The sequence below is a fragment of the Rhea pennata genome, chromosome Z (genome assembly GCF_028389875.1).
Source record: "Rhea pennata isolate bPtePen1 chromosome Z, bPtePen1.pri, whole genome shotgun sequence".
NCBI classification, from domain to species: domain Eukaryota; kingdom Metazoa; phylum Chordata; class Aves; order Rheiformes; family Rheidae; genus Rhea; species Rhea pennata.
This window is the reverse complement of record NC_084702.1, coordinates 38533329-38821686: the sequence shown is the minus strand read 5'-3', so window position 1 is coordinate 38821686 and position 288358 is coordinate 38533329. Positions and strand designations below refer to the sequence as shown.

Genomic DNA, 288358 nt, shown 5'->3' with positions numbered 1-288358 from the left:
TCTAAATTACATCTTTTCTGCCCCAAATTCCTACAGTTTTGAGCTCTGGGAATTGTTAGGGAATTGTTTGGGGTGGACCTGGTAACACCGCTCCACCTGCAGTTACTGGAGAGCAAAATTCAGCTCTCTCAAAAGGAAGCAGGATCTCAGAAGATGTAGGTTAGGTTTGCTTCTGCACTGTGTGCAGAGTCTGCAGCAAACAGAAATCTGTCAAAAGAGCTGCAGTGCCAGAAGGCAGAAAACTTTCCTTGTTTCAGCTGTCCCACAAACTGGCATCGTGTTCAATAAAAGTAGTATTGACAGTAAGGGAATGTGGACCAGCAGATGTGCTGCTCTGTCATCTTCCCTTTATTTCTTCTGCAGAGACAATGCCTATGGAGGTACTGAAAGGTTTAAAACTTGCTGTCTCAAAGCAAAATCTCCTGTAAAAGAAAGTGAAAGAAGTGTAAAAAAACAAAGGAATGAATCTCCTGTGGCTACATAAAATGAGACCTATGCTAATTCCCTTTGTGTCTGCACCTAGGTAAATCATCTTTCCAGTTTTGGTTCAGTATAGTTTTCTTCTCTGAAGACACTTTTTCTGGGAGGAAAAACAAACAAACAAACAACAACAAAAAAAAAAAAAAAAAAGCAAAGAAAAAGAAGGAAGCACAGCATGACAAAGAGCTGTTTCAATTGACTGGATATATTTTAGATGAAATTCCTAAAAGAGGGAAGAGATGAAACTTGAGAGACTTAAGAGAAAGGATCTGGCCTCTTCAGGAAAGCTTGGATAAACAACTGAATTTAAGGCACGTGCAGCGGAAGTTTCGTGCTGAACCTTTTCCATTACAGCTATTAGCTCATGCTTCAGTAGTGGTTATTTGGATGTTATATTGCATTACGAAGGGGTTTATAAAAGCCTTTTGAAACCTACGTGATCTGCTTTATACTGTGGTAACCTCATCGGTGTTGTACCAAATCATCACTAGACTCAACTTTGCCATGGAAACTAATTTAGCTTGTTTGGAGAATTTATAATAGCATTTTCCTTTGCTTTATTTTTCTTTCTGAAATGGTGAGTTGCAATGTGACAAACAGGAACCTTGTGAGTGACTTAAATCTTTACTATGGTGTAGGTTCTAGCTCTGTTAGTATTATTCTTTGGTATATGAGTATTATGAAAGAGCAAAACTTTCCTTTTTTTCAGTATAGTCATATGAGATCTTTTGGTGAGGATTTGTAGAATATGAATATATGCTTCTTTATTAAAAAGGCTTCAAGCCATGCAGCTTAGGTTTTAGAGAATTCCATATACACATAAAGATGTGTATATTTTTTAAGTGAAAAAATCCAGGTGTGAAATATTAATCAGAGTCTTAATTAGGAACATGACCCTTCCCCCCAAATGTTTGCAAATGTTTGAATTTGTGGGCTTGATTCACTTCTAAATATAAAGATTGGCCCTACTTAGTAAAAACTTTAATATTTGAGGAATCTGTGTGTGTATTTTGCAAGCCCTTACAGATTCTTTTTTTCTTCACCCCAGACAGTAATCGTTAAAAAGGACAGGATCTCTCAGCAACATAGATATCTTCTCACAGGATGATGGGCTGTGACCTTCTCTTCGAAGGATAAATGATTTTGCCTTTACGATTTCCAAACCAAAGGAATTTCAGATTCACTCTCTTACCTTCTCTGTCATATCTGTACATTGTTGTTCACATAAGGAGCTTTGCAATGCTTCTCTTGTGTTAACAGTTTCAGACGCTGTTTTTCCAAATGAAAGCAAATGAGACTTTAACCAACATCAATACCGCTGTCTAGAAACTTAAATTTAACTGATTTACAAAGAATTAGCGGTCCAGCACTTAGCAGGATAGTCTAACAAGCAAAGTGTTTTGTGGAGATCCCAATTTATTAAAAGGAAAAGATGATTAGTCTAAGATTGCAGCTTCTGTGCCAACCTGTTTTCTAATTAGCCAACATAAAAGCATAATTAAGTTTTTTTCCTTAAAAAAAAAGGCAGTGTTTAATGAGGACTCTTATTTTGAGGCAGTATAAGTCCTAAAATTTGTAATGACTTTATTAAAACATAGCATATCTTTCAAGAGCAAAGTCAGAAGTAATTTGTGTTTGAAGAGTAATTACTTTTTCTCTCCAATACTCTGCAGGACTTGTGCAATCACTTACTTTTAAAATGCTCGTGGCTACTTTTGGTTTCATTGTGATGTACAGAAAATAAGACTTTAGCTCTCAAAGGTCCTAAAGCTAATCATGTTTTTAGAATTTTTAATTCCCACAGGAAATGATAAGAACCAAGTGTTACATTTCAGATGGAACCTTGACACCACACAGAATAAGATTTAAGAATCCTGAAGCTACGGTTTAGTTAGGTTTTAGGAGTAGTCCTTTGCCCCAGAAGAAAAGTGCCTTCTGCATTTGTGCTTCGATAGGAAACCTAATGCAAGAGAGGAAGCCTTTCCTACCTAGACTGGAGAATATTCCTGCTAAAGCCATTAGTGTTTTGGAAATATTTTTCACGCACTGGGTGAGTGGAGTTTCTCAAACAGAGATGTTCACATTCAGACCAGTGTGTATTGGCATGATTTGCATGTTGACAGTAAATGCTAATTGCTGACGTCAAATTCAGATTGCCCCAGGGTTGAGTTCCTGCGTATCCCTGAGAAGTTTCCTTGTTTATCTCACTCCCTCCTATGGTTCACCATTCAGCATTTGCTGTGGCATTTTGGTGTCTTCCATTCTAGACACGTTCTTGGCCAAGCACAGCTGTTCTGTGATGACTGTGGCTTTATTCCCTGAAAGATCACTGTGTTCCAAAACTTTGTCATTACAAATGTTGTTCTGCTATATCATGTACAATATGGCATACAGATGGTGCAGATGAAACCCATTTAAAAGCTATATATGTCATCAATATTAAGGCAATGTTTCACACCCATATAGCAAGCAGGATATTCTTGCCTCTATGTAGATGTTTTATTTAGTTTGAAGTTTGGTGCTTTACTTTTTTCCAAACTCTGCCTACTAATCAAACCAAAGATCTGCCATACCTGCGAGGGCATTTTGTCAGGCTTTTGTCCAAAAAGATATCATCGGATGTATTGCGAAGATCATAAAATTATTTGATAGCTTCTGACCGTATGGCGCTGTTCGAACCTTATTTGGTGGAGGCTTATGAATCTATCACTTTAGTGTTCTTTCAGGTTCATAATGATTCACTATCTTTTCATAAATGGGTTTGTAGAGCCAATAGTCAGAAACTTGTCTTCCTATTTGAGCCTCAGTGGCAAAGGTTTTGGCCTGCAACACCTCACAACTGTCTGAAAAGGTTTAAAGGTTTAAACTCAATGTTGGTTTAAACAACTTTTCATATCATGAAGAATGTATCTAGACTATAACGGTCAACCTCCTTCATTAGGAGAAAGAATTGGTCAGAACACTGTTCTAGCTGACCTTATTATCATGGACCAGTCTTGAGATCCCACTTTGTCAGTATGCTTTTGTGGGAGCTAACATTTCAAGATAGCCAACAGACTTGAAACCTGGTGACAGTTGTACACATATTTATCTGATTTCTGAAGACAGAGAATACAAGCCATCTACCCTTGTATCACAGTTGAAGAGCATTAAATATAATTTTACCTGTATCTCCTTTAAGTTGGAAGTAACAGCTAATAAGTGGTAATATACTTTGGCAGTGGCATCTGTTTTTCTTTCATAGATGAGAACAGTGGCCTCTCTAACTCCTGGGATATTTTAGTTTTCCATATGTTGAGGAGAAACTTCTAGAGACATGTCAAGCTTTTAGTCTGTACCTAAATAATTCTGCTGCTCTATCATCAAAATCAGGTCATTTCACATTTTGATTTCATTGCTGTGTTCATCAAGGAATGGTGACCCCACTTATGCTTGAATTAAATGTGTAGGTTGTTTTCCCAGAGGAATTATAGTTTAGAAGTGATTTTTCTGTATCTTAAAAAAAAAAAAAAAGGTTGCTACTGAGCTCATTTTGGTAATGTCCCTTTACAAGTAGCAAGGGTAGTTTGTAGGTAGTAAGTCATTCATATTTTATGCTACGAGCCATAAGATGCCAAATCAAAACAATTCTTGTAATATTTGTAGTAGGTTTGGGGGGAGTTCTTTGTTTTTTGGGTTTTTTTTCCAAAATTGCACTCGTATCGCTTCTGCTGAATGCCTTACATCGAGTAGTCTGATTAGATTTGGTTACTGATTGGCAAAGCTTCTCTTGTATCTGTACTAATAGTTCATAGGAGGTCAAATGCTCTCTTCAACCATGCTTAGCCTCAGCTCTAGTGACGTGCAGTTACAGCACAAGGAATTATATGCCATATAGCAGCTAGCTCTTCCACGAGTGTAAATCAGAGATAATTCTATTATACTTCTTGGAATCACATCAGAGAAAGTGAATGAAGACTAGCAGTATACTTTTCTATTCAAATTATTCTCTAGAAGACACTAAGCAAATAAAAGACATGGCCTAATTATACATAATAATTTTGCAAAACACATTGTTTTGCATATTCCTTGCTATTTTCAAAGAATACTTACTCTGCTAAATGTGTGCTTCCAGTTAACACAGATATTATTAAGAGTAGCATTTAATTATAACAAAGCTAATAGTACACTTTTTCTTCCACCTAAAACCTGCTTTGCTTGAGGGTGTTGCAAGGACTGGCTAACATCCTCAGTTTCTTGAAATTAGGTTAATGTCTGTTCCTTTTTCAAAGTAGCATCAGCTCCCTTAGTTGTGCATTTTGCTTACTTGAACAGTTTTCACCCTCCCATTTCTGTGGAGCTCTGATTTTGAGACAGGACATCTGAGCACTACAAACAAATCACAGTAATTATTTTTAAAAGAGTAACAGGGGCATAGCTCTCACCTATACGACTGAAGCAGCTGGCATGCCTGGCAGCCTCAGCAGTGGAAAGAAACAGTCTCCAGGACTGTGATTTGCACCTGATGGTATAAGTTGCCTCTTACTGTATGTTACAGCTTACAGTGTCCCCCACCACCACCCCCAGATAGGGCCTGTATTGAAGTTTGGGGTTTCTTTGATTCAGTAGGAAGGGGGGAAAGGAAAAGGACAGGGAGGAACATAAAAACAAGGAGTAATTTCAGTATTACTTGAAATCTTTTAGCCAGGACTGGATTTTTTTTCAAAAGGAAATGCTCAGTTTTAACCACATGTTATTTGGACTTAGTAGGGATTTTTTTGTTTTTTGTTTAATGTTAGTGAAGAATAATCCATTTCATGAGAAGAATTAACTGGATATAATAATATCTGTGCTCCCCTACTGGCCCAGGAGTAAACACATGACTTCCAGATGTTCAGAGACTTATAAAATACTGTTGGTTCTGTTTTGTGCCATTGTTATGGAAGAGCTGATTTGTCTCTTTAGAGTCTCGTCCTATTTTGAGGATTTAAAACCTAGCAATATGTTTTCTGCTCCAAGCTTAATCTTGGCATATGCATTTTAAGTCAGGAATAAATTAACTTTTTTCATTTTTCCCACAAATTAGGAGAAACACTACATAGATATTCAGAAGTCGAGTCCTTTAAACAATGTAAAAACTGAAGATTTTCATAGCAGAATGGGGCTTCTGAAATATACAGGTGAGGTTATATGAAACCACTACTCCCATTTTGTTCCTTAGCTGCACAAATTTAACTCACTCATCATTTTTGGAGCTATAAATCATATCTATTGAAATCAATAAAATGACTTCTAGCAAAACTTCATGCAAATGCAAGGAAAAGTGAGGTCTCCGACAGCAGATGTGTGTGTCTCTAATCTGATTAGCTCATCCTCAAGCATGCATTGCTAAATGATGTATTTGGCATCATTTGCCTAGCTTTATTAGCTGTATCTTTTTCTTTGTTGGTATCAAATCTATGGTCACTCACAAAACTCATGTAAAATTTTGAAACTGATGTGTCTTAGTGAGCAGAGCTCTATTGTAAAACAGCAGAATCCAAGGGAGCCTTTAATTTCCAAGCTGAAGCAAAACCATAATTCAACGTTCTCTCTTTTTCCTTTTTAATAGCCTGTAACGCAATATGTTGATTTCCTTAGATTTTTTATTATGTTTCTGAGATGAGCAAACATGAAGTTTTTGGAATTGTCTGCAAATATACTAGCAGCTGTACTTATTCTTCAGACAACTTTCTTGATTAATTCATTTCTTCAGCAAACTTTTTCCTCCTCCTGATTCTAAGAGTGTAGTGTAGAGGTGGGACCAAATGAAAGCCCTAGGTTCAAACTTCAGAGCAGATTATAACTCAGACATTGTGTCGCTATTGCATCTCTAATAGAGTTAAACGTTTAAGTCTCATAACAGAACTTTGGCAAGAAAACAGCTGCGAACACGTGAAGGCTGTCTTTAGGGCTGTTTTTTTGCCCTTTTAAATTGAGGATAGTGCCTTCTAAGCACATCCCTATCTCAAATCAGATTATTTTGAGAGGCTCTTTATAGTTTACAGCTGCTTGCAGCTTCTAAATTAGTGTACTAAATGATGTGACAGAGTAATGTAAAGCAGTCTTAATGAACAGGATAAATTTTGTTCATATAACGTAATCGTTAGTGGAGTAGGGCACACCTGAACACATTATTGACCTGACTGTTTATTTTTTTTTCTATTAAGAGGATAAGAGCTATTCCCACCATGAAATATTACTGAACTTAACCCTTTTATTCTACATTACACAAGAGAATCTTAATTACACTTGGATCTTTTCTGTTTTAAGTATTTTATCAAGTAAATGAAACTTAGTGATACATTACTTATAAAATCTGTTAATGATATCTTCTAATGATATTGCCAAGGTCAGGAGATATTTGCAGAAATCTGGTGTTTCTTGTCCTATAATCAAGAGTTCAGTGTTGGTAGTTAGAATGAGCTATCCCTATAAAGAGCTAATCCAGAAAATACCCTATTTAAATGTATAAATTATGTAGAAGTCCCCATTACAGTAATAGATGATTATTATTTCTTTCGCTCTTCTATTCTTTAGTAGAAATCAAACCACTCCTACATTTGGTTTTAGGTCTTGGCAATTTTCAACAGCAAACACATGAGTTCCAGATGTTCACTCAAACTAGAAGACTTGACCGCCAGTTTGGTTTGTGCCATTGTTGTGTGAGAGCTCATCTTCCCCTTGGAGACCTCTCCTATTCCAGAGATTTACAGCATGATCATAAAATGTTGTTTCCAGCTAAATTTTGGCATATAAAGTTCACCTCAGGAACATAATTTGTTTTTCACAAAATAAAAGGCTATTTGGAATATGTTGGTATATGTTTAAAAACTTATCTTTAGGATCAACCTTTACTGTTTGTTTTTTTGAACAAGAGAATCGTCTTTAATAAACAATATCTAAATGATTTCCAAGCACAAACCTCTTTTCTCTTGAACATTTAGACGTCTTATAGGTGCCTGGTTCCAAAATGTATTTATTTTTGTACATGAAATCAACATTTTCAGAGTTCCTAGGCTACTGTACATACACATGCACAAGCTAGCATGAGTTAACTGTCAAGCAGATAATTCTAGCCAAACTCAAAAGACAGGGTTTGTTACATTTTACTGTAGCCATAAAAAGGTAGAAACCTTTTAAAGTTGGCTGCCTATATCACAGTGAAGTTAACAGAGGAGAAGGAGGGAAGGAGAGAGTAAGAGTGAGAGAGAGAGAGAGAGAGAGAAAGGGGGAAAGAAAGAGGGGATAAAGAGAAAGAGAGGGATTATTCATCCTATCCTAACATAAATAAGATGGGCAGTATCAATTTCCTTGTGAAGGCGTCCATATCTTTACATTGGCTACAGAAGCTGACTAAATGAATTGTTCAGAATGATTTGTCTTCCTGGCTGAAATCTGGTGGGATGAATCTTACTCAATAACCAAATCAGAATCACATCTTTTGAGAATAAAATGCATCATTTATATGAAGGCTTTTAATGACATTGTTTTAAATATCAGAAATGAATGTTATTTAAAAAAGGAGGGGGCTGATTGCCTGAAATGAAAACTTCATTATTTTGATTCACAAAAACATTCAAATGGTTTCATTTTGCTTGAGTGCACTTTTTTCTTTTTTTTTTTTTTTTCCTTTCTCTTTCTCTCTCTCTCTTTTTTTTTTATCATGGGACAGAAAATGTTTTTTCCAGAAGATCTATTTTTCAGTTAGAACCATATTTCATCTAAGAAATGCAGGCATCCACAATCCATTTAGTCCCTGCTTCCATTGCACTAATTGTCTCGAAGGCAGAATTTTCCTTCAAGCCCAAGGGCTTGAACTGAGAATCCTTTAATCTGAAAATAATTATCTCTTGCCATAGACTTACTGCTGGGGTATAGGCACTATAGGCTGGCTGCTGTAGGAGTTCCTCATGATACAAAATAGAAATGAAGACCCTAAATCAGGTAGGTGAGTCTTGCAGCCCATGCAGTATTTGAAATACATTGTAAACTTCTGACAAGCAACTATGCACCCTTCAGGTGCACTTTTAAAGTATATCTGATTCTTTCTTTTTAGGTAATCAGGTCAAATCTTTGCCTGTTTTCTCATCCCTAGGGTTAAGCAGCTCAAAGTCTGTTCTTGTATTTTCAAACCATTTAAAGATCAAAAGAAAACTCTGTCTTACTCCCCCCTATCATTTTTAGGAGGAACAAATTTTTGTGTCCAAACACCAACTAGTTCACTTAAAAAGTGCATGGTAAAAGGAGGACTAGATTTTCCTTTCTTCTTAACTCTCTCTCTCTCTCTCTAAAATTCGTGCCCATCAATAATACCTGCATATAATCTAAGGTGTTCAAAACATGGCATAACAAACAGAACCCTTATACGTGAACATCCACCAATTGTCGATGTTTCTTGTCTGACAACACATGTATTTTAAAACTGAATGCCATGGGTGATGGTGGAGTTTCCACAAGGTTACACAGTTGAATGGTCTGTCCTTGAACTCAAATGAGGTTTCCTTGTATTTCCATTGGGAAAATTAGTGATTCTGCAATGCAGGAGTTAAAGCAGCCTTATTTCTCAGTTTATACAGCTTTTTAGAATGACATTGTTCACTTCCTCTTACAAAATGCTGTTTGTTAGCAATTTTAGCAGAGGCAATAATCTCAAAGTGCTGTTGTTGCATTAACTTGTGATCGCTCTAACACCCAAAGCCCTATTTTTAGACTTATTCCGGAGAAGCTGATCAAGATGAGTCATCTCATTTACAGTTAGTGCCCTTGTGGTCAAGCATGTGAATGACAATCTAATTCTACATAACACCATAGCATCAAATAACTATAAATATTTGCTGTAGCTGAGACTTCCAAGTGAAAGGAGGTGGTGAGACTGGTGTCCTTCCTCCCTGTGCGTATGCACAAGGTTCAGCAAAGAGCTAAGGGGCTCGGGTTCACCATGCACTGGATGGTTACAGTATGTGAATTAAACCATCTGAATCACCTTATGTAAAGGAGGAATTGTTATGAGTATAAGTAATTTATACCAGGCACATTCAACCTCTCGAACCCATTAAAACGGAAAACTAAAGGAACATTTTTTCTATCTGACTGGAGACAGCAGCTGTCTCTTGGGTCATGTGCTTAAGTAGGAGAGTGATGCTACCTGCAGACCTATGATGAGCCCTACAGAGAGGTTCCTCAGCTGTCCAGTCAGCATTTTCTGGTCAAGCCACCATTTTCTGTCTCCTTGTGTTTTTTTGCTTACTGTCTGAAATACCTTCATGGTTTTAAAACCCAGTAATCAACCTGAACACAGAAATATTAATCAGACCAAATAAAGACACAGCATGAGAATAACCATAAGGCCCAGGGGGTAGACCACCATTTTGAAAACACCACTACGGTCTGTAACAGCCCCTAAGTGCATAAGGGTTTAATATGAAATGAAACTATTCTGACTGGAGTAGTTGAGAGATGCAGTCTCTTAAAAGCTGGGAGAAGCAGATTCAAGGTTCTTTAGGCAGAGAGAAGATTTGAACTTAGGTTTTCTTCTTTCATCTTAGGTGACTACCTTAACCATGGTGCTACTGGAAAAACACACTTGTTAAATGGGTGACATGATCTGAAGGACAGGCTGCATTCAGGAATTGAAGAAAAATAGGCAGAACCCTGCCTCGTGGATGAAGATTGTTTTGTCTTGTCACCTGCCTGTGACACTGGCAGGCGTCTGGCTCTAGGGAAGCCCACAGGCAGATGTCTAGGAGCGTGGGTCACTTCTCCAGCAGAACTTAGATGCTTAGGAACTCTTAGTGTCGGACAAGAGAGGAGGCGAGGCAATATTTTGGATTTGCCTATAGAATTGTCAAAACTTGCTGCTTGTGTTCCTTGATATATATAAAATATATAAAGACTTTCCTGAGAAAACTTCATCCTGAAAATAATCGATACCATATGATATTAATTAGCTCATTCCTGTAGAGCCTCTTACCCTAATGTGAAAGGATCTGTTGCCAAGAAGCATAAAACTGTTGTTTGTTACCCAGACAACCACTGTAAGGGAAGATTAAGTTAGTCTTCAAGTCCCATTTAAACTGCCTTAAGAGATTAAAAATGATTTGTCAAATACATATCTCTGAAATCTATTTCCAAAGGAGATTTTAAAATCAGATAATTGCCTGTAACATCTCATGTTATGTTTAGAATGCCTCCCTTTTTACTTTAGTTTTAATATGAGCAGCAATAAAAATCCTGCTGCTGCTGCAGCAAAGTTTTTTTTCACCAGGTGCTCTCTGCATCTCCTGCTCCCCCACAGAGGACATGTGCTGAAGACTGAGCACATGTATGGCAGGCTAATTGATTCCATGTGCAAATCCTGTTATTCTTAGCCAATCCATATGCAAATCTAGCTCCAAATTTGTTGTCCATGTCCATCTGGCAAACCCTGAAGATTATAATTGTGTCATATTGGCTAGGCAGAGCTTTTCCTTATCTTAGTGATTTGGCTCACAATCTACCTCTGATTTTTTTTCTCTCCTCTCTCTTGATCACTCATATGCATTTGAGAATAGTGTTTGTCCAGCTTTAAAAAAGGCAAACCAAACTAACCAAGCAAGAGTCATTCTTAGAGAGATTTTGTAAGCAGTCTCTTCCTTTTTTCTTCTGATGTTCATTTTCTCTTTGGTGTTCCCACAATAACCCTTGCAATAATGTTCCTGAAAATCTGTGTGCCCTGAGAATGCAATTGCAGAGGGTAAAAGACTGGAAAGAGTCTGCCCATACTGAAACTCTTCCACTACCGCCACTGTAAACCCCACCGGTTTAACACTCAGAGTCTGTTCTACACATACCGTTTAAAACTTTCAGTTATACCTTTTTTCTTCCAATTTTTTCAGCTTCATTTCAGTTCCTAAAAACCAAGGTTATGTCCATGAAGCTGCCTGAGCCTGGCATTGCTGACCTACAGTTCTGTTTAAAATGGAAGTGTTACCTTCTGTTTTTCCAGCTGTTTTTATTTTGAAAGTTCTTTTACGTTAGGATTTTAGAGTATATTTGTGTTCTGTAAAGGGTTTTAATTTTAAATTTGCCACCAAGTAAAAAAACATATGGCACATGGCGTAGGCAACCACTGCCTGAAGTGGAAATCCTACCGGTAATGGCTTGTCCCCTTTCAAATGCTGCTTTCGTTAAAGATGGTGCAGCCCTGGGTTGGCACAATCACGCATCTGATGCAGCTGGTGAAGAGCCTTACGACTGAAGAGGGAAGTCATACAGCTGATTAGGCAGACCTTTCTGTGAACGAAAGCCTGAGAGTGCTGATACTACCAAAAATGCTTGAGTAATACGAGGTAGAAACTTGCAACACAAGGTAGAAACTTGCAAAAGGCTTCTGACCTAACTGACTGAAGCGGAGCACGGGTTCTCTAGATCTTTGTGAGTATTTCCGAATATCGGAAGCGTGTGATAAGCTTGTGAGTAAACTACACTAGAAACATCGCCCTGCTATCAAGTGGCACATGCAGCCGTGGGCAGCTCGTGCCCCACAGCTATAGTTTGGCCAGTGCGATGTGTTTTCTTCAGTCAATGTGACGCACGGCCAACCTGATCAAACGCAAGCTAGAGGGACCGCTCCACGGCTCGGTTCTCAAGCCAGAGAGATGAGTCAGGCTATTGGGGGATAAATACACAGAAAAATAAATATGTATTTTTTTTTCTCCTTGATATGGAAACAAATTGATTTTACTCATGAATTTTGTATGACTCATTTCTGATCTCTCTGGTAACAATAGTAACTTTTGGGTAGCTTTTTTGCTTAAGCACAATTTAAATACATAGTTTGTAACATAATCCTTACTCTCTCACCTCACCGTTACGGGTAGGTTAGTATGTTAATCAATTATGTTTCCCTAACAGGTAATGATAGCAATATCTAAATTAAAAAATATATATTTCTCTAGCTTTTATACAATGATCTAAGAGAACCTCAGAAAAAGTTACAAGGTGCATATTACTGCCCATATTCTGTATTAAAAAAAGTAGGTATGTTTACACAGTGCTATGTAGTTAGTGGTCTGCAGATAAAAGTACTCCTATGTTTCCTACGTCCCAAGTACTAGCTTAGATCCTGGAAGCAATGCAGTAATATTAATGCAGAAATCTGCCCGCACTGATACTCCCAGCTTCTCAGCAGAACTAATAGTGCTGCTGACCTGGTTTAGTCTGCTGCCAGCTGCAGGGCGAACTGTTCACAAAACTGCACGGCACCATGCAGACATCTTCTAAAGCCGTTCGCTTTGTCTGGAGGTAACACCAACGCTTTGGTAGCTCTGTAAATAGGAACCCTTGTCCAAGGCCCGTTCCTTCCTCTGTCTCTGAGAAATAGGCACCGACGATAGCGAGGCAGATCAGATTTTACGCAGTGTTTTTGAGCTTCCTTCCAGCTTTGTTGATAAAAGCGTGGCAGTGGCAGAAGCGCGTGCGCTGAAAGCACTCGCGCGGCGAAAGGGCGAGCACAGAGCTGCGGCGGAAGCGCCCGCGAAGCCAGAGGAGCTTTGCGCAGAGGGACCCTCAGAAGAAACTGAGTGAACAGTTCGATCTGTGCGTTTGGTCTGCTTCGGCTGAGAAGCCAAAGTCTCCGTAGAGCAAAGAGCAGGCTCATCGACTGCTCGTGACTTAAGCCGTAGCTTTAGAATCAATATACGGGCTGCCCGTCAAGACCCCTTTTAGACTTTAAGAGACCTCTTAGCTTCAAGGATTAGCATTGCACGGAGACTAAGGCACTAATAGCTCTAGCGAATTTATCAAAGTGAAATAAATCTTCTGAAGCTATTTTTTAATCTCTGAGCTGTGAGTTGTATCCACAGATATGCGTATGCCGTGTCATTTTTCCACACTAAATATTAGCATGGTAGACTGAGTAAGAAGTGCTAATGTGGTAGGGTGCATAGAATAAGCGATTTATTAAGGTGCTCAAGTTTATGTTTAAGTGTTTTCTCACCCCTCATGTCAAGTGTGAATAATACTCTATTTAGAAGAAATTTTGCTAATGTATTTTTTTCCTTTCCATTGATATTTCTGGAACTCTTGTCTTAAAACAGAATCTCTGCTTTTCTCTGGACTTCTACTGAGTCCTCCCCATCTGAAGTGACCATTTACTTTGACATCACAACTTTTTTTTTTTTTTTTTTGTAAATTGACTATATATGATAGATCTGTATGTAATACCTTTCACTATTGAAGCCAATGAAGTTTTTGCCAATAGAAAAAATGACCCACTGTATGGGAGTGCAGGAGGACTTATGCAACTGTTTCTGGGTAGATTCAGCATATGACAAGTTGAAGGATCCTTATCTGAGGATGCTTCTTTTACAGAGGGTCTGAAAAATAGCCCTGCTGGGGATGCTATGAACCCCAGACAAGAGCAAAAAGCCTTGTTTCATCTTCCACAGCTGTGGATATCTGGCAAATCCTCTGTCCTTCCTCTTTTGTTCCACAGTCAGAACAAGGATTACAGCCTCTGCACTTGTCTGGTGCTGCTTTTAGCACTAGTCTAGCAATCTCAAAGTTCCTAAGTGGGGGGGAGGGGGTGGAAAGAGAGCAGAGCTATGGAGATTTTGCATTTTAAATTCTTTAATCTGCCCAGATGTTTACAGTTCCTAGCTGTTTGCGGTTTTTGCATTATGCGTGAAGTTTAGGTGTTCATTGTGAACACAAAATCCAAAGTACAGGTTCAATGTATATTGACTCCCTCCAATGTGGAGATTATGATCTCCTCTGCCAGGTCAAGATTCAGAGTGCCACCAGCACCAGTATCTTCAGAGTGCCACCAGCACCAGTATCATCTATTCCTGTTGCCTGATTTCAGGGCTCCATTGTTCTGAGGGACTCTCATTTACTTTGAACACTAAATACGGCCTGCACGATAATTAGGGTTGGAGCTCAATTTATGGGTTAATCATTACTTCAGAATTCAACCAACCTGCTAGGATAAGACTTTAAAGATCAATTAATTGAAAATCCATATTAGATCTCTAACAAATTATTTTGTGAAGCTTTCTCTGTATCTAAATCACCGTGACTATTGAAGCAAATTAGGAAAGGAAATGTTTAAAGGACATGGAAATGTTTAAAGGAAATGTTTAGGATGAATCAGTAGCTTCACTTTGAAGCTGACAGAAACAAACATTAAACTTGATTTTTTTTTAAGTTTTCACAGTTTGATTTAGTGAAATTTAGTAGAAGAGCATAGGCAATGGAAAAATGAATCCATCTTCATTAAGACCAAATGTTAATGCTTTTGAGATCCCAGAAAAGCCATATTGAGGTGTCAAATGATCTAACTTTTCTCAGAAGTACAGTTTTTATTTGCCTCTGTGGAAGTTATTAGAAACTCAGCATTTCTCAGATTAAAATACTTTAGTCTATAAACTTTAGCCTATAAAATAGCAACGTATGCTAGTTTGTCTTATCCTCCTATGTTTTTGAAAATGTTGGCTTAGGAACCATATGTAAATAGCCATATATAAATTTATAGCTCTCACTAGCTCTTCTCTATTAGATATCAGCCTAAATAATACAGGACCTGTGTTTCCTTCTATGAGGAAGGAATGGTGGCTTAAATTCCTGTTAAAATACTACAGATGTCCCTTGTACATAGCTCAGTTTACTTGTACATGGGCCAATGTACTTGTCCTTTTTGCAAATTCATTTGTATGTTATGAATTGTATAACAACACCTTCAGACAGAACTGCAGTACCTAAATATTCTTGTCTTTGATCTTTTCCATTTATTTTTTCTTGTCTGACTGCTTAACTCTGCTCTTGAAGCCTCCGCTTCAACAAGTGTCTCTGAAGCTGTTGTGGCAATTCAGACTCCAAAACCAGAGAGCCATTAGTCAAAAATCTCCCACCAGAATAGCTTGTAGCTCTTTTTGCCCACGTTACGTATTTTGTTAGAAAGGAAATCACTGATCTAATTCAGCTCTTCCGTACTGGATTGACTTGCCATGAAGTATCTTGCTGTCAGTTTTAATGCTAGTGTGAGGAACGGATTTGAAAATTTTACAGCCTAAAGGGCCTGCATTGCTAGCTTGCACTTGCAGTCAAGAATTTATTGCATCTCCATAGTAACATCATCCATGCATACATAGTTGATAATAATAGCAAGTTGCATAGGTGGACTGGCAGTATTTATAGAGAAATGAAAAAGTCAGGTCAAGAATTTTAAGAGCATTTTAATTTTATGAATGCTACAGGTGAGGCAGGGAAATTGTGGTAGTTTGGCTAATAGTGGGAGGGGGAATGGTATGACGACTTCACTCATCTATTGCTCCATGACACAGGGATATAGAAATTAATCAGAGGAACAAACTAGGCAAACATAAGATTGCTGGACTGGAGCATGAGGGCTTTCAGCGCCAGGCAGTTGCCAGCTGCTAAACCATTTCATAAGCGCAGCAAGCATTTCAGACGAGCAGGCACTGGAAGAAAAGCTGAGTGGGGGGAGGAGGGAAGGGAGACGAGAACAAGGTTCTCTGTGCAATATTAAAAAACCCAATGCTTCGTTTTACACAGAGGTTCAAAACTGTCTTTTCATTACAAGTTACCTTAATGTGATTAAAAAAAAAAAAAAAAAAAAAGCTTTAAAATTAGAGTGTGAGAGTAAAGCCAATTTGGGAGGCCTTTGAATTTCTCAAGAAAAAAAAAAACGTATTTGCAGTTATCAGTTTGGTCTTTTGTGGAAATAATCTCTTTTAGAATAAAATATTTTGGCTGCTTTTAGAATAAAATATTTTGGTTGCTAAGGTCACAATAAAGTGTGCAACGTATTCTCAGTAAAGATAATTTGGGAAAGACTATACCAAAGCCATGGTTAAAATTGAGCATTCCCTCTGTACATGAATGACTGCATGATTGGTGCTGCTTTATAATCATGTTGTTAAGAAGAGTTCTGCTTTTATACAGCTCCCATATTAATCAGTAAGTGAACATTAGTGACAATAGGCTGGAAATGTATGTACAAGAATAAGCTGGGAATGCAAATACGAAGACAGCTTTATTGTTGCTTTCTGATTCTAAATTGCAAGCTGCCTCTTGAAGAAACACCACTTTTTTTTTTCTTTTCTTTTTTTTTAAGGTTTAGGGCTTGTGAAAAATCTTTAAGTGTTGCAGCGCCCTTTCTGCTCCATAGAGTTGGATTTGATTTCTACCCTATCCTCATGATATTGGTACTCTTTTATAGCAGTATCTTCGTTATTTTGTATTTGCAAGGATCCTCATGCACTTTGAAAATACTTTTTCATAGCATTGATTCATTTTTCACAAACCTCATATCAGAAGTAATTGCTCAGTTTCCACAGGTTAGAAAAAAATTCCCAATAGAGCATGAATTTCAGTACAACCTGTCAAGTTGACAAGTGGCAAGTTGAGATCCAAGCTTTGCAGATGCACAAGCAAAATGTAACTTCAGGCAGCAGTAAAAGTCAACACATACAGATCTCCTGTAAGGGGACCAAGAAATATATCCAGTCCCTCTTTTTCTTTCATATGGGATAGTTGAGGATATATTGATATTTCAGATTTATCCTTCCTCTCCTACTTTTCAAATGAAGATTAGAATTCTTTTTTAAGGCAGACTCCAGGAAACTTAATGAAAATGACTTTTAGATGTCCAGAAATAAAAAGGACCTTATGCCAATGCTAGCAAATGTGCAAGTAAAAGAAATACTTTATTTTAATTAGTAATGTCAATTTTTTAATCCAGCAGTTGTTCCAACATGATTAATTTGAGGTTAACTTTAAGCCTTCTAGAATCATCGGTTCACTGCACCATAAAATAAGCCACTTACAAGACAGCTTCTTAGTGTATTATCAGTTTAACAGACCATAATATTAAAACAACTTCCTCTCCAAAATTATTACTTTGTAATTATAGAGATAACACTGAGTATAGCTGAGAATGAATTTTACCACCATTAAGTGAATATTCCCATGGAGCCTTTTTTAATTAATTTACAATTCTTTCAGCTGATCCATGACTCTGCATTGTCAATTAGTACATACATTTATTATAAAGGCACAAACCAGTTAGGATTAAATTTTGGCAACACTTAATGAATTTAAATTTCTACTTTGCACACATATCCTGACCAAAAATTCTATTAAAAATAATGCTATTTTGCATCATTTTTGTTCTTACACATTAATCAAAAGAAATCCAAGATCATTTGCCTACAGAACTATGGAAAGAATTAGAATCAGATGGTGTTTTTGTAATCCTTGTACTCCTCTGTAGATATAAGGTTTTTCAAAGTCTGTTTCTAGCAAGAGTTAAAGTATCAAGTATGGGATATAGTTTGTTGGGGGGGAGTGTGTGTTTTGATACTTCAGAAGAACAGCATCACAGAACCAGAATGGCATTATTAATCCCAAAATTTAGCATTGCTGGGACTTTTTTTTCCTCCTAGATAAAAAATGCAAAAGACTCTGAATGGCAAGATGCCTGATTGCTGCTGCATGAGATAGAAGCAATTCATCATGGGAGCTTCTCTTACGGAATACTGAGCGAGACCGTTTAGCATGCTCCGGCATCTCGTTCTTAGTTACTACTAGGGATTATTTTTCCCTGCATGTCACGTGAATCATCATAAATGTGGCTACAGCAGGAAAAACTGCTATCTTCCACATTTTCTCTGTTTTTGTGTTATTCAAGAGTAAATAATTAAATGAGATACTTTGGAATACAGGCTACTGACTGCACAACTGTTAGCAACTGAAGATCCTTTACTTTAGCAGTTGTCAATACTATTTATCTATGTGTGAGCTGCTCATCTGGTTAGTGACAGTTTCAAGAAAGTTTCAAGGCAGTTTCATGTTTCATGAAACGGAGGAAAAAAGCAAGCTGAATACAGTTCATGTACCTTTGAAATATTCTTTAATTTCAAATCTAATTTATTTTCTAACCTAAAGAGTCTTTCAGTCTTGCAACAGAACTCCAAAATACCATCTGCTGAACTACCAGAAACAGTACTACTTCTGAGCATCATTTATATAGCCAATTAAAGACAAAAATCTTTATCACAACCAAGAAAAATACATAAAATCCTGTCTCTCATTCCTCTTTTGCAACAAGTTTCTCTTCTGCTTGCAGTGGTTCAGGAAAGAAATCAGTCCCAGTGTGGAATTAAACATTTTGAATGAGGATATTTTTCTACATGTAGCCTTACTCCCCATGCTTCTCCTGACATATCAAAGGAACATGCGAATTTCATCAGATATAATGCACTGACACCTCTTCCCTCCTCAGTGTTGGGTTGCTGGTTAGAACACAAAATTCCCCCATCCTGGAAGCTAATAGCTCCTGCTGAAAGATGTGGGAGAACTTGGACTGATTAATTATGAAGCAGTAAGGAGAAGCAGACTAAGAAAGTGCTTTCCTTTAAGTTGGTATTGTAAATGCTGTCACTCAAGGCTTGTGCAGGATAATACATACGTACCCACACATTTTATTAATTATGTGTATTTAAATTTGTCATTTAGTTATAAGCTAGTACACAAATACACTCAACCCTTCCTTTTGTTTTTGCAGCAAAGCACAGTGAAGAACTTACTAGCTATCATAATCTGTTATTGAATCCCTCGAAAAGATGCATGGTAATTTTTTTATTCAAATGTACGACATTGTTCTCCTAACTTCATCATGACTTTAAGTTAAGACAGTTACTGAAAATCATAATGGAATATGTCTCTGTGTTGCTGTTTTGATCTGATGCCTTTGCAGTTATGTGGTAGGTCTGCTTATTTTAAAGTGTCTTGGGAAAGCATGAGGACTTTTTTTGATAGGAGAAGCTCAAAAATGTCCATCATCCTCCAAAGCTTTTCATTTTCTTGCATCCTGCATTATATGACCCTAAATCCCTGTGATCTAACACTGAAAAGGAGCATATCTGACTTTGTAAAGATATTAAAGTAACTTTTCATAACTTTTTGCATTTAGGATGCTAAAAGCCTCGCCTTTCATTTAGTAGGTGATAGATCTGCTACTCTGAGTACTGTGTTTATCTGTACCAGATTTATCAAACTAAAGCAATTTACGTAACAACCGTCAGCTGCAATATATAACATCACAGTGCAGAGAATCTGTACAGGCCAAACCTCGTCCTTGCTCTTTCCAGAAAAAGTACCTCCTAATCTTCTTTTTTTTACTATCCAGTAGGAAGGTGAGGCGATACGACACGTGCTGGTGATCTCTTACACAAACTGAACACAGTCGTGGAAGAACATTTACACTCCACAGCACTGCGTGTCTCTTACTCAGCCGGGATGTTACTGCTAAGGAGAGTGTAAAAATATAAATATAAAACGAGCTGTAGATACGCCTAAGCAAACAACAGGAGCTCTAGCTATGCATAAGCTACAGATACAGAAAAAAATGCAGCACAGACATATAATTCTGTATATTCAGTGCTTTTCTGTTCTGCCAAACTTAGAACAGCGCGCTTTGGGTATCGCTAATCCTTCTTCCTCTGCCTTTTTGGACTCTTTGACTGACAGTTGTTGCAAGCTTCCAGCAGGCCTGGGCACACAGACCTTTCGACCTTGTTGGTATAAAGATGTCATCCAATCTTTCTGCTCTCCCTGCTTTGATTTGTAGTGTCTGGAAACTGCTTCAGTTTTCAATTTCCAGGCAGTGGAATGATTTCATATAAAATTATTTTTCCCTTTCTTAAGATGACAGCTTATAAAAATACAATTCATTTTTTTTTTTAAAATCTATTTCCTGTTTTTGTGGATAGCATGGTGGCTTTGGGTGATGCAAGTAAAGCCTTGACCTGGTGTAATGGTCACATAGTTAAAAACAAGAGAAAAAAATAAGTTTATTGTACTACGATAAATAAGGAAGTATCATAGAATCTAATTGGAGGTGAATGAACTTAGATAGACTTTACAGGATGTATTGGTAAATATCCATGGCAATTTTTCTAAACCTGACAATATTATTACCAATAATAGAATTTGATCCACAGCAATAGTCAAAGGAAGAGTTGAGAATAGGTTTTGTGTGTGACAGTTTACTTTAGTAACTATTATTTTATTGCTGTGCTTTACACCCTAAAAAGGCCTTTAAATAGGTACATAGAGCACACATTTTCACAGTGGGGACATATTGTAAATACATACGCAAATGCAGAACAAAACTGAGTATTTTAGTATTGAACTGACCCGGAGAGGTTTATTTCTTTCCCCTAGAGCTCAAAGCAGCTGCATTAGGAGCAAAGCCCCAAGCGTGGCTGACTGTGCCTTGTAAAAGGCGTGCGCAGAAAAGCGCTCAGCCCACGTCTTCGTTCCGCCTCAGTGCCCACTCGCTGGGCACGCTGCTTCATTCAAACAACAGAAAGTGAATTATAGTAAATTATAATAGTGCCTCTTATCTAATCTAGTATACCAAGATACGATAGCCCTGTCTGGGAGCAAATGGGAGGCGGTAACATAAGAGCTTCCATTTTGATTCATACCAAAAATTTGCCTAGCCCAGTATCCTGTTTCTGACAGTCACTTATGCCTTAGGACAGAATATAAGAACTGTCCTGTATATAGTATGATATTTCTCCCATCATATGCTTTCAGTAATCAGCAATCTCAGGACTTCCTGGTAGCCAAATAGTCACTCAGCCCATCCTGCTCAGACCCTACTGAAACTCCTCCCTGAAAATTGACATGTTCCTGGTACCCTTTTCACTACAATGATCTAAACTGCACCATTTCTCTCTCATCCCCTCATTTTCTGGTAGAAATCAACCTTTTGGTTGTCCCTCCGATGATGACTATGCATCTACTGGCAGCAGTGCTTCTGGAGGCATAACCTTGTCTATGTGTATTATTGAGTGAGAGTGGATAACAGCATGCAGCAGGGAAGATACATTCTCAGAGGTGATAACTGTGAATAGCAGATAAGATTCAGTTTCTTCTGTAATATATGTGAAGGCCTGTGAGGTAAGATGAATTCACAGATTTACTCACTGGAACAATTCATCTGGATGCATGCAAGGATCCAAAGGTGCTCTGTTTCTCATATGTCAGCTTTAATCGATGATCCAAGACTTACTGACAGATACAGCTACACATGCCTTCTGAAAGCCTTAGACAGTGTTATGCACCTTATTTCCATGTTTGGAAACCAGATGGTATAGTTTGTCCAAATAAATTTTGCAGGAAGTGTGTGTGTTTGGGGGGGGGGGGAGGGGTTAAGTCATCCTGCAGCCACCTCAGATCTCAGTTTATTTAGACATTGACAAATAATTAAGCCAGTGAGTCTTTCTCCATGAGACAGAAGATTCTAGCTCCTAGAAAGAGTCAGTCAGTACAAGGTATGTGTAAGGGAAAGAACAAATCCCACGGGTTTCCCAGAAAGCTGTGATGGGCTATGAGTGAGTCATGACAGCAGTCGGTGGTCAAAGTTGGAAGATGATTTATGCTGAATCTGCATAGTTGGAATCAGGAGAATCTTTTCCAGGTGTCCTTCTGCACATGTGCCCCTGGTTCATGGAGAAGAAATTTTTTCTGCTGGGTGGAAAAGGGGAGATCCTTGGTAACCCCCTTGGGTCACAGTTTGCTTTAGTAGGTGTCCACTGTAAGGTGAATACTAAAATCAAGAAGCAAGTTAAAAAGAAAATTAAAAGAAGAACTGTGAAAGATGCTGTAGAAGGAAGAGGTTCAAGAAAAGGAAATCTTGTTAATGGAGCCATCCTAATATACCATTAAAATGAGCAATTTGCAAGACTTCTGGGGCAAGAGGATACATATCCATTTTCCCCTGGTCACATCTGCATTGCCAAAAATGAGGATGTAGTTGACTGAGTAGTGTGTATGTACTACTCAAGTTGTTCTAGTGCCATTTATTGAAGTTTTGGTTGCCAAGGGGCACAGGAGAATAGAGTCTTGATTTCTTTTTCAGTTAAAGCTGAAGAGCTGCCTATTGGAGTGCATTGAACTAGTTTCAGACTGAAGCTGCATTCTCTGGCAGAACTCTGGTCACAGAGGGATAAATGAGAAATGTAAGTCTAACCTTCTTGTTTTTCGTAGTCCACATTCATTGTTTATTTCCTCTGGAAAGACTGACTCTTTACAGTAGTGGCACTTCATCCCTCAGTAATTTATAAATTCTGTCCAGTGTCAACTTCAGAAGATATAAAGCAGAAAACATTCATTTTCCTCAGCAAATGCAAGGTGTAGCAGTTTGGTTTTTGCTTAATTTATTTACATTCTTCAGTATCCACACTTAATCTTTAGGTTGTGTGTTAAAACAGTTTCTTTATGTCAAGCTATTTAAAAGTTATCTTCGTATTTTACTTATTTGGCTAAGTCTTATTTTCCTTCCCGTTATGACACATATCACTGCAATTTAGGAAAGTGGTTTTTTATCTTTTAGTTAGGACACTGGCCCTAATTACCAGCAATGAAAATCTGAGACAAGTATTCTAGTTTTAAACAACAGCTCATGTTGGTCCGCTTCTGGGGGTCTTAACTGGGGCTGCTGTGAGTCAGTCACCAGGTTTCTGCCATCGTTGCCCAGACTGGTAGCACGATCAGTCAGAGATTACAACCAGTCTCAGCAGAGGCTCGGCTGGTGAGCCTGGCAGGTCAGTGCCAGCATCCTCAGAAGTATTCCTTGTCAAATAACTCACTGGCGGGTCTGTAGTTCCCTCGCTCTCTTCCCTGTGGCGTACCGGCAGCAGAGTTTGCCTAAGCTCCTTCCTGGAAGTCAGCGCTCCCGGCAGGGAGATGGGCTGAGCTTAGCATAGCTCGAAACGGCGGAGCTGAGCACCGCTGCTCTTGCCACAGCTGCAGGGGGATCAGCGGGGCCAGAGGCTGCCACCGCTTTGAGACAGCAGTTGTTCACTGAAGTGATTTAAGTGCACTGTAGAGATCTGCAAGTCAAGAGGAACTGCATTCTTAATAGCCGCTGCACACTGATAGTAAACATGGGAGTCAGAGTTAGTTGTTCTTATATACCACTTTTCATCCTGAATCTTTCTGACATACTGTAAGGACTTTTTCTTTCTGGCTTCTTTTTTCATATTATCTTAAATGAAGAGATGGGAAAAACACATTTTTTTCTTTCTAAGTGGTCAATACAGACATTCTTTTCGCTTACTCTTTCCATTTGTCAGTGGATCATTCAGAAAAAAAAAAAGTGTTTTATGGAACTCTTGTTTTATTGCAAATTTCAAAAGATGCTGCAGTTCTTATCCAAAAGATCCTAAAGTAGCTGGTAAATGTCCCGTTCATTGTTTGGTCTTATTCCTGAGAGCCTGTGACTCTGCTTATAACTGGTAGGACTTGGCATCACAGGAAAACCTATTCTTGTAACAAATGAGCTTTAATTCTATTTTCTATTTGCACCCTGATCGTACATGTTTGAGTTATCTACCTATTCAAGATGCTATACTAAATAATTGGATTTTATTATCAAGTACTTTTTCCTTCTCCCTTTAAAAATGCTCAAGAAATACTTTTCTTAATGCATCTACTACTTCCGTTGTCATGCAGCATCCATCACTGAGACTGCTTTAAGTAAATTTAATGTTATGAAATTAATTGATGAGCCAGTATCATTTCAATTCTATATCTCATGACTAGTCCTTTTAGTAACTCCAAGAGAATTTAAATTTTACAATGTTTATTTGAGATTATTGTCCAGAATAAACCCTAAATTATAAGCAGAATAATTTAGATTCTGCTTTCTTCGTTTGTAGAGATCAATGTAAAACTTCTCAGTTATAGCCACGTGTAATAAGTATGGACTGACAGCAAACTACACTTCATGATTTTCTATGTGTTATTTGGAACAATTAACACAACATGAAATTGTAATGGCTGACTATGGAAAATTGCTAGAGGTTGAATGCATCTGCAGTTTTACAGTAATATTCCACTGAGAGGGAGGAGACAGAATATATACATCTCGTTAGTATAAGTTCTTAATTGCATAGAATTACTGAATACTAAAAGTGGTAAGAGTCTGTACTTTGTTGCTGAAGGCTTAGGGGCAAACTGCGATGGTGGATGTAGTACGAGATTGTCAACATTACGTAGACAAACCTTCCTTCGTTAAGTATGCATATAATAAATATGATAAATATGATTTCTTATGAATATAACAATTCAAGTTGTTAAATATAACAAACAATTCAAGGTTAGATTTCCTATGTAACCTTATTTTTTCTCCCACTGTAACTTTATTTTTTTTCTTTTGTGCATATGCATTATGAAGCAGTCCTTACTTGTATAACTGCATAATCGTTTTTCTTAAGAGATTCCTACATCATTTAGAGCACAGCACTGATGTGTAAGGGAGAAGTGAAAGTTACATGTACAAATGTCAAACACAAAATTTATGCATTAGGAAATACTTTATTTGCTAAGTTTTGATCACTTGACTTTGCAACCTAAAAATATCTTTCACATAACTATTTTCATGGAGGGGAGTGAGATAGAGTATCCTACTAGTATTTTAAAACTTAATTCTGTTATTTGATACGCTCAGTGCCGAACTTGAATCAACTGGAACTCAATTTTTCAAAAAGTTTTCAGAGATGTACACACCTGAAAAGCTGCATGTTATTCTCCATTTGAAAATGTTTTTCTCTTCATTAGTTTCTTGAAAGTCAGTATGAACTGCATCTTGATATTACCATCAGCATCTCTGGGAGGAAGCATGTAGCATTTCTATAATTAATAACCCTAAAAAATTTTGTCTAACCATGAAGCTAGTCATTTAGCTTAACCGATTGCACAAGAAATAGCTTCAAGGAAAAAAAATGAAAAAGCCAGTATAGTTTGGAAATTAATTAAAACGAATCCCACTGGTAGGATTTTTACATTTATCATGAATGATAGAATGACACTTCTCTAATGGCAACTAGTCCAAGAACAGCAATTACATTGTCCATCCTTCATGTTTTCTTGATAATTAATCAGTTAAAACACACTTTTAATGTCAGTTTTCATCTTGTCTGGAATGCGGGAAGAAGTCGGTGTATTATCACAAAATCTTGCAGTATCACAAAATCTTTGAGGTTGGAAGGGACCTCTGGAGATCATCTTATCCAGCCCCCCTACTCAAAGCAGAGTCACCTACAGCACGTTGCACAGGGCCATGTCCAGCTGTGATCTGAATATCTCCAAGGATGGAGACTCCACAACCATTCAGGGCAACCTGTTCCAATGCTTGATCAGACTCACAGTAAAACATTTTTTTCGCAAGTTCAACAGAATTGCCTGTGTTTCAGCTTGTGCCTATTGCTTCTTGTCATTTCACTGGGCACCACTAAGAATCTGATTCTGTCTTCTTTACACCTCCCCCATCAGACATTTATACAGTTTGATAAGATGCCTCCTAAGCCTACTCTTCTCCAGGCTGAGCAGTCCCAACTCTCTCAATCTCTCCTCATTTGTCAGATGCTCCAGTCTCTGAGTTGTCTTTGTTGCCCTTTGCTGGACTCACCCGTGTATCCCCATCTTGTACTGGGGAGCCTGGCATTGGATAGAGCACCAGAAATGTTTCTCATCAACAGTGAGTAGAGGCAAAGGATCATCTCCCTTGACTTGCTAGTAACACTTTTCCTAACGCAGCCCAGGATGCTGCTTTCCTTCTTTACTGCAAGGGCACACTGCCAGGTCATATTCAGCTTCTTGTCCACCAGAACCCCCAGGTCTTTTTCTGCCAAGTTCCTCTCCAGCTGATCAGCCCTCAGTGTGTACTGGTGCTTGGGCTGTTCTTCCTGAGGTACAGGATTTGGCACTGCTCTTTGTTGAACTTCATGAGGTTCTTACTTGCCCATTTCTCCAGCCTATTGAGGTCCCTTTGAGCGGCAGCACAACCATCAGGTGTATCAAGCAGTCCTCCGAGCTTTGTGTCATCTGCGCACTCACTGATTGGGCACTCTGTCCCATCATCTGAGTCATTAAGGATGTTAAGCAGTATTGGACTCCAGTATCAAACCCTGGGGGACACCCCTAGTAACTGGCCTCCAGCTAGACTTTGTGCTGCTGATCACAACCCTTGGAGCCCAGTAGTTCATCCAGTTTTCACTCTACCTCATTGTCCATTTGTCTAGTCCATACGTTATCAGTTTGTCCATAGGAGAGAATGTCAAAAGACCAGCTGAAGTCAAAATGAACAATATTCACTGCTCCCCCCTCATTCATTGAGATAGTCACCTCATCACAAGTCTTTCACTTTGGCTAAGTGGGATTTGTCCTTCATAAATTCATGTTTACTACTCCTATTCAGCTCTTCGTCATTCATATGTTTGGAAAAGGTTTTCAGGATTATTTACTCTGTCACCTTCCCAGGGATCTAGCTGAAGCTAACCAGGATGTAGTTCTCCTGTTCCTCCTTCTTGCCCTTCTAGATGACGGGAGCGATGTTTGCTTCCTTCCAGTCCCCAGGAACCTCCCCCAGTGGCCAGTACCTTTCAAAGATGACCAAGAGTGATGATATCTGCCAGCTCCCTCAGCACTTGTGGGTGCACTCCATAAGGTCCCATGAACTTACATGTGTCCAGTTTGCTTAAATATGCCTTAACCTTACCTTTTTCCAGCGCGGACAAGCCTTTCTTGCTCCAGACTTTTCAATTAGCATCAGAGGCCTGGGATTTCTGAAGGCTGGTCTAACTAGTAAAGACAGAGGCAAAGAAGGCATAGAGTACCTCAGCCTCTTTCATGGCCTCGGTCATCAAGGACTGGTTAAATTTGTATTTCACCATAGCCTATCAGCAGTCTAATCTTTTTAATACCAACATCTCTGGAAGGCTTTGGGGATGGAGGAGGTAAGAAGAGTATAATTACAAGAATCCTCATGTAGACATATTGGAATCAAATAGAGATTTGTCCTCTTTATTACAGCACAGTAATAGTTTAGTAATTACTACTTTGAACCAAGTTACCTATTGATGTCTGTTTTAAACTCCTTCTGAAATATTTCTTTTTGCTATTTGATCTTTGCCTTGCACTGATTTTTAAAAGTCTAAGGAAGTACAGTTAGGTTATTTCTGAAGCAGAGTAAGTGGGTAAAACAATAAGTCTTTTGCAGTACAAAAAAGGAAGAAAAGAAAACTATTTTTGTACATTCATCTGAAAAGAGCTGAGCCCTGCAGGTTGAAATCTGACAGGAAAATGCTCTTCAAAAAATCTTATGGTGGAGGAAATTAGGTTGGATCTGAATGAGCTGTGAGCATTTAAAATTGTGTTTTGAATTGTGAAGTGTCTCTCTCCATAGTGAGTGCGTGAGCTGAGTGAGTGTGCCAATAGAAAGTGCTGCAATGTCCATCCGCATAAATTCTATACGGATGGAGTTTGCCTGCACTAAAAATTATTGAGGAGGAAAATACCTACAAAAGCACTTCATGCTTTCCTGCTTTTTTTTTTTTTTTTTTTTTTTTTTTTTTTCATTTTTTGGAGTTCTGTAAAACTTGTGATATGTAATACTGTGAAATAACTTCATTAATGACCTGGATGATGATACAAAGCTGGGAGGAGTGGTTCATACACCCATTGGCTGTGTTGCTATTCAGGGGAACCTCTACAGGCTGAAGAAAAGGGGTACTAACAGCCTAATGAAGTTCAGCAGAGGGAAATGTAAAATCCTTTCCTTGGGAATGAATAACTGTGCACCAGAAACAGCTTTTTACTGAGTTTAAGCACTTCTAGGCAGTTGCTTATGTTTTGGGGAAAAGGGCCAAAGTGCACTTCCCTCTTATTGTAAGCCTGAAAACTTCCCTTTAAAAATTATTCCTGTACCAGTTCATATTATATTTCAGTCAAAGAAAGGCTATTTTCCTATTGGAAAGGGGTAATAAAATATGGTATTAGTCAAAGCTTGACTAGAAATTGTCAGTTTTTGTTACTGATCTGGAATAGGGTAGTCAATTCAATGCTTTACATATCAATAAATTAATATGGGATATATTTTTTAAAACAAGATATTTAGATACCTAGAGAAAAAGTAAGTCTCTAAGTATGTTTGAAAACATTGTCTTTGCCTTACCAACAATACTTCTATCTGCATCAATTACTGCTCTCATTATCAATACTGCAATGCGAGGGAAATTCCAATTGCAGTATGTGACATCTGATTTTAATAGTTTGTTTGCTGTAAATAAATTTAAAAAAAAGTTATTTGGCATCAAGAATGACAAGAGTGTAGTGGAATCCATTGTTGCACTGTTGCAATTTACATTCTTAACAGAAATCTGTTTTCAGTAATTCCTGTGGAGTATTTTCCAATCGGCAAAGAAGGAAAATCAAAACCATGAGCTACATTTTGATTAATTCTTATTCGTAAATAGCTGATATTCATTTTTGACGCAAGGAATAATCAGAAGGAGTCTATACTTTTATCTGAACTGTTCAGATTATTTTCCGTTTAAAAAGTATAATTTTTTTTAACGTAAGACCCTACAAAGCAGGAAGAATCAGAATTGATGTTACAATAAGCTGCTCATCTGAATACTCCCAGATGATTTGCATTAAGAAATTTACTTTAAATTACCCAAAATTTAGATTTAACAAAGCTATTTAATATACATGGCCTATTAATCTTTGGCTATTTTATTAGGTCATTTCTAGAACTACAGGGACAATTTGGTATGGCCAGTGGAAGTACACGTGAACTGCTGGATGTATCACAAATTGCACCGTGTCCAAAATCAGCAGCTGGTAAGTGATAGGAAGAGGAAAGATGTTTAGAGTCTAGAAAGGTTTGGCTTCATACTTCGTTAGGTTGGGTCAGGCAGTGGTGTAACAAGTAGTAGGGAAAGTCTGTATAAAAGTGAAGTTTTAAAGAGATTGTAATAGCATCCAAGACATTCTAAAATTAATTAATATCATTAATGTGGTAAACATCCGACGCAATTCGCACAGAACACCGTGCATCTTGAACTCTTCTCTGTGCCCAAAGCAAGAAGCCAAATGGATACACGTTATCCATCTGAAGCTAGGACTAGGTTTCTGGTGAGACAAATGTCCTGTAGAAATTTTTTGTACCACCTTACTCAAATGTGCTGAAATCTATTGACAAGAATCTCCTAAAAATATTAGAGGATCTTAAATTGTGCAATTAGCAACCAGCTAATAGCCTTCCATTTCCAGAGTAGTAACCCTACGCATACTCAGACTTCTTCCTGAGTACTGAACTTGAGTTCAACGCTCTGAGCATGGAAGCAGTGCTGCTGGGTTCACAAATTATTCTAGACAGCATTTGTCCTGAGATTCAGAACATTGTAAATCTTCAGGTCTCTGTAGAGAATTACCAGCCCCTCTCACGCTCTGCTCCAGAATCAGGGATAAAGTGCTGTATGTGTGCACATGATTTAATAGATTTAAATATACTAAATTACTTTGTTTTAAAATATCTTAAACTTTATCATCTCATATCAAAGCGTATTAGTCCAGCCTTATACAGAACTCACAGAGCTGCAGAACCTAACAGCTCAAAAATTTCTTTTTCAAATTCAACTATGGTCAGAAAGTATTTCATTAGTGTTGATAGTGTACTCATCCCTATTTTATAGAATTTCTTCAAAATGTGAATCCAGAGATCCAGGGCTTCTATTATATTATTTAATCAAAAAGTTGGCTGACGTGAATGAGGAATCTTTTCTAGCAAGGACAGTCTAGTTTATAAGAAGCTTTCAGATTTTACAGTTTGACACATCCTTGTTTTTAGTTCTGCAAAATACAGTCAAAGTTTTGGGTGCAGAAAATGTTTTATTTAAGGCCTATATTCAAATTCTCTTCACTCCCCTGAAACACTTGCTGAGCAGTATATTTCAGATCATTGTCCATTCTTCCCTTCTTTTCCAGCTACCCAAGTACTATATTTTGTTTTCTTCTTTATAATCTAAATGTTTTGTAGTCATAATTATCAATGTTCCATAGACAATTTAAAACAGAGGTTAGGGTATCATAGGTCTTTCAATGACATTTTTCATTCCTTTAATTTCTTCTTTATATTTAGTCTTTTTGTTTTATTTCTTTTTTAAAAAAAAGAAAATTTATTCAAATCACGTATGACTGCCTTGATCAGTTTTAGAGTAAGAACAACTAATAGCACAAAATTTTTCAGCATAAACATACAAACAGCACGTATTTTATTTTCTACAAAATTTTTAAATCAATTTTTTGCTATTTTTACATGAACAAATGTGCTCACATACAAACTATCAATAAAGTTTTTGCCCTGGTTTAGAGAACCTGAGCATCATAACTTCCAAATCACTGGAAAGAGAAGATGCTGAAAACTGGTCTATTGAATCCCTGGACAAATATGATCAGCACTAGGGTAGGGAGGATCTATAGATGCCATAAGGAAATTCTCAAAACAAGGGTTCAGGCTGTGTACGGTTGAGCAGCTGGAAAAACAGAGAAGCCAAACTAAACCAGATAGAAATGTATTCTGAAACAATTAGAAAAAAAATCTGAGTATTTCGTTGGCTAAGATTCAAGTATATGTCAAGGCTGATTGCCTGCATTTTTGTTTAGTGAGGGAATTATGTAGTGAAGCAAGCCAGAGTGGTGTGGTAGCCCCTTAGCTAGCCGCGCTGATGGTCGTGCTGTTGTGTGGTAAGAGCTGCAGAATGAGTTTGCAACAGAAGGTGAGCTTAGCAAAGGCCTATTCTGCTAATGGCATTTTGCACGCTCGCTCCGTAAACACAAAGGCTAGAAATCAAGCCAAGAGGAAAGAGAGAGAGCCTGGAAAAGATGAGTCAGATCAGGGTAGTGGTGGTGTTAATTGTTATGCAGAGATGCTAAGAGATTAGGTATGGGTATCTTTGGTACTTACGCTGTTAGAGGAAAATGCACGATTAACATTAGAAAAGTCTTTCAGTTTCTAAATTTCCATGATAACATCTGTGTGTATGTGCTTAATTTGATAAAAGCAAGCTATAACCTTGCTAAGGAAACTGTGTTTAAACAGGAGATTAGAGATGTCCGTCTGGGTCAGTCCAGCGATTCACCTAGCCAGGGACAGTGGGGAGAGCTCTCCAGCCCGTGCTGCGTGCCTCTCCCGGCATCTTCAGCCGTGGTACTGCAGATGTTACGTGTGTACACCCCTGCCTCTTTCTTCGTGGACTCACTCTCCATGAGCTTGTTTAATGCTTGTTTGAATATGGCCTCACTCTCTACAGAGCAGCAGATTTCAGAAGTCTTCTAGGTGATATTTGAAAAAAATCATACTTTCTGTTAACTGCTTTAAACTGACTTGCTTCTAGTTTCCATGACCGAAGCTTGCATTTTGTGGAATTTAGTGAAATTCACTCACCTTATCTGCTACCTTCATGATTTTGTCAACCTTGATCATATTCCTCATCCCTCCTCTCCTCTCCAGCTGAAAAATCCCAGGATTTTCAGTCTCAGCTCAAAAGCAGCTCTTCCATCCCCTAGTTATTTTAGTTGCCTCTCTCAGTACCTTTTCTAACTGCACTATGTCTTTCTTTAGATGCAGAAATCAAGAACCTCAAACACTATTTGAAATATTAGTGTAGCAAGGTCTTATATAGAAGCAAAATGATGTCCTTGTCTTGGTCTCCATGCCCTTCCCTGTGACGTCCAACATGGACGGCCTTGTCCACTGCTGAACAGTGAGCTGAGTGGTTTGGAGATGTGTCAATGTACAGGACGATGATAGCTAGTGTCTTTTGTACCTGTCCTTTGGGTAGGTTATTAAGAATCCATAGTCAAGGCAATGCCTTTGCTTTGGAATCGGCAGGTTTCCAGGTCTGGAATTGCTTTCAGCTTGGATTTAAATTCCAACATTCAGAAAGGATTACCTTATAATTTCTTATCTTCTGACTTTCCTCTAATGATGTACTGGATTTTCACGTCACTGACCTTGAATCTAATGGGATTTTTTTCCTGATGAGTTTGCTCCTCCCTAAAAATGCTCCAAGGTGATAATAGTCTACAAAAAAGTTATACAGTACATCTGTAAATTTGAATTAGATATTAATGTCATTACTTTCTTTCACTTAACTCAGTCATTTCATCTGGGATAGTATCATACCAAATAACTTTGGTATGATACATACCAAATAATTTTGGTAAGTGCTTGGCTGTGGTAGCATATATTTAGTGGTAGTTGTTACTTGATTGGCTGTGTGATACTTAAGAGAACCTTGTCGCTAATACTAGAAGTTTTCTGCAAATAATTATCATAAATATAGTGACTGAATTAGTAAAGAATTGTAACACTCTGTGTTTCGATGCAGTGACATATACAAATATCTATATCTCAAGATGTTTTTCACCCTTTGACCCCACTTGTCTCTAGCTATTACCTTGCTTTCTTCTCCTTTTCATCTAGCAGCTAATTTAAAATGCTGTCTCCAATATCTGTGTCACACTGCTCATCTCCATTTTAGAACTTCTTTAACTTACAGCCTATGTTTTTTTTTAATTCCCTGACTCTATTTTATTAAGACTCGTCCTTTCTGAGAAGTTTCAAAACCATTGTTAATCTTCATCCAAAGTGCTCTGTGCTCTTCTGCTTAAAATCTTGTCTATTGGTTTACATTACTCTGTCATCTCTGCAGCTGTTGAGCCTTGCGCCTAGGCAACATCAGAAAGCAGTTCCATGGTTCTTCAGGCAATTCCCGCAATTTTTCTCGCTAAATTTGATTTCATCCATAAGCCTGAGTTTAGTGAATATCTCTATGACAACAACATGCAGATCAACCTCTTTCCTCCTCTCTCTTCCTATTATCTAATCTAAAATCTCTATGTGTTTCTCTCACTCTCTCTGTTTCTTGATTGGCATTGACAGTACTACCATCCAGCCTATTGCTCAGTCCTGCAATGTGGTTGTCATCTTCCTCTTCAATTTCTAAATTCTTCCTGTCTGGAATGTGTTTAAAATCCTGATGTTTTTGTGAATATAATAACTCAAGATGTGGGTGTTATGGATAACTTTTTCCCAAGTAGCCATATGGCTAAATCGCTCCTCCAGCCTTCTGTGGCTTTGCTCATATGACTCAGAATTCTGCTACAAGAAGTAGTTTCTTAGCATTTTGTTTTCACCCTGTGATCATCTATTTCACTGGCATTTTCTGCTTGTCTTTGCTTTTGAGTCCCAGCCCCTATATTTGTTGTTTTCCCTTTTCATTTTCATCCATACTCTCATCATCTCTATTAGCCCATAATATCAGTTCCTTTCACTCCTTTTCTAGCATCTCTCTGCTTTCTTTCATGCGCAAATTCAGCATTTGGAAACATGCTTAGTGAAAAAAGCCATTCAATTAACCTTCCAAATTCTGCTTTATTGTTATACTCACAAAATTGCCAGACAATAGTCAAAACTCCTATAGCACTACCCTAATACAAATAATACAGCAACAGCATGCTTTAAAAGAATATTCTGAAAATTGGTTTTGTGAGAATGAGCTTTTATTTCCTTTTTGAAATAAATTATTATTTTTTTTCCTAGTAATTACCTAGTTTGGAATAAAATGTATTCCTTCTCTTTAGTTGACTCTTATTTATGTAAATGAGCCACTCCTGTTTCACTATGCACACTAAGTCGTGCTTCAAATAAACAGGGTTACACTGGTATAGCTAAGGAAAAAAAATGAGTTCAGAACATCTGAATATTTATGAATACAAAATCACAGACTCTGTAATATGGTACCTTCTTTGGCTCTTTCCCTGTTATTCGGTTCCAAGAATGTGACATTACTGATACTTCTCTCTCGACTTTGAAGCGTTTGCATGTGGAAGGTAGTACTTAATTACACCACTCTGGCACTCTACTGTAGCACAAAGAATCTAACTATTTGCAGAGCCGTGCAGTTAAGAATATGTCTGTAGCAAGTCAAAAACAAGAGCTCTGAAAGAAATCCCGTCAGCCTTGAAGCAAGCGGCTGAAAACATGATGGTACAAAATAAAAAAGCCTTGTTTTACTTGCTAGTTTCCAGCCATCAGCCAACAGCAAAGACTACAGAAAAAGTAACACGCGCTCTTCCAGTGTTTCAGGAATCAGTTCCGTGAGTTCATTTAAAAATAGAAGATTCTCTTCATGTTATTGCACACTAAGATTTATGCTCTGTCATGTATACGTGTGTGCAGTGGGGGCTATGCTGCTGCAGCTGAGAAGGGTTGCAGAAGGGCCTAATTACTTCTTCCAGATGTACGTAAAACCGCCAGTCGGAAGTGTTGCTAATACCTTCTATTTTCACTCTTAACAGTACGTGCTGTCTCTCAGTCACACATGTTACATCTAGGAACCACAGACATTGGTTTTTAGGTTCAGTTTTGACCCTGCAGGGGTGAGCGTCCACCTGTCACTAGAGGTGCATGTCATCTCTGGAAAATGAGATAAGCAACATTCATACCTAACCGTGTGTTTCCAATCTGCTAAACTACTCTGTCTGAGATGGTCACTGCTGGAACGTATGGAGTCCTTGTGGAGTGGCTGCAAGCTGGTCAGAAACCTTTTCTTTTCCCTGGAAATTCACTTTCAGAATTGTGTAGGGGGGCGTTATTTTGTCATCGTCAGTCACAGCACTTCAGTTTGTATTTATACAAACTTTTATTGAAAAGTTAGCCAATTAGCTTAAGAATAAAGGCTTATAGAACAGCTTAAAGATGCAGGTTTTGGGAAGATTTCCCCAAACTGGAAAGATTTGCTAGCTTCCGTTTTTCTTTTCTGGAATGTACAGCTCTCATCCGACTGCTTTAACAGTAAGGAAACTAGAAATCTGAAGTCCACATTAGAATCTGCAAAACAGCTCTGAATCGAGATTTGCTTTAGGAGTCTTGACACGCTGACAGGAAAAGAAATGACCTTGCCTGTCTGATTCGATTACCCTATCAATTGCTGAGCTTGGGCCTAATGGAAATCCATTCTGAAATGGAAGTTGTGAGATGCTGTGCGTGGCCTTGGCTTTTTCTGATCCATGGGCATTTGATCATATCTGACTTTGGTAGTTCAACAGTATCCATCACTGTAGATTTAAACACTGGTGGTTTTTACTGCCTCTTGGAATAAGGCCCATTGAGTGCTTTTAGGAGGACCTACTTTTTTAGTTAATCTTGTTTAAACCTTGCTGCCGATACCTACATCAACAGGTTTTGAAAACATAAATTAATTAGCAGACTAAATATTTTTCTGGGTGATTTTACTAAGGGTAATACACAGTTCCCATACCTCTACTCGAGCCCAGCCTTTGATGTGCATGATACTAATACTCATGGGTTTTATGTTTTATCTTCTTCCTCCTCCAAACTGTAAGCGTGGGATAAGACTGATGCTATGACTGTTGCAAGTACCACCAGAGGTTGCTTGGCTTCCCTTCTGAACTGTCTAGGGAATGCTCTAACTGGATGAAGAGCAGGGTGATCCAGAATATTGAGCAGAGAACAGAAAACGGTGGGCTTCATTAAAAGTTAAATCTTTCCAAGAAAAGAATTCCAGCTTGCTGATTTGATCCTATATGAAGAGCATCTTGTGCTTTTTAAGAAAAAAATACAGTTTTAAAATAACTCTTCTGGCACACAGAACCATTTCTTCACTAATCTGGATGCCTTACTAATATTTTTATCCTATTCTTATCCATGAAACTGTCATATTTACTTAATAACTGAAAGAAAAATGATAGTTGATTCTTTGTATTTTGCTTGTGATAACTTTTCTTCATGAATGAGAAAGATAAATGCAGCTTTTTATAAACACGAAATTGTTCTTTTCCTTTTTTATTCTTTCCCAGATATTAGGAACAAATTCATTCTCACACAAGGTGAGGTCTTGTAATTTTTCTTGGTGACAAGAAAGGGAAGCAGTATTTGAGGAAAGTGGGAGAGTTTTGTGGGGGGTTTTTTTGTTTGTTTGTTTGTTTTTAATTAATCTTGTTTAAACCTTGCTGCAGATAATAGGCAGATCTACATGCCCCTTAGTTTTGGCCCATTGGAAATAGGAGGACTTGGTAGTATGATGTGTCACTGAGCAGAGAGCAGAAGACTTTCAGCTGCGGTGCAAATGGCAGATGTTCATGCATCAGGCCTGGAGAATTTTATATCTGTTCATAACAACATGTTTTAGTGCTACAGTTTTGGAGGACAGAGGTCTGGCTAACTCTGGATGAGTGGGAGAGAAATAAAGCACACTTTCTGAAATAAGGATTATGGTTGTTTCTGACAGCTCCCTTAATGAAAATTTAGAGGTTGTTGATAACCAAACGGATTGTTGAGCTCTTCAACCCTGACAAGTTTAATGAGACAGGGAGATGAGCTTTGATTAAGAGGAAGCTGCCCATAACTAAAAGATTTTCTTCAACTCCTTGGAGCTTTTTTGCCACGTGTGAGCTTCCTCTTCTGAGAAATGCTGTTTTGCCAGCCTTTTAGTCAATGATTGAGAGAGATCTTTTTCAAGCAGATGATCTTCTTTTCCCTGAATACAAGCCAAAGCTATCTGAGAGGGGATAGTGTTTCAGAGGTGTTCCTCAGAACTAGGTGCAAAAGAGGTTTGTCACTGACACTGCGTTGCTATGCCACAACGGAGGGTTAATCTGTGTGCCGGGAGCAGGGCCTACGTGTTATAGAGTGAGCGCTTCACCGATAACGACACTAATCTGGTGCTCCGGGGTGGTGATTCTGGGGGGTCTGTACTGTTCTCAAAGCAGCAGATAAGGTTGTTTGTAGCAAGAGTACGGCATTAGATGTGTTGCCTCTATGAGTTTTTCTTTCTGAAGATTCAGGGCTCCTCATATGTGATGACTGCTGCTCTCCAGCTGCAGCACATCTCTTTCCACATTAGGATTCTGGCTGGCCTGCTTTCTCTAATGGCCTCTGTCTAGGTTGCTCTGGTTTTGGGATACTAGAGAGAGGTGGATTTTTCTGTTTGTTTTAAAACAGCCCCTTGCCTCAGAATATCATCCATTCAATTTTCACAATTAGTACCTTTGTTTTATTATTTGGTGGAAAGGAAGGAGGGATTGAAGGGTCTGAAGGGTTAGGCAAGCCCTAAGCTATTGCTGGAGCACCTCATTTTTTCTCTGAATCATTTTGTTCTGAAATAAGGATTAAGTTTAGTTCCTAGAGCTGAATTTATCCACATAAAGGAATTCATACCATTCTAAAGTGAACAGCATGCATAGTTAGATGTAGAAGTTATTGTGTGAATATGCAGAACAAATGTTTCTTGCTTATCATGAAAAATTAAAATGCATAATTTTTGGGGGGTGTCACTTAGGGAAATACTGTATCTCCATACTCCAGAAAACCATTGAAACTAATGCAGCTGTCAACTCAAGCAAACCAAACCAAATATACACAATAAACTTTCTACCACTGTGCAAACAGAACAGCCGTATGTATTTATGAAACATATATCTTTGTTAGTACAGTATCTGCCACACGGATGCAAATGTATCCATGTGGCAGAGAACTGTAGTATATTTATCATATATGGACACTGATTTTTCCATCAAAACAGTTGCTTTCTGAATGCCAGCTCAAAAAGTCTCAGAGTTGTCATCTCTTGGTGGTTGATTTTCACTCCCCTGTATTATTGATGCGTTTATGCATGCAGGGTGTCTTCAGAATGTTTTCATTAAAAGTCTTATAACTCTCTATTTTTCTGTTATAGAGTTTTGGAAAGCAGTTATGGAAAGGTCTTTGTATGTATTTGCTACTGTCTTACTTAGCAAGCACTATGGAAAAATTCTGCCTATGCTCACTTTTCAAAAACATCCATAAATCAAATTTTTTTTGAGACTGATACAAGAAAAGTTGGTGTGTTACGGTGATAGTATCTGCTCTGTAAGACTAATGAAAGTATTTGCTCAAGTTCTGCTCCAATAAACTCAGCTGGAAGCTCTGTATTTCCCAAATCTGCTGTGTAAAGTAATAATGGCAGAGTAATCTAGGGTAGTGACCTTTCTTTGGTCCCAAGCTGAAGTGAAATTCAGCTGAAGTACAGTAGGAAACACTCAGGGTGTTCTGCCATGATCACAAATTCTGTCTAAATAATTAACCAGAAGTTTAAAATATGCTAACAATGATGACTTCAAATACTAATTCAAAATGACACCTATTATTTGACGTTAAATTAAAGCACAAACTGCTAAGGCATGACATATAACACCCCAAAAGTCCCTGAATCCCCTAAAGCATTAATGCCAGCCAAACAACTCACTTCCATACAAATAATAGAGAGGCAAGAGTAATATAAAAATTATGAGGTTTCTTATATAGGTTTTCTTTTTTAAGCAGTAAAATATAAAATTTAACAATTTCACCAGGAAATTGAGCCCATCTTTCTTTTCATCCTTAGCATATAGCATCTTCTAAATTTGAGGGATTAAGCCTCAGACCTGACACACACACACAAAAAAGATAAAAATAAAAAAAGAGTTGTCACAAAAATTCCCCTAACCTAAAAGCTGAGACAATGTTGTGTTGGTATTTATGTAGCAAGTAAGCAGACCTTGGTAATTAGCTGGCCCAGAAAGTCAGAGACCAGCAGTAACTTCACAGCCAGGACTGGCAGCAAACCCATATGAGCCACATGGGGCTGGGCAGATCACTACCTCGAAGAAGCCCCTTGAATATTTTTTTCTTTTAATTTCTTTAAGTAAATTGTAACTTTAGATACACATGGAGAGAGTGCAGGGTGAGAAAAATGGTGCAAACAAACAAACAAAAAACCTACAGGTTGTTGGGGTTTTTTTTTGAAAAAATGATAGTGAATCTGTTGAAATTCTTACAGCTCAAGATAACTGAAAAGTAGTTTCTATGGTAATAATCTCACTATTACCAAAGGAAAGAGACACGTAATCTGGGGTTGCTTATTTAAATATATTGTCCAGTGTCTTAAATGATACCAATTTTAGACTGCTATAGTCCCAGTAAATAACATAATTCATTAAATTTGAGTTCTGAGAGAATCTACTGTAGGATCAGAATGATCATGATAGATACAAATAAGATCATAGAGATTTATATCAGTGAAGATGTACATTTGGAAGTTGAAAAAAATGTTTTTCTTTTCATGTCAAAGATACTAAACTCAAAATCTTTTAAAGTCTTGTGAAGTTACCAGCACAACACTGGAAAATACAGAAAAACTTCTGGAGAGGCTAAAGTGGAAATTCGTTCTTTTCAAACTTAAACAGGAAAAGGGGAAACACAGGCTAATTTAGTCAGGAGGATATAAAAAGTTAGTCTAAACAATAAGCAGAAACCTTTTAAGTAATACAGATAATCTGGAAAGGAGGGTCATAAAAAAAGTTGAAGGACAGAAGACCAAAAAGAAATGGTGAATGCAGAATTACAGAGATCTTCCAACCACCTACAAAGATTTCTTCGAATGAAGACTATTTGCAGTGAGCAGAAGGAAGAGATATTGGCTATTAAAAGAGCTATGGAAAAGTTAATGTAAGAGCTGAAAAAAGTTATTTTCTTTCACAAAGGAGAGGAAAAAGCAGCTACTAGGATTTAAAATTAGGATTATTTGGCCGGTATGATGTCAAAGAAAACTTTTTACAAAATTAAGACATAAGGATTAGAGCGCTTATTTTAAAATCTTCTCAACCCTTGACTTAGATAGTGTTAATGTGGACCTCTCTGGTTGCTGTTTGTGGTGTCTGAAACCCTGCCTGCCTCTAAAGGTTGTGCTGGAGAGAAGATTGTAGACAATCCTTAGGAAATCCTCCCGCACTTGAGGAGCAGCAGAAACCAATCTCAGTACACAGCCAGAGGTTTTGCTGATCCTACAAAAATCAAGGAATTAAAATATATATTCATCATCATTACATCAAAACCCCTTTTTCCATCACTCCAGTTGGCGATACTGGGCTATGTGAACGTGCTCTGACATGTGTGTGGGCTTGTGGCAAAGCTAAAGTTGCAGGGACCTTGTACTGTGTGACTTCAACTTCCCATTTTGATTAACTAATCTGTTCAACTACTTCATGTAATTTAATTTTGTGCCTATGGAATACACTTTAGAAATGGTAGAAATTGAAGCAGTTAATGGAGCTTTCCTTGGGAGACTACTCAAATTCTAAATGCCTGGCTATTCAGAAACTTTGTCCTTTTCCTGCCTGTCTTCCAGCTTTAATCTTCCTGTTTTCACTGTTTTCAAGAGTGACTGTGCTAGTAATTTCTGAATGCCCTCCTAAAATGATTGAAGTGGTTGGTTGCTCCTAACTGGTTCACTGGCAGACCCCAGAAGCTGAAAGCTGATTCTTTGTTTCAAGACGCCTGTGACTGATGATACCGATACCTGCACCTTTCACACGTGCCTTTCAGCGTGTCTACAGCATGCGTCTGAGAGATAGTGTAACGTGCTTTGGAAAAACTCAGTGAATTCTAGACACTGTTATGGAAACCAGGCAGGAGTATGTTTACCATGCTAAAATTCACTGCAGCTGATTGAGTTTTGGATTATAAGAGGATGAAGTCAATTGTCAAAAGTCATGTGTAATTCTGTACAGTGTCAACCTTTCCAATTTTAACCTTTTTTTCAATGTGGCCGAAAACTAATTTGTTACTTTGCGTTTCCATATTCCCTCATTTAAGCTTACCAGTGGGGCTATGCCTCCTTTCTTTCTCTGTAAACATCCTCTATGAAGGCATATAAAAGCTTTGAAATGCAAGAACTGCAATCGCTTCGAATGTATTTGGAAGTCTTCCAAACAAATAGCCTTATAACTACATCTTCCTTAAGTCTACTAAACTGTGAGATACATTACATAATCCCCAGAAGAGACTTTTGCTCTAAGTCGGTCATCTTCTGTTTTACAAAAATAGATAACTGATTCCATTTAGCATCATAGACCCAATTGTATTTTACTTAGAAGAAGATTTTTTAAAATGTCTGTTAAATAAGTATGATTTTTGTGTTATAACATGCTGCGTTCTTTTACTAAAATGAAAAAAAGATGTAGCCGATAAAGAAGGCAGATTGATAAGGTATGTGTGTATACCCATCACTTAGCATGGTAATCATCTAATATGCAGAGCAGAAGAATTACATTTAGCTGCCAGAAATATAATTTTTTGCTTCTCACAGAGTGATTTCAAGGACTCTTGTACTATGAGTATAAGCCACAGATGACTATCAAAATACTTCTTTTTTTTTCCCCTCTGTTGTATTTCTACTTAACAGTGCTTGATCCCAAGGCAGCCAAAGGTGGCTTACATACATTTTGAAAAGCATAGCAATGAGCTTGTGTCCTGTCGTAGAAAGGGGCATAACGTTCAGTGAACGTCCCAGGAACATAGGTTCCCAGGATGCAGCTGAATATGGGTAAAAATCCCAGGCAAAACTCACAGGGCATGGACTAGCAGTGCAGACCTGAGTCTGAATTGTGCGCTCCTTTCTCCTTTGCAGCCTGGAAAGCATCTTAATCTAATGTGTTGGGCAAGTAGATTATGAGCACTCACATGGTCTAATGGGCTGCTGGTGTAAATTTCTGACTCTGTTTACAAGTAGAGTTTCAAAATTTCAGACTGATGGAAGATCTGACTGCAAATGTTTAAAAGCAAAACTTAGCTTTCTGGCTCCAACTCTGGCTCTGGCGCAATGGCCTGTACTGCCAGCTGGTACAAAGCAAGTGTCTGGAGTGAACTCTTAAAGAGTCTTGAATTCTGCAAGGGTAAGCATGATGCCTCAAGGATCAACGCTAGACATGTTAGATTACATCTGTATAGATGCCTTTATAATCAATGCTCAGGTTGAAACTAAGGTGCATTTCCTATGATGTGAATTCCTGTAACTTTTTCCAGGGATTAAAATCAAATACTGCATGCTAAAGTAATTTCTATTGCTAATTTATAAATTTATGGGTACAGCCAGCTTTCTCTGCCTCTGCTTCTTTGGTGTCTTGTGTATGAGTCTGGAGGGTCTGGGTTGAATATCCACTGTGTTATTGTAAATACAACATTGAAAGAGAACTGCTCAAATTAAGGCAAAATGTGATAAGAATACTTTAGACGTAGGGACTGAAATCCCTTCAGTAACACCTGGTGCTGAAAGATTTCTGTCTTCTCTTAGAATATGACAACTCTGATAAAGGGTCTCTCCGTGCTTTCACCTCCATGACACAGCATGGAGTTTTCCTCATCCTGGATCATCATGTCCATGTGGTTGTACAGGAACTATTTATTGCTAATAGCTGAGATACTATGTCTGCTTTTCTTTGAATATCTTCATTGCCATGTGAAGATAAATTGCATGTCTGACCTGAGGGAAAATATCCTGATACCTCTCACCCTCTCTTCCTTTTTATCAACCTTCTCTCATGGATGATTTGAACATCCCTGAAATGGGATGCCCTAGATAGCCAACAATTAACACCTTGGGAGTGGCTTCATATAGTATTTGGAAGATAGTCATAAAGTGGGTTTTCTCCGAACTGTAATTCAGACCAAAACTAAGCTGTCTTGTTCCTGTCAAAAAAAATAATAATAATTTCAACAAAACTAGCATCCTTCAACAAGAAATCTTTCACAGGAAAACTTCTGATGCTTTCTGGAAGAGAGTGCCAGATGCTTTGTCTGATAGGGTTCTGCAGTTTGCATGAAACCTTCATCTGCCTATGGGTTGGGATAATGTCTTTACCCTGTAACTGTTAGTTTTATCCAATCCATCAAAGAAAGATTTGTATGCTACATTGTGCTGCTTGCCATAACTCAATCGTATAACTGAAATACATTGTCAAAGTGATGAAGACAGGTGCTGGGTATGATTCATAACCCTGATAAATCTTTTTTTAAACACTACAGAGCTGTAATATTTCATATTTTCATAGTATTTTCCATGCCAGGGGCTGTGAAGACTAAAATTGCCCATTCAGCACTGCATAGAGCACAAGCTAAGTGAAGATTAAGAGGCCAAGTTTTCTTTAAATTAGTTGTCTCTTAATTTTGAGAAGACTAGTTGCATCTTTGTATATCCATCAAAAAGATCACAGGAGCCTAATTACCTTTTCCATCACTGTTAAATGTAAAGTTTCTCACCCTTGGTGGCAGTGGAGTCTGGCCCATTATGAATGGAAAGGAAATGCAATTTCCTGCACAATATTGCTTGATTTGGGAGGTGTCTGGAAAGCAATTTTTTGATCTTCTGACATAGGAAAACAAATCTGGCTTACTTCTACAGCTTTTCTCTGCTTTCTATTAATATGTGGACACAAGTCAATCATCTCTTACTGATCTAGAAGCTTAGAAGAAAAATTTTGAATTTAATTTTGCCCCAGAGTGATTTATTTCTTTCCAGAATCTCCACAAAATTTTGTTCTGGGTAGCTGTCTGTCTGAAATATCTGTATCTAATTCTGTCTTCCTTCTCCCAACAGCACTTTTTTTTTTCTTTTTTTTTTTTTTTTTTTTTGTCCTATCTGGAAACAAAACAGTTAACTAAAGCTCTACACAAACAATAAGTAGTCCACAATATGTTTACTACAAGGCCTTCAGTCCTCAGCTGAATATGTACTATTACCTAAGATTAATTTGGTGCCTTACTTTTATTTTACTCAGAAGCTAAGCGTTTTTTTTAGCTCACTGCAGATGATTGTAATGAATTGAGCTTGTTCTGCTTCCATGCTCAGTCAAAAGTGACTTGCAGCTTATCATCCATCTCAGCAACAGGTGCCTGAGCACTTTCTTTGAAGAGCAGAGCTTCCTGGCTAAAGGCCAATGGTCGATTGAAGTTTTCTACAGCAGACAGAAAAAAAAAATATAGAGAGATCCCATTTCGAAAAGATATAAAAATGCAGTCCTGCAGCCTGTCTCTGCAGTTTCAACACTTTGATAGCTTTACCAAAAAACAACCCCATAAACAAAAATCCCGACCAACCTCTTGCAACTTAATATGCAACAATGAGATATATTTTCCTAATATTCCTAATCAGTTTGCATTTCAATAAGTCTGTTAGCATATAAAAGTGAAAAACGGGATGTCTGAATACTGGATCCACATGTCATTGAGTAATAATTTTATTTTTTTGTGTGTGTGTTTGAGGTGGATAGAGTCTATCCACAATGTTGAACAGACTATATATACATATAATCAAGTCAGTCGCAATTAGAAATCTTTGTCTTTATTTATACTGTGATATTATTCAGCTAGGCAGACATCTAGAGTATTAGTACCACATCATGTTTCCATCTCATTTCAATAGCACCTGAGTCTCAAAGACAGCATATTACAAAAGAAAAAAGGACTGGCATCTTTCATATTTCTGGAGCCTCCTCTCCATGTCATGGACCAGGGAGTTAATGCATGACTGAAGCTTGCATAGCTTACGAACAGATCATCCATTCTGGCTGCATGCTAATACTGTGTCCCAGTCAGCATCAAGTAGAAAATACCAGACTTAGAAAGGTTTTTTTCCAGCCTAGTCAATATATATATACGATTGTGGGCTACAGAATAGCCAGCTCATTCATTCTCAAACTGTACTGAACTTATTACTGCACTTACACCCACTTATCAGAGGATCCTGTTGGACTACTTCCTGAGTAACCCTTAGTGTCCTGTCAGAGATGCACATACTTGAGATGCATACTGAATTGAATAAAACCACATTTCCAGAAGATTTCATCTTTTTACCAGCCTCATTGCTTGGAACACTTACAGCAGCATGAGTAGATTTATTAAGAAAAATAACTGTAGCAGACAGATTATACAACATGCTGACACACAAACAACCTTATTTTTCTTCCTCTTTTCTATAAATTCCTTATTTTTTGCTCAGGCTTAAGAATAAATGACCACTGATTTCCATTTGACATCATCTCTTCCCTAACAGATTTCTGCTGTTTTCCTTTTTCATACCGAGCAATTGGACAGAAGTTGCATGTTCTCTGCTCCAAAGCCGAATTTGGAGAAACAAGTAGTTCGTTTGGAATCATGTGCATTTCCTAAAGACAAAAAAAAAATGGGCATTTTCTAGAAAGTGCAGCTGCTTTTGACAACATGGAATTCAAATCTCATCCTGAATATTGTTTTGGGGGGAGTTATTTGTTTGTTTCTTACTTTCTAAGTATTTTTCTCCTGAGCCTCTTCCTTTTAGATTAGATATAATCTTGCCAGCATTCTCCACTGCTTAAATTCTAATATAGTTCCTTCTATCTCTGGAGACTATAAAAATCAAAATAAGCTTGTAGCTTTAGCTTTCAGATATTTTTTTAGCAGTATTTGTACTAAAGGGGAGAAGAAAGAACGGAACAGTACAACAGTGTCTCCTCAGCACGGAAGTGTTTAATTCTAAAGACTATGCTGATGGGAGAAAGCCATACTACAGACCTGATAAACATAGTTTCTATTGGAGCAAAGACATATGCAACTGAGACAGAGACAAGAGCTCTCTATTTCACTCCATCTGTGATTCAGACTCATTGCTGATTCTGAGGACTATGCAAAAAGACTCATTTCTTTAACCAGAGGATCATAAGAGCTTCCATTTCTGATAGAAAATAAAGAGGGAGAAGGGGGGAAGAAGGCTGATACTCACTGTTCTTCTAGTTTAATTTTTGTTGTTGCATTTAGAGTGTGTAGATTTTACTAGTGACATCATTGATACATGTGGCTCCAGATTGTTACTACTTTTGTATATTATTTCACATTCTTAGTGCTACATTTTGGGGAAATAATCAAATCAAAATATGGATTACAATAAGAATCTGCATAAATAGAAAACCTACAAAACTTTAGAATTAGAAGGTATAAGTCTTCTTATATATAAGTCTTCATATATATATATATACACTTATATAAGAGTAAGGCATAATGGAAGCAAGTTATATCTGAGTGATAAACTTTGGTAGATTATTTCTGTCCCCCACAAGAAAAATTTTACTCTCTTTCTTCCTTTTACTGGGGGAAAAAAATGTCTGGTAGGAAAGTATGGAGAATTTTCTTCTTACTGGTAAATCCTTGCTAACTGGCAGCTTGCAATCTGCCTGCCTGCCTAATTGTTTGACAGTAGAGAAGTCTTAAGACCAGCTTATTGCCAACTTACCTGCAAGATACTTATGCTGGAAAAGAAGAAGGGCAGAGACTCTCTTTTTGATTTCTGAGGCTAATGGGAGAATTTAGGAAACAAGAGAGAAGTGTATGGCTTTGACTGGTCTTGCTTTGAGGGATTGTTTTTTAAAGGAAAATTATGATGGGAAGGAACTTCCATGTTTCACTCAGCTTTAGCATTCAGCTGTGTACCGAGATTGTAAAAGACACACCTCTAACTTCCATTTGCTGCAAAGCTGATTAATTTTCTGAACATATATCTCTGGAAACATCTACTGCTTTTAAAAATAATATCTATGTATTTTTTAAATCCGACCCCTATCCATCCCCCATAACCCCTATATTAGCCCTTGATGTTTAAAATGCTTGGAAGGTACTATGCGTTATCTACTCATGGATCCGACTAAGCCTCCACAGTATGCCCATGGTATTAGGTTTCTGGCAAATACAAAGCACTGTGAAAACAAATACCGAAGCTTTTGTATGAGGTGCTGCAGAGGTGATGGAGCGTTTGAGAGGCGCGGGGCTGACTGAAGCCAGCAAGGTTGGTCTGGAAGCGCGGCAGCTGCTACTGCTGGGAAAGGAGCTAATGAAAGATATCCCTTCAGTCGGAGAAAGGGCAAAGAAAATACTAATGTGTTTTTGTTGGTGGAAAGTTGAGTCATGTAATAGTCATATCCTACAGTTACTTGAAAGAGGAGAGCTAAAGGGGGTAAGTCTAAATGAGGCCATCTGAAGAAGCTGGGTTCTGCGGCGCTGCTGGACCGACGCTGATATTACAGAAAGTACCTGAAGGGGGGAAAGAGGGACGTGGGGCAAGAAGCGTTTGAATAAACATTAGTGAGCTTGTGGGGAAAGAAAGTTATGCCCAGGAGGCTTTTAAAATTCTCCTCTGAGTGAGTTTCTGGCTAGGGAGGAAAGTGAGTGCGGTGAGCATTCAGGTCCGAGCCAGCGTTCAAAGAGCGCAGGGCTGAAAGGGGAAACCTGCTCCGAGGCAGCCACAGAGGTTACGGTAAATGGCGATCACTCGAATGCCATAAGCTAGCGCTCAGCTTCCCTACTGACGGCTTCTATGCCCTCATGTTTCCACCGACTCTCCTGCCACAGTATGTTAGGACTTCTGAGGAACCCAGCCAGGAGCTAGAGCTGCCAAGTGGAAAGTCCCGTGGCGAAAACCAGAGGTAGCGGCAGGAGAGTTTCCCTTTGCTCTGTATGGTGCCGCGCTGAGACACATGGCGCAGCTGGAACCGCATTTGGTGAATATGGCGTGCCAAGGGTGAAAAACATCGTGGAAAACACACTTACAATTCTCCCCCTAAGAAAACACATAAAAAACACTGCAAAAAAAAAAAAAAAAAAAAAAAAAAAAAAACACATAAAAACTCCGGACAACGCATAAAATCTCTGTGGTCACACAGAGAGCCGTGTAACCAGAGGTGAGCATGGAGGCTTTGTAGGTTTTTTTCTCCCTGGAACTGTCGAACGCTTTGGGAATCGTAGGACACTTACTCTCTCCTTTCCACTCCCAAACCCTTCACTCCCGCTCTGACTTTTGCGGTTGCGGTGATGCCATTCTGCCAGTTTCCAGTAAGTATGACAAACTGTTCTAATTAAGTCATTTAAAACAACAGTTTTATTGCAAACATATGTGAAACCAAATGTGTTCTTAAATTAATTTTCCACTGCTCTTTTGTGCAAATTAGATAGTTTCAGTCATTGTAAGTGTGATTTAAGAAAGTTGGAGTTGTTGGAACCCACTATTTTGTGATAAGAGCGTACATTCCTTACTTATTGAAATATATGTGGTCACAAGGAATATGTGTTCATTTTGTTGAAGTTTAATTCAACTAATATAAATATTTTATATACTACTTCTTACAAGCATTTTAACCTGAGGAAAATGGAAAACTTGTGGCTTTCCAGTGTGAAAGACCTTGCCTTTTTAATACAAGAATTAACAAGATTAATTCCATTGATAGTTATGGCATGATAGAGCTTTTAAAGTATTAATTTAATGCCTTCAGTATAAACTGAAACAGCTTAAAATATAACTGTTAAATTAAAATTTAACTGTTTAAAATTGCAATGTATGTGTTCAAATCTGGTTTGTACATGTACTGTTTCTTAAATACAATGTCAGGTGATCAGAAATCAAGAACCTAGGTACAAAAAGCTAGATTTTAGCTAAATGGGAGCTTGTTGAAATAGCAAGTGGAAGCTCACTAGTAGATCTGCAAAAATGATTTAATCTCAGCATGGCAGAAATTAACTGAAGGCTCGTAATTCTACTGTAGAAATCACTGGTTTGGATTCAGTTTTTAAACTCCCTAGTCAATACTTGGGGACAGGTAAGCATTTGCAGTGCTGGTCGGTCCTCAACAGCTCATTTACTAAATGGGGAGATATATAGTCTTTAGCTCTACATCTTCCTGAGAATTCAGTGATTTGCTCTAGGCTGAACCTCTCTCAAATGGGAATTCAGAATCCAAACTCTTTCTGGAAGGCACACATGCAAGCTGTTTATCCCACTTTCATTCACCCAGGGGCATGAGGAGCCTCTTTCGGTAACACTTTCTCCGTGCCTGAGGATACTTAAATCCCAGTCTGTTCTTCTGAGGCAGGTGTTGCAATCCAGGTCTCTCCTTTTCTTGAGTGAATGATCCTTGTGCCAGGTTTTAAGAGTTTGTAGCAGTTGTGTTCTCAGATCCCTGCTGATGTGGATTTAATTTTGCATGGTTATACACAGAGTTGGCATAGTTACACCTTTCAAAACAGTACTGTAATGAGTAGAGGACACGAGTGACAGGAAAAGAGGGAGCAGTCTTATTTGCTCTGTTCTACCTTACAGTGATCCACAACGCTATCTCTTCCAGCTCCAGAACTGCCAGCATTTCTTTTCCCAAAGCAACTTTACCAGAGCTGATACCAGAGTCTTTTCCCCTCCTCTCCTCAGCACTCAAGCCACAGCCTGCAGCATCCTCTCCTGCTTCAAACCTTTTGTGACAAATCCCCACCAGAGGCCCTCAGGACTTACCTGCAACCTCCCAGCTGCTGTTTGCAGAAACACAGTATGAGCATCCAGTAGAGGCATTCAGATCCACTCATCCAGACTGCAAGTATATTTACTGGCTGCTGGAACTTCCTGCCACTTCATCTTTGGCCACTGAGGTCAGGTTAACTGGCTTTTCAACCCACAACATCATGTCCTTATTGGATCTTCCTGCAGAAACCAAGTTCTCTCTCTGGTTTCTGGCAAGGATCTAAAAAGCTCAGACACCAACTCTACCTGTGTGACAGAAGTCCATCTTACATGTAAGGTGTTGAAGGAGATAAATACTAGTCTGAAGAACAACTAAATGTTCTTGCAACTGTTGAAAATGAGAATGTCTTTAGAAAGGTTGAGAACCTCTATTCAAGTGTATCTTCACCTCTGCTTTTTGCAACATACATCACACAACTCATTGCCATATATTATATTTAATGTGATAACAAAGTAACTTTTAAATTATCTGCTAACTAAACTTTACTGGTTTAGTTGTCAAGTGTGTTTTTAAATCCTGGGTATGGCTTGAGTATACCAGCTTAAAATCATTTCTGTACAATCTAGCAGTAAGGACAGGTGTCTGTGTAAAAAATGAGACCTGTGTTCCAGTTCTCGCTGGTTAAAAACATTTCCAATATTAGACATGAGTGACAGAGGACTCTCTGCAATTAAAGCATTTGCTTTAATCATCATACATAGGTGAGTCTCAGACTTGTATTTTCTCTCTAGCTGTGAGCAGGGTGTAGGTCAGAAAACTGTGCTGGGAATGGTAGCTTGCCCATAGCTGCTGCCCTTTTTTCCGGTTCCTATGGTAATAGAATAGATATTCAGTAATACTGCTAAATATATGTATGTCTAATTCCTGAGAAAAATGGGAAAACACCAAAGTTAGTGCATCATGACATCAACTCCTAGGTATTTGAGCAGTAGAGGGGAGAGCAGAAGCCTCTGTGAGGTGCAGAGGGGCTCTTCTGTGTTACGCGGTGGGAAAAGAAAATGGTAAGTAACTAAAACACAGCATGCTATAAGCAGAGATGCTTTGAGCTAATCAAAAGGAAATACTAAGGACAGGGCTGTATCTTATATCCAGCTCTTCCTGGGAACCTAACCGTCTTTCTGAGAATAACCAGCAGAAGTTTCCGTCCACTAGGGAAGAATTCTCACCAGTGGTTCCCTACCAGAATTGTGTCATTTCTCCCAAGAGCAGGATTATTAGAATTTAAAACACTGCTAGAGGTAGGTGGGGTGTTGTCTGTTTTAGCTACAAGTGATCTGCCAATTCACTCAAGATACTGAAGACTTAAAATCTTCCTGAATAAATTCAAACACATAGCTTTTGCCTCATATAGAAATGTCCTAAGCAAGTAGGCATGACATTGAGGAGAAAAGTATTCAAGATTCATAAAGTCACGAGGAGGAGTTAGTAGTATGATTTTATAGTCTGAAGAGTAGGGTGCTGACCTCCTCATCTTCATTGTCAAAGGGCTGCCCCTGTTTATTATTTAATATTTGATATAGTATGTTCATAGATTGTCAATAATTTTGATTTAAAATATATACTTCTATTCAAGAGAGCTGTCAAAGATTATAGCTTAGTCGCTGTGGGTGTATGAATTCAATTTTTAGTGTAAATTAAAATTTATACCTGTGATCAATCTTAATTATTTTCTTGATGTGTTACCTCATCTGAACTGAAGGTAATGGGCAATAAAATAGTTACAATATGGGCACACATAATCTCAAGGTTTATTACTATTCTACTTAATGAATGAAAATTCCACCTGAATAATAATAAATTTAAAAGAAACAGGTAAGAGTACTCTTTGCACTGATAGACTTCTCACTTTAGAGACTATTCCACTCAACTTTTGAACTGATCAGAGTGGGTGATAGTATCTGAAAAATGTTTGTCAAATGATAAAAATACAGAATATCTATTTAGTTTCATACTGTTCCATCTCTAATTATAAAGCTTTAAGAGTAAAATAATTATTGAAAGATGTTTTCTCCTGGTACAAATTTAAAAAGCCAGGTATTTTAAAGTAATTCCAAGCTTTTGCATAGCTTACAAATTTTGAATCCAAAACTTCGGGTAAGATTTCAACCTGTGTATCTAGTGTCAAGAGGATGGGACCAGACTCTTCAGTGGTGCCCAGCTACAGGGCAAGAAGCAACGGGCACAAACCGAAACACAGGCAGTTCCATCTGAATATGGGAAAAAAACCTTCTTTACTGGGAGGGTGACAGAGCACTGGAACAAGTTGTGCCCAGAGAGGCTGTGGAGTCTCCTTCTCTGGAGACATTCAAAACCCACCTGGATGTCATCCTGTGCAATGTGCTCTAGGGGTTGGACTGGATGATCTCCAGAGGTCCTTCCAACCTCAGGTAGTTTGTGATCTTTTGTAAGACAAAAAGTAGACAGAAACTGAGTTACCAAGCCTTCTGATGCCTGGTTTGGCAGTGCTGCAGAAAAAGCTGCACAAAGCTGAGTCACCCTAAATGCTACATAAAAGAACCATCATAGTTAATTCTGCATTAATCCTTTTTGTAGAGTGATTTGCGATTCTTGCCTTTGTATCTGTGCATGTATAAAGTCCTGGCTAAGGAAAAGCCAAATCAAAGAGATGATTTTTATATTCATCTCTGATTATGGTACAGCCTATGCTCATTTCTTTATGCCTTAGGTTGGTGAGGTAAAGACTTAGAATTTGTGACATGCAAAAAAATGTTTCAAATATAATAAACTGCTGCATAGCAACACCGGACCTTAAGTAGTCAGAAAGTCTACTAGCTTCAAAAGGCATTGCATAAAAGCAGAGGTTTGATAAAAATTTCAGCACTTCAGAATAAATGATCATTGGAGAGGATCCTGGAAAAGTGCATGCATTTTTCTCCACTTCCTGAATAAACATCCACAGTAATTACACCATAGCTGCTGCAGAAAACAGAAATGGCTTTCAAAAATCTCAAACAATGCACAAATTGAATGTTTGTTCTTCACACTACTGACGGAAACCAAGTAGATGAACTAACTGCCCTTACGCAGCTTGCACAATGATACGAGACCTTCTGTCTAGACGTTGGGGTGTGGTGGGAGAACAGGGCAGCATCTAAGTATCTCACTTGTATGAATTTGGAGACAGGATGCTTCATCTGACGGACCTCTAGAGCTCAAATGTCTCCTGTATAATCAGGACTGAGTAAGTAAATCCTATCTTTCTAAACGTACTTCTCTTTTGTACCTAGATTTTGTACCTAGATCCTTCATGCAGGATCAAATAGTTAAGAAGCCGCTAAAGGTTTGGATCCCAAAATCACTAATACAAGCCATCAATTTCTATAAAAGTTGGGTTTACAAATGCATTTAGGGAAGGTGTAACTCTATGGGAATTTGGGAATGGGATTATAGATTCCAATGTCTGTCAAAGCAAGAAAACAGCCCCGTTGATCCTCATAAGGAAGAAGAGAGGCTCTCAGGAGCAAGCTGAGAGAGGCAAAATTAGCTGTAACCTGGTTAGGCAGCCTTGATGGGCTGTTTCATCACATGGTGTAGGTTTAGGATTGTTTTTGGCTTTCAGTGCTTCCACCTTAAGCAAATTCCAAAGCAGAAGGCATCTGCTTTAAAATATTGATGGAAACTTTAATCCCCAGTTTACTCCAAACAACTTGCAAAACTGAGCATAATTTTAAGAAAGCATTTCTAGAATCCTTTGTAACTCTGTTTCTTAATTCATATACTGACAAGCTTGTAGAAATTATGAATTTACAAAGGTAAAGGATGTCGAAGAGGGCTTGTTGGGTTTGTCAGGCATGCTACTGATGCAGTATTTTTCAAGTACGAAGAAAAGGATGGCAATTATCACAGAGACACAACGAACACATTTATGTTAAGCTTTCTCATCTTTACTAGCTTTATCTCTAGGTGAAATCTGAGTTGGTATAAGAAATTTAAATAAAGGTGCTAATGATTCAGACTAGGTATCTGCAAAAGTTAAGAGTCTGAGTAACCACAAGAGTTAAACAAAATGCTGCTCACTTCTTCTTTTGTAGTCTCTGAATACCAAACTGTTTGCATAATCCTTTTCATGCATAGGTCTGCTGTTCCTATACCCAAGTAATGCACATTTTAAAACAAAGGAGAAAAAGTAAGGTTTCCCATCTTTCACATTGTAAATTGTATGTGGAAATTTCTTGCCAATCCACTTCACTTATGCTTTTTAAAATTCTTTTCAGAGTAGTTTCTTTCAACAAGATCTTTCAAAGCAAGGAAATTCAATGCTAATCATCTGAAAAAATAGCAATATTGGAGATTTATATGACAACTTTCTAAATATGCTACTTGATACTTTTAATAAAAATTATTTTAGTTGTCTGTCAGCTGAGGAGTTGTCTGTCAGGAGTTTTCAGAAATATAATTTACAGTGACTGTAACTGATAAGGGTTGAGACCTCAGGAGCAGAGACTCAGGTGCACTGGATAAGACCAAAGATCCTTTTAGCCCACTATCCTGTGGCTGATATTGAATATATTGAATTAAAATAGTATAAGAACAGAGCATATATCAGGGATAGATATTAAGAAACATATTCTTCTTGCAATCTGAGCTTCAGAGACTTTTCTAACCATAATTTGTGTCTTTGTGCTAAAAGATAAGATTGGACATACTGAAAAGGCATCACAGAACAATTTTATAGATGTTTAGCTCAAACTGTCACATTTCAGTGACACATTTCAATGTTTGCCTATAGACTATGGGTCAGGCCTTCAGGTAATATAAGTGGAAATGGCAACAATGAAGACAAAAGGATCTAGTGGGTTAATTATAAGTTTAATTATGGGTGCTTTTCTGAGAGTAGAACTGTGACAGGCCCATTTTTATCTCTACATGTTAAAAAAAATTGTCTGGATTAAATACCTTACCTACCAATACAGTGTTTAATATCTAGGCTTCGGTTGTCAAAATATTCCACTCGGTACGTGAAGGGAAAAGATGGGTCTGGCCCAGATTCTTTTCCTAGGTGCCTGCAGCATTGCATTTTAGTTAAGAAACAGAAAATCATAAAGATGAGCAAAAGAAAGCTGCTCTTCTGCTAGCACCTGAGTGCTACTAATTTCTCCTGACGCTTGCTAAAAAGATTGGGAATTATTCCCCCTGTTTTGGTCTAAAATATTTTAGGTCATGGAACACTTAGAGCTCTGCAACTGTGTTGCTTTTGTGCCTTGCAGGTGGGACCACAACGCAGAGCGCCCAGGCTCTGGAGCCCTCCTTTTTTCGAAGCCGGTGGCTGAAAATGGACCGGCAGTAATTACCAAGGGAGCAAACGGCACACGCACAACTTGATTCTGAAGATTACTGTTCGCGAGAGCACTTACCTAGGCAGAAGGGGAATTCAGTATTTTCCCACCACAGCTGCGGAGAACTGCAAATTCTCCGGAACAAATTCAGAGCTGAGGTAAGCAAGTACGGCCGCTTGGTTTGAAGGATTGCGGGATGAGACATGCGGCTATCCACTGAAACTGCTACTTGCTGGAAAATAGCTGGCATCGCTTTAGACGAAACGTACGTGCTGCTATGCGTCACTGGGCAACGCGTGTTTTAAAGACAGGTCACAGGTCTTGAGAGACTGCTAGAGATGGTTTGACCGACTCCAGGCAAATCGATGTTAGGAATTTGCAAGGAGTTTGTTTAATAGGAAATACTGGTTAAAATAAAAAATGACGGTGGAAGAGCATTAATGTCCACATGACCACTAGCAGATACGAGTAACAAATGTTACTGATTTATTATATAATAATTAGTGAACACTGATTAAAGGAAAGAGCGCACCTCTTCCTTTAGAATTAGGGTGAATTTAGAAGTCTCACGTGGGAATATTTTTCCGTAGCATGGAAAATTCCTCGCGAAGCCTCCGAGCGCTCAGGTCTCCAAGCTGGCAGGCCCAGACCTGCGGGCGCAGCCAGGACCGGTGGGTTCTCACGCTGTCGCCTGAGAACAGCCAGTACCTCCAAGGGCTGCTTGGCACTGGCGCGACCCGCTGCTGCGCTCATCGGTGAGTAATGGATCCTTCCCGTTTACGTTTCTGGCTTCTTTCATGCAGCTTGTGCCATGGCTTTTAATATAATTTGAATCTGCAGAGTAGGGGAGGAAGCAGCAGAGATTCATTATCTGTCGATAGATAATTCACCAGTCCAAAACGGATGTCTTGAGTGTGTAAATGTTCACCTTTGCTTTACTGTGTATGTCACAGAACAAATGGTTTTTTGATTGCAGTAAATGAATACATTTAGTGTAGGCCTGCAGATGAAGAACTGCAATTTTTTACTTTTGCATCCTTATTAACGTCCTCAATTTTACCTCTCCCTAGCTCTTTCCCATGTTTAGGTTACTTGTTAGATCAGGCATTTCTCTTGCTTGGACTATTCTGAGTGAGATGTGTTAGGAAAGAAAGCAGCAGTGGTTTTCTGCTTGCTCCAGATGTTTACAATAATGCACTACCAAAGTGAAAGCCAGTGGTAAAGGGATACTCTTTCACAGGAAATACCTTGCACCAACCAATAGCTTCTTAGGGAAAAAAAGGTACAAATTTGTTAGCTGGCAGATAACAAGTAAACGAAAAGCTGAGAATGGCAAAATTAGATTAAGTATATAACCTGCAGTGACTGATTTTGAAAATCAAGCATAATAAGTGACTAATGTAAATTATTGCTTTATGATTACTTTAGAAACATTTTCAACTACCATTCTTCTTCCAGTTTTACAATTTGTTTGCTTTTCCATTTTAAATGGAAAAAAAGGAATTTCCACTCTTTCCAAGCAATTACACGGGAAGTATGCAATAAAGCAAAAAAAATACATTTCATTTTGTGTTATTCCTGTATTCAAAAAGTATTTTTTAATGGATATTTGCAATAGAGAAGCAGTTGGCATGATATAGTCATCTTTTTCCTTTCCTGACCCATTGCCTTTTTTTTGATATATAACATATCGATTAGCACTGAGAGAGCCATTTTGTTGATTCGCTCCACCAAATTGAACTTTTAAAGCTTAGTGTGAGAGCAAGCAGCAGTTTCTGTATGCAGTTCAGTTGTCGTATTGTTCCTGATGAAATTAGTACTTTATTTATTTATTTGCTTGCCTGTCTGTGACTCGTTGAAGCAAAACCTTTTACAGGGAGTGATTTACACAATGTTAGAAGCCATTTGTACTTTGCATCACAAAGTTAGAACCACCTCTGTGTGCCTGTATTCTGACTGCTTTCGGTTTTATTATGATGTCCTCCTAGCTCTGTAATTAATTCTGTGTTGAATTTTACAGTGAAGACTGTTTCTTCAGTGAATTAGAAAAAAACACACAGAAATAATTGATCTGCACACTTTTTTATAAGATAGTTCATTTTTTTTTCTTAGTTCTGTAGTTTGCAGGCTAGTTTGCAGAAAATAGGTATTTAAATCTTGTGTACTTCTCAGCACTTGTGTATTTCTCTGCGCTTATCATATTTTGCGACAAATATCACCAGGTTTGGAATTGGATGAGGAAAAGCCCACCGCAGTGGGTAGCGCCTGGGGAATATCGCAGGTGGAGAATGATCGGTTTGCTCTGGGTGTTTTACAGCTCACCCAGGGAGCCCAAGATGACACTAGTGCTTCAAAGAGGACTTAGTTTCAGCAAGCTTGTCTTCCAAGTGGGCAGTATTTCTTTCTTCCCTGTGAGAGGCAATGAATCTTGGGAGCTGGCACTCCAGTCCAGAGACCTGATATGGGTAATGCTTTGAACTGAGTTCACTGGTGTGACACTTCTTCCCAAGCAAATTGATGGAACTGGAACATGAATCATCCATGGGAGACATTTTATTCATATTTAATAGAAAGAGTCTTGCATACATTTGTTAAGTTAGGCCAAAACAGCTAAGTGATCTTTGCCCATAATTTCATCCAACCAAAGAAACTGCCAGCTAAGAGAACTGACTTTTATTGCCACCCTGATTATACGCATGCGAACAACATTTAATGCAAATAGCTTTGGATTCTATAAAATTCTGCATTATTTCTTAAGCAGCATCATTCACTCAAAACTGTGTGTTCTGTTTCTTAAAATCTTAGCCCCATACTTAGACTCCTGCTATGCAAATAATCAATCCTGTACCATCTTTACCAGCGTGTAAATCCTTATGAGAAATCTATGTGTGGATTGTGTATTTGATTAAATTGCGGTGGGATTAGTTACATACCAAACAAATGGTATGCCTGATTATAAACCACTGTTAAAAAGAAAAATGTTGGAGTAGTAAGACAAGAGCTTGGTGTGAATTATGACATTGTCTTAATCTTGACTTCCATTATATTTCCTAGTTACTGCTCGGAAATGAGCAAACTTAATTCAAAACGTATCTTGTTTCTTTTGTGTGAGCCAGAGTTTCTTTTTAAGGGAATAACTTTTTTGTTTTTAAAGAAGCAGAATCACATAATGTCATTTAATTGTACTACACTTTGGAGTGTGCTTTTAATTTTTCCCCTTTAGTCAAAGACAGAGCCTTGTTTCAGTCTCTACCCAAATGAATACAACTCTATAATCTGGGGCTTAAACAGCCAGTATGGCTTTTTCAATATGATTGTCAAATAGTATATGAATTAAGAAAAAAAACACTATATTCAGTTAAATATACTCACTTTGGAAAGAGATCAGGACAGATGTCACTGTTCTTTTGAGACACAAACAATAAAAGGTCAAAACTTTGTTTAAGAAGTACCAGGAAGGTCAGTTAGTGGCTTTGTACTGTATCTTAACCCATTGTTTTAATTTCATCTATGATTAATTTTGAAAATTTCAAAATTTCAATTAATATTTTAATAAGCATTTTTCCAATATGCAAGCCCATGGACACTGAATTAAGCCTTCTGCCACTTTTCCTTTTTTTTTTTTTTTTTTTTTTTTTTTTTTAATACAATGATTGTTGTTTCAATGCTTTGCTATCTTGTATCAGTGTTACTAAATATTTCCTTTAGGGAAAAATTCAAAAGAATAGAAAACAGGATTTCATTTCAACATTTTGAAAATGATCGAGTTTGTTTATCTAGGTAACTTTTTGTTTGGTAAATTCTTCAATTTTATTTGGAAAGTTTGCAAATATTTAAAGTAAAACATTACATCTGGATTAAAAATGCTTTGTCTGACCTAGAAGACTTTTTCAACTTTAATCTTTGATAAACACTACAAAAACAAACAAAATATTTTCAATACACAACAGGAAATTAATTTTTAAGCCATGTATCTGAAATGCTAATGACCTGGGATATGCTGGATACAGTTCTACTTATGTAACTCACAAACTGATTATTTTGTTTATGTTGTCATATATGGTTAAATATGAAAGTCTCATGGTACTGTATGAGCTTCTCCTAGATAAGTAAGTATCTGGAGCTTTTTCCTTTAACCTTTTTTTTTCCCTCAATAAGAGACTTAAAAGTGACTAAATTTAAAAGTAATTGAATTTACTGCATTTCTTTTATGACTGGTCTGGACGATTCTCATGAAAAACTATTTGTGATTCATACACATTTTAAAATTAAATATGATTTCCTGCATATTCTCCCACAGTCTTTGTGACTCCGTGCACACAATCAACAGCATAAATAAAACAGCACAATCAAATTACTGCTCTGCGTGTGTGTGTGTGTGTGTGTGTGTGTGTTAAGTTAGTTCAATTTGTAGCACTGGGCTGAGATACAGAATAATTTTTTCCAAAAGGAAAAGTGCCATCTACTGAATCACCAAACCCAAGATTCTGCAGTATCTTGAGAGATTCTCCTGAGGGATGTCCTTTCCAATTCCTCATCAGGCCAAGCCCTACTCAGCTTGTGAGCTTTAATGAGATCACAGCTGCCAACAGTATGGCTGAGTGCCACATTACTTCACTAAGTATTCATCTAATGTGTGTTTTGGGTTTGTCTGGGTGCTTCTTTCTGGACTGAAAAGTATTAGCGGAAGATCAGTGACCTGCCCTTTGAAGGTCTTAAGCTTTTACTTTCAAGAGAACTTTCTCAGATGGAGTGTAAAGGGTTCAGAAAAAAAAAAATCCTCATCTCGGTAAGTGTAGCAGGGAATTTGCAAATGAGTCAACAAGTACAAAGCTGAATAGTTCTTAATATTTCTCCTGATGGATCCGTGACATTTCTGGCATTGATCCAATAGAGGTCCCTGATCGTATTGTTTGTTCTTCCCAGGTGGCAGGAACTGCTTTGCATCACTGTTACATGCTGCAGGAGGATTTGATTTTGGGTGAGACTTCTTGAGCGTTCTCTGCATCTTCTTAAAGAGCTGCAGGAGTCAAATTTGCAGTAAGAAACTAGTCCTTTTCTCCCCTTTAGTGAATAGACACTCCAGATCTTTGTGAGGCTACAGTCAGAAAGACTTCAAAAAGAAGAAACTGATAACAAACTGGTAAATAACATTTGTCTGCAAGCATGGAAGTAAAAGAAGCTGAACAACAAATTAGATATATTACTTTGCTGTGGGACACTTTTTATTATTTAGCTATGGGTTACCAAGGCACAGCATAGTTTTTTGGTGGCATAAAATGACTCTTTTGTAGGTCAACGACCTAATAGGTCAATGAACTTTGCTCAGGACCCAGAAAAACAAGTTCTGAAAAAGATTTTTCAGGGAAAAGCAGTAGATGTTTGGATGAATACAGAAGACCAGCCAATATATAAGTCTGCACAGCTATTAGAAAAATTAATAAAAAAATCTCAATCTTTAAAATTCTTTGTGATTGTTACCACAAAAGTGGAGGAATTGGTGAAGTGGATATGATTCATACCCTGGAAAGTTTCGAAAGCCTCCAAACATGGTCACAGGACTAAGGGAACTTGATAACCACAGGGCTGTGGGTAAAGTCTTGTCATGACTTAAAACCAGCTGGTGAGATAGAACAGAAATCATTTTTCATTTCTTAAAGTAAAAATATTCGGTGGTGAGAAGGAAGTCATTGCGTAGGAAAAAATATGTATAATCATGAACATTCAGTTAGGTTAGACAAAATTTAGAGGATCTGTAAGGAAACCTAGTGATAATTTTATGATGACATTGATGATTCCTATAGGAGTAAAGAAGAAACAATCTCATATCTCTTGAAACCATGTTACATATAGTTGTATACAGTATACTGCATAGTTATACAGTATTCTTAAAAGCTTTATCATGCAACAGGCTTTTTTCTCGATTTATAAACTGGATATGCGCTGGCTTCAGCATGGATAGTGTCACTAAAAGGTTTTCGTGAATGTTTCCCCTTTTCTGTTCACACAATGCCTATGAAGAAGGGTATTCAAACATGCTAATAATTTAAACTTAACAACTTGTAGGCTGTTTTCTTCTCAGTTTGGTGGTGGCTTAGGCTTGGATACTCAGACTGCATTACTTGGCTAGCTTCAAAAATCATATGATGTTGTTGCTCATATAGAAACAATTTAGCAAAAATAAACAGCAGGAACGCTTTTAAAACTCAGTGTTAGAAAAGCTTTTGCTTTGGTCAGATGAGAAAAACCTGTCATGAGACTTGAGGGAAGTATACACAGGGAGTCTGAAGATGGCCTCTTTGAAATTGTTTAAAAGCCCTATGACGTACTTGAGGAAAATGTTTTTCTAATACATGTCCTGTACTAAAAAAAAATGATTTCAGCTAAACACTGTAGATTTTACACTGGTAAAAGTGAAAAGATGATTACAGCTAAACTAGGACAGCAAGCACCGGAGTCTGGTGAGTGGTGCTGTCAGCTCCTGCCTATTCATAGCCCAGTCCCATGTCTATTCCAAAGACAAACAGTTCGTCACCAAGTGAGGTTTTAAACCACGTGCACACATTGCTCTGGGCAGTTTTTCTGCTTTCCTCCCCTTTGCTTTAGCTGAGTTAAAACACATCAAGCTGGCCAAACTCTCTTAGAAACAGGAGCAGGTACAGCATCAATGTCAGGTGCACCCATGCAGGGTGATCCTCACAGCAGGGCTTGGCTGCACACCTTCTTCTTCACGACCTTAGCTCCCGGGCAGTAGAAGTCCTAAAACAATTCCTTTCACCTGAACGTGTCACGTTTTTGCACTAAGGCGAAAAAGCAGGGCGGTGAGCGATCCCTGGCAGTCGCTTCCTTTTGCCCCACAAACCGATCTCTGCGTAAAGCGCGGAACGGTGCGTGTTCAGAAGCAGCACCAGCCTCTGCTTCAGAGAAAGAGCCGGAGTACCGTGCACAAGAGCTATTTTCGCTCCCGCGCGTTTTTATTTCTGTCTCATGAGACCTCTCCTTCCCGAGGAAAACGGAGCCGGCCGGCCGCCGGGCAGCGCGGGGGCGCGCAGAGCGATGGAGCTGCCTTTAGCCAGCCCGGCGGCGCTCGCCAAACCTCGCGTCCTCGCCGCTGCCTCCTTTCGGGAGCTGCTGCCCCGAGCGCCCCGCGGGCCTGGCCCTGCGCGCCGGGGCCGGGCAGCGCTCCGGCGGCTTCGCGGCGGGGCGGCTCGCGGCGGGCGGCGGGCGGCGGGCGGCGGGGGCTCCTCCCCCGGCCCCCCGGCGGCCGGGCCCGGCGGCGGCGGCGGCGGCGGGCGGGGCGCGGCGCAGGCGCGGCGCACGGCGGGCTGCGGCCGGGCCCCCGCGCCGCTCCCGGGAGCCGATGGCAGCGGCACAGCGCGGCCGCCCGGCGGAGCGCGGCGCGGCGCGGCGCCCCCGGCGCGGCATGCGCGGGCGGGCGGGCGGCGGCAGCTCCCGGAGCCGGAGGGACGGGGCCGGGCGGCCGGCGGCCGCGGCGCTCGCCTGACCTGCGCGCCCCGCCGGGCTCCGCGAAGGATGTCCGCGCAGTCCCAGGGGACCGCGTCCTCCTCCTCGTCGCCGTCCGAGGGGCCGCCGGCAGCCTCCAAAGCCAAGGTGAAGGAGCAGATCAAGATCATCGTGGAGGATTTGGAATTAGTCCTGGGGGACCTCAAAGACGTAGCCAAGGAACTTAAGGAGGTGAGGAGCGCGGAGCGGCGCCGGCCAGGCAGCGCGGCTCCCCCGCCCCGCTCTGCCCCCTGCGCCCGTGGGACCCGCTGCCGCGGGCTCGGCGCCTTGTTTCACCACTTCTTCGCCGCGGGCCGAGCAACTGGTGTCCGGGCCGGGCGCGGGCGCCGGCGGCCCCTCGTCGCGGGATGCGCGGGCGGCCGCGGCTCGCTGCCGGCGGCCGTGGAGCCGCCCCGGGCGAGTCCCGGCGCCCGCCGTGCGCCCCGGCTGCGCGGGGGCTCCCCGGCGGGCACCCCTGGAGTTTTTGCCGGGGCTCCGTGGGGTCGCCGCCGGCGCAGGGGAGGTAGCGGGGGCCGAGGGGTCCCGCAGCCCTGGCCGCTGCCGCCCGGCGGTGGCAGGGGGCGCGGGAGCGGCTCCCCTCCAGCGGCAGCGAATTAACTTTTTCGGCTGCAACCGCGCATCGCGGCGGGTTGCAGCCCCCCTCTGCCCTCCCGGCCGGGGTGCTGCTCCCCGGGGCCCCCGGCGCGGCTGCCTGGGCGGCCGCAGGCTCCGCCGGGCGCCCGGCTCGCCCCGCTCGCCCTGCCTCTCCGGCCGGGTCGCCGCTGCCGGCTTGCCTTCGGCGGTGGCGAGTGCCGGCTGCCCGAGGTTAGTCGCCGGCGGAGCGTGGTTACCGCGGGGATGCTGGTTAGCGGCGAAATGCTGCCGTCCTTTCCGAGATCGCCCCGTTATCCTGATTTTTGCTGCACAACTGGTCGACAGATGGCTGGATTTTGTGCCGAAATTCAAGTCCAAAACCTCCGTGTGTTGCTTTGTGAATCCCGTGTTTGACATTTATAGCAGGCTGTGTTTTTCGGTATCAAATATTAGTTTCGTGTTTTAACAACGCTGTCAACAAGTTTTATTCAACAGACTTTTGCCTTCCGAGGCAGTCTGAAATTCACCCAGTGCTTTGCGTAACGTTGAAGGAAATACGCGCGCACTGCTCACTAATCACAGCTGTTACAGGACTTCTCACCCACAATTCCGCATTTCTCACTCTTTCTTGAAACTATATCTGTAATATCTCTTTTCCTTAATGTGCTGCTGTCGGGGCTTTATAGTTTTTGTGGATATTTTCAAACGGAGATGGACGTTGTCTGTAGGGCGATTCTTCAAACGCTGTTAATACTGAGAGAGCAAACTGGCTGCTGTTGCAGCAGAAGCACATTTTTCAGGACCTGGAGAGGATGTGCTGTGATCCTTCCCAGGAATGTAAATCAAGCTTTGCACATAATCAGTCCTCGCTTTCCTCTGCTAAGCAAACAAGATCTCCGTAGGTGGAGGTCATGTGTCATCATTTACTGTGGCATGTTTTATCTAACTAAACTTGTCTCTTCTGGTTGAGTGCATCTGCAAAAGAGCACTGGATTTACCTGTGTTTCATGGGGAAATGGCTTTTTGTGGAACTCCTTTTCCCAAGCAGAAGTGAAATGTAAAATGGAAGTTGTAGTGATATGGTGTTGTAACTCAATTAACAACTGTGTGCATATTAAAGGATGAAAAGATTGCTATGTTTTGAGAAAAGAGAAATGTTTTTATAATAATGATGGTTACATCTGGTTCATAATTATTTGTGAGTTTTGAGTATTTTTTTCTTCAAATGTGTGACTAATAAGTACTGCATATGCAATTATCTGTGTGTTTGCAATATTGTCTTTACGTATATTCACTTTGTGGCCCATTTATTTTAAAAAGTCAGAAGTTTGCCATACGAATACTTCCACTTGCCCACCACTCATTGTATAGGCTCAGTCTGTGCAAGACTTTTTTGACACATCTGGAATATATACCTTTTTATGTGAAAGTGAGGTAATCAATACTGTAAATTAATAATCAAGCAGTTTCATGGGTTGTTTATAGGTGTTGGAATGTACTGACATATTTCATTAAAACATCTAGAAAGTTTTCTAGAATTAGTTTTGGTATATTACGTGCTGTATGTACACAGATAATCATAACTGTACTTAGTATGTGCTTCCTTACTGGAAGGCCAGGCAAAGTGATGAACAAGAGCACCTAAAATCACATTTTTCCATTCTTTATTCTGAATTTCATTCTTCTGGAAATGTTTAGGCTACCCTCTTTCCTTACTGGCTGTTGCCACAGTTAGGTTGTTGTAGTAGTACCTTTTCTGTTGGCCACTTTCCTCTCTCCTCAATCTACTATTCTGAAAACAGCCTTTCATTCTCTTTTATTTTGTTACTATTTTTCTAAGGAAGTTTTCCATTCTGTTTTGGTGAATAAATCATGTTTTGTTGTTGGTGGTTTTAGTTAGCTGCTGTAGTGAAAACATGGCATTTGTTGTAGAACTTCAAGATTTTTCTGTTTACATCTACTTATTTGTTGCCCTTAATTATAGTTTAATTATTTATTAAATTAAACTTGATCTACCCTTTAGGTATTGGGATACACTGGATGTCCAGTCATCCTCCCAGTCTTCCTTTGTATGATTTTATATTCAAAGTATTGTCAAACTGAAAGAATCATTGCTTCTAAGTGAACAGTTTATAACTGTAAGGAGTATGGCTGTCATTACTCATATGTCATGTTGCATTTGGCTTGTTACAGTTTGCTTACATTAATGTTCTTGTATCTGTTCTTTGTTCCAAAGTTTTTTGTATTTGTTTTCTTAATGGCTGCTTTAATTGTTCTTCTGATTTAAAAGGGAGGCAGGGGAATGGTGGCAATGGAGAAGCTGTAAAATCCAGATGCACAAACCACAAAGTTTATAAATTTTTCTGTAAAAACAGATGACGAAAATCATGTGGCTTAAAACAAGTACGTGTTAGTGGTTACCGTGTCTTAGAAGTTGACCATCTGTCTCTGCTGTATCTGCTGGTCTGCTTAGGCTAAGGTAACCACAGGAGGCTGAGCCTGGAGAAGGGCTGAGTTGGGGACAGGCCAGGGACAACTCACCAAGGAAGAACTCTGCTGCTCCTGTCTCACTGCTAAACAGAAACGTGGGGTGGGTGCACACCAACAGTAGGATGTGTTTTTGTGCTGGAAGGAATTACTGTTTAAAAGGGATTGAGTAGTTGTTATTTGATGAATATTCCAAAGAAAAATCAAAGGAGTGTCAGAGGATTGAGTAATACTGCATAGTGCTTTCGTCCAGGCTATTTCAAAATTGGTTCAGAGAATCCTTAAACTTAGGTTTTCCTCCAGAGTGTTGGATAAAAGACCTTTTCTCTCTGGAGTCTGTCTAGAAAAATGACTCTTACTGCCTTGTTTTGCAGATGAAATTTATCTGTCAAGTACTTAAATAATGAGGTGATGAGCACTACAGGAAACCTGGAGATGCATGCTAACTGAACTATTTTGGAGGTAAAATCATGACTTAGTCTTAATTCTCTGGCTGGTTTACAGGAGAGGTTGTAGGTAGGGTGTGTGTATGTGCATATGTGCATGTCAGGGGGTAGGGATCTGTCTCATCTTAACACTGATATTATCATTTTGAAGACTTCCGTGCTTTCACATTTATGATAATGTCTCACGTTCCTGGAGCCCTACACTTATTTACTTTAAGGAAATACTTCATTAAATCATTTGGTAAATACTTTTTTTAGTAATAAAAACTCCCCATGCAGAACAAATTCCTGGAAGTTGTGTGTGAAATATTTGCATAGCTTTTAAGTGGCTAAATATGCTCCAACCTTTTATCAAAAGGAAGCAGCTGTGTAGCTATTGCCAATGTTTAGAATAATCCAAAATGGAGGTGCATGAGAAACAGAAGCCTTAATAGGCATTGCACATGCATCAGTAATTTTCCAGGCTTTCCTAGTCTACCTCCTGTGCTCTAAATCCTCCCAAAATGTCTTGCTGAAAGAACGAATGAATAATCCTCCCTCGTCTAACTGCTGTGTTTACTTTCCATAAAGATATGATATATAAAACTCAGGCATGATTTAACAGATAATGTTTTCTGGGCAATGGTGGAACTAGGAGATACAAAATTACACGGCTAAGATTGTTACAGGGTTAGAAGACCTGTGTCCATAACCAGGTCAGTTGTCTTTTCTGAGGGGGCCTCATATTCCATGTTCTTCATTTCTGGATCAGGCTTGCCTGAGCGTGTTGCAGTTTCGACATCAGTGTTTTCCATTTCCTTGCAGTTTCTGTGCTCAGCCAAGAGGCAGCTGGCAGGAAGGTGCTTCAGGTTGTTGCCCATTCATTGAGAAACCAGGCAGCTACAGGCTGTGTCGAGGACCAGGATTAGAGAAACAGCAATCAATCGTGGATCGATAACTGTGATGTGCAGGCAGCAATGTAACTAGCATGTTTGGGATTGTATTACAGCGAGGGGGAGGGGATAGGAGCATAAAATTTGGGTACAGAATATGCTACTTGGAGACTTGGAGGTAGACAGAACACAAGCAAGATGTTTTCTTCCATTTCTTCTTCTCTTGCTGATTCCTGCCTCCTCTCCTCTTTGGGCTCCTTCCAGCTGTTGTGGATCTGCAGCTCTTTTTTTTTTCTTTTTTTTTTTTTTTTTTTTTTTTTCCTCACAGATATTGGCATCTTAAGGAAGAGAGTTTTAGGCACGTGTGCTTTAGAAAGCCGATAAATACAGATGCCCTTGTCATACAGGGATTTGGGATGCAGGCACTCTTCATAGTGCTGCTCGTATGGGGGGCTTGCTTAAGGGGTGTGCTGGATGTTCAGATGCGATCAGTAAGGGAGTGTATCAGTGAGGGAGACTGGAGCTTGCTTGTGGGTTGCGTTGCGGTAGCTGGGGCTGGGGTCCAGTTCAGTTAGCAGGACCGAGGTACCTATCCATGGTGGCATTGCCTGTTCCAGAACTTGCTAATCTCTCCAGCAGCAGCCTTGTTTTCTGATTCCTCATTGTAGTCCTTGGTGGCAGATCCAACCCTGAACCCTACCTCGGTGTTTATCGCAAGTGCAGGGAATGATTCATTATGTAAGGGAAGCACTGCACAGCAACTTTATTGTGATCTGCCCAGAGGTCCAAACAGGGCCGTAAATAGTCGTCGCAGTTAACTGGATCATAATTTTCCTCTCCTTTTATTGCTTGTGGTCTATGAAGTATTTATACAGTTATACACAGTACAAAAGTGGAAATGTATTAAGATAAAATTCTCATGTCAGTAGGATCCATAAAGCTAATGAAGCTAATGGGTAGCTGTGAACCTTAAAAAATATGTTTTAAAGTTATCAGGAACATTTTAAGTGCTGGTATAGTACTAGGCGATGTTGGTTTGCATTGGATTTGTAATCAAAGCTACCAACAATTAGTAACTTTTCATTCTTGTACAACACAACGAACAGAATAACTAGCATGTATAGAGAGCATCGTTTATTAACATTAAGACGCTTGACAGAAGGAGGCATGCTGTCAAATTTATGCTAGCTATTTAGTTTTTATAAACACTCATGTCAGCTACTTCATTCCTTTTATGCAATACTAAGCTCCTGATAGTAATGTGCATTGTACAACCATGGACTAAACAGAGCATATATGAATTCAGTTTTCAAATAAAAATAGTATTGTGGTGAAAATATTTCTTTCTGTTAAATATGTAAACTTCATACAGTCCATGAACTACTGACAGTGATACAGAAAACTAAAGTAGCAAGGCAAGAGGTCTGTCTGATGCAATCAAAAATTTTTTTGCCCTTGACTTCAGCAGGAACAAAAATGAATTTCAAGATGACAGAGGTTAGTTTGGGGGTGCTTTATTTGTCTTAACACTTCAGAATTCAGAGGAATCAATAGCTGCAGGTGTATGCGTATGTGTGTGGATGTATTATACAAAAATAAAGACTTCACTGAGTGCCATTAGTGAAGTTTTGTGGACTTTTGCTGGTCTCTTCTGAAAATGAAACAATACTTCTGTTCCCATTACTCTCATTGGACAAAGTTCTGGAACAGCCTTCTCGCTTGCAATCAAACCTTCCAGTCAAATGACCGCTCACAGTCATGACTAACTTGTACTTTTTCCTGGAGGAGAGAGGGAGATTTGTCTGTGAGTTTGAATAGCGCTTCACCTTAGTGGTGCCTGTGCATAAACCATGATACATTTATGAGCAGCAATATTATTCTCTTCTAGTTTTCCTTTGCTTTAGAAATGCAAAATGTTGGTGGCTGGTAGTGTAACTCTGGATATTAGTTCTGATCTTCAGAAGGCAGGTGAATCCAGTGAGCGGTGTCCTTGTGTAGAATACCTGTATGTCCCGTTCAGACATCCACGTTTCCTTTCTGCGGTGGAGTGCAGTCAGAGTGAAGAAGTGTATTTGGCAGGTATACTGCTATCCTTGCTACGTTACTTAGGGCTGACATTCAGCCTTGCAGGTAACACTGAGTCTTTTAGTGTGGCCTGTTGTAGATAAGGCTTTAGTTTACTCTGCTGCTAGTTGGGTTTGGGGTTTTTGTTTTGTTTGAGGGGAGGGAATTTTTTCATAGGTGCAACTAAGTAACTAAGATGTGTAGATGCATCTTCAGCCTGGGGAAGAGCAGACTGAGGGGGGGTCTTATCAATGTGTACAAGTACCTGAAGGGAGGGTGTCAAGAGGACGGGAACAAACTCTTTTCAGTTGTCCCGGGTGACAGGACAAGAGGCAATGGGCAGAAACTGAAGCACAGGCAGTCCCGCCTGAACGTGAGGGGGAATTTCTTCCCCGTGAGAGTGACGGAGCCCTGGCACAGGTTGCCCAGGGAGGTTGTGGAGTCTCCTCTGGAGATCTTCGAGGCAACCCTGTCTAACATGCTCTAGGTGACCCTGCTGAGCAGGGAGGTTGGACTAGATGATCTCCAGAGGTCCCTTCCAACCTTACTGATTTTATGATTCTAATTTAAGTTGCAGCACATGTAGCTAATTTTCTTAGGGCAAAGGTCTTGAGGTAGCATTTCACTCAAACTTCACAGTAGAGTATGTATTGCCTCTCCTCCTGAATTTGTATTGAATTTTTATTATTTTCATTAACCACAAAGGTGTATAGTCTGGCTCTGGACATCATTGCATCTGGTTATATTTGCAGTTTTCTTGTAATACTTGCAATGCCCTCAAGTGCCTTTTTTTTTAATTATAGTCATCGAGAGAAATGCTTTCATTGTGGACATCACTAGCAGATCTCTTACTGCAGCTTGCTCTTGTGGGTCTGCTGTTGCTGAATCGCAGCGGATGCGAGGGCTTGGTGCCTGAGCCTGTAGCGTCTGTTGTAGTTTATAATTATTGTACTACAACAGATTGGAGTAGTGGAGAGCACTTGCCTCCAAACAGAAGGAGTACTGTCAGTTGTTGCTTTTGCAAAAATAATAGTACCCACATATCTTTAAAAGTTAACAAACTCATCTGTTGTTTCGTGCGGCATGCACCATGTACTTTAATGAGGTCTGAGAGCACAGAAGCTGAGCTATTTCCGGATTGCATTGTAGATTATTTCTCAGTAATCTGAAAAATCTTAAAGCAGCGATGTTTTGGTATCTTATAACATTTTATAGTTTATTGGAAATGTCAGTGTGTTAAAACAGGTAGCTTAGCTGACCAGTGAGATGCAGGTGGGGAGAGAGGAAAGAAAAAATCTGAAAATATTAACAAACAACCAGTTTGGGCTTGCTTCTCTAGTGTAATACCCATGTGACACAATGTCTTTCCTATACAAAATTATTGTGAAAATACAAAAAGTCAACGTCAGTATATTTTTTTTCTTGCTGCAATATAATATGAAATAAGTGTAATTTTTTTCCTTGCCCACTTTGCCAGTGAAATTCTTTCTTGTCATGTGCCTTCTGCTTTTTCTTATCTTTTTGTTAAAATTTGACAGTTCTAGCACTCAGTTGCCTTTTTCTTATGTTTAAGTAGAATTTTCTATCTTTCAATTGGAACGTATTTTTTCTTGTCCTGTTGCTGGACACCATGGACAAGAGTCTCACTCCGTCTTCTTTGTATCAGGTATTTATTTGCATACTTTCTCAGCTTCTCCCTATGTGTGAGAGATGCTGCAGTCCCTTGTTCATTTTGGGGCCCTCCACTGGACTCACTGCAGTATTTCCACATCTCTCTTGTGCTGGAGAGCGCAGAACTGGACACAGCACTCCAGATGTACTCTCAAAAAATCAGGTAAATTCAGTAAAAATACTATGTTATGCACATTAGCGTCCCTCAATAAATATTTCTTAATTTGAAAATTTAAAAATAGCCAAGGAACATATTCTCTGCTTTTTCATTCTGCCTTTGCAGTAATAAGAGATTATGGACTTGTCAGTGCTTGCAGTCGGAATCTTGGTTTTACTTATTTTCAAGCCCAACAATACGTAACAGATTTGCAATATAACTTCCTGTTTAATGGATGGAGGCATGCAGGAGGTAGGAGCTGGTGTTCGTGAGCGTGTGCAGCCATATGACGTGACTGGAGTATGCACGTGACATTAGGCAACGGTGACGGGAAGGGGAGGCTGCAGCTCCTTCTGCTCTTACAGGAATGCCGCTTCTCCGTAATGTTGTTTTGTGAAACTGCTATATCCTTTTCCCCACTTCCAAATTAGGTAGTCCTGGCAAATCCAATGCAATTACTCAAATTAACTTTGTGAACCATTTGGGTTAATTTTGTCTCCATGCTCCAACCTTTGCGGCTGTCAGCTTTTGCTCACTTTTCTTTTTTCTTTTCTTATTTTTTGGCCTCATAGCAATCCTCTATAGGGCTTTTCATTTTCTTTCCCTAGCTCCTTTCCTCTTTTCCTTTTATATTGGTTTTTGTTCCTCCTGCAGTTTGTGCCCTGTATGTACTACAGTATTAAGGGCTATCAAAAAGGCATCTAGGCCATAAAATGTTGGGGAGCTTGGCTCTGCATTCTTAAATGTTATATTGGGGAAGTCAACATCAAAACTCTAAGCTTGGTCTTAATTTCAGATGCCTTTCTATAACATTAATCTTAGTAACCACAATTGCTTTTTTTTTTTCTCTCATGCATCTTTTGCTTGCTAATAAGGGGATTATTCTGTATGCGATTTGGAGGTATTGTTAGTATAGTTTGTATCTCAATTTTAGATCTGGTATAGCAACAGAAAGATGTGTTGTTTGAACCCCAGAGTCACCTGGGTTGTTATTACAAGCAAAAGCTTTTCCTTTAAAGTTTGTGATAGGTTAAACTGACATTGTGCTCCAGCTTTCCAGTTCAGCATCCAGAATATTTAAAATTCACCACATCTTTCCTCAAAAGCCTGCAGTGCTACTGTCTTTAACAGTGGTTTTCAGTTTCCAGCTAGAACACATGTTTCTTCTCTAAGTGTTTTTACTGATGACCGCAGAGGCTGTTTAGATGGGCCAGGTTTATGATAGTAGGTGGTCTTGTACTAGTGCTACTCTATCTTTTATTTTTGATAGCCAGGGTGGTAAAGTCTAGCCTATTTGTCTTTCATGCTTATAGCACAGGGACACTTTATGGGACAGTTTTAAGGTTCATTAAAACTCTGGCATTTGGATGAAGATGTGTCTTGTGTATAGACTCTGACCGTTTCTGGTAGTTTGTGTGATTGAGCCGGTGTTGGAAGAAATGAACCGTACAGGAATAGGTACCTTAGCAGAGGTGGTAAAACAACAGCTGTTCCTTGAAATCAAAGTACAGCTGGTACAATGAACCTGGAAGGCTTACAGAAAACTGGTGTTTGACTGGTCGGGGAGGTTCTGTTGAGGCCAGATTAGGACTGGTGGTGGTTGGTTGCTTTTGTTGGCAGCTCTTGACATGTGCTTCGGGCATGCTTATTTTTCACATGCTTATTATTCGATTCAGTCCAGTAAAAAGAGAATTTGAATTGGTGAGTTGTAAGCACTTGAAATCACGTGAAATCATTCCAGTTAATGATTATTTTTGTTAGCTATCTTAAATCCTCCCAGGCAGAACCTTTGGTGATGTGATACTGTGGAGCAGTTAAGGTAGTTGACTAAGCTGTGACTTGAAATTAGCTTGATCTATATTGTGGGAAATGTAGCGTACTGGAAATATTCACCTTTAAAAGGACGTTATAAGATAGTATAGCTCTACAAACCCCTCCCCGCACCCTAGTCCATCTAATGCTACAGATGGCATTCTTTGAAGTAGGGATAGATGTATAACTAGCACAACAGAAAATCCTAGTATGTTAGATACTGAAGACAGTGAACTGGGAAAAAGTCTACTGCACAAGAGAGAACATTTATTAAATACAGACTTTACATAGTCTGTTTCTTTCTTCAAATTAAAACAAGAGCAAGAATGGGGTATGAAATGATGTAAGCAATGGGAATATTAAACTGCAATGAGGGAGTATTCGGAATATTCCCATTTACTTCTGAGGAAGATTTGGGGGATATAGAGTAACTGAGGACATTGTAATAAAATTAGAACGATGGCTTGTGTGAGCTTTCCTGCTATTTCTAAGCAGGTGTACCCAGAATAAGCTTAATTTGACTTTGATAGAGGCATGCCAGTTTATATCAAATCAGACGCTGGACGGTTGTCCATAAGCAGTGCCACTCGTTCTAGAGATTATTTTGTGTTTGAAGTTGGTTGCCGATTCAGGGGAAATCGTGGTCTTGCTGTCAGGAGAAATTAGAAGCTTACTACTCTTATAGATAGTATGAATTGCAGTGCTGAAGTAAACTTCTAAAACTGAAGTTTATTGTGCACCAAAGAATCATAGTCTAAGATGGTTAAAACTAGAACTATTTAGATGTCAGGTAGCTGTTTGAAGTGTCATAAAAAAGGACAGTTTTACATCAGCTGTTCAGTAGTGAATCTCTTCTGGTAACCATTGCAAGATTATAAGTATTGTGTGTAGCATCCTGGTGGAAAATCTGACTGCCTGCTAACAAATGATGGCAGTACACTATTTCCAGGAGATGAATACTTTGCTAGCATCTTGAATCAGATTTGACTAATTCAAGTTTCTTAAAAATAGGAGGGGAAAAAAAGAGGATGCCACTTTTCTAATACGTTGAACGGCAGGTTTAACATACATTCTAGATTATTTTCTCCATATTTTGATCATCTGTTGTAGAGCTGCATCTAGCTTAGAATATTAATTATTTTCTGAGATTGAGTGTTTAACAGACGTTAGTCAACAAATGGCATACAATAAAATAATAGAAGCAAAAGCTAATAAAAACCCTTCTGCATGAATTCTTTCCTTAGCAAAAACATAAGCAACCTTGACCTGATGCTTTGTATTTTAAATTCAGGTGTAGTTAATAATGTTTATTATGAAAAGGCAGAATCTATATTTCTGTAGATTTTTGTGGATCACTTCCAAAATATAAAGCGTGCTTCTCATTGTTTAGATTTTACCCCTTCTGACAGTGATATCTCATGATATAGTATTAGTCCTAGTATTATAGCTTTTAAAATAATTTTTGTTTCTTTTATAACTATCTGTTGAAAGGGCTCTGAGGGAGTTTGGAATGTTTTTGAGTCTTAATAGTCTAAAATCAAGTTCTTGTTTAAATACCTGCCTGGCTTATACAGGAGCAGTATTTTTTGCAAGTTCATTTCTTATTTTTCAGCTTAATTGATTTTATTAATGAGGAATGAGGCACCATTGTTATCACTGTGAATTATAGATATGATATTCCACCCTTGCATGCATGGTTTCTTGTTCATAATGGAACCAAGTTATCTGTTACATAAATGCTAATATACAACAATTAAATTTTGATCAAGTGGCAATAACTATTACATTTTATGGTAATTAAATGTCTATTTTGAACAGATTAAATTGTTACTTCTTTCTTGCAGAGTAACTATAGTCTTACAACAGTATAGAATCACTTTTCGTTACAAAACTTTCTTTTAGACTGTAGCGAGCCTATATAATAGAAGACAAAACCATAGCATCTTGCTTTCTTCTGACATAGAGCAGCAGCAAATGTGTGTGGCTTTAAGGTTTCCGTTATATGAAGGAGATATTCTTGGAGTCTTCATGTGTTTTCTGCTGCAGACTGCAAGGTAATACAGATGCAGGGAGCATAGTACAGTATTTTTGTGAATATAAACTGTTTAATACAGGTTTAATACAGCTACCCTCAAATAGCCGAACAAACAGTGAAAATAAAATTTTGTTACAGTAGTTGCACAGGTTATGAAGAAGGTTATCGCAAAGTCCTTTTCCCTTAGCAGTACTCTTATCTTTGATTTGGTTCTGCTTCTGATTTTTGTATAGTGTCCATTCTGGATGTAAATTATATATGGTAAATTAACATACACAGAGCACTAGCACTGTGGCTAGACTATTTGGAGAACTTGTCTCCTGTGACATAGACGTGCTTTATGTTATTTTCCCTGTCCAGGCATGTATGTCCTCCAGTGGAAGTGGTTGCAGGTAATGCACGAGGCATCTTCTCTGTTAGGAAGCATATCCTGCTTATAGCTCTGTAGGAAGAGATCTCTCTGAAGAAGAACTTGAAGCATATCAAAGGAGAACAAAATATCTTAGTTTCTGTACCACTTCTGGGGAATAATGAAACTAGAGAAGAAGAAAAAACAAAAAACAAAAAACAAGCCCCTATGTAGAGACTCATAGACTATGCAGAAGTATCCTACACTGCAAGCAATGTGAGATAGACCGGTGCTGTCTGGTCTCCTGTGTCATTCCAGTATGAACATTATTGGGAAAGAAACCTTAAAAGTGAGTAAACTGCATTCCTAAATGAGAAGGCATGATGCATGGTTAAATTGGGCAAGACTTTAACAATTTTCTTTTGGTAAAGGTTCTGTGTTGTTATTCTGCAGAGAATGCATTCCGGGTGGCTGTCGATACAGTGTTATCATCTTGATCTGCAGACTGCTCTTGCACCTGTGTCCGTCCTCCTCGTCTTGTGTAACAAGACTGGAAGTTTTCACTACAGATAGGAAGGAAGTCATAAGTATAAAAAGTAGAAATAAGACTACTTGTGGGTGGATTCTGCTGCTTCTGTGTAAAATTTTGGGAAGTTATAGGAGCTGAAACTGTTAATGTAGAATGAGAGACTCGGAAAAAGTGCAGGAAGAGAGAAGGTAAGAAAGTGGAGGATGCCCATAGCAGAGGAGGGTAGCGTGCAGAACAGAGGGCTTTGCTTGACTGTTTTCTCAGTTAAAAGAGAGGGTGAAGCTGGAGTCAAAGACCTTCCAGCCATAAGCTCAGCTTTTTCAGGTTGGCAGGCCCATTAGTATGTTTGTTTGTTTGCTTGTTTTTTAAATTTCACGATTTTTTTCTGTGTGGTGGCCTGTATGTTTTATTTAAGAATAGAAGACTAGAAAGAAAATAACACATCACTGAATCCCAGTTCCTTCGCTTGCAGGCAGATCGTACAGTTCTTTTGTGAGTTTATCTAGGTCTATTTTAAATATACATAGGCTTTTTGCCGGGGTTCTTTTCTTTCTGCTGTTCCCATTGGAAGATTATTTTATGAAAGTTGATGTAACAGCTGGGAATCTTTAAGATTTTTAGCTTTTTTTCCTCTTTTTCATACCCAGATTATTTTTGCTGGAATTGTCATTCAGCTCAAGTATTTCAGGAATGTTTCTTTCTTTACCTGCAGATTATACTTTGATACATTAATAAAGAACAATCTAAGATCCTTTTAGTAATTTAATAGACTCTTCCTCTTCTTGAGGAAGCAGAAGGCCTTTCTATCCCTGTTTTGACTGAATTAATTTTTCCAGAAGTGTATACAATAAACGTATTTGAGTATAGGTGAGATCAGGTGAGACCAGGGCTTTGCACAACATTTCTTATCTCTACTGGGGCTATCTCTCCTGGAGTTACATTTCCATTTTTGTGTCAGGTTGGCAGATGATCGCCACACTATGATCACCTCGTACAGAGAGGTCCTTGTCCACGCAGTTGTATGAATTAGTGAACTTTCAGTTTGTAGCACAAAGCTATTTTGTTTGTCCTTGCAGTTGTGACATTACATATTGCATGATGTGAATTTTATTCCACTTTTAGGTATCTGTGCATTGCTTATGATCTTCTGGCTCTGTGTTATCAGAATATTTCTTCAGAGCACTTACAATGTTTGTGGCTGGATCATTAAAAAGTATTAAATGAAATCAGTCGAAGTCTGGTTAAGGCGCTTCATTGCTTTTACCTCCTGTACCAAATCTACTTCTTTTTGCAAATCTAGAAAATCAGTGAATGTATAGAGAAATCTACCTTGGAGGTGGCTTTTCATTTACTGTGCAATTAAGTTGTGGAATAACTTACCATTTTGCATTATGGAGGATTTGAGTTTTCATGGATTCAAGAGATTGGACAAAGTTAGTGAAAAAGAGCTCACTAAATGCATGGAAATGCCTAGAAGCCAGCCACAAGCATAGAATGAAGCACAATTATCAGGAAAGTCCTGGGCCTCAGGTGATTGTAACCTAGGAGAGCCACTTGAGAAGAGTACTTGCGATGTTCATGTACTTTTTCTCTAGCGTCTGGTTTTGGCCACCACTGGAGAAAGATCCTAGACTAGAGCTTTGGTCTCATCCAGATGACTGTTCTTACATTGTTTATTATAGTTCAACTCACTTTACTTACTGCCTTTTCCCCTTTTTTCCACAACCATCTCCAAAGTTATGGATTTCAGTTTAGATTTATTAGCCTGTAGTTACCATCTTCCTATTTTAAATAAAAAAGTAATATAACATATTTCCTCATCCCCCCCTCCGCCCAATATGGTATCTCATCTGACTGGCAAGATTAAAAAGTCTTGCTCCTGGAATTGAAAATAAATCCATCGGAGTAGCTGAGCCAAGGTTGTCCCATGCTGGTCACTTTGGTGCATTGGGATTCTAGGGTTTCACTTCTGTCTCTGCTGCTCAGTTTCACTTCCATTATTTATCTTGCCATTGCGTAGGCATTACTGATGCTCAGTGTAGGAATAAAAGCCAGGTAGTTTTACCATCACTCTTGAAAACTGATACAAATTGTTTGGGGGCCATCTGTCTGTGTCCATCTTTAAAATATAGTAACCACCATATTTTCTTCCCTTTCTTCAAACACATCTGAAAAACCTTTCACTAATTACCATCTATTTTGAAGTCTATTACAGGTAGTTAATTATCTCTTTAACTGAACATTCTTCAGTGGTAGCTTTCTTTCTTTACTGTTCAGTCTTTATTTCCATGAGTTTTTGGTGGCCTGCTTATTTCTGTATGCTTTTTGAGCTATTCACCAAATTTTCTCTGCTGGTTTTCTATTTTCAAAAGTGTGTGTGTATATGTATATATATATAGATAGATAGATATAGACATATATCTATCTATCTGTGTATATGTATATATATTTCTCTTTTCTTTTTCTTCCCCTCTGCTAGTACTACTAATGGAAAATGAAAGCTATTTACATCTATTAAACTCTGTCCTTGTTCTAAGAAAAAGTGATCCTTCTAAGTAACTACCTTTAGGCTTTCTGGCCTAGTTTGCATTAGGGCAGCCCCGTAATTCTCCGAGCAGGAGAGTGAACTTTCTCAGTGTTTCTTGTCTTCCTTGAGGGTTGTGATTCACCTGTTGTGAAACTACGGCCAAAGAGGAGCAACAGCCTGCTGGAAACGGTGTGTCCTCTCTGGCAGATTTTTTTTCCTTCCCCTCTCTCTGGTTAGTTGGCTTCTGGCAAGGTGTCTCAAGCTCTGGGAAATGTTATATTAATGTGCCCAATTTAAAAACAGGAGTGATAGCAGCTGAACATAGCTGTTTAAGTGGTGCTCTTTTATGAGGGAGTGACATGAAGCATTTGTCTCTGCATGTTGTTACAATCCTACTCTATCAGTGAGCAAAATAATGTCTGTAGGACAAACTTGCCTTAGCATGCTGTATGGTCATGTCAAAGGAGCTCTGTTAAAAGTGTCTGGGCACATTTTGAAGATCATCAAATACCATTCTGAAGAGTTTATTTGGTTTTACTGAGTTAATTTGATTTTATTTTGCTTTGTGGGCAAATGCAGTCTGGTACAGGTAGTATAATATTACTAGATGGCCAGGTGCTTCCCACTATAAAATTCTGTCGTCAGTTGTTTGTAACTTTTTTTTTCTAAGTCTCAGTAGTTCGAACTGAAACTTTCCTTACTGAGTTCTGCATTGTGCTGATTTTTTAAAATCTTATTTCAGTCTAAGTGATAGATCTACTTCAGAGGAATAAGCTTGGGGGAAAATTCATTGTTTTCATCATGCTTTCTGTATTCATGCTTGAAAGTTTTCATTCCCTCTCCTTCCTCTGCTGTAGCAAAGGAACTGAAATTTGACTAGGTGAAATGTAGCCTATATTTTTATTACGGAAGTCTGTATGACATGACCAAAGGCTGTAACTGCCCTCTTTGATCTGCTGTGACAAGACTTGGTCCAGGGCTCCAAGCTGTAAGTGTAAGGAGTCTTTTCTCCAACCCCCTTCACCTGCTGTCCTGAGTAAGCCACATCGCTCTGTGGAGCTAAACTGGGTGGCAAAGGTACGTGGCTGCCGCGAAAGGAGGGGGTTGAAGGGCAGGTTGAGAGCGTCCTGTGACGAGGCTGCCGAGATGCGCTCAACCGGGAGGCAGAGTGTAGCGTGGCGTGTGAAGGAAGCTCGGCAGAGGGGAGTGGGAAAATGACCGTGAACGACAAGACTGACGTGATGATAAGACTGCGAGGAGAGGGGCGCGTGTCTGAGGGGGTCAGGAAGGAGGTTGTCCAATTCAAGAGGTTTGAGCGTATCCTATGCCGAGGTCGCTTTTTTTCAGAGCACTTGAGTGAAAAGACACCCAAGATCCCCGAGTCTCTGCCTTCCTTATCACTAAACGTGTCTGAAACCCTTTAGGAAAAGGTCTCGGTCTCGAGCCCCGCATACTGTGGCTGCCAGTTATCTCGTTTCCATCTGCGCCCGGGGTCTTCTAACCATCCGCCTTGATGGGCTCCGTCGTCTCCCTTTTTTGGTTTGCTTTTAAAGTAGGAGATACGATGTAACGAAACATAGCCTGAGTAACTTTGAAATATTTCTTCATGGATTTTGATGCAATTTTGATTTACCTTCCTGTAACTCGGCCTTGTTTAGTGTATTTGAGGATGGTTGGTGTTCGTTAAGTAAGTAGCTATGTGATACTCTGGTGTTCTCTGAATTATTTGATATGGTGCCTCATTCTTTATACAAAGCATGATGTTCAAAGTTTTTCTGAATGAAGAATTAATTTTCTATTGGGCTTTTCTGCGATAAGCATCGTTATGGTCCTGGAAGGCCTCACAAATGTTTAATGCATTTATTTTCATAATGTGTCTATGAGATGAATGCGTATTATCTCCAGTTCATGGATCCAAAACCAGAGTGGCAAATGTGAAACACTGCAGACTTTGTTTTTCAGTGTGTTAAGCACTTTATAGCTCCAGTGATTTCAGCTGTAATTGCTTTATCTTTAGAAGATCAGATATCAATATTTCAAGTCAGATACCAGAAAATAAGGAATATGCAATTATGAGCAACAGACAGTTTTGACTGAAGTGATTTCATACAGCATCACCAGGCTGTGTGGCAGAGAGAGGGGTAGATTGGGGGTTTTGAAATGGTATTTAATTAAGTTAGCTCTTGAGCCTTCTTTTTAAACCAAGTGGACTTACTTTATTCTCAGGCCAACTTGACCCTGTTCGCTTAATGAAGGAGAGAGGAGAAGTTGAAATTACTGGTTGATCCAGGTCTAGACCATAATATTTGTGTCCTGGGGACACCCACTAAAATGGTAGGGGTAATTTGGGTCTGGTGGTTTCTAAATTTTAAGCTTTAGACTTTGCTAGAAGGGATGATAAAGGCAGCAAAGTTTGCATTAATGTGAATGGTCTAAGAAAATGGAATGATTTGTATTGAATCCAATGTTTCTTTTTTAAAAAAAAAAATCCCTGCCACTAAATATGATAAGCTTTCAAATGGATTATACAAAAGGAATCAACAGCTAGCTAACATTAATTAATTGAACTGTGGACATGTGGAAAAGCATGTTTAACTCTTAAGTGTTTTCAGCCAAAATGCTATTGCAGTCTGTAAGCAGTAAAGGTGCAAATACCACCAAATAGCTGACTGTGTTTTGGGGAAGAGGTTTGAGCCCTGTGTTTTCATTACTCCATGTTCTCAGAATGCCTTCGGTAGAACATCTGGAGGAAGGATCTTCTTGCGCTCGCACAGTGCTCACCGAGCACAGAGGGATCTACTACGTGCAGTCAGCCATGTGCAGGGTCCATCAGGATCTGTAGAACCTAATCAGTGTATGGAAGTATTTTCACTTAGGATTGATTAAAATAAATGTAAACATAGGTTTTTAAAAGACCCGAATTGCATTGCGTTAAATTAACACTTTTTATTACAGATGAGAGACATTCTTTTCCTTCTTATAATCCACATTTTAAAAACTTCTTGGTTTAAATGTCAGTCCTGTTTTATCTCATTGCTCAAAGAATCTAAATTCTTTTTATTAAAAAACTTAGTGATGCTCTTAAATAAATAGTCACTTTTTATCTTACCATGTTAGCTTTGATTTGCAATCACATTTAAAGATGCTCTGTCAGTCAAACAAATTTATTCCCTAATTATGAATGGTCTTGGTCAAAGTGCATGCATTATGAAAGAAAGTGTTTAATAATATAAAAAAAAAAAATTGGTATTATTTTTCTTCTCTTCTATAGGACATACCAGAAGAAAAAACAGATTGGTTATATTTTTCAGTGGAATTTTAGTTTATCAAAGTCATCCAGTATCTAGTATAGATGCCCTTTAAGATTATAAATCGAAATCTTTTCTTTTTTTTTTCCTTTTTTTTTTTTTTTTTTTTAAGCTTAGTATATTGCAAAGAGGAAATTCTTCCTATATGTGAACTAAGTATATAGTATACTCTGCTTTGCTTCCAGGGCACATTTGACATTCTTGTACTGTACTCATTATATAGTAAATACAACATTAAAAATGAAGATATGAAACTCATTCTTTCTACTACTCTAGTGTTCCACTATTTCTTTTACTGTGTATTGTCAGTATTTTATTTCTTATTTTCTTTCTTACTATAAAGGTAAAACAGTTTCCAGGATAATGTGCCATTAAGGAAGATGCTGTTTTGTTTTGCTACCACTCCAAAATATTCGTCATTCCTGCAATGTGTTGCAACATAAACCAAAAGTCAGAGACATACTTTTTCACATGTATTCAAAGGTTCATCACAACTTGCAATGATAGGAAAGGGGAAATTGGATGTTTTTGTCAAATTTAGAGGTTATAAATGTTTAAAATGCTATAGCTAAAAATATGACCAAGTGAGCACATAGAACTGAAAAGGTTGATGAAAGTCTGTTAATCTGTATATAGCCTGTGTGTTTTCAGCTGAGGTTTTCCAGGCAGCACAAACAGCTTTAGCACCACTGCCTGTTCTCGCTGTGCTTGCCCCCATCCCCAAGACCCTGCATGTCTTTGCTGGTTCTTCCATGGGTTCTTTCTGGTCTTCTGGCCACTTTCTCTGGATAACCAATGCAGCAGTTGTTAAGGGCCATTTGTCACCTTTCTTATTCCACTGTTACTTTCCTTCACTGTACATCTATTTTGATGCTAAAATGACTACTTTTGCAATAGCTGAAGGACAATTACTTTTAAATTCAGTGGGAATTGGGGATTGTTATTGCAGCAAGCATCCAAAACAAGTCTTAGTCCAAACTTTTAACTTGGGCTGCAGCAGGTTCTTTTTGAAAACCATCCTTATGTCCAAAATGGATTTTATATTTGAAATAAAACTCTAAATTATTTGTCCTTTATTGGCCTAGTTGTATGTGTCGTTAAAAGAAATCAGAGGTTTCACCCAGAAAAATCTCCTGAGAAAGGATTTTGAAAATGAAACACTGTGCAGCATTATAGCCTAAACTCAGCTCCACATCTATGTGCTTGGTTTGACTGTATTTCCCTGACTTTGCCAACGTGTTGTAAAAATAAATGCACTGAAGACTGTAAAATGCGTATATATTATGGAAATGGGGGCCATGTAAGTACCTAAGATAGATGAGTAGACAGAGAGCATTAGTGCATTAGAGGGTTCCCTGAGAACACTAACCAGATTAAGTGCCACTGTTCTACTATGCAGCAATGTTAATTGCCAATTTTCGGCAGTTGCACAAGCGCTAATTACTTTTTAATAGAACCAATGGCAGAAAAATTTCCACTAAGCTTTTATGGATAATTATTGCAATTTCTTTTTTTTTTTTTCTTTGAAGAGCTTGAAAGTTTGCTCTTAGAGCATCCATCGGATCTGCCTTCCAAACGGTAACATTTCAGCACGTGCACGCTAAGACGCACTGTCTGTATCTGCTTCTAGATAGTGTTGCTTAGAGTCTGCTCCCTCGCTGAGCTGGCAGGTCGCACAAATAGTACATCAGCGCGTTGCCTTGTCCCGTTGAAACGCGTCTCGCTTCTACGCGGCGCGTTACATAGCGGACACCTCCGTGGGGACTGCCCGCCGCACTGACAGCTTATGAAGTGAAGCCTCATGACTGTGCTGAATAAATATGCAGGGCTGCTAGGATTTAATGTACTAAATTTGCCAGTGTTTGTTTTCCGAGGTTTCCAGGATTTGCTCTTTCTGTGCGTCTTGCTTTTCTCATTACGCGTTCGTATTGCGCTCAGCTGGAATGAAAAAATTGCCGTAAGGACAATCAGAACGATGAGATCCATGTGAGATGGCAAACTTTAAATCCTGTTAAAAGATGAGTGTGCCACTGCAGTTGGAGTGAAACAGGATTGGCATCGTCTTAAAATCTCCCTTCTGTCGAGGGTTTGTTACAGCCCATTGGGATTTTAATGTGACACTTATCTTCCGTAACACTTTGTGAACTAATCTGCCTTATCATCTACGCACTGAGCTGGGCCTAACGCCGCTGCATCTGGCTGCGTACCCCTTACGTATAGGGGTTTGGCATTCCCCATAGGCTACAAGGTAAAATAAGAGCACAGAAAAAAAAGCACAGGGTGTCGTGGGCGGCAGCGACGGGCCGCGGGCAGCCTGCCCCATGGAGGGAGGAGGGCACGGGGCTCGCTTGGGTCTAGCCATTAGGGGGAAAAGAAGAAGGGGAGGGAGGGCAAATGTTTGTATTTTAAGCATTATCCGTAAGGCTTTAGTTCTGAATGTTGTGTTGTATATAATAATCGCAACCTGTATACCTGAAGTTATAAATAACATCATGATACGAAATGATTACTGAATAGGCAACCTGTTTTAATTTAAAACGTAATTCAAACATTAGCAGTTGCTAAACCTAGTTCAAACAGTGTTCATTTAGAGACCCAGTTAAAAAAGATCTTTTTAGTCCTTTCATGTGTGTACGACTAATATACGTATAAGGTAACGTGTGTTTATTCTCTTCTCTAGAGCCATTTGGCTTATTTACATTAATTCTTCCCCACTGCTTCTCTTTTCCTCTCTTCATGCTTGTTATTTAAAACTTTAAAGGAAAAAAAAAAAAGCACTTTTCCACTAAAGCCAGGGAAATCATCTCTTTCTCACTATCCTTGAGACTTGGTTATAGAGTAATCAGAATCACAAAACTAGTTTACAACACTTCATATGGCTTTAATTCACACATTTCAAGCGATTTAAACCCACAGCTCCTTAACAGTTTTAATCACGCTGAAAAATCTTGTTGTTTAACTGAATTCTTAAATAAATCTGCAAGTTGCAATGTCTGTTATGCTTTAGGTCTCTTCCTGAAGTCTAATTAGCTTATATTCAAATATTTTAATTATTTTGTGAGTTAGTAGTTTATATAGGCACAGAGAGATGAGCAGGTGGGAGCAGCCCTGGGAGGAGAGACTTCCAAGGAAAGGAGAACTCTCTTCTCTTCTACCACTTGGAGTAGATAGAGGACAGCAGAAAAAATGTGTGTGTGAAGTTATCTTCAGTGCCTAGTGTAACCCAGCCAGCAGGTTGCTTCGTCTCTTTTCCTCTGGTAGAAACTACTGGAGATGTTTCAAACACATCAGGTGAATAACATATGCAAAACACAGTTCAGCGTAAAAAAGTGCTATTTTCCGAGATTTGGTAAACATGAAACATGGAGCAGAAAACAACCAACAGCTATCGAAACAGATAGATTCACACTGAGTAACAGACAAAGAACAACTTTTCAAGTCACTCTGCATCTTATACTTATGAAAAAGTAATCCAGCACTCCCGTTTAATTTTTGGTTATTGGGTTAAACATCTAGCATGTAGAGCACTGCTTGGATTGCCCACAGCAGCCCTCTTTTCCCTATCTCTTAATTTGTAAACAGAGTGTTGACAACTGTTGAAACATGTAGAAGTTTGTTCATCACAACAAAACGCTGAGTGTGGGGTGAATGTCCTTACTTGATGTAGTCCAAGCAGTTTGTTAAATGTTCTGGCTGTTTCTATATGTTGACCATATATAGGCTGTTCCTGTATGTCAATCCTGCACCTCTCCTACTGTGCTGGCAGCAGGCGTGTGACAACAGGAAATATACCTTACCTGCTTTCTTATTTAATATCCCAGATCTTGATTTACCATTAGTATATGTAGAATTTTATTATGGACCTCTGGAAAGTAGGGTTCTTTTCTACAGTAAGAAATAGATGATGTGCAAGAAGGATCTTAATGCGGTACTGTAGCACACTGCATTAGAAATATGTTTGTCAGTCTTTTAGAACTGGGTTCAAAGGCAGCTCATTCATAAGTCAAAGGAAAATATCAAACAGCTTGTGGTTCTCAGCAGAAACAAATTCTTCCAGTGGTAAAATCCTCCAGTTTGTCACACTGGGTGTTTTAAGCCTATAGGCAAAATTAGAGATGAGTATGCAAATGGCAAACATGTTTTTTTCTTCCCCCTCTAACAGTGGGAATAGGGCTCTAGCCAATATGAACTGACATTAAAGACAGGAAGCTCTTCCTAGTTGCATCTTGAGATGAAGTCATCCTGCAGTTAGAGCAATGACACTGGATATGTTTCAGTAAGTAATATTGCTCCCTAAATTTAAGTCTGTAGAAGCTGACTAGAGTCCCCATCAGCACAGGAGTGGCATATTCTCACTTAAGGGAATCTCATCGTGATGCTTGATTTGACCAGGTTTCTGCCATAGGGAGGCTGAATTCGCCTTTCATTTTTTTTATTAGTAATTTGGAGAGAAAATAGTTAAAAATTGTTTTACAGTCAAAGGTAATTTTTCGTTAAATTGTTAAAAATATTTGTTTCCATTTAATCTTGAGAATAATTGGAAGTTTTGTTTAGAAGTCTTTATCTGTGCCCTATTCTTTGAAAAATCCCTTAATTAGATTTAATCTTGCTTATTTTATCTCATTAGGTATGGAATAGGTTTGTCTCTAGTGACGGTTTGACTGACTGGATGATTCAAGGTGAATTTGGACTTTTTGGCTCTTGCTGAGATAAGAGAGCTGGAGTGACTTTAGATGTTGTTGTTTTTTATGCTAGTTCACATTTTTAAAAGAATACCTAAATCACCTGAGCCTAGGTTTTAGAAAATATTTCCCTATTTCCCATTTGGAAACAGAATAATTTATTTTGTAAAACTTAGAATGCCATTGAAATGTTTTTCTCTGGGTTTTTTTTCAGACGCTGTCGTTATGCTGAGTGCAAACTGACTTGGCAATACAAGTAAGCAAGTCTTGTTGCAAAATGTACTGAGGAACAGAAATATACAGCATGCCTTGCTTTGGTTAATAGATGACTTTTTTTTTCTTTTTTTTTTTTTTTTTTTTTTTTTTTTTTTTTTTTTTTGTATTGTGCCCAGACATTGCAGGCAAGACATGGCAAGACATAGCAAGACATAGTGCAAAGTCTTTGTCTCAACTCAGAAAATATAAACCCATATTCTAGCCTTTCAGCACAAGCAGGTCCACTGATAATTTTCAAATATGTAAAGCTATATTCCTTCTGTAAGGATTCGCTGTTGTGATAAAAAAATATGAGACTATGTCTTACAGAATGAATGAGATGCTTATGTGTGATATTACTGGGGAATATTTTGGACCTAATCCAAAGCAATATGGAAGTAGTGGGATATTTCCTTTGCTTTTGAGTTCTAATGAAGGGTCTGCTCAGTGAATGAAGGAATAGCACAAATTTGGAGATACCTAGCAGGTTACTTTCTGTAGGAGTCAAGGTCCCTGCTGCCATCCGTTATATTATGCTGTCACGGCAAGCATGATCATTTTTGTGTAAAGGATTTTTTGTTTTTTTAAAATTTGTTCTGATGATCAAATAATTTCTTCATTAACAAGTTAATAGCTCTATAGCTCTGTTTGTTATTATTATCATGACTTCACAGCAACCTAGGCATTTTAAATTTTATGCCAGTTTCAAGTCCAAGTTGGTATTTGGGTTGAACACTTTCATGCAGCTTCACAAGGACATCTTGAGTTTTTCTTGCAGTACAAATGTTGACATCCTTGTGCTCAGTAAGCACACTGAATTGTCAGTGTGCTGCGGTGGCATTTACCCTGGGAGCTAAGACACTTTGTTAGGGCACGCAGCTTATTGCGACTTTCCTGAGATGTATTCCAATCTCCAGAGATGGAGGGCTAGTGATAATTAGAGAAAATTGCTATTTTAACGGGTTTGATGATAAGAAGATGTTAATGTTACATCCTGAACAATATCATATTCAAAGTCTTGATAAGAAAAGAGCTGTTAGTTTACAATAAAGGAAGGAGAAGCAATACAAAGATCAGCCATGTCACATTTGTTTCCAGGAAGATGATTTTTTTTATTTTTTTCTTTTTACCTTTGTGAGCAAGCATGAATTTGAATGACAATTGCCTGCTTTGTTTTGTTTTTGTTTTATTTTGGTTCTTTTTTAAGGCCCCTAACATCAGCATTGTAAGACACACACGGCTGGGGAGAACACAGCTAATACAACTAATACCAGAGAACACAGCTAATATAGCTAATACTGAATCACCTAAAAGCACAATGCAGTAATTTCAGAACTAGGAAGAAAGTTACAGTTATGAAGCTGTACGTGAGGCAGTCTTACTTCGCTTGAGAAATGTACAAAAAGTATTTCATATGCTGTTCTTCTATTCCTTAAATATCTTTATCTCGCAAACAAGTGGATGCTGTAGCATGTCCCTGCTGAAAGCGCAGACCTAAATCATTGCAGGGACTGGATAAGGGGGATGAAGAGGATGAACTGAAATGAACTGGGCCTTTTTTAAGTTCTCTGTGTAAAATATTTTAGTTAGCTGGAAAAAAAAAAAACAAAACAGAAAACAGCAGCTGACAGAAGTCTGTATACAGCTGTCTAATTTTGCATCAGGGTCAACCATAACTTGCCATCAGGCTTCATAGGTTTTTTTTTGCAAGCAGCAAGTATTTACATTGCTGCTTAGAACAGAGCACCTCAGGCTGGAAAGGAGAATTGGCTCAGTCAGTAACTAGGTGGAGAAGGGAAGGAAACGTGCAGGCTGCTTCCACAAGCATTTTGTGACTCAAAGTTATCTATATTACTGTTACATTCAGTGATGTGCCAGGACCATACGATACCATATTCTGTAAAGGAACATCTCCAAAAGCTTACAGTGTAAGGATAAGTAAGATAAAGCTTGATGGTTGAATATTAATAGGAAGTACAAGAAAGCAATATTAATCAATACGATTAGTTCATGTATTTTGTGGGAAGGGCTGGAAAGAAGGACTAGAAAGGTGGTGGTGGTTTTCTGCAGGAATCTCCACCTCACGTCTGTGGGATATCATAAGGGAAAGTTTATCAATTCTCACTTGAAAAATTAATGTTATGGGCTAATTATTGTGAGGGCTGTTCAGCAGGGGCTGTCAGTAAGAGTGCCCTGCGAAATCCACAGGTGTTATATATAAAGGAGTAACTGCCTTTTCTGAACAACTGTCCTTTCTTCATCAGTAGTCAGTCTGTCCTGAAGAACGTAAGCCAAGGTTTGTCAATGGCAACAGAATCTGTTTTTGGGAGCAAGTGGTTGCAGCCCAGCAAGAAACGAATGATAGAAGTGGTATTGATGTCTCACCTCCTCCCAGCTAACTACAGGGGAAGTCAGATCCTGACAGACGAATGACATTACTGTATCTTTCTGTCTTCCCACAACTTACCCACCACAAGACTGTAAATTAAAGAAACCAGTTAAAAGTGGTTTCTCCATATGCTGTTTCTCCGCTCTCGAAAAGCCTGCTCTGCCCTGTGATGTTTTGCAAGGTGACGCTGTCATCCCCACACAAACCAATTTCTTTTCAGCGTCACAGCGCTGTCGGATCATCCCCCCCCCCCCAAGTTACTCACTCCCACTGCGATACCTTGTTTTATGATGCCTGTTTGTCTGCTTTTCTTAAAATGCAAAAGTCCGAAGGCACGGGTGGGTTAAAGCCAAAGACTACAAGGTTTCTAGCCGTTATCATTGCAGTGGAAGCAATGCGTTCCCATGCATTAGCTGAGCAAGACCTGCAAGGGTGTAAAGAGCACGTAGCAAAGATATAGAAACACACCGTTGGGAAAATCTAATATTTAAGCTATTGTTGTGATTTTTGGGAGCCTGATTTCTTACTTGGTTTGTTTTTTTGAGCTCCTTATTCAGAGGTAAAGGCTTCCCAAAACTCCCCTGTGATATCCCATATGTTAGGGCAATTAGCCCATTTCTGTACTAATTTAGTCAGTTCCTGTTCACATGTAATCTCACACTCCCCTTTTTATGACCACAGATTTCAGAGGTGCCCCTGCAGAGAGAGGAAGAAATCAGACCATTTCAACACTGATCCCCTTATATATATATATATATATATATATATATATATATGTATATATATGTATATGTATATATGTGTATATATATATATGTATGTATGTATATTTACAAAAAAAAGGAGGAGGAAAGGGGGAAAGCCTGTGACTGATGTCTCTAGGTATTTGTCCTCTGCCTTGCACAATTGCAACTGCTTGTCAAGAGTTTTCCTGGAGGAAGAAATATTGAAGGATAATTTTAGGAGTTTTAAAGCAGTTTCATCTGAGGTTGTCAGAGGGGACCCAGTCAGATGGGGCAACAGTATGGAGAAGGAGAACACGCAGCTATGGTCACATCAGGTGTCATGGGAACGATTACTGCAGCAATGAATGTTTCTGAAGGCTAAAGCCTTCTTAATTCTCCTCCTTTCTCCCTTCCAAGGTGTACGTTTCGTTGTATGCAGTATCTGTTTCGGTGAGACCATTTTACAGATATTACTTTATAAAACTCTTTCAACATACATTGTTATTCTTTTGGCTATAGGAAGACTTATTTTTTGATGTCCACATTAGTTCTCCAAATTTACAAGTATCTTGGGTGTGAACAGTGCTCCTGTTTTTTTTTGAGCAGACTCTTTACTAGCTAAGTTCAGCTCTACTTTCCATGTAGGCTGCAATATGGTATTATTTTCAGTCAGGTGGCAGGAGAAATGTTTTTAAAATACATAACATACAGAACTGGATGGCTTCTGGGTTGACTTCTGTGTATGTACAGATCTGTTGCTCAGAACTACTCCTTTTGCAAATCAATTTTGAGCCATCTCTTCTTTATTAGCAGACCAAAAAAAAAAAAAATCATTTCTGAAAAACAGACTTTATCTTGTGAATAACCAGTGATCAAATGGCCATTAATGTTATACTTATTTTTCCCAAACCATGTAGACATGATCTTTTTCCTATCAAACTCTTTTAAAATTCCTTACTGCTTTAAATAAGGCTTTGAGAGGAAAAGTACTTTTTAGAGTTTCGTTATATTTGTTGCATGACTGATGCAGCCTGATGTGACTTATCACAACATGACTTGTCATCTGAAAAAAAAGCTGAGAAAACAAAATCAAGCTCCTGGAAGCTAATGCTGAGAAAACTGGTGTTAAGAGCACAGTAAGGAAAATGCATGCTTTTAAGAGTAGCTGCTCTTTTCTCCTCTTATTCCCTTTCCACTTAAAGAAGAGAAGATGGCTAATAGAAACCTGGCAGGTAATAAACTGTTATAATAAGATCCTGGATTTGGAAGTTGTTTTCTAGTGACCAGGCCAAGTGAAAATACAGCGTATGTTGGTCTGGCTCTTTTTTGGCATTAACCTCTTAAGGTAGAAGGAAGACAAATAATTAGCAAAATAATTAAAAATTATTGTTTTCAAATGCAGCTGTAACTCTTAGATTCAGTGGTCGCTTGTGATAATTTGAAGGTTGGAAGCATTCATTTTCAGTACCCTTTCCTTTCAAGATGGCTTTGTCAGCATTCAAATTGATATATATATATTTTTAAAGTTCTGTTCTAGGAACTAATAAACGTTTGCGAAAGTCAAAAAGAACACACAAACCGGAATATATTCTCTGTAGTCATGGAAGTACTTGACCATTTTATACATATTTAAGTATGTAATTATATTTAAGAGCTTATTTAACTTACTGAGGTTGTGCTGCTAAGCTTTTGTATGGCAAGATGAGAAGACAATGATAAAAGGATTGCTAATGTGTCTGTAATGAGTTGAATTCTACATTTAACTCGCTAAGAGTGAGTTTATCTGCACGCTAATTATGGGGGAAACAAACCAGGAGCAACATTTTTGAAGGTTTTTCAAGGCCTTGAAGTGTTTAGGGAGAGGAAATTGTAACACAGTCACAACCTGTAACATCTGTTTTCGTGTTTCTAAGCATAGCTTGTGCCTTAGTCCTTAGTCCGCAGTATTTTTGCTGGCTTTCTACTTTCAACTTCACAGTCAAAAGAGGAACTAAGGTAGGATCCTTATATAAGGAGCTATCAATGGTTGGATAAGTTAATACGCAACAGAAAGCCTGACTTCAAAGTGCTTGCTGGTTTATTTTAGCAAGCCAGTTTCAGTTCAGGATGGGGAAGAGAGTATGAGGAGAGACACAATGTGTCCTCTCATCTACTGATGTGAAAAAAGGGAGCTGTTGAAAAGGAAAAAATAGAGATGTAACTTCAATTCAGTAAACAACATTATATGTCTGGCATATGAGCTTATTTTATGGATTATTCAGTCTGGATATACAGAATATACTGTCATTGGATCTTGAGAGGAGTGAATATTTGAATTGGAAATTAAATTTAATTTCCATTGTATTGATTTGTGAAATTCATGTGCTTGAACTTTAGCATGAATTTGAAGAGAGAAAGTATGATTTTTATTACTTTTCACTCACCTACATTTCCAGTTATGTATGTAACTGTAAAATTTATAATTCTTTCTATATTTATTCACTCAATTTATTTGATGTATATTCAATATACTTACTCATTAATTATAGAGGAAGAATGGCAGGAAACTTAAGCCAGACCTTATGAAGAGAGGATATATGATGAATATTTTTCTGTTCAGTTTACTTTCTTTGTTGCAATTTAAATATGTCATTTACTAGCCAGGGGTATTTAAAAATAATCAGAGAAATATATATATTATAATCCTTTTTTAGTTAATTTAAAGTGAATGAGTTAATATGCTAAAAGGCATGTGACCACAGGAAAAATTCAGTCACCTTTAAAATTAAGCTACGTACAATCCTTTAAGGAGTTCTAGTGTATTATTGGCTAAGAGTTACCTTTAAACTTTGAATAGATTTAGAGCTATTAAAGTTAAATCTCCAAGCCTAGCCTATTAAAAACTGGTCTATTGATTTTTCCATAATGCAAGTGCTGAATGTCAGCTATAGAAATCTTCTTGAAACTTGTAAACAAAAGAGGATGCTTTTGGGCTGCTGTTCAGCCCAAATGTGCCATTCCATTTGATGTAAATGAAATGTAAAGTCTTCCTAATTCAAATTTAGGTAGGAAACCATTACTGTCATTAATTTTTGAATTGGAAAACTGAAGCAAGTGGTATATGCATGTCACATGGGTGGATTTTCTCATGGCTCATTAGAAGCCTGGAGAGAAGTCTCCCAGTGTGATTGTATCAGAGTATGATAAAAAAAAAAAAAAAAAAAAAAAAAAAAAAAAAAACAAACAAAGGAAAAAAAGCCCCTCAAACCCACCCCCCAACCTGGTTTTCAGTATTATAGTAGAGTTTTGTCATTTTGCAGCTGGGAGATAAGTTTTGGCTGTATTGCTGCCTGTCTGGCAGCTGGTAGTTCAGAAAGTTCAAGCAGTTCCTCTTCATTCTTGCAAACATGCTCCTTTCTGAGTTTTCTACGACTTGGAGCCAACTTCATTTCTTTTTGTGAAATAAGCATCAGCAGCATGTCAAGCTAGTGACTTCTGAAGAAAAATACCTTTAAAAACCTTATTAAAAAACATAAACCTATAAAAATGTGTCATCTAGAAATATTTATTTTTCAAGTTTTCTGAAGGGCAATTGTTCTTCTTCAGGTTATATTTTGGCTCTGTGCAGAATATATGTGCAGAAAGCAGCTTCCACCCTCCCCTCTCCCCAAAGTTTCATGTAGCTTGAAGTGGGGATAAAAAAAAAAAAAAAAAAAGAGAACGTGACTAAAATGCAAACATAGCTTTGAACTGCAGCAGGTTTTACTAGTGCAAGTGTTTCTGGAGAGGTGAGCCTCCCTCCTTCTTTCTAGAGTTGATGTATGTTAGCATATGGCTGGCATCTCTCCTTCCCTCGATTGCCCATCTTACCCCTCCTTCTGCCTTCCTCACCATTGGAGAAGAAACATTTGTTCGGGAAATAATTTTCAGCTTTCTGGAGTGATTTGACAATTTTACTATTGCAATAAGTATTGTTTTGAATGCTCAGTTTAGGCATATTCTACAAGTATATCAATTATTTTCAGACAATGTGGCTAAATACTTACAGAAGCTATCTACTTTATTCCCTTAAAGTACTGTTGTAAGCATGTCCTTCCCTTGTTTCCATCCTCGTTTTCTTTCACATGCATATCAATTTGAGGCAATTTAGGAAATACAAGATCTCCTGGAAGCACTTTCTTTTTTCTTTTCTTTTTTTTTTTTAACATGGCTAAGAGTAACGTTTAACTTTTCTTTGTGGGATTGATGAATCCACCTCTGCTGCTCAGAGATGGTTCCACGGTTGGAATTTTGTGTAACAAGGTCATGGGAACCCACAGGTGATAGGGAGGTCCATTTTTTCTGTTGAAATGTCAATTTGTTCTTAAATATATTCAGACTTAGAAGGCTGGAAGAGACATTGCTTTCCTGTACTCAAAAAAGCTGAATTACTGCTGCAGCTAAAAACACTTATGAGGCAGGGATCCTTAGGCAGATGTCCTTACAAAGCATACCTGCTCCAGCTTCTGACCCTCTCCACCAGCAACTTGGGAAACCAAATCACAGTTAAGCACTCTAGGAACAGTATTTCCATGCTGGCAATATTCAAAATAAATAAATTGGCCTAAATAAACAGAGCTTTAATGGATGGGAGGGGAAAAAAAAGGAGTTGGAGTGCTTTGTGTAAATCCCCTAAATAAAGCTAGAAGAACATTGGAAATGAGTCCTGGCAAAACTTCCCCACTGTGCATGTGGGACTTGCTGAGGTGCCAGCTGTATGAGGTGTTTCTTCCACTGCGTCCCATGTGCGTTGGATGAGTTACTGATGGACACTGTTGATCTGTTGCTCGTAGAGACGGTTGTTTTTTGGGGGGAATGAAGTTGTCCCATCCATAGGGAACTGCTAGTGTGCACTGGAGAGGAAAGCGTCAGGTCAGGCTGGCATCCCCGAGGCTCACCTCTGCCTCTGCCCTGCCTGGTTCAGCAGCATCCTTCAGCAGCCCTGATGGGAAAGGGTGCGATGACACAACCAAACCCACAGGGAGTCACACAGGAGGCTTCCTATGGGGAGTGTTTGCCTTGCAAATCCACAAAATGAGTGGACGGACCTTTCCGAACACATATCCAGTAAACCTGGTAGCTTTGGATCTTTGCAGCTCGAGTGCTTTTAGCAGAAAGACACCTATTTACGTGCGTAGTTTGTACCTTTGGCTCTACTTAGCCTTCGCTTTGTTCCCTGTGCCAGTCAGAGCTCTTGGAGAGAGCTGCCCCAAAACTGCTGCTGTTTGGACAGCTCTCGGCTTGTCCCTCATTCCCAGCAACAGCCTGCATTGCTCCTTGTGCTTTCGGTCATGATGCCTGTGTGTGCATTTTAAAATTAACTTCTCTTTGGTTTTAATCATCTGTTTTTTTTTTTTTCACAGTTTTCTAGTCCATCACATTTCTTACTCTTCACTTTATACAAGCATAGCTTTTAACTTCAGTATTTTCTCCTCCTTCTGCTTCTCTGCCTGTTTTTCTCTGTATGCATTTCTCCTTCTTCTTTACTCTTTTTATTACCTAAAGTTAATCCTGCTTCCTCTTTCCTCATTTGTCTTTTTGTTGGCTGCCTTTTCCCCCTTCCCTGTTCATGATCTTTTCTTGCAACTTGCCCACCAAATTAATTGATTTTCCTTTTCCGATGTCACTCCAGGCTGGTTATTCTCCTCTGTCATGATCCAGTCCTGGAGCTGGATTTTTTTTCATGAGGCTGAAGAATTTATTATCAGCATGTTCAGGTACTGAAGAAATCTCCTTCTGAAAGGATTACAAAGGAAAAATGTTGTAGTGATTACACCACTGGCCAACAGCATAGCAGGGATATTTTTCTGGTGATTTTGGAGTGGTCTTTAAATGTGCCCTACTTTGTAGGTAGAAGGGCCAGCTCTTTGGCTTGGGCTCTTTGCCTTCTGATGCTACCTGGAAGGAAGGGTCAGAATTTTAGAATGTGTGGCAATCGGTCCATTTTAAAATCAGGAAAATGCTACCTACTGCCTCTGGGAGGCACAGAGGCCCCCCTCTGTGGCTCAGCAGTTGCACGGGTAGCAGGGATTTTGGGCCCCCATCTAAAGAAAAGAAAGTATTGGGAAAACTGGTTTCTACCTCATTTGACTGTTTTCTGGTACAGGTTAGAAATGGATATTCTCTCAGCCAAGCGAGGTGTTAATGCAGCTTCTGTGGTGGTCAGATAGTTCTAGTGGGAAAAAAAAGGGGGAAAAAACCCCCCCCTCTGAGCTGTAGGAGTCAAGAACTTTTTGGTTTTCATTATCCAACATGTTTTCACGAAAAACACTGGCTTGTTAAAACCATTTGAGAGTCAAATACCAATTTCGACAGTCCTTCAAAATTTTTCCGTGGGGCCGTGGTGGAATACCTTGCTGTTGTGTACCGTGCGCGCCGCTTTAGCGGTTACGGTCCGTGTGTGCAGCGCAGAGCTTGAATCTCTTGTCTGGGTCAGTCGGCGAAGGGACGTGAGCCTCGAGGTGGCTGTGGTTGGAGGGCCTTAGCGGAAGCGTGGTTGCCCCTCCCGCCATCCAGCTGAGCACCCTGCGCTCTTGACTACTTTGATCTTATTTTCGTGAAAAATTTCCAAAGGTCATAGTTTACTCCAGTGCGGAAAGGATTTGGAGAGGCGACCTTGTTTTAAATGGCTGGAAACCACTTCCCGCTCAGCGGTAATGAAGTGTTAGAAACCAAGCGGTGAGGAGGGTTTTGTTTTTGTTTTCTTTTATGGTAGCAAATGAAGTAGAGTGAAAATGGCAAAGAGCCCAGATGATAGCCCTAATTCTTAAACTGACGTGTTACGGAGTAGGTGTGACCGGGCTGGTGGTGAAGGAAAATGCGCTACACATGGATTTCTCTTTAAGAAATGCAACTACAGGTTGGTTAGCAGGTAGAGACTGAAGGACATCTGTCTGCGTTAGCCAAGTGTTCTCAAACGTGTGTCACTATTTAATCTCTGCAGAGCATTGCAGATGTCCAATGCTTGATTTAGAAGGTTAGAGAGGAAAAGGAGGAAAGCAGGAATAATTAAAAAGGATTTATTTTCGGAATGTTGTTTTTGTTTTCTCATTTCCTTCTCGTGCCCCCATGTCAGGGGATGCTGAGTACCTTCAGCTTCCTGGTAAGTAAAAGGGAGGCATCTTACAGATGCTCAGTACTTCTCAAAGCTGGCTATGTGTAATTTCCATTTCTTTTTTTTATTGTATGTATGGTGGTGGAAGTTTCTGGGGTAGAAACCTTAATAGTTACTTTGGAAAAAAAAAAAAGCTATTCCTCCATACTGAGGCTCAGTAAGCATTTTGTGGCTAATATCATGGCATTTTTGACCAAACATATTGAGAATGAAGAGGTGTTTTAGTATCCAGGGAGTTGTGGTTTTTTTTGGTTTAGGGAAATTTGAAATATCTTTCCGTAAGTTGCCTTTACATCATCTTTGTTCCTATCCTTTCCGGGAAAAAAAAAAAAAAAAAAAAAAAAAAAAAAAAACTTGTTCATGCAACTTCAGTGAAAGATCTGAGGCTGACAAAAGCAGCTGTTCCTTCCCTCCTCTGGAGGAACAGCTCTCTTTACCTGGGAAAAATAAACAGACTCATTTAAACTAAACTTTTAATTTACAGAGCTTGACCTGTGAACTGAATACAGACATCAGTACAATTCTGAATTTGCAGAAGTTCAGAATTCGGGACTCTGTGGGCAAAATCCTTCCTCCCCTCGCAGAACGCAGGCAGAAGGGGTGAAGGAGGTGAGCGCTGGTCCTGGGCTGTCTCGGCAGCCCTGGGCGGTGGGCACCGCTCAGCGTAGGCACCCCAGGCCCTTTTTCTTACTGGTTGCATACTGAAGGTGAAAAAAGAACGATGCCAGCAGAGGGGCTTACTGAATGGAAAAACATTATTAATCCCTGACAAGCTGCATCAGTGAAGCTACGTTTTGGGAGCAAGGCAGTTGTATAGAGCGTTCTTTACACCATGCATTAATAACGCAAGAGAAAGCTTGGCTCATGACGTGAGAGCAAAAGTCTACTTCGGAAAACACTGTTTTATGCGCCTCAGTTAGATACTCAATAGCTTTTTTTCCTTGTCAGTCTTTGTGTCTTAGATTTAAAGTTTCTTGTAAAAGACTATTGCACAGAAAATGATAAAGAAGGATGTCAAATTTCTGTCTTGTAAATGAAAGAAGTGAGGTGAAATTTGGTGTGATTTAATCATTTGGCATGGAGGGCGCTAGGGCTTTCAAACCCGGGAGCTTATTAAATCATTCTTTCTAACAGGATTCAGCATTGGATAATTAACATTTTGGCAGTGAAAATCTTTTCTACAGACTAATTTTAATAAACTCTCAGCATAGATGTGATGCAAGTTTAAAATCATGAAAATCCATGTGAACTCTAATACACTCTTGTAAGAGATTGATGGTGTATCTTCCTTCCTTGACTCTCTTGATTTTTTTTTTAATGTATCCGCTGCACAGGGGTACATCTCTGCCTTGGTATGTACAAGAATGATCTGCACCTTCTCTTAAGTAAAACAGTTCCCCTGTAATTTAGCAGGACTAATGAGATTTTTGGTGATCAGCCTCTTTTTTTCTTGTCTGTACAAAAACGCGATTAGTTTGCACCTGTGCTACACAACGAAAAGTTAAGTGTGGGTGGCGCTAGTCACAACTTGGGTGGGGAAGGTCATAGTGGATTTGTAGGGTGTGGGAGCAAGGAGAATAAAAAAAAAAAGAAAAAAAGGAATCTATTTGCTATTTTTATAGGGTTGTTCATTCTAGGGGATCCCATGGAGCCTTTCGTCATGTTTGATGTGGGAATCCCTGGACGTATGTGTGGTTGATGGAGTCATTCATTCTGCACCACCCTTTGAGAGCAATGCAGTATTGCCTCTTCAATTTTTATCCCTTCTAAGAAGTCAGGAGATAAAAGGTTAATATTCAAATTGCAGATTATTAAACAATACTTTTAGTAAATGACAGGAGCTTGGGATTTGGTGGGTTTTTGTTTGGGTTTGATCTTTTTTTCCACCTGCGTATCCTCATTAGGAGGTAATCAGAACTATCATTCAGTATTGAAGCTTGCTTACCTCTTGTTCTCCTTTGCTTCTTCAGCCATCATTTCTCTTGCCAAGCTCTAAAAGGAATACAGACTTCTCTAACTGTTTATTTTATAGAGCTAGGATCTATAAATAAGTAAAGAACTATTTCATTCTTCAGGGAAGATAGTATAGTTTTAGATTAGTGATTGATAATGTAAGTGGGCAAATGGAAGTTATGTTTCCAAATATTTTAAGTTCTTTTGGTTTAGGGTTTTTGTTAGATACCCAAAATTCGGATCCACCTTTGCAGAGAGATCCCCAAATTTATCATTCCTCTTACTGAGCAGATATGTTTGTGCATTAATTTTGTTACTGTGTATTGCTGCTTATGTTTGGCTTGGCATGTTGTGTTCTGTAGAAAAAATCTTGCAAGGATAAGCTCTTTTTTGTGGTATTTGTGTGAAAAGATGAAGTATCAAACCTGTTTAGTTTAATATTCAGTCCCATTTGTTTTTTGTTTTTTGTTTTTTTTATAAGGCAAGACAGTGGGAATTGTGGCAAACAAGCATAACTTAATTTGCTTTCCAAGATGTGAATGCCTCTTGAAATGAAAAGACCCACTCTGTTGCAAATCTAAAATTAGATTACATGTAATACATTCAAAACTGACGAAGTAAAATTGCTCCATGATGACTATCATTTTGTTGATACAAAAAAATTTATTTTTAAATCTGCTTAAAGCCTCTGGGCTTTTTTGTTTTGTTTACTTTCAAGCTTGGAGTAAATACCTTCAAAGTTTGGAGTCCTGCTCCCTGATGGATTTATGTATTTTTTTTCTTTTGAATAAAATAAAAGGGGAGAGAAGTGAGAAATCAACTGGAAAACTCAATGCACATTCCACTACATGCAAATTTCTGGATTCCTAACATAGCTTCCACAGCTTTAACTCATGAGGAGATTCAGACCTGCTAACTGATGAGAGAAATTGCAGGGAGACAGTAGAGCTTCCTGCCTAAACCTGGCATGTCAATGTCATTCTGCAATAAGTCTGGTGAGCGCCAAGCCATGCAGGAAAATAAAACTGATACTTGCCTTTTATTTTTACCTTTCTTCTTGCTTCAGGTTGTTCATGTGGCACTAGAGACCCGGCAAAGTTTGGTCTCTCAGGAAATGTTAATTGTGGTGCAGGTGTCACGGGAACCTGATCAAACAAGCGGATATAGCTGCATGATGCTGTAGTGCCTTGCGTGGGCTTTGCTGGCTTCGCTTTGCGACGTCTGGAAATTTTGCAGGCAAGACTGAGCAGCTCTGTGAGATGAGTCCTCCTGACATCACTGATTTAAGCTTAATGTTGCAATCATCAGTACAAGAGAACAATGTCTGCTACTCTTTGTACTGCACTAAAGCTTAGTTTATTCAGACTGAGAGCACTCAAAAAAAAAAAAAAACAAAAACAAAAACAAAAAAACAACATTGAATTGGGTGGGACTTGAAAAAATGTTGCAGCTGGCGGGAGTGTGCCCTAACTCAGGCATGACAGCATGATATGTGCTTCAGGCCCACTTCTTGTGGTGAAAGAAAATGAAATACATACGTGTTTTTTTTTGGGGGGGGGGGGCGGGGGGGGCAGTCTGACACCTATCTGTGCCATCCTTCTAAACATCTCCTTCGCAGTGCAGGTCCTTCCTGCGCGTTCGTCTTCCCGAGAGCTCGTTTGCTGTTCTGCCCGGTTCCGCGTTGTGGGTGTTATTCCACCCAGCAACAGCAGATCACAGATTGAAAACGAACACGCAAAATATTTTGCAGTTTCCTCACTTTTCTTTGTCTTCAGCAGATATAATCTTTTGCTAATGACCTTTTTGTTTATAATCTGATTTCCTTTAACCCTTATGTAGCTTATCTTAGTTTATATGTGCATTTGACAATTTCTCTTCCGCCAAATGGTTCCCTCTAATACCTTGTTGGTATGCTAAGACAGATATCTGAATGGATTACCATGTCATGGCTTGAGTATGAGTTTGATTTAGGGACAGAAAGTGGGTCATGTCAGGCTAGCCTGAAAAATAAAATAAGGATTAGGATGACCTGCTTTAGTCAGTATTTTGTTTTGCTTGTGATTTACTAAAATATTTCTTAAAAGAGATACTACTCTGTTTTTTCTTCTCTCTAAGTGATACCTTTGTCAAGATAAGTATCCACTTATGTGAATATTAGATACCCTCTCCCCGCCTCGCCAAATTTACTAAGGTAATGGAACAGATTATCTTTTCATGTTTTAGAGTGCTGCTTCTACTTTTATTTGGTGGCTTGTGTTTGTTTTTAAAGGTGGACTTTCAGCAGAGAAAGATGTGGTCCACTTCCAGAGATATGTTTGTATGTAGGATAGCAATGGTGACACATGTTGTAGCACATCTGAAATGTTACACAGCTAAATACCATTAATAGGCTTGCAAATAAGGAGCAGACATCCCTCACTTATCAGTAGTAGGCTTCCTAAATTGTATTATTAATTATTTTTCCGTATTTGTTCTAAATACAGCAAAGTACAGACTATATTTGTTGTTCAAAAATAATCATAAATCAAGCCTTAGTGAACAAAATAGCCTATGTAATATGTACAGAATACATAGTTAATATAATTACTGCACACACATGTAGCTGGTATGGGCTGAAGAATAGATTACTTGATAAGGATTTAGAAGACTTTATCTCAGAGATATTATGCAAACAAGTCCATTAGATAAATGCTTGACCTGCATAACTCATTGATGACTTTTCTATTTGTATAAAATCAGCCATATTAAATTCATTCAGTTAAAACCTTTACATCAGGTCACATAATTATATGTGCATACATGTGCTTAAGGCACTAGATTCTACCTCAAATCATTTTATTTCCACAGCCACTTAGTTTTATGGGTTTTGCTAGAAGAAAACTTGGGCAAATAATTTTATTATACTGAAGCATAAAACTGAGTTGACTGTGCACTACCTAAACTGCTAAAACCCACCCCAAAAAAAGGAGTGTAAAGTATATTTAGCCCCGTTACGTGCACAATACACAGGAGCAAAAATTGAAAATACCGATACCAAATAATTAATTATAGTAGAAAAAAAAGATGCATAGATGTATTAGAACGTGTTCCACAACTGCCAAAGCCTCTGGATTCTCAAAATTGTATCAGTCAGGGAATTTCTCATGTAGGTTCATACGAGTATCTCAGTGAAGAACGAATAAACTGCTTGCTCTTCATGACTTGGTTTGCACTTCTTAAAAAGCAGTTAACAAGAATGACAGAATTTTTAAAATGGTGATCTCAGTTTAGGTGAAAGGCAGGAGGTTGCTGTCAACCTGTCTGCACTTAAGCTGGATATAAAAGAAGGTATTTGAAACACAAATGTTTTGAGAGTTAACAGCACACCAGTGCTAGGTTCCTTCCTTTTCTGCTCTACAAAGTTTAATATAGTTCTATTTATATTTGGTGATAGGGAGTTGTGACCTTCAGAAAACCTGATTTCCAGAAGGAAGAAAGCTGGTATTAAAAGTGGAAATCAGAACGGTTGTTGCAAGTACCAGGAAGAAAGACAAACTTTGAGCGCCAATTTTATCATTTTTTAAAAAAAGGCAAAATCCTTACATACTGATGTTTATGTAAGGATTAATTAAAACCGTGCCAGCGGTAATTATTATTCAAATGACTTATATGTTTCCTTTCTAATTGCTTTATTCTATTCTTTTAAATACTTGATGATTTTCATCCAGCCAACGGCCTTTCTGAAGATATTTTTGGTGGAATACTTGACTAAAATAGATAAGTCGTTCTGGCAGAATCCCCTTTAAACTGAAACACAGGAAGTTTCACCTAAATATGAGGAGAAACTTCTTTGCTGTGAGAGTGACAGAGCACTGGACCAGGTTGCCCAGAGAGGCTGTGGAGTCTCCTCCTCTGGAGATCTTCAAGGCCCGCCTGGATGCAACCCTGTCTAACATGTTCTAGGTGACCCTGCTTGAGCAGGGGGGTTGGAGTAGGTGATCTCCAGAGGTCCCTTCCAACCTCAACCATTCTGTAATTCTGTGATTTAAGACCTTCAGTTAGTAGATTTTAAGAGCACTTGTTTAACTTGTGGAGCATGTGTGTAAGCAAAGCTGGTTTGGGGAGAGAAATGAGATACAACCAGGCTGTTCTAGATGTTAGCACACGGCTGGATTGCAAACCAGAGTGCAGTGCAGAGATTTCGGAGGCAGTAGAGACTCCAGTAAGTTTTAAAGCCTCAGCCCAGAAGTCTTGAGCCAAGGCAAATCTCTGTGTTATCAGAGAGATAAATCTGAAAGTGTTTCGTATTCACCTGTATCTGTCTGTGTGCATGTTTTTGTTTTGATTAATTTTGAGGTCATGGTTTCAGAGGTAACATACTGTTTTGAAAACTAGAATAGTACTTCAGCACCACGCTGATAAGTGTTTAAGAAATGAGTAAAATGATGATCATCACCAGGTCATCCCCGAGGTCTGACTAGGCTGCCCAGGGCTCCTTCCGTATTAAAAAAGTTAATCTGTCAAGAATGATGGAAGACCCCTGTTTATATTAGTAAAAATGGGCTATTATTACCTGGACCTAATTAAAGGTATTCAAACAAGCATTTCTTATTGAATTGACATCCACTTGTATACATGCACCATTTTCTGTGATGATATACCAGTGATATAATTGTAATACTCACAGGGTCACTGTTTCCTGCAGTGAAAACATCACAGCTTGATCTTAGCATTAACTACGTCTAGCAACAGCAGTTGACAATGCAAGTAAGATGCTTGAACGTATTAAGAGGGGGTTTGAAACTAAAAATGCAAAAGTGATGTGTTGGAAATGATTGATTTGGAACCGTGTCCAATTTTAGCCTCCTTTTCAAAGGGAAAGAAATAACAGACTTAATAGGATCAGGTAAAATAGATTAGAATTGTTAATGCATGGTGAGTTTTACTGGATATAAAAGCAAAGATTACAAATAAATGAAAAAAAAAAGTAAATCGGGATTTGGGTAAAACATTCAAATTATAAATGTTTTTGAAAAATGAATGTCTCCTTTTTCTTCTGCTTGTATAAAGAACCGCAATTATTACTGAATTATTACCAAATGGAATTATTTATCTGCACCCTTAGTCTACAACAGCCTCTGCCACTGCCAGTCACTGAGAGGCAACTTACAGATGGCAGTTCTATGATTATTGCTGACCTATCTGACTAACTGCTGAAGTTTAAAACAAATAGATTTTTATCAATTTTTATGATTCGTCATAAACTGAAGGTTTGAGGGGGGCCTGCAAAGCCTGCCTGCTCGAAGGGTGGGATTCTCCTGGTTTCTTTGCCTCAAGTTTTTCAAAGCCACTGTCTGAGAGTGGAGTATCAGATGAAAGAAAATAAGTGTGATTGAGTGTGGCAAAGCCACGCACCAGAGAAGGGTGATGTTATTAGCATTAAATCTTTTTGTAGCTGTTAATAACAGTAAAAGCACAAATGTAGCTTGCGACTGTTGTGCCAACGTTGAGCTAAGCGTCTGCTGCAGGCCACCTGCCAGGCTGCTGTCAGGGAACTCGCTTCCTGGGTCCTTGCATGCCTGTAAAGCCTGCGAAAGGAAGCGAGGTAGGGAGCTGCCCATGCTCCCTGGGCTGCCTGTGCCCCTGCCCGGCCTCCTCAGCGGGGAAGAGGGCTCCTTGCCTCTGCTGCTCCAGCTTCTGCCTGGCGTCCCTCGCCCCCCTGCACGTGCCGTGGAGAACAGCCCAGCTCCGTCCCTCTCCATGACCCTGCAGGTGCTGAGGGCTGCTGTTAGGTGCCCCAGAGCCATCCCTGCTCCAGGCTGGACCAACCCTCAGCCTCTCCACATAGGGTGAAGGCTCCAGCTCCCCCCATCTCAGTGGCCTTCAGTTGAACTTGCTGCAGGTTATGGATGTCTTCTCAGTACTCCGAGGCCCAAAACTGAATGCACTATCCAGACGTGGTCTAACAAATGCTGCAAAGAAGGGGATAATCCCATCCCTCGACCGACCAGCTGTGCTGCTGCTCATACCTCCCAGGATGCTGCTGGCCTCCACTGTGTCGTATTCAAGCCATAGCAGAAGTGTAGCCTTTCCTGGAGGTGACTGTAGGTGTGCATTTCTGCTGCTCGAGCATTGGATGCAAGCAACAGATGTCGTATGCTGTTTACCAGCACAACATTGCCTTTAGTTGAAAATAAAAATCAGGTATCGTAGTGAAGATCAAGTATCCTAAATATAGACTTCTGTTAAAGGTCACCGTTTCCATAGGAGTCTTTGGAGTCTGCTGGTGTTTGGGAAGGTGTCACTCCTCCACACCTTGAAAAGATCAACAGGAAATAAAAGGACTTAGTTTTGGCAGTCTCGCGGCTTCTTAGCCCATTACCTGAGCTATGTCCAGAGCACCAGGGTAATATTCTTGGGTACAGATTCTGACTCCTGAGAAACCAATGTTTCTCTATAGGAGCTAGCTCTTGTCTGGAGTAAACTACATTTTAGAGACACCGTGCTTAAGGGAGTGATATATGGTTGCTTTTGTTGAGAAGATGGATGCTAAGAACTGCACATCACCTTTTTATCGTAAGAGTATTTATAGCTCCTGTTCTCTCTATTAAAAAGTTTGCTTTTTCACTGACTCTGCAGAAATATGAATGATTTGGAGCTGCTACTGAATTTGGCTTGTTATTAAATTTGGCTGTTATCAGGTTAAACAGAATTAAAAGAAAAAAAGATTGACTGAAAAATCTATGGCTGTTACAGATTGGGAGCATTTTTTGGCTCTTGTCAAAAATTTCAGCTTTCCCTTCTGGAAAATGTAAGATTGAAAATGTAAGCTCAGTAAGATCAGTAGTGTGGAAATCAGTTATTTGTACAACTTTTTCTGCTTTTTCTCTTTCATGATTTGTCAGCCTCCTCTGCTTTCTGGAGATATACATATATACATACATATATATATATATGTATATATGTATATATGTACATTATTTTATGGGGAAACATGTGGAAACCTTGCAACTGCTGCTTTGGGATAATGCTTACAGCTGGTTAATCAGAAAAGCACTGTACCAGCTTCAGGAAGCTTTGTGAAAAAAAAAAAAAAAAAAGAGAGAGAGAGAGAGAGAGAGAGAGAGAAGAACATATGTAATTGCTCTAGTGGAGATCTGATAGGGAGCCAGACATGCTGAAGGGGGCCAAAATCACTTTTTAAAACTCTGTATCTAGGTCCAAGAATGGCTGAATAAAATATCTCTGTAAATTATGAAACTGAATTGCTGTATGAAACTGAATTGCTCTAAGAGCCAATTAAGAAGTTACTATTTCTGGGCTTAGCAACAAAAATGCTAAGATAGCCTTTGCTGTCTTGATTGGTAATTTGAATCTTTAAGAAGTTCTGCTTGTTGGGGCATTTTCTCTAAATATTAAATATTAATATATTTAAACAGTTTGGGTGATTATTCTGATGGAAGCTGACCATCTTTTCCCTGGTTCTAGGCGAATCATAACATTTAGTGCTTAAGTAGATTTTTGTATATTCCAAGTTTTGTAGAGTCATTAGTCGAGCAGGTAGCAGAGCACTAGGAGAAGTGTTTCCTCAGAAGCTCCCAGAAGTTGTAGAAAATGCAGATTGCTTTGTCTGGTCTGCTAGTCACTTTTTCTAAGGCAATCAGTTACACGTGTGTAAACTAATTTCACTATTACTCTATTTGTTCCATATTTTTAAATGTAATTCTAAAGAATTTGAAGCAGGAAGCAAAGTGATTTCTTTTTAATGTAATAGAAGAGATCTGATTTCTTTTCTTTAAACTGGACGAGGCTGAAATTGAGTTGTTTTCGGATATATTTTCATGTTTGTAACTGTTTCAATTAAATCAAACAAGCTTATTGGATTTCAGAATGATTTAGTGTACCTTTCTATAGCACTAATTTTTTGTATGGCCCATTTATACTTGGTTTGGGGGCACAGCTATATATAAAGCTTGATATGTGTTCATATCACACCACAGTATTATTTTTAATGAAAATGTTTTATTTACAAAATAGAACATGACATTTATTTTGAAGCTCTGATGCTTCTCCTGTGTTGGTAATCCTCAGATTAAAGCGACCTAAGTAGGAGTTGACACAAGCTGTTATAGTGCATTATGCCAGTAATCCCTGATTTAAGGGTCCCTAAGAGTTTGTGCTGGCATGAAGGAACTTAACAGCTGAACCATCATGTTAGTGGTCTAGAGATAAATTTTATTTTGTGAATTTCTGCTAAGCTTATGTCTTGTGCGCATGAGGGGAAAAGCCTTGCAGGATGATTAAAAAAAAAATCTTTTCTGTAAGCAAAGCCTCTTTAGCCTCTGAGGAGGGGAAAATAAAGATGAATAATCTCCTTGGTATTTTTATCCATTAAATATTTGTATATGATCTATTATTGTCTTAACAGATGTAATTACAATATTTTATTTTGGAATGCATGAAGCTTTTACATATGTCAATAAACTGACAAAAATAATTAGCCAAGAACCACTGAGACTATCTTAAACTTGTAGCAGCTAGACACAACAAAATGGGGGAAGAGCTATGTGGAAGTTTAACTTAAAATTTCTGTCTATGTTTGTAATCCCTATACCTTTATAGAAGCAAAGGTACTGAAGTCACGTGGCTTAAATGTCAATTGTAGCATTTACTCCCATGGTTAGAAGATTGCACTTTTAAGGCAGTATATGGAGATCTATGCATCTGATTGTAGGTGCTGTTTGGCCAAAGTCTGAATGGTGCCATTTGTGCACTTGCAGATGCAAAATTTGAAAGATATTGAAAACATTGGTGGCGCAATGTGGTACAGTAAAAGATAGTTGCCTACAGTTATTTGAAAATGTCAGGTTTGCATTAGCATGAATGGAGGGTTTTTACAGCAATTTTGTGACAATTTTAATCCTTAGAATTGAGTTGCTTGGGGGCAGTTTTAAAAAAAAATTCTTCAAAGAAAATCAGTTCGGTTGGTTAACACTGTTTATAGGCTTATCTTCATATTTTACTTTGAGCAAAATTTCATGCTCCTCATAAAACAAAGTAACTTCATGACTGAAACCTGAACAGTGTTTAGCCCAGGCAGCTGAGCCCCCAAAATATGTTAATATAGTAGACGCAGATTTAGAGAAGGTGTAGCGGGAGGTTTTGACTAAACCTCTAATATATTCTCCAGTTATGGGAAAGTAGGAAGCCATTTGTTATAAATGAGGAGTTAGAGGTAGCCATTTCAATATTTTATATGCCAGCATGTGAAGTCATAAAAGGCAAACATGTTTTAGGCACTTCTGTCGATTCTTGGGTTTTATGTGACTTCACAGTACCTGGGCATCTCAATAGCTTCAGTATTTGAAAAACCATCTGTGGCACAGAGCTGTTATTGTTATATTAACAATATTGTTATATTGTTATCCATAGTGAAGAGGGGCTTTGCGGCTAGCTCCCTGTGAGGACATAGGCTTGCCTAAAACTGAGACCCCCTCTCTACCCTGCCACAGAGGTGTCTAAATGCAATAGTTTTGTTTGTTTGTTTGTTTGTTTTTAAGTTTTCCATGTTAATGTTCACCAGCTACCTAAAGGTAGGTGTCCAGCTGTGTTCAGTGCTGCTGAGTAATTGCAAAACCAGGGCTGACTGGGCCATGCTGGTGGCTACCTACAGACCTGCCTGAGGGCCTTACCTGGTAGATGTTCTCACAGCCTTCCTGATCTGTGTCTTTCTCTGAATACAATGCAGTTACTGCCACTTCTTTTAAAAGCATGGTTGGAGAAGAAGGTGCAGGGATCAAGCAGGACAGAAGGAGTAAGTGAGAGTGTTGGTCTCTAGCCTGCTCACTAGGCGTGATTTAGGGAGAATAAGAGTGTAACATCTGAATTAACCAAGGCTGCGCTCCCTGGATAAACTGGGCTCCATGATCCAGATTTTGTTTGTGCGCTCTGTAAAATATAATATATGATTATAAAATAATTAGTTTGACTACAAATGCAGTGCCTGGAATTCTGTTCTCTTTCTCCCGAGTGCTCTGATCACAAAGCTAGAGACATGCTGATTTCCCTGGATGCAAACTAGTTTAAACAATTTGCTTTAGTGAAAAGTGGAAAGGTGTCAACAGGCATGAATATCTACTAATTCACTTATTTATTCTCCTTCCACATGCTAAAAGTACTGTGTAAATGGATGCTTATAGTAATCTCCCTGGATGCAGGAAGTAAGGGTTCAGATTCCTTATACACAGAAGGAGTTTGAACCTGTGGCTTACATATTATGGGTAGGTGCTCTAACCACTAAACTTGTGATACAACCAAGATACAAAGCAGCAGCAGCAAAAAATGCTACTTTAATTTTGTCTTTCTTCCTCCGTCCTCTCCTCTTTCTTTAAGTCTTTCAAAGAAAAGGCTTAGATGTCAGCTAAAGAAGAATGGTAAGTGAATGTGGATCCAAAGTGGGAGTAGACATCAGATCCAAGGCTAAGAAAGGCTGATTTTTGGACTTTAATTTCTGTTATCTTCTGGCAGAGGCTGCATACCGAGAGCTGTGGAAGCTGTTAAGACTGAACTAGATTTTTGCTGTGGATCAGCATCTACATATATGTCTAGTGAATATATGTATATGACATAGCCGTCTATGCTGTGTCCAAGCAGCATGACTTGGGAATGCTTCTGGTTTTTTAGGTCTGCTTGAATATGCTGGCCGTGTTGCAGTTCCACGGTGGGGTGAGATGAGGGTGGACGTTGCTCCCTGGGAACGCCACCTACGCGTTATAGGACAGCCTGCTCCAACTGTTGAACATATGTGTTGGGACGGAGAAAACAATCAGAAATCTCGTGGTTCTTTCACAGATACCTAAAACTGACAGGATACTGTTACGCTTTTGAGTGTTTCTCACAAAAATTGCTCACTGGTGTTAAGATGACTTGTATTGCTGAACATAGTAATACAATCATGTAAGATTGGAATCATGGGCTATTACTAATTTAAATTGCTATATGGTTAATTGCTCAATTTATCTTACTCCTTTATCTGTAAGAAAGTACTTACTGGTTAACTTATTTCTGCGGCAACCTCTGTCATATGGAAAATGTACCTATATTTTGCTGTTGAAGAAATAATGGTGAGGTGACTGACCTGAAGCTCAGTGAACTAAATTAGACTGTTCTTGGGTTTTCAGTGACCTAGGCAAGATGATTTCATTGCAAAGACAGGATTCAGCTAGATTTCACATGTCTCTGTTCTGTTCTGGAGACCGTCTCCTTCCCTTGAAATAGAGTGCTTGGGACAAACTCCTTTAACCAGCGTGCGCTGAGATTCTGCTTAAAATGGCAAATCTGCTCGTTAATTTTCCCCTCCATAGGGCTCCCACAAATGAATAACAGCACCAGATATTTGAGTGTAAGAACTGAGAAATCCATCCCTAGAAGCCATGAATTGAAATCACCTGTTCAGGACAGTATTTAGAGAAGTCCTAATAAAGTTGTTGTGTCCACATAAAATATAGGAGACTGGGAAAGCAGATCTAAAAATCTACAATAATTTGACTCAGCCCCCTTTTCCCTGATTAAGAACTTCATCAGCTCACTTTATAGAATTTCTGTTTGGATAGGAGAACTGACTCATTGCCCCGAAGAAGATTTAAAGCAACATACATTGCTTTGAGAACCTTTTCAACTTCCACATGCTTAGTTGAAACAACCCTTGTATGAACAGATGCTCTAACAGATGTCATGCTTCTCAAAAACGAGCAAGTTGATTTAAGGGTTTCTTGCCTGGCGAATATCACTGGCAGAAGATGTAGAGCGTGTAATGCAATACTGTGTTAGCTGATTGCTGTTTAGACCTATCTAGACTGCACTTTCAGATTGGTCATTGCCAGCAAATAGATGATGGGCATAATTGAGGGGAGGTAAGCAGGAGTAAAATGCATGAACTCCAAGCACAGACTCATTGTTTTTCTGATTTCAGGAACCTTGATATATGTAAGATATAAAACATCTCCAAAACAGAAAACAAATAAGGCCCAGAATATGAGCTTTTGAAATCGTATTTGCAGCCCTGTGTAGAGGTGTTTCCTCTCTTTGAAAGCCTTTCATCTGCAGTGCATAGCTAGACAGCTGAGGATCCTAGTCTTAACCTGCAAATGTGAATGTCGGTAGTGGTGATTACCCTCGTCCTTTGCTGGGCTCTTCTTAGTATTATCTGTGGTACCTACAGTGGGGTTGCCAGAGAAGTTACCACCTGATTCTTTCTGACCAGACTTAAACTTGATCTCATGTGTAATCAGTCTAAAATGAGGCCACAGATTAGACGTTTCTGCTCCATAAATTGAATAGATGGCAAGATTTAAAAACGCGCACAAAACAAAACAAAACAAACAAACAAAAAAATCCCCCAACCTGTTATGATCCTAACTAAAGCTGTTAGGAAGATTCACTTGGAAATCCTGCATAGGACAGACCGTAGAGGGAACAGGCAATCTTGCTCGATTTTAACCAGCAGGGAAGACCATTATTTTCCGTTCTCTCAGCTGGTGGACAAGAAGGTGGAAAGTGCACTGACAGAAGTGAGAGTCAACATCGTAATGGGCTTTCCTTTAATAGCGAGTTTGTGAGGAGTTTACCGTGATGGGCTAGGGTGTCGTGATGGTGTGTCACTCCGTGAGCTTGCAGCTAATGACGCTCATTCGTCCTCTCTAACATCATACAGACCCAGGAGAAAACCATCTTCTCCATGTTAAGCACAGCTGACTGAAAATCAGTGTGATGGGAATAGAAAACCATAATGCTCAAAGAGAGAAATTTTGACTGAGAAGCACCTAAATGAATTTTATATTTATTAATGAAAAATACAGTAGTTGAGTGAAGCTATTGGTCATACTGAAAACATGCCAATTTCGTTTGAGGGCCTGCAGACTTTGGTAGTGCTTAGGGCTTGTAGCCCGAAGGCTAAAACCATAGAGTCTAAAAAATAAAATAAAATAAAATAAAACCCAAAGCACCTCCCCAACAATCTTGAAACATCATTATACTTGTTCTTTTACAATGATTAAAATATGAACAGCTATTTTAAGAAAAGGCTAAGAGCAGGGAACCTTTTTTGTTACAATAAATGAATGAGTACAGTGTGCTTATCAATGAACAAATGCAATGAACGTTTAAAGAAATGTAGTATCTTTGTAACTTTAACTGATTTCTATGAGTTTAACATAGATTTTTTAATTGCTGCTTTCTCAAAGCCACTGCATTTCTTAATGCAAGTAGAGAGGGCATTAATGTAGAACCAATCAATTTATTTAATTCAACCAGTCATTACTCCTGTTTCAAAGAGTTTGTAAGTGAAAGCATTTTTAAAAAATATTGTATTGTGAACTAAAGAGTAACTTTTTGCATTGTCTGGATGAAAATAGTTTGGGATTTCAAAGTGGTACGTTTATATCACAACTAGGCCATGTGCTATATTTTATGAATCTTGATTCTTTTGGGAGATGACTGATACAAATTCAGCTGCAATAACCAGACATTCATTACTCATAATTGAGGTAATTTCTTTGTGTTCTTCCTCTAGTTATAGATATATCCACCTAGAACATGAAGTGTTTTTGAAAAAGAAACAAGCACATGGGATTCTAATAATAAACTGCGAGTGTTGGATTAAGGTTAAAAATCAGAATGTCTAGTCTGATTCTTCAGCTAGTTAGCACAGATTCAAAAATATGTATATCTTTAAATCTTAATTTAAAAGGTACAGTAATTTGATCTTTCACTAGCGTAGTACGGCTTCAGATCATTTCTGTGAAATGTTCCTCGCAAAATTATAGTAAGTTGCAAGACATCTGTAGGATGGCGATTGGATTTTCCTAAGTAACCTAATTGGAAAATAGGTGAGGACTTGGTACCATGAAAATTTTTATGTGAAGTTAGAAAAGTGCGCATAGGAAAAATCTAACAGCTTCTGGAGAATTTCTTATTCTTCCTGCAGACATAAAAACGCAGGTTTACATTAAAATTGGGAACTAGCTGTTCTATATAACGGAACAGGCTGTTCAAGATAACTGTGTTGCAAACACGTTGCAGAACTGCGGGAGCCCTCAGGGGCGCAGGGTCTCTTCCCTGTGCGGGAGCGGAGGTAGGATGCAGCCGGTCCGAGAGCTGCTGGCCGAGCCGATCCTTCCCGCGCGGCGCCCAGTCCGCTGAGCTGCAGCTCCATCAGGTGGCCGCAGCCAGCGGGCCTGGCTCGGGGAGAACTGGGGCAAAACACAGTTTTCTATGAACGGAAACACCTCGACAGACTTTAAAATGAGGGACATAAGCAAAGAATAGTCATGCTGCAGAGGAGAGGATACTAAAATAAGTCATAAATTGGGTCATCACTTAAGAAACCTATTTTCTTGGGGGAATCTTTCCGTTTTTAGCCTTAGACATACTATTTATTATTGACATCCTGTTTACTTTTGATTTTTATCCTTGGACATCTCACTTCTGCCAGGGAATGACCAGTATCTATAGCTAAAATAAGTCTATGCTTGCAACGCAGACTTTCTGTTTCCTGTATGGAATTTGATCTTTGTTTTGATGAAACAAAAATGTTTCCATCATTTGTTTAACACTGGTTGCAAAGTCCTCTCATTTTTTCCTACCTATTTTCTCTAAGACAATTCCTTCAGCTTTGGAACCTTCATTTTCTTTACTATACGCGCTTGTTGAAATAAGATTTTTTTTTTTCATTTTGCTAAAAAGGCAAAATTTTACACTGGAACTGTGAATAACCCCCACTCAGCCCCTCTCCCCCTTCCCCCCAAAAAAATAGCAAAGCAAAAAATCACAAAGGTAAAGAGGGGGGGAAATTTCTAACCTTTGTCTACTGCTGGAGTGTGATGACCTAGAGCCAGCATGTGGAATAACCCCCGTTCTGTCACCATTTTCAAAAACTACATCTTTTTTTGTGTTCGCTCTTGCCAGCTTTCAGGCTGTGTGCTTGAGTGCCAGGTACTTACGGCTATAAATTACGACGGATAAATAAAACTGGGAAAGGGAAATGTCAGTGTCAAGGCATTCACTGATATTTCATTAAAACTTTCTCACTTCTAAAAATGGAACATCAAGGAGAAAGCACCCCAGCAGCCCTTCCATGGGTATACGGTGCGTGGCTCCGAGTGCTGGCTTTAGCTGAAACCATATGGATGCCCAGGTTAGTTATCTGTACCAGCAGACACACACAGTTTTCCTGCTAGACTGGGCTAAAGTAGATTGAAAGAGCAAAGGGGAGCTTGGCTTGAAGGGAAGAGAGCCGAGGAGAGATGCTACTCGCTCGGGCTGGGAGATGAGAGGAGTCCTGCCCTCTATTTCTAGTGCCAGAGGGAAGATTCCTCTCCATTACTACCACGCTTCAACCTGGTTGAACAAATTATCCCTCATCAGTAAGCTCTTAAACAGCATCCAAGTGGTCTGCCTTGAATAAGACTCTAAGATGAGGAAATAAAAATGTTTGCTCAAACACTTGCTCAAATTAACACCAGTGGTCAAGACGAATTGAACTGTATCGCAGTATGTGTAATGTGGTCAAATTAAAATTCAGAAGGAAAACATTACTTTCACTTTTAGCTTCTGTTTTCTTAGATGGAAGGCATTGCTCAGTATTTGATTTCTACCTTTTGAAATAAATCATTTGAGGGACTTAATTTGACATAAGGGGGGGGAAAGAGATTTGTGTGTAATAAAGTCTATGTTTCTCCCTGTATTTAATACTCTATGCATGATGTCATGATTAGTTTTGCTTACTGTACTTCGGTGTTTTTGATTAACCTTTTGATTAGGCTGGTTGTACTCGAAGAGCATTGGCATTATGCATCATTTCATGGATGATGGAAATTGATGGAAATGATGGATTTGATAGGGGGAATAAAAGGGCTTTCCAGTCTGTGATTTGAGAAGGTGACATTGTTAAATTTGACAATGATAGTGGCCCATAAGCTTTTAAAGTTTTTCAGATGATCAGTTGATCTTTTTTCTTTATTTATGCATATGCCCATGTAAATACATTCTGATTTTTGTGGTCTTGGATGAAGTTTTTATTTTTATTATTTTTTTAAAATTTTTATTATCTTTCAAGACGTTCTGTTTATCTAGGCCTTCATCTTCACAGATGTGGTAGAGATGTAACTTCAGGGCATAAGGCTAGAGCCATTAAAGACGTGACGGTAGCAGAGGCCCGTGCATCATATAGGCAATATGAGGTCTGGAAGTAATTTATTTATGTTCCTCTGTCTCTTGCCCAAGTGTAAGCCTTGGTCTCAGCTTTTGTCATTGTGCCACATGAACATTGGGTACCATCACTCCGAGTAGATAAGAAAAGGTTGCAACAGGGCAGAAACCACCCACCTGAGCACTTCAGCTCCTTGCATGATGATCAGGGAGGTTCGGGTTCATTGAAATGTGGGTCACAGCAGCCAACAGGCAGAACGAGAGCTGAACTGGCCAAGGGAAATTGCTCCTGATGCTGCAGGTATTTTAATCCTGCCTCTGACGGCAGGCTGGGCGTCCAGCTCCCTCCCGGAGCGCGTGCTTCCTTTCGTAAACAGAGCGGGGGCAGCGCTTTGTTTCGGAAAGTGCCAGGAAGCGCGCGGGAGGTGGTACCTAAAAATAACGGTGATAATTGCCTTCTGCTGATGGGAGGCTTGACGCTGCAACACGGCTGAAGGAGGAAAGAGCGAGTGGGCTTGAGCCAAGGGAAACTTTGGGAGGTTTTAGCTTCCGTTTCGTGGAAGGTAGAATCAGTGTTACCTGTCAGCTCTCGAGGAGGTAGGGTTTACTGCTGACTGCCTACTTTCGTGCTTGATGTAAACTTCTTCGGCACAGACCAGCATCTCATGAGATGCTTGTGCCTTTTTTTGTTTAAGTTGCCACTCTTGCTGTTTTAATCGTTGGTGGCTGCTGCGACTGGCCGCTAAGCCGGGGGCAGGCAGCGCAGGCTGCCCAGGAAGCAGGTAGCTGTCCCACGCTGGGCAGCATCCTGTGCAAGAACTCCAAAAGGTAGTGGGGATTTGAAGTAGGTTTGTTAAAAATGTGAGGGAAGAGAGTGGCTAGAAAATCGTGATAGATGAGGAGCTATGTGCCATACTTGACCTTGCACTGGTCTGCAGGACTATAAGGACAGATTGCTGAGACTGATCTGCACTGCTGCAAGCGAGGAATAGGCAAGGTTACAGCTGTCTGTCTGTCTACCTAGGCTCCGTACACGTTAGTGCCTAAAAGGAAAAAACAGTGCAAGAAGCTTGAGAATTTTGTCTCGTATGATAAATTTGTCACGTATAATAGCGATGTGTATAACTCCAGTGAGTCAATCACAGGTCTGTTGATGTTAAGGGGTCCTTGAAATGATAAAGTATTTGCTTCATATTGCTAAGGATAGGTATTTGTTATCATGGGGTATTTTTTTTCTTTTTCTTTTTTTGCTTTTTGTCCTCATTCTTGGTAAATTTAAAATGTTGCAAGACAGCATATTTATCAACAACAAGCATGCTTATAAAAATTAGTTGTACTCAATACTGTGAGATGTACTTGCTATAATATTTGCAGTGCACATATACCCATGAAGTGTTAAAATGCATGGCACAAGTAGTAAGGTTTAAAAAGTTATTTTTATATTGCAGATTATTTTTTAACCTTTTGCTATTCTAAAATGATTTTCTCAGATCCATCCGCCTAAGTAATTAAAGAATCTAGCTTTCCAATCCTGAAATCAAAAGGGAAATTAAGAGATGATCCTTCTCCCTTACTATGCTCTAAGCCTAGATCAAAAACATGTCATCTATGAAGATCTCAAATGATGTAGATGACACAAAATTCCCAGTTGATCTGATCCAGTGTTTTATTGTCCTTAGTGCTGCAAAGATTTTCCTACTGGACTCTTCTCTTCTGCAATTTAAGCTGATTGCTTTTTCTCCCTGTCTTTGATAAATACAGTACTAGTTAATTCTTTTTGCAGGAACATCTTGCAGGAGCTTTGGAATTCTGTTTTCAGGTGTTCTTATCTCTTTTTCAGTTTTTCAGTATTACTGCACTAGGGAGTATGCAAGATTGATAGAAGAGAGAATGAGAGTAAAGAAGGGTATGCATACAGGTGGTGAGAAAGGGATGACAGTTTTCCTAGGTTTAGAGACTGCTCATTCAGCATAACATATTGGTAGTTTGGGTGAAGTCCAGATTAAAAGTAACTGAAAATTGTTATCTAGTACTTTAGTGAAACAATCTGATAATTTTTGTTTAATTTTCTGCAAACAGGTGGCCATACCTGAAGAATTCAGTCCTTTTTAGGTACAAATGTGACAATTCTGATGGAGAGAGCAAAGACTTAGATTGGACTGGCCTTTCTATTTGATGACTGGAGTACATTGGCAGTGAAATTTCTGGGGCACATCTGGTGTTTATGTCGAGCTTGTATTGGGCGAAAGGACAATATGGTTTCTGGATCTGTCAATCGAGAACCTTTCAGAAGTAAGCGAATGCAAGAGACACTCTGCTGAACCATGGCCTATTCTAAAATTCATCCCACTTTTGAAGTTTTACAGCTCTGTCATGAGTGCCTTATTTCCTTTCCTTAGATGAAATAGTGATTTTTTTTTCCTTTCTTGTTGCTATATTAGACCTCTGTTTGCTGTGGATATACATCTTCTTATGTAACATATAGGACACAGACAGCCCCACTAGAATGATGTATCTCCAGTAGATGCTTTTGACCCTTCCCAAATGGCACTTGTTTTATTTTTCTCAGTTTTTATAAAATATTTTCTCTCTAGCAGATTTATTTAGTAAAAAGATGGGAGCTGACTGTAGTCCATAAAAGTATTGAGTCTCTTCTTATCGCTAAGTTTTCACATGTATTGCCATCCTGTTAATAAAAAATAAATAAAAGTCATGAAAAAAGCTGACCCACAGTTAATGTAATAATTTAAGATAGCATATGTTGCTGATTGCATGGAGTTAGAAAAGAATAATCAAATAGTAATGTTCTGACTTCTTTAGATAAGTATGGTTTTAGTATTTAAGTCTGAGCCTCTGTTCCGGCAATAATTCTTCTCTCTAACAACCTCAGAAGTTATTTGAATTGTTTTATTAAGGATGTCCGTCTTTCCTGGCTTTGAAAATGTATTAATCTGTTAATGTCGTTGTGGAGACTGTGTATACAGGCACTCAGCAGGAAACGTAGTGTCCTGGTTGTGAGATAGGGACATCAGAATGTTCTTTTTCATCCATTCACGCTTCTTTTATTCAAGCAAAATTATAGCTGATGCAAATACCAAAGGAAAATTAGTTTATTATCTGCAGATTCTTGGCTTCTCTCATGTCCTATCCTCAATTTAGGACTGGGAAAGAGAGAAGCAGCAGCATGTAAAGTGCTCTGCCCTGCTTCCTACAGAAATAGCAAGCAACATCCCGACACGAACCAGTCATGAGGAACAGGAGGTTGCGTTTCAGGTGTAGCCTCTGAAGCTTGCTTAGCTTTCCTGAAGGAAGGTCTCGCCCCACAGGCTTGCTGCTGGTTTGTATCAATCAATTCTGGCATCAGATCCCTTGCTTCTCCTTTGGCCTAGGAGTGCTGGACAAAGCATAACAATTGTGTACTGTGTGAGGCTACTAAACGGCAAAAAATCTTAGTTTCGTCGGCAAAAGTGTTGCCTGAACTGAGCATAACGTGACTCACCTCAGCGGTGGTTTTTGACACTGTGGGAGGAGGACAATAGCTAAACAGCAGCAGCCCATGGTGGTCCCATGATCTAAGAGCAGCTTCTATCCTTTTCTGTTTGGAAATAAAACAAAATCAGCCAAACAAGAAAAGAGGTCTTATTTTGCTGTTTCAGTCCATGCACCAGTCTTCTGTCTTTCCCTTGCAAGCTCTTTCAGCTCTTCTGCTGTGATCCTTGTACATCCTGTCATCCTCAAAGTAAGCTCTTTTCCCCCCATCTGTCCTGCTTCACATCTGCTGCTCCATCTCTCCAAGGGACTTTTCTGCATTGTTTTGAAATGATTTATTTCAGAGAATCTTCTAAAGCCCCCTGCATAAAAATATAGATAATGGAAATCTGCACTTAAGCAGGTCAAATCAGATAAAATGCTAGAATTTCTCTTGTCTTGAAATTTGCAACTGGATTGTACTGGCAATGAGGTGATTTCAGGAAACAAGAATTTCTGAGGATTAATACAGAAATTATATTAACTCTTCAACCTATTTGCTAGGCTTGAGAAGTCTCAGTAGGAGACTGTGAGACTATCGCAGTATCCCAGGGGATGATTTTAGTTAGTATGCCTTGTTATATATCAGTCAATATTCAGATGAAGAAAAAAAATCTTTCACTGATACGAAACAGCTAGGAATGAAAATATCTTTATCTTTATTATTTAATGCTGTATTGTCTTGCAGCAGTGATGAAAGCTTGTTGCGCTTAGAGCTTGGTTAGGCTGCAAGTTTGCTGGTGTAGTGGGATCCTGATAAATGCTGGTTTGGAGCCCGTGCACATCTGCGGGCAAGCCTCCCCATGGCAGCCTGCTTTGGGAAGGGGGACTGGCTGGAAGGAGAGTTTCCCAAGGTCTGGCTGTTACTCAGCTGCAGCTTGCAGTGGCAAGTGGCATGGGCTGTAAGGCCTGAGGCTTGCGGCAGGATTTTGGGCACATTGCATTGAAGCCGTCCCAGGAAAGCGTGGAGAATGGCTTAGCCATGTCTCCGTGGTTTCCAGGATCATTGGTAACAAGTGTTTATTATAAATGGTGTCAATGAGCACTCGTGGCCCCGGTGTGCTGCCCCGAGTGATTCATGCATGGCCTTGCGCTGTGCCAGCGGTGTGTTTGCCCCGCCTGGGACAGTGTCATGCAGTATGCACCACCTGCACTTTCTGCATCTAGGTGTCCCAGCTTCCCTCTGCCTTGGTTAATGGAAGATTGGTTATTGAGTCTCTTCATTACATTGATCTAGTCCCAAGCAAGTAAACAGGGAAAAAAACTAACCTACTCCCATATAAAAATCAGCTGTATCTGCTGCAGACCGTATTTTCTGAACTTGCTTACAAGGATGGTGTGCCAGGGAAAAGCCATTCAGAAGCTAGGAGATAGGGCATCCTTGTCTTGTCCTATCCATTACACCTGCTACCCTGTCACAGAAGCAAATTAGGTTTGGGCTGACATGATTTGTTCCTGACAAATCACTGTTGGCTATTACTCATCTCCTTGTTGTTTACAAGCAGTCAGTTTGACTGTTTCCTCCAGTAGTTTTCTGGAAATTGAAGGCTTTTCTGTAATTCCTTAGATTGCTGTTTTGCTCATTTTTAAAGATAGGTATTCTGTTTGCCCCTTTGTAGTCATCTTGGATCTGTCCAGTCTATCACAAGTTTTCAAAAGAATTATTAAAAGGCCATGCCTTTAGTTCAGCCATTTCCTTAACTGTCCTAGAGTGACTTTGGTTAGGTCCAGGTAATTTGAAAGCCTGTGGTTTAACAGGCTAGATTCCATACTCTCTAGCTAATCTAAAATGGATTCCTATTCCTTGGATTTTTAAATTGTGGGTGTTTAATTTCTTTTATTTATTAAGAATGAAGCTTACTAGCCCATTCAGGGTCATGTGATTTTATATATTTTATTTTTATTTTTTGCAACTGACTGATAGATCAACTATTTTCTTGGCTTTGCAATTGTTAGCATTCTCAAAAATATTTTCTGTGTATCTTTTACCCTTCCCTACGCTAACTAGCAGTTATTGTGGTATTTTTGTGTGTTTTTTTTTAATCTTTGACATTTATGATTTTATCCATGTAATTCTATTGCTATTGTTTTTATATTTATCCATAGTCATCTGATCTATTGTTTACTTTTTAAGAATTCTTGTTTGAGTTTCAGCTGAATAAGGAAATCATGTTTTAGTCCATTTGGTTTCTCTTTATAATTTTTTTCTTTGCATTGGGATAGATTGTGCTTGTTCCTTTACATTGTTTAAAAAACAGGATTTTTTTTCCTTAATCTATTTTTCCCGTGAGATCTTGCTTACTTATTTCTTTGAGTTTATAGAAGTCTGTTTGTTGCAGATGATTGTCTTTATGTTCAACTTCACTGCTGGACTCATTTCGAAAAAAATAATAGAAGGACTTGCTTTAAGCAGAGCTGATTTCAAATTTCAGTCAGGTTTCTCAGATTGGGTTATTTCTGTTTCTGAAAATGACAATTGTATTATTTCATGTTCTCAGTCATGTGAGCTGCCTTTTAGATCTTAACTAGTTCCTCCCTTTTATTCGGAATGATATTATTTGTTACTGTCATGCTACCTAAATTAGCTGGCAGCAAGTTTTTCGTGTGCTGTCCTTACTGTACTGTAATCTTCAACCAACTCAGCGAATCACACAAACTCACCTACAACGAGAGGGATTCACACTTTCCTCCTGGGAAATACAATTGTTCATGTTTTTTCACGTTCCTCAGTTTCCTATTGATTGCCACTTGTTTGCTGCTGTCATCTTTGCTGTAGCAATCTTACAGAAGAGGAGGGGAACAAGAGAAAATATAGCACAGAGCAGTAGACAGCTGTATGTTGCTATATAATTCATTTCCAGTCAAGAAAGATTGACTTATAATTCTTGAGAGGCAAGACACCACGGTGAGATTTTTCTCTGGAGAAATGAATTGTGTGTTAGATATGGTTGTCCTCCATTTTTGGGGCAGGAAGTGCCACTTGCCAATCCAGCTGCTGTATTCTTTATTTTGTCACTTTAGTTCGTATTAAGAAGGTGAAATTGCCAATGTTTTGCGTCAAAGACGCAAAAGCAGAACAAGAAATTATAGGCCAGACGTCAAACACCTCGAAGTCCTGATGCCCGCGGAGGAGTCTTGAACGCAGCCACGTGATTTTGTTTGCGTGCAGTGACACGGCATGAGCGCAGATTGGTTGCTTCATGGCTACGTGATCGTTTAAACCGGGGACCCAGCTGATTCTTAAAATACTTAGTTGGTATGCCGCTGTTGGAAATTGAGTTGAAAATATAAACATACAAATAAACTGCAGCTTTTCCAGCTGGGGAATGGTTTTCTGTTCAACCAGTGTGCTTAACTGTCCTTCCAAATCGGTGCCTATAATGCTAATGGTACAGAAGTTATTTTAAGGCAGCGTGGGGGCTGGCACGTGTGCAGTCGTGAGCTTCTACCGCCGACAGCGGTACCCGAGTAAGTAACGTCTGGTAACCTCTGCTGCGGTGCAGTTTGCCTTCCTGATCTCGTCCTGACAGCCGACAGACTCCGAAGCCCACGATTACGCTGAAGAGTTTCTAGGCTCTCAGCCAGGTAGTTAAGAGGTCTGGCTGCAGCTTTCAGGCTTTCTGCCTTGACTCTGTCTCATATTTGAATTGTTGAACTGAAATGGCTTAGTATTCTTTTTTTTTCCTAAAAAAATCCATGACTTAATTTCCAAGAAATGAGATGCAACGGTAGTTTTGCTGGAATGGGTGCAAAACTTTATGAAAAAGTTTATTGTTGCCAAAAAATTGAAACATTCCCAATTCCAGTCAGCACTAAAACCAATCTCCTATTATCGATGACAAATTTTGTGGATTAAGTAGCGAGTACTTACATATATCGTACCAAGCTAGAAACACGTCTGCCGTCCTACGAAAACAGGTGATTCCATGTGGCCAGGCAGAAAGTTCAATTCTGAACATTGTTTTCAACCTCTTTTTTTGTTCTCCGCATTTCTTGTAAAGACCATTCATCTGAATACACAGGTTTTACTTGCTTGCATTACAGTCATTCTGTGGTGTATGAAACAACTAATATTTTGGGTTCCTTTTCTCCTAAATCTAATTTTCCGTGTGAGAAGTGAAATGAGAAAATAATTTAAGGTTAATGATATTCTGAAGACTGGCTAAGTGATCAGCTGTGGTTTTCCTGATTGCTTTCAAAGCTAACTCTGTTCTTTTGCTGTAGGTTCCACCGTTTTACTTGGGAAAAAAAAATGTAATTGATGGAAGGCATGAGGGAGTAATAATCCCCAACACAAATTTCTTTAACAAATTATGGGAGTCTAAATTAGTCCCACAGCGACTTGGAACAAATGGAACTGCTTTTGCTAGACTACAAGTTGGGAAACGTAGCCCTTCAGGTTAAAAGGAAGAACAAGCAGCTTCCTAGCTTTTTAGTAACAGGCTTGGCGGCTCGTCGGAAGTGCAGCACCGCGAGGCTTCCTCCGAGCGAGCCGGGAGCCCGCTGCGCCGGCCCGGGTGCAAGCGCCTCCTCTGAGCGTGACACAGCTCCAGGACGGCCACGCAAAAGCGCAGTGACTTTCTTGCTCGTTCTGTGGCTTTTTTCCCCCCAGAGGAAGGTGAAGGCCAGTGCTCAGGCCGGCAGCGGTCCCGGGCGCTTGAGGTCTCAACCACGGGGCGCTGATAGCACGTGAGGCTTGGCACATCTGCCGCATCTGGTTACGGCGTTTGCTATACTGAGGTGAGAAGTTGCAGCTGGTTTGATTAACTCCAAGAGTTGTGAAAGGCATGCACAAATCTCAGATTAAGTTCTGATATAGCCCGCAAGCAGCGGGAAAACCCACAGAGGGGGAAAACCTCGTCCTCGTGATGCTTGGCTGAGCTGCCAGCATGTTTTGCAGGACAGCTGAGCTGCACGGCTCAGAACAGCCATGCAAAGGGACACTGGCAAGTTGTTTTCTTCTGGTTTGAAATGGGACATCTTACAAATGTCCTGCTTTCATTCGAGTAAGGAATAAGCTCTTTAGTTTGGGTTCTGCCAGCAGTGCCGCCACGCCAGCCCAGAGAACAGCACGGGTGCAAAACCCACCCAAGTTTAACGTCATGGATTTATTAACTGTTGAGGTGGTTAGCAAACACTGAGCGCCAGGTAACCATGGAGATGTTGTTAGCAAGTTCAGTTTAAAGCTAGATTGGGCACATCTCTGAGCAGTAGTCACAGCAGTAGCTGCAAGGAAAGAGATATCCTGAAGGTGAAGCAATGCGATTTTTTCATTTTCCTTAATCTTAAATGCAGTTTTGTCGAGCCCCTTAATGGGCAGTGATGAAAGGGTTTAGCTTCTGTTCTCCCTGATGCTGAGAGGAACGTATTTTTAAATTGTATCCCAGCAAATTTTGGAATTTTACACAAATCCGGTCATTCTGCTCTCAGCAACATGCTACTGCTTCTGCCTCACTTCTGTGTGTTTTATTGTAACATTTTACCTGTACATACCAGGCTTCCTGTAGCAGAGTTTCTGGTAACGCTCATTACACCATATTCTACATGCTTAATTTCAAGAATGGCGGGTGTCGTATTGGCGCTTGTCCACAGATAGTATTCCTAGCTTCCGGAGAGTGCCTAGGAACTTTTCTGAATCATAACCTAGGGAGGAAAGTGGCCTGTTCTGGTCCTCTAGAGGAGGCTTCCAACCTTGTCGCCTGCACTGTTTTTCCTTAAAGAGAAAATCAGCTCGAACAGTCAAAAGTAGAACATTGAAGGTGCGCTTGCTTGTTTTTGAGTATTATCTTCAAACTCTTGGCTAGCCTTTTAGACACATCTGAAATGGCATTTGAAAGATGCAGTCACTGCTGGATCTGTATGGTAAGGGAGAGAAACCGTACTTCAGCAGTTATCTTATTTTGCAAATAGCTTTGGATTTGCTACTTGTTAGAGGGTAGGTGTTCTCACGGTCCCCAGAAATGATTATTTCCGTAGATTAATCCCAGATAGATTAGATTATCGGTAGGCCTGAACATGAGTCATTCGTGGGTGTACTCCTTTTGAGTGGCTGTACAGGCATTTACTGGCTGCATGGCAGCAATGCTGGGTGAATCTCTTGTTTGTATAGTATTATAGTAATGCAACCATAAGTTCTGCTACCTTTTCCTGCAAGGATTTGCTGTGCTGCCTCTCAGAAATATTTTGAGTAGGAAAGTGTCCCAGTGTCCCAGACCATGCATTTTTGTGTGATCTTTTCCATTCCCTTATCACACCTTATGTTTAGATTGTAACTGCTGAGTAGTTTTTAGCTGTCAGAGGGCCTCTTTCTCGGATCAGTTGTTCAGCTGTCAGATGACTAGTGAAAACCCTTTAGAGCATATAGCCTGAAACTCGGCACTGACAAGCTTGCACTTTGTACTTTGATTGGCAGTCTTAAAATTCATTTTCAGGTAGACACTTTTTCTCTTCACACAATGCAATAATTCGGGGAGAGTTTTAGCAAGATCAGCTCACAGTGGTACTGCAACTTCTCTGACGTTTGCAGTGAGAACTTAGATGGCTAGACTGATAAGTTAACAAAAGTTACTACATTTGTTTTATTTAAAATCTAACAAAGTTCCATCCTTCAGAAACAGTGCATTTTTTCCCCCAATTAAAATATTCTGGAAGCCAGTATCAAAAGAATGATTTCACAAACTCTTCAAAGCCATTTGTCTCTGCAGTTGGCCCATTCAAAGTCAACAAAACCGAGGCTGCAGTGCTCCAGTTGGAAATAAATTTTCTAGGTATGTGGAGAAATATTCTTTACGTAATGTGTAGCAGGCACATTGCTGGCTGGCACAGTTAACATATATTCCGTATGTTCTGTCTGTTAATATCTTTTCCAGTCATCCAAAACTTTATCTGCACTAGGCAGTTGCATCAGTTTTACTGAACTGGTGGTATATAAACACCACTACTACAGCAACCGAAGACTGGCTCTTACTGAAGTCAGCCTTATCTGAAATACTACAGTATTTCAGATTCTTTCAAAATACAAATCTCGGTATTTAAGGCACCACAGCTTTTCTGCCGTAGACCAGCCTGTTACAGCGAGCACCACCTTAGTACAAATATCTGGAGGGATATCTGAATGCTGGAATTTCTTACCAGCTGAGTTCTTATCTCCGGCTGAAGTCTATATAGCAGCATAGACCATTTAGTGGTCTAAACTTGCTAATAAGTAATCAAATAATTATTAGTAGTAATACAGATCTAATTTTTATAGGAAGAGAAAAAAATAAAGAATAACATTACAGAAAATATCACAGCAATAATACTGTTAAAATTCTTTATAAACACATTTCCTAATATTTTTCTTGGTATGCTCACCCTTCTGCCACCAAAGGTTGTTGGCTTCAGCCTTGCGTGGGCAGTGAAGATACAGTGAGCTGCCAGCATCCAAGCCTGTACCCTGCAAATGTGATTTTGGCATTGTGGGTTTTTCCTCCTCTTTGCCAAGGAAAGCATGGTGTCAATGTGGATGGTGTCTTCCGCCTCCCTCTGGCGTCCACTGGGGCTTCTAAAATGCTTTATGCCCTGCTCATTTTCACTGGTCTGTAACTTCACTTGATTTGCTGTATTTGATATATTTTACATATGTTGGATAGTTGTTCTGTGACCTCTTTATGCTCCTTAAATATATACATATATTTTTCCCCGTTCCCAGCTCTGCATATGTCTTTGACCACTGAAGAGTTGCTTATAGCCGTGGGGTCTCCGCTGTCATGACGTGCCCTCTCTAATCCCCCAGTGCCTGTACTCCTTCACACTGCCTCCTGTGGCCCCGCTTTCGAGGCCTCTGTGGTCGTTTTCCTGCAAGTAACATCGTTATGGTAGGGTCATAAGTATTTAATTCTACGCAGACTACTGGCTGTATAAAAATTGTGGTTATACCGCATGATTATACAAAGATAATTAAAACAAATGAAGTAGTAGCCATCTAGTAATTAGAAAAAAAATGGCTTTTACAACTCAGCCAGCTAAAACAACTCTCCAGGCATGCCAAGACTTATTGAGACAAAGCCTGACAAGTCCTGAGGCCTTTCAGAGCTGGTATGAAGTCTATTACTAGCAACGGTGATACTGTATTTACAGGGCTACAGAACCACAATACAAAGTATGTGCACTGAATGTTTCAATTGATCTGTAATTTGTTGTATGACAGCCTTAACTCACAGGGATCTGGAAATCTTACAAATTAGTATTAAAGCCAACTGATGAGACTGCAAAACAAGGTAGAGCTGGGTAATAAGGAAAAGCCCACAAGCTCTCTCAGCCACTTCGTCTTGCAACCTGACTTCAAAGACAATAGACGTAGGATATGTCATCATCAAAGTAATACTTTTATTTTACGAGAAGCAAAAACCCAAATTTGATATTAAAAGAAGCAGATCAAAAAAAAAAGAGCTTTATTAATAATGTCTCAAAAGCAATGCACCAAGAAAAAAGGAAAAAGAACAGAAAACTCAGAACACAGAGACTAGTAGTGCTTGAAGGCAGGAGAGCTGAGCGGGAGCAGCAGGTCACCAGCTTTCAAAACAGCTTTGCTTTCCGTTGTAGAGGATGAGATTCAGCAAAGGCGCTGGTTACACAGACAGGATCCCCACACTGAGTGGCTGGTTCAGATCTGCTGGATCTTAGGCGTGAGAAAATGGAAGTCTTAGTGCTAAAAAAGAGACTTGGATCAAACTTAGATCAAGATTGCATTTATTTGTTATTTTGTTTGCAACCCTGTTTCCAAGCTTGCAGTTGAGACCCAACCTTATGACGTGGTGGAATGAATATTGCTCTGTTTTTACGCTTTGGTTTGTCTGATACTGCAAATGAGTCCGAGTGAGAGTGGTCATCACAGGCACTCTTATTTCTTTAGAGAAAATGGATGAACGCAGCTCCCTTGCACACCACACTGGAGATGCAAGAGCAGAAGTGTTTGCTGCTGTGTTGTGAAGGCGAATGTGGGATCGGTGCTTCGGGGATTTTGCGAAGAGTTTTCTGAGGCGTTTGTACTCTGTGCAGCTGGCACAGAGAAAACTTTGCAGTTGCGAGCAAACTCTGAAGTGTCATGTTAGCCCTACGTTTCCTAATCCTAAGTGGCCCTATATTTTTGATACCAGAGAGGGATTAAAAGTACTGATGAGGGGTTTGTGTGTGCGTCTTCATGCATGGAGATTTTTAGCATTTTAATCTTTTCAATGTTATTTTTGTTACTTATTTTCAGACCCAGTCCCGTGTTCACAAATACGTTAAACTGAAATTAAATCACAGGGTTTCCTAGTGGAGGTAGTCTTAAGTGTGCCTTGTGTAATTGTAGGCTTAATTTCTCTTTATGTACTGGAGTATATAGATCCTGCAGTGCCTCTAGTGAGGAAGGAGAACCAGAAGCCTGGGATAGAGGAGATTAGAGGTGGCACTGGAATGAACTGCAGATTCTTACTGAGTATTTGAGATGCTTCTGATTCTGAGTTAATTTGGTGTGAAATAACAGACGCTTTTGTTGTAAGCATCCCTGCATTTTAGAGTAGACTGTGGTATCACAGGAATAAAAGCAGTGTACACAGAATACTGCATCCCATTTTTTTATACGTATGTGGACTTTTGAAAGAATTTATTATTTTATATTTTTATTTTAGTATTTATTTAGTTTTACTTCCTAAGGCAATACATTTTGTTTGTTTTCCTAATGCTACTTACAGACTCTCAGGATGTTTCTTTCTACCTGTGCTTCATAAGAAGGGTTTCTATACATGCAGTGAAACTGGGATCCCATTTCACAGTCTTAACTATTCAGGAGCTCTGCACTGTTTGTCTCCCACTATTTTTATCTCTACCTTCCTCTTGTTTGGTTCCCTTCCCCTTTTTCCTTTGAGCAGATGAGACTCCTTCTTTTCAAATGAATGCAGACATTTAAAGATAGCAATATGCCTTATCTGCTCTAGGACTCTAAAATTTTCATTCTCTCAGAGCCTTTCAGTGGAGCCAGGCTTTCAGTATAAAAGTCAGCCATATCTGACTTAGGAGGAGCTCTGTGTGTTTTATGATAACTTTGTGTCCAGAGCAGAGCAAAAATGTATCTGCAATGTAACAACGGATCAGCTAATGTGAGCTTATGTGCATGGCGTAGAGGAAAAAGTGTGTGTTACCTTTCTTATTTATTTACAAGCTAAAATCAGCTAACCAGACTGCTCAAAGGGTATCGTGTTTTAGCCCTGGTGTAAAAGGGAAGCCTAATTATACAGGTAGTTGGTAACGCTTGAAAACAGAATTCACACCTCTCATATCTGAAACCACCTAACCCAGAACCCAGAGTTTTGACCCAGGTTAGCTAATGCCTTATAAATTCACTCTTAGTTTGCCTCTCCAGATCAGGTATTGAAATAGTTTTTTCTCTTTTTTTCTTGATGCAAATACATGGTTTTACTCATGTAGGCAAAGGACCTGAAGTATGGGTTTGAAGAAACTAATATGGAGAATAAATGGCTTTAGGGAAATGCAGAAACATTGCTCTCGGTAGATCTGCCAGCGTGGGAGGGAAGGCTGAAGTCTTTTGTCCCCTCTCTCTACCAGTGGGATGGTGTGTGAAGGTGTTGCAGGTAATTCCTCGTGGGTTCCTACGGGCTGAACTCCTTTGCTCTGACATTTTGGTGCCTTTGAGACACCAGTGTGAAGGATTTTGCTATTGTGACTCATGGTTTTCTTCAGTAAAAACAGGGAACAGAATCAGGACGCAACATATTTATTTAAATAGGGTTTATTTTATTTATAAAACACTTTCTTAAAATATTAATATGAAAATACTGTCGGGGAATGTTTAAAAAAACCCACAATAACACTAAACCTAATATTTTCCACATGATTAGATAAATAATTTTTAAGTTTCTGAGATGCTAGCTATAAAAAGGCAATTTATTTCAGAAAAAGGAGAAATTAATAGCATTTGATGCTTTCTTGCCTAAGTTCAGGTAATGAAAAACCTTGCTAGTCTTACTGTAAGAATAATTACTAGCTTTAAAGTTAAAGACTGGTAGCTCTAAGCCTTCCTTGAGAATTCCTGTGTATTCTCTCAGTTATCCTTTTTCTTTCACTGTTAATTGTCAAAGTTTAAGATAAATGCACCAAAACTTAGTTATAACACTTTAGAAACCAGTTATTAAATACTTATCTAGCTATTTATATGCTCTGAGATCTCAGTATATATGTAACAGTTTTCTTAAAGTTCTTCAAATGTAATTCAAACTTAGGTACAATTGTGTACTTAAGGTTCTAGGCAGTAGGGTTAACTCTGAGAGCTCTCCAAAATAGGAACTGCTAGATTAAAGGTAAATAAAGAATTAAGTGCAAAAAACCAGATCATTCAAAATCACTGAAATAAATTTTCAAGACTCAGTGTCAGGCATCATATAGCTTCTATATGATCATGACATAAGTCCTTTTCCTTGAATGCCTTATTATCAGTAAATTTGGAATGACAGAAAATACTAAATCAGAGATGCCAAAAAATGAAGTTGCCAATACAGTCATGAAGCTTCTACCCAGTAATCAACATCTTCCAAGTGATGCTTCTGGAGGCTAAAACAGAATAATATTCTGGTTGCCATGGATGTTCAATGAGGTTAGTTGGCCTGTCTACTTAAGCTCCTTGAAAACTCTGCATTTAACATTTTATTTTACACTTGCCCTATTTTAGCTTGTATCAACTGAAAATGAAGTATGTACTTTTCAAAAGAGAAGTTGCTGAATATGAGAATTACATTAGTCTGGAAAAGCTGGAGCATTTATGAGAAGCTTTCAGTGAAGAAAGAAAAGGTAGAGCATGTTCCCAGTGGAAAGCTATGAAAATAAGAGTTTTCTGGGATGCTCAGTTCAAGAGACGCATGGACCTGCTGGAGCAAGTCCAGCAAAGGGCCACAAAGATGATGAAGGGACTGGAGGATCTCTCAGAGGAGGAGAGACTGTGAGAAATGGGGCTGCTCAGCCTGGAGAAGAAAAGGCTCAGGGCGATATTATCAATGGCTATAAACAGCTGATGGGAAGGTCAAGAAAAGAGGGGTCAGGCTCTTCTCAGTGGTGCCCAGTGACAGGACAAGAGGCAAGAGACACACACCAAAACACAGGAAATTCTGTCTAAAAAAACACCCTTTTACTGTGAGGGGGTTGAATGCTGGCACAGGTTGAGCAGACAGGTTATGGAGTCTTCATCCATGGAGATGTTCAAAACCCAAGTGGACAGGGCGCTGAGCAACCTGCTGTAGCTGACCTTGCTTTGACTAGGAGGATTGGACTACACAGTCTCCAGAGGTCCCTGCCAAATCCAACTAATCTGGGAAGAGAAGTGTAAATCAGTTGAAAGCTCAGAATTTTTGCATCTTACCCAGTTCCTGCCAATGATACATAAAATTATTTGCTTGAGTTTTACACACAAAAATTATTATTTTGAACAAATAAATTGTTGTTGCTAACCTGCTGCAGGAGCATTCTGCTTCTTACCAGATTTATCCAGTTTTGTGCTGTATACCAGGGTCCTGTGAAGCTGCACTAATAGAATCTATCAGAAAACCATATATCGTGTTTGTCATTAGCTTTTCTGGGAATACAAATCGCAAAAGACCGTATAAAATGTGTCTAGCAATCAGGAAGAAGAAATTCAGAATCTCTCTCAGTGTCTATATTGAAGCTGATCTATTCAAACCATGCGTTATTTGAACAATTTACACTAATGTATTGTTTTGAGCATAAGTATTACATGTATTAAAGAAAAACCCGTGCAAATAGTACAGTGAAAAGCAGATGCATCCCTTTTATTCTTTTGGAAAAAAAATACAGGTCACAAATGGAGGAACTGCCAGTGAGTTGCATGCATTGATACTTGAAACGTAAGGAAAAATACTTCTCTGCTGACCTTTCTCCCTTTTTTCTATATCAGCAGTGCTAGTCGTTTAGTATTGTAACTGTTGAAAAGTTGATTAGCGCATAAATGCTTATGCTTTTGCAACAGTAGCTGTACCTAGCGAACTTTTGTTTCTTGAGAAGATTTACTGGTTTCTGTCCTTGAGAATGGCTTTTGTTTTGTTTGATGCAAAAAGAAAAATGGGGGGGGGGGGGGTGTTGCCATGCTGCTAGAAATGCGTTGTCCATGCCAATACAAAATTGTACTTTGAAATTCCTCAAGATAAGTAACAACTTTTTAAGGAAATTTTACTATAAATTACAGAAAATATAGTGGCATAATGGCAAGACAAATCTATTTTGAATACTCAATACTTAGATGATGAGAACTGTAAATACTTTAGTTTTTAAAAGTTTCGAGAGCATACTGAACCCATAAAATCATAGTATGACTAAAAAAACCCAGTAAGTTGAAAAATGAATTGTAATCAATATTACTAAAAAATCATGAACCTTTTTTTTTTGTGTGTGAAATCCTTATATGGCCTTGCAGTCTTCAGAACTCTTTGACAGGATTATTGCTCGGGATTGCTGGATCTATATAGAGAAAGTTTATTTTTCTTCTCAAGATTATGTGCTGTATAGGTGACTCTCATTTTCAACCTTTGCAAGCTGCAGTACGGCTTACAGCCTAACCCCTGCCCCTTGTCACAGGACTCCCTCTCAAAGGTATTGAGCACTTCATAGTTCTGGCGGTCGTCTCTTAGGTACGCAGCGATTGAAGCCAATCGCGTGTATCAAAATGCTGGCAAAACACGTTGCGGATAACGTCTATTAAAACGAGAAAGCAGCTGCGTATTTGGAGGGCCCTTCAGCTTCCTCATGCCGCTAAAGGCCTGTTGCTCAGGCAGCTCTCGGAGGTCTCCGCTCCCGAAAGCGGTTCAAAGCCACAGGGCTTCCGCGCTCTCCGCCACGACCGCTGTACCTGGGGGCAGCCGAAGCTCGCTGCCTCTGGAAAGCACTTCCGTTCTCCTAGCCTTGGCGTTTGTGTTCTTCTTCACTTTTTTTCCTTGACAAACATCACTTTGATAAATTCGTGTTGGCAGGCATGCTTGAGGAAGATCTTTGTGTTTATTGCTCCTTTCTGTAGACAATTTATTTTTCTCAAAAATCAAAAGCAGGCATCATCCCAGTCTCCTCTCTCACCTTGGCAGTGTATCTGGCAATACGCATTAGTTGTAACCATTTTCTTAAAAAACTTAACATTAAGTTCCAATCATAGGCAGCTATCTAAAGAGAAGCTGATTTTTTTGGCAGTATCAAAAAATACCACTGGAGCTAAAAGAAGGGATTAGTAGCACCATGGTGCATGTGAGACCACATCTGGACATCCTGGGTCCAGTGTTGGGTTCCCCACATGAGAAAGACACTGACACCCAAGGGTGTCCGGGTGAGTAGGGGTTGGAGCCCGTCGGTGTGAGGGCTGGCTGGCTTTACCCCTGGAGAGGAGAAGGGTAAGGGGCCGCAGGTCTAGTTACTCTCTTCTCTATTCTTGTAGAGAAGATGGAGCCGCATAGCAAAAGGATCGTGGACCACAGACACATAAACCCCTCACTTATTAGCAAAAAACATCTGAGGAATAGTGTAATCAACTTTAAACAAGTAGTAACAATAAATTAAGAGTTACTTTACTTAACACTTATTTTTAAATTATCCTTGATGAAGACCATAAGAAAGACAGTTGAACAACAACTAGTAAAACCTTGCAATACCTTGCAGTCATATTTTACTTAGGGACTCAGAGTGCTTTTAGATTTTGATTGACGTGCTCTTTTCACTTTTCTTGATGAAATAGCCTTGATGAGGCTTTTTAATTCAGCCTGTAGAATCCAGTGTCCTTCATATCTTTCTCTTAAAAAATAATAATAATAATAACTTTTTTAAACCAGACTAATAACTCTGAAATGGAACGAGTTTTGCTTTATGGTTGTTGGCATTTATAATTTCAGTGATTTTGTTACCTGGCTGTTGATTTTCATTTAAGTTTGTTAAAACAGTCTTTCAAAACTTACCAGGGGAACCCAGCTGAATACTTTTTGGAAACGACAAAATTAGACTACACTCAAAGGGGAGGCATGTCAAAGGGAAGGGAATAGTATTTCAGGAACATATTTTTGTATGCTGTCTTAGTAAAGGTATTGGTCATGTAGAACTTGTGAATATATTCCAGGCATGCAGGAATTTCTATGCTGTTGAAATAGTACGATAAGGAATTAAACTTCAATATTGAGAGAATCTGATCATTTTGAGGAAATAGCAGTACAGGAACATAACTGAAGATGCTTTAATCATCTTAAAAACGTGAGTCTATAGGCATACTCCTAGGCTGTGTTTTCTTCCTCTTTAATTCTGAATGCATACACGGAGTTTCTATCCACAGGGCTAAGAGATAATTTATGATCTTCTTATTAATGCTTAATTATACTTACATTTCTGTGCCAGACCACAGAAGACAAATAAGTAAAATTAAAAAAATAAACATCAAGTGTGATTCCTGGGTGCTGTATACTTTGACTTGTCATTGAGCTGAATGAAATAGCATTATGTTAGAAATAGTTGTGAAATGAGACTCTGGATCTGGGTCCCTTCCCAATGGTTGCACAAATGTTCCAGCTGTGCATCCACCACTGAGGCACTGACCTCTTCTGTAGCTGCAGACCTGCAGGGAGCAGAAGTTGTCTTTTAGGGGCCAGGAGTCACTAGCTTCCAGCTGCCCCCATCATGGGAGATTTCCTCTTCCCAACTAGATAAACTCAGACCTACTTTGGTATGGCTGGGGCTTGGGTTTGCAAGGGTGTGGAATCATGGAGGAGATGCAGTCAATCTTTCTCATCACCTCTAATACGCACAGCCTGTTGACCTCCTCCCACAGCTCCTTTACTTGGTGGTACGGGTCTTCCACCAGCATCCACCTCATGTGAGATCTCCCTTGAGATAAAACTTCTCGAGTCATCTCCTAAGAGGCTGGGATTGATGCTTCATACTACTTTGAAGAGAGATAAAGGATGTGTTTAAATACCTACAACAAAATTTTGAGTGTCTCCCATCTTGCTTTTTATAGTTATTTGTCAATCTGTAAACTTTGGATATATGTCTCAGTTCTTGGTTTTTCTCTCTTGGCCTGAAATTCCACAGGCAGCAACAAAAAGCTGCTCAACTTCAGTTATTTTCTGTGAATCCACTGTGCAGTTCGAGGAGGTTTTCAAATTTAAAGACTCCTTTCTAGAACAAGAGGGATTTTGCTCATGTGGCAAAAGGAAGAAATCACTTCTTGGGGGAAACGGAAGAAAGTACAGAGTGAAGAGGAGGGGAGAGAGAATGACATTGTCCTGACAGAGAAGTCGTGCAGAAAAGCAGGAAGAAATGAGAGACCTGGACTTCCTGCAACAATCAAAGTTAAACCTGTAAAGATGCCTCGGGACACCAAGGAAATTGCTTTTCCAATCCTCACCTTCATAGTGCTGCTCAAGTCTCAGGGTTTATGTTTATGCAGTGAAAGACTGTCGGGTTTTGTAGAGAGGAATAATCAGTAAAGCCTCCGGCATCTGGGCTGTGCTAGATGGCAAACCAAGAGCCTATACTGGGTCAAAGGAGCACAGGTAAGAGCCCACGTTACGTAGGCTGCGGAGACTCAGTGTCAAGGCAGATGTTTGGCCCCACTGCAGAAGCCTGATGACTATGAGTTGAGGGGTAATGTACTGTGGCTTAAAAATGAGCTTCCTTGTTCATGTAAAATTAAACATAAAAGAAAAGTAAATAATCTGAATTTATATTGCAGCCTCTTATCCTGTGGCATCTGGCTGAAATTAGGTTCTACTCTTTTAAATCTATTAGTTAAGGCAGCCTGCGGCCATGAGGAGAAATTAAAGTTGCTTAATGTTATTTGATGAAAAGTTCATGCCTTTAATTCCAGAAACTGGAAGAACTGACCTCTCTGTAGAGGTCAAATAATACATAATGCCAAATGATAAATCATATCAAGGATGATAATTGCCATCATCCTCCATGTATAAATACATGTGCTCAATAACATCACTAGAAATATTTAAATTAGAAATGCCTTTTCAGTAAAGAGATTCATGGGGATTTTTATTTCCATGCATGAGAAATTAATTAGGTAATTTTACAATTGCATGTAAAGACTGTTGATTCTAATGTAAGCTGAGAATTTTTGGCTTTTGTAGTTTGGTTACAGTGTTCGGTGTCTCTGAAATTCTGACTATGCCTTCTTGCACTCCAGTTTAGCCTGACAGCCCTTTATATGGGCAACCACATTTCCAGATGCACAGCCAGCCTCTGAGAGGAGGCTGCACCCATGAGAGTCTTTTCAGCCTAGCTTCCAAGCAGCAGTACTATTTTGGAAACCTGAGTTCAAGTACATTCTTTTAAAAAATTGTGTTTATTTTTATTTATTTATTTATTTATTTTAATAATCTTGCCTCCTTGCACAATGATACAGGGAAAGCAATGCTACAGGTAAACTGGGAAAATGGGAGGACACCAGCTCTTTCCTTCTCAGGAGGTTTCAGCTATGTAATCAGCACTATAACTCCCAGTCAATAACTTACAATCAATATGATGTGAATAATGAGTGAGATGCGAATTAATTCAGGTAGTCCACCTGAGCAAAGTTTGTATGGGTTGAAGTCATCTGTTCCATTTCTTTGAATGCTTAAGCACTTTTCATGTCCCTGAACATATCCCTGTTTTTCCTATCACAGACCCAAGTGATCAGCATATCAGCCTCCTGGTGTATTAAACGCTGTGCTTCTTTTGGTCGAGCTATTGCTATAGTTGCTTTCAGACATAGGTGGAGTATCAGTGATAATCATCATGTGTGTTCTAAATGTGAAGAAAATTGTATGTTAAACATCAAAATACACTGTTTTAAAGTTTCTTCTTCTGTTTGAGGCATAGAGAGACTTCATAGTTAAAATGTGAATATTCTTGATTTTATTTCCTTCTAATCTAAATCATCTTTAGGGATGTTTCTTGTAGCTTAAGTGCAAGAATAGGACCTTAAGTCCTATTCTTCCTTTCCTGTAAGAGTTGTCCAACAGATACTTACTTCTGACCTTTAAAGTAGAGGATGAATCATTTTCTCTTAAACCTGTTTGCAAAGTGTTTATTAATTCAGAACAGAGGATGGCCGAGAAAAGTATCATATAAAGTTGTAAAAAGAATCTTTACACTTAGTAAATGTGAATTTGTAATAGGATCAACACAAATGACAATTAAGATCACTAATTTTCTCTCTCTTTCTTGCCAAAGCTAATAAGTTAGGGTTTCATGAGGGGTACTTTCTTTTTCCTCTCCTGTGTCATGAGAATGTGGAAGAAATACAGAATCTGTGTTTATAGAACTGCATTCCATGGAAAGTGTAACTTGAAATTCACCATCTACAAAATAAAGGCCAGGAGATAAGAGAGAAAATTGAGCATCTCTGAAGCTTCCAGTCTCTTCATCTGTTCATGTCATCAACTTGAGTTTCATCAAGTTTTATGAAATAACAGTTTTCTAGCAGTGTTTCAAAAGTCTCATTGCATCATTTCAGGCTACATTATGAACCATATAAATTACTCCTCAATCTATAGATCCCCAGTGTTTAAAAATGCCCACAATGAAGGATGCAGAGGAGGAAGCTGGGCTAATGCTCCCCTGCTTCCCTAGACACTCCATCATTCCTCTTCAGCTTCATTATTTTTACTCTTTAGCTGCGGACAGAAATAGGTGATTAGAGCATTTCCATCCCCAAGTCAAGCTGTGAAAGGGGTATGATAAAATTTTGCTCTACTCTAAAGCTTTTCTGTGAACTCCTGCGTGGCATGTAGGATGTTAAATCTATAAAGTCCGGTGTGACTCGTGAGTATGAGATGGCAGAGCAAAGATGCTGCCTGCTTCTTTGCCCTCCCTTGCATAGCTGAGACTGGCCCTGATTTGCAGTTACTGCTGGCTATATTGGAAATCGCATGGATTTCCACAGAGTAGCTTATGCAATATGCATGAACGTATTTTCAGTAACGTTTCTGAGGCTTGATATATATGACTTTTGAATAGAAATAAAAATAAGGCTAAGCCCACTACTTAAGCAGATATACTTGGAGTCATATATACAGTATATGAGTGTATATTTATAGGTATAGGAAATATATAGTCACAGAGTGAACGTTCAAAAAAGTGATTTTGTATATGGTGTCTTCATAAGTTTTTTTTTTTTTTTTTAATCATCACTAATATAATACTGTCTTTCAATATTTCTAAGCAAGTAGATTTTTTTTTCCACATTTCAACTGTTAAGCTCTGACATTTGTTTCAAGTAAAACTAAAATTTCCAAAGGCACTTGCTTATAGCATGAATTTCGTCAAAAATACTGATATTACTGAAGGAATAGTGCCTGTGAATTGTTTCTTCAAATTGAATACACAAGGGAACTCGCAGACTGCTTTTGCCCACTCCCCTAAAAGTGATGATTCTTAATGCACTTACAAGAGTCATTTTAGTTTCTTTTTGGAGAGAAGAGGGAAGGGAGGCATAATAGTTTTTCTTTCGTAGAGAATTTTCAGTAAATAAGTTTAGATTCACGTTATTTCGGGTTAATATGGGGATGGGTTTGTTTAATTATGCAGTATCCACAGAGATGGAATTTTCAGCAGTGAAGATCCTGTGAAGGCATTGCCTTGGGACAGAGAATGACATTACGCAAAGTCGTCCCTGAATTGTTTGTATTCTGTTTAAATTCCAGGCAAACGGTATAGCATACAGAGTTAAAGAGTGTCAATTTAGACTCACTTGTCTTCATCCAAACAGAACATTTTATTTTAAAATATTTTGCCTTAATTAAATAAGAGCTGTCCGAGTGCGATGAACCCAGTGCATTGAATTTAGAATTGCAGTGTCCATTTTTCTAATGCACGTTTTTGTATGAAAAGTCTTCCTTGAGAAAAATTGGAACCCTGAATGGAAAATGAATAGGACAGTAAGTAATTTTAGCAAGTATCTCCTGAGCAGCGTGCATAGAAGTATGTGTATGATTTAAAATATGGTATTCAGCATTTAAGATTGCTGCTTTCTTTAAATAAAGCTCATCTTTCATTATTCTTTTATTTATTTATTTCACAGAATCGTAGAATCACAGAATCAGTAAGGTTGGAAGGGATCTCTGGAGATCATCTAGTCCAACCTCCCTGCTCAGCAGGGTCACCTAGAGCGTGTTAGACAGGGTTGCATCCAGGCGGGCCTTGAAGATCTCCAGAGGAGGAGACTCCACAACCTCCCTGGGCAACCTGTGCCAGGGCTCTGTCACGCTCACAGGGAAGAAATTTCTCCTCATATTTAGGTGAAACTTCCTGTGGTTCAATTTCTGCCCATTTCCTCTTGTCTGTCACATGGGACAACTGAAAAGAGTTTGTCCCCGTCCCCTTGACACCCTCCCTTCAGGTACTTGTACACATTGATAAGATCCCCTCTAAGTCTTTTCTTATTTGTTTATTTCATTGAAAGGATGAAATGGAAAGAATAAGTAGCAACAAAGTAGTATATTTTGTGTTAGGAAATCACCTATGCTGGAATTGGTCAATCAGAATGAGGAAAAGATAAAAGCAGATGTTCGCCTCTCCCTGTTAACCCAGAATAATTATTCCCTTAAGACCTGACTTAATTTACATGAATTAACTTAAAATAAATAAAGCAAATGTTCTATAAGTAGTGCTTTCTTTGCATCTGAACTGTATTATTTTGGAGTACTTATATAAAAAGATGGGGTTTGTGACTGTGCAGAGGTTGAACAGAAATGGCATGTACTTCATCATGATGAGTTGCTCATACCTCACTGTATCTGAGCAAAAGTAGAACATCAGTTGGTAGTCTTTTAATTTCATGCAAATATATTTAATTTTTTCCATATTAACATCTTAAATTCCTAGCCAAATATGTGCCTCCTTTTAGCCTGATGGACATACGCCTCTGTGTTACACGTGCTCCTGGGAGAGTTGCTGCCAGAGGCTGCTGGACTCATCAGTTAAATCGGCAAGAATCCCAATATTTTCTCATCTCCTGCCAGTGCAGGCGAAGAAATCAAAGGAGAGTAGCCTGGAAAAGATACTCTTACTCACAGTTTGTTCTATTTTTTTATTTTATTTTATTTATTTTTTTTTGCATCCCTATCCTCCATCTTGATTATTAATCCCTCCTGTTTGAAGCTTTTATATTTATTCACATAGGAGGATCATATGACTCTCCTACCCTCAGCTCAAGTCTTGGGTCATATCCTTGATTACCTTAAAGACCTGGCTTCATTCAGTAACTCCTGGTTCTTCCTTTCTGGGTGGACATCTGTGATCAAAATTGTAATCTAACAGTTTCTTTAAATCAAAATACTATGTTTCATGTTTTGCTAAAAGCCATTTAGCAGAAAAGGACATGAAATCTGCTGAAAACATGTAGATTCTTGTCCAGCTTTCTTAAAGAAAGAATCTTCTGAACCGGTGTTTAGGAAATGCAAAAGAATGGCTGATTTTAGCCAAGAATCCTGGTTACTCTGTGTCTTGAAATTGCATCTTGGCAGTTTCATTTGATGCTCCTTAGTTTTTGTATTACAGGAACGAGTGACTAATCTTTACCTTGGTGACAGTGAATAGGGAATGATTAGTCACTCAGGCTAAGATGCTGGTGAATAGCAGCTTATGATTTGATTGTGTCTTCCTTCCACTGTCTCTCTTCCCAGCTGAAGAAGCTTAGTCTATTTAGGGTTTTTCTTTTTGTGTGTGCCTAAAAGCCGTTTCATTGTCTTTGTTGCCCTTCTCGCTACCTTTCCTAGTCCCATTGTATAGTTTTTGAGATGAGAGACCAGAGCTAAGCGTGTTATTCCAGATAGGGTATGTCTTGGGTTTATTCAGTGGCCGCCTGCTGTTAGTAACTAAATTCTTATTGCGACAAAACTGCTTTACCTGGTTAGTTCACTCAGTTTTGGGACTTGTTATCCTGTGCGGGGAGCCTCCCTGCTGGGTTTCTGCTGCCTCCTCTTGAAGGAGGGAGAAGAGAGGAAAGGGGTAAGTGTGTGCATTTGAGCTTGGTACTGTCATACTGAAGTGTGCAGGGAGCTTAATGTTCTCTGTAACGTTAGAGAACATTAGAAAATAGCTAGTGACATGCTTCTGACACCGCAAATCTGGAGGGTTTATTCTTCTGATTTTTAGGGAAGAAATAAAGCAGAATGGTGTCTCTTATCACTTAAAAACCATTGAAGTTTTAGTTATCTTTTTCTTTATCGGTTCTGGGAAGATTCCAGGCATCACTGAATGTTCCTAGAAAAAAGACACAAATAAAAAAAAAGACAATATATAAGGGAAGATTCCAGCCCTCAGCAAATTTCTGCCAGAGAAGCCTACCACACTCTCTCAGCAGCTGTGTGTGGAGATATGTCTTACTGTAAGGCTATTTTCTAGATAAATAATGCTGAAATTGAGGTGCTCTAGAAACATGTTGATGCTGCAACCTGTTATTCTAGCTGGAAAAGAGTTATAAGGAACTCCAAGATTTAATATTGAATTAGTTCAAGTTCTCTCTCTCATGGTGGACACTAATCTATGATTGATTTTGAGTAACAAACAAATTGGATTCTGCATTTGCCAGTTATGTGTTTATGGGGAGATTTTTTTTTTTTTCAGATATTCTTAGTATTTGTGGAGATTAACATATTGGATTTTCTTTTCATAAACTTCCATGAATAAGTAGGCCATTTATAACCACAAGTATTTATAAATGAGTAATTGCCTGAATTTGGCATACTGATCTTAACATGGAATTGCAGTAATTTATGCTGTTACCATAAAAATAATTGTATAATTATTTACAATGAACTCTGAACAACGAACTCTGTTTCAGCCTATGAAAATCTTATTAGGTCATTTGTGGTGTTCCTGCATCAAATTTTACTGCATGAGATTTTGCTAATGCTTTTCAAGCTTGATTTTTAAATGTCCCATCATACTGTGTCTTTTACCATTCCCCTTGTTTGACCTTACTGCATGCAATGTTTTAATGTTTTCTGTATGATCTGCATAAGTAAATGGAAATATTTCCAAGCTTTTTTTTGGCTCTTCTATAGAACAGGAGACTTCCATTCCTGTTTTCCCCCTTTTCCATGCTTTGACTGTCCTGGTTCCTCTCCTCTCTCCAGTGACTCAGCTGCTTCCCCACTGACCACAGCAGTCTTCTCCTCACTGCCTCAGTCTCAAATCTGCTGCCTCTTTCCTTGGTCGTGTCTTTAAAGATCAGTTCCAGGATGCCTTATATAAGGAGATACTTTGCACTTTTTAGTGTTTCAATAATGGCTACAGATTTTTTCTGGCTTAACCTAAAATTTTTCTTTGATTTCATTCTTCATCAGTTGTTTTAGGTATAAGCATTGCATAGCTTTCTATAGGCTTTTTTTTTAGCAATAACTTGCATGAAATTAACAGAATACTTACAAAATTTGTATATGTGTGCAAAGGTTCATAATAAACTATAAATATAAAATATGCATATAAATTGAAGAATAATCCTGTTTTCAGACAAAGTTCATTTACTGTATCTATGAGAAAATGCAGTACCGATCAATGTTTTTGAGATCAGGCAGTGCATTCAGTAAGGATGAAATACGCCAAATGTCTTAGTCTCATTTTTATTCAATTTGAAGCACGTAAAATTCTGGGGATTTAACTGAACAATGTACAACATATCCTTGGACATGCACCACGAGTTATCAGTACCTTGACCACAGGGCCTATTTTTGTGAAACAGGTTTAGAGTAAGCTGAGGTTCCTATAAATTGCCGTAAACTGTCGTGTGAGGAAGAATGTGGTATAGGGGTGATCCTGGCTACATGTGTTCCTCAGGCTTTTACCTTGTTGCCCTAAGACGTTGAAGGGAGGAACAGAGGTACCCTGTGTATCAGGGGAGAAACCCACTGAGATCACCTGAGCCTGCGTGATTTAATTGTCTTTTGGGTCGGGTATACTGCACCAGAAATCTGGGTCTTTTCTTTATAAAAGGTCCTTTACATGTTTTAGGAATTCAGGGTAAACCCTTATTAAAAAAAAAAAAAAAAAAAAAAAAAAGGTAGGGAGAGTGGGATAATTCAAGCATGAATGGCATTTTTAATAATATATTCTGTAAACAGGATGATCGCTTTCATTTTCATGTTTAGGTGTTACAAATGGCATATGACCATTAAACTGTATTAAATAGTTAATGACTGTTTGGATGTATTTCTCTCAAAGGAAATAGTAATCACTCTTTGAGTAGGCTTTTAGTCTTTTTCATGTAAATCTGTGAAGCATAAGAAGCTTTACAAAGAAATGAACCTAATCATAATATTTTCCAATTCAGTACTGGGCCATCATTTCAAGGAGCAGAAGTATAATATTCTAGCATTCATATTTCTCTCACTCTCTTAAAAAAAAAAAAAAAAAAAGGAGAGAAAGAAAGAAAAAAGGTAGGTAAGCAAGCACATTGAAATGAAATATTTTCACTGATGTGTGAACTTGCATGGCTCTATGATTTCTTCATTTGCAATTACTCACTCCTGGAAGGTGAACAAAAATAATCCAAATAATGTGTTATGGAAAACCTTTTACACAGCCCTGGAGCAGCTTTCTAGAGCCATGAATTGAAAGTCTCACTAACGTGTTCACCCCGTTCCTTTCCGTGATATAGGCTCACTCCTGATACACCAAATTCTCATTAAATTTGGTGTAAATTCTGAGAAAAAAGTTATACAGTAGTAGGAAGAATATGCCAATCACAAACAAGGAGGACTTTTTGTTTTATTTTTCATGGAGTTCACATAGCTAAAAAATTAATTCTGTATCTTGTTTATCAGAAATAGTATTTAATGCAAACACAGCTGATGAAGATAAATCAGAAGCAATGCTAGATTTGAACCCAATAAACCAAGATAGTGGAAATACATCTGCTCTTTTCAGGGAGAAAAGAAGAAAAGTTATTTTGTGTGATAAACAGATTAAAAATGACTGTAACTTATCAAAATGCTTTGATGTTTATTCATCAAATCTGTATTTTTCTTTTTTGATGCCATGCATTCTAAAAAGTCAAATTAGAAGATGTGCTTATACTTGAGTATAGATTCTATTTTTAGATTTTTCTTTTTCTCCTTAAACAAGCAGTTCTCTCATTCAAAGCAGCCAAATTCTTTTCTATAGGTTAAGATTCAAATGTTAGCAAAAACGATGTTCACAGAATCCTCCCCTGGAGCAAATTTGGGGCTTCAGCTGCCTGGATCTGAGAGACAAAATAACTTCTTGTTCCGTGTCCTGTCTAAAAACCTGACAGGCCTTCAGTGCAAGAGACGCTCCAGGAGTATTGCTCAGCCGGGCAGCGTTAGCCGTATGCCCTGCGTCGCTCGCACAAGCCAGCAAGAGCCCCTCTCGCCGGCACCGTTCTTCCTGCAGAACGGGACAGGAAGTCTTCCTCCTCATGGGAGAAAAGCTTTTCTTTTTCTTTTCTTCGTCTTTTTTTCCCCCTCACAGTCCAAGCAATGCGGTGGGCACCACGGTGCCAGCTTTGGGCACAGCCATCGCACGGGACTCTGTGCGGCTGCCTTGAACGTGTGCGTAGAAGCACTGGGTAAGGCAAGGTAGAGGTCTCGGTCTGTGAGGGGTACGCAGGGTTTCGTGGCTGCTTTACACTGAGGCAGCAAGCAGTTTTTGCATTTTTAGCCCACGTAGAGTCCTAACACCATCGTGAGATTTTTGTTGCTGTTGTTCAAGTTATATTTAAAGATTAGCATGATTTTCAGAAGTCTTGCTGTTCAGAGTCTTCTCTCTATCATCTTGCTGATAATGATAGTAGAGAAACTGAGAAAAAGATTCTGTGGGGAGATTACAACCGGCTGATTTGTATAGTATCATTACTTTCCGATAGCTGTAATCACCGTACAACAATTTTCTCCCTTCAGTCATTCTGTGTATTTCAGTGTCTGAAGGTATCAGACATTCAGGAGACATTCATACAAAGATATATTATTGCATTGTCTTCATATTCTCTATTAGAAAGCAAGGGAATTATCTGTAATTCAGTCATACGCTCACTACTTTGAAGGTCATGACTTGTGTAGCTTTGAAACACAGAGAGGTATTGGGATATTCATCATCTTTCTTCTTGAAGGTAATATTAGTGGTTCCTAAACTTTGGGAGATCTGAGTTGCTCTTTTGCTTGCTACATGAACACTGAATATGCATGGTACTACTACTCAGTATGAAAATTTTAATGACTAGTTTAATGTCATCAGTGTGGTACTTTGGTACCTCACTGGTACAATCTGGAATACTGATGTCTTGGCAACCTTAGCTATTAGCAAATCGCTGTGTTCACGTTTTATGAACATACTAGCTTGTGCCAGGGAACAGAACAGGAGCTCAATGGAAAGAGAATTAATTTTCTTTTATTACTGTGTATTCACAAAGTAATTTTTATTCAGTTTAGCCATAGCTGCTCTAAAGCTTGACTAGTAAATGTCAGACATGCTTTGAACTAACATGGTTGTACTTTTGCTTTGGCTCAAATGTTAAGTATCTCTTACCTGACCATAACTACGGGGAGATTGTTTTGCAAAAGATAACAGCCAAAGATCTGAAGAGCAAATACATGTGTGAAATGTCAGATACTGAGATCCTGGAAGGCGTGTTTCATTTTGTTCATTCTGTTCAATCAAAACAAGGTGGGGAGTGAAAAATAGTGTGATGGAAGTGGAAGGTATAATGGACACTTGTATCTGCAGATAGTAAGTTTTGAAAGATTTGACAGGGCAATGAGTGAGTCAACAGAAAATAGAATTTCATTTGATTTTTTCCTTGAATGTTGCTTCTTTGGTCAAACCATTTCATAGCTCATGGGTGGAAGACTGCTACATCTGCATTTTTCATAATGAAAAGAAATTACTTCTCCCCTGACCGCTGCAGTCGGAAGTATTAGTTTTCACCTCTCTTTTGACAGAATGCCCAAAATGGAAAGGAGGCACGTAATGCCTAAAATGTCTGGTTTTAGTAAAGACTTTGGATAATGCTGTCTGATGGTTTTTCCTTTTTTTTTTTTTTTTTTTTTTTTTTTTTTTTTTTTAAAGAAAAAAAAAAGTTTTTCTTTCACTGAGAGAAAGAAGTGGATATATAAAGGAGTTGAACCTGGCAGAATGCTGGAGGGAAACAAAATCTAATCCTTTTTCTTTTGTTTTGTTTCAACTTAATGAAGATCCTTTGTGTCTGAAAGCCAGTGTAGTTTGTTCCAGCCATCAGCTGGTCTCATAAAGATATTACTGCTTGCTTCTTTTTGTAAGTAAACACATTAATCTGAGAGTAAGATGCACTTAGGTGTCTTATTAAGGAGAGTTGTTTAAATTAAAGGTTAATGTTATAGCTTTCAGTAAACTCTCCTGGTTTAATTATGAACACTATATATAATTGCAGCCTGTCTTAAATATGTATTCTTTCTTTTCAGAAGATTAATTCTCACCAACTGGATCTGTTTGTTCATGTTTTCATGATTCTCTTCTCTCTAAGGACAGAGTATAGATAAGGTTTAAAGGAAACTCTATTGCTATTAGTGACAATGGAAAAAACTTGGGTTTCTGGGTTTCTCAGTTGGGATTTACCCTTTTACTCCTGCCCACTGATAAATATAGATGGATAGATTCATATACTCTACAATTCTTCCTTCTACTCCATTGGTAAAAACTGCCAGCATGAACAAACATGTGTTATCTCCACAACATCTTGGCTTGTGGATTCTCCCTGTTACTGCATCCATTATATCATCATGATGCTTTCTTCATTCTCTTTCTCTTTTTGCAGATAATAACGCTTCCATTTCCAGAATATATTTGTTGCTTGTGAGGGTCCTATGTTTATCTGTGGAATGAGGATCTGATGTCAGTGCATAGAAACATGGTGATTTCATTAAGAAGTGAACTAAGTCCTAGCTTATTTCATTACCCGTGATGTGATTGTACTTAATATTTGCAGAAATCATATTCGCCAGCCTCAATATTAAAAGATTTAATCTTTTAGCTATCAGGCTATGCTGCCTGTTGACCCCATTTATCCTGTTAAATCTAGAAAGCCTGTGAACTGCAACTATATAGACGGTGTGTAATTGTGCTTTTGTCTTTGCTGAACTTCAGAAAGAGCTGGATCTTGAATAGCAGATGCTTCACTACGGAGAAACCATCCTTACTGAATACAACAATCACTTTCTTTATTAAAAAAAAAGAAATCTTCCTCATATGCGCTGATTCCTTGATGCTACCCTACCTGGTCTGTGGGCTGTCCTTTTTCACTCTGACTGGCCCATGGATGTTCTCATGCTGCTGGATGTCCCTGAGTGATTCCACCAGTAAGACGCTCTCCATCTTGTTTTGAATCATTTCATATGAAAGGTGGAAGGTTCATCTTTTCCAATTTTCTTAGTGAAATGAGACTGCTTAAAGGTCTAAGTGAAAAATTCCACTAATGCTTCTTGGGACCAAGTTTTCAATTATTTTTTTCTTTTTGTTTTTAATACAAACAAGAAAATGTTTTCTCATCTTATACGTAGCAGTCCAGCATTTCTGGATTTGGGCTTATTAAAATAGTCTGATTCTATGATTTATTTTTTTCATCTCTGAGAAGCTAGACATTTTGAATTCTTCATATACATGTGCATTAGGCAGCCCCTGTAATTCAAACCTATGAAAAAAACTGAGCATTTTGTTATGCTTTCTTACCTCTCTACTGCTACTGTATGCATATATGGATGCAACATATGTGCATTTGCTGTAATATTTCATGCAATATCCACTGCTAAATGAATGCAGCAAGTCATTGTTATTTTTGCTGTCCATGGAGACAGGGCACCCGTGTTTGGTTTTCATGCATTTGTAGCTATTCTTGCTTCAAATTCCGGTAGTCCCCAGTGGAAAAAACAGTACTTGCTGCATATTCCTTTGTTAACTCGCTGGTGCTGCACGGAGCAAGCGGGGATGCCCCAGCGGTGCTGTGACTTGCCGATCGTTGCCTGCGAGAACGTGGCCAGGGCTTGCTGCCCAGCAAGGGCGACAGTGCGACATGTTCAGCGTCGCGGTGATGCGATGTAATGCGTCATTTAATTGTACCTTACTCTTGAAGATACGTACTTCCCACGTAACTGCAACGTATGACATAAGCTTTGCAGTATAGGGGCAGGTTGTGAAGTGAATCTTATTTTTTTTTCAGTAAACATTCTGGTGCCTATGTTGCTAAGGAAAGCTAATTCAAGGCATATTCGAATTTTGAAACGTGTATACTTAAAACCTGACTGCAAGTGTTATGCTTATCCAGCTGCAGAGAGAGCCTATCGGGAAACAAAATTTGCCAGCTTGCCTGAAACACTGCGTTGTAGGATAGCAGCAAGGTGTCTCCGAGAGCTTGCGGGCGCCTGCGCGCGGCCGCCGCGTAGCTCCTGTGCCGGGGCGTACCATCTAAATGGCTAAGACAGATAAAGACTCAGGTGGGAAAGAGGGTCACATAAAGACGGAAGCTCCTTTCTTGAGTTAACCCAGCAGTTACGCCAATAGCAGAGCTAGAAATTACAGTCCGCTGGGCACAAAACTACAGTGCCTCTATTTCCTATTATCTCTTTCCATGTAATCTGTAGATATTTTATTAATTGAGTAAGTAACAACTGCATTCAAAACATGATGATGGGCTTTTTCTATCACAACAAGGAGAGAGATGAGAAAAATGTTACCAATTATTTCTTCTGCTGTGAGAGTTACGGCTGGGCAGTGTATTTAATGGCTTAATGACGTTGTTGCTCTTTTGCTATTTTGAGACACCGTTTTTATAATCCTTGAACTGAAGGCAGGGGAAATAACTGATTTTAAAAAAAAGAAATGAGAACCAAACAAAAATATATGCTATAATCATGGATCAGTGCAAAAAAACCCCACTATCATAATTGTTAGGCTGAAAATGTAATCTGTCCTTTTATATGGTACTATCCTCATGATAAAAAAAAAAAAAACAAGGGGAAAAAGAAACAGTGATCTCCAGGTTAAAGATAACATAACTATTTGAGCACAGGCATAAGTCTATTTTATAGGTATACATGTGAGAAAACTTGAGGAAAGTCTAAGCAGCTATGATATTTGTGGTGTTTTGCAGCAGCACTTCAGTTAGTTTTCATTCTTCTGGCATTAAGAGCAGTGGAAATAACCATAGTCCTCATTTGTAAGTTCAAGTGTTTTTTCTCCTAACATTTTCTCTAGCACTTTCAGCCTAGAAGATAGTTGTCATGTGTCACGATCACGCTACACAGAAGTGAAGAATGAAATCAGACACTGATATTCAAGAGCAGTACTTAGTACATATTAATTATTAATGTTGTATGGGTATGATATTAACCAATAGTAATTTAAACGTACAAAACTTTAAAAAGTAATTTGAAGTGTGTTGAGTTGTCATTATCCCTGAATTCTTGTCTTTAATACGTGATATCCAGCTGAAAAAAACCAACACTTACCAGGAAGATCAAACCTACCTATCTGTGGATAGAGCATTCTCACTGATGTTCTTGAGCTGCCTCATGTGTCAGAGGTTAAACTTTGAACTTAAATATGTGTAATAACCTCTTTTATTACTTTAAGAAACTTAAATGCAAATCCATAGGTTTTCAATGATTTTCATAAAAAATATTTAATTTGTAGAACTTTATTTTTTACCTTATGCATTTTAGGTTGTTTGGAAAGAAAAATATTTTATTTCTCAAAGTTTTCAGCACTTCAATGTGTTAGACATATGTGCACTTTATCTTAGTATACAGGCCTGTTTTGTGAATCTACAAGAACTCCAAATACCTACAGGAAATTTACACTTTGGATTTGAAATAAGTCTTTGCTAGAAAATCAAATCTTGCCTCAGAAATTCTTGATCTCAGCATTAAAACATACATACAGCTTGCCGGTATAACCATTTTCTGTTCACTGAAAGGCCAGAAAACAAAACGGTAACCTGCTCAATGCTGTCTGGGTATCTTACCTACAGCAAAAGCACATGAAATTTCTGTTATGAAATGTTAAGATGTGTGCCAAAAAACTCTTGTACATAAGGGCTTTTCTTGCCAGCTGTAGTCTGTTGGATGATAGGACTGCATTTTTATTTGAAATAAGGCAAATCGTGATGACCTCTGTCATCTTGAGTGGCGTTCAGAAGCAGGCGTCTTCCTAGTTCTTCTCTCTGCATCCTGCCATCAGCGCAGGTAAAATACTACACTTTATGTGTAAGGACCACTTTGACCTAGTAGATACAAAACACTTCATTCCCGCTGCCACAAGTACTGCAATTATCAGACAGGAATTGGGAATTATGAGGACTGAGTGTGAGAACTCTTCAAAGTAGGTTAGAAATGCAGGTGGCAGTCAAGTACTTAAAGAATTGCACAATTAACCTGAACAAATGTTGTGCTGCTGGCATATTGTATATATGTATTAAAAAAAAAAGACAAATATTCATGTCTTATAAATTCCGGGAAATAATACAAAAGAAGCTCCAGCAGATGCAGAGAAAACTTCTTTCCTTTTCCTCTCTCAGTGAGGTTTGGGTCAAATTTTCCTAGTATTGTAATAGTCATCATAAAAGTAGCTATTAATATCCATAGCTTTAAAATAAGTATTCCGTAGATATATATATATATATTTTTATTAGTGTGCTCACTCAGCTGGAACGGTGGAGCAGGAAAGCCAGAACCCAGAACAAAGCCTCAAAGGCTGAATATCGCCTATTTGTTTCAACGTGGGGACCACTTTGGCCTTATCTTTGGTGCAAATAAATTTTGGTCATGACCGCAGGTAGCTACCCTGCGTGATCTAGATGGGACATTGCTTTTTTGCCCCCTAACAGCTGTGTTTTGCAAATCTCTTCTGAAACTGCTTTCTACTTTCACTATCAGGCTGGTTCACTACTGCAGTGTCTTGCTGTGATGCAACTGCTCATTTATTGATGGAAATTGATCTCTTGAATGTCACCTTTGGTCTTTAATAAGCATTTCTAGCAAGTTGTGCTTCTCTTGCATTAAAAAACAGCAAAAGCAGGTACTCTCAAGGGAAACCCGTGGTGCATCTGAGGCGTCGCGGCTTCTTTTTGCTATAACAGCCTGGTGCAGAATTGGATACAAACAAGAGGGGCTGGACCAGAAGCAGTAAAAACACAGACACATGGTGCACTACCCTCAAAAATGAGTCCTTGATTCCTTATCTGCAAGATGGAGATGGTGAAATTTCCCCTTTAATAGTTCAGTAGTGTTGGGAGTATAAAAGCATTACAGATAGAACAGGCTCTCGGCTCTTTCTGTAACTGAGGTATTTGGAACAGTTAAATTGTGTCTCTGTTTTTTGAACATTTTATTAGCTGCTGCTAACAGTGTAGGAGCATCTTAGCCCATGTTTTCATCACAACAAAAGGGCCTGCTCAGTGAGCTTGAATTTACTAACTCAACATAAAATCCTGGCTTAAAATGAAGCTGTTTGTACTTCATGCATATTTAAGCAGGTTAAGTCAGGCTGCTCTGGTTAAAACTTTCTTCTTTCTGGACTCTGCAAACGCAAAGGAAAAGTTTCCAATCTCCTGTGTTATAGCTCGCCTGATGAATAGAATCAGGGTGGTAATAGCAAGAAAAACATGAGCCAAATGCCTAAGACAGAGGGGAAAAAAGTGTTAGTCATTGTGGAGTTTTTTTTTTTTTTTCCTAGTGCCATGCTCTGGCCCACGGAAGCACTTTTCCATCTTCAAAAGTGCCTGAAGGCTCTGAGCTAGAGAAGGGCCGAGCGCCTGGGCTGAGCCTCCGCTCGGGCTGCCCAGGACCATGGCCGGTGGGCTGGAGCCTCTCCAAGGGTGCCTCCAAGGATAGACTTCCCAATTGCTCTTTTGAGGTGTTTCGTAACCCAAATACTAGCAATAGATTTGGAAACAGAAGGCTTTCTAAATCTTAAAGACCTCTTAAAGATGTTCAATAAGCGTTCGTAAGGCTCGACAAATAGAGTGCGTATCTGATTGCAGACATGAGCTCTACCGTCTCCTTCACCTTCACTCTCCATGCATCCTTAATTTATGGCATTCGTTAAGTTATTTGCACTGGAGGGCAAACAGAAAGCCTCTTCAAGCTCTGAAAAATGTGATTTTTGATTAAATTCACCTTTAATTGTAGAGTAAGCAGCCATCTATATAAACATGTAACATTACATTGCATTATTTACTTTGATTTTTTTAAAACTGCTCTCTCTGCAGTATTAGTATTATGCTGATGTGAATAGTGGTAACTACAGCTAAATTATTTTAACAATATTTATAGAAATAACTTCAATTACAGTTTACTCTTATTCACTGTTTAAAATAATAAAACTGTCCTAATGATTTGAAGCAATCAGATTTATGTATCTGCCCGTCTTCTTTAAAAGAAGTGTCTAGATGATACTGTTATTAGCCTTTCTTCAAATAATGATTGTTGCATCTAAATGTGATTCAGACCAAAGCCACAGATTGCTGAGACTCAATAACCTTTTGCAACATTGTGACATGTATGATGTATGTAGAAAACATCAAAGAATGATATAAAAGCTCATATTTTTGTATTTTCCTTGTGTGTATATATAGCACTTATTTAAAACGATCTAAAAAAATGTTATCTGTAAGTATTAAGATCTTTGCTCAGAATAGAATATTCTATGACTTTTAATTAAATTCCTTAAATATTTTGTGATGCAGTGTGAGCAGAAGTCATTTATATTGGAGCAACTAATAATTAAAAGGCAACCAAGTATTCATTTCAAGGCTAAATGCTTCACAGCGGTTACTTTCTCTCGTCACAGGATTCAGCTGATTTGTTACTATTATTTATTAGCGGCGTAACGTCATCATGGGTTGTCTTACGTGGTGTGTTCTGCGTAGTACATCCAGATGGAAGAAGTCAGCCTGAGTGCCCGAAAGCCTTCAGCTGGGTCAATTTTGCAGTCTGAAGTTCATTTCCTTCCAGACTTGGCCCGCAGGAGCGCAAGTGCTGGCCCGTAGCCGGCCAGAGAGCGAGGAAAGAAGGGTACTCACCTAGGCCAGGTTTCGGGAGCTTTCGGCTGAAGGACTCGTGAAACTTCTTGATAAGAATTATCATTATCACTGCAATTACTTTTATCAAGGCGCATATGTTAACCTTTTGCATGAAGAGAAGCGCTTTCTTTCAGTGAAACTGTATCAACGTAAAAAGTATTTCAGAAATATCTGAGTGGAAAAAAAAGCCTTGTTGCTTTAGTAACTTTCTACGGTGAAAAGCAGAATATGTGCTCGCTTCACCTGAAATTCGCAGTGAATTTTGGATCTGTCCAAATAGTGAATTAAAAATGCAACTTAATGGATTGTGCAATGTTTTAAAGCCTGAATAGCTGCTTGGAAATGTGTCTGCTAAGCTAAATCCTGAAGTTCTGTTCAGCTCTGTTGAAAATGAATTTTAGTGACCATCCAACAGGCTTCGAGTTAGTACTTCCAGATTAATGTAAATTCCTCTCACATTGCATTTGTGCTTAGAAGTGGCTTTGGAACCGTAAGAGAAATGGTGCCAAGCTATTAAAATGCAGAGGTCCTCTAGGCTTGGGGCAGTATTTCACTAATGAGATCGTTTTAATCAAAAAATCCAGCAGTCTCGCATGTGGTCTCCAAAAAGATGTATTAGCTCTTCATCGGAAGCTCCTTTTCATTTTTAGAATGAAAGGATGATAAACACCTGTTTCTGGAGCCTCTTTTAGACCCTTAGAGGAAAAGGAAGGATTCCGGTTAATAGTCTTCCCAGTGAGGTGATTTTTTAATGTCAAATAAGCATACCTAAAGCGTAAGATTGGAGTTAATGTAAAAGAATTGCAATGGCGTTGTTTATCAATTTCTCAAAAAAATGCTCTTGAGTATGCCAAGATTTGAAAATGTTTTCAGAGCTGATTCAAAAAATTAATTTTTTTAGTAGCTGTTATTAATGTATCTGAAGAGCATACCTAGTAAAGTATTTATATTTCGGTCTCCATAGTAACCCTTAATGTTTGAGGGCACACATACTTTATGGAGTTTCTATGTTCAGTTTACATTAATAATTATGAACTTGGAAAATATTGCAAATATTTAGCATTCATTTATGGCACATATTGTGATATATGCCTAGGCAAATCACTGTTTGTTATCATTATGAACCAATGTGTATACCAAAAGTTGTTAATATAATGGGACAAAATATGTAACATTTTGCAATGTTGCTTTTTTGTCTGTTTTACAACATTTTTATTTAGAAAACACTAGGAATGATGAGAATGCACAGACTAATCATTACTTAGCTTTTATCAATGTGCAGCCATTTCCAGTTGTATTGCCTGGAATAAAAATGGTAGTAAGTAGCAGTTTTTAAAATGTCGATTTAAAAAATACGTATAGGTTTGGTTCAGAAGATGCACCATAGCCTCAGGTTCCAATATTCTCCTCCAGCCTCTGTATATTAAACAAAAGCAATCTGTGGAAATCACTGACAAGGAGTATTACTGAAGCATGTATATAAACGGCTCCAATTTTAGTCTCATGCCTTTTTTACAGGGAAGCCTTTTTGCTTGCATTTGTATGTGTACATAAGCACTGAATATTAGTGTTCAATTTGTCTTTTAAATGTCCTAATCTGTGCCGATGAATTAAAAAAAAATATGCTTACAGATATGATTGATTAGATACATGGTAAACACGTCCAGCTTCATCTTTCCTAAAGACTTTTATTCTTTTATCTGATAACATAAAAAAGAGAGGTCTGTGATTTTTGTGTTTTCAAAAACAAGATTTAAAATTCAGTAAATTCAGGATGAAATGAACTCAAAGTAATAAAATAGTTGTACACTTCTCTTTGTATATTCTTACATTAGCCATTTTCAGAGATGGAATAAATAGGAGATTGCAGTGTTTCCAGCGAGAAAATGACTATTTTCTACTGTTCCAGTACTTTCATGAGCTATTGAAACTAAACCTGAAAAGTGTAAAGAAATACTAGTACTAATAAAAAATCTTTTCGTGTGTTAGAAGTATAAGTTGTTGCCAATCAACAGGAGTGTAATGATAAAAGGAAAAATTCTCGTTTCCCCTTAAGTGTCTATGGCTTGAGTTTTTTGCAAGTGGTATGAAATTGGACTTCCGGCATCTTCCCCCTACGTAGTCCCCCCTTCCTTTCTCCAGTACTTGAAAAGCCCTTTTTTTGCGCTTGCGAGTCCCGTGTTGCCGCTCTGAAGGCGCCGTGCGAGATTCGCGTGCTGCTCTTGGACTCCCGTCTTGACAAACTCTTAATTAACGCTGCGGTCCAAGGAGGCGTTCGCCCCGTGTCGTTTCTCACGTACCTGGATTGATTTGTTGTTGTGCTTCCACGGTTTTGGAGGCTGTGTTCGGTTCCTGGGCAGGAGAAGGAAGCAGAGCAAAGGGATGGCTGGTAATTCAGAGGGAGCTTTCTCTTTAGGGCTGGCTCTGAGCGGCAGTTTGTCTCTCAGTCCGGGTGAAGGACCGCGTGGAAAATCATTGCATTCCCGTAGCGCGGTTAAAATCGGCGAGGTGTCTGTGTGTCGCTGGATGTGACACGGAAATGGATTAATCCCCTTTACTGTCGTAAAATTAACTACTCTGTTATGTAGTCAAATACGAGAAGATATGAATGTTTCACTGGAGGGACGAGGCTGTACACTGTTCTTAAGGAACGCAAACTTACATATCAGTGAATACTTTAAAACGGCTATTTTTTGGTGAGATTCTCTTAAACCTGCTTTTCTAGCTTTTTTTTCCATAAAAGAAAAACTATTTTCTCGGGGTTTTCTGTTTGTTTATCATCATTTTATCAGGGTTCTTCTTTTGTCCGTGACAGGAACGGTAATTGCACTATCCTTCATGATATGAATACCTGCCAGCTACCTGGCTTTGCTTCTCTGTCTCTCCGTTCTTCCAGGCAGCCTCCTGGCAGACTTCACCCCAAAGGGTAAGCAGAGAAATTACCATTTCTATGGAAGATGTTAAAGATGTATCAAGAGAGCAGTTCAAATGCCTTTCTTCTTCCTCTTGTGTGTTTTTCTTTTCTTTTCTTTTCTTTTCTTTTTTTTTTCTTCCCTCCCCAAAGGGAAGCCTACTGTTTCCAGATTTTGACCGGGTTTTTCAGCTCACCGTCACTGAAATGCTAAGATGATGCAGAGCTTTCATGGCCTTATTAGATTCCCACGATTCTTCAGTTTCTCAAGCATATTCTTAGATTTCCATTTATAAGGTTACAGCCTAACTTGATGTTCAGTCTATTGCCAAATGTCAGAGTGCAGTTAAATACCGTCTCTCTGTGAAAATGATACGTTTCTGAACTCATGTACGCGCAGAGGGGGAATCAATAGCTCTGTACAATGTTCTGCAAAGGGTAGTACTACCTTCCCGAAGTTGCTAAGATGTAGTTTAGTAAAAACCTTTGATTGGCAACAACAACTGAATACACGTTTTCTGTTGTTTATAGAGTTGCAATATGCATAAGTTTGCTTACGGTAGTACTGATCTGTTAGGTACCTTAACCCAGCAAATCTCAGGCTATAGCCTTGCCTTGGTTAGCGCCGCGGTGTGGGTGCCTCGTCTCCAAGCTGCTCCTCCGAGTCATCTCCTGAAGGCTGAACTTGGAGCCTGCCCACAAACGCGAATCACCTCAAATATCGGATTCATTCCTAGTGCTGCTCTACGATACTCCAGAATAAACGTACATAACTATTTATTAATATGGCTTCAGATACCAAGATGCTGCTTGCTGTGCTGCAAAACCTTTACTAAGACTTGTCGTTGTTTGGAGAAGCACTAGTTGTAGCCAGCTCTGAGGCTTTGTTTCCTTTTGTAAAAGTATTAGTATTCTACAGACATTTATCGCGTATTTGACAAATAACCTCCAAGACAGCTATGGTTTTACAAAGCAGGTACAGTTCAGTATTATGCAGTTCCATGAAGTACATCATCTGTAAAGTCTTCTGTGTTTTTTCCCAAGCAGAAACAGCAGTAGGTGGCTCATTCATGTAGTTAAGGTACCTTGTAGCAAGGTTAAGAATCTTCTTACTGCAGGGCTCTGTAGATCCTAAAAGCTTGTATGGGCTTGAGCAGAGATTAGGCAAGTTCATGGTAGATAAATATGTCAAGATCCATTAAATGCAAAACCTCTTAAGAAGCCTTTGAGGTAGAAATTATATGAGGCCTGGATAGTTTCTGCAGAAGTATTTCTGTGACCTCTGTATTCTTATGTTCTTGCCTAAGCATCAGCTTTTTGGCGTTTTTCACAATGTTGAGCTAAACTGACCATTGGTCTTTCCTAATGCAGCTCTTCTTTTGATTTCTATTTGGAATTTCCTGGTTTAGACAGCTTTATAAATGTGCTTCTAATCCAGATTTGGTTTCATGAAGGTTAATTTGTATTATTGTAACCTCTTGTCCATCCTACTGAACGTTTTTTTAACATTGCTATACTGTTTTCAGTGCTGCTAAATTCAGACTAGCAGGACTATTCAAGACTTTAATCTGGGAATACTCTTAAAATCCTTTCTGATTGTTTTCATACTCTGCGTCCTCAGTTATTACAGGTCTGTCTTGGCGCAGGCAGCTACTCCCAGCCAAATCAGAGACCTCTTGCTCGCATGACATCTTTGAAAATCTGACCAGTTATTTAGATGTCCAGATTCAATGGTGAATTTTTTAACTCCAGATTTTCAGATCTGTTTTGAAATTACTGTCCTCATTTCCCTCCTTTTCTCACCTTGGAAAACCTGTGCTGTTCGGATTGCCATTGCTGCATCCAGTGACGTGGCTGAATAGCAAACACCTGCTCCACACGTGGGCTGCCACCGTCACTTTAAACCTACAGAAACGCAAACTGTCCCAGAGAAGATGGTGCTGAGGAGCAAGCGTGTAGTCAGTGTTATCCTACAAGAAAAGCGTGTACTGTCTGTCCTGAGTGTCTTTTGTTCATTAAAGCAAAAGCTTAGCAAGAGCAAAAGTCTCTGAACTGTGGATAATACTGTACCACAGCAAGCTTAGAAGTGAACCTGATTACAAATCAAAGTGTGGCTAACCTGAACATGCATGGTATCAAGAAGAAGCTTTCTTTTTTATTACTCACTTGACATTTTTTTATTCCTTGAAAAAAAATAAAGTTAATCTCATGGGGTAGGGATATTTTCCTGTTTTTTCTGACAATGCATTTCCTTATTAGTCTGAAAATAAAGTAAGTGATAGTTCTCAGTTTGTGTTGGTAATCAAGAATAGAATGCTGAAAGAAATAATAGAAAGTTGAATGACAAAAGACATTTTAAAATCTTTTGAGAAATGCAATTTGAACATTTGGAAGTCTGTCTGTTCTTTCCCTTTATTTAAAAATGAGTCCATTATAATCATTCTGCAGCTTAAAAATCATCAAGACATAATGACTCCAAAGTATAAGAAACGATTGCGTGAAACGAAATGTTACTATCTAGCTACTTTTTTCCCATCTCAGTAGTTAAAAATATTCCAAAATATATTAGAAATGGAAAAATCCTCTAATGGCACAAAATGTCCAGTGTTTTTAAACAGTGTACAATTGCAATGGTTACATCATTATTATTTTTTAAACGAGGAGAGAAGAATGTATTTTTCTTTGACTTGGAAGCTGTCTTCACAGGGCAATGGGGGAAGAAGATATAATTGTGGCAAAGGCAAAAGATGTATTTGTATATATAACCATGGATGACTGAAGCTTGGATTGTAAACACCTGAAACAAGGTCTTATTCTGACTCTTACACTGGTTGTCTCGGTATTAACAGGGATCTTGTTTTCATTTGTGTTTAGGTCTGTGCTGGTTCAGAAATTACAGGCAAAGATTTACCAGGGCGGGGGGAAGCCGTTAATCTGTATCCTTAGTTATACTGAACATTCACTTTTGTCAACAAAAGAGCAGTAACCACAGGATATAATGAACAAAGGTGACGCGAAGGTAAATCGTCTGACAGCTTGTCTCAGGGACTCCTGTAGCAATTATAGCAAGTGAGCAATTTCTTGTAGGGCTGGAGATGCGATCATGAGATGTTAGAGCTACTGCCATAGCGTGTTTGCCAGCTCTTTACTTAAAGGCAAGGGTGGCCTCTCTGTTGTAGGAGTGATTGCTGTTTTATTGTTAGCTACATGTTTCTTCTTGTGCCTTGTCGTGTATTTAGTTCTGCACATGCGGTGGAAAAAAAATCCATGCCAAACTTTGAAAGATTTTTTTGCAATTGCTACAAAAAGAGTGAGCGTACTAGTTTATTATAAAAGAATGCTAGTTTATTATTAAAGAATACAACCAAATATTGTTCCTTTTTCCAGTTAATTTTGTTGTTGTTGTTGCTCAAGGTGAACAAGGATAAACTTGTACTAATCTCATGATCTGACTGAGTTCTGGTTGATTGAAAATCAAGACATGTGTCTGTACGTAACTGTTCATTTTCTAGAAAATTTCCAGCAAACTGTTATGTCCAATCTCATTGCTGCATACTGCTGTTGTATAGTACTAGACAGATTACTGTTTATGTGGATTATAACTATTTTAATATGTGGATTATATCTCACAAGTAATATCACAGCTAACTACCACTTACATTTTGTGTATCCAGCTGTTATAAGAGGTGCTAGCCTGTAGGAAGCAAGTCAGTTTAGAAATCTTACTCATAAAACAACGTGAAACATTAGAAAAAGTTCAAAACAGTGAAAATGAATGGACACCACATGAAAAATAATAATTTTGAAAATCTATGTGCTAGAAAGTTTTTGAATCTCCAGAAGCATATTGCTTTTTTTTCTCTTATCCACAAGTAGGGAAGAACAAAAAAAGCACGGCCGCTGTCTGGGGTGGATTGAGTGCGGCCAACGGTTTCCATAGTCCTTGAACATCAGCACCTTGCAGCCTCGTTCCCCCCCGCCTTTAGGAAGGCAGAATAACGCACCTGCTGGAACATTTGTTTTAAGGAGATAATAAAATTCTCAGTAGATTGCATATTGGATAAGCTTAGAGATGCAATTAAGAAGTAAAAGAAATGGTGATCGCCGCTTTCTGTGGCACGTTTAAATCTCACTCTTACTAAGGTGGAGTCTCATAATGAGATGCTGGCGCCAAGTAAGAAATTCGGAGTTTTGAGTATTGGTCTAATTCAGACAGGATTTTCACCTACAAATATGCCTTCGCAGAGAAGGTAAAAGGCAGACAGAAGTTTATAAATGCGACTCAAACGTGAGAAATGCTAGGCCAGCATTGGCTGCTTTTGATAACCCCAAGACATTTTCTTGAACTATGTTCTCAGACACTTAAGCAGGGACTGCAGCTTGGCCTCAGTGGAAAAGCAACAGTTTATGCCAGCTCTGTATTGTTTCAACAGTTTAACCTGAAGAATTCGATAACGCTGGGGGGATGGACTTAATCATAGGATATTTTTGCACAAACAACTGTGTGCAATTTCAATGTCCTCCTTCCCCCCTTCCCAAATCTTTTATCTAGAGGAAATATTTTCCTGTTCTATTATAATAAAAATACTTTCATAGGACCAACTCATTTCCCATATAACTATGGCTGCAGCACAGAATTTGTCTGACTATTAACATGTTTTTAAGTTTTATAAATACTGAAATAGTAGTATATATCATAAGGTTATATCCGTCTACAGCAGCAGCAAGGAACTTTTCATTTTCTGCAGCAGTTTAAGAGGCCGTGCACTCTGAGAGGGAGTCAAAAGGGAGGAACACTGTCTCCAAATAATAAGCCTTAGTCTCAATTTGTTTACAGTTCACCTTATAAATGTTACACAAATTATATTTAGTTCAAGTTTAATTTTAGTGGAGGGAATAAAACTCACGTCATTTTACTATAGTTCTTTTATATGTATGTGTATATATGTGTATGTATATAAATGTTAAAGTTGCATGTAACCTTTCTGTGAGCAGTGCTTCTTACAGTGCTTCTTCCTGGGACTTTAGCCCTTAACTCAAATGTTTTGTGGCTAACCCCTTGTGAGAGGCACTCATCCATAGCTACCTTTTCTTTCCCAGATTTCTTGACACTGTTGAGTCTCTCTCTCAGGGTTCATGCCTACAACATTCACCTCCTGATTCACTTTGGCTTCTTCAACTTTTATGCCGTAACCCTAAAATGTGTCCGGAGTGCCTTCCTTCCTCTGTGTTGCACCTCTGTCTTCAAACCTAGTCATCCCACCTCATTGCCTACTCTTCCAGTTTTTGAAGCAGAGAGAAATGCATTATTTTACTTGTCTGTAACACATCTCAAGTATCAAGAGCATTCTCTAAAGATCTGGGTTTTGCTGGTGTCAGGAAAGTACCTGGTGTTACTTCCTACAGTGTTTTTTCTTTTTCAATTTTTTATCTCTATACTCACTCGTATTCAAATTACTACTGTAGATATCTCATGGTAACCTTTTTTGGTAGAGATTTTTTAAAAGAAAATTAAAAAATATTTTAAAATATTAAAAGTTAGTGCACAGAAAAGCAAGAATTCAAATGCAGTGGTATTCATTTGCTTAAGCCAAGATCTGTCATCTTCTTACAGTCATGCAACATTAAATTTTCCTGTGATTAGGTACTCAATAAGGAGAAGTGGTTTGCAAGATGAGTTGGTCTGCTGCCTCCGTTAACAGACTTTGGAGCGGTAGTGCATTTGGGCACTACTGTTTCTTAAATGATATGTTCACAATTAACATTTTTTCCCAGATCTACCAAAGGTAGTCATAAATCCTTTTATCTAATTCTACTTTTTTTTCACTTAGAATTTTCTATGTTATTGCTAATTGCTGTTAGCTAGTGTTCGATTTTAAATTAACCCTTACTCTTTGAATTTAGATAGAGATGAGATTTAATTCAAAGCAGTTGATTACCTGTTCTGAATGATGATCATAATTCTTGTGCACCCATTTTACCAGTGCCGCTACTTTTGTGGATCTTCCCCCTCTAATATTAGGAGTACTAGAAACAAACACTTGAGTGTCTGCGTAAAAGTGTAAAAGAAGAAGCAAATGCAAAATAATTGTCGATCAATAAACTGGAAGTGAAGGATAAACATTATATCTGCCTTAAATTTGCTTTACCCAAACATTAGATTTTTCTGCTCATTGTATAGTGAAGATACCAAATTGTTATAAAAAAATATGCAAAACTCACGCATGTTTTAATGTTAAAGGAATGATATAAACAAAGATTTGACTTGTTGAAGAATTTAGATGTGAGGTCAAAAGGTTTTGGCTCAGTGCCTGTATTAACATAGGCAAACAGGTTTTGTGCAGCTGGAGCAGCTTTTTTGTTTTTAAAAATTCTTTCTCTCACTCCCACAGGAAGTGCGCTGCAGAGACTTCTTTTTCAATTTGCCTTTTTTTTTTTAACTACATCAATTTTAGTGTATTAGTCACCTATTCTCTGTTACTTTTTCATCCTATTTGAATTTTTCCTTCGGGGACAAAAACCTAAGAGAAAACAACTGCAAATAGGATCACAACTTGTTGTGGGGATGAGTCTGGACAGATAAACTCTGTCGTGCTGTCAGAGCCGTTCTGTGTTCTTTTTCTGTTTTACAAATAGGTGCGTGACATAAAATTTCAAATGTGTACTACATGCTTGCTAGAGGACAAGAGATAAACTCTGTAGTCATTCAAATTCAAGGACCATTCTTAAGGCCCAAATTCCCTGTTATTCCGGAGAACATTTTTGCACGGCCAAAAGGGCAACTGGAACAGACTCAAATTGCGTCACCATCGATATCTGCCGTTTTATGACACACAAGTGATGCGTAATTGCGGCAATATCCTCATAGCAACTGTGGCATATAACCTTTAACGGATCAGTCCCAAACTAATAAATAGCAGTTTTTGCTTCCCTAGTGCATGGAGTAGATTTATTTTGGGTAGTGTGGAGAAGAGACCGTCTTTTCGCCACCTACACGAGGTGTGGAGCAAGGAAGCCATCCTTTGTGACTGGCGTTACTGGAAACGAGTAAAACAATTAGGATTGTGTGTGTGTTTTTATTTTCCTCTTTATTGGGAATTTGGTATTGGAAATTCTGAGTGAATTTTATTAAGCTGAGGAAGATTTAGTAGTTTACTCAAATAGTCTCTGTGAGCTCTGTCACTGGCTAATTGTGCTGTAACCACGTCAATAGTCCGCTGTTGTAGCTTTCCTCACATGCAATGTTGGGTTTTATGGTCCTTGTATGTTTTCGGGGGGGGGGGGGGGGGGGGGGGGGGGGATCATGGTGTAAAATAGAGGAAAAGAAAAATCAGGACTTGTAGGAATAAGCCAATCTCAAAAGAAACTCTTCAGTTTTTGCTCTTGGAATTTTTATTTAGCTTTAACAAAATATTGTGGCGCACCCAAGTCCTGACTTGTTGTGTCTCTGATGCTGTAATATAGGCCAATCTGTTACCACATCTACAAGCCACCAAACGCTCCAGAGCTGAGCATCCTTGCAGGTATCTTTCCTTTCTCTCTTGCCCTCAACTGTCTAATGCCTTTTCTTTCTTTCTCTCTTTCTTTATTTGTCAGGGGCTTCTTTTGGTTTGTACTGCAGCAATCACTTCTGTACCTATTACTGATAGTTCATAAAACACTTTACCTACTGGATTCCAGGAGAGGAGTCACTGATTTATTCAGTTGTAGGCAGGAAGGACCTCAAATTGACAAATCCATGCAAAACTTGTAGAGGGGATGCTTGAATTTCCTAGTTCCCTGAACAAACATGACGTTTCCTTGTTCTTTTAGATTCACTCTTTCATTTTGAAAAGTTCTTCATGGCTCTCTGCCTTGGTTTGTGTTTGTAATATATGGTAACAACTCTCTTGAAAGCTCTTTTTTGCTATGATCCTTGCATTACCGTACCACAGACATGGCTTATCTGCCTTTATTTCTGAATTCCCCAAAGCAGTCATATGCTGTGCCCTGGAGCAGACGTTTAGGATCTGCCTGTTGTCAGAGATTTCAGCTGGGCCTTTCCAGCTCATGGACTGATTATTTGGGGATTATGTATCTGTCTTCTAAAGGTATAATTTGTTCTTTATTCTTTATTGGAAAAAAAAAACCTTCAAAATTCTGAAGTAAAGACTGAAACATAATGTGGTATTAGGCTTTTAACTGTAAATAAATTTGTAACTGTTTTGGTCTTGAAGAGAAAAAATACAGTAAGTTTTTTCAAAGGGATTTTGGAAGCTCTCTTCCTGCATTATAGTTTCCTGCATGTTTGCTGTTTTCAGGAGAATGGCATTGACCTTTTATAAAGGGAACTAAATTGTTGAGTGTGAATTTTACAGATTTAAAATGTGAAACTCTTGATTACAGTTTAAGCAGTGGAAACTGAACAGTTCTTTCATTCTATGATATTTTTGCCTTTATTATTCACTGTTTGTCAGTGGGCACAAAAGTGAGGAATGGGTTTGACCAAATGGTTCAGTAGTCACTGCCCTTAGTGATGACTTTCACCTCTTGCAGTTGTTAGCTTTTTCACCTCTAGAATAGGTTTACTTTGAAATCAACGGTATAATGACCAAATAATGCAAGCAGGAAGCAAAAATGAAAATCTCAAAGGAGTAAGACTGAGGCTTGATTCAGCTTCCCGAAGAGAGGCATCTTGTTTTGTTTGAGGTAAACTAGGATGCCCCATCCAGCCTCCAGCTGCTCCCAAGAATATCGCAGGTCTCACGTAGAGACCCCAAGCAATGGCCTCAGTGTTTTTATTTCTACAGCTAAGTTAGTTGGTGACATTTCTGCTACTGGGCTTTTTAACGTGTATTTTGTGAGGAAATAAGGCATAGAGAAAGATCAGTTTTAAAACCTGGAGTTAGTTCCTGTGCTGTGTTCTCTATGCTTATTCATAGATTGTCTTAATTATCGCACGGCTAAGTGGAATCCAATTTTCAGGAAGGGCTTTTAACTGCTGTATTACACATTTTGCCTAGCTAGTAAAGGCACCATCAGTTGCATGTCCTACATAGAAGTGAGCAACAACAACAACAACAACAACAAAACTTGGAGACTAAAAGAGATCGGATGTTGTAGAAACGAACAAAACAAAAGTATGGGAGGCGGAGGAGAACTTAGAATAAAATGCATGAGTTTATCAGTATTTGTAACTTTGGAAACCAAGCTACTTTTCATGCAAGGAATGCTATTTCAGGATTGCTTCAGAGGACAGCAAATCTAAAGGAAAATATTCACAATAGGAGACAATGTAGTCTGATACAGGAGGGCGGTTGCTTTTCCATACAGAAATTATTTATGTAGAAAATACTCAGAAAGCAGTGTATCAAACTTATGATTGTTCATGTATATTACTAATACCAAGATGCATATTTAAGTCTAGATTCTGTAGAAGGTCAAAGCTAAAAGCTACCTGTAGTAGATTTGGATTCAGAAACTGTCATGTGTAAGTTGAAGCTAAATAATTCAGTCTCCTCCTGCACTGGAAGGCAAAACATATTATTGAGGGATTACAGTTTACGTACAATGATATTGCCAAGTAAACCCTAGAGGGAAAGAAACAGAATTTCATTCCAGAGTGTTTCAAGTTGCATTTATTTTGTATTCAGGTGTCGAACTAGCAATCTAGCTGTTCCTTTATTGTTATTATTACTATTATTATTAAGCTGGCAGAAAGGAAAAGGGAACAACGGTCAAAAAAGCTGAATACCTCAATTCTGGGCAGGAGATAAAAAATGACTGTGGATGGCGCTTTTGTTTTCCTTGCCTTCGCCATGGCAAGCCTTTCTCACTGTTCCCGTTCTGGCTGTTGTGCAGGTGGTTGACCAGATCGACACGCTGACGTCCGACCTGCAGCTGGAGGATGAGATGACGGACAGCTCCAAGACAGACACGCTCAACAGCAGCTCCAGCAGCACCACCGCTTCCAGCTTGGAGAAGGTCAAGGTGCGGGGCAGCACGCCGCTCATCAAGCCCCCTGCGCACCCCTCTGCCATCCTCACCGTGCTGAGAAAACCCAATCCGCCGCCGCCGCCGCCACGGCTGACGCCGGTCAAGTGCGACAAGTCCCCAAGGCCGCTTCCTTCTGCCAACCCTGTGAAGACCAACGGGACCCTGCTTCGAAATGGGGGCTTGCCGGGAGGGCCAAACCGCGTCCCGAATGGGGATGTATGCTGCATACCCAACAGTAACTTGGACAAAGTGGCCATGCAGCCTCTGATGCACAGACCTGAGAAAGAACGGTGTCCGCCACCAGGAACGAGGGAACGGGTACGATTTAGCGAAAAAGTGCAGTACCATGGCTATTGCCCCGACTGTGATGTTCGATATAACATTAAAAACAGGGAGGTGCACTTGCACAGCGAGCCTGCGCGCCTCGCAGGGAAGCCTCCGCACCAGGGCCCTCCTCTGCCGCCTCCGCTGCCTCCCCTGCCTCCATTCCCCCTTGAAAATGGAGGGTTGGGGATAAGTCCCAGTAATAGTTTTCCTCCTCCGAGACCTGCGACTGTGCCTCCACAAACTGCACCAAAACCCCAGAAGACCATCTTGAGGAAATCAACCACCACGACAGTGTGATGTATGCCACTTGAAGAAACTGTTTTTTTCCTATATATAAACATAAATAGGTAATGAGCACTTTCTACTCAAGCAATAAAAAGTCCTAATATATTACTCCTTGCGTCCAGTGAAGTGGCATAAAAATCACATGGTAAGTACTTGGAAAAATGCTTGCTGATGCTACAAGTACTCAGCAAAAACCGTCATTTTGAAAAATGATGCTGAGAAATATTCATGCTTTAGCTCAGGTTGTAAACTTCTGTTGCAGTTTCATATCTGTACTGGGGTTCAAAAAACAGTGAAAAGAACGTTTGGCTTGAAAATACTGAGTGGCAATTCATGGTGGATTTCAGTCTACCTGACATAATGGAATAACTAGTGCTATCAGGTTTTGGGTAACTTAACTGTTTCTAGCAAATATGTCTTAAAACGTTATTTGACGAAGCAGAGTGAAATACCCGATAAAGACTTTTGATTGAATCTTAGCAAATGCATTTTGCTCCGTCTGACTGCTTGAGCGAAGGCGTTGTGTGCCGAGCTGTTCAAGGGGAGGTAATCATCAGATTTTCAGGCAGCCTGGTCTCTGGTGTGGAAGCAAAGAAATAACTGGAAGTTATTTCTCTGGAAGTAATGTTGACGTGATTTTGGAAAACTAAATTACCTTGCGTTTTGTTTCTCAGAAGTTCAACTTGCCACAGCCAGGGTGAAGTGTAAACTTTTCAGGAGAGCAAACATAGCTCCGTTCAGTTACTCTCTGTCTCCACGGCTCCATCTGCAAAGTGGTGGTAGCATTTCATCTCACGTAAGTCAAATGGAAATTAAAGCAACAAAGCACAGTCCTAAATTTTTACAAAGCTTTTGTCTGGTGCAAATCTCTTTTAGAAGGCAAAGAAAATTTTGCCTAAGGCCTTCAGGGACATCTTCTTAATTCATGTAAAGAGCTTTGAAGTTGAAAAGCTCTGTGCAATTATGAAGCATTAACATGCAAAACAAGCTATTTCACATGTTATTACATTTTGGTTGTGAACCCAATTAATATTCTTACTAGTTTTTTTTTAAAAAAAAAGTTTTCAGGTTTTTAAATATTTTATGAAAGAATACTCTTTTATTCTCAAATAGAGAATTGCTGGGATCTAGAGATTAAAACCCATGTGATCAATGAAGGAAATCTGATAATAAATCTGTTATTTACAAAAGTCAAGCCAAATTAAGCTCTCAGATGGCCCAACAGCAGATGCTATATAAAACCAATATGTGTTTTTAGCTGAAATGTAAAACATACACTATGGCTTGATCAAAGCTGGCTTCTCTAGAGTCTTACTAGTCAAAACAGGTTTTTTAAAATTCAAATTCCCATTCGCATTCAGTAATAGGAAGTAAACTTAAAACCAATCTTCAAGTAGTTTCCCTGTATACACATTATAGTGTATTTGTAGTATTTAATTTAAGCCAAACAAAAACAATCGTAACAAAAGCTCTAGTAGATAATTATCTTTTGAAAACCTCTAAAGTAAGCAAAAGTTGCCTTTTGTGCAAATATCCATTTGGAGTTTAAAGCTTCATATTGTATTATTTGCATAAAAAAAATCACGACGCAAGATAGTCATTATCTCATATGGTTAATCACGCCTTCCCCAAAAGCTTCCTGCTTGCTTATCATGGTGCACTTCACATTTTGTATTATTTCACTATATTTACTCTCATGAGCCCTGTTGTCAATGAAGTCCTGGTGTTTGCAGTGGAAGGCAGGAACTAGTTCTAGGTGTGTGTGTGTGACCTTCGCTGCCCTAATGAAGTCTGTGTCATGGATTCTGCTCACCTCCAAGAGGCTACAGCAGCCCCCTCACTCATATATATAAATTACATAGAAATTTGTAATCAGTGAAATAATGCATGGACATACCTGCATAAAAACTGCAGAGCTATGTTTTTTCCTCTAAAAAGAAAATTTTCATTGTGATGCTGACTTTATCACTAGTATGAAGAACATACACCAACTCATTAGAAGTTAGCTTAATAATCATTTTCCTTCTTAAAAAAGCTACTGTGTAAAATAAATTATGGGTGAATGTAAGTCAAATATTGCATATTTCATGTGAAATATTTTTGTGTCATCTTAAATTTGAGAAAATAACACTCAGTACTTGGAGGGAGGGAAGGTTCTGCTGCTCATGTCCACCTTAATTTTCTCCTGCTCACTGTACCAGAGTGTATCTTCAAGATGTTTTGGCAGTTCTTCTGTGCGCCCAGTTTAGAGGATATGCGCAGAGGTAGCCCCAGTTCTCCTCTCTCTGCTGTTCAACTCTGATCCAGTTTTCTCTCTGGAGTTGTAGGTGTGCTCTAGCCCATCACAGAGATCTGTGTATAGGTTGGCCCATTCAGTATCTCTCTACTATTGCTAATAGATGACATGGCATATATCTGCTGTTGATCTGTCATCTCATGGTAGTCGTTAATTTAATATACTGCTAGTCTTGTTATTTTTTTGGGTGCTAGCTCTAGGAATTTTGCAATACTCAGTCATAAGTCTAATTTATTTTATGTTGTCTGCCTGAGAAAATACTATTGTTACCATGAAACCTTTTCAGTTGGCTATCTATTTTTGTTCTAATATGATCCCTCCCCAGATACTCTCTCTCAGGGCTGGTATCATAAAGCTCTTTTTTGCTCTTTACCCATGTCCTCTGAAACAGTTGAGTCTAGGGACTACTACCCGCTTGTAGGGAATGAAATAAGGCTTTTGCCATTGATTTTGATGTCAGCTACCACTACTCATTCTTATTCTAAGAGTATTAGTCAACCAGAATGCAAAATAAACAAAAGCTTCATTTCTACGAGGATCTATCACATTGCCAGGTTTCCTACAGAAAAGACACATAAGTGAATTGTCCTTAGATAGATAGAGGACTAAGGACAATAATCTACTTATGGTTATTGCTCTCTGTTAGAAGTAAGTAGTTCAAGTAATAATGCAATTTATTGCATTTAAGTAGCAATGCAATTAAGTAGTAGTGCCATTTGGTTGCACCTTAGGAAGGCAAACGAGATTGGAGCATTTGCTTAAAACATTTATTATGAATCAACAAATGGTAGTTTGACAAGAGCAAAAACCTCGTGCTGTAAGATATTGAAATGTGACGGTTGTTAAACTGCTCTAGCAGTCAACGTCTAAAGCAAAGTCTAAATCGTAACATTAATCTTTTCTCTTGAAAACTGAAAAGGTTTCAGAACAGTATTAGAATGAATGTATCCCACCTACTTCTTAGCTTGGTGAAAGCAAGGAAATCTGGGGTATTAATCCAGTTAGGCTTTTTGTATTTACTCTATAACCAAGCAGATAGTATATTGAGAATATGGTAGAAGATACTCTGCTTTCAGTACCTCGCTTGGCTCATTTTTTCCAGTAGGGACTAACCTCTGGTAGCAGTGTACAGCATTTCTCCTCTTGGATTCTGTCCCTGGGCTTGTCAGATGCTCATGAACATGTTAGGGTTTCCAAATTAAATGCTGTGCTCTGCAGATGGGCTTTAATATACGTGGTTAAATGTCAGTTTCACTGAGATGCTGAGTTAACAGTTCTCAGGTCGGTGGAGTAAAGTGAGCTGACGTCTGGCTTTCGGCTTTGTTTTTCTCATTCTGCTGATCCCAGTGTGAGACTGCACGTTCGGCGCTGGTCTGCCGCGGGTGCTGCCTCTGGCTTTGTCCTCTCTTTCAGAGATACATTCCTCTTTCGCCGTGCTCCCTCAGGACCATTTCACAACTACTGCCCATTATCCTTTTTGGGGGGCAAAAAATACCATGTTATGAAGACAAAGAATGCAGCTTTTCAGAGGAAACTCTGCTTTTGGCTGCGAAGAGAGCTTCAAAGTGTGAAGTTTTTTTTTTTTTTTTTTTTATTATTATTTTTTTCCCTCCCTGCAATGTTTGCTCATCCCAGCTTCCTTTAATGGATCAAAGTGCTCCACATCCACTGTTAAGCATGCTACAAGTGCTGCAACAATTCTTCCATCATAACAAAACCCTCTACTTCTGCGTCCTGCTGTGAGTTATTTTTACCAGTGTAACAATTTTACAATAGCAACATGACAGAATAAAGTTCAGATTAAAACAAACAAGCTTGCAAAGCATGGGGAACAACTATCTAATAGCTTTACAACACTGTCTGGAAGCCTCTAATTAAAATGGCATAAGAGGGAATGCAATGTTATACTCAGCCAGCAGTGTTTTTAAGATTTAAATTAGAAATGTAATCTCTGTGAAGCATTTTTAAATACCAGTAACATGATGTTTCACATCCACTGTCTGGTCTGTTCTGGCACCACGCTAGCCAGACAGTAGTTGCCTGTCTTTGAAAATAAAATACAATGTCTTTGAGACTATGTTTAATGTACTACAGAGAGGTTAATGCTTTGAATTTCTGTACTAAACGTTATGTATAATTTTATGTACAGAAAAACTGAAAAGCCGGTAACAATATTCAGTGCTTTAATACAGCAATGTTTACCACATTTCCTACTGCTACTCTGCTTTGATTCTCCAGTGGTATTTTAAAGTCTGAATTGCCAAAATCTAGACTTCTCGAAGTGGAAGGAAAAAAGTGAATTTTTGTGTTTTCTGTCAATTTAATGAAGGGAAGGTAGAACTAGGCAGTGGAAATTGCTATTCTGTAATAACTGCACTGGCTAATAATCTGCTATCTTAGGAATGTTTTCTAAGCGAGGAATACCAGAGGAGTAAAATCAAATAAGAGTACATTTTAAGAATTTACGGTAAAAATCTTGAAAACCAGAAATCACGGTTCTTCCTTCTCCCTTGTTTGGTCTGAAGTTGTTGCGCCTTCCATCACACCTTTGTTTCTCGTAGTCCATTGTTCAGAAAGAAGAAAAAATCCCAAATCGTCATCCTTTTCTTTTTCGTTCTGATGAAATCGTCGCCCATTTTTAGAACGTTACGTGACGTGACTGAAGTAGACTGCCAGTCTGTCTTAACTTCCTTCAGATAACTTGATTATTGGTTTTGAAGCAGGCAGAGTACAGTGTATATTCTTTAATTACCAGGGGGAGTTGTAGGCATCCTTCTGGGACTGCACAGATCTCTTCATTTCCATGTACTGATTATGGCTCTTCCTTCGGTGACACCGCAAACAGTAATTTTACACGTGGAGAGAAAATCATGCTGTGATCGCTACCTGACTCTGGTGATTAACTCTTAGAGCGGGCAAGGGTACAAGGCACATAGTTTTACAGTGAAAGTCTTTCTCCTCCCCAGCACGTATATATGCTGTGGTTCACTGCTTTCCAGGGGCTGTTTGTGTATGTAAATGGAAAATACTTAATCACCGTATAAATCCAGAGGTGAAACATTACAGAAGTTTACAATAGCACTTCTATTCACGCCAATAATGATAAAACCATCAGGCTTAAAGTGAAGTAAGATCGCATGAGTGAGTTATTGGCAAAGTCATGTAACAGAGGAACAGAGCTACGGCTAGCACGACGTTTGGAGTAATTACTCTGAAAAATTCCTGTTGCCTGTAGTATAGCCGCGCTGTATTTTGCGGGGCAGTGCGTGATGCGGTGGATTTCCCGCCTAGCGTTTCTGGACCGATGCGACTTGCCCGTGCAATTCGCAGCGAAGCAGCGGCCGCAGCGGACAGCGACTTTGTCGTGATTTTGGCGAGGGGGTTGTAGTGGTCCCTCTTGGGACAGCTTTGGGGAGCGTGTGCAAGTAACTCGTGTTGCTGAACGTAAACGATTTGACATCTGGCTACCTCACGTTGGCTAAAACCTCAGCCACGTCGGCTGAACGGCCGCCAGGACGTTACTGTCCCGAGTGGCGCGGTGGCCCGTGCTGCTCTTAACTGATGTCGTCTGCTTTTGCTTGGGGTTTTCACACTTGTTCACGCACCACAGAGTCGACGATGTGTGGCCTGGAAGGATTTGTTAAGAAGTTGCAGCACGTGCTGTATATCGGGTGGACTGCAGTGCTTCAGGGGCAGAAGCAGGTGGGACCGTGGCTGTATTTAGGCTGCCCCGTGGGTGGTGATATTGAAGCTTTGGAAATTTTGAGGCAGTGATTTCTCCTCGCTGAGGCAGTCGATCTCCTGTCAGGGTATAAAAATAAGGTGTGAGTATCTCTCTGCAGGAGATGTAACTTTCTATTTTCTGCAGGACTGTTTTTGTTATTGCATAAGTACAGGTCTTTATTGGTGTGCAAATGGCTTTTATAAATTGTGCGTTTGTGGTTATGGAAAAAAAGCAGGTCTGATCCAGTAAGAGAAATACAACATAATTTCTACCCTATAGCTAACTAGCCGCAGTATTTCAAATAATGAGCAAGGTCAGGACCATAATGCTGCCTCACTTGGAGAACAGCAGATAAAGAGGCTCCAGAAACTGTTGTCTCTCCTCCTTATAAGGGAAAGGTTGTTTCTTTTATCTTGGAATATTTCATTTATATACTGATACTCCTTAAGGAACTGGGCACAATCTGCTTCACTGTTGGTTGTATATTATGGTCATAATATGACATTATGGTCTTTTATAACAGTTTTCTGATATCAGATCTGTTCCTTTAGATTGTTTTGCCTGATTCCTAGACTCACCTTTTTTAAGCTCATGCAAGTAATAAAGCAAAAAATCAGTTATGTATGAAGGGTAAAATAGTAGGTAAATTATGAAAACAAAAGGAACCTTGAGCAAACATATCTAAGTAAGTTCTTCAGTGATGTCCATGTGGTGAAGACTGCATCAATCCCAGAGTTTGCTTTTGCTAAAGTGAGTTTATTATCATTACTTTAAAATCAATCTTGAATTACTTTCAGCATACGAGAGCAAGAAAAAGCTGGTCAGTGACATCATTTTTCGTAAGTATTATTTCCTTCCTATTTTGCTAAAATTAAGTTATTCATGCATGTCAGCTTTTTCAGGTTCCTTCCTGGATAAATTAGCGTGTGAAAAACAGAACATTTTGATTATATTTTTTATATATAATCTCTAATATCTACAGAATCTTTTCTTCTCTTTTTCATTTTTGCAAATACAGTGTATTTTTGTACTAGAGCTACAAATCGCATTGTCTTCTGCCGCCAAGGGATAACTGACGTATGCCGTAATTTTAATGGTAACCGCTTTCCTTTGTTTTCCACAATTTCCTCATAATTGCATTGTTCAACTTTACAATGTTGACGCATGAAACAAAAGGTGCGTTTAGCAGCCACTAAGATAAACATACATCCTTCCCATTTGCACTGGGATACATCAGTACATCCCTTTGTAGTGATGAAACATGTGAAGGAAAAGGGTTAGAGACAATTTCTAAGTTTGTCCATATCTGCAGGGACCAGCTTCCCCATACTGTCTTGTTAAACCAGGCCAGTTAAATCAGTACCAAAGAATAAACGGATAATGTGATTTTGCCATAGTTTTCTTATGTTGCTTCTATTTTGGCTTAAGCCAGTGTGGGCTTTTCTTTTTTATTATTATTTTTTTTTTAAGCAGAGACGTGTATATGCTTATGAAATGAGCTGCAGTGGGAGCACTGGGGCAGAATGGGAAATGCAGGCAGACACGATGTTCTGTGCATGCTTGAAACTGCAGAGCTGACTTGTATTTTTTAAAGATGGCTCCATTTATTCCTAGAAGATGTTTTAAAGTATAGACATTTTGAAAAATGTTCATAAATGAACATGCTGATACCTGAACTTGAACTACTTTACCTAGAAAGGAAAGAATTTGAAATGCTCATGTCTTTTTAGCTCACTGCCTGAAAAAAAGGAACAAAAGTCACTTTAGCTATTTAGCAGAGCTGAGCAGTAAGGGTGATATGCTCATTAAAAGTCAATTCCTGTACTGGAACTATAGATGGAGAAATAATATGAAAATCACAGTGATCTTCATAGGACTTTTATAATTAGCTGTGGAGGGGACTTTTTTCGTTAGCTGTACAATGAATGTAGAGTCCATTAATGATGCACAGGGAACATGAGATGTAATAAGATACAGTAAATAAAAGAAAAATGGATTTAGGTGCTTGACATGCTAGCTGTGGGAGAAAGCTGGGAAAGGGGTTTGTAATGCAGTACTAACCCTCTTGTACCTCCGGGTCCTGCCCTTTAGCTGCAGAGCCGCACTGCCCTGCAGGAGCCTGGGGCGGCTTTGCAGGCTTTTGGGACAAGAGACCAGTGCCTCCATGCACTACAAAAGACACAGTCTCTGCAATTCGCTCAGCACAGGGTTTAATTCTCCTAGATCTGTGTATCACTTATATAGTCTAAAACATTGGCTTTTTAATACCCATCGTTATCTTCTCCTTCCCTACTCCTCCTTTTTCTTCCTCCACCTACGCATAGTAGTGAGAGAATGTGAAAAAAAGTTTGCCTTTAAGTCTTTTGCTTAATTTAGTGCAGATCAGTATTTCAGTTGTGGCAATAATTACAAAGTCTGCTTAGGTATTCCCAGTTCACTTCTGGTTGGAAGCGTGCCTGTCATCAGCGGTCAGTGCTAGGGTGTGAATGGCGAGAAAACAATTTATCTCCCTTCCCATAGCTGCACCGGCTGATGCAGGGCAGCCAGCGTCTCGGAGAACAGAGGCCTTCAAATCCCCACGCTGCCGCTGAATTTACTTTTAAGCCGATGATTGAAAACAAGGGCTCTGTCGTTGTCACAGGCTGAAGTGTTGTACTTCACAGGCTGAGGGGCTCCTTGATGCGGCTGTCACAGCTGAACGTTTTCACAGCTTTATGGTCAGTGCCCTTCGTCCTAAATACTCAGAACGAAGGTCCCTGTGCCATCCTTCGTGCTTGAATAGGGGGAAGCAGAGAGATCGGGCACTTTCTGTGGCTTCTTACGGAAACACAGAAAGCTTTCCACCCAAAACGTATGCAGTGTCTTCCCAGATCTGTCCTGGCCTTCTAGAGACTAATACTAACCTGGAAAAAATATATATCTCCAGGCTATATGTATATATTTTAATATATAAAAAAAACTCACAGTGGGAGCACTGGGTGTGATGCAGAATACACACACATGCACATGCACACGCATACAGATATGTGTGTATGTATTGAGGGCTGAGGTTCCCCTTGGTCTCTATACTTCCCACCAAAGTGGTAGCAGCTCAAGAGATGAGTTTTTATAGATCATAATAGGAACACCATCAAAAAATTGAAATAAAACTAAGTGCTTCCTTCCTGAAAGGCTTTTAATGGTATATTTGTTCTCATGAATGTTTTTAAAACTCCTCATTGTTTTAAAGTGAAAGGAAAACTTTTATCAAAATGCTATAATTCCTTACCAGTATAAATACTCCTACTCTGTGCCTAGGTCAAGTTTTTAAGGCAGCATATGTTTTGGACAAGAAAATCTTACAGAATGACTCTGCTGCAAACATAAAAGCTGTCCTGGGTGTGTGTTCAGTGGAGCGCAGGATTGCTTGCTGCTCTCATATCAACCCTCCTTCCCCAATGAATATTAACAGGATGCTGTGTACAAATTTGGAGGTGTAATTTGATTTTGTTTTACAAATCAGCCCCTCATATTTTTCATCCATGTCCAAAAAGCTTAAGTATTAAATGTGTGGCTACCACCAATAAGTAAAATACAGGAAAAAAAATGCTTTGCATACTCCAGATGTCCAAACACATGATCAACAAATATCTCTTTGATAGGGTTTAAATATGCTTATAAATCTACTTGAAGGTTGACTAGGAATGAATATTTAAAATATCATAGCTATTTTGAAATGCAGGAAAAATACTACTAAGTTTCTTCCATCAAGCAATGTCTCCACTTGTCTAGGTTTTAAAGTCTAAGTGTATAATACTCCTGATGGAAATGGGTGATGACAGTCTCTGCCCCTAGAGAGTTTACTTGTTTAGATTCAGGGTACATATGACACCATCAAGCTAATTTTATACTAGCTGACCTAGGTACAAGAAAGTATAGAACTAGCGGGACCATACAGGGTCCAAATCACAGGCAGTAATATAATACAAGTATAGTTTAGAGAGACCTAGAGGGATATCTAAAGAAATAAAATAAAGTGCTCACTTTAGATAGTTTACAGCAATTTGAATTCTTTTTAGCTCATTTCTCATCAGTATTGAGGCAAAATCAAGTGATTTGGAGGACAAACAGATTAAAGAATGCCAAAGAATTATGTGTCAAAAGAGGGAAAGGAAACTAAAAGGACTTTGCCAAATGGCCAAAACACACGCTTCATTTTAGCTCTAGTACAACAGTATGTTAAAAAGCAAAGTTTTATATTTTACTAAAAGATGGCAGAGATAGATTTAATGTGGTCAATCCTGTGCAACAGGACTATCCGGAGGGCTTGAAAGCGGGTTGCACGTCTTGGCTTCCCTGTGGGTCTGCCCCAGGATGGGTGGTGTTTGTCTGGCCGTTGCTCTGTGGCTCTTGGCTAACAGGCAGCTCCGCAGTGCAACTCCCGTCTGGCGCAGGGACGCAAGAATGGTCGTGCTTCAGCTGAGTTGGCCTGGGCGTGTAATACAATTTTGGTTGTCGTCTTCAGGTTGTGGAGCATTGCAGGGTGTCTTTGTGCTACCCACTGCCCGTTCTGCTTCCGGTGGCGTGGGTTATCCTTGGAAGAGCATCCCAGGCACTGCCAGATCGTATCTGCTGCGTGGGCTCAGCTTGGATGCAGCCAAGCTTCTTGTAGGAGAAACAACCCATATTAAGAGACCATTATTATCCCTGGCCTTGCTGTAGGCCTGCTTCAGAGTCTTGTCCCATTCCTTGGCCCATCTATGTCCCTGATGTGTCCAGTGATAGAGTTCCTGGCTGTCATGCTTCTGCAAACAGAAGTTCACTACGTGCTGGTATTCAGTCATGTCGGCACTTTTACTTGAGGTGTGATGGTAGGAGAGCCAGTTAAACTGTGATTAAGAGCTGTGAAAGACTAGTGGAGTGCAAGGAGGATCAATCTGGGCCAAAAGCCTGAAGAAATGAATCTTTGCTTCTGTGAGCTCTAGGATAAATGTTGCCCTGGCTTATGTACCTGAATGTAAATGGTTCCTCTTCAAGTATTTTTAAAAAAGTTACTCAAGGATATGATGGTGCCATCTTACATGAGTCATATGTCCACAGCGCTGTCTTTGTACCATAGTAGTATGGTAGTTGGTAGTGTTTTCCCTCAAAGTAAAAGAGAGTTCTTTGTAAGGACAAATGTGGAATAAAGCAGTTGGTAAGGATAGCAGAGTGGTGACAAAACTGAAAGGAGGTGGTATCAAATGTTTTACCTAGGAGAGATCTTAAGCTTCCCTGCCCCATTTCAGACTTTGCCAAAAAATTTCTTTCGGTGGTAGGTCAATGAGGAGTTACTTCTTTCACTGAGTGAACATCTTCAATCTTTCACCTCCTTTACCAGTTTGAAATATGTATTCCTAGCAAAGTTAGCAGTAGATTACAACCATCACAATACCACCATGAATAGAACATTTTAGCTATCATGCAAAAAATACTGTAGGCTTTGAAGCGGAGATACGTAGTACCCGGAAAAGTGTATGGAGAGTGGCTCCTACAGCAGGCATGTATTACGCATCGCAGATGGCAAACGTTCGCTATTGCTGCCTTTCAAAGAAAGCATGAGCACTTCTTCTTGAGTGCGAACAACGACTCACTCTTCTAGAAAATGTGATTTTAATGAAGTCAAGCACAGTGCCACATGCCTGGCCACCTAGGTTAGACTTACTGGGTTTAGCAGCTTTAGGCTAAAGCTGTGGTTGCTGGTGAGCAAGCTGAACACCCAGCGCAGTGTCAAAGAGGGCCAAGACCTAGTGAAGATGTTACTGGAAAATATCCTTTCCTTATGATTCATCCTCAGAAAAGATGATGCAAGCTAAAAAAATCAGAAAAAAAGCAAGAATAGTGCCCTTAAAACTTTCCTGGAAGTCAAAACTTCCAGAATATGAGTTGGTTTAACTTAACAAAGAAAGGGTTTAGAAGGAGGCTTGCTCATGAACAAAACGGAAATATTTTCTGACAGCAGAGGGCCTATTAATATAATCTAAGTACAACAAGGGATTGTCGCTGAAGTTAGTAATATCAGACTAGAAATAAACCGTAAGATCCTTAAGATTGAGGCAAGTAGCTGTTGGAGAAACTTGTGATGAAATGGAGTCAGGAATCCACACTACGATGTTTTTTGTATGTAAGTGGTCATCTCGTAATAAAAGAGACGCACCAAGTCTGAGGGGATCTCCATGAAAATCTGCAGTGGTAAGTAAGCAGGAGGACAAAGCAGTTTACCCTCATTGTCCCTGGTAACCATTAAAAAAAACCCCGATACATCCTTTGTTAAAAGATAGATGAAAAATATACCTTTCTGATATTCCTGGCTCATGCAATCTGGTACTGGACAAAAAAGAGAGATGAAAAAAAAAGCAGTAAAGCATGCTAGGAGCAATGGAAAATAAACATTTCAAGCTTTGGTAACTGGTAACATTGTTATGAGTCTCTATGCAAAGACTGGTGTAAGTCATGGGGCAAAACTGCGATCACGCATTTATTTCCCTACTTGATTTTTTTTTTTTTTTTTGTGTGAAAAATGCAGCTAGGTTGATTCGTAAAATGCAATTTGTACATTTGGGATCAGCAACTTCACATGATCCTTAATTCTGGAAGAGTGATGACTTGTTTTTCCTGAGGTGGCCTTATTTTCAAATACAAGAAGATTATTTCAAAAGTATGTGCAACTTGCAGGCTTGTAATATATACTGCTTGCAGACTAGCTGTACTGTTTGAAAACTATTAAATATCAGGTTTTGCAGAAACTGGAAAAATAGTCATGTGATACTGAAAGGACCCTTTTCTTAAACTATTACAAAGCATTGTTGTAATTAGAAAAATATGTTTTTAGAATATATTGTATAAAATTTTAGGTATATGCCTGAAAAATGTCAGAGGAAAAGAGATGAGAAACTCATGTTAGAAAAACAAGAATATAGTGTTTTCATCTGAATGCTGGTAGGTAACATTGACTTCATCTTTTCAGAACTCTTAAAACAAAGGTTGCTGATTTATTGTATTGTAATTCAGGTTTGAATGTGTCGATGTAGTATACTGGCCAATTATGCCAGCACTCAGTGCAAAAATACAGAAAACGATAGGCTTTGTTTTAAGTAGTTTATAATCACATATAATCTCAGATCAATTCTGATCACATTTACACTTGAGAGTAAATCTAATGATACTAATCGCTAATACTGTTTGCCATTCCTCTGTGTGGGAAACATCTTTTATAATTTCAATTGCATTGCTGAGGTAGAAGAAGCATTAAACATTAAAAAAAAAAAAAAAAAAAAAAAAAAAAAGTGAAGTAAAACAGGAAATATGGTATGTCAAACTTCATATAAGCTCCAAATGTAAATTTTGTAGGATTACTGCATTTTGCGTGCATTGTTCACTTTTTCCTGATATTCAGCTCCAGCTATACAAAAACATGCTTTTCAGTCACTTCTTTTAAGGTGGGGACTGGGGGAGCAGAGAGAAGAAATAAGACCGTAAATAAATTACAACCAACTTAATGAGTCAACTTCTAGAAAGAAGACTGCCAACATAACAAGCTTCAGTGATAGTCTTATAGTCTGAACTCATAGGCTGAGACAGGGAAAATATTAGAAAAGCATTTGTCTATACTAATATTTCTTTTTACATTTTTTTCTCTATTACTCATTAACTATACATATAGAGATTAATTATTTCTCTCTCAGATGCACAGCGAATCTTTTAAATCGTATTCAAGTGAATACTTCATGAGCTGTCAGGAACTGCGTTGCGTGTGGCATATTTGATATCTGTAGAAGCCTTAAAATGCCTGAAATATAAAGCAGAGAATCTTATCACAGTGCCAAAAGACTCCAGGACACAAAAGAAAACAAACAGAAAAGCACAATTGGTAGGAGCATGTTGTATTGATTTAGCACTTCATGGGGAATTGCTCATTAGAGAAATCAGCTTTGCACCACTCTGTTTCATCAATATTGACTGGAAAAACTGTGAACTCCAAGTCTGATCCCACTGCCTTTTTCTCGCAGATGGTCTCTTGCCTTGTCTGATTTGACCTGTGGGTTTGTGCCTTGGTGAGGAGGAAGAGGATCACTGAGTTGTTGAGCCCGGGGACCTGCGGATGCCCCTGCACTTCAGCTGTGGCCCACATGCCCTACATTTTCTTTGCGTAGAAACACATGCAGGAAATAGGAGACAGAGGAAGAGTAGCCTGGTGCCCTTGGCTTTTGCACTGGGAGGGATTTGGGATAGTTGGGACGCAGACTTGGAGCAGGAACTCGGAGTGCTCCTAGGGTCCCCGCTTGGACAGACCCAGGAACCACGGTGGAGCCTATGCTGGACTGGCTTCTGCTATTCTTGCACAACGTGGCATTTTGGTTTTTGAATACCACTGCAGTTAAGGCAAAGAGGGGTTTCCAAGTCTGTCCCAGGGAATAAAGGTTGAATGGCAATTATAAAAAAAATGATACAAATTAGAAACGTAATTAGTGCAATAGTACATGCACTCTTAATGCTCAAAACGTAACTTATATAGTATTCTGACAGGTAAGATTCCCTGTTTAATATTGCTGTCAAACTACTTCTGCTGTTTTTACAAGCCCTGTATGTTGACATCAGGTATGGGTGAGAAATTATTGAAAGTAGACCATAATGCTGACAGCCATTTTCTGATTCTCAGAGAAACAGTTTATACCAGATCTGTTTTCAAAATGTATTGCATGAGCAAAATCAAAGAAGCCATTCCTTGTTGTTTTAATTTTCCATAGTTAAGCTTTTTAATTCATATTATTAATATGAATAAAGACTTAGTAGGAGGAACACAGAGCAAACGAAATAGCTAGTTTTTCTGTAAATTTTCTGTGTATTTATGGTTTGATTTTGAAATTGTATACTGTACAATCATTTATTCATGGTGCAAGAGCAAAGGCTTCTCAAAGCTAGAGCTGCTTCTTTCCTTTCTAGATAAGACTTCTAGGGTCAAATTTGCTGTAACACTTTTCGGCATAGCGCTGACTTACCATCATCATGTGATACATGATGTAAGCAACAAAAAAATTTTTTTTTCTGTCTGCAGAAGGTCCTGCCAAATTACACCGAGTATGAGCAAAATAAAACACATGATTTTTGGTTGCAATCAAGTGTAGTTGTTGTATGCCAGAGGGTATACTACAATACAAACTACAGTTTGCGAACAGCACCAGATTGTTGCTGTAGCTAATCAGCGTAGACTTAATATGTTTGTGGAAAGACTAATAATGAAACTGCTTTTTTGAAGACAGGTAGCAAATGGCAGCGTGAGCCCAGTGGAATGGATTCATTCCAAAGTTTGCAGAGGTAACTCAAGTGTCTCTGTGCCACGGAGAGCCCATGCAAAGGGCTTATCTTCACGGGGCTAGGTTAACATTAGCCTGTAGGAAGGGCTAAAAGGATCGTATTTGTGGAGTGAATCAGTGCGTGCTGTGGTCCTGCTGTCCACACTATCCACATTTTGGCATGTGTGGTTACATTGGGCTAGCTCTAGTCTAGTCCTGTGAACTTGAAGAGTGCATGAAATGCCCTCTGGGACTGCATATGCCTTTTTGGTTTTGTTTGCAGGGGACTCGTTGCATGCTCTCTGAGGTGGTTCTACAACGTGAACCAAAACATGGCATGTGAGGGCAATAGGGAGATCCATGTCAAAAGAGCATTTGATACAGATGCACGTCTGAGTCAATCTGGATCCAGTTGAAAGAGCAAGAAGTGATGAGAGCCTAAGGGATCATGAGGAAGAGCCCAAGGAGGCAGTGAGAAGTAGATTATCCCCATCCCTTTTCCCATGGAGGAACCCAGAAGAGAGAATCACAGACATTGGGTGTACAGCGCAGCTTGTGTACCATGTGGGCTGGGATTGGGATTTAGTGCTTCACTTTACTGCTTAGTTTCTTGGTCTAGGTCCAATTTATTGCAGTAACTTGTTTATTACTTACCATATGTTTCTTGTGATGTACAACAGTGAAATTTTGTTTGACCTCTTTTCTTCAGAGAACTTTTTGGTCACATATTGTTATTTATTCATGCCTTTCTGAACACAAGCGCTTAAGGTAACTTGAGTTATCAAAAATTAAGAATTTTTGCATACTCACTTTTCATTGTTTTTGTTTACTGTCAGAGAGTTCTTTGGCAGTCAAAGCTGTACAGGTGTCACATTCATTTTACATTAGAACCATTTGCATCATGTTCCATAGCAAGTCTTTTGGCATAGTGTTGAAATTTTGTCTCCCCCCTCCGCCCCCGCTCTTATGTCAATAGCCCATGTTTACATGCAAGCAAATATTTAGGTGTAAGTATAAGATAACAGAAGCTTATACGTATAAGTATAGCCAACAAAATATTAGACAAATTAGGAAAAAATGCTTCCTCAGTCAAGGTTTCAGAATATGAGACTTGTTCTGTGGCAAATCACTTTAGAATGCTTCTTTAATCATTTATTTATACAAGCCAAAGCTTCAACTTGAATAGAAAAGCTTGTTACAGGTTCAAACATGAAAGATTTAAAATGATTTCTTTTATAGACATTTCTCTGTGTGCCTTTTGTATACAGCAATGCTGTAGCAAGTAAATGCCAGCTTACACTTCCATTTCTGGTCCTTACTAAGACATACCATTTTACAGAATTTGAGTTTCCCTTATACCTGTTGAAGATCATCCAGAATCTGGACCTGGGTCATTGCTGACCATTATGCTTGTTGAGGGGCTGCTCATTGCACCAGGTATCACACGGAATGACAGAAAGTTGTCCCCCAGCCTCCAAAAAGCTCCAAACCTTAATTTACAGCACAGCAACAGGGCGGAAGGAAAAGACATTATGCTGCCAAATGACCAGGATCAAATTCATGCCATAATTATTTTGCAGGGTTGAAAGGGGCAGAGCTTTGGAGAGGATGAATAACAAGGTAGAAGGGCAATGAAAGGAAGGAGCTCCCAGGAAATGGAAAGTGGAGGGTGCCACAGAGATGAAGAAGGGTGAAAGAGGGGTGGAAGAACAGCCAAGCAGAACTGGAAAATACTCCGACTGCAGCAGCCGTGTCTGACAGCCAAGTGTAATTAGTTTTACAGCTTAAGTCTAAGTGGCTTCTTCCCAGAAATTTCTTTGCTGAAATCCACGTGGCATGAGATTACAAAGTGTTTCTCATTTTCCTATGGAACATTGCAGGGAACAGCAGGGTAATTTCGCTTTAGTTTCACAGCTTCATGTGTTTGCCTGTGTCAGTGTGTGTGCATCCGTCTGTCCGTCCATCCCCCTATAATGCCTGGAAGCCCTTGTGACTGACCAGGTAACCGTTGTTTTTGCTTCAAACTGTTGTGACTGATATCATCACAGAAAAACTAAGAGCATTGCTGCGATTTCAAATGGAAGAAGTACAGCATAAAATACCTTTGCAGCATCTTACCTTTGATAAGAGCCATAGAGGTGATCCTGGGAGTAAATGGTGTTATAGTACAAATAGAGATGCACCGTGCAGAGCATTCCCACTTAAGAGGGAATTGCGTCGCAATCTCATTTTAAACTGCTTAGATAGAAATTAACCCTCTGCACAGACAAGACCAAATCTATCCCTAGAGCCAGGGGCTAGATTAGTTACATCAAGGATGAATTTGGCCCACTGTACTGGTGAGAGGATATAGAGCTTGAAAAGGGCACGCAAAAAGATGAATTGGAAACAGATGTCAGGAAGCATTTTTAGAATCGTACATTTGTGAAGTAGCTACTGGGCAAAGCAGCTGATGATGGAAAACACGAGAGGACGAGAAGGGATGCAGGGAGAGCGAGAGCGCGCCAGGAGAAAGTGTCACTACGGCAACTCTCGGGCACACGTCAGGAGCTGAAGTGCAAAGGGAAAAGGAAGTATCTGTCGGTGAAGGTTTTCTGCGTAGCTGAAAGTGCGTGAGAAGATCTGTGCGTGAACTCTAAAGGCTGTTGGAAGGGTGAGTCCTGTGTGCGGACTGCTGTTTCTGCTGTCCGCCTGCTCCCCCACACCATCTGTCGCAGGTTGCAAGCAACTTTCTTTTATAAAAATATTTACATAAATACATGTATGCATATATAAAATACATATATACATGTACACGCACACATACACACTCCTCTGCATTGGGTTTTGTGAAACCCTTTTTTGTCCATTTGCCACCTCTTTCCCTTGTTCTCTGTAGAGACTTTGCCTTGTTTTCTCATCCATGTGCAAAAGTAGACCTATACCTTGCCAGAGACGTGGGCATTTTTACAAAACAAATTTATAGGAAAAATACTATGCACAACGCTTTGTTATTCTTAAAGAGAAATCAGAATGCTTTCTGTAAGGTTATTCTGCAGTTCTCTTAAAAAAGCAAAAGCATTTTAATTTTAAATTTCAAGTCAAAGTGAAAACTTATTTGCTTTCCTGTGAGAATATTGATTACTTTGTCACAAGTAATATTTTTCTTTGAAAATTTGCTTTCGAACGAATTTTTTTTCATTAAAGGTCTTCTTAAGGGAAAAGATCTGATTAGCTCTAATGATAACATTTCATTATCTTGTATTTCATTACATGGTTATCCTTAGTAGAACAAAAGATTGAAAACATAAACTGCTGTGCCCTTCACATTTTAAATGTATGACAGAGTCACTATCTTTAGCAAAAATCATACTTTCACCTTTTATGTAAAGAGATGTCAGTGAAAATGGGAATATGTTCAAGGAAAAATAACTGCCATAAAGATGTGCAAAAAGTGTGTTTATTGGGTATTTCCGTTACTGCTTTGACATCACATAGTAGCATCTTCAAATGGGATAAGGTCTATGCAGATGAAGTCTAATGTCCATGAAAGTTCTTTCTATTCACTGCCGTACTGTAGTGTGAATTGGCAAAACTAAAACCTACAGACTCATTTAATAATTTCTCTTAAAATATTGCTTTATATATTAGTAGAATTGCAGCAAGTGCTTGTAACAGTCAGCATGTGCTAGGTTATTAAGTTTATTGAAGTTGCTTCACTTTTTTCTAACTCATGCTTGAGAAAAACTGTGTTGAGAGGACTTCACGAAAGCTCCAGCTCAGGCTGGAGTACTGAGTCAAGGCACGCCTCCGATCCTGGGAAGCATGGTACAGGATTATTTCTAAAATGAACTTTCTGCATAAATAATGCATCTAAGACCAATACTTGCTACGAGAGACCATCAGATAGCCAGCAGGTGAGTGGCATAAGTGGAGTCCAGGCTGGGACTCCACAGCGTGATTCAAACTTGCAACGGCACGGTGTGGAGCTACCCGTAGAGAAGCCACGTGGGAAGGGAGCCTCACTCACCGGAGGCATTCTTCATTTCCTTTCGTGAAAGACGATGTAGGTATTACACATCTGTGCCTGCCTGAGCGCAGGCACCTATAAGATACAGGCATTTGGATATACATAAAGATGTGTTGTACTGCTTGGGAAATTAAAGATGTGGGAATGGTGGATTATAACCTAGATATTCTAAATGAGCATATATATATATATATATATGTGTGTGTGCATATATATATATATATATATATATATAAAAAAACACGTGAATATGTACTTTAAAAGACAAGTGACTTTTTTTAGAGTTGGAGTCTGTGCACCTCGTGCTCAGATGCTACGGCGCTACGTAGCAGGTTCTGAAGAATGGATTTTATACAAGTTTTTCTAGAGCTCTCCTAAAACCAAGGTTAAGTGAACTTACTGTCAATTCAAATACTCTTCTGTTTTGAGGACCTGAATTACCTAGCAGCTTGATGGTAAGAAATAGAGGCTTATTTTTCCAGTTATTTTTTTTTTTCCCTATTGGTTTGAGTACTTTTCTTTCATGCAGATCTTCAAATAAGGAATGCCTTCCATGGCCGTACTTTCCACTTCCACTTTTAGTGATGGTTCCTCCCTTTTTCAGGTAGGACAACACAGAGAGATGGCATTGCTGCTTTCTGCTAGACAAACATAGGGATTCTCAGATTTATAGCTAACATGAGATCTATCTGGGTATAAGTTAGGACCATAAATCCCTAGTTAGTTGAAACTTGGCCAATTCCATAGTATTTCAGGTAACTCACTGATGTGATTACATCATGCAAACTTAACAGGAGCTGCTTGCCTGCTCTAGCTGGTTGGCCTCAGCATTTGAAAGCTTCTTCCAGCCTTGATCTAAGCCCTAAACTGCACACCACCTAACCAAAAATGTCATTTGCTTGACCAGAGATTTCTACCTGTCACTGCACAAGGCAAACTGCATTTTGATCATTTATAAAATGCATAACTGACAACGTTCAGGGTAATGGTATGAATAGTGTGAATGCTTCAAAACTATGAATATGCTGGGAGTAAAATCCTGCTGCTTTTTGCCCTTTAGAGAAAATAAATCCAAAAATGCCAGGTGTTCTAAGTGTGCATCATTTAGGCCACTTTTCCCAACCTGTCATCATATCTTTGACGACACTGAAGACAACTGGTCCCCTTCCCCCTCCCCGTCTTTCAAGGCCCTTGTGATTTTCATAGCTCCTTTTCAGCTGCTATTCCATGCCTTCTTAGCCTGATTGTTCAAAATTTTATATCCATTTATTTTTTCTTTTACACCAGGACTTTAGAGATTAAGAGCATTTGTCACATTAAATTCTTCATAAATTACTTTTGACTGTATATACCAAATTTCATCCAGAATAGATGCCTCCTGTTACCATTGTTTGGGTGAAAGATAATAAATGTGTCAATCTGGTGTCCCAGAAAGAGAAACTTTTATTCTATAAGTTTATCCTTAGAGTACTATTGACTGCTTTACTAATTCTCCCCAAAATACATATTGAGAAAGAAATATAAAGAATGTTAATATTTCCATTAGTACTTTAGATTTATGCTTGAGAAGTTTAATACTCAGGAGTGACAGATTCTTTATTTTAATGCTAATTGAAAACTGATATTCAATAAACCAGATAATATTACAAAAGTAGCATTTTATTATTTCCTTTTTAATTGATTGAAGGAGGCCTTGTTTTGTTTCGAATTCCTTTCTTTTTCCCTTCCCTTTCTTTTTCCCTTCCCTTTCTTTTTCCCTCTCCTCTCCTCTCCTCTCCTCTCCTCTCCTCTCCTCTCCTCTGCTCTCCTCTGCTCTCCTCTGGAAGTCATGTAGCAATGGGTAAAAACTATGGGCCAGGCTGGAAGCTGATAAATGATTCAATAATTTCATGTTATTTTCAAAAAAAAATAATGCAAGCTTCGGTTAAATGTGCAACAGTACTAGGATTGCAGCTGACCCACCATGAATCATACTAAAAATATAATTTAATTTTGTAATGATTGGAACTTCAAATCCACCTAGTAGTCTTTGTGCCAGAATAATATTTTGCATTTACTCAGCCCTGCTGTAAGTGTTGCCCAAAGTTTAAAGCCACCAATAACCATGCCCTGGTATTTTTAATTGCACTCTGCACTTTGAACAGAGATTTTAATGACCATCTTCCATCACGAAGATCCTTTCCACTGCAGAGGCTGTAGTAAGTCTCAACTTGTTGCCTTCAGCAGGTTGGATGCTTCATGGCTGTAGTTAAGGACAACCTGCTCTATTTTAATCCTGTGGCCAAATTCGGCCCTGGCATAAGCAGGAAAATTTCGCTAGCGTCAGCATAACCTTTTATACAAATAGTGGGTTTGGCCCATTAAAGCCATGAGTGAGGCCCATAATCAGCTTTCCCACAAATTAGGTGCTCCTCAGCTCTGTTATTATACAGAGGAAAGCCTCTTTGAGCTCTCAGAGATAAATTACTGCATTTTTTCTCAAGTTCAGCTACATCCTACCAATTGTTCACCTAAACTGGTTGAAAGGACATTGCTTTAAAATAAATTTTTAATGCCTGCTGTTTCTGACATTTTAAAGGTGTTAACATAAATTTTTCCTCTGCCAGTTTTAGGAAGTGTGATGAGTCCTATTCAAAATGCTGCTGGTAGGCAAAATTTGTAGATTCACTAAGGCAAAATGTTGCAAAATTGCACAATTACTGAGTTACAGTTAAGATGAATGGCACTAGTTAGATACATGCTCATAAGAATTAAAAAAATGAGTTCTTTAAAGAATCAGATTTTCTGTTTTTTTTTAATTTTAAAAAGGTTAATTCATCCATAAGAGAACATTAATAAAGACTCTTCTCTTTTTTTTGCCTCTCTCAGCTCTATATACAATTATAAAAATATGTTTTTTTAAGATCTACTGCTATATTCAAATATCCTTTGGAAATGAATGCATTTCATGTTGCAGGCTCTGCCCTGTATGGCTTATGTAGTAATTAAGAGAAGGGGAAAGATATCGTGCGGGTGAGAAATGGAGAGATAAGATTATAAGTATTTTAAGTAATAAATTAAATATTTATTGAAGCTAGCTATGTTCAGCTAAGGCAGATTTCAAAGCATGCCCTCTGTCCTAAAATATTTGAGCCAATGAACACATCTGAAATCTGTTATTTATGCAAGTTTAAATTATGCTGTTTGCTGAACAAAAATGCGTGCTTAAGCGGAGTTTTCAAAGTAAATCATCTTTTCCTGTATAAAGAAAAGCCTTTGAGCCTGTCGAACAGTTCCTAAATTCAAACCAAGGAAGTTGGCAAGGGCCTCGTGGCATCACTGTAAGGTGACGCGCGCCCAAATTTCTCGGGAAAGTCTTTGGGAGGCGCAGGTAAGCCCCTCCGCGGCTCTGGCCCCCCGCCGCAATGGCGTAAGGGGCCCTGCTGCCCTTCCCTGGGAGGGGTTCGCCTCCAGAGCTAAACCAAGCCTTTCACGTGGACCCACATGCAGATTCGTAGCGAGAGAGTTGGTAGACCTATGCTGGGAGAATTTCCAAGAACGATCAGAAGAGTACATTAACAAAACGTGATACAAATTGTGTGGGTCCCCTCTCCAAAAACTTAATAAACTTTAGGTATATTTGCAAACTTTATCGTGCTATTTTACCAAAATATGTATTTCCCCCATGAAAGAATCACTTGCAGTGATTTACGTATGCTATTCTGGTCCATGCTGATTTTTTGTTGTTTATGTAATTCTCCAGAGCTGTAAGCATACAGCTGATCTAAGCCTCATACAAACTTGTAACTTATCAAGGCTTGTACTATTCTGCATGGAAACAATTCATGTCTGTCAGTGGGATTTATTCTTCATCTTCACAATTTCTTTGTATATTTTATAATTTTTTGATATTTAGCTACCATATAGAAACAGTAAAGGAGATACTATATAGCTGGTACTACTCTGTAATGCAGACTACTAGATATTCCTTAGCTATTTTCATTTTATAGCTGAAATTCATTTATCCTGTGAAAAATCTAGGAGATACAGACTTTTTTTTTTTTTTTTAATTAGAGTGCCTGTTCTCAGAGCACAGATTTGTTTACACATGCACATATCAAAAATGAAATGTGAAAGATGAATTGCAAAGCTGTACACTTTGGGAATGTTCACTCTGCTGCATTTTGGAAAGACACTCTAAAGTTGCACTTGTTACAGTACCTAGAGTATCTTCTATGCTAAATACCTGTTTTTAAAAGACATAATTCTGCATTTCACAGAGGGTTTTGTTCTTTTTTTTTTTTTTAACATTGTATAGATATTTTTCAAATGAACAACAAATGTTGTTTTTCTTGTATTTTCCTGTGGTTATGCACAGATCTAAGGTTCTATTAAAAGTTTTTTCTAAATTGGTAGGAAATAATGTAAAGCTGAAACATGCCTGTATCATATTAGATGTTTAAACTTACTAGGATTGCTTATGCTTTTTTTTTTTTCTTTTTGGTTAGTCAAAGCATTGTTTAAATTTATAATCTGAGGAAGGAGAAGATTTAAATAAAGGGGAAGAACAGCAAATTGGTGTCGTGATCTGCAGCTAGACAGACCTTGGAGGGCGGACAGAAAACAGGCGTGATGAAAAGGAAAGGCTAAAATTGTGTCTCTTTCAACTCCGTGTACTGGCGACTACAGGATAAGTTCAGTCATGAGTCACACAAGCGTTTTAGCATGGGCAGCAAAGGAAACAAGTAGGCAGGCTGCTTCCCATCATGGGCAACCTGAAAAGCAATCCTTACAGTGAATATCTGCATCAAAAAGAAACCTTTCCCAGAGATCTAAAGCAGAACCAGCCAACTGCTGAGAAAGTAGAAGAAAATTGGCGTGTTTGTTTCCCAATGGTTATTGCACAGATCAGGTTTCCATACAGACTTAACAGATCTAACGCGGTTTGAGTTCATAAAAACATTTGGCGAAAGACACTGTAAAAAGTGACAGACTGTGATTAGGTAACATATCCAAAGATGACCATGACTGTAATTCCCCAACAGACAACTTTGTACTGTACTTTCTGTCCTCATGTAGCTTTTAAAATAGGAGAGAAAAATTGAATATGTACATTGACCCTTGATTTTCTCATAGCCATATTTCAGCAGTTATTCTTCTACTGCATTATGAAAGAGAATTGTGCTAAACCCTTAAGATGACTTAGATTCATAGTTTAAAATAAAAGCTGAAATTCTTTAGCTCTTCTAGTTTGAATTTTTATAAAGTAGCAGAAATGAGCATGGCATAACATTCTTTAGTGGTTTTTTCATAGTAACAAAATAAGAATTTTGTTGCAAATAATACCCACTTTTGAAGAGGCTTCCTTCAATTGCTTCTTCTACAGCAAATAACTCTGAAATCATATTTCTCTATAAAGGTGTTTTTTTTTCAAGATAGCAGATGTTTGAGGTATGAAGAAAGCCTTGACCTGTTTGTTAGCTGTAGCTCTATGTACTGTGGAGACCTTCAAAGAATCAGTAAATATGGAGTCCCCATCACGCTGTGTTCAAAAATCCCTTTTAAGAGTACAAGATCTCAGCTGCAGATTCTTTTATAGATTTATACTTTAATTTTACAGCAACTGGGTTAATGACATCCCCATATTTGTGAGCTCAGGTAAGCACTGGAGCTCATTCCTCAGAGTGACTGTGTAATATCCATCTATGGAGACATTTGGACTACTTTGGACCAGAGCAACCTAGTCTAACTTTAAAGTTTGATCATGGAGCTGGACTAAATGACCTCCTTATGTTCCTTTCAGCTTTGATTGCATCTGCCCCAAAGAGCTGATTGGAAGTAACTAAAATGATCATCTGGAAGAAACTGGCGTAGAAGGTTGCTGCCTGTCCAGGATCCATCAACCAAGGGAGTTTTGTTAATGGACAGAAAGCAGGAATAACATCTAGTTTAAACCTGAAAGTTGCCGCAGAAGATTTAAAGGTTGAGGTTGTTAATATATATTTACTAAACCATGTATTAAGCCAGGTTTTGCTCAGAGATTAATGTACTGTGAAAGGTAGGTATTGATGCATGCATATGCCCTGCGCGATTTCAGATTTAGCAATCTGGAGAAACTTATATTAGAATTCTCGCATGGATGCAGTGGTTCTGCATGGTTTGGTCTTAACTTCTGAATTAGTTGAAAAGAGGCAAGAAGATGAAGTGTACGTTTCTGTGTGTCTGAGTTTCCTTCACAAATGTGCAGGCTGTGTTTCAGTCTCTCTGCGTGAGCACTGAGTATTCTCTGAAGCCGTGCTAAGCACCATTCCTTCTCCTGGGCTAAGGATGTCTGCTGTAAGTACACAAGTCTGTCCCTTACGGCTGTTCACCGAACGCTTTCTGCAGTTCAGTCAGTCTTCCCATCCTAGTGTTCATTCTTGATTTTGCTTTCTGTGAACTGAAATGAAAACACTGTGTTGCACTGTGTGTTGCTGTATCATTGGTACCACATGTCATTATTATTGATAGCTAGAGCATAAAGTATAACTATCAGAATTTTCATTAGTTTTGATTAATGAGACTATCAGTAGTATTATAATTTAACACTTTAAGCACTCACTTGCTTCCTTGAGATATTACATAGTAATATCTTTGAACATAGTTATGGCTTTTTACCCCATAACTTAATACAAACATAAGAATGAATGTTTTGTCACTTTAGCATTGATAGATACTGTCTCGGTGTACTGGCTGTAGATGCTGTGGCCTGTTGAGTTCATAACATTTGCAGTGTATAGAGTTAGTGGTTGGTTAGGGTTTTTTTTAGAGAGATGGATTATTACTATTATGTAGGAAATATTTGGTCAAAAAAGACATTTTTCTGGGTTATTACTATTATATAGGAAGTATTTGGTCAAAAAAAGACATTTTTTCTGGGTTGTTTTTTGACCATAAGAAATAATTCTTTTCCTTATTGAATTTTCTAATAAAACTAGCGTAGAATATACTTTTGTCATATCAGCATATAAAGTTTGAGCAAAATATCTCCTGTCTCTTAAAAAAAAGGCATCTTTGTGCATCTGCCTAAGTTGGAAGTTTGTGGAACACATAAAGTTACATTTCAGCTGGTCACTTCTGGGTCCATGTGTTTAAGTTGCAATTACAGCATTTGTCAAAAATGTCTGACACTTGGAATTAATTTGCAAATATTACTACTGCATTCCAGTAGCGCCGGCACACATCACTGTCCTGAAATCACAAGTGGAAAAGCTATCAGGAGATGTGATGTGTTCTTTTTACAAATGGAAATTATTGTAATTTCATTTCTGGAGTAACAGATCTTGTAGGATAATTTTTCATGAAAATATTCATTTGCTTTGCACTCTTATTTGTCTTGCAGAGAATGAAAAGCACAAGTGCATAGGATAATCCCAAAGCCAGCTCATAAAACGCTCAGGCTAGAGGAAAGGTTGTGAATTTCAGTGATTAAATGACTATAGACAGTAGCTCAGGCACTTTACATGTACTGATGAACGCAGATAACTGGAAATTATGTGAAATCTCAGCAACCGATGGCTTTCAAGTCTCTTATGACTTGATTTGACATGAAATCAGTTTCTTCCTGCTTCCTTAAGTTAGAAACTCTTTGCAAAGATTCAGTTACCTGGAAGACTTTACAGCAGCATATCTCTAAGATCATCATTGGTATTTTCTATTGCTTCTGTCTATAGGAATAGGTTTCTTGTATTTATTTATGTATTTATTTATTTATTTATTTATTATTGTTCAGTAGATCCAGAAAAAGCATCCAATGGTAAAAGGTTGATTGCAGTATTATGCTGCTATATTCCTAAAAGTCAGGCATTTTCAAGAACAGGTAATCTTCCTTGAGTCCTTCCAATCCTGAAGAGATTACCAAAGTAATCCAGAAGAATATAAAATGAGGAGGCCATGATAGGGATGGTTTGGGTTTAATTCTGCAATGAGACTGCAGAGTTGTCTGGTTTAGTGACCAAGTGAAGACTTTACATGTGTCTGTTTGGCAGATGATATGACTGTTCCACGTGGGATTTTTTTTACCTTTGGGTACAGTGTGGATGCAGCTAGAGAAAGGAAAGAGGGAAGATTGCACCTCCTAGGAAGTGCTGGAGAGGGAGATGTTCTGGCTTGGGGGATGAGGACTTTGGAGCAGGCAGAGAACACCTAGCACTATCCTGTGCCAAAAAAAAAAAAAAAAAAAAAAAAAATTTGTCTTTAGGAAGTCCAGTAATTCACCAAAAAAAGGGAAAAAGGGTGCTGAAGGTCTGCAGGTCCTTTTGGTATCCAAAATGTTTAAATCTCAGTTTAAAAAGATGCAGGCAGATCCACCTGAAAATTTTATCCCATCTCAGGTCCTGAGAGAGCATCTTTGCTTTTAGTTTTTCTGCTTAATGCCCAAGGGTAGCTGTCAAAATTTGGGTAGCAGAGTATTAGGATAGAAATGAGAAGAGATCGAGTGCATTTTTAGCACAAAATGTGTTTCTCTGTTTGTAATCCTCTTTCATCAGAATCCTTCCATCACCTGCAGTGAGTCATTAACTGCAGCCCTACTCCCTCTTGCTCAGTGACTCATGCGTTGTCTTCTGCAAAACTGCATAGTTTCAGCAGAAGGAAAGGGGAAAATCCCACACCCAGAGTAATCTGTAATTGCAGACCCTGGTGGTCTCTTAACAGAAGACTGGGGTTCAAATCTAGTCACAGGTGGGAGTTGAACATTGCTTCTTTGCTGCTAGACAGATATTTTAACATTTGAATTCTATTTTTACCTCTCCCCTTCTTCATTCTCTGCCTTCTCTCTCTCCCCTGCCAGACTTCCCCTCTGGATGCATTTCAAAAGGAAATGGCAGCAATCACTTCATTCTGAGTGGAGCCGATCTGGTCGGCTTTTACCAGGAGGACACGTGTTCATGGGGAAGCTGGGTGAAAGCGTGCTTGTTGCTGGACCCCAGTCAGCCGTTAACGGGAGCTCAGCCAAGTGACTCAGCCCTGCAAAGTCCTTCTCCATATGTACAAAAAATGAAGTAAGAAAGGACCAAGCTGCAGCTTTTACTAGGTTAAAGCATCTCCAGGATGCAGTAGTCACTGAACGCAGGGACTTTCAAGGTGGTAGTTTTGATTTAGTGCCTGGCTTGTCTTTTGGGCATCTGTGCCATTGGATTTAGCCTGTGGTAGGTTAGATGAGACCAGATGACCTCCAAAGGTCCCTTCCAACCTGAATGAGTGATTTTTGTACTGCATCCTTACCTGAAATCCTAATAAACTTAGGAAGGAAGTTTTGTCTAGGAAAAAAAAGCAAAATTAAATATTTCCTTTTTTTCATCTTGCCATTCTACACCTTGTCAGAGCAGTGTTCCTTACTTACTGCTCAGTTTTAACTGAAATGGTGGATTTTTTGCTGATTATTTGGCAAGGTCTAATTGAAATGGATCTTTATGGAACATATGTTACAGAAGTTATGCTATCAGATGCCTGATAACTTGTTTTGCTAATTGACCCTCTGGAATCCTTGCTTAAAAGGATAAAGACATTAAGACCATAATGCAACAATTTTTATATAGTACATTACATATTTGGAATTTAAGCTGAGAATTTGTAAACAATATGCTTACTTTAAAAAATATTTGGAAATGAGAATACTTGTTCTGGATACTAACTTTAGATTTCTTGACAATTATTTTGACCAACTTAGATCTTTACTTTGATTCCTACAATATGTATAGATTCTGTCCTAGGGAGTTATGATGTGAATGAAGACACAATTTGGCCCAAATAAGTTTTTTTTTTTCCTTCTGTTTTCTAATATATTTCGATTTCCTCACAATTACAAATTCCCTCTCCTCAGTTTACCCCAGTTTTTCTACATCCTTTTGAATGCGCATTTTATTAACTTTACTGGAGACAACTTCCTTTTCTGTACATCGGTAGAATAATTATATACAATTTTGATATTGCCCAATTAATAATAGCTATATTCAGCCATCTCATTGCATAGCTTTACTGTGCTTATACTGGTGAGCTGTGGCAAAGGCAAAGTTTTGGGAATGACTGCATGTAGATGACAACTGAGGTCTTCGACTGGCTGATGGCATCATGCTGCTTACAAGCCCTTAGGTGACCATGTCTGCCCAACACTGGTTATGTGACACCACCACAAGGCAGATGGGCTAAACTTATGATCATACCCACAATTGTCACACTGTCTGATTCTTAACATGAAGCAGTTCCTGCCGTTTCTTTCAGAATAAGCTATGGGGGGACATTTTTGTCTTTCTGGAATTGTGGAGGAATTGTAGAAAAACAGTGGACTACTGTTAGCATTTAAATGATTTAGTGGTGCTCTCAGAGTAGCATCAGCAGGAAGGATGGGAATGGCCTTCGCTTGCAGGGGAGACAGTCAGGTCAGGTAGCAAACAGTATAAGCAATGGTTTGGGGTGTGAATGAGTATAGATTTAACGGCAAAGTCTGATTATACAGTTTAATTAATTCTATAGCAAAGATGAACTTCAAGATAGTCTGAGGCGAGCTGTTCAAGCCACTAAGTTCATATGAATAAGGCTCAGAGAGAAAAAAACTCCCAGAATTGTAATTGCTGAGAAAATAGTTGAAAATAAAATATTTCCTTTCGGCAGAGAACTGGTTGTGTCCTGCGCGCGTCTCTAATGCAGACAGAGAAACTTGTGATTCATAGCCCAGAATGTCCTTAAAAGAGTGAGGTGGTGTAATGTGCAAAGACACCAGCTGGGTAGGACGTACGCATTCTGGGCGACTACAAACCAACTTCAGTCCTTGAGGCAAGGTCAGAACCGTGCAATTCGAAAACTAAACAAACAAACAAAAATACTGGTGAGAAAATACTATGTAAATAATTAACAATGGGCACGTCAGTGTGGTCCTGTATTCCTTCAGATAGTACGAATCTTGTATGAAACACAAATTCTTATCTTCAGACACCTTAGCGGCACTTTGATTAGTTGAAATTTACCTTTTACAGAAATTCAGGCAGTTAAAAGAAAAGCATAATGTCTGAATAGAAACGCTATTAATAGAAAGTTTCAAGGTGACTACTAGATCTTTTGTTATTCAATCCAGGAGGGTGGCATAAGCAAATAGGGTCATTTTACTGTTTGATTAAAAGAGGCAATTACACGTTCTGCAGCTTATCTTCAAAATGCGTCGGTGCCATTGTAAGTTCCATATTCAACAGGGTTTATCACGGTGAAATAGTGGACAAATAAAAGATACCTCTGGAAACTACAGTGAGACTCGCTATAATTAATCTGGTAGGTGAGTTAATGTTATGTGAACAAAAAAAGTAGATTTAAACATTGACATTTTAAATAAGCTAAGCATTTTTTTTTAGCTAATCTCTAGATGTGAGGATGAATGTGAGGCTTCTTTGCTGCTATTTGCATTTAGATAATCTATAAATAAATAATTAAATATATTATTATGCAGGTTCTGACCCTCTATCTAATTTGTACAGTGGGTACAAAATGCAATGAGTTTATAACCAAAAAGAGGTTTTATGATGTATAGTCAGTAAAATGTCTTCTTAGTTTTTATTCTCAATCTACAGTTCCTTGCTGTAACTTTCATAAAGTTAATGGATAAGTTTCCTGTGCATAAGGATTTGAATATCACTGTTCTATGTATTTTCTGTAAAAATTAATGCTGTGTCATCTGACACAAAGGCAGAATGCATTGTTACGGCTAATAAACTTTGCACTTTATATGAGAAATAGATTTATCTGCATGTCCCAAATTTAAAAGAAATATATAACATAGAAATAATATTTTTCAAATTTTGTTAGAAGTGTGAAATATATTTGAATCCATAACCTGCAGGAACATAGCATAAACAAAACAACATCTCTTTTCGTTACTTAAACTGCCACAGAGCAAGTATCTTGTTAAAGAAGAAAACAAAATACTCTGTTCATTTTATTGTGATCTTCCATAAATCTGTCATGACTTTGAGCTAGAACTGAGCCATGAGAAGCACTGTAAGAGCATTAGATTGTAATGATCATGCAATAGAAAAATGTATTTTTTCAGCAACTGTAATAGACCTTGCATGCCTCTGAAGAGTAATGCAAGTTTCTGAGCGTAAGCAAGCTGCGGGCCTCACAGAGGGTCAGTAATGATTATATTGATTATTTATGCTTCAGGGACTGCAGAAGAAAGCTAGAGAGGCAGAGAGTCTAAATGGCATTTTCAGAAATCCCTGAGAGTCCAGAAGAGGAAGGACGAGGCAGAAAGTACGAAAAGCAAATTGTTGGCTGTGTAACTGGTGAATATTTTCCTTTTTTTTACGTCATCCACTAGTGGGATCACTGGAAGAGAAGTGTAGGAAGAGGATACTTGTTTGTAGTAGGTAGCAAGCATACTCTTCTGTCCGATGTTTCGCTGGAACAGCCAAAAAGTCTTTAAGCAATGCAAGAGCAGAAGACTAAGAAGCCATGTAAAACACACAATTAACAAGATGAAGAAACCGAAGAGGTAGCAATTCAGTGACTTTATTATGAATCCTAACTGAAATAACAAGCAAAGAGAATGGAAAACTCCCATTCGTTGAAAGAAATGTAATATAGTTGTGGTATTACCTAAATTTACGGTTTGCGTTACTGGAATACTCTTGCGTTATCACCTGCCTAATGTGCAGAGTGATTACGAGTTCATACGTCTTATGTGTCAATAAAGACATAATACCTAGACTTACAGTAATTCATTCTAATGTTAGGATTATAAATGCCTGTGGAATTAGTAAAATCCAGAGAGATGAAAAGAATAGAGATGGAGAAACCTTATAGGCCCATCCATACCTGAATATTGTTTAAGGCCTTCTTGTCACTCTGAAGAGTCATGGAACAGTGGTAAAAAAGATCGGCAGGTTGGCAGGGTTGTTTTATGAGTAAGACTGAATATTTGCATGGCGAGAAAATTGCCGTTTTTCACCTAGCAGAATGGGAAACATCAACGCTACATTCCATCTTTGTTAAACAACGCCTCGTTGGAAGTATCTCAGCAAATATTAGAAGAAATAAGATGACAAATGGCTACTCTTTGTTACATTCAGAGGATAGTTTTCCCCAGTAAAAGCATGTACTATAATTGCAACGCTCTGGCTTAGGCCGTGGCCGACTTCCAGAGGCACAAACCTGCAAATTGCACGCCGGGGGGGAGCCGATTCCAGACTGTGCCGGGCATCCCTGGTGACTTCAACCTGACGTCCCCACCAGAGCCGAGGTGCCGACTGGGGAGCCCGGGACTCCCGGGCGCCGTGGGGCAGCACGATCCCTGTGGGCGACGCTGGGGCTCAGCAGTCCTGCTCTTTTCGGCAGCCCAAGCCCAGCCCGGCTGCGAATCCCTTCTCTCTCTCTCTCTCTTTCTCTCCCAGTAGCCAGGGCTCACTGGGCAGGTGGGATCTGCTCCAGGACGGGGCAGGAGGATTGCCACCGTACTGCTGTAAGAGTGGTTAAATCAAATGATGATTATTTGAACTGATTTTTTTGCTTTGAAATAGTGGGGGGTTTTTTAAGGGTATCCAGTTATTTTTATACTCACCTAATGGTAGCCGATATTTACATGAATACGCATGATTTCTGAATATGTTAGATTTCCTATTTACTGACAGTTTATCATCTTAGGAGGCTTTTAAAATAGCTTTCTGATTTCTTGAAAAATAGCAAGTTAAAATATTATTAATAATGATTAGTGCGTTGAATATTTATTATAGGAACCACTGTTAGGAATTCAATTTTAGTTAATATATAAAAGTAACTTCTGTAGTTTTTCCTTCTAACTCCATCTCAGTCAACAGGATATTATTTCAAAATCCTGTTAAACAGAGACTTTCTGGGGAAAACTTGGTGGTGTCATCTTGATCGTATTGACCTTCCCCGGAAGTTTTCGTATTACATTTCTGATTACCTGTGTTTTAAAGAAAAAAAATGATCTGAAACTTACCATTATTGCACTTAGGTATTTTTACCAGTAAGATTTGACAGCTGCAATGAAAAGGAAAAAAAAAAAAAAAACTTACTCTTCATTGCTTCTACACATAGATTTATTAAGGAGTTACTATCCAAATAGCAGAAGACTAGTATTTCAACTAAAACAGAACTAAAGCAGAAGCCACATTTTAGCTACTCTTGATGCATTCTTATCAGTTACTAGAGCTTTCTGCTAACTCTTAATCAGTTTGCACTTTTTGATCTTTCCTATTTTTGGAGCTTTTCATGGGATAAAGAAGGGAAGATGATACACAGAAAGAATTACACATTTCTGATCTCTGTTGTAGAAAATCCTTGCATACTAGATAATTCCCTTTATTAACCAGGACATAGTTTGACTTCAGCCCACAGGTGACAGAGAAAATTTTCTTTTTTGGTTGGCATCATTAGCTCTCCTGCCATGTTTCCATTAAAATTAGAAACATGACAAATATACCCAACACAGCAGTGGTCTTAGTGTCATGGTCCAAGGCATTAGAAAGAAAAGGGAAGGCAGCAGTTTCACATTTTCACTATCCTCAGCATCTCAGGTGGCAACTAGGCTGTGTTATTCTGTGGCCGTCCTCTTTAATTTTAACTCTGCAAGGAATGCCAGGATGTTTAGACTCACAAGTAAAGTAAACTGTGGATTGTGTATTTGTTTGGCCAGAGCACAAAACTGAAAACCATCATTCTGTTCAGCACTTGGATATTCCAGTTGACACAAATCCAGTTGTTGTACTCCAGCCACTCCTGCATAAAGCATGGGGCAGATGTGCTAGGCTTAGGGATTGCTGGGGAAGGAGCTGGTGGCTGTTGACTGTTCTTTTGCCCTCCGTTACTGGAGGTGAGTGAAGCTCAAATTGAGTTGCTTCCTCTGCCTGAGGCATTTTGAGCCCACAGCTTCCCTGATGTCCTAGGTGTACTGTTCGTGCTGCTCGGGGTGGCACCTCTAGCTTTGGGGCTGTTTTGCAGCGAGAGAGGGAGCTGTGAGTGCTACAGTAGTGCTTGTGCTTTGGAAAAGCTGCACACACAACATTGAGGGGGGCAGAACCTATTCCTTTCTCCTCTACTTTACCTGTGCCTAAGGGATGGACCGTCTGTCACCTTTAGCCATTCCTGTCCTACCTGTCCCTCTTGCTCAGGTTGCTCCTCAGAAGCTGGCTTCTCCTAAGCCATGGAACAGGATGATTTTTTTCCACTCTTTCTATGAGATGGATGAAATTTTCCCACTCTTTTTATGCTCCCTTCCTTACCGCTCTTCCCACCCATGCAAGACGAGCTCTGTGCCCTCTGCACGTGCTTGATGACGCAGTCACTTGCTGCTTGTGGCAGCGACGAAGGCCAGCTGAGTCTCCGTTCATCTGCACTCTGCTGGCATGTGTTTAGACATTCCCCAAAATAGTCTAGAATTCAGTTCCCAGAGAAAAATAAGTTTGTAATTATATTAAGACTTTTAATAGAAGATTGCAGGAGGATGCAGCTAACAATTTGCCATTCAGCACATGCTCTATGTTGGTTGGAGGAGTGGTAACCCGTCACTCGAAATGGGAGCTGGCCTGGGGGAAGACAGGGAAGAAAGCCTCGCAGCCGCTGGCCATCACCTTGTCGCTTGGCCATTGCGCACTTCGCAGGTTTGACGTGGTGCATGAAGATTTTGTTACATGGCAATGAGCTTTCAGCCTGCCTGTCTCATTGTCATATTTCTCTTTCAAGCAATGTCATGCTGTGGGACAATTCTTTTTTTTCCCCCAAAGCAGCCCCACCTTAAGCACATTTGGCTGTTTGACTGCTGATCAGTGCCTTAAATGATTACCATTATTGTCCTATCTGAACTAATATTTGTGTTTATTTTGTAATTTTAGTGTTAAAAGGGTAGAAGGAACACAGGAAAAGCTATAATTATGAGAAATCAAAGATGATCTATTCTTAAAGCCTTTCCCCCACCCCTACCTTTCTGATACATAGAAAGCAGTTTATAGTCTTCTGGTGCTCTTTCTTGGACTCTTCCTCTCTATCTTTCAGGCTCTGACAGAGATGGCAGCCACAGCTTCTGGAGTTTCCTCGTGTCTTTCCAGTTTTATTTATTGTATTACTTCTTCCTCTTACCCTGTTCATTCCATGGAAAGGAAGGAGGGACCTGGAAGACACTGGGGACACACTGACACCTCTCAGAGCATCTGCAGAAGCATCGAAACAACAATTTCCAATGACTCTAAGAGAAGACATCACCTTCCAATGCAAGGTAATGGCAGCAAACCTAGGTCTGTGTTTGGCTTTTGGATTTTGTGAGAAGTTATTTGCTTCAAACACCAAAATTTGAAAGTTAAGAGACTAAAGGATAGGATTTAAAGAACAGCAGTGTGTAAGACAGGACAGGTAAATTCAGGAAACCTGAGCATGTCTTTAACTATAGATATTTGAAGGTCTGGGCACAAATATTCAATATTAGGTGGTTTCTTCTAACAATTTTGACTTGTACAGCAAACCATTTCTGAGTGCATAGATACAGAAAACAAAGCCATGTGTCTTTGCTCTACATCCATTAGGATATAAAGTCCATCCTATTAAAAAAAAAAAAAAAAAAAAAAAAAAAAAAAAAAGCATATTTATCAGTAGTTTTGGCCATATGTCCTGTGCAGAGGAGGAAGTGCTTGAAGAGATGTGTCAAATGTGCAGAGGACCATCCATGACTGACTTTGAAGAGCTGCAAACTCTGTTAATTTGAACTCTGGTTTGGAAAAACAATGCTGGAAAGAATCTTACCTGCTTCAGTGGGCATAGGGTAGATTTAAGAGTGCAGACGTAATTCAGTTCCAGATAGCCCAGGCCACAAAGCACCACAGTGATTGCAATCAGGATTTTGCAACAGGCTTTCTTATAAATCTGACAATCAGAGTTATTTAGATAGATAGACCCATAGTTTTTATTCAGGTTTTCAGCTTCAAAGCAGTCCATCAAAATGATTAACCCTTTTGGTAAGGAGCACACAGAATTGCTGGCACAATATTTTGTGGTATTTTGCTGGCAAGATCACCGCTGTATTTGAGGCCTATGCTTAATATACGAAGCTCTGGCTTGCACATTTTGTTAGTAACCTGAGTAAAATTAGCAAAAGATCTTAATGGAGATATATTTGACTGCTGAGCTTTTTTTATTGTCTAGAGTATCTTTTGTTTGTTTGTTTGTTAAGAAAATTGTTCCAAAGCCAGACGAGTGTGAATAATTGTGTTGAGCCTGACATGGTCAGCCAGGTTCAGTCACCAAGCCAGTCTGCACTGGCAAAGGTTTCAGCATTGCAAATGTTGATACTGAATTAAAAAAAAAAAAATCCAATTCACCAGATTTGATGTTTGTTGCAAGTCAAGCTTTTGAGCATTATGAAAGGACATTATGAAAGGTCTGCTCTGAGGTGATTTATGGCTTTGAAGTTCTCCTGTTATAATGAAAGAGATCTGGAACTGGGAGAGGCGGTCGCCTGTACAATCATGCCCTTTTCCTGCTGGGGTTCCCTATGTCCTGCTACTTACCCACTCCAAATAGTTCTTTATTACATTTTTATATTCATTGATTTCCAAAGGGCTATCTGTTCTGATGATTGAGAGAAGTTAAGTTCCTTAAAGAGTAAGCAGAGGTAGGCTGAGCCTGTGCTTGATTGTCCCATTTGGTCATACATATCATTAGGCGTCATTAGAGCTGGATGCAAAAAACATGACCAATAAAATATTCAAGAGATACTGTTTCATTCAAATCTGGACTTTTTGGCTAAATGGCTAAAATGGACTATAGGAGTAAACTGACCCATGGCAGATCTGTAAAATGAGAAGAAGAGATGGAAGATTGAAAGCCTGTATTCAAACTTAGATCTTCATTTTCTTTGCTTTTTCCAGAGGTACTCCGAAATGATATGTTTTGTTTCAGATGTAATGTTATGTCATACTAACATAACCAAATTCTGAAAGCCCATTTTTAGGATTACTCAAAATAAATTAAAAAGCATTATTTTGGATGCTTACGAAAAAGATTAATTTTGCTTGTCCCTGATATCTGCCTTTTAAGCATCAGTCACATATGATTTGCTACATTCTGAGTGATGGATAAGTGGGAGCAAGACAGCTAATAAGGGGGCAGGTTTTAGGAGGAGGATGCACAATAGCATCTCTAGTTTTATATAGAGTTGTTAGAAGAAAACTATAGAAACAAACCTTGACATCACTCAAAATGAGAGTTCACACTGAATCATATGACATTTGCTAAATTGTTAGGTTCCTGTATTCTGTATGTCTATTTTTATAATCTAGAAAGTCAGCAAGTTCTAATAGAGTATGTAACTTCTAATAGGTCAGACCTATTTAGCAAGGCATACATTAATTGCATTTGTACATTCCCAGAAAATGTGTAGCACTTGCCATAAGGAGATCCTTTAATCCTTGTTCTTCAATGCAGATGGCTTGTCAGGTTCTCTCTTGCATGCATATTGTTGCTCAGATGCTAGAAATTTATTGATGTTTAGCCATGACTTTTTTTTTTTTTTCAATGTCCGGTCTAAGAATAGATCCAGTTATGTTTCCAGAACATCCTATTTTCTATTCAATTTCTTTTTGATCTGATGCTTTCCTTGGGAACTCTAGAGTGGAACAGGTTAAGTCTTGGTAAATTTATGTGCAGAAATTTCAGTATATTTTTCAATATGTCATGCCAGTGAAGAAGTCTTCCAGAAGGCTGCTGGAGGGCAGGAGCTTACAGTAGTCATCACCTCATTGCTGCATGGCCTTTTTTGGATATAAAAATGTTAGTTTAAGGATGTGGTATTGAATAGGCAGTACACTACAGCATGGTTGTTACCTTCTAGTTACTCTGGCGTGTTTTGGGAGAGCAGGATACTACAGTTTCAGTAATCTCCACATCTCTACTGGCAGTCAAATTCATTTTTAATCTTCTGTGGTAAAATAGTCGCATCAGATGATAAAGGAAAAAGTAAATCTGTAAACTATTTGTCTGCAAACAGAAAGATGTCAGCTAGAAAAATAATTTATTTCATCCATCAACAGACAAACCTATGAAAAGGCTAAAACAAAGTATTTAGAGATATTTTCTGATGTCTTTTAAGTCCTTCTGGCTTGAAAAGTCTAATCCTACAAGGTTACTAGCTTGTTCAAGTAATAAGAAATACATGAAAGATCAGTAAATGTCAAAAAGAGCGGAAATATTGATAGTTACATTATTTTACACATGGCTCCTTTCACCCATATACATATTTTAAAAATAAGTAAATGGAGGGCTGCCAGTTCACTCTTCAGCCATCCTTCCTAGCTCCAGGCTGAAGAAGAAAAGGTTACACCTGTCAGCCAGAAGATGTATTCCAGGAAGAATGGTCTTCAAACCATTCACATGCAACTTCAAGACGTGTAATTATACAAAAGCTCTAAACTCTGAAAATTAAAATAAAAAAATCTCAAAGCTATTAAAAGTAGATGCAAGTCCTTTAAAATGGTTAAGTGTTCTATATAAATTTTCACTTGTCCTGAGAAGAATGTCCATTTCACTGAGTGATAAAGATTTCTGCTAGTGGCATGGAGATTATGTCATATATTCAAAGAAAATAAAGATATATGTTGAAGGTATTCAACCTCAAACACTGAATATCAAAAATTAACAAATTAATCTTATTATTCTCTATTTACTGTACATAGAGGTTTGTTGTAAATATGACCATCCTTTTTTTCTGTTACGTAGTCAGCTTCAGGAATTTATTGAATTGGATGGTAAACCACTGGAAATCGTAATGTTTACAGAATAAATAAAGCACTGGCACATGCAGGAGGCTTTACTTTCTAAGCTGTCAGTCTTTCCATGTCTTTTCCTTGGGTTTTTGAAAACAACTGAAATGTATCTAGGACTCCTTTAGTAAATGAAAGGCAATGATAGCAAAGACCTTAGTGTAACCTAAGAAGTAATAGATATATGGCATTGGTAGGAAACTTTGTACATAAAATTTTTGACATCTCATCACAAATACCAAGCCACTTAATATCCTTGTTTCATTATTTGAAAATATGAGGCTTGCTATGGGCCTCACGTGTTAAGCTAGATAGGTAAACTTTCTAGGCAGTTACCTAAGCATGCTACCAGTTAATGTTTCACTAATAACTTGAACCTGAAAATTACTTCTATTATACACTTAGCTGTCTTCTGTGTTTTCCTTCTTTTCCTAATTTCTATTCTATCTCCATTTGACACAGATGTGTGTTCAAGCTAATTAATGAAACTTCTCTGACTCAGCATGGTAAAGAGGGCAAAAATAAGGGTGAAGAGATTAAAATAGCATCACATTTTATCTAGTTCTTAGATACATAGTTATTATTAGAGATATATAGTTTCAAACCAAGAGAACTGCAGGAAGAGTGCCTGAGTTTCCTGGACCATGACTTTTCCCATATTTCCTATAGCAGATTATCTTTATGCATCTGAGATACAGAGCTTCAGTCAGGGAAATGGACTGTAGGCCTCAGGTTCACCTGCCCGTACATCCCCACCCCTCCAATAATCAGCCAGAGGGATGCTGCAAGAAGCAAGGTTTTATTCACTATTAGGGATGTATGGTTTCTTGTTGTTTGTGTGTTTGTTTCAAGAGTACTGAGAGCCCGTATCATGTAGCAGAACTCTCTTGTTCTAGTCTTTGTGCTTGTATGTTTAGTGTTTCAGAGTATTTACATTCTGAATAGATAAGACAGAAATCTGTGGCAAGTGAAAGGGATAAAAAGTAAAATAAAACACCAATAACTTGTGGTATATGTAGATTAGATAAATTGCCTGGATCACACAGGAAGTCTGCAGCCAAGCCAGAAAGTGAACTCAAATTTCCTTTTACCAATTAAGTGCCTCAAATGCTTTATTCTAGCTTTATTCTTTCAATATTTTCCAGTTAACATTTGGTATAAATTGTTCCAAAAATCCCTCAAAAAAATAACTCAGAGAATATTTTCTATTCTGAAAGATTTTATGGATTATTAACTTTTGTTTGAACACTATCATCGAACATTACAGTGGTTGCCAACACATCCAATTCTTTTTCCGTAATATCACCAGCAGATCTTTTCTGGGGGCATATCTAAACTGAAGAGCGACTGCTTCTATAAAGACAGACTCAACCTAGTTTTAACCTCGGCAGCTCAGCTACTGCTGTTGACTCAACTGCAAGGGCCACTTGAACTGTGGCTTTGGATGTGACCATGCAAACTGCAATATACCTCTATGCAGCCTGTTGGATGTCATCCAGTATCCGTCCTGTGCTTAGCTCTTCCTAGTAGAAGAGAGAGAATTTAAAATAATTCATATTGTTCTGTTAGAGGCATTGATAAGCAAACAGTTAAGCGTACCTGGCCTTGGTGACTTAAGCAAGTTTATATCAAAAGCCTAACTGTAACTGAAAGATGTAAATTGATGCCTTGTTCCTTTGCAATACACAACAGTTCAAATTTTGTATCATACTCATAGATGCATAGAAAAGCCCATTTCCTGTTCTTCTTTTTTTCTGTGTGTGATAGTCATGTGAGAGATAAAATATAGTCCAAAGCTAATATTCCCAGAAAATGTCTGTTCTGGCACCTAGTAAGTATACATCCCAGAGACAAAATGAAGAAAGAACAGCCTCCCAGAAATCTTTGGTGAGTACTTGTCTCATGAAAGACATATTGTAATATATCCAAAAACTAACAACAACAACAAAAAAGAATTTGGCTTCCTAGGAATGTAATCACCCATGATATAAGTAGTTCTATCATAAGACATGCTTTAAGCTGCTGCACAGAATAGTTTTCCAGTCTCTGAGTGGATGAGTAAGGGAAAAGGTGAGTGAAAATAAAGAAGATCATGTCAGTAAAATGACCCAATGATAAAAATGTTTCATAAGGTTGCAGATGCTGAACAGAAAGAGTCTCAACCAAAAGTATGTCTGAGAAATGTTGCTTGTTTATATAACCCTTCTGTACAAACCACGGAAGATGATCTTCTCTAGTAAATTTTACTTCTCATACTAGTGGAGATGCTTCTGACCAAAGTGAACAAGGCTGCCGAAGTTTCCCAGGATGCATCATCAGACCTTGCTTTATTTTTCCCTCAACTTTTTCCAGTGCTATTCTTTCCCCTTTGAGCATTTTTGAGTTGGATTTTGATGTTTTTGGCAGTGATCATGACAATCCGTAATGTAGACTTCCATGGTGTCAGTATATCACCTAGTAGGTTTGGCTGCTTGGATTTCAGCTGTGTTGGAAAGTAGTGATATCAAGAAAGAAAGACTTTATTTCCTATTGTTAGTCCCAACATTGCTTCTCTCAAATCTGAACTGCTTGGGACATTATTGAGTAAAGCACTACAGGAATTTGGCCAGCCATTCATGTGTAATAAACAGGAAATTTTATGAGCGTCATATATTGACAAGCACAATGATCCTTGCATTCATTGCATGATGCTTTTGTTGCCATTAGTTTTTCACTATTAAAAAAAATATATTGCAGAGTAGCTCCCAGAGCCAATATTCTGATGGTCTTCATTTGGTTGTGCAAACACAAGGTGATATTAAACTGGTACGAATGCATTATTTAAGCTGTACGACTTCAGTTGGAAAATACTATCTAGGTTATTTAATAAATACTTTCTTCATATCTTCTCTGAGATCATCTGCAGATTTCTATTTGGGAATAGCTCTCTTGTCATAGAACTGTTTTTTAGAGAAAACTCTAGAAATACCAAAGCTGCAACATCATAGGACTAGATGATAACTTGCATTAGAAAAGCATTTCCAGGAGAGATTAGCAAGATGATGACACTACTGTAGAAGAGTTAATACATGCTGTCTAGGTATGATTTGGTTATAATGTATAGAGGAAAACAATCTGAAAATGTATAAATGTAGCTATTTTAAGGCTATGCGCCTTTTTGCAACCTCTTTCAAAGCTGTGAAAGAATCAACTTTTAATAAGCAGTTGGGGATTCTTGTTTGTTTATTGGCATACAAGTTATTTACACACTGCAACTGTAGGATAAGGCTATCACACGTAAATCAGTATTCTGAGGCTTCTCAGAGAAACCAGGAAGAATTACAGAAAAGAGTGGTGATGGATTTGTTAACATGCTGCATTGCTGAGATTTGATCATTAAAGTTTTTACAGAGAAAGATGTCTCAACAGTGCTGCACTGCAAGAACACAGAAATGCAAATGTATGTAGTTAAAATTTTGTAGAAGTAAAATGTTTGGTAAAAACATTGTTCTTGCATTTGGCAGAATTGCTGCAGTCAAAAGACATACAAAATTTTATCTGAAATGTTCTGGCTTCTGGCTAAAATTGCATATTTTCTCTAATCCACTATTTAAATTTCTGTCTGCAAAAAAAGACACTAAGGGTCATGGACATAAAGAATTTATGTTCCCTGAATAATATTTCTGCTATTGAAACAATTTTACATAGTAAAACTTCTGTTTTGAAAGCAATAAAAAAGTAATATTGATAAAACAATAGATCTGAATCTAAACATTTCTGTAGCTTTGAAGTGTAATTGAGTAGCTGAAAAAGATGCCATTAGTATCTAGCTTGTCAGTGCTCTGTCTGCTGCTGTACTTATGCTAAGTAAGAGCGTACATCCAAATTATCTTGTTTGTGCTAAAATGACCCAGATAACAGGGGGATTTTAAATAAGGTAGATTTTCAGGTGCTTTAATCTGGCTCTTCAAATGGTTTGGCATTTATATAGCTTAATATTAATCAAGGAAATGCCTCTCTGTCAACTGAATGTGAAGCTGATTTCCTATTTGTTTTCTTTACTTTTTCTTGATAAATGAGGCTAAAACCAGCACAGGAAGTGGCATCTAAAACGTCCTTTTCTGTGATCATTGGCAGTCATCACTGCAGTCATCAGTTAAAGGCTGATAAAAGTTTTCTATCTTATTTGTGTGATAACTTCCTATCGTACAACTACAGCATAAGACTGCCTGTTGGTCTTCAAAGGCTCTAAATTGAACCTGGATGAATATCCCTGTTCTTTAAAACAGAAGTTATTGTTTATTCAGCTAAGCCTGAATAAACGTTCCCTTCCTATACTTAGTTTGAACTTTGCTTCGGAATTGAAGAGACACTTGAAATTCTGTTAAACTTGCCTGTTATTTCCAGCTACCTTGCTGCGTCTAAGAGGAGATATTACCTGCTCCGACGACCTTCTCCCGTTTTGGGCCAAACCGTTAAATCCCCGTTCGCTTTATGCTAACCGGCATGTGCGTAGTAATCTCCTAGGTCTAAGGGGAAGGATGGTTCCCTCCTGCGGCCTCTTCCCTCGGTGTTTTTCCTCCGTGGAGCGTGCTGGGTCATGGTCGCGGCCCCCTTCGGAGGTGCGTCAGGTTTTTCACAGCAGTGCCGTTTGCGCTTTCTAGTAGAGATATCATTAAGAAATAAAAGACAGGCTTTTCTTCTTTGGTGCAAAAATTCAGGTGGATGTCATACAGCTTTAGGAAGGGGAATGAATCATATTGCGTAGGCTGATGTTTGAATTAGATGCTAGAGGAGTACAGGTATAGCTGGTATACCATTTATGGGTTTTATGTGCATGAAATTGAGTATGTTTATAAATTGCAGCCCCGATAAAAAGAAAAAATTACTATTTTTCATGCCTACAGGTATTCAGTATTGTTCTGAGTAAGTTTGAGGCAACTGTTTCCTGAAAGAGAATGAATCCTGCTTATCTCATTTGATTATTATTATTACTTATATATTATATATATATATATATATACACGTTTGTTGTACAATAGCTCTCCTGTTTCATGAGCTGTAAGATGAATTCAAGGGCAGCACCATCATTTTCTGTGATTTTTATGAGGTATTAACATGCACGAATCATTAGCCCAAGATGTAATTGAAGCCAGAGACTGTGACAACTGAAAAGGGTTGTGTGTTTCTAGTGATATGAAAACTGTTCTCAGTTAAAAAAAATATGCAGCTAGCAGAATGTATAGGATACTCATCTTTTTGATTAATGATGCAAGCCAAACCCTAAACAGTCTGATTAGGAAGAAATTTTCCCTCCTGGCCAATTTTATCATAAACTTCTTATACTGTGCTGGGCTACATTGGGCCACTGTTACAATCTTGAATAGTAATTATTTTTGTGAATAATTGGTATTTTATATTAGTTGTGGGGAAAAAAATAAAAGAAAGTTCTCAACATACCAGCTTCAGATCTCCTTTTTTCCCGTATCAAAGTGAAATCTGCCCTTCTCCTTTACTGTTTTATTAAAGTGAAACATCCCAGGCAATATGAAATAACAAAAAGTACATATGAAGGCCTAGATTCATAAAGCTAATGGCGAAGAAGTAATTTTCTTCCCCCCTTGCAGTAAATGGCTCTAAGTCATCTACACTAAAAGAGGAAAGTCTAACTCTTTTTCTCAGGAAATCTGAATCTAATTATTTAACCTAAATTAGCACCCTACCTACTATGAGGTGAGTGAGTAATCCAAGGCCTCTCCTTTTGATGCTGTTTTATTTTGTCTAATAAATAGGGTGAGTAAATTCAGTGAGTCAGTGAACCTCAGCACTGGATTGGAGCATTATTCTCTTTTGCTGTCTTAAGGACTACTTTAGTGTGTTATACAAATTAAAACAGTTTCACAAGAGGGAATACAGAAGACCTAAATCAAATATAATATAGTGTTATAGTGATTAGGAAACATATCTGTCACACAAGAAACCCCTGGATAGGGGTTAGCATCCAGGTTTCCAGGATAAATTAGACTTGAATTTTTAGAAGCTTTCTCAACGCTTAACATTTTGCTCTTTGTCAGTAAAGATCTCAGGAACTCTTTTTTCATCTTATGCACTAAGGTAGATTGCTGAACCAAACTGTTGCATTCAGTAGATTCATGATGGTAATCATACAACGATTCATCCCTTTCAAGACCCCCATTACTCTGGGATGTAAAGTATTGATGGTCAGTTCCTCAGGTGGTGTAATCTAACGTGATCTGAAGGATATCAGTGAAGTTAAACTCATTTGCCCCAGCAGAGAACTAAGGCCTGTATCATTAATGAAGTAGCACTGCAAAAGTTCAAGTTTTAAGCTTTTGCAGTTCTCAGAATTCTTATTTAAGGGAAACATGGGATGATTGTGCAAAAATCTGGTTTGTTTGCCATTGACTTTGTCTACTTAAAGTAACATCTTCATAACTTTGTCCTTGTTTTCTTTTCTGTTCAACAGCACCTTCAGGCTTGAAGGAATCTCTATATCTGGAGGCACATCAGTTAATTTCTTGCATATCAGATTCGTCATTGTGACTTCTTGCAGGCCAGATCTGAAAGCAGCCGGGAACCTGACCCTTCTTGGTGCACGGAGAAGCCCTTGGCATCAGAGCACAAGTGATCATGCGTGGAATCAGCACTGAGTCATCTGTCTCAGATCTGACAGCTACGAGCTGAGTCCTGGCAAAAGCCACAGCCTTAAATCCCGTTCAGTCAGAACGAAGAATCAAGGGGACCAGATGTCTTGCCCCCTTACAGAAACTGCTCTTTCCTAGCCTGACACTCGGGTTCTGCACTGAGCAACCGGAGTAACAAACAGTGAGTTTTTCATGGGGTCCAGCCAGCATCCAAAAAATATTTCAATATGTAGCCAAAAGGAAAAATGAAGCACTTAGGCGATAGCAGGAAACTAATGCATTTACTGTAACGAAGGAATGTTGCTGTCTGTGGGGAAAGAAGACCTCTGCCATCCCTTGTATATATTCAAAGCCATACAGGAACAGGGCACCGGTGATGTTAAATTGCTTCAAAGGATGCCATCTCCTGTCCTCCACCCAGATCTGAAGAAGTTCAGCTGTTACAGATTGCGTCTCAATGCACTTCTCGTATTTGCACTGTCACTTCCATTCAGGGTAATGATGTGTGCCACCATTTGCACAGATGGCCCCGGGAGACTTTTAACCGCAACAAGCATTATTTCGCAGGGGCTCCAAAAGGAATTGAAAAGTAAGAACTGAAGAAAAGAATTGCTGTCTCTTTTGCAGTGGTGATCCGTCCACTGAAAGGATTATGGTTCTTTCTTAGGTTTAAATGTGTATATATATATACATATACATGCATCTATATATATGTATATATATGAAAAAGCGTCAACATGATAAGGTGGATTTCAAAAAGGGATATAATATTTTTTTAACAGCATCCATTTTTTATCATATTAGCAGCCAAGAAATTTAAACTATCGAATTATACATCTAAAATGTTCCTATTTGAACATTGGCATTATCCTCCCTGTTACGGTTAAAGAAAATAAGTCATTTGTAATATGTATTTGACATAAAAGTTTTCTAGCCATTTATCTATACTTCATGGAGAAATGTAACAGACGAACAGCATTTTCAGTTTATTTTTCTAAATAAATGTGTTGTTTATATTATTTGCAGTTACTCATTTTGGCTGGCTTTCATTATCTCCAGAAATGTTTTACAGACAGAACCAAAACACAGAAGTTGTTTGTCCATGTTAAGCTGTAATGATTTGCAGACCAAAAGCTTTAATATAAATATTGTAATTTGTAAAATGATGAAGTATATTTATACAGGCATATATGTATGGAAAACTAGAGAAGGTATTTTAACTCTTAATTTCAGAACATAGTTTATTTTAATATCCACATGAAGAAATCTAAATATATAATGGGATAGATTTTTTACTTTCACTAACTTTTACCAAGTGAAGAATTGGATGTTTAAGAATGAAAAGAATGTAGTCTAATAATGGCAGTTTCCCAAATTACACACCAACCTGTTATCAAATGGCTCACTTTATTCAGGAGCTGGTTTGGGAGGTTAGGTTTTGTGTTAGAGTTTCTTGTTTGGTTTGGTTTGTTGGGTCTTTTGGTTGTTTCGTTTTTTTTTTTTTTTTTTTTTTTTTTTTTTTTTTTTTTTTTTGGTCATTGCATCCTGGCAAGACCATAAAATAGTATTATTTTGCTCACAAGCGATGAGAACCTGCAGGATAAGAGATTGTTCATTACAGCCATTTAGCGTTTACGGTTAAGAACAGTCATTGTTATGCATCTGCTGGAGTGTTTTGTTATCACGTTGTTGAACATTTCAATGCTAGAGCTGTTTTGAATAAAAATATATATTTTCCTTTTTTCTTAGTCCATTGGCTTGTGTGTAATTGTAAGGGAAAAGTAAAGCCTGGGATTCCAGGTTCACTGAATGTATTCGTCCTGAATCTGGCCACGTGTGGCTGGTTTATACCGCTGACTAGGTTTTGCTCCATTTCCGCTGCTCTGTGGAACCTGTCAGTGAAGGGCACACTAACAGGGGAATGGTCTTTCAAGAAAAAATGAAAAAATCTTTTTATCTGTAGTGTAGCCTCATAACAGGCAGATGTTTTAATTACGTATTGCTCTGCTCTAATGCACTAACTTGTGCGTGTGTGTGTGTGTTTGTGTGCGCGTGCGCCATTACCTACTGATGAGTGAAATGACAGCTCAGCCGAGTAAGTGCCCTAAGTCCCGTTACTGCAAGATCCTCACATTGCTGAAATTTTTTTGAGAAAGACCTTAGCACTGCCTTTGCTTGTGATTCTAAACCCATAAACAGCTTTTACAATTTGTCAGAAAGTTGTATAATAATAATATTTAATATTATTATATTAAATATAATAATTATAATAATTATATTAATATAATATTATTATATTAATATAATAATTAAATGAATGTTATCCCTCCCTCAACCCCTCCCATTTCAGCAAAACCTGCAATACCTGGAATCATATCCTATTTTATTTTATTTAATTTATTTTATTTTTTTCTTGATGCTATGGATAAATTAAATCCTTGTATATGTTAAAGGTTGATAGCTGTGGTTTGTTCCCACACATTTTAAGTTACGGTTGTCTTGTCACTATGACTTCTCATTTCTATGTCATTAGAATTGTGTGTTCAGTCATGCAACTTGCATGGTTGTGCATGCTCCCTCTTTGGATAACTTGTGTTTTAAAATTGAGGAGCTTACTCTTTCAAATTCAGACTAATATTCATGGTTGTTTTATGACAGGGCAATATTATAGAAACAGGAAGAAAAATCCAGAATGATAACTTGAGCACTTCCAGGATTATCTAATAATAATATTTGGAAAAGCTCTTCTGTTTGTTCACAGAAGTGCATTCATCTCATATTTGAAAATAGCCCAAGAAAAATCTAGTGAAATAATGCATTACTATTTGCGAATACTTTTCTGCTATGCTAACCCAGTTCTAGATCAGCTTCTGCGTGATATTTTTACTGTACAAAAACCACCTGAAATTCCACGCACAATTTTCTTCAGAGAAATGCAGTAGATATGATCAATAGTGACCTGGTGCCAGGAGAGATTTTACGCTAGGTACGTGATGCAAAAATAATAAACATATAAGAGCACGTAAGCCTAATTTAAGAGACGTAAATGTAGTTGTAAGAGGACATTTCAAATCGTTCTTCTTACCATCCACACGCTGCTGGTTGCAGCTCTGCATTAGCTGAGGGTTTGTGTGCTGGAGAATGGAAATTTCAGCACACACGCAATATTGGATTCTTCTCTCACTTGACATTGAGTAAATCCATGTTTCTTGATTTTTGTAGATTTAAATCAGACTGCAGCTGAATATTGTGATTTAGATTCAGCTGATGACTCTATATGCAGGTACTCTGCTGAGATGACATAGGAAAATAAAACTACTGGGATTTGAGAAACTATTGTCAAATAATTGGCACTGAAATATTTTTCATAAAGTTTAAAATCAGAGGAGACAATTAAACTAACTATTTTGTACATTGTTACCACCAAATTCAACCAGAGAATCTCCATAGTTTTCCCATAATCTTAGGTTAAAACACTTTGACAAAACCAGCAGAACTTTCTGACTAAGGTGATTTTATGATGACTGATTTTAAGCACCAGTGTCCTTTGGAAGGTTTATGAAGGTGACTTTTATAGAGAGTGCCTGCAGAAGTGGCTATAGCATGAAGTGGCACTGTTACATTATATGGCATGTGAAAATGTATCTTAAGAAACCAATATGCTTAAAATGGTCAAGTGTGCAAAAAGAAAAAATCTGACACAATTCTGGACTTGTCCACAGGACATGCTTTCAGCGCTTGTATTTCTTTATGCATGAAGACTGTTCTCAGTTTCTTTTGATTCATGAGAAAAACAGAGATATGTTGAAATACTTGTTTTGTAAAATGGAGGAAAAAGGTAGATGAGTGTGACTTTGAAAATCTGGAGAAGACCGTAACGACTGTTTTGCTATAAAAGTGTCTCCCTCCTGATTTAGACAGTTGCTGCAAGTCTCACGTGATGTGTAACCTCGAGGGACGTAATTGGGTCTCTGATGAGGATGCACACAAGGTCTGTGACAAAGCTCTCCAATGACACTGGAAATAAAGCCTGCGTGCAAGACCCATCCTGGTCCTGGTGCATTGCCTGGGGAAGGTGGGAGGCCAGCTGCGTTCCTGCTGCAACATCTGAACATTTGCTCCTGAAGGCACACCAAAGCTCATCCGGAGACAGCTGTGTGGGCACGTGCCCGCTGACTGCAAGTGTGAGGTAGGACGTATCATCAGGGGTTGGGACAGTCTGCCGGTGAGCCCTGCAGAGAAGCCTGTCACTATTTGATCTCCAGGAGCCTGTGGCAGGAGAACTGGAGCTAAGAACTTCTGGAGGCAAAATTTAGGATGGTAGGAAGGAAGCCTCAATCTCTTTCATAATGTACTCTGAATTATGGAGTGGCTGGGAGGGAAAGGTCAGTTTATGATGGCTAATTTTAAGTACCATTTTCTTGTGTTGGTTTATGAGTTATTTACATAACTAAGTGTCTAAAGCAGCAGTTCGGCAGCATTGGCACAGAAGACCTGGGCCTCTATAGTGACTTTCCCTGAGTTACTGAGCAGTTGAGAAGAAACATTTTGATATGTAATTGCAAAAATAGTGTAGGGAAAAGGTTCAGCTCCAACAGGAACCAAGGCAACTTCAGAAATACCGGATGACATTTAAATCAAGAAGGGACGACATTTAAATCAAGGTCACAAGTGAGTCTAACGAACGAGTGGCTAAAGACAGTAGGTGCAGAAGAACATGTGGTTTGAGATTCCACACCTACCAGGGTGAAACTATAGGAATGAGTGACGGACAAAACTGATCCTATAGAAAAAATAAGACTGAACAGAGTGACATTTAAATAAGGTACAGTAAAGAAACACAAGTTTTCTTGGAGGGCTGCTGAGACTAAATTATTAGTTAGCATAGGTTAGATGATAGTTGCAGATCTCATGAGAGAAGCAAAATCTACATTTTGTATAATAGAGGGCCTGGTTCAAAATATTTTGACCGAAGAGCTTCTATCTAGATTCAACATCCTTGCAGGACTGCAGAAGCCAAGAAATCACGCTTGTGCTCAACTTCAGAAAGGGGAATTCATAACAATAAGGACTCCTGCAAGGAAGAAACTGGAAATAATCACTAGTAGAGTTAAGTCATGGCAGCTGGCATGGCGACTGTTTAAGACACTGTACTGGAAACACAGAGCAAATATGCTGTGCTTAGCAAGGAAGACTTAAGAAAGGGCAAAAGGAAGCCAGCGGGGATGTGAGCAGCAGGGTAGCACACACTGCTGAAAACAGGAAGGTATCCTTCACAAAGTTGAAGTTTTATGAAGAAAATTGAGAGGACTGTAAACTTTTAAAGGTTAAATAGAAAAAAAAAAAAAAAAAAAACGCACAGCAAGACAAACCAAAGTAAAGTAAAGAAATCTTGTTTCTAAAATAGCAGCAGGAAGTCTAGCAGAGCATCTGTAATGTCAAAAGAAAACAGAAGCACTTAGAAGAAGCTATACCAATAAAATGATTTTAATCTTTTACTTCTGCTTTCACTATAGAAAGGTTTTGGGAGATTCCTGCACAGGAATTATCCTTTATGAGGAATGCATCAGCAGTGTCATTATAAAGTGGTAACAAAATGAGGAAAATATGAAGACCAGATGGCATTCACTCGAGACTTTTAATGGAAGTCAAGAATGAAATAGTCAAAATGGTAATTATGTTGTGAAATTCCTTGTTTAAAACTATCTTGATAGGTTTTAAGATTGTGAAGTTACACATACTTCACCATTCAGAGAGGTCAAGGGAAGAGTACAGGCAAGTATAGACCAATAAATCTATCCTGGGCAAATTAATAGAAGCTGTAGTAAAAAATTTTTTAAAATAATGAGTGGATATTTGACAGTATCTCTGTTACCAAAAGTTCTCAAGGAAACAGTACTGCTAATTCAGAGGAAGGTTCCTGCACTGATTAAAAAAAAAAAAAAAAAAAAAAAGTTAAAACATGGGAAAGAGAAAGTGATTTTCACAGTCAGTTTTCACTGTGGAAGGAAGTCCCATGGGGACATGTACTGGGATCTGTGCTTCTCAACATATATGTGAAAAGAAGTGAAAAGTAATTTCATAGATTTGCTGATGGCACTAAGTTATTGACGGTAGTAAATATGAGGGACCAGAATGACTAGGTATTTAAATGGGAGATGAAATTCAGTGAAGGTAAATGTAAACTGGTGTATATGAAAAACGGTTTTTATTTCACATATTTCACTCTGCTTGACATTTTGCAGTTAAATATTTCCATGAAAATGTCAGCTTTGTGGTTAGCAGGTTGGAAAAAGAAGCATGTGTGAGGTTACAAATTATTAGGAAAGCAACAAGGAAAATAACAGTGAATATCACTGTACCAGAATATAAATGCATGCTAGGCCATGGCATTTAATAGTTTAAATACTATGAGCAATTCTGATCCTCATATGGGGGGGGAAGGATATAATCAAATTGGAGAAGTTTTTGCGAATGAGTGACAAGGATGGATAAAAGAGTAAGAGTGGATTTTGTGTGGCAATGCGTAACGATTCTTCAGCTCAAAAGAGAGGTGTAGATCACAGAATCATAGAATGGTAAGGTTGGAAGGAACCTCTGGAGATCATCTAGTCCAACCCTCAGCGTAGCTCATACAGGGATGGGAAATACTAAAGCAATTAGAAAATACTGAGTGGCATCAAACATTCTCTGTGTTTTCCAGTGCAGGAACTAGCAGGGTCAAATGAAACCAGCAGCCTGCAAATGCAAAATAAACAAAAACGGAGTTGTTGAAGCAATGTGGAGTGCAGCTGTGGACCTCTTCAACTCAGCACATGGCAGGTACTAAAGTTTAGGAGATTCAGGAGGGCCTGTAAAAGCAGAGGGGAAAAAAAATAGCCATTGAGCGCTACCACATGGAAAGATCCCATTTCTGGTTAAGCCCTGAACAAGAAACCACTGGTAGCAGGAAGGATAGTACAGAGAAGTATTTCTATATGCAGGCTATATTCCTATTTTCTTCCCCATGCTTTTGGTTATTGTCAGGTACTTTGTAGCACAGTTATGCTTAATGCCATTTATTTAGACTGAAATCCCACAGAAGCTGATGAAAGTCTGATCAGTGATCAGAACATCCTGTACTTGTGAGGTTTATTGTGCATTTTACAGAGCACTGTATATTACTCCAGATAATACAGTGCTCAAATGGACAAAACTATCCAAGAGTGTTCATATGGAAAGCAGAACAAGAAAAGTGAAAGACAGGTAAGGCATGGTGTTCTGAAAATTATGCCATAATTAAAAAATCATCTATGTATTAGGTCATTAACCTGTTGCTCTGACGTTTAGATACTGATGTTTATATATATGTATGTCATCAGCCATCAAAAAGAAGAATGCAAAGCAGACAGATGCACACTTTGGAAAGTGAAACACTCCCTCCTGGCCATAGCTAACCATCTGTTGATTAATGTTGATTATATTTTTTGTTGTTTTTGTAGTTTTATCACTGGAATAAATACACTCTTCTGGTAAATTTTACTGCAGTATAAGTTGTGAATGGAAACTTCTGAATGACCACAATATGGAGCTTGTAATTTACTTCTGAGGCCTGCTTTAAATCAGACAAAATCCCTTTGAACTATCTATGTGTGAATAGCTAGGGAGTTGTTCATTTGCTTACATCAAACTGACAGCAATTAGACTTATGGCACTTAGATTATTTACAATGAAAAATTTATCAAGGCACTTTGAGTTATTCCTAATTAAAATGAATCTTATGGGAATACTTAGACAACAGAATTCAAAACTTTTGAATCTAATTCTGAATGACTGTATTGACTAAGAGTCTAAAACAAACCAACATGTAAAAGTAATGTGGAATGAGACACAATTGCATTGACCTATTATAATTTGATTCTGCTTAAAGAGATCTTGAAATAGCGATTAATAGATCATTCAGTAATAATTATATAACAAGATAAGACACTTTTCATGGAGCAAATGTTTGCTTTTAAAAGTTTCTGCTGGGCAAGTCAGTGTATCATTTCTATTTGTTACAGTTTAGTAAGTATAATATTGAATACTTGTTGCATGTGTCAGTGTCACAGTATGTGGTGCTACTGCTGATATAAGGCAATATATTTTGTTTTAAAACTGTTTTTCATCTATCATTCCTCGAACAAATACTGCCTTTTTTTCCCTTGTTCCTCTGTGAGGCCATCTGGTTCCACATTATTAACAGGCCTTTTATTTGTTCATTCCCCTAGTTTTCATCTGTGATCTTACAAAACGAACATAATTCATCTGCTGGAGATCTGTTGCCTGTTAATCATATGAGTTGTCCTTTCTTTTGAGAAGGAGATATTACATATTGGTCTTGTGTTAATGGACTTACCTCAATGTAGCTTATAATAAATTTATCTTATAAATAAGGCAAAGTTAATACTTGGTATTTGTTTGGAAAACCTAACAGAAGGCAATGACTTTGCCGCAGGCAATTTAAACAGGCCTTTCTAAGAACAAAGTCCATTTAGAATATCTTGGGAATGGATGAGAAGTGTTTCCACATCCCTGGCTATGGTTTTGGTCCACTTGATGTACCAAATAAGCTGATGTTTTGATTTCAGTGAATGCAATTACCACTATATGCCTAAACTTTTTCCAAATATTTCCACTCTCAGCAAAATTTAGACAACTTTTGTGACAGTGGAGAAAATCTTAGCTCACGTGAAAATAAGGTTCTATTTAAGATTTTAAATTTCTCCATTTTTTTCTCATTGTATGCAGAGAGGAGAGTAAACCAAGGATGTAAAAATGAAAGACTAGCAAAAGTGAGAACTTTGTAATGTAAAATGAAAAAAAAAATAAGAAAATTCTATTTGTTTTGGATAGATGCAGTCACACTTGAACTGAAAATATATTTTAAGGCTCATAACTGAGAGACTACTCAGTTGTGGCAGGGAAAAGAGTAAAAGGAAATTTCAAGTTGCACATTAGGTTCTTGGAACTGATGCCTACTAACATGTGAACAGACATATGATAAAAGATAAAATGTGTATCATTTCACCTTCAAACTCTCAAACTTTTGCTGGAGGTGGAGAGGGCATGAAAACCCACATAACAATTTCCACAGGGAATCCATACAATGATAAAAATGCCAGTTGGAAGGGTCTTCTGGACATATCTGTTCCAGGCTCCTTTTTGAGGTGCAAGTACTGCCAACAATAGGCCAGATCAACCAAACCTTGTCTTGATAATCTCCAATGATGGAGCGTCCATACCCTCTCTGCATAACCTGGTCCAGTGCTGCACTGCCCTCCTGGGCAAGAAATGTTTCTGTACATCCAATCTGACCTTTCCAGCTTGCAAAATAAGGGCATCACCCCTTGTTGTGTTGCCTACCACTGCTGCAAAGAGTTTAGCTCTGCTATTTTTATAACTGCACCTCAAGTACTTGTAAGATGCTTCGATTCCTCTCCTCTCTTCTCCTCTTTTTTCCTCTCCTCTTCTTTTTCCTCTTCTCTCCTTTCTCTTATCCTCTCCTTTTTTCTCTCCTGTCCTCCTTCCTCTCCTCTCCTTTTTCCTTTCATCTCCTCTCTTTCCTCAAAAATCTTTACTCATGTATTTTGTGAAGATACTCAGCTCAGTCTAGTGGAAGCAGCAGCCTTGTGGAACTGAATAGGACAAGAAGTCATTGCATTAAGACTCCTTTAGGCTATAAGTGAAGAGAAAGCTTCTTAGGATAGAGAGGCACTGGAACAGGTCTCACGATGCTTTAGAGGTCTGGAAGCACAGCTTAAACAGTAATCTGGCAGGAAAAGTTTACACACAGTTGTTCACGAGGAAGGGATTGACCTAGATGACCTTTCTTTAGCTGGGAGAGAAGCTGTCAGTCAGAAGATGAGGCTTAGGATTTAAGCAGTATGAGCACAGTAATCAACTCGGAGCAGGCAATCTGGTAAAAGAAGGTGGGTGAGATCCGAAGAGCAAGCATAAAGGTTACACTTTTCACTTATTCATCTGAATTTCAAGACAGCTGTGTGGTGTTCATTATGGTGCCCATGAATATGACCAATGGGACTACCTGACACAGCAGGGTGACTCCAGTGGAAAATGTGTGGTTGTTAGATTTGATGAAAGACATAAAAGTTATAATGAAAACACTGTAGAAAAGCCTCCAGGAATGTGAAAATTTGCAGACTTAGAGTATTGCCTGTTCTGCTGAATGCGGATTTGAGACCAAGACTCTACCCACCAGTCTGTCATGCAGGCAAGCACAGAACCCCTTTGGACACCTTATCTGAATTTGTTTTTAACTCACTTGTATTCTGTCCCTATGCATATGAAAGCAGATGATTATCTTTGTGGACATGATCACAATGAAGAGCAGAAAAAAATTAACTTACTTGAGACCTGTTTTTTGCTTTCACTTAATCTGGATATTCCAGCAATCTGGGCATTAAAAAAAATTGCTCTCACATTAATTTTACTTACTGTTGCCAGATTTATTTAAATGAAAATAAAACCTTCACTCCTCACCATTATTTATCTTCGTCAACAGTAAACTGAGTAATTAATGTCAATTTGGCCAGTTGTAGTATAGCTCCTGTATTAAAGTAGAATCAGGATAACTGGTTTCTTGCAGGATTACAGCGAAATGAGAGTGGGAAAAAGGCTAAGAATATGTGATATTTCTTTGTCATCATTTAAGGTGTACTATGTGAGAATAAGAATTATCTTTTGAATATATACCTCCTATCAACATGAAGCATGAGCAGATGGAAAGCTGATTTAAATTAGACAATTCTTTTTAAGTTAACTGAAGCAACATAAAATGAATTGTACTTTAATGTAAGACATGAAAATGCTCATAAATTCTATTCATGAAAATCACTGAAATAAGTTTTGGTCAATTTTTAATGGTCATGTGTAAAAATAATTTAGTAATTCACAGTCATATTCAGTGAACATCAACAGGAACAGATGAGCTTGCTCTTACCAGGAGTTTTGTAAGATATAATGGAAAAAAATCATTTATTGTTATGTCTTTTTTGTAAAGTGTTCCAGTATACCCTTACTATATTTGCTTATTATATTATATTAGAAAACCCATTGTCTAATAGAGACACTTCCACTACCATAGAGATAGTTTTAAAAAAAAATCTTACCCAGATAAATAGAAGACGTCAACTTCACAGCATCTCATATACATTAGATTCAAACAGATATTATTAGCTGATCATTTCCACTTCCCTGCATTAATATTTAATAAGTCTTTCTAGAACTGTAGAAATTGCTATACTTTTCTTTTTTGAGCTCCTATTGATGATGCAGCGCCACAGACAGTCGTGTTTATTCAGAATATGTAAGTATGAATATTTCTAAGCAAAAAGATGTCTGCAAAATCTTTCAGGCCCCATTAGTATGAAACGGGCATCAGTGTAATCCCTGAGGGATGATACTTTAATTTTGATTGTACCAGGAAAAGCAGTGTAATGATGTCTCGAAGGACAGAAAGATTGGGACTGCAGGCACATACAGTAAAGAACACAGAGAGTTTTCAAATGCATGAATTTCAGGGGTAGTATATTCTGTTCTTGTACCCTCTGGACCCACATCTTTGATAAAAGTGTACTTATGACATAGATGTGAAAGGAAGACTACCAGGATAAGGACTACGGCCAGCCCCTGCCACTCTCCCGGTGTGTGGTCAGGTGCTGATGCTTGTTTGTCCTGGTGGAAACAACCAGCTTACCACAGGGAATTATTTTATCATCTATCATCCGTCTTGAAATAGGTTTATTTGCTCAATCATTTTGAAATATCTCCTTCTCTGTTTAAAGGTGCCCTCCATGACAGTATCATACCATTTTTTGTTGCATTGATATTTCATCTATCTATATACATATGTATTTATACAAATACATTTTGTGCTGGGTAGATGAAGTTGCAAAAATACAATCCTTAAGTTTGAAATTTATAGATAATACTTAGAACTGCAGAGATTGCAGGCACAGAGCTTGCGTGTTTAGATGACTTTTTTTAATTTTGGATGAAGAAGTTTTGACATTTATCTTCACGGCCATCCTGCCAACGGCAATTCATTTCGATTAATATCTTGCTGAGGAATGGAATGACAACATGTATTGGAATTAAGTATTATACATGTTGCATACTTCAGTAAGAAATATTCTCCAGGCAACATTAATGGATCGATACCACTGTGCAGTACAAAAGAGTTGTTTTTCCTTTAGATTAAATAAATAAGAACATTTTGTCCATTTTCAATATAATATTCAAATGACAAATGATGTTAAGGGTGCTTCCTGAGCCTTCATGAAACTGCAGTTCCACAAATAAGTACTTCTCAGAGAAAGCTTGTATATAAATTGTGATCATCTGGAGACAGAATATGCTTAATACCTGTTAAAATTAAAAGCTGCAGTATAATCATGAAGCACTGAATTTTTGGACTTTTACTCTTTTGAATCCATAATAGCTATTTCTCTGATAATGATGCTCTTTAGAGGAATGTGGTTAGTGAGCTAATGAAAAATGCAAACCACTCAGAGGGAGGCATTTTTTAAAGCACCACTAAAAGGGTGTAAGTAGCAAACGTGATAAATATGAAGAAATTATTTTCTGAACACATAAAGAAAATTTTACTTTCACTATAAATGGAAAAATGCCAATGTCATGAAAGTATTGTAACATCCTTTAAAGCAAGCACAGGGACCTATTTGCTTGAGTGGCCTTTAATCATTTTTTTTTTTGTCTTGATTACTGTTCTGCTGCCTGGAAGTCTGCTGTTATATACCGATGTATAGCTGTGGGAGCAGAGCCATATTTTACTGAGCGCCTTAGGATCTGCCAAAAAGAACAGAGCCTTCTGAATTAGTCTAGTGTCTCTTAGAGGATTCCTAAATTTTTTTCCACAGGCTCTCACAGCCCTGATTTCTAAACTATGTCCATAAGTCTCCTCTGGGCTTTCAGAAAGCCCAGGAGAACCATGGCAACTAAGTAAGTCTCCAAGCACCAGCACTGTTTCATAGGTCTTTCATTAAAACAGACATTGAGTTATATCGTTTTAAAAGCAAAGTTCCTTTGGAGTTTCTGAGAAATAATTACAGAGCATCTGGTGCAAGTCTGCTGCAAGTGTGCTCATTTTTGTTTCTCATTCTTCATAGGGAAGGAGACTTCGAAGTACCTACCTCATATGATACTAGTCCCACTACGGGTACGTCGGTAATACTCACTCAATCTCTTGCAGAGATACTATGGGTGATGGTGTACAGAATGTTCTGGTACTATTAAAAGCATGAAAGAAGGAAAAACAAAAAGAAATGAAAAAGCACAGGCCCTCTGTACAGTCGAATATTCTGCCCTTAACTAAGTACAACCGTAACATAACTTCTACAGCATCTGGACTGAAGCTGTAGACTGAATAGGTTTCCAAGCACCATAGTTTCATGCACTTTCCAATTAAAGAAATAAATACCAGCTGATTCCATGCCAGAAAGTGTAACTTTCTGATAGATAGTAAATATGCATATAGCAAAGCTGTATGTCTTAAGTAACCCTTAAGAAATCTCATATCCCATCTACAAAAGATTTCTGTGCTTCTAAATCCAAATCCAGTGTTTGTAAAGGGCATGTTTTCCTATCTGTCTCACGTACTGGAATCCAAAAACCTTAGGGAAATCTATAAATACATCATACGACAGAAGAAAAAAGCTCTAGTCAAATGCAAATTATTTAACAGTATTTCAGAATGATAAATATTAGGACATTATTAAAAATGACATCTGTGGTAGCTCAGGTCTTCAATAGACATAGAGAGAAACCTCTCCTGGTTTAGTCTGCGAAATAATATATGTCTTAATGGATGAGCTCAGTGCTCCTTGTACAGGATGTGGAAGATGAATGTTTCAGAACAGGAGCACAGGAGCCAGAATACTCAATGAGATGCAATCTAACAGAAAGAATACGGGTATGTCTGACGACTTGCAAGACGAGAAAGGGTAGGTCTGAAGTGCGGGGTGACACGGTATGAGCTCCGCGTACATATACTGTCACAGAGGAAATCTGCCTAGTTCACATGCTTTAAACCAAATCATAATTAACATTTATCTATTTATTTGTTGTTCATTTATTTATGTATTAACAAAAGTCATCATCAATGAACTATACATTTAGGGTCAGTATCAGCAATAGAACAGATAAACCACAATATGAGACACAAAGTGTTAGTAAACACCCAAATTTCTAAATACCCTTCTGTAAGAAGGCTCAGGACGTTCACATCATGCACACACATACATAACTCCATACACACTCTCATAGGCAGTGTGGGTTATGAATCTTCATGATTTTTTAATACATCTTTTCAGGCTGACTCCTTTTTATCAGAAGTATCTTGATTCCCTAACTAATGTTTAATCCAGTTGATGGTTGTCTTCCTCTGTAATATGAACAGTTTTGTGTATTCAGTCCACACACGTGCTATTTACACTCACATTTTTCTCTTAACAGATGCTGTTCTCCAGACTATTTGCCAGGACTAGGCTGTGCAAGCACCCCTAGAATATATTAGTGGAAGGTATGCCTTGCAGATGCTCATTTTCCTCAAAATGGAGTCACTATCCGGTTTGTGATAGCCTTGCTCAAGAAGGTCATTTTGCCACCATTCCTCATTTAGAGCAGATGTAAAAGTTAAAGTAGGCCTGGTTAAAGCAAAGGCAAATATGAAAATGTTGATGCCTTCAAACACTCTGGAAGCAATGGCTTTGATGGCATAGATGTGTACATAAAACAAACTAAATGGAAGAGCAGTGACAGCAATCAGGAATATGAAAACCACCTTAGGCAGCACTGATATATGGCCAAGTGGGAAAATTAACAAATATATTTCATTGAGAATGCTAATAAAGAGGCAAGAGGGGAAGGCAAGCCTATGTGGATAAACAGAACTTGGTATTTTCTTGAATCTCAGTCCAGTCAAAAAAAGTTGACTGCACTATCATCTTTATTTATAGTTTAAAAGCTCTATGAATCCTCAGTGTTTAAATGTTTGGGTTCTTTTTTCTACTTGATAATTATTGCTCAGTTTAACTGCTTTTTTGGCCTAAGTATACACATCTGATTTCATTTCTTATGTACCCTTTATGAACTAGATTAGTGGTTTCAACTCAGTAGAACTACATATATACTGAAGGCTATATATATTGAATTTTATATATGAGGATGTGTTATTATTGTTTGAAAATAAATCAATATTAATTGCTTTCTAATATTCCGTTTCCCTAAGATGACAGCTAAATGCCAGTCTTTATTATTCTTATAATATAATTTACAAATAAAGAACTACTCTACTGCTCTAAAGCTCTATTTTTACATGCCAAATGAGAAAGAGGGGCAGCTGAGAAACAGTAAACAGCATCACTGACTTTGTAATACACATGCATTGGTCACTTCTGCTTTCTTTACCTGCAACAAAACAACAGCATTTTAACCTCCCTGGAATACAAGAGCAGATGGCTATGCAGGAAGTATTGACTCTACTTTAAGTATAACAACATAAATGAGGTAAACTTTGAACCTTAGGTGCTCAAATATAAAAATGGAAGAGGAAATACTGGGCAGAAGAAAAACCCTTCTGGCTTTAGCTTTGTTGTATTTATACTATTGAATTTTCCTTTATTTCTTTATTCTTTTAAAAGTCTTCCATATTTTATCACAGCTGTAAAAATAATTTGAATTCAGCTATTGCAAATGCACAGAAAAGCCCTTCAGCAATATAGCACAGCTATGTAGCATGTCACTCTATAGCAATGTATCATCTTCAAGAAGCCATATACATTGGGTTTATGGGTAACCATTTAAATTTGACAGAACCCTTTACACTGCTTTGTTGAACATTGGGCTCTTGATGAACATGAGAATAAATTCTCAGTGTTCCAGAGCTCATTAATGTTCTACCATTGAAATAACTGTGTAGTACATGGAAACGTTCAGAGACTAATTTCATGAAGATTAAGTTGCATCTGGATGCAGATTAAAACACCAAGATTTTTCTCTGGGGTAAGACTTCACATTTGTATTGTACACATTTGCCGCTATCAATTATTTTTCAGATTCATTTTGTTTTGTAGAATTTGGAATTTTTACATATTTACAAACTACTCGTGAAGAAAGTGATTCTTTTCCTCCCTTCCCTTTCATTCTATCTAATCAGTTCCTCATACAGAAAAGCCTTTTATTTTCCCAGGTCCTGTTGAGTAAAAATGTCTCAAAAGTAATAAAACTTGAGCCCTGGGCTCTCCCTTGAGCTATTATTGCTGAACTTTATCAGGTGAAAAGCTTTTAACCAAGAATGTGTTTTCCTTAGCTTCATCGAGATAACAGGTAGGCAGTAACGGCACAGCTGCAGCATGAAGCATACCCACCGCACATTTGCACATAGGTTGCCAATTAAACTCCCAACCCGGTTCCTACGTAGAGACGTATTCTCATCTCTCTGTCCACTAGAACGAATGTTGGTTTTCTCGTGAATCTCATTTTGTCTCTGGAAGATTTTCAAGGTCACCTCTGATTTTGCCTTTTTTTTTTTTTTTTTTTTTAACTAATCTATGTTGGCAGTAATATACAGCTAGAAAACTATGTCTGAGTTGAATGTGAGAGAAAATAAAGTTTGCTCTTTTGGTACAGGGAAATGTGAGTGGGAGATCCAGAAACCAGAGTCACTCCACTAAAGCCCCTTCACAGTGCACCATTTTCATAGTCAAGGACATGGATGTTCTGTTTTGCTTAATTTTTTCAAATGCTTAGATCAGTTGCAATTTTTCCATAACTGCATAAATCCTCAATACCTGCTTTCTTGTAGGCTATAACAAGCAAGGAGACTCTAATCAGAATTATTTTATAGACCCAAATGTCATTGGTATTTGGATGACACCAGAACATAAAGCAGGTAACAAGACTACTTCAGACAAGTGTCTGTACTGGGTGCCTGTTTTGCTTTTTTTTTCTTTTTTTTAAACAAAGTGTTTTTAAGCAGTCTGACAAGGATGGTAATACTGAAATTACATGGTGTGCAGTAACAAGGTATTTCTTAAGTACAACTTCACTAACGTAGGACATCATCATCCTTCTGTTGAAAAATCTTTATTTCATGTTTAAAATCCATTAAGTCACTCTTATGTAAATCTTTTCTGTAATAACAATGGTTATGTTTCCTTTGGCTTTGAGCTCTTAATTTCTCTAAAAGATTATTAATAGAACTGCAAAATCCTCCTACAAAGAAAAAAAATGGAAAGCGTAACGTATTGGTGACTTTGGGGTAAGTGTACAATGGAGCTATAATAAAAACTGTCATCTCAGTCTGCAGCCAAGATACTTTTTTATTACCACTGTAATAAGAAAAGAGGCAGAGACAGTTGCTATGGTGTGAAAGCAAAATCAGCCTGTGTTTTCAGAGAGTGTACTGTTTTTGAAATATCATCTAAAACAAGTGATCCATAGAGTATTTTCTGGTGGTTTGTGCTACATTTTAGCATTATAGGATTCCGGCATGCTTCCTGGATATCAGCTGCTGAACTGCATCTTAAGATCGCTTAAGCAACATTGAGTACTTACCTAATATTCCTTTTTGTGTCAAAAATCGCTTAGCCATTTTTAAGATGCAAACGGAAAAAGGAGTGTACATCCTCTTTTGGGATCTGAACTGTGACCAACCTTTTCAGATCTCTCCTACTATACTCATAGTACATGACCTTTTTTTCATTTTTAAAGACAGTTTTCAAAAAGTCCATTTTGGAGTGCGCTATATGAAATAGTCTATTCAGCCAAAATAAAAGTGTATGTTTAAAATGCTTCTCTTTCTTACTAAGCACATAGAAGCTTCAGAAGAGATTATTGGCAAAATGTTTTAAAAAATAAATCACCTGATTCACTCTAGGATAACTATCAGACTTCTTGTTAAAAGAATAAATGCTTCATCTCAATACATACTATTTCTGTCAGATTATGAGTATGGTTTAGAAAGGGTTCTTATTTACTAGTTCTATGGTTGTTAATGTACAGATTCTCCCAGACACTACATCAACTATTATTCTTGGGAGCAAGTAACTTCAACACCCCAATTTTGGCTCTGACAGTTGGCATTTGAACATGTTGAGATTTATGCCATTTATTTTTGAGTATCAGCATGCAGCAGTTTAGCTGACAAGATACGATGTGACTTCCACAGCTTTTCAGCCTTTTGGCCACTAAGCACTAGTAACAGTCTGGACTAATTTCAGCCCAAATAGTTTTCTTTGGCTTCTGTGTGGTCACAGATCCTCCTGGAGTAAATGTTCATCTCAGACTTCAAATATCTGTAGAAAATAGAATCAAAGCAGGGAATGTAGTTGTTTCTTATGGCAAGGAGCTGAAACACTAAATCTAAATTCTGTTTTCCCCAACATTCTGCTGCTTTAGGGCCAGGTAAACACACAGTTTCATCTACCTACAAGGAGACTGAACCAAAGAATTGGGAGTTAGCAGTCAGCTGTTTTAGTTCTTTGTGTTAAAATAGTGTATGAGCCCATAATAATACCATTTTTTTTTAGTAATGTTAAAGTCTAGAAAGAAAATCTGTTTTTCTTTTTTGTTGTTACAGTGAAGTATGTTTTAATGAAGAATATTGTGTTTGAAACTACTCTAGATCACAATACCATCTTAAACATATTATCTGGAATGTTATGCTTAGCAGAAAGGAATTAAAAGTAACTTCATTGGCACTGTCTTGCTTCCAGACCAAGCACAGTACCTGCAAGTCTCTAATAAAATTAGGGTACTCATCTACTCCTGCCTGTGAGTAGCTCTCTTATAGTATTAGTTATGCGCCATAAGCTGTTAAGTGGAAGGGAGAGGGCAGATGAGACAGAAGCTGAGTTTTAGACACATAGTCACCATGAATCAGGTAGTGTGACTTTGGGATGAACAGCCCTGCGTTGCCATTATTTTTATGCTTTTCAGCAAACCAAGCAGAACAGGCATTAGTTCAGACTGTTTTACTTAATGTTTGATTTTTTCTAATCTAGATGTGTTTGTTTCAGGTTTTGGGTTGTTTTCAATGTAGCAGCCAGCCATGACAGCTTACATAAAATCCTAACCATCTGTTAAATCTCTGCCTAAAACATCACAGATTAAAAAGCAACTACCAGTAATGTAGAAAAACAGAAGTCTGAACCTATAAATGACACGCTAATCTGCGCAGGTTTAAATAAACATAGTTTCTATTTTCTTCTGAAAGCTTGAGAAAACAACCACAGACTTACTGTTTAAAGTCAGTGTCAGATTGTAAGGTTATTTTATTTCAGCTGAACCTTATGCTACTGTTTTGGTTTCCCACCTAGTTCCCTGAGGAAATGAGGCTTATGAAATTGTGTTGTCCACCTGCCCATCTTACGTTTTGAACTCTTGGCTATCATCAGCCTGATCTGACATAGGGCAAAGGACTCAAAATTTGATGTTGCAGAGGCTGGTAGAGACAAAAATGCAACATCTGTGTCCCTGCCTACAATTAGAGCCTGGCTGCTGATCTGGTCTGAGGCACCTGAGAGCCAGCCAGCGGCTGCAAGTGAGGCACAGGGTGTGCTACAACCACCTTGCCAGACAGGGAAGGAGATGGAGTATAGGAAAAAAAGGACAGAAATCCTCCGGAAACCATGCATTGCTGGTTCTTCTACTTAGGAAATAACCTGTTTGCTACCATACTCATTTCCCAGATTTGGGGGTTGCAGTGTGACTGTAATGGTGCATGCAATTAAGCTGGCAGAATACCAGTAGGTTTGTATCAATACAAATTAATCTAGCCCATACTTTAATTACAGTATCCGCCCTCTTTTTAATCACCAAAGTCTCTGTATTTGGAACATCAATAGTAAATACAGAAAATCCTGGCACACAAGAGTTCTTTTGTCCCATAAGCAAACAGAACAATTGCCAAAAATCCTCATTTAAAGTGCGATTACAAAACTTGTGATGAAAATACCATCACCGCCTTCTTTGTTTATTGTAGTTTAGTAGCATCTCTAATAAATTTGTTTGGTTTACCTGCTTTTCCAAAGCACAAAATCATAAGACTCAAGCATTATTTTTTTGCTGATTTACACATTCTTGCTAAGATTATCTAGGACAGTTTTGCCTTCGGTTACAGCTGTGAGATACCATTGTTCACTTTTAAAACTTCCATATCTCCCTTTCAAAATACGGCATTGCTCAGATGTAAATGAAGGCAGACTTCACTTTTCAGCAAGAACGTCCTTATCAGTTCTTTTAAAGATGTATGAGTCAGAATGGAATCAAATTTATTTGCCTATTTCTATTCGTAAGGCCATGTTGTATAAAATCAGTTAACATAAAAAATTGTAACAAAATGTATTTAAAGTTTCACATGATTTCTTGTATGAAAATATCAAAATATCATAGCAAAGAGCCCAAGTGGGCAGGGATCGGGGAGGGAAGCAAGGACTGGAAGTAATTTATATGGTAATTTTCCTTTACCTGAAGGATGTCTTAAAGTAATAAGCATTTGTAAACAGTGAACTTCAGATCAGCACAAATGTATTGAGTTGTACCAAGGATCGTGCCCCAAATTATACTAAATTATACTTTGGGTGGCACTGAGGACCACCGAGACAATCTGACAGGTTTTGGTGTAACCGAGGGCACATTTTAATCTATTTTATTGTGGCAAGATTACTCATTATAAACACAATTTTCCATAAATCATGGAGGACTTGCAGGCTACATTCACCTGATAGATAGATATATAATCCTTCTGCCCTCCCTCCCCCCCCCCTTATGCAGTATTCTCTGAATTATTATTGAGCTATGGTAGTGCAGCAAAATAAAATACACCACATCCTGAAGAGCTTTTCTCATGACATATGACAGCAATGTAGGAGGCATAAGAAAGTGTCCTGACCAAACACACAAGGTCAGATAGCCCCTAGACTCCAAGTAGCAACAGAGTCAATACTCAGAAACACAGAGAATAACAGTTAGCTCCAAGCGGGTGAGAAAAAAGATGACAAATGCTGTCTTGCCATATCTTGGTCCTGTAGTAAATGTTTCAATGCATTGAATCACAGTGATACGATACTAACATATTGAGGAAAACTCTGCTGTATCAAAATCTTTGCAGCTCTACAAAACTCAATTAGATATCATAAAATGTTTCCCAGCTGTTGAAGCCTGAGTGTGACTGGTTTGTATTAAATTAGATGCCAACTGTGTTCTAGAGGGAACTTGCGCCTGAGCTAATTTGCTGCCAAAAACTAAGTTTAACTGAAAATCCTTTGATCAATGTTATTGAACTAGCTGAGCATCTGAAAAGAACGCTTGGTATCTTTCTGGGGTCCATGAGAAAATAAAATTGTGCAGCATGAAATAGAAGTGCCAGAAGAAAAATGTACATTGTGAAGTGTCACTTCCAGCAGTACAAGCAATACAATAAGCATAGGAAGTGCATTTCTTCACAGTGTTAAAAAGCCATTTTGGGATCTCAAAATGCAGCTGAGCTTCAACCTACGAAGTATTGCCTGTCCCATAGACCAAAACGAGCATGTTCTGCACATACCAGCATGAAAAAGGAATACAGTAGCCTTCAGAGGCCAGCACAAAGCTGGTTTAAAGTCAGCTATGCATTCTGCTACATGACTTGTTTATGTCTTTCTGTCACTACTGACATCTCTATTGGTTTCCCTCTGTGAGAAAGGCATTTTCCATTTGCCCATGGAAAAATGACCCCTGGCTCCTTAAAAGATGAGGGCTTTTACTCATACTATCATAAATATGGATTAATTCAATCAATGGAAAGGCATCAAGATGACAACTGTAAATTTGGATGATGACATATTGGGGAATGTTTTATTTTTATGACCATGATGCCTGCTTTGTGTATCTATTCAATTTAATGGGTTATTTGCTCCTTGTTTAGTTTAAAAGATTTGTTAAAGGAAATATACAGACAAGGTAATGGGGGGAAAAAAAAGATGAAGTGTAACTGAGGAGAAACTGGGAAATTACAATTTGGCTACAAGACAGGTTAAAACTGATTATTCTTTCTAATTTTCAATCTAAAATCAACGTTAGACCATTACAAATTCTCACCCGAAAATCGCAGAGGCAGATTTATTAAGCACAGAGAAACCAAAAAGCCAACATCATTGAGGGCTAGCATGGGGCACAGACTCCGTCTGTCCTAACCCCAGCCTGGAAAGAGCATGGCAACAGAAAGTAGAAGCACTGAGCTGTCAGGTGTAATCTGCATTTCATCCAGACACGGTGCAGAGATGTTACAGCTTTGGAGCCCTGTTGAGACTGGGGGATTATTAGTTCAGATGTAATTCTTCAGTTAATGTGCTTATACTGAGTCTAGATCTGATCTGAGCAGGCAGTGGTTTGATCTGTGTGGATTTACCAGCCTGGGATTCTGCAAAATCCAGCACCGAGCCTGCAGCAAGTTGTCCATCGCTTCCCCTATCAAGGGCACAAATACCAAAGCATGTCTGCGTAAAGAAAGGAGTGAAATGACAAGTGCAGGTAAGGTAGTTTGCATATAGATTTCACTAGTTTAAAATCCTTATCTCAGAAGATTGTGCATCTTTTGGCTGATACTCACAGTTTTTATTTTAAAAGGTTGTCTCCGTGACCCTACATTCCAGCAGTTATTTGCTGCTTTTTCACACAAAACTTTTGGAAATGCCACATCCATGGAGACTGCGAGGTAACACAACTGAAAACTAGGTAAAAATAACCCAGAGACACCAACGAGGAGAGTCTCAGGCGAGTGTCAGGGAGTCCTGTCCCAGGCAGAAATGGAGATTCGCCTTTTCAAAGGTGTGTGAGCTGGAGCCATCTCAGAAAGGTCAGCCCGCCCCTCAGCTACAGAGATACCCAGGATCTGACTGCGTTTGGCTGGACTATTAAGAGATGATATTCAGTAACGCGTGGCAGGTTTATTTACAAACACCAGCTACAGGCAGGACAAGATACTCAGGTAGGGAAAATACTGGAATGGAGAAAGAGGAATAATATACCAAAAGATACAGCTACATGTTTCAACACTTGCATTTGAAAAATTGTCCTGTTCATTTTTTGTTATAAAAGCATCCACTTAGTTCTGGGCGGAAACCCCTTTTTGTGGCGTGCTTTGATGCAACCATGCAGATCTTTATATGGTAAGCTTATTAATATCTTGATTATAATAGAAATTGATAAAGAAACATAGACAACGATCTATGTGTTCAGAAAAACTAGAAAAAAGTTTAATTTTAGAATCTAAAAGCTGTTGGCTTATACAAAAATAGTGCTTTTTTTAAAAAAAAGAGAGATTAAAAAACGGCTACACTCTACAAAAGCCTGAAAGAATTATTTTCCATTTCAGTTGAGCATGTTTCCTAATTTTAACTAATCCAACTAGGAATAGAGGTGCTTTAAATTCTAATTCAGTACTTACAAATTGATAAGCAGGAAACAAAGCTTTATACAAACAACTGTCTGCTTGAAAAGCAGTAACTACTTTCACGTGATAACCATTTATTCAAAGTAACTTCCGCAGTTCGAACAAAATTGTGCTCACTGTTAGAAAAATATTACGTCCTCCTTATTCTGTCATATTTTTGTATTCCCAGACTGACTGAGAACACCAAAGCAACGCTCCAAACCATTCACCAAACAGGGTGAATTACAAAATATTTGAAGTAAGTGTGGAAAAATGTAGCTAAATAAGTAGCTAACTTCCTGCCCGTGCTCTGTGTCCGCCCTCGGTGCTTTTGCAGCAGTGATGGTTTTGCAGCCACCCGCACTGGAGCAGGCCCCTCTCCTACTCGGATTTGTGCTCCCAACAGCCTGGGACTGTCCTCTGCTGGACTGCCATATGGTTTTGGTTTTTTTGGTTTTGCTTTTCTTCTTCTTTTTTTTTTTTGGTTTTTTTTTGTTTTTTTTTTTGGTTAAAGTACGTAAGAGCTGTGCTGCTGTTTTTGTTTGAGAGCGCCTTAAGCGCCGCGAGCCCAGGCCTAGCCCTAGCGACAGCAGACGATGCCCTGTCAGAGACGAGCACCTGCACCCAGCTATACGGGATGCTCTCGTTTCAGCTGTAAAACTGGGATTAAAATATGCGGAGCTGGCTCTGCCCAGTAAGTAGTATACTGATGTGTAAAAGAGGTGGTAATAGTTACAAACTTTAAAATTAACAGTCGCCGCTGCAAGAAACATGACATGTTCCCTTCTCTCCTCCCCACCCGGCCGGCTTTACCCAGCCTGCGGCCCTCGCCTGGTCACATAACCTGACTTGGCCCCCTCAGAAGCAGAAAAGTACCCCTCCAAGCAGGCAAAAAAAAATGAAATATTCCTTGCTGGTGTAGCTATTTCGGCTCGGCAATGTCCAGCAGGGTGGCAGCTGACGCAGGTGAGACCCTGCGGCCTGTTTTCGATGAGCCCAGCAGCCGTTGCCGGTGCTGCCATATGTATCCGCACTGTATTCGGTTTTTTTTCTTCCTTTCCAGCTGGTATTGCGACACCTAATTCTTCTCTCAAAGACTTCACTCTTCATTTATTTAACATACTCTTGTCTCAGTAAATTCTCGTCACTGCTTTCCATTTGTTTGGTTTCCAACAGCTTTGTAGCTTTGTATTATTTAGTAAGTTAATATTTAGTCTGAAGAGATTGTGTCTGAGAGTGTATTATAGATCAACTCATTGAAGGCTGACACAATTTTTGGCAACAGCACAGATTTAGATTAGTATTAAATAAACCAAAGGTTGATTCATTTTAAAACAGATAACTGTAGAATGGACAGAAATGCTTGTGCTGAAAGTTTTGCAAAGCTTTTAGAAAAAAAAAAAAAGAAAGAAAGAAATATAATATACGGTTACTATATGAGCCAGACTTTCAAAAAAAGCAGTAACGGCCTCCATTCCCCTCAGAGGGGCAGTGCGATGAGCCTGGCCGGCAAGGCCTGGCCCAAACGGCCCCCCGGCCGCCATCTTGTGGCAGCACAACCGTGCCTCCTGTCACCATGGCAGCCATCTTGTGACGGTGCAATGGTGCCTCCCCTCAGGTAGTACAGGCAAGGGGAAGAGCAGCCAGGCTTACTCTTCAACAGCTGCCCTGCAGACAGGGAGGAAGGGGCTTTCGCTGGTGATGTTGCTAAGGGGGCCGGTTTTTGAAACCTAGATGGTTTCTGGCCATGATGATGGGTGGGCCCTTGCTGTCCCCAGCAGCCATATCGTGGGGCAGGTGGGGCAGCCATACCTTGTCATCAGGCCCCTCTCCATTGCCAGGGTTCCCCAGCACATCTGGACTTGTCTGTCTGCAAATGTTATTTTCTGTGGGCTGGGATCCGGGAAAACTGTGGTGTTTTCAGTACGCTCTATTGAAGATCTCATCGGCAGATCTGCCTTGAAGTCATAATACATGTTTCTACTAGCTGTTGGGATTCTTGGCATATAACCTTTCTTAGAAGTTCTTTATTTTTGTGGGCTTTAAAACATATTAAAAATTATATATACTTAAAAGGCAGGAAACCACACACCTACATAAAAATGTATCCTCTTATACATCAGTTTGTGATATTACAAAGTAACTGAAGCTGTGAAATCCACTAAGATTTATGTTTATAGATCACATATGAAGAAAATCTCATGTATTATTTTTATTTGATTACTTTTATTATTTTATTATGTATTAATTTAAAGACATTGTGTATCTTGAGATTCTGTATGTTCAAAAAAGGCAAATACCTGATGTTTATAGACTCCTTTCTGGTCAGTAAGGAATTGCAAAACTGATGTATTTTGCAACCCTAAAATACAACACTTGGAACAGTTTTGGGGTGAAAAAGAAGAGGTAGAAAAGATTTCTTCTCAGGGTAAAAATATAGCAGAAGGTTGTGCATTCAGTTTTCCTTGAGGAAATCTAAGCTCTGATTACACACAGGGAAGGGAAAGCAATTCCTGTGTAGAAAAGTACATTGTGTCAAACTAAAGGAACTTATTTGGGCAAGTAGATTGACTGAATGTGTTCCTTGGAGTTTTGTGAATAATTAAGTTCTTAGTTCAGCAGTCTAATCAAAACCCAACAATAATTCTTAAAGGTCTTAAATTCTTAAACTCTTGAAAGCTATCTTAGTAGTATTTTTTATTATGGCTAGGTTTTTTGCGTGCAAACTTCTTATGGCTCTGATCATTCTTCAACTATGTTTCTTTCAGTCTGTGGTTATGTGATCTGAAATCAATGGCCATTCCCAAAATATCTGCTTCTACCTCTGTTGGCACCTTCTTGCTTTCGTACTAAAAGATGAGTGTCTTGACTGTCTTTTAAATCAGCTTTTCTCGTACCTGTAGCACTCCTTTGAACATTTTCCAATTTTCTATGCACTAAACTGGTCAGGTTCTCATATTAATATGCTAGATTAAACACTGGCAATGATTTATAAAGACAGAACTGCATGGAATATTAATTTAGAGTTTAAAGTTGCATTGAGCTCCTTTGGCTTCCTATCTGCCTACAAAAACGTATCTAATTTTCTGTCTATCCACCACATCATTGGAAAATCTTTTTCCACATCCGTCTTACTGACTGTGAGCTCTAAGAATTCAGGAGAAAGGAATATAATGTATAAGAAGCTGGCACAGCCTGGGACAGACTGCTGATATAACATGACACTGGGTAATATTTATGAAGTGGGATATATGTAACAGTTCAATAGCAGGGGACTAGTTCTCATGGCCTAGAAAGAGATCGTCCCCTTTTTTGTTACTAATGTTTTTCTGACACAAATTGAACTTGAGTTTGTTACCTTCTGCCTGTGGTTCTAATTTCTGATGACTCTTTTATTTTTTTGTTCTCATTGGTATTTACAAGTCTTCTCACTTCTCAGTTTAGAATCATCTACAGATTTCATTAAAACAGTTTACTCCCCTTGCAGAGAATTAATGAGCGTGTTAAATAAACCTGGATGTAGCATAGATCCCTGTGGTACCATGACACTCAGCATTCTAGCTTTCATCTTTTTCCTTGTTTATCATTTTCTCTGGACACTGTGAATGTTACAAGGAGGTAAACATTTTGTGCATTCAGAGCAGTTGAATAGAAAGCACAGCATATTTTTCTCATGGCTGAATAAATTGTATAAGCATTTTCAAAAACAACTGGTTTGAAGGATAACCTGCTAGAGATGAATAGACTAAAACCACTCTGTAAATAACAAATATTTGTTTTCTGCCAGTAAGAAGCAAGAAAAATATCTCTTCCTCCTTTCATACCACCACTGTAACTCCTGGAGCTTTGTTTTTTGGTCTCCTTAGGGTGAATATCATTGTCAAGTAAGCAAACATAATGTTATTCTCAGCACTTGCATAAATGTTTGTAGATCTGCAAGGGCTGTGAACTGTATTATTCATGAGAGTCTAGTGAGAGAGGGTCTAACTTACTTTTAATGGAGTCATTTACAAAATCTCTTGCAACATAATCTTTAATGTCAGCCAATCTATGCAGAAAGATCCTCCCAGAACAACCTACTTCTCCATTCTGCCATGCTGTGACAATAGTGATGAAAAATATGGTAATTCCTCTCAACTTAAAAAAGTTATTACTGAAGGGAGTACAATGTTCATAAGTTAAATCAAATCAAACATGCTCAGATTCAAATATTTGGGTTCATGTAGCTACAAGGGACAGTTTTAAATATAAATAAAGTAAATAAAATATAAATATCCAAGTCTGAAAAAAGGCTACTAACCCTAATAATTTCATCCATACTCACACTAGCCTCTTCAAGGAAATAAAGGGGAGGAGATTGCTTTGTGTAAGATAAATGGACAGTCATTCAAAGGTTGGTAATGATGGCACTTAGATAAAATGAATACTTCATCTTATACAAAAGAACTACTTTGTTGCATCTCAGGACTATTAGTGGTTTGTGTCATGTCTCACATTCTTTAGATATACTAAAACACTTTGCAAGCAATGAATTAAATTGTGTATGACTGTAAATGAACAGTTGTAATTAGATTTTGTCTTTCCTAAGGAAAAGTAACCCATCTAGGTTAAATAACGTTACCATCTTCATTTCAAGAAAAAGTATCCAAAGTCCACCTGCCATATATTCTATGGATTCCAAACTGAAGCTAAGTAAAGCTATTGTAAAGATAGTAGCTACTGCCTGCATTTCATCTTTTTTTTTCCAGTATACCTTATATCTGTAGCATATTAGTAGTTGAAGTTCTCTTATCAAATAAGATGTTTAAGATGAGCACAAGTGTTGAGAACATCGATTCCTGGCACTAAAAAAGCTTCAGCCATACCAGCTGTAGAAGTGAAAAGGTGACAAACTCAAGCTTTGGCCACTCTGTGATTCTGTGATGGGTTCTGTTGATTTATTCTTGTGAGATGGTCGGAGTTGTGTGAAATATTTGAATGGATCCTCTTTCCTGTTTAGAGTGAGTTGGGCACTCTCTTAGCCTGGATTAGTTATTGTTGAAAGTTTACTTGAAAACAGATGAAGCCTTTTTGTTTTGCAGAAATTTCTAATGCAAAAATGCCATTTTTTATTGTGAACCTGCCACACTGCACTGGACATGAGGTTCTCCTTTTCAAAAATAACTCAAGCAATTGGAGTATTTTACATGCTGGTCATTGGTATAACACATAATGTACCAAAGAACAAAACAGCCTATGGCAATTGTTTAGTATTGTTGTCCATTCATACAAGGCAGAAACTCATATAAATAAATGGACAAAGACTTGACTCATAATAAAATATAACACAGTTGTATGTATTTTACATATTCTGTTTTAGGGAGATGGGAAGGAAAGGACTGATTGCATTTTTGTTGGGATTTTTCTTTGTCTATAAGGAGAGAGAACATAATACTTTGAATAGATTTAATACATTAATTCAGAATCCTTGTTTAATCTCCTGAAATGTGGCCCAGTCTTTCCTGGACATTCATCTGTTTGGTAAGGACACAAGCTGTTTCTAAGGCTGCAGCACAGATAGATGAATTCCCCCTTGCTTCAGTATTAGCCTGTAAAGTACATTTATAAGGAAAAAATATTTTTGAACTGATCAGTTTTCCATTGTATTATTTTTCTAGCAATGTGAAAATTAACACAGTATAGTGCACTCCTCAGACCACAGATAATAAAACACAGAGCATTTAAGTTTCTGTTCCTGGCAGAAATCCAGTAATGTAAAGTCCAGTGTTAATGTAAGTAAAATTAAAAATAAAAAAATGAAAATAGTTACATATGTTGCAGTTTAGGCTGCTTAATGCTAGTGTTCAGAGTAATGGGAGTAGGTAGGAAAGCTATAGTAAATACGTAAAATGGAAAAACATGTTAATTCTCCTCCTGTTACTATGTTATTTCACTGGGGCTGAGGAACCTTGGTAAGTTGGGGTACAGTTGTAATGCATTCAGTTCATATAGGCCTGGAAAAGCTTGAGCAGAGAAGGAAGGATCTCAGAGTTAAGTCATGGTGCTCTGCAGGCATTGCAACTTCTGAGTGAGTAAAGAGCCCTGGCAATATCTGTGCTCTGATTAATCAGGCTGTGTTTATCCTCCTGTAGGAAAGAGGTCCAGTGCTCCTATCCTGAGAGGCTTAGTGGAAAAACATATTAGTGAATCACACAGGAAAAATCAAGATTCCTAATGCCAAAAGGCTCAAATAAATTAGTGTTTGCAAAATGAGGTAGAGAGAAGTGGGCCACCGCTGTTTGCATTTCAGTAAAATACCTATTCCATTCCACAGTCCCATAGGCAAAATAAAAGCTGTTTATTCAGGAAGGCCCTGCGGAAGGCTTTAGTCTTTTACTGTTGCAGAGCTACATGGCAAAGGCCAGTTGTTCCTTAGGGGCAAATTTCAAAGAAATTCAGGATTTATGCACACAAACCTTATTATTTAAAGTGCAAGTTCTGCTCTGAAAGCAATTCCATAAGAGCAGCACAAGGGAAAGGGACTTCCTATTTGTTATTTCAAATAACAGCGTATGTTGAATTTCAGCAGTATATAACTTTTCAAAATATCTTCCTACAACCAGTTGTGCAATGTCTTTCCAAGATGCTATCTTTCCTGCCTTCCTGAGTAAGAAATGTGCAGCTGGAACTAATTAACTATTTTATTGATGAAATGTGTGCCAGGAAAAGATTCTAGCAAGATCTCTCTGTTTCCTAAACCTGGCTAAACAATACAACTGAGAAGTAGCAGCATCTTTCTCTTTTCATCCACAAGAAAATAAGCAAATGTGAATCTGAATATTTACCAAGAGTAAATTAATGGAACATTTCAAGATATCTTGGGCTGCAAGTATATTTCATTTGTTTTATTTGCATTTTCTTCCTTTACATACAGCAGTATGCTCAACATAATAAACATCAGTCTACCCTGTTGACCAATCAACATTCTCTGAACTCTTAACATTTTCAGGGAATTCACATAGAGAAAAAGTCAATGCAGGGATTGATTTGGAGTATTTTGCTCACCAAAACACTTCAGAAGCTTTGGATACCAAATTTAGGGTAGCTGGACTTCAGCTTTCAAACTGTTTTGGGTGTTCAGGCTGCCTTTATTAGGTACCTGGTTGTGTATCTGCAGTGGTGATAGGTGAACATGCAGCTTCCAGAGCTGGGTGCTGTATACTGATTTTGCTCTGGGAACCTCGTGTCTGAACCTTGTTGAGATGAGAGATATCCAAAAAGCAAAAGTGAAACAATTTTGATTTTATTGTTGTGCTCAGGGCACACATGAGACCATAGTGAAATATTGAATGTGTCAGTTGCAAATCTATGCTGACATGGTTTTTTCCTTTTCAAAACATTTGTTTTTACAGAGAAGCTGCACTTTTTTTTTTTTTTTTTTTTTTTGTAAAAAATGTACAAAACATAAGTGTGAAATGCAAACACATATGTATCAAAGCATATTTGAGAATCAAGGAAATAGTAAAGGAAACAAAGAAGTCAGGTAGTATGTGGCTGGAGCTGTTAGTTTATATTTTCTCATCTGTAATAACAGATGCAGAGGCTAGCTTGATTTGCACTGCCACTAAAGTACAATATGATCTCCTTTCCTGAGATGTGCAGTAATAAACACTACAATGTCTTGTCTGCTTAGAGACCTTGTTTCCCCCGGCTTATTCTGCTTCGAATTTGCTTCATGTTAAAAGCAATTACTAGCAGTTTAAATGCTCACCAAACTGCTGTTTGTAGGTGCAGCTGCCCCATGCAATGTGACATCTTTGATCAGCTTGGGTCTACTGCAAACATCTTTTTCTATAGGAAAGTGAAAACATAAATGTACAATGGCAAATGGGGAAATGGCTGACTGAGGGGACAACTGTTTCCAGGCAAATTATCAAATGGAGCAGCAAACAGTGCTGACATATTAGAAAGGTGATAAAATCCATATTATACAAGGAATCACGTACAAGGACAATATAGCTAACGCAAAGCAGCAAGGGGCAATGGTGATTGCCAATTTTGACTTCATTAGCATTCTCAGAAAAGTCTTAGGAATGTAATTATCAGTCTCATCAAAACAAACAAAAAGTCCACCTGTCATATAATATTTGAGTTTCTTCTATTTTAAAGTTTTTTTTCTGTTGGCATCATGTTTTACAAAGCAAACAATCTGGCTGCAGAAGTAGGATGTTTTAGAGTTTGATTTGCTTAATTTTGGCAGGGTTAATTTGCAGGAGTTCACTAATTGGATGTAAAACCATTTTTACATTTTTACAGTCTCTTTCATTCTCTAGCTGCTAGTGGGCAGTGCCACACTGATCAAAGAATAGTTCATAGCAGACCAAATTAATTGTCAGTATTCTTTTGGCACAATGCAAATGCAGATATCTATGTCAAGAAGACAAGGAACGAAGATCTGATCCAAAACCCACTGAAGTTAATTGAGAGCTGCTCATTGATTACCCTGAATTCTGCTTCAAGCTTTATAACTCCTGAATAACCTTTGCCTGTGTGGGTAAAAGGAAGTATAATTATATTGAACACCATAACCCGTATACGTGGTAATAAATGCACAGTAAAAATTTGCTATAAGTCTCATATATCTCTCTAGGTTAGATAATAACATACATGTTTATATGGATCTGAAACTAAGCAATGTGAAAAAGCTATTCATTTAATTAGTTCATTGAATTATATTTCTGATACAAATATCATTATATATTTTTATGTATAATGATACATATTTTAAATAATATAGTTGCAATATAAACAAAACTACAAAGGCAAAATCAGGGTACATTCAGGTGATTTTTTTACTATTATTCTGGCTTCCTATTTTACAAAAAGTAAGTCTATGGACAGTGAAAACTGTAATTAGTGAAACAAGCTATTAGTAAGCCCTAAGATTTTGTTTTCACTCCTAAGTAGCGTAGCATAGTTAAACAATTTTTGTTTTGCAAATCTCAGAATCTGACTTTGTTTATAATTTCTGTGAAGCTGTTTCATGTAGAAGATTTACAAACAAGAATTCTATGTTATTCTGTTTTAAAAGTTGTATGCATCGCAGTAATCATTATCCTGGGAGACACCTTGCAAAATACAGTATTTTTCATATTGGGAAGTTCCCCATTTTATACATTTGCATATATTCAGTTGGCAAATGACAGAATGACACAAAGCAAGGAAGGAAAATCTTGGCTAGGAAATTCCCTTCTGACCCATTCACCTAGATGAGGCATCTTTGGGAGGTGGGAAATTCTTTACTGTTTCCTGCAAACATCTAGCCGAAACCTAGAAAACATATTAATATGATTAATAAATAGAGTCAGGGAAAGCTGAGATAAAATGGGAGCTTGTAAATGTATAGATAAAATGAGAGGAAAAATTTAAAAGTGATAACAAGACATAAGTAAAAAAACGTAAAGTTCAGTGAAAATTATTCCTGCTAAGTTTCACGTTCACCGTGGCTCTTGTGATGGGACAGTAAAGAGAAGTTCAGCAACATAATGGTGAGAAGTTTTATAAAGGTTAAACACAGACCATATTATTAGTAAAAATATTGAAACCTCCCATAAGTTTTATTATATTTTATTAAGTAATTGCTATGTCCACAATTAATCCCTGTATTATTTGCCTTTCCAGAAACAGCTGTATTTGTTCAGGTAGACGACATGAATGACAGAACAGGTCATCATACATCAAGGTATGTTAAATAGTCACTTAATCTATATTTTATGGAGTAATCCACTAACTTTTATGTGCATTACTTCAGTAACTGACAGAGGTTATGATGTTATGTAAGAGTTTTCCTTTAGACATGAGCACTGAACAATCTTTTACTCAGTTTTAATAGGTGACAGATAAAGATGTAGTTTGGTCTGGATTTCAGATACCACCCTGTAATGAGTGTAACGAGTCTGGGATAATTATCCTATTATGGGCCTTATTCTTATTAAATATTTTCTAATTCTGATCCAACTTGGAAGACCAGAATTACGTAAAAATGAGAAATAGGGTTGGAGGTTTATAGCTTGAAGCCTGACTCTTGCCTTAGAATTGATTGAGTTGCACTGACCTTATGCTCAGTGTTATTGTTTGTTCACAGAGACCAAGGAAACTTCTTAGATTCATGGTAAGCTTGAACTGCTTACTGTCAAGTTTAAAATTAGACACAGCTTTGAAGCATGCCTGCAGATTAAAATTTGGAGTTCAGTCAAGTCTGGAACCTCATTTTTGAATTCCTCAAAATAGTGGAAATGTTTAGACTTAGACTGGCTGCAATTAACATGTGTAATCCTTTACTTTTAAAAGAATATCATAAAGTCCTTTTCATCAACAATTTGCAGAGTTACAAATTTTGTTTCTTTCAATGGTCATGTTTCTCAGGTCAATGTGTCACAGGATTATTTCTCATTATAATAAGTGGTTGGTAAATACATTGCGTCCCTTTGAATTTGGTTTTATTTTGAATTCTTATTAATTTTTATAGTCTGTTACTATTTCCCAAGCTCAGTATACCTTACAGAAGTAATCTGTAAGAATTTACATAGAAGTTAATCTCATGAAGCACAGAACAATTACTCATTGTTTTGCTTAGGTAGTGCCTGTTTTTAGCTACCTTTTAATTCAAAAAGGAAAAAAGTGGCAAAGAATTCAGTCTGGAAGTTCAGTGAAGTATTTTCTAGTATCAGTTTATCAAAAGACTTACTTAGTGAAAATAAGATGGGAAGTTTTATGATGAGGAGAGGATTATCATTACTGTGTGACAGGCAGAAGCATTTGGGAAGTGATCCAGTATATGAAAAACAGGAGTTGGTGTTTGCAGAGCCAGTATCAGGAAGGTCTGGACTGGAAAAGTGGTTCATATGCTATAGCTGTCACGCAATAGTGCAATTGGCTCAATTTAGTTTGGGAGGAATCTGACAATTATCAAGGGCTCTTTTGGTATAATAAAAGCTATGGGAACATGAAGTTGATCTTTCTTTTTCGAAATGAAATATGAACACAGAAAAACCACATGACTATAGGAGCTTGTAGTCATCTGGCACTGCCCTCACTTTAAAACATTCCAAAATGTAAGTTTCTGAGATTCTGAAAATTTAGCAGATGATAGGATTTTCAAGATAGGAGACTGGTTGTGTGACCACTTGAATCTAGCTGAGAAATGTAAATCAAAATACATTATTAGTGTTCAGAAATAAAGTAACATGAAGATGGAGGACAATTTGAAACTTAAATTTGGCTCAATAAGAAAATTTTTCTTTGACCTTGTCAAATGTGATATATAACACAAGTTAATATTCTTACAGCATGTGACATTCGTGGATAAAATGTCATCAAGAATCAAATATTATAGGTCCAATCAAGTTAGCTAAGTTATGCGTGCAGGGGTTGTGAGCCTTGATGCCTAAAGAACAAGGGTATTTCGAAGAATGTCAAGTTCTAAAATTTAAAGCAAAAAGGGCAGCAATGCTCCTGAATGTCATTTGAGTTGCAGAGAGGGAGAAAATTGGCCCACGCCAATTCCCATTTTTCCAGCTTCTAGTGATTTTTGGCTCATGGACTTCTTGAAGTGTGTTAATTTTAGCAGGTCTGAATGGATTTTTGAACCCATTTAAAATGTTAGACTCCATAATCTCCTGTAGCAAAGAGTTATACAGCTGAACTATGTGTTTTGTTTCTTTTCTTTCCTTTTTTTTCTTTCTTTTTTTTTTTTTTTTTTTTTTTCTGTTAGCCTTCTATCCCGTCTTGGAAGAATCAGTAAAAATCATTCCCTGTTAACTTTGTCCAAGTCTGGATTTTATAGACATATTCCCCTCACTTGTCTGTGTTCCAGGATGAAGTGTCATTTAATACTTTTCATTATGTGAAAACAACATTCAAAATATGAGTGCCTAATGTGCCCACATAGTAGCAGCACTTTTTTTTTTTTTTCTATTTTATTCTCTATTTCTTTGGGAAAAATAATCCTAACATTCTATTTCCATTTATGGTCAATAAATAGAAAAGTTTAAGAGAAATATTTTTTAGTTTACTAAGCTCTTCCAAGATGCATGTTCACCACTACATATAGAGAAAACAGCTATTGATCTGGTCCCATTGGGCGCATATTCCATTAAGCTTTTGTTGCTTCCCATGGCATTTCTGGCATAACTTCCTGGACAGGGAAGTTTTTTTTATTACTTCTTCAGAGATACATACTCTCATGGGCTGACTAATTTGGGTCCTCAGACAAGTCTTAAACTCCTCTACAGTATAAGCTCACTCTCTCCAAACCTTCAAGATTTTAATTCAGGGATATATGTATATGTGTTTACAACCCTTTGAGGGGGTGTAAGATGGCAATCATATTTCATTTTAACTAGGACAGTAAAAACACAAAGCTATGGACACTTGGGACTAAAGGATGGTCCTTGCCATTTCAAGACCCTCTGCACCCTCCCATTCACCATCTGATTTGTTTTTTGAAATGTTTTTTGGTTTAAAACTTTTTCAGTTCAAATCGGTAACAATCTTTCTCTGATTAAATCAGTTTAGCTTTATTCAAATATTTGTATAGCCTCTGTAATTAACCTCATAGTCATGATAAATTTAATTTATGCAACCTCTCCTATAGTTTTGTGTGTTCTCTTCAGTTGTGCAGCCCATATCCTGGCACTCTCTTTATTTTCCTTAATTAACACTAACGTGTTCTCCTAGTTCCAAACAATATGTTTTCACAAGTTATTATCCAAAATAACATACTTTAATCTTGTGTTTGTATCATCTTCAGTCAAGGATTATTAAGTCTGTAGAAAGCACTTTGAGCACAATATAATTCTAATCTTGATTGAGAAATACCTCACAGTTCAGTTAATACTCATGATTTTTAGCAATGATGGTATTAAAAGGGGAAATTGGAAATAGTTCTTCATAGAAACTCAATAACTCCCACACCTCCACTTATCTAGAAGAACCGTTCACACTATATTCAAACATACAAGTATTCAGGAAAGTAAGAATCCTAAATAATTCTTGCTCTGGCTCTACAATTTATAAACTGCAGCTATATTGCCAACAGATATTTTACTATCATGTCTCATGTAAAAAGTTGCTTGGCTCTTTTTTTCTAGTTTATCACCTGCCCAATGGGTTATTTGACCGTAATTTTTACGTAATTTGTCCTACTGTCCTGTGGAGATATTTTCTTTGGTTTGATTATTTAGAGGATTGTATTAATTACTTTAAGCTGTTTCTATGACATTTAGGTGAATCAAAAACACTTCAACTTTTAAAAGAAAATACTGAAAATTTGGGAAGTAGCAACTTAGCTGGTAAATTATTTAGAATTTAATAAATATTACAAAACTATAGTATTTATTGGTAAAATATTGTAGATAAACATCAATTAGTGTGATGAAAAAGTGAAATGCTAGGTTTCTGTGATGCTGATTGCTCCTAAGTAGTCACCTCTTAATCAGCAAATGAAAATGCAGGAGAGACTAAGATGGTAGAAAGATGAAAATTTTAAATATTCTGTTGTTTCCCAACTTTTGCTCACTACAAGGAGACAGAAATAGATTATTAGATAGGAAATTCTGTTCTGTGCATCCTGCTTCCCACCCCCCACTGCCATGGTCTACTGTTAAATCTGACAACAAGCTGTCAGTAAGTAGACTAACCATGATGTACATTATCTTCACATAGAAGCTCATAGAAAATCTTTAGGATTGAATGACACAATGTGAAAAATCTTGTTTCTGTTATTGTTTGTTAATTAGAGCTTTTAAACATTATTTTTTGGGGCGGGGAATTGAGCATGTCTTTAATAGGTATACTTCATTTTTTCCTCTGTCCGTATGTGTCAAGATTTAATTACATGACAGCTTTCTATATAGTAACCTGAATTTTATAACACTGTTAAAACTATTGGTTTTTTTTTTAGTCTGTACAGAGGAGTGACTCATACTAAAAAGCAGTGAGTCAGTTATTTTGTGAAGTGGAGTTTCAGAATAAATTGCTGTAAGATGGTCAAGGATTTCTTTTCAAAATCTTATTATCCAATGAATGTCTCTAAACATTATTATATTTGTACCATGGACATTTTTTTTCCTCTGTTGGTATGATTTCAGTGCTTTTAAGTTAAGTGGTAAAAATCCTTGCAAGATTTTTCTTTAATATGGATGATCAGGAGAAATCAGTCTCTGCATCCTAGAAATTCTTTTGATCATGAAGAAGTTCTGCATAAATTCTAGACAGGCACGAATTTGATGTGAGAAATATTTGAGGATGCTTTCCTTTGATCATTTCTAAGCAGCAAAGTATCTGTTATATGGTTTTGAACTATGAAGGGATTTTTCTCTATTTTAATGATTTAATAAAATTTTGCTGTTTTACTAGTAAGAAAGCATTCTTTTTTTTATCTAATTCTGCTAACTTTCCAACCTGTTATAGCTTTCTTCTAATAACTGTCTTCTATTAGACTGCTGTTGTGCTTTAGGATTCTGTCAGGATGATTTTCAGTAGGTTCACAGCTTAAAGAGTGCAAAAACCTTGTAATACGGTACAGATTTACTTTGAGAGAAGAGTGATTCAAAAACAAAAATTGTAATCTTTCTCTTTTTTTTCCAAGATTTGGTTCCAATGTGCTTGTGGTTACAATGACAGCTTTGCAGCAGTCGTAGATCAGAACTTAGAATGTAAAGATTATTTCTTCATTCTGGTAAAGTTAAAGCAACATAAAGGAACAGAACTCTCCAAAATAGTGAGGAGATTATGGACTTTTACAAGCAAGTGAAATCAATAAGATATATGAAAAAAAGTCCCTTAAATAAAAGGGATTTTTATTTTCCTTTCTGTGCTTTGAAAAAACAATAGCAACATGGTTTTCTTAGGTCTTTCCTGTAATATCAGCAGGTTTTTCTTCCTACCTGTCAGGCTGAACTTTTAAGAGACGCTCACCATTTTAATTCTATGTGATAACCTTGTAAGCGTACAAAAAGAGATAGTAACTCCTGGAGTAGTCAATAAATATAGGGCACTGTCAGTGACAGGCTCATTAGTCTTTGGTAACTTGTCATTACATTAAGTGACTGAGAACTTTGCGCCTGTTTGTTCTCTTGCAAGTGGATCTTAAATGCTTACTGCTACTCATCTCAGTTATAAGCTGTCTGATTCATTATCTTCTCAGTGTTTTCTATTAATCTCACAAGGATCTGCTTTACAAGTGCCATTGTCCATCAGGCTTCTACTTAGAAAAATAGTTACAAGCATGATTAAAACAACCATGGGCAAACAAAGCAGGAAGCATGCACCTGGAAGCTCTGGGCTTGTTGGTCAGACCATGGGAAGGTCACAGAGCACACCTTCACGGGATCCATTCTTAGACATACAAAAAACCGGCATGTATCAAGAGCAGTCCACATGGCATAACTAAGAGCAAAACATAATTGACCAGCCTGATTGCCTCCTGTGACTATGTGTTATGTGGGTGAGGGAGAGAAGTAGATGTAATAATATTCCCGAATTTAGTAAAATTTTTGACACCGTCTCCCACTACATTCTCATTTGAAAACCAAGAAAGCAGGGAATGAATGGATGGAAGGCTGAGAAGCAGCTGGCCTATTAGGCTCAAAGGGTTATAATCAATGGCTCAGTAATTAACTAACTGCTGGCAGCCAGTTACAAGTGGAGCAGAGCAGAGGTCAATAGTAAAGCCCATATTGTTCGGTATCTTCCTTAATGATCTGACTGATGAGACAGAATACCCTCTCAGCAAATGTATGGATGGCACTAAATCAAGCAGAGTGGCTGATACAACAAAAGGCATAGCTTCAAACTTTGGTCAGGGGTCTGGAGCACATCACCCTCAAGGAGAGGCTAAGGGAGCTGGGCTTGTTCGGTTTGGTGAAGCTGAAGCCAAAGGTGAGCAGGCTACAACTACTTCAAGTACAATTGTAAAGACAACAGAACCAAACTCTTCCTCAGTGGTGGCAGACTGAGAGATAAAGGCCAGAGATTGCAAGCTGGAAGGGTGAGATTGGACATCAGGAAAAACTTCTCACTAGCACTGGACCAGGTTACCAGGAGGGTGTGGACTTTCCGTCATTGGAGGTTGTTAGATTTCATCTAGATAAACTCATAACTTCATCAGATCTGCTGCTGGCTGCTATCCTGCTTCAGGTAGGAGGTCGGACTAGATGTTGTCCAAAAGTTGCAACCAATATTTTTATGATTTGCAGTTCTGTGTGATACTGCAAGGTGAACTTTTCAGTATTAGAGTCAGATGAAATTCCTGCATGATTCTGTTACTCTAATCAATATAAGGTACAATCTCAAAAACACCACCTTCAAACAGCAGCCTACCATTCGTGAAATATTGCAAAACACCTTCTTTCACTTCTTTATTGTGAAAAATGATGAAGAGAAGGACCAGAAAAATTAAGATATACTTTTATCGCTAGCCATCTTGAAGTAACTTCATAAAATTTTCATACAGTTAAATCAACTTTATTCATCCTCAAAACCTAGTTCTACTATACACTTTATTTAATATTATACACTTTATTATAAGGCTTTTTCTTTTTGGCCACTTTATCTATTAAGTAGGTTTTTAAAGAAAAGGCAAATATAAAGATCTAACAGTCAAGCTGAAGCAAAACCGCTTACTCACTAAAAACAGTAGATTCTGATAAGGACCAGAATGTGGTTAGGAGCAATATGAGTTAAATTACTGAGTGCTTCTTAAGCACATTGAATAGTAACTTACCTCTGACTTTAAGTTCAAATGAGATTCCTCACAAAATGAAATACTGTTTATCAAGGGTAAGAATGGAAGATCTGATCTAGAGCCTGCAGTTTCCATTCTTTTCTGTACAGAAAGAAAAGTGATTATAATAACCTTCAGACTATATTGCCTGAAGTCCACAGTCCAAAAAAAGGAAAACTTTCTCTCAATCCTGCCTTCTCATATTTCTACTTTGTTTTGTTTTTCTTTTAGTTGACAGAAGATAATGATCCAGAATAATTTTCAAGAGTAGGATTAAGCCAAACCTTTAAGCAATGAACACGTTAAGTATGTGCCTTGATAATTCACCAACTTATTTCAGGTGAAACAATCCTTACTAGTAGGCCTGCAAACATTGTCTTTTAATTTTCAATTTGGCTCCACTGCAGAATAAGGGAGAATGGCAGGTGGATCCATCCTTAGCTCCAACTGTAAAACAGTTCTCTGTGTGGTCTCTGAGGTATTCCTCTTTATGGAAGAGAGAAAAAGAAAAGTCAAAAAAGAAAACCTTAACCAGTTTGAAGATTAAACTAAGATTTGTTATGTAAGTTATCAGCAAAGCATGTCTCAGGAAGGAAATGAATAGGGATTAAACATAGGACATACTTTGTCCTCATGAAAATACTGCCTGCTTCAACAGTGGGTAATTTAACTATTACTCATATCTCATGTACTTATAAAAGGAGAAATAAATTTAAAAAGATGACAATGTTTTCACAGAAAGGTATGTAACCCTACTTATTAAAGAAAGGACTTCTATAGTTAATTAGCTTTTTATCAGAAGAAACAGGTGCATGTGTAGATGCTAACATCATGAATTCCACAGTTATTCTGTAATTATGTTTGGAAGCAAGTGTAATATTTTACTACACTCATTTATTGTTTCATTAGCTTTTTGATAGAAGAAGGTCACCAAGGTATTTTATTGTTTTCTATTATTTTCTCCTTGTGTTACTACCTCCATATTAAGAGAAATCAGTTTACCTTAACAGTACAGATGTGCTGCCTAGAATATATTAACTGAGCATTAGGTTGTATTATTCTATCACACATGAATGACAATAGTTTTCAAATTGTAATAGCAAGAGGAAGTTGCCTATAACTGTGTCAAATTTACCTCATCAAGAAACCTCGTCATTTTTTACTCCTTTTCTATTATTGCATGCTATTATTATTTACCTGTACAGTGATTGTATTGTGAAAGACAAATCATAGAGGAAGTCAGGATTTTGTGGTGTATGGCCTTTCTTCAAGAAACTATAGAGCTAGCACTGCAATTTTGAGGCAATATATTTGGATGAAGGAACTTTAAGTCTGTACAGGATAACTGGAAATAAATTTGTCTTAACCATTTGATTAACAGTTGATTTTGTCAGGCTTTAGACATAATAACAGTGAGTAGATAACAAAGCAAGAGATAATGCAACAGAAGTGTTACTTTCAGCCCTTCAACACTGTTATCTGTCACCAGCTTTTTTCTCAAAAACCTTATAAAACTGCTAGCACCTATGCTCAGTCCTCCCCAGCTGATTTTGTATGTATTACTTCTTGTGAAACTTCACAGCTACGCAATAGTTTAGCACTTAGCTCTGGCATTTATCTAGAAAAATTCATACTCCTACATTTCTTACTTTAAAACTACAGAGTTTTACAAATGCAGTGAATTTTTGTGAAATGATCTTACTGATCTTAGCACTATAAAAATAATAGATACTTTTAAAAGGCAGAAAAAATCAGAACCTGTGTGAAGATTTTGCTCAGTACCGTTCTGGTTATAAATTTTGGTTAATGGACTACAACAAGAATACAAGTGACTCCTTCTAATCTAGATTAGACAACACTACTGATTTTCTCCTACTATTATGACTAGGACTGAAACTACTACTACTACTACTGACTTCCTAGTATTGTAAAAGAATTAAAAAGAAGTAAATAATAGTTTATTATTTACTCTCTCTCCTCCAAACAGTATTTTGAACTAAGAAGACTTTGTATATTAATACAAATAATATTTTTGAATTGACAGGCCAGGATCTACTTGAGTAATTGTACTTTCTGTTTTTTTACTCCTTTTAGTTAAGTGTAGGTATTCATGTCAACAACTAAATATAGGTAATATTAATTGCAAAATGTTTTCTTGAAAATTTTTTTCTTCAGCCATGATAATAAGATAACTAACTCTCAATAGTAACTACACATTCAGAAAAAATATCTAGAGAGCTTGGCAGTGCACACTCACAAAAATAATGGGATGTTTGTCTCCTTACAGTAAGGGCACCAAGTTCTCTGGAGCCATCTGAGAGCTCTCTGTTGGTCGCAATGCATAAAGAGATGAATGTCACACCATTAACTATGCAGATTATGAGACTTTTCAAAAATCTTAGAAGGACCTCGAAGAAACTGAAACTCTAAATGGTTTTATCACAGCTATTTTTCTTAGAAAGTGGAAGAAAGCAGGAAATACTGGAATGAATTGATTGCGCAGCTGCAACTGCTTTGACAATTTCATTTTACAGAAAATTGGACTTCATTTTAGTGTGAGAACCAGCAGGTGAAAGAGGAAGGAACTTTCTTGGTTCATCACTAACATTCTAGAGCGAGTTATATCAACAATACATTTTATGAAATTATGTATATGTATGGGTATACATGCATAAGTTGAGATAATGTCTAAGAACCTTTAAAAGAGGAGATTTTATTGTTTGTCCCAGGTAGTAAGCAAGAAGTACTGGGCATTCTCATTATTGAGAATAAATGTGACATATTTGACATTTCTAGAACCTGGGTGGATCTCACTGGTATTTTAGAATATATGCTTATATCTCTGTTTAGGTAGTAAGAAGGAATACATGAGGTAGTCATACAGACACATTTAAAAACATCGTATTTTTCTAGGAGTGTTGATAATTTTAGTTTGAAAGTATCTTGAATACATTTGCATTCAAGTCAGTACCAGCAGTGACAAGTGCTTGGTGTAAAGCATTGTGCCAGTTTAAGTATTGATTGAATATTTCATTCCTAACCTGCTTATTTTAAGAAAACTGTACTGTTAGAGGAAACTTCAGCTTTAAAAAAACCTATGTTGTAGGTCTTGTGTAGGCAATAGGAAATCATTATTAAAGATTCTAACTGTATGCAATAATCTATTAAAATTACACAGTACAATGTGAATTAGTTGAAAGCATTGAAAGCTGCTTGTTGCTTATAGACCAGTAATCATGATTATATTATATTCAAGATGGGCAAAGAATGAGTAGAATTGTACATACTTACCCCGACATACGTATTTGATATTATACAAGAACTAATTTTAAAAAACAATGCATAAAACTCCACAAAATCGTGATGAGAATTTTTCAAGCAATTTATTGGATGGCCAAATAACCAACAGTTTAACCAAAAATAGGAAGAAATAAATATGACTAAGAGATCATTCCAGTTCATTGATCAATTTTCTCAAGCCAGAAAAAAACATATATGACTAGTTAAAAAGGCAAAATGTATAGTGATCATGTAAAAGTCATGCTGTTGAGAAATTTCATAAAGGATGGTAAAGATATCAGGGAATACTTCACTGTATTTGGTGCTATGGACAATAAACAATATTTTAAAATACATTAAGCTAAAAAATAATCATACCACTGGCATGCACATGTTTTTGATAAAGATAAAATAAAAAAGAAGAATTAGTAAATATTTATGTTCTGTAATTGCAATTAAAAAGACTGGTGTGAGGATAAAAAGTATTTTGCAGATTTTTATTAAATAAGAAGGATGCTAAGCACTGGCTACAACCACAAAATCTGAATAAATGGCCTCTAAAAGACATGGCTGACAAGGTCTGTGATTAACTGTCTTTAATCCTGAAGAAATCTCTGAAGCCCAGGAGAAAATTAATGTCATATTAATGTTCAAAAGATGCTAGCTGACCAAAACAACTGCCAGCCAGTGATCTCAACTTTTATCCTTATGATTTGTGAATTATTTATATACTTGGCAACGTTAAGGAATTAGCACACCTGAGTAGACCAAAAAAAAAAAAAAAAAAAAAAAAAAAAAAAAAAAAGCTGAAAATATTCTGATCCATGACTAAGAGTTCTAGATACATAGAAATAGATTTGAAATGCATTGGGTTTTTTTTTTAAATAATTATCATAATGACTAGTGAAAGTAGATGTAATAGCAGATGGCAAAGACACAGAATGCAGAATTTGTAAAACTAGTGAAACAGTGAAAGAGGAACAAATTAATCACATCTACATCCTGTCCAGTTTTGGGTGCCAAGTACAAGAAAGACATCAAACTGGATCAAAGTCCCCTGGGATGAGGGGCTGGAGCCCTTGCCCTGTGCAGAGAGGCCACAGCTGGTCCAGCCTGGAGTGGGGACAGCTCCAGGGGCACCGAACAGCTGCCCCCAGCACCCAGCAGGGTTATCAGAGGGACGGAGTCGGGCTCTTCTCCATGGCCTGGGGCAGGAGAGCGAGGGGCAGCGGACAGAAGCTGACACGAGAGAGGGTCGAGCCGGCTGTAAGGAGCCCTCTCCCCTGCTCGGGAAGCTGAGCACTGGCAGAGGCGGCCCAGCGAGGCTGGGCAGGCTCCCTCTCTCCTTGGGGGGCTTCAAGCTAATAGACAGGCCATGAGAAAAACGGGAAAAAAATTATTTTATGAAACTGCATAAAACAGTAGCACAAAAAGTATCGACAAAAATGACAGACTCTTCAGTTTCATAAAATTCTCTAGTGATAAACCCAGGACATTTTAGTAACTCAGCTGATCGAGTAATTTAGCTAATAGAGGGGCCATGAGAAAAACAAAAAGACAAGAAAGAAACAAAGCCCAGACACAGAATAAGTGTGCTAGGGCATGAAATATTAGAATTCGTTTTGGACTGTACAATGTAGACTGAAAATCTATAAAAGTATTTTTCAGTCAAAGCTAAGTGGGCATAACATTTGTGAAAGTGTAATCTTACAGTCAAAATCTCTCACCTGCATTTTTGTAGAAATATGAAATTGTAAAGAAAGAGATTTTACCTGTATTAAATTCTTCGTTTCTAATTATTCTGTTAGATTTAAAGTTTATGTTAATAGAAAAGTTTGATGGAGCTAAAGATGGTTTATATTTAGATTGGTTTATAGAAATGGACAATAACTGTGAATTATTTTGAACTGTTGCAAAACGCTAGAAAAAACTTCACATCACCTACAAAATGAATGTAAATGAAATATGTCATTGCTTATTGTGGGTAACAGATAAGAAATGCCATTTGATAGTAGGTTTGAGGCTTATCTGTAATTATTTGTTCTCCTAGTACCAGGTGTCTGTAGCATTATAAAGAGTACCACAGATGTAGCTATTTGACATCTTTTTTGGATTGCAAGCTCAGAAGAGAAGCCAGGGCTGAACAGATATTGACAATTCAGCTGTCTTATGCCTAAAGATATTTTTAGAATGTAGCTCTAACTTTTTATATTAACCAGAAGGTATGTAGTAGATGATAGCATTACTTTCTAACCTCTTCCTGTTCCTTTGGGCTGGCATTTTCAAAGAAGAAAATAATTAAAAAAGAATTGCTTCTAACTCTCATTGCCTTTTAATGGAATATGGTCATCTTAAAGACAAGCACATTCTCCATTTAAGAGCAAGCTAATGTCCAAGCAGCTCAAAATAAGAGCTGATTTACTCTGACTGCTTTGAAGACCCATCCTTATGTTATTAAGCTGAAAATATCTTTCGGGGCAGTAAGTTGTTGAAGGAAAATGTGATGTTTTGTTGGTTCTTTCTAAATAGAAGTGTCTCATCAAAACAGCTGAGGAAAAAAATACCTTCAGTAATGAGTGTATAAATCTTCTGCTGCCACTTGTTTCTGATCAAGTTTCAAAAATATTACTGACTTTGGGCTTCTGGCAGGATATTAAAACTGTTACCCATTTACGCAGAAAAAGGTTGGGGTTTTCTTTGAAACTGAGTTCTGTGCTGGTTCCCACGACATACATGAACGCTCCACACTAGAATATACCAGAAAAACAGAGTGGCACATGGAGAAGCAGATAAATGAATCTGGACAGTGATTCATCAAGGTGATTTTGTTAAAGAGCCTGAGATAGCATGACTGTCTTTCCACAGCATTTCCTCATAGTGTAGATAAAGCCATAATGAATAATCCAATAGTGTGGGTTTCTCTTACGTCTACTTCTTCCTTTCTCCTCATTTTTATCGTTTTGAACGAGTTGGCCTATGTTAGCATAGGATTGATATTAATGAATAGGAACTAAGCTAAGGCAGGTAAAAGAATGAGATTTAGGGAACAACTCTGTGTATATAAACAATCCAGCAGATACAATCATTTACACAATTAAATAAATACTGGAATCTTAAAGCAGCACATATTTTGAAATAAATCTCATTATCGCCTAGCAGATTTAAAATAGAAGCATTTCACAGAGTAGCTAGAAATATCTTCTTCTAGAAAGGAGCAAAATAGAAAGATACTTAGATCTAGAAAAAATTACATAAACGTATTCGGTTACATACAAATTTTCACTGTGATCTGGTATTTACTTTTTTTTATTTTTTTTTTTTATGTCTGAAGTTCACAGAGCCCAGGAGAGCATCCGTTAGCCATTCTTTCTTCAGTAAACAAAACCTTGCTGATTGCTTTTGCCATACTGACCTGGGATGTCGAACAGGGAATACCTGACTGCCCTCCCAGGAGGTTCCTTCTTTATTGAACACAAAGTTATCCATATATATTCATGAAATACAGGAGGAAATTTTTCAAAGGCCAGAACTTGTACTGTCAATGTATATTAAGAGTCAAAAAAGTATTCTGTTTTCTTGGTGCCAGTCTTGTCACTATATCAAGTACCTATTCTGCAAGCACCTATTTATATATTCAGAAAATCCACTAAAAATTGTGACTATTTAGTATTTATGCCTATGGACCTCATGCTGTCCATATCATGATTTTAGGACTATGGTTAAACTGAAGCAGAGGAGATGCTCTCTTGGATTGCTTGCTCAGCATTTTAGTCATTTTTTTACATTCATTTCAAATTTAGAATTTATTAATATATTTAGAAATGTAAAAATTTGTCAAAGGAAAGGATGAAATTGTGATGCATGTATTACTTCTGCTGACACAATGTTTTAGGACTTCTTTGATATGCATATATTTAGGAATATCTTATTTGTGTATTTGCAGCTGGATTTCTTTGTAGTCCTACCTACTTTGGTGTGTGAGAATTGATGGATTCTCAAAGCAATTGCTTCCTGGAAAAGCACTGGTAAGTAAGCCAAGCAACTCACCTATTACTGAGGCTGAGAGCTGAGTAGGCAGTCAGCATGTTAGCTAGGGTTCAGTGAGACTTGGAATTAAATTTAGTGGGATTGCTTGGAGAGGATGAATAGCTTGGATAACTGATGGAGCAAAGATATTGTTTTGGGACCCAGCCCAAAGCTGTAACAAAAATTTCGTTCACAAATTGTTGCCACTGTAATACCATATTTACATGACATATTTTCTTATTAAAAAAAAAATGGGTCTTTTATGTCATCTTAATAAACTTTGAAAGAGGAACTATATTAGTTAAAGAAAAAGAAAGCATGTCTCAATTTGTCTCTGGGATTCTATCTCATTAGCTTTGCGACTGCATCTTTTGTAACGATGGCCTAGATATGTACTAATAATATCAGTCTTACCTTCTTGAAGTAAGAGGGTGAAGCATTTCTCCCAGCAAACTGATTTGACCCAATGACTAAATTGTTCCTTTAGGACTGCTCCATTCTATCACCACAGATTGTTATGCCCCTGATAGGCAGTAACTGTATAGTTTAGACATATGTAACTATAAGTAAAAAAAAAAAAAAAAAAAAAAGCACTTGTCAGCCATGAAATAATATGATTCAAGAATGCAAGGAATTAATGCCTCCAGAAAATACTGAACAAAATGGTTTAAAAAGTCTCGAAGAACAAAATAAATGCACAATATGCTGTGAAAGATTGGATGATCTCTCCAGACGTACATTGACATTATTCTTGGCAGAAGGCAGATACGATTCACAGTAAGAGACTTCATCAGAACTTCCAAGGAATGGTTACTTAATTTATTAGCCAATAACCAAAAAAAAAAAAAAATACAATGTAAAAAAAATAAGAAATAATTTAGAATGTTCAAAAAGAATTCAAGGCATATGACAATCCTATTATTCAGGCCTGTATTTTTCTTCATTCAGATGGTTCCTCCAAGAGCATGTTTTTGGTTAACAAGGCAGAGAGTCTGAATTTTGTTAAACTATCTTCTGCTTTAAGAGATGGACCACAAAAGAGCTAGTAAAGCTACAGTTACTATGATCTTGTACATGCGTCCTATTCATGTTCCAGGAGATCTGTAACTCACATATCAAGGAGTTGGTAGGGCACCTGCCTCTTGGGTGCACACTTTTTCTGTGGCAATGTAAACTGTTGGTTATTGGCTGTAACTTTTTAGGGTGGATGTAAAGATCTCCAAATAACCCAATTATATTTGTATTCAAATCCAAATATCCAGATTATTCTTTTAAACTTTGATAATTTCTTAAAATTTCTTTTCGCCATTAATTGAAAACCACTATGCAGGCATTATCTTTTCCCTTGTTTTCCTTAAAGATTTTTTCACAAGCCTCTCACATATCTTTCATTAATGAGAGGGGAACGTCAAACTGACCAAAGAATAAGCAATGAGAAAAAGAAGGAAGATAACCTTCTTTATCGTAAATACATCTTCCAAAACTTCAGTTAAACAATTCTTATATAGTAAAGTGCTGAATATCTGAAATAATTTTTATGCAACATGAAATTATGTATTTCCTAATGAGAAATTCTTGAGAAATAGATTCATAAACAGAAATTTCACCTCTTGTTAAGGTTTAACCTTATGTTGTTATTTACTACAAGGATAAATCTTAGTTCATTTGCTAATAGTTGTATTAAATCATGCTAGAGAAAACTTCCCAGATAATTATGAAGTAACAAAATTGGCTAGTTTTAGATACTTGTTTTTGCCCTCATGTTTTGAATCTCTGCTCATTTTCACTAGGACAGTTTTTTTGTTGTTTTTTGTTTTTTTCTGCAAGTATGAATAAATCGAGTGGACTATCATATACAGCAGGTAACACTGAAAATGGATTTTTTTTACTGTTTCAGAAAGAGTTAGTAATGTCAGCAGTCATTACCTTTCTGATGTACTGCCTTCTAAGGATGGATTTCTAAGGAAATCCTATACAGAGTTTAGCTATTTAGCTAAGAAGATCGATATTGCTTATGCAATGCTTGAAACATTGATAAGGGCTAATCTGTAAACAGTTCTCTCTCTAAAAAGGATGAAAAAAACTTTAAAATCCCTAAGTAGAGACTTTTAGTGATATTTAAATGGAAAGATGATTTTATTGAAAATGAACAGAAAACACCTTTTGAAGCGTATGTGTATGTGAGATCCTAGGGATTCAGGATTACTGAAAGTTTACATTACATTTGAACATTAAACTTTACCCAGTACATTACATTACATTACATAAAACTGTCTATTTTATCATAAGCAGTGAGATATATCTGTCTTTAAAAGAAAAAGGCAGTGGAAGGAATAGGCTGACATACTCCCCAGGCAAAAGATGGCACTTCGTGAATCTTCGTCATGCTTCCTGAATAGGATCATCTTTCTGAAGCCTGCTAGGTCAGCAGCTGAAGACATTATTCATGTTTTCTAGATGAGTGAAGGAGAGTAGACTACCCAGCAGACCAAATAAAAGAAATATAAAATATTTCTTTTAATAAATAAAAATATAAAATATAAAAATAGAAATATATTATAATGCATAAAGAAAGACCTTCCCCCATCCTTATGAAAGAACTTTATACCTTTTGGAAGGTGTAAATTTTACATGACAAATCAAAAGGACAAATAATTGAAGCTCTTTTAAGAGATTTGAAACTTTTGAGTTAAAAATGCAATTATGAATCTGTAACATGACATCAGAGATCAGCATCTTAAAGCTGAAAAAGAAATGTTTTGAGAATCCTGGGCTCAGGGGGAACAACAGTGATGTGCGAGGCTCCAGAACAGAACTAACCCCTACTGAAATGCTAGAAGAAAAGCAAGACAATAATATGGCAGATTGATTTACCCAAATACAAACCTATACAAATATTCCAACTAAAAAACTTTAAAAAGTATAAATTGAGATACTGTAGAGAAATCTGCCGAATTATTTATGACATGCTACTCAAAACACTTCACTGTCATAGAAGAAAACAGAGACCTCACTCAAATCCAGCATTTGGACAGATTTGTTATTTTGCAAATGGCAAAATTAAAGACTGAAACAGAGTATTTAGAAACAAAATATATATTGAAAAGAGAAAAAGCAGGTGGGTTTTGAGGAAGAATTATTCAAAAAACTGCCTAACTTTAGATACTGAAAAGCCATTCAGATTGAATTCTCTCTGCAGTAAATGCAGAGGAATAGCCATTTCAAAGGATAGTTCATTTGGTTTTATATTTCTGTGTAATGGTAAGATGAATATCACCCTGCAAGTTCCTTTCAGTTTGCATTAATGATAGGAAGAGACTATAGGTAGCATAGAGGGACTAGCTCAGGTGTAGACGTCTGTAATATAAATGAGGTTACAGCTGCTCAGGTAGTCAAGCAAACCCAACAGTTAGTGACTGAAATATCACCTTGAATATAATACCTCTCTTATTACTCATAAATTGGATTCTAGAGCAAAGATGAATGTGATATCTGAAATTGCAATGAAGTATTTGAGATAAAATCCAATTCTATTGAATACACCTAGGTAGAAAACATAACATTCTGCTGGGCAGTAAGTCTTACTTTGATTAATTAGACACAACTGTAAAAGAAGATCTTAAAAGGATAAAAATTGTGTCTCAGGAAAGAAAATGTTTACTCTGAGGTTGAAAACAAGTTAGATATAAGTAATAGTTCTTACTGAGGGACATTGTGTTAGGATAGAGGCCAGCAGAAACTAAAAGAAAATATCGATTAGAAAGAAACAAACCTGAAAATGTAGAAATAACAAAGAAAAAGTCATATCAGGTACTGATAGGCAGTAACAATGATTTGATTGCTACAAATATTAAATACCATGACTGCAGCATACCACTAAATGCCTAAATCCCAAAGTTGACCCTAACAATTAAGGCCCTGGGAATGCTGCAAGCAGCGTTGTGTTAAGGAGGGTCAAGGGATGTACGCGCAAAGGATCACTTAACAGAGCTCTGGTTTCAGCTAGAAGCTGTCAGCATCCTCTGGTGCCCGATCTCCACGCACATCCCTTCCCTCAGCAACGTCTTCATCGCTTGCTCTTTAACTTGTCACGTCTTGTTCAGACTGAACCCAGATTATAAGCTCCGTTCCAGACTCCTCTTTATAAAGACCTTCGGCACAACTTGATCCCAGCCCCATCTTAGCCCAGGCCCGGGCCGTCCTGGCCCCGCTCCTGGCCTGCCACGATCATGCCAGGCACCAGCTCTCCCAACCCCTACCCGGTCCAGCGGCAGTGCCCGCCACCCCCCGGGGCTGGCCCTGCCCCACCAGGAACCCCCAGGCAGCCCCAGTCTGCACGGCGCAAGCCGCACAAAATGAGTGACCGCTGACATTCCTGCTGGCATTCCTTCATCCCTGCTTCAGGGTAAAAAGCTTTCCTCCAGAAAAGCTAGAACTGACTTCTTCGCAAAGACTTGCAAGACGAAATTATCCGGTGTTTTTCAGGTAGCTTATTAATACTGCGTTTGCTCCTTTTGACTGACTGTCCATTTTTGCCAAAAGGCAATGGGTTGCTTTGATTACTGTGATGACACTGTTTCAGTAGCAGTAGTTAAATTGCCACTATTATTTATTAATTTACATATGATTTAAAATACTAATAAATATTTATATTATGTAAAATTTATGAATTATGTATTGATATAATGACATCTGTGAGAACTCAGCCCTTTTACAAGCTGGGTAATTTTATACAGGTAAGAAAAAAGTTAATATGGGCTTGTTTCTGTATAGGACCTTAGAAAATTTTGCAGTTAAAAATGCATTTTCAGTCTTTCCCCTCTCCCCTGCCTAATTTCTGCATGGTAATACCATTTACTGAGATGATTTAACACCAGCCTCTGAAGAGTGTCTGGTAGTTCAGTTATTTTGCTATACACTTACACACTGTATTGTTCCATTTTGTTTTTCTCTCTTCCATTAGTAAGATATTATATAGCTATGACTGATAAACTGTTCCTATCTTTCTTTGAAAAAAATGTACATTTGTTCACTTACAAAACAGCTGGGGTTTTTCTAATTGATCAAGAAAATAGCAGTGGCTTGATAGCACGTTCTAAATATACCAGTTAAAAAGTATTATTAAATCATTGATAAGAAGGTATTCCTAAATGTATAGATGTGTGTATACTTATTGTCTTTCTTACTTACTTTACCAGAAGGCAAGTCTCATCCATGTATTTAATAATTTCTAAAGCCTTTGATGGTAAATTGCTCCTTCTGAGTAACTAGTGTGGAATGCAAACAGCAAAAAACCCATTGAATGAAGCAAAAAGTTATATATCATTGTAGAAAATCTCATCTCTATCCTGAGGAATAAACTGAACTAAAAAGAGTCAAAGTTGACTTATTACTCTTTTGAGCACAGCAGGGCATTGCCGTTTTGGCATACATAGACATACATACAGTTCTAAGAAGGAGAAACAATAGTTTTTCGTTAAATCCATTCTTTAGGCACACAGACAAAACACAAACACTGGCCCAAACTATCTTTGCATAAGAGGATACAACTTCAGCAATTATGCTCAAATTCTCTGGAAAATTTAGGGATTTTAAAGTTTTGTTTGTTTTATTTTGTTTTGCTATTGCCCTTGTCTCCTATTTTTAAGTCTAGTGATTATCTGAGATTAAAAAAAATCTTCTAACAACTAGCAGAAATGGTTGTGCATGATATTTTTTCCACCTGAAAGCTGTTTTCAGAGTATCTTGCTTCTGTGAGGCAAATCACCACCTTTTGCACTCCAGAGCAATCGCAGGTCTTCGAACCCCTCACCAGCTCCAATTTTTCAATACATGTAAATGAAGGACAGCAAGACTTCTAATTCCAGCAAAGTGCAAAATGTCATGATATTGTGACAAAATGCTAAATTCTGTGGCTGCATAATTGCCATGTTCACAGTGATTGCGGTTAGTGATATTTGACCTGCTATAGATTCAGCTAATCATCCATTTAGCCTTTTATACTTGATTTTCAGTTCGTCTCCTGAAAATGACTAAAGGGTTTGGCACTTTTTGGTAAAACAAGAGAAAACAAAGGAGAACAGGTCGTGGTTGTCTGCACACTATAATGTTGCTAGTCATATTTTGAATACTATTTCTTTCAATATATTAAGGAACTAGGTTTGTTCCGTTAAGTTTTGTTGGTGCATAAACTATACATGTTACATTCAAGGATTTTTTCTTTAAAGCACAGTGCTTCTGCTCACCATGTGATTCTTCACCAATTGAAATCACTGTGAATAATATAGGCACCTGATCATTCTTCATATTTACCTTTGCTTGTTATTCTCTTGAGAACTTGAATTAATTGAATTCTACTTGATGTACCTTGGAAGTAAGAATCATTATGTAGATGGCTATTTGGTTAATATCTTTATACAACTACTGACATTTTTTTTTTGATTGCAAGTTATGTAAGTTCACACATTCAGTCAACTATTATTACTGTTAGGTTTTCACTTTCTTACTTTTTTTTCTTAACAAAATTATGATTCAAAATAGGTTTTGCCTAGAGGGCATGACATTTTGCTGTACACTTACTTTTTAACTCCACTGCTTTTTTTTTTTCTCCTTAGTGCCCTAGTCAGTTTGATGTCCCTCTTTTAGAATGTTAGATTTTCTCAAAAGAGAACAGTGTATTATAGTAATTTCAAATGTCATTACAACACCTGAGCAAGTTGGCAACCTAATCAAGCTTTTATTATTATTATTATTATTATTTTGTATGCAGACTTGCTTCAAATAAAGAGAATAAGAAAGATCATATTTAGTTTGGGCTGAGTACTTCTTTAGCAGCAACAATGCGAAAGGACATAGGGCAGCCATTTATGATGATAATGTAACTGATGAATGACAAAATTAAAAGCAGCAGCTGTGTATGACATATTCTACAGATGGCTTTTATGGTTGCAGAACTTATTAGTTCTACGTAGTCATTTGCTGCGTAGTTCTTTCTCCACAGTCAGGCTGATGCCCTCATGCAGACTCCTCTTTCAGATAGACTATCCTATGTAGACTCTGCTGAATGACTCTGGTGGTCTTTAAGACTGATTTTTTTGTATGTGTCTGTGAGAATAATTCTAGTTAGACAAGAGAAGAGAAAACGAAAAAAAGAAAAGCAAAGAGAAAAGCAAAGGGAAGAGAAGACTAGTTTTTAGCATTAGATAGAAAAAGCAGCAGGGAAAAGGAAGAGATCCTTTGCCTACTAATTAAGACATTTGTTCAGTGCATGAGAGATCTGGCTTCACCCTGTATTCATGCCCACTTAAAAAAAGGGTATTTTAGGATGAATTAGTCTCAATCTCTCTTGTTAATAGTGTTCTATTCTAGACACTGCTCCACCTTGTATAAAGTACTTACATTAATTGGAGCACAGACTTACACACAAGTGTCTCACCTCTCAGCTGCTATTCCCTAAAATGACAGAGACTTTCTCATTTTGTTTTGACTTTTTTGTTCATCATATTTATACATCAAATTCGATGTGTTAGAAAAGAAGAAGCAAAAGTGACAGCAGGTCACAAGCTGTAGGCTACTTTCTCAATGTCACTGAAGCATGTTAAACTCAGTGAACAATCTGTATAAGAATGCCTGAACCTCCCAAGAGGTTTTGGCATGCAGGGGCTAATTCTGTAAAGTACTAAAAAGCCCTTGAAAGATCATGTGATTTGAGATTCATATAATAGGAGGCCCCAGATCACGCATACTGTTAAAAATAGCTCACCAAATAAAGACTGCATACTGCATCAGTAGAATCCCGTTCCATTTCCATCTTTTTTCCAGTGTCTTACAATTTCTAGCGGCCAGTTTTAAATCCTGGGTTTATTTTAAGCCAGTAGCTCAGTATCAGATCCTGGGGTATATGTACCCTGGCCTCATAGTAAGCCGTACTGTGGCAGTATCCAAGGTATCCAGGCCTCACCCCATTGCCTCCTGGTTCCCAGGGCGAGGGAAGCCAAGTGTTCATCTTGGTCTGAACAGAGATATTGTGTGCTGCTGTGGGTGATGCTGTGGGTGCCTGAGAGACCAAGACTGAGCCACACAACAAATCAGATCAATCTGGATGAAACTAAGGAGACAGAAGGTATAAAGTTACTTCCATGAGGCTCTATGCTCCACATCAACTTTGAGCACTTTTTAATTCACCAAAAGTTTTCTTTTGTTTCCTTATCGTAATTCCTTCTTCTTTCATCCTAACCAGAAGGATACATATAGAAAAGCTATTTTGATTCTGTGCATTTTAGCTTAGTTCTGCTTTGTGCAAAAACATTTGCATACTCAATATCATTTGTTTCCTTTCTCCAGTTGCAGTGGACGAATGAACCCTCCACAGAGACGGTGAGAGATAAATGGTACCAGTGAGATCAGACACATACTGGAGCCCCAATATCACATTTCTCCCTTATTTTCTTCTTTCTTAGCTGTATTTCGTTATTGTAGATTAGTCAAAAGCATTCTCAGGTCTGCCAATAGATGGGGCTACAGATTCTACATTTTTTATAGAATTTTCAGTATTTTCAGTATTTTGCTTTTGTGTTTTCCCTAAGGATCAAAAAACATACTGGTTGTTTTCCCTCAAGCTTTATCAGATATATTTCTGTCTAACTGGTGAGCATTGGTTCAAGGACTGCTTTCTTCTGGTATTTTTGTAGTAAGAAATTCTAATCACATATATTAAAATCTATTTTTAACATTCAATCTTCTTTATCAGATTTGTACCCGAAAGTAAAATTGATTGATGAAATCACCCACATGGCCATGTTATTGTTTTCATATCTTTCCATTTAAAATTTTATGTGCTCTAGACTGTTTTGTCACTTTGTAAATATATGTCATCACACATCCATAAAGGTATGGAAGGAAAAACTATTATCTGATCTGCTACTTCAGTATTTATTCTAAATGTATTCTGATGTGGAAAAGATCCCAAGCTTTCACTTATTTCTATAATCAGCACAAAGGCCACATTATTTTTCCTGTTACTGCTGTTATGGAAGCTCACGGTCTCTTTATTTGTCTCAAACTTGGCAATGTTACCTTTTGCAGCACTTTCATAGTGACTAAATAATTTTACTATCTTACGATTATCTTACAAATAGATAATTATCCTTTTTTTAAAGAAATAGTTTTTTTAATCTAGAAACATCCACTTGCCTATCATTTCATATAATCTGTGATAGATAATTACAAATGGTGTTCCTCTCTTGAACTGAAAGAATTATGTAATTAACGTTTGCAGAGTGATTTTTTTGTAAGATAAAAGTCGAATGATTTTTTTTCAGCTCACTTTGCCAAAATACTCCTTATAGGACATCTTGGGTTACTCAAGAGTTCCCTGAGTATATAGTATAAATAAATAGTGCTGTGCAACTTGCAAAACAAAAATTAAATTCAGTGCACTAGCTTTGCTCTGTTTCTGGATCAGCTCTCTATAACTAACATTAACATCTGCATAAGACGATTTAAACTTAGTTTTGAACAGTTCTGTGTGATTTTGATGTTACTTAAAAAAGGGCTTGGAGTCACTAATTTGGATCTCTTTCCTCTACCCAATTGCTAGTTTTCATGGAACTTGTTGGAACACAATGTCTTTGACTTTACACCTCTGAAAAGCCTGGTTAAAATTGAATAATGGATTTGAAAATTATTAATGGGAATCAAAAAGACATGGAGACAGACACCAGCAGATACACACAATACACAATACAAGATGTGCCCTTTGTCACATCTGCCTTTTTTTATTAGAAAAGCAGGTTAAAATGGAGTTTTAAGTGAAACTACTAAACTGAATATAAAAAAGACACAAATAGGTATTAAACAGGTGTTACCCAATCAAGTAACAAAAGACTGCATGTCAAGTTTTTTATTGCAGGCCGTGTATTAGTTGCTGAAAAAAATACAAATTCAATATAAGAAATACTTTTCAGAACTGAATTATTTTGGTTACAGAATTTTGTTGAGAAATTAGTTAAAACAAATCACTGAAAATCACAAAGGTTATCACACATACTGGAAATTAGCATTTCATTTCTGTGTCTTAATAAGGGTTCCATAGGTCCTTCTGCGCTTCTTTGGAAGCACTCTAGGCAACAGTTAGGGAAACTTGCGTAAGTTCTGTCTCCACTACAAAACTGGTGAGATTTCAGCAAAAAAGTAATAATAAAAAAATCTAAGTGGGCAAATCAAGCCCCTGGAGCATAAACACAAGATTTACCCCGAAGATGCTTATCTACTGAATAAATGAGGAAAGCAGAATTTTTGTGATGATATTTTATGATTTGGAAAGGAAATGTACATACAAATAACCAGGCAAATCCTTGGCAAACAGTGCAGAGAAGTTTCACAACACTCTGCTGTTTCTTCTTAATCAAACTCTGTTTGCAAATTCTCTTTTATACAATCAAAAAAAAATCTTTGGATTGAGCAAGTATTAGAAACCATGTAGGATTGTGTAAGAAGAAGCTGAAATGAATATGTTGCATGGCTCCCATCATGATTTGTCAAAGTTGCATCAGATATATACCAGAATATTCACTAAAGAATCACATTCTAGGAAGGGAAATTCTACTCCCAAAGTTCATCTTGTGGCCTCAGAGAAGTCTCTAGGAAAATATTTCTTAAAGCTCTCAAATAGTTACTGTATCCGTTGTTGTAGGAAGCTCTCAAGGTCTTGAGCTCTTGAGTTTATCTGTCCAAATTTCCATTCTATACATTTCTGGGAGAAAGGAAAACATAGGCGACTTTAAAATGACATCAGAGTATGTTAAAAAAAAAAACATGAAAAATAAAGCTGAAGACATTGTACTGAATGTGTAGTACCTTTCTCATCTGATACACTTTTTCAAAAACTTCATTTCTACAACTACCTCTCCAAGTTTAAAAAAAAAAGATGGAAAAAGTAAAATTTCAAAGGCAGTGGTCAGATCTTTTATTTCATCTCAACTTTAACAAAACATTTAACATTCTGGCAAAATTATCTTTGTCCTGACAGTAACTGTTATTTTCAGATACTTAGTTCTACTACTCCTAGCTTGTTATTTTTATGGTATTGCCAAACAGCCAGTGGGCAGTTTGCCTGTAACTATGTGTGAGCACCAGTATATCAGCCCCAGCTCCTCCCCAATGTAATCTGAGGTCCTTTGATTTGGTTAGGATGAAAATTACTAGGCTTCCCTTTCTTCCTTGGGAGAATTATAACTCAAGTTCCCGTTCCAGACAAACTACACCAATTGTTGAAAAGATATATTCATAGAGGATATTTTATTCACGGTGTTGAGGTAAGTATATCTGAGAGATTTCTGACTATCAGAAGAAGAAATGAGATCTGTTTTGCTCTGTCTGCAGCATGTAAAGAGAGTGGAGAACAAACTTACTAAAGGGTACACTTTTAGCCCCTGAAAACCACAAACCATCTGAGCTGCCCAAAAGGCTTACGGTTAGTAATTGTAGTGCTCTTGCTACTTTCATGCTAGCACTTTAAAGATCCATCAGACAGATTCTGAGACAAAATACTGTAAATGAAGAAACGTCTTTATTTTTTTAAAACTATAAGGGGGACTAAGATGAAATTAGTAAGAGTTTACTTCCACGATGTATAACAGCACCAATGAGAGTTACCTCTGGAAGGGAATAGAAATGTCATCCAGATTATCTTCTAAAAGGACAGTACGCCTTACATCTGCATCCAGTGTGGTAGCTAGTGAAAGCTACCAGATGCTTCTTGATTTTAATATATAAAGTATTTGTTCTGAATGCTTAAGGAATATGGGAATATTTCTGAAATGAAAAACATGCCAGAAGTATATGTAAACAGAAATACCTTCTTGAAATCTTCTTGAAGTCACCTTAAACTGTTTCCATGATAATGCTTGTATTTGAAACTGCTATATATATTTTGTGTTTCTGGCATAGCAGTCTCTTGGAAATTACGAATTTTGCTTATTCAATTAAGCTGGCTAAAAAGTAATCCTTTAATCAGTGCCTGCAGTGCATTTACATGGATGGCAATAGTAAGAAACAATGTAGGTTGTAATTTTATACATATATATATAATATTTATAATTATGTACAGAGCTGAACAGTGAGACAGTGTATTTCCAACCAAATGAACAGTTAACTTGTTAACTTTCAATCCATTATTGTAAAAATAAATACTGTTAATTCTGTAAAGGAAAAATTTATATAGCCATATCAGTGTTCACCGTTTTATAGGATAAGGCCTAGGATAACATAATGGATCTAATCTTTGACTTATTTTGCAAGAATATTGAAACCAAAGCGAACTATAGTTTCCTCTATAAGAATAAGATACATTCTTGCCAAAATAGGTGTATTTATACTGGAAGAAAAAATAAATTATACCAAAATACTTAGTTTCCATTCTCCAAGAAACTCCATCAGAGAATAATGTTAAAAAAAAAGAAAAAAAAAAGAAATCTCTATGTTTCCTTCAGAAGATTTATAAGAAATTGTTGAAATAAACAAAACATTTCATGCTGAAAATAAAATGAGACTCTGAGCCAGACTGGGGCTGCTTGGGTTAGGAAGCAAGACTGGCTAGAAGCCTCACAACTCTGTAACCTCTTGGTCAGATCCTAAACTCCTAACTGCAGGCACTGGTCTCCTGAGCAGATAAGGAGGCATGAAATTTTCAGTGTCACCTTCATTTTCATGTGTTTTTTATTATTCATATTGAAGTGGGGGAAATGGCACTATCCTTTTGAACTACAGATTCTGACAAACCTCTTTTCTTTATCATAAAATTACTAAGATAGTTATAATATTATTGATAGTTTAAAATAGACACGCTGTTCGTTCACCATATACATGCCGAGCACAATGTCAAAGTTGGATTTTGCTAACAACAAGCCTTGTGTTAAACAAATCCTGCATTATTGTAAGGGAGGGAAATATAATAAGGGAAAATAAGAGAAAAAATCTTAAATGTCAGCTGCAATGCTCTTGAAAATAGATTATTAGATTCTAAGTAGCACAAGCAATTGCTGTAACACAATCAGCCATTTTGATGCATAGTTTCAGCATTATTTATAAGCTTTTCTGTGGCTTTCTTCCCTGTAATATGTGAGCAGCTCAAAAACATTACTGAATTTATTCTCGCCTCCAAGGACTGCCATGAACCAGGGTGATATTTCATTCCGACAAGGAATGACTTGATTTACCTATAATCACAACATAGGTTCATCAGAAATCCCATTCTATGAATTTCTGTCTACAGTATTAACTCTCTATAAAAGATACAAATGCTGGGTCTACTTTGGTATGCGTAAGTATGAATTCTCTATGTAGACAACTTCAAAAACCTACTGCTAACAGATTCTGAAAAATCCACAGGATTTTATGTTTGTCTTTAATGAGGATTTTCTTTTGATTGGGATCAGAATAGGAAAGAATGTGATTTTTGTTGCTTTCGAGTCTAGCTCCAGTGCCCATTCTGCCACCACTGCTCATTCATCAGTATGAGACATCTGCTGTTTGATTTGCAGTGGGGAAATAGATAATGACTGTACTCCAGGATATATGCTGACTGTGACTTGATTTGTCTAATAAATATTATTGAGTCCTGAAAAAGAAGGGCTTACACATTCTCACAGAAATGTCCTGCCTAACACCAATGCTTAGTTTCAAGAGAAAACGTTCCCCGACAAAGGCAAACAAACAAAACTGTCTTTAATCAAAGAGAGCTGAAAAGAGCTGGCTTTCCTTCTGCTTTTTCAAGTCCTTTCCTTTGAAATTAAAACTAGATGGTCTGGTTTGGTTTGGTTTAGTTTGGTTTGTTCTCGTGAAACCTAGGTCTGAGTGCTGAAGAGTAATGTGAGGGCACTACTGAAAAACGTGCCAATTCAGGTCAAGTTTGGTAAGTGTTTTCAGTTTAAAACAATCTGTAACTAAATGAAATGAAAAGATTAGGAAGAGTTAACAGACTTTTTTTCTGTCTGTGCTGGGAACAGTGGGAGGAAGTGCAGTAAGTGTATGGGTGAAAGAAAGACTATATTCTTGAGAGTGGGGAGTTTTGGGGAAAGAGAATTGTGAAAGCTCAGGATTTTCTGAGTCATGCTGTTACACAGCTGCCTACTTTGTTCATGTATAATGCCACTCCTGGCATTTCTGGGGCTTCTAGATATCGCAGAATTACAACTAATATAGAGAAAAAATAAATTACTTACTTGAATAATAGTTATTCCCTCTTGTATTTATGAGCGTTTAAGGTTTGTGTAACATATCTCTATAATGGAATGCTATATAGTGCACAAAAGAAATTCTTGCATGATTGTTTCATGGTGCAGTGAAGCACTAAAAAGGATCTAGTACATTTGGTTTCCTGAGAGGATTATGTACAGATTGATATACTTTGTGAAAAATATATTTAAAAGGTTGGTTGGATGTGCTCACAGAAACATCCTTTAAAATAAAAGACATATCCTACTATTTGAAAATATCAAATAGTAATTTGATACAATTTCATTCAAAATTACAAAATGAGCAATGAAGTCACTGTGCAAAAAAATCTGTAAAGTAAGTGAAAATTGCCTCTGACTTGTGTGCTTCATGAAGTTTATGTGTTTACTGCTTCATTCTCGTTTGACAGCAGAACAATAGGAGGAGAGCACCACGTACCATCGAAATGGAGCAAGATAAATGGAGAAAATGACAACTTCTCAGTCTCCTATTTCTTCTAATAAATAAACAATGTAGCTCTGTTTGCCAGAGGGAAATCTACAGAGACATTCATCTTGCCTGTATACCCTTTGCCCTTACTTTTCTGGATGTGTGCCATTTCCTGTGTGTTAGAGACCTCAGAAAGGAAAGATTCAAAGCGTGTAACACAAAGTGATAAATTATTTCTTTAAACTCAGCATTATTTTTATGTTCTTCAAAAACTTTTTCAACTTTGTTTCCTAAGAGCAATAACCAAAGAATTTCTAGGCCCCAAAATTAGCATCCAAATAGGTACAAAATATGTTTATCACAGTCTGACGTTCTAATTTTGTGTGACAAATGTTTTAATATTTCCCAAATCACATGCCATGTGATAAGGTAGTAATGTTTTATCTTCAAATGGTATAACATGACCACATTATTGTCTCATTGTTCCCTCTTCATAGTTACCAAGATTGTCCTATTATTCAGGCAGTATGTCATTAGAATATGAATATCCCATTCCTTTATCCTGCATCAAAATAATCATTATTATTATTATTTTAATCTATAACTGAGCACTTTTCTGATGTTTTTTCTAAACTTTCTAAGTAGGTAAAGTGAAGTGTGAATGCAAAAAACTCTTCACATCATTCCTCTTAATAATTCCTATAACTATATAATTGATGTATTTCAGTAAAGTTTTTTGTAGTTCTTAATTTTTTTCTTAACATAGGCTTTTTCATGATTTAACTTATTCAATACTTCCCAACAAATTACAAACCAGAAAATACTCTCCAGTATTTTAACAAAGAGCATCAGATTTGTTGCCAAAAGCCAAAACTAAACCAAGACAATGGTATCTGGTACATGGCATAAGAAATCTGGCCTGTTTTGGCAGAGATTAGAAACAAGCTTTATCTTACACTTTAATCCCTCAAGTCATTCTCTTTTGGATCTTTTTGAGCTTTTGTTTGAAGGTTGATTAAGTCAACCTTCAAACAGTAAGGAAATTATTTCCTTTTGTTGGAAAAAAAAAAGAAAAATAACCTTAGTCAATCAAGATAGATAAGTTCATATATAACTTGAACTAACATAGGGTGTAATATAAGCTCCTGGAAACTCTGAATTTAAATCTGAAATATAAAGGTTGACATATAGGGTTGGTGGTTTTTTTTTTTTTTTTTTTTTTTTTAATTGCTGGAGCCATTTGACTTAAAACTCCCCAAAACATTTGTAAAAGCAGCAGTTGGAAGTTTCAGGGGTTATAAATATTATGTAAAAATTCTTAAGTATAGTTGATAAAAAATATTCTGAATTTAAGAAACTGTATACAACAGGTGCCATTTTCTGAAAACTCATTTATCGCAAGCGTTTTTTTAGATATATTTTTCAGTGCCTTAAGATAGGACTGAAAGCTGATTCAGTTTTCCCAGAGATCATGAAAGGACCACTTAATGTCCTGTAGTTCTCATGATTTTAAAAGAAAAAAGTGATAACATTCAGTATTTAGCAAGGAAGATTCTCTTTATAATTAATGGAGAACAAAACAAGGTAACACATGAACTGCTGAGAATCTATTCTAATATCCTCTAAAGTATTTTAACATTCAGAGAGGCTTTTCATGCCACAATCCCCCCCAAATTGATTAGATCAGAATAGTTGGGTTTCTAGGCCAGGGTCCTATAGAGAAGAGAGACAGATTAATTAAACTACCCAGAAAACACCCAGACTACGTTAACACTAGAGTCAGCTTTCATTACAGAGGAGCAAGTATATCAGTAAAACACTGGTAATGACAAACATTCTAATAGACGGATTGGAGATCGGCTCTCCAGAGTGACTGCAATACTATTTTGTTCCTAAATACTGTTTATTTCAAGGTTCCTATTGTGAGACTATTTGAAGATTTTATTTCCTGGGAAGATGAAAACTGTCAAATGAATGTGTTCAAACAGAGTTTAAAAATGACAAGGGCAGTAAAGTGGGATAGAATGACAGAGTACCATTTTTCAGTACATATATCTATACATCTATATGCCCTTTCATTACATTTTTTGTTTCCAGAAGCAGGGCCACATACTGCTGTCAATTTAAAGTTCCCTTCTCCAGTTTTTGTGACACAGGGTTAAGCATAGTTAAGAACCAGGGTGAAAGCTTGGTCCATGTAAAGTAGGTATCTGCCTGCTTTCTTCAAAGCTAAAAGTCCACCCATCCAGCTCCCACTGCATGCCAGTTCTTGTTCACAGTTTCTGGAATAGCAATCTACAACCATTTGTTCTCCATCAGCATCACGAAAAGACAAAATGAACATTAAGTGAGGTGCAGAGGATTGACATGACTTACTTGGTATATTTCTCTCAGATCTAAAACAACATTTCAAAACAATTTTCCCCTAAATATATAATCAGGAAGTCAGGCAGCTGACATTGACTGACAAGAGAAATGCAGTAGTGACTTGAGTTGACTCCAGATCATGTCATGGCCTTTCTGTCACTGCAGTGTCGCTTCTACTTGAATGACCATCTTCAATTTCTTCAGTCCTTTCTCAGCTCTTTCATGAGTCCAACATGCAATTTATTGACTGAAGGCTTTGCAGGAGAAAGAAGGAGAAAGAGAGAAAACACATTTAAAAATTCAGTAAAGAAAATGATGTGCATAATTCTGGAGAAAAGAAATTCTGTATAAAATAGGCTCCAAACTAAGTACGGGTAGTTTACGTTCCATTGCTAATATAAAGGGATGAATACAAAACTCACTGTAATTCAAACTACTCTGGCTCAAAGAGCTTCTTATCATTACTGCTGCTTTGCATTTTGCAATTTCCATGTTCAGAAAAAAAGACAATTATTCTGATTATCAGCTTCTAGAAATGCATTGGTGCATAAAGTAGATAGAAATGCTTATTTCAGCCTACCAAGCAGGAACTTGAGAGCAAATGGGCAGGATCCACCTAGTCAGCATCCTGTTCCAGATACTGGCCAACAGCAAAGGTCTAAGGAAGGTTATAACAGTAAGGTACACCCTATTCCTTTGTGGTTTGTCTCAAAACTAAGACTTCACAAGAACATTTTCCTTTTCTCCTTGTAAGCTTTGTACATGGCTCAGTCTGATATTTCCAGTGACAATAATGGAACCAACTTACTCATTCTAACGGCGCAAGAAAAGCTTGCCAAGTAACTTCCTCATTTGAAGTGCAAATACTGGGAAAAAAATCCAGCATTCAGATCAACATATCTCTTTTGACTGGGTAGCTTTTGTTGTTCCCAAGGGAAATGGTCTTTGAGTAGTTTCCAGAAATCAGAGTTTAGTCTGCACAACCAGTGAATTTATGATGGTTGATGCAGCCAGAAACCTAATAAGAAATGCTACCCTTACCAGGCCAGCTGCCAGTAATAAGAGGGTCTCCTGCATTGAAATTTCTTCCTGTGCTCCAGGAATTCCTGAAAACTCAACATAGAAATCTGAAAATCTTAAGTGAGGCTGCCATGTGCACCAATACTAACTGTATCTGGACTTTCTGAAATTAGCAGGAATCTATTTGTATTCTTTGCAATTCCCAAGTGCAATGTTTGTGGATCACCCTCCAGATAAGACAGACACTTTACTGTATCATCATCCAATTTTGGCAATATAGTTTCCAAAAGCTATATTAGCATATGCATAACAAAGTCTGAAAATCTTCATTAATTTAAGGACCAAGTAAATAAAGTTATCCATCTCCTGACCATATATATATATACATAATTTATATATTGTATGAATATAAATATATATTTATTTATATACATATATAATACATATATGTATTTTTTAAAGCTAGAGTTATGTATGTGTATATATATGCACATAAAACAGTGCAGCTTGATTTCCTGATTGAGTCCTAGCAGGTTGGTTGAGTTTTGGTTCAACTCCAAGCACAACTGTCTCTCACATTTACCTATGTGTCAGTCAGATGCACCATTTGAAACCCTGATCGTAACATGGGAGGGAAGGGATTATGACAACTCACCTGATGGATGGCTATGTTTCATTCTTTCATCTTATTTAAGCCAACTCCCCCCCCCCCCAAAAAAAAAACTGTTACACCGTCTGCTTTCTCCAAAAAGGATAAGGGGTTTTAAAAACTTTGTTGATATCAGTTTTCTTTATTTATTTCTTTTCTTGAAACAAAGCAAAGGATTCTGTATTTAGCAGATAAAAGTGGTGAAAAGTTAAGAAAATTTAAAGAGTAAACTTGGAGGTATCTTTCAGGTCTGAGTTCTGAGACTGGAAATAAAAATAAAGGGGAGATAACAGTTCCTGACTCTGCTCAGGAGGGACTATGAAAAGGTCATGTGTTTGTTCTTTCCATTAAAAATGGCCTTAAGTAGGTGGGTTTGGAGCTTCACTAGATTCACAGCATGACGTTTAGTGCTAACTGTTCCTTTAGCGATAGAAGTTTATTCTGTTATTCTATTATTCTTTATTTATTTTATAGATTTTGTAGAGACACTATTGTTGTCTCTAACAAAATGGAGAGATAAAACAGTCTTCCTACCATTTTCCTGCATGCTAAGCTCAAGTTGATGTTTCTCTCTACGGAGGGCAGTAAATTGGTAAAAGTTATTTTGAAATACAACTAACTATGGAGCTATGTGTGGAAGGTGGTACCTCGTGCTGTCATATGGAGTCAATGGATGATCAGCACTGTAAACAGTTAGTCTATAATTTATATGTAAAAGAAAAGAAAAAGAAAACCCACAAAGCCAAGTACTTTAAAAATTTTTGCATAGTTTTTGTGGTTTGTTATGCTATTATGTTTGGGAATTCAGATATTTATGGCAGTTTTATCAGAAAGCTTATCAAAAGGTAGCAATGAGGCTGAAGAAAAACAGCTATTTGACATTTTAGTATAGAACTTGCAAGATGAGGGTGGCAGACTAATGGAGGAAGCTGGGAACAAATTTAAATTGTACAGGTCTTATCCCACATGTACAGCACATAGAAAAGTTGTCAGAATTATAGATGTAGTATTGTAATTACAACTAACACAAATATGAATATAAACCTTGTTTGTATGCACAGGTGTTTTTCCTAATTACACTTTTAATACTGTTCAGCTGGATCAATATTACCTATCTACAAAGTACAGGGGAAGAAGTATATACAACATGCTTTTAGATCACTTATTGAGCTGCTAGGCAAACATTCCTTTAGTTATTAATATTAATGATCCATCAATAAGAAGTTGTAGGACTCTATAGCATTATGTATGGATCACTTACTCAAAGTAATGTTATATACAATAAATCAATGGTGATCTAATTATTTAGATAAGTGCAAAATTTTACAGGGTATAAATTAATAATTTTCGATACTGTTTTGGTCATCACATCTTCTGCAGTTTCCTTTGATCTTTCAAAATTTCTAGTACACTTAGATCTTCTTTTTGTCCTCCTCTGGCTAGTGAAATATTCTCTCTGAGCTCCTTTGCTATTGTCAGCTTCACTGAGCTGATGATTGTATCCTAAAAATGTTATAAATTCATTAAATGCAATGGTAAGTTAATTTTCTGTAGCCTCCATTTTAACAGCTAGAGGCTACTATGCTTCAGTGAGACATAAGTGAAGAGGCCTTCAAATCTGGCAATAACTATGTAGCATCTAGTTACTTAGCATATGTACATAACAGGGAAATTGAAGTATTTTTATAAGTCAGTATCATTTTCAGTGAGTGTTGAGAAAAAAAGGAAAAGAAAAAAATGCTCCCCATGTCGAGGGAGCAAGCACCCCTGCAGCACAGGAGGAACTGGTCCACCACACCTCCAGGTGGCTGGAGGTGGTCATGGCCTATGGCCAGGTGTCTTACGGGCTGCAGCTGTGGTATTTCAGAGCCCAGCTTGGGGGCAATAAGGAGGAAAGTGTAGAGAGAGCAGCAACAAAACCTGAGTGGAGAAGGTAAGAAGTAACAAGAAAACGTTCTGTGTCCTTTTTACCTAAGGTTAGAAGTTGGGAAAGGTAGAAGGCTTGGATTTTTTTTTTTTTCCTTCTTTTGTGGAAAAGAATCTTGCATATGGAGTTTGTGTTATTTTGTGTAAGGATATCTGCTTGATGTGCTAGCTGCTGGGCTTCATTGTTCCCTCTTTTCAGAGTAACTTTCTTAAAACCTCATAGAGGAAAAGGAGAGCGGTGCTATGTCTGGCTCAGCCTAGGAAATGTGAAAAGTCTGTATTAATATTAAGATATTAAAGATATTAATATTATTCTTTAATGTCACTCTGTTCCTACATGCTGGTATTCTTGAAATAAGATGGAAGAGGCTCTTAGCGTAGCAAGAGGGGTGCTATGTTTTGTTTGCAATGGGAGTGCAAGTTTTTGTCTTTGGACAATAGTGGCTGTGACTCCTAACTTTGGAGAACATGTGAATACCCCTTAGGAAAGAAAGAGGGGCAGAGCAATTAGTAACAGCTGTGCTGACATGCAGGATTACATTTAGCTTTTTTAAAACTTATCTCTCAGGAAAAGAAATTGGAGATGCTGGGTCTCCTGTAGAGTAGGGAGCACATAGCCACAGTGGCAAACTAACTTTTATATAGGAAATGTTATTTCTGAACAATTTCTATGTAGAATAATCATAATCCACGGGGGCTATGAGGGCTAAACCCACTGTTTAGGTATTTTGCTTCAAAGACATAACCCCCTCCTCCCGTCACCCCAAGGACTGAATGTGGAGGTGTGAGCTGCATGACGATTGATTGCCCAAGCCAGGAAGCAGTCTTTTGCTGTAAAGCTACTCTTCTGTAGGCTTTAGGCCTCTTTCTTCAGGATTCCTGGAAAATGTTACTATCTGCATGTGATCCTGAGCCTGGGTTTCCTCTCCAAAGTAGGCAGGTCCCGTTCCAAGAAAAAGAGCAGGGTCTGCATCTTTATTTTTAAAAATGGCCGTGGAAAGATCTGAGAGCAGATTAAGGGTATCTGCTGTGATAGTACTATGTTTAAAGCCGTGTTGTGGCTAGCTAGTACTACCTAGTGCTCCCCTTGAGCTCAGGAGCTCAAAACTAAATGTCCTAACCGTGAAATTATGCGTTAGGGCTAAATAAAGGTAAACTTCAGTGCTCTGTACTGTGCCATTGCACAGAAATTACTGGTTATTTAAGACTCATGGGGTTTCTCCTTGACTCTCTGCTCCATTATTAAGGATACTAGATAGTTTGTTTGCTCTAGCAACTTCTCTCAGAGTTGTTTATGTCTCTACCTTAAGCTCTCTTTATACTATTTAAAGAGAAAACATGCTTAGAAATAGTTTTAGGAAGCAGATAGTTCTGAACTTCTTTACTACCAGTGAAGTGCCTGAATTATTCAGCTGCTTTCTGTATGTTCTTGCTGAGTATCTCTCTCTGGTTCTAAATATCATGAGTTATTTATTGTATGATGACTTTTTTTTCCCCCTTTGTCATGACAGGGGAATGAGATGTGATTAAATTTTTCTACTGGCCGATACAACTTAATTATTTGCAGAAATTTCTACAGACCCTAATTTCTATGTACGACTTATTATGTTGCAATGCCTAAAGGATGATTCACGGGCCATTTAAAACAAATAGTCTCTTTGTTTTGACAGAGAAATACAATCCAATTTAGACAATATGTAAGAAATATAATAAACACAGTAAGGATCTAGATGAGCTGGAAAATACTATTTTGAGCTCCTTAAAAAGGTTTAAATGATACTTCACAAAACCAATGACCCTGGCTTTGTTAGCATATTACTGAGAGGGATTAATAGGGAAAATGTAGAATGGACTCCAGAGGAACATCAAGTCTCTGTATCAAATCAGTACTGCGATTTGCTCTATACTGTTCTAAATACTTAAAAATTTCATGGCAGAAGGCTGCACTTGTCCTTCACCCTGTGGGCTGCCTGCTTTCCTCCTTCATTTATTTGTATGTGAGTTGGCTTCCAAACACACACACACTTCTTCACTCTCCTCGTATGATGCAAAATGCATAGGAAGAGAAGCCGGGGGGGGGGGGGGGGGCTCTTTGGAGAGAAAGCATCCTCAACAGACTGCTTTATCTCTCATCGCTTTCACAGTGCTGCCATTCACTGTGATGTTTGCTGTCATTTTCATGATCAGTGGTGACTGGAAACTGATGGGAGACATAACTGGCAATGATGTGGATTTTTCCTCTGGTTTTGTGTGTACGTGCATCTGGGTTTCATAATTTCTCTCCCAGACAGGATTTTCACTGCAGAATTTCTGCAGCAGGAAGAACTAAATACTTTTCAGGATCCGATGGACGTTTAACCAAGCTTGTTATGATATGAACTTTTCAGTCACGTAGAGGAAAAATTATCAGAGATGACTTTGTATTTGTTAGAATCTGCATAGTAAAGTAAAGGTGTTTGATTTATTAGTGGATGCTAACATTAGGGCAGTGCAAATTATCTCTTTAATTATCTTACAGCTGAAAGAGGGTTTTTCTTGGATTCTCTTAAAATGAAATTTTAATGTTTGACCTGAAATTGATTCTCCAAAAAATGTGAGTTGGTGGGTGGCCTTTTTTTTTTTTTTTTTCCCTTTTTTCCCTCCTCTCCCTATAGTATAGTATTTTGGTCATATTTAAGAGTAAGCAAAAATAGTGGAATAACTGTTGTTGCCTCAATTTTCGTATTAGTTTACTTGTTTGAGATGCTCTAACTCACAATGAGAGAGGCTTAAAATCATAACTGAACTTACAAATAAGCACATGTGGAAGCCATCTAGTCATCTTCCTTTTCTTTAATAAGTCTCTTTCTGAAAAGGAGACTGCTATCTGGCATTGCCATGATAGTGTGTGTATTACACATGCACACAAATAGCACCTTCTATGTAAAGGATATAGGGATTAAGTGCAAGAAGTAAGCGGATACTGTAATATCTTTGCGAATGACTGTTTCACTAGTTTGCTTATAAATAGAACTTCTTAATTTAAAAAAAAAAAAAGTTTGGGTGAGAGGGAATTTGCACTTCAAATAATGATGACTTTGGAGATTCAATCCACTTGTGATAAGGTGCCGAGAGCAAACTGACTCTTGCCTCTTCAGTATCTCTGCTGTGTCTTCTTCTCTCGACTTAAAGATGCATTTTGAAAGGTAAATTCTAATCATTAAAGAAAAGGTGAATTGTGATAAAACTTGCTGCCTCTCGAAGTTGATATATATTGTCTGGATATTTCTAGGACCTTCCTGTGTTGCAGTGAGGCTTGAAGTTGGCTTAAAGGGTGCTTCATTCCTCCCCCCCCCCCCCCCGGCTGTTTCCCTCCCCTTTTCCTGCACGTGTTGCAGTTTATTGCTTGCTAAGGGCACAGGTTCACGTGCCAGCTAAGCTCAGTGAAGGGCTGGCTGCCGCCAAAAGGAGACATGCTTTCCCAGGGCTCTCCTTGTTCAGCTGGTGGTGCTTGACTGAGCTTTTCTCAAGAAATTAAACCACAATTAAATTATTCAGTATTTTTCGTGGGGTTAACTTTAGCTAAGTCTCTAAAGCAGGAGAAAATCTCTGCAGGGTCGGATGTGCCCAATGGTGGCAGAAGGCAGAGGCGAAATTGTTTCCAGAGTAGACAGCAAAGACTGAGCTGGCTCCCGTGGGTGCTGGCTGGTGTTAGGCTATCGTCAGCATAACATTATCTTCATCCTCAGTTCTGCCACAAAAGCTGGCTGGGGATTGTACTGTGAGGAGATAGGAAGCATCTGAACTCTCATTTCTTAAAACTCAGCTGAGGATGGAAGCAGAAAGTCGCCTCCCATCAAGACTGTGTACATGGTACAAGTCAGAACGCATGTGAATTAATCTCGCCCACCTCCAGCTCTTTTTCTTTCCTGAGTCAAATAAGAGATAATACAGTTGTAAGTAGCAGACAATAGAAGAATTTGTTAAATTTTTCTAAAACTGAAGGTAGTTTTTGCTAGAAGCAAATAGGCTTTAAAGAAAGAATTACTGATTCTTTTCATCAGTAGGAATAATGAATTGCATGGGAATGCACACTGAAACTGTGAAAAGGCATAATGTATTCTTTTGATACTCTTGTTTTGCCTTCCTGACCCCAAAGGTATAGATTTATTTTAATTAGAGTTTGGAGTACCTGTTTAGTGCTGAAATATGTATTTTTCTTCACTATATATCCTCTAGAGTCTTCTAATCTGCAAAACGTGTAATTACTTTAAAATCCTTGTTAAATTTTTTGGGGTATTTTATTACTTGTTCTCTATGTATTGCTCACTTGTGTATTCGTCCTTTGCAAGTAAGAACTCTCCTTCTTTTGCACTTCCTCCCTTCCTTCTGCCCCTTCTTTAAGTGTCAATGCTTGCTTTTATTTATTTATTTTTTTTCCCCAGGATGCTCACATAGCCACTACGAAGGTATCACTGAATGCCTGTAAGCTTAAATAAAATAGTACAAAGATCTCAATGTATGTGACTTCTAGGAGTGAATCAAGTGTACTGCTGATTTAAGTTAAAGTGGTATTAAAAAAAATCATCAGGTATGGCCTTCCCTAGTGTAGCTGGAATGAATCTGGTTTTAAGAACCAAGTATAAAAATGGATACCTTGCACTGGTGTCCTTTAAATTAGAAGTCATGAGAACTCTTTTTTTCCCTTGCTTGCCTAAACTTAAATTTAAGATGAAACAAACAAAAACTCTAGGAAAGCCTAGTCTATATCTCTTTCTTTACATGATTTTCTCTAAGGATGTTTTTGAGTTCATAGCACTTAAGCACCCAATGACAATAGCTTTGCATAAGTGTCTGAGGCTGTAGACATGTTTTAATGCAGGATATCTTGACTACTTCTGACTGGGGAGGGGGGAAGCATAGGGTAACCTTGAAGAGTAATTTAGCCTCGCAGTAGCTGCTAACAAACCAGACAGGTAGGGACTGAAGCTGCCATTTTCAGAGAGGCACCCTTATTCATCCTTTAGAAGCAACTTCCATGGTGTTACAGGTCCCAGCATTAGTTTTTGAGCTTCACTTCTCCCTTCTTAGATAGGGTTAAATTTAGTGTTGTGTCTCTGTGTAAGCTTGGTAGGTCTAACCTAGGGAGGAGAAAAAAATATGGTTTTCTTTGAAGCCTTTTGCCTCCTCAGCTGCATCAAAACAAATATTCCCAGAGTGTGCTGTAAAAGGGTTGTGGAAAGTGTTATTTGCAGGTAATACCTGTATTTAAATCACGAAGCATGTCATTACACCAGCTCAGCTCTAACAGGAAAGGGAAAATTTTTCTCACCTGAGTCTGAAGCCAAAAGACAGTTAATACAGAGCCATGACATTAATTGGTCTTGGATTATGTGCTAAAGTACTGGAAAAGGGGCTAATGTGTGCATTTGCATCCAATTACTAACATCTGGTGTGTTTTTAAACCGAATTTGAAGGATGCCTAAAATAGTAAAAGCTGCACTACTTGAGCTCATGAAGTATGAGTCTTTTTGTGTGAGTGTTGGGCGGTGAATTGTGTGAGATCTTTTTCAAAAGCTCTTAACATTCAATTAAAACGAAAATAACTTTGGATAAGGAAATACAAGATTGTTCAGTTGAAAGGCTACCTCATGTGATGCAGCTACAAGGAAGCTCTATAGTACACATGCTCTAATCTGAGGTCTGGTGACCTGTCAAAACAAATTTTTATACAAATATAGGAAGAATTAAGTTAAGAGGACTTTAGCACACAGTTCTTAGGATTTAAGAACCTGCAGAATAACTTGCTGACAGAGAAGGTGAATGACTTGAAACACCTTAGACCTATGAGAGTATGGCTGCACACTTAGTTAACTGTGACCTTTTGGTTATTTGCTGTTGTTCTACATTTCATGCGATATTCCTGTTTCAGAGCTCAGTTAATAAGTGTCGGTGATAAAGATAACTTAGTGCCATTTGACTGTCTAGGAAATGATGCTGGCAGAATGACTCAAGGGTTGGACTAGATGATCTCCAGAGGTCCCTTCCATCCTTATCAATCTATGATTCTACGACTGTCAGTATGTAGAACTGGAGAATGCTGGAGAAAGGTGGAGGATGTTTTCAAGGCAAAAGATTTTCAGGGTAACTACCATGCTCTTTCTTAACTCTTGTCTGGTTCAGCAAGCACACTGCTAAAACAATAAATTACACTAGCAATAAGTAGTGAAAAAAAGAAAGTGGGGTAGGGAAAGGAAATGGATTAAAAAAACAATTTGTTTAACAATTTGAGGTTAATCTATTTTAACAGATGAGAAATTAATTTAAATAAATGTCAGAATGATGAGAAGTAGAGATCATAACAGGGCAAAAAAAGGAAGGACGCTATTAGCTGGCAGAAATTTGGAGATATCCTCATTACTTAAAATATAACAGATAGTATTTTAGGAGATATTGTTTCCAATATTTTTTTTTCTTCTTAATGCCAAGACATATTCAAGCAACTCCCAACCTTATGGTTGCACCACTGTTGATCTCTCTCTCTCTCTCTCTCTTTTTTTTAATTTTATTTTTTATTTATTTTTTTTAATGGCTTGTTCTGAGCTGTTCCTTTTCCTTTTGGAGGGGAGACTATCTTTTGACTGTGATTGCTAAATCACCTTAATAGCTTTTGGTGATCCATTACTCTGTCTGCATTGCTCTGTGGAGTTTTTTGCTAGACAGACCTCACTTTAGGAAATTATTGAATGAAAATATTTTCAGAATTAATGATCTGCTTTTAAGGATTTAAAATACTTGCTCCCCTCCCCCCTTGAATTTACTCAGTTTTAGGAGAACAATACACCTAATGTTAAATACAACTAGAATAACATAGTTGAGTTATATGCCCATATGGAAAGGAAAACTAAAGATCAAGTGTTGCACAGTTAGTGACGCTTGTTCACCATAGTAAGAAACAAAAAAGTGCTATCAAAGGATGTGGGAGTAAATCTGAAGAATTGACATTCCGTTGTGTCAAAGCCTCTGCCTTATGTATCCTGACTGCAGTAATAAATTGGAAGTTATTTATGTTAGTAGGAAACTTTTGTTAAATGTGAGCTAATGAAGTCTTCAACACACATGGAAATACTGGCTAAAGTACTTAAACTTATGTCATAGCTAATGTAAAAGAGCTAAGCCACTGGAGGAAATGGGTTCAGTAGTCTTTTTAATTTTGTGTAGGTTTGATGCATCCTTTTACATCTTCTAGCTTTCTGAATGGAAACTGAAGAATAATCTTTCATTATTGTTTATTATTGGCTCTAGACAAAATATGTACATATTTTGAAGTTTCTTAGATTTTTTTAGTCATTAAATTGACTCCAGCACAATATTCTACTTTCCTAAGGTACTTTGCATACATTATAATAATAACTTGTAGACAAATCACTTGTACTTCTGCCTGTTGTTCCTGCATAATTAATGGATGTCATAAATAACAAATTTCTTATTATATTTGGAATGTTAGCACATCGTAACTCTGGAAACTTGGGGGAGAAGGGATGAAGAAAACCCTGGGAGTGGGAATCCTTTTGAGGAAAAAAACCACTGATCTCTGCTTTACATTAGGATGTATGAGTGTTATGACTGAGCAATATATGTTGTTTAGGGTTCTGTTGTAGCGTTACTTTTGAGTCTGCCTTGTGGACCCTCTCCCCTTGGCCTCAGGAGAAGAGAACTTTTCACCTCTCCTTTGCTCAACTTTTTTTTTTTTTTTTTTTTTTTTTTTTTTTTTTTTTTTTAATAAAAACTTTTGAAAAACAATCAGCCAGTCAGGCTGGAGAGGAGTAAGTCTCAAAGATATGAAATAGATGGCTAGGTAGAGAGGAAATTAATATCCTGAGGGTGAAGAAGCAGATTGAATTTGGCCACTGTGGTTTTGTATGAGCTTGTTTGTATACAGGGAATACCAGAGGATAGGAGAGCTAGGGTTTTCTCTATGGGCAGAGGCAATGATTTTAGGTGGCAAGGGTTATAAATACTTGAGAACCACTTTTCCTGAGTTAAAACTAACTGTTAAAACTACTGTGCTAGTTTTGCTGACAGCAGAGCTTGCAGAAGTTGTGTAATTACTGCCTGTTTTCTGCCACACATGGCAAGTGGATAGCTACACTGTGCGTGTGCCTTCTAATATGACTCTCCAGTGGAACTGAAGAGGATGAATATGGACAAGTTACCTGATTTAATGGAAGCTAGAGTTGTGTAGTCAACTACAGAATTAGGGGAGGTTACCACTAGCTTGTCCATTAGGTTATCCAGCTTATTCGTTCTTGGTTCTAGTGCTGGTTTGCTCACTGTCTTTCTGGAGCCTGTGCACTGCTATGGTGCTTGGTATCTAGGGTAGCTAGAGAAATCAGGGTCTATTGCCAGAAAAAAAACCAATCCCCTAAATACAGGGAAGGGAATGTACAAAGCTGATGTGAGATATGAGCTGATAGAAACTAGTAATTGGCAAAAGCACTGACTTCTTTTAAGCATATACTTGGTAATGAAGCGTGCGTTGTATCCTTCTAGTGACCACAGCTTCAGACCTGTTTGCTACAGAGAAGTAAAACTACTTTCAGACTTGCGCTTTCTAGGAAAACTGTGTCTTGCAGCTTGCGGTCTGTTTTCTACTGCTTTAAGCACAACTCAAAAGTATAAAAACTAATAATCATAGTGCAGGGCTGAAAAACTATTAACTTTCTAGAAATCAGACCAAAGGGATAAAGCTAATGAAATGCCTTAAAGTTCATCTAAATCAAAGCAGAGTAATGTGAGTTTACTTCCCCCCTCACCCCAGCCTTCATGTAAATTT

The 288358-nt window shown here is 38.2% G+C and overlaps 1 protein-coding gene across 1 annotated transcript; it reads left to right on the top strand.

Annotated features, from left to right (window-relative positions):
• The first annotated feature begins 62336 nt into the window (after positions 1 to 62336).
• On the top strand, positions 62337 to 212850 carry PRR16 (proline rich 16). The gene is made up of 4 exons (XM_062599868.1): positions 62337 to 62540; positions 164872 to 165763; positions 200976 to 201195; positions 211197 to 212850. Exons 1-2 carry the CDS (start codon positions 62379 to 62381, stop codon positions 165628 to 165630), a joined length of 921 nt encoding a protein of 306 aa, XP_062455852.1. The 5' UTR covers positions 62337 to 62378; the 3' UTR covers positions 165631 to 165763; positions 200976 to 201195; positions 211197 to 212850.
• The last annotated feature ends 75508 nt before the right edge of the window (positions 212851 to 288358 follow it).

Excerpts from the sequence above, each read along its gene's own strand:
- PRR16 (XM_062599868.1), top strand. The coding sequence starts at position 62,379 with ATGTCCGCGCAGTCCCAGGGGACCGCGTCCTCCTCCTCGTCGCCGTCC. Across the intron at positions 62,541-164,871 it reads TAGCCAAGGAACTTAAGGAG|GTGGTTGACCAGATCGACAC; the intron begins GTGAGGAGCGCG and ends GCTGTTGTGCAG.